The following is a 288,358-nucleotide window of genomic DNA, read 5'->3' on the forward strand; positions in this document are numbered from 1 at the left end:
TGTCTTCCAGTTTGGTCTCCTGGATGAGAAGTATGTCTGGGGCTTCTGTTCTTGCTAGATTTCTTATGGCTTCTTCCTTGACTTTGCTCCCCAGACCTCTACAGTTCCAGGAGATGACCTTCATTATTTATGTTTCTGGTGGGCTCCCTTGGAGCCTTGGGGCTGATTTTTCATCATTTTGGGCTTTGAAGCGAGGAGCTTTTCCAGCGTTGGTTGGCTGCCCTGTAGCTTGTCTTTGTAGGTCTGCTGCTCTCTTTTCTCTTTATCTGTTTTGCGCCCTCTTGCTGATCTTCTTACCGAGGTTTGGGAATCTCCTATTTCGCCTTCTTCTTCTGACTCCTCTATTTCTTGATCTTCTTCTTCATCTTCTGGTCACATGTCTTTGGGGTTCTCAGCTTCTTTTGGAGAAGTTGGAGGTGAGCTTTTCCTTGAGGATTCTGGCTTTTGGGTCTCTATCTCTGGAGTGTCTTCTGTCGGTTGACTTAGGAGGATAAATTTGTTTTCTTGCGTCTTTTTTGTAGGGGGTTTCTGGGCATTAGATTTTCCTGTTGGCCCACCCTGCTTCTGTCCCTTTTGATTGGCTCTGGTTCATCTTACTTGATTCCATCCTTCTTCGTTTCCTTTCTCTGGCTCTGGGTTGGTCGGGCAGTTTCTAGCAAAATGCCCATACACATGGCATTTCCTGCATTTGAAAGGCAGTTGTTCATAATCCAAGATCTGCACGTGGGACCAGCTGCCTACTTTGATTTTGACTGCTTCTGGTAAACCTTCCTCTAGATCTACCTCCACGCAGATCCTGGCACAATCATACTGATCCTTGTTGCTTGCCCGATCAATGAATTTCCCGAGGGAGTTGCCGATGTGTTTCAAGGAGTCCCAATTCCAACAGTGAACCGGCAGACTTGGGAGACGAACCCATACTGGAACAGCCTTGAGGACATCTACTGCTGGGTCGAAATCCAGTGTCCATTTGTTCAGGTAGAGACCCTGAGGACCCATGAAATACGGTCCATTTCTAAAGATCAGGTCTTTGTCTTCTCTGGAGGTGAATTCGGAAAGGAAAAATCCTCGCCCTAGAAAGTAAGAGGTAACGCTTTGGCTGATCAGAGGTGCCCAGTTCCTATTTACCCATTGCTCTGTAGTTTTCGGGGATGGCCACAGTCCTGTGAATTGGCCAATGAGACCTCGCTCTGCCAGTGATAGAGCGACCTGCATGGGAGTCTCCGGGGGTAGAGAGATCTCTGGAATCTCATCTATTTTCTTGACGAATCTGGAGGCTTCATTTCTTTTCTTCGGTGGCAAGCCTGCCAGGAGCTGGTTAAAAGCCTCAGCGGCAGGTCCGGGGGGAGGATCATGTCCCAGTGGCTCCATCAAACTTAAAGTCGGCCGCCTCAGGGGCAGCGCAGCAGAGAACGCCCCCTAGCCAGAGGGACGGCTAACATTCAAGATCCGATCAGGTCTGAATCGGTCTGGCAGGATCCGATCCGATCTGAGGCCGAGGAGCCAACAGAGAGTCAAGGAGGAAAAAGGCCCGCAGGGGGCAGGCCCAGGAGCCGGGCTCGAAGCGGAAGACAGGGCACGCTCTCCTCAGCGAAGAGAAGGACCGATCAGACAAGGGCCGATCCGATCAGGGAACCGAGCGGAGAAGAGGAACGCAGGGGGCAGGTCCAGGAGTCGAGGCTCGAAGCAGGACTTGTGAGATCTTATTTTTCATTGCTATTAAAAGTTGATTATAATTAGGGATTCCAAATTAGTACATATTAGTTAATAACATCAATTGACAACAATATTATAACAAACCTAGATTCATCGTAACTTTGAATCTACAAAGCACCAAGAGGGATCAAACCTCTCTTTTTTCTAAGGAAAAAAATTGTAATTCAACTTGAAAACAAGTAACAAAATTACATTTTGTACATGCTAAAGGCATTCAAAAAGATAAGCCACTCAGCTTCTAAGCAATAATAAGGGAAGAAAATAAACATACATAGTAAAATTGAAGTTAAGTGTGATAATAATCACTTAACTTCTCCTTTTTGCCTTTGTTTTTCTAGACCTTTTGTCAACCCCTTGTAAAAAATCATGTAGATTCACAAGCTCATGCAATACACTAAAGCACAGGACAAGAATCTACTTCTACTTTCAACCAACGAAAGCCAACAGATTGATGAAAACAATATGAACAAGAAGAAGATAAATTAATGGCACATAACACAAGATGTATCTGGGAAAAGCCACTGCTTAAAACCCCACTATCTGTATTGTATATATCAGAAATATGAGTGAAGATACAAAGCTTGTTCTCACTAGAACAATTCCGCATAAGTATGCTCAACTCTCTCAGCTCACAAGCTAGCTCTTGGCCAACATTTAGCCAATTCTGCAGCTCTCCAAGCCCCTAATCCCTTATGTAATTCCTAGGATGAATAATCCATATTTAAATGGAATTCATGCTTCCAAAATTGCGCAATCCAAACATAGGATCAACCTCTGATGCATGCATGATATTTACACTCCAGTAAATAATACAACTGATAGTACATTGTCCCTTCACTCTAGTCTCAACTGGGTCTTTATCTGAACTGACATGCATGAGTTTTTGATGAGGGAATATTCACTTAACTAGAGTGACACTTGTGGATGCACTAGTGCACCAACTAACTATTAACTCTCTATTAGTTCTTCAAACAGTTTGGAACTAATTTACTTAAACATAACTCAGTAAACCGAGTGATCTAATTTCCAACTCAATTTAAACTCATATTGGACCCCTAAAACTTAGGGAGAATATATAGATGACTACATAAAGACTTCCAACTCAAAAATTCCTAAGCTAATTAAACTTAATTAACTATTTACAAGTTGTTATGCGAATAGAATACGATTTTAGTTCTCAGTGTAATTCAAGGAAAAATTAAATTGGAATTTCTTGTTGCCATTTCTCAACAGTCCCTCTCAACAAGAAAGGGATTATCATCTACCCCGATCTAGTGTCTGTGAAACTAGAATTTACATCTTGACAATGCCTTTGTCAAAATGTCAGCATCTTGCTCCTCCGTGGGAATGTACTCTAACAACATAATCCACCTCAATACACAATCTCTGAGATGATGATATCAGATATCAATATGCTTGGACCAATCATGAAAAACTGGAATTTCAGAGAGTTTGATACAACTCTGATTATCGCAGTAAATCACAATTAGATCCAGATGCTGACCATACAAACCAACCAGGATCTTCCCCATCCAGATGGCCTCACATGTTTCCTGACTCGCAGCCGAACTGAGTGCAACCGATCTTTGTTTCCTATTGTACCAAGAAACTATCGATGACTCAATACTGAAGATCCCTCCTGATATGCTTTTCCAGTTGGATGGACTCTCTGCCCAATCTGCATCGTTAAAACCTTAAAGCTTCACTCCCTTTTTCTGTCTATACCATAATCCATACTGAGAAATTCCCTTTAGGTATATCAACACATGCTTTGTTGCCTTCCAATATAGCTTGGTATGCCTAACCATCGCTTGACTAAGTTGGTTAACTACATAGCACATATTTGGTCATGTGTTCACCAAGTACATGAGTGAATGCACAAGCTGCCTGTAAATATTAGCTTCCACCACTTTCCCTAAAGTAGCATCCTCCTTCCTCCAGTTACCTGCTAGAGGAGTCTCCATGAGTTTATTTCTCTCGATGCAGAATCTCTTGAGTATCTCGTTGGCATACTTACCCTGAGACACAAACAAATCCCCATCTCCCTACCAGACCTCCATGCCAATAAAGTAATGCATAAGCCCCATGTCCTTCATCTCAAACTCTCTTGCAAGGTCCTCCTTGCAAGACTTGATCAACTAATCATCACCAGTCAGTAGGAGATCATCAACAGAAAGTACAATTATCGACAGTTTACCTTCCACCACTATGTGGTACAGGTTCACATCCACTTCACTCTTAGTGAAGCCCAACCCAGTGAAGTAGCTATCTATCCAAATGTACCATGCACGGGATGCTTACTTCAGCCCATACAACGCTCTCTTGAGCCGGCACACATGCAACTCACTGTCAAAGGTCTCAAAACCTTCAAGTTGCTTTATGTATACCTCTTCCTCAATCATGTCATTAAGGAAGGTTGTCTTCACATCCATCTGATGTATCTTCTAACCCATCTGTGTTGATAGTGCCGATATAGATATGATCGACAAGTACCTCACAATAGGAGGCTCACTTTCCTGTTTGTCTTCCTCGTCCTCTGGGGGAGGAGGTTGGCGATCCGGAAGAGTCTTTCATGATCGCAGGTTGATCTCCCGGATCTCCACAGCATAGGTAGGGCATGTTGTTTCCCCAGTATATACCTGCTGGGCCTGTCGGTTGTTGGGGTTCGGGTTCGGTTGAGCAGGCATCTGGGGTTGTCTTGGAGGAGCAGGAGGTAATGGTAGTGGCTGAGCTGGTGGTGGAGACAAAATGGCAGGAGGAGTGTTGTACTAGGGCCTCCACCCCGGTTGAGGTGCATTCCACTGAGGCTGTGGCTGGACATGTGGCTGAAATGAATGAGTAGTGGGCTGAGTATGGTATTGAGGTGGGTAAGACCATGGAGGAGGCACAGACCAGAAAGGATGAGCAGGGGGACCCTAGGAAGGCATAGGAGCGAATTGGTTGGGGCTATAATAAGCTTGGGATGTCCCTTGCATCCCCTGCTGGTAAGGTCTAGGTCCATGTGGCCTCCTTTGGTTGAGGAAGTAGAGAGGTTCAGTGGGTGCCTCCGTTCCTTGGTACATGGCTTTAAGCTCAGGTAAGGTTGGGCATTGGTTTGTGGGGTGGTCCTCCTCACCAACGAAACATACCTCTACTGAATGTAATGGGCACTCGTTCTTAGGGTGCTTTCTTGTACACCTGGGGCAGAAGATGGCCAAAGCCCTCTCAGCTTCCTCTTTCTTTTGCTGGATTCAGAATGTATCAAGTTGCATGGCAATGGTCTGCCTCACCTCACTTTTGAGGTCCTCCAGCTGATTTGCAAACTCATGCTTGGAGAAAGTAGTACTAGCTGAAAGGGGGTTTCCTCTACCTCTTTTCCGGGCTGCCATAGAGTGGTTTCTAAACACAGTCTTTATGTCCTCATAAGGTAGTTGGTAAATATCTCCTCTAGCTAGCATGTGAAGGGTATCTAGAAGGTCTTCAGGGACTCCTCGGAGCAGGACCAACTTGAGAGATTCAGGGTCAAGTGTGCACCTGGCCCGTTTATAGCTAAGTTGGAACCTTTCCTCATAATCCTCTAAAGACTCATCGTTTCCCATGGTCATCTGAAAGATTTCTCCCTTGGCTTCCTTGGACCTACAGTAGTCCCGGTACTTGGTATTGAAAGCTTGCTGCATCTGAGCCCAAGTGGTGATACTGTTCCTAGGTAAGCCCATGAACCAGCGTAATGCCGCGTCCTTGAGAGTAGAGGGAAAGAGTTTCAGTTTTTGCTCATCTTCGGTATAGTCATAGGTTCGACAAAGGACAACAAACTCGAACAGGAAGGTATCAGGGTCTTCAGTAGTCAGTCCATGGAAGTGAGGTAAAGCGGAGGGGCTTATGTTTTTCATTTTCATGTCTCCATTGGTCTCTCGGATGGGAAAGGCACCTTCTATTCTCTCATCTTCTCTTCTATTGTCAGCCATGGCTTCAGATGGAGTGTTCCCTAAATCTTCTTCTGTTATAGGATCTTCGTATATCTCACGAGGCTCGCCTATAGGTTCTTCTGGATCACTGTCACCAAAGAAGAGAGAAGGGTGACTCAGTGAAGTGGTGGGGGTGTTGGGTAAGAATTTTCCTGTTTTATCTCGGTTTCTATGAGGCATGAAATGGAAAGACTTTTGATTGCTTTTGTTTTTTTCTCTGGTACCTGCAAAACTAAAATAGATTGAACTGCAACTAACTATCTTGCTGAAATGGAAATGCGGAATTGAAATGAAAGCATGAAAGGACTAATCTATTTTGCTCAAATGAAATTGCAGGAATGAAATGCTAGGCTACGCTTGTGGAATTGAAATGCTAATCTACGCTTGCAAAAATGAAATTGTGGAATTGAAATGCTAATCTATGAAAGCAGGAAATGAAATTGCGGAATTGAAATGCTAATCTATGAAAGCAGGAAATGCCTACGCTACTTTTGCGGAAATGAAATTGCAGAATGGAAATGAAATAAACTACTTAGCAGAAGGTTGTAGTAGAAAATAGAAGAATAGCAGCAATCACCAATGCTCTGACGCTTCCCCGGCAATGGCGCGAAAAAGATGGTGGGCTCCAGTATTGCAGCAATAATGCTGCAACTCCTGGGGCTCCCTTCTTTACTTTTATCAACCCGGTAGTTCGTAACAAACTTGGAAGCGACGGTGCTTTATGCACAAGTACTAGCTCTTGCCGCAACTGTCACTTGGTCAGCTGGCACAAGTCCGCTAGGGGCTTAAGCCAACTTCTATGGGCTCTTAGAAGAAGCTTTTTAACTGATAGATGGAAGCTAACTCAAAAGAAACTGATCTACTTGCAGAAAGAAACTAAAAACCCAAAAAGTAGCAAAAACCCTAGCAAACCCTAATGTTACCAGCTAGTCCTACTGATGCAAAGGAGAAGATGCAAACTATTGAAAGAGATGCCATTACTCCTACAGAGGTAAAATGCACATGCCTATGCTGTCTCTATCTGAAGACACATCTTTTTGTATTTTTGAATAAGTTATTTGAGTTATCATGCAGATGCTTTTAACTGGCTTTTTACTGTGCAAGGGTGAATCAAGGAGGAGAAAGGCTTGGAAAAGGTTGGGAAGGTTCAACAGGGGTCTAAGGAGTCCCTAACACCCTTCCGGAGAGTTTCACCAAGTTTGGCTACCAAGAAACCTCATTTGGGAGCTTCTACAGGAAGTCTGTAGGGGTTCTACAGGATGTTTCAGGAATTTCTACAGGATGTTCAGAATTTCTACAGGATGTTCTAAGGTTGGATTTTGGATGATGGGTGAGTGAAAGAGGATGCATGAATGGATAGGGAGGTAGGGTAGGGGTCTGAAATGATTCAGTGACCGAGGGATGAAGTGATGAGAGGGTGTGGGGAGCTAACTTGTCTTAAAGAAGGCTGAGGCAATGGAAGAGCAAGAAGGTAGGGTTATGTGGGCAGGCAAGTAGTTATGAGACGAGGGACCTAACTTGGAGAGGGAGTAGTTGGCCTGGACGAAGCTTAGATGGACGAGAGAGTGATGGAGATGCACAGCACAGTGTATACTTAACCAAATCAACCACGTCCTGCACACAATCAAAATATTAACCAGTCTATCCTAACTGTCAACGAAACCACTGAACAACAGCGTTATTTCTAAAGAGAACCATGTACAGTACTTAAGCAAAGAAACATTCCAAAAGATCTGAACGCATGAATAACTCCTACAAATGAAAACATTGCACCAAAGATTGCATGGGTAAGCGAACTAGTGTTTTTGTTGGGCAGCACTATCTGCAATTCCTGCCCCTAGAAAGAGGTGAAAACGAGAGTGCAGGCAACCCTTTTCTGAAGCTTTTATCAATTCTTATCTCGTTAATCTATTCTAGACATCCGAAGCAACTCTATTCTTCAACAATAACCTATTTAACCACACAACGAGATCTAGCTCAACAAACTGTGTTTCAAATGCATACAAGGAAAATCATAATGCTGAAAGGAAAGATATCTGTTGGAGAGGTAAATCCCCTCTGCGGACAGAGGCGATCCCACTAGCCCAAAATGGGTCTAGCAACAATCAAATCACGCTACTATGCAAGTTCCTAGTTGCATACTGAAAGTGGATTACGAGAACCAACCTGGAGTCCAACGCTAATGTCGAAGAAGAGTTGATACTCCCGTTCCCTTGCTCCGGCAGGTCACAATCCTTGCGATCCCCGCGTATGGATACCTGCACATGCAAAGAACGAAGCGAATACAAGCATAAAATCCACTAAAATACAACTATATTTCAGTCAGAAAGGAAATAAATCAAACATTATCATGATGAACAATGAGATTGGAACCATAACAGTAGTCGTTTATTAATGAATAATCAACAGAGAAAGATACAACCAAGGTTCTGACGTTGAACCTCTCCTCTGGTTGGGCGAGCAGTTATGTATGTCTTGCAATAGACCTTCTCTCTCTCAGACTTCCGGCAGCATAACCTCCCTATGCTTCAAGACTCTTACTATCACTCAACACAAGCATAATCACAACTAGCATTACTCAGAAAACTAGCTTGTCTAATGCATGAGGACAGACTTTTATAGATGGAGAAGGGAGGAAGATACAATGCATCAGGACACCCATTGTGGATTGGCATTATCTCCGAAAATCCTCTGTGGATAGATGTCAAGGATAGATGATGACTCTCGACCTCTATCAGATAAACATTATCCTTAAAAGACTTCGTGATCTGAAGGGAAAAAACATCTGGGCGCGCGTTTGTCAAAAATCATTACCAAACTTGGTTGGCGCGGGTGTTGTTCTGAGACAGAGCGCCAACGGTCGCACCCTCTTTTGAGGATCTCAGTTATTGGCGTGGGTAAGACATTGTGGACCCGCGCTAATGGGAAAAGGGCACTTTTAAGGGATATTTTGCAGAAGGTGTCTTCAGGGAACATGAAGTACATACTCAGGGGAACATAATGCAGGTGTTTTTAGGTTATGTCACTGTTCACAGGTCTCGAAATGCGTCCTCCAATGTACGGAAACAGGGGTAACAGGGACGGTGACCAATGGTGACAAATTACTGTGTAACAGATGCCCCCTAAAGTATGAGACCCGAGAGAGAGAGAGGGGTGAAATGCTTTACAAGAACACATGTAGCTGTCGCCGAGAATCTGCATTAAGAGATACAACTGATAGCTCAAATACATGATGTATGTGGTATGGTCGCAGCCATCCATAAGAGAGTACATGATAATCTAGATCCATAGTATGGACGCAGCCATCTGGTTAGGATCAATGAATCGACTCAGGTATGGTCGCAGCCATCCAGTGAATGAGTCATGTATCAAGAATCACGCCTGGATTACAACAGACACAATCCAGGGTCTTGCGCTCCATCTCGACCCAATCGGAAGTACAATTTCAAGCATGCGAATATATGAGCTGAAGTCGAACATGCATGAACATCGTCTGATTACCAGTCAATATTGGAAACTGTTAACAGACGCGAGAGGTACCACCAATAATGACAATGGCCCTCAAGGTACTATAGGTACAATCTACGGCGTGCGAATTAGTGATCTGACGTCGAACACCCGTAGAATCGTTCGATCGTAGGCCAATGATGAAAACCTCACGTCGAACACGAAGAACCTGCCATTGAGGCATGCAGGCTCCAAGGCACCGGAAGGGAGTCTCTAGATCAACTTCCTGGATAATGAGCTGAAGTCGACAGGAAGTGACCTTGATCGAAGGTGGGCCATAATGTTTCCCACATCATCGACACGAGACAGAGAGATAATGTTGTGAATCAAGATTGTGTGAGCTATCAGAGGGAGGTTGTTTCTTTGCAGAGTTCAACTTCTCTTGAACATATCGGCGGCATGACAGTGGAATTGGCAGTATTTGACATCAACGTATCAGAGGTCATGGTGACGAGGCAATGAGCAGATGAGCGGTCAAACAGGATTACCCAAATCCACGGAGGCAAGTGAAAAATGAGATGAGATATCCCCACCCAAACACGAAAGCAGACCAGTGCCATGTTCAAGAGCGACATACTGCCGACACGATGGTAATTATGGTTCCTTTTTTCCCCCGCCATTTCTAGCGAGTACCCCAATTATTTTTAACAAGCTTGATGGGGATAGCATATGCTTGTGGTGCGTCAACTTGACAAAATCCAATGTCATCAGGTTTTAACGAGTCTGACAAAGGAAGAACTCGGCATCTTTTCATGTTTAGAGAGTTTGAAAAGACAGCAGAAAAGGAAACTCCAGGGGTGTCCTTTTTCGTAAAGTTGTGTCTCTCGAGCCCGAAAAAGTATAAAACAATGCTCGAAAGAACCGCCCGACCATTACGATCGAGGAGTACTTTTCATAAATAGTGATTTCTACCTGAAAAGGTAAAAAAGCGATCAAAACTACGTCGTTTCGAAACCATTAACGAGTTTGAAACGACAAAAACCCGATAATCTTTTTATGTTTTAACGGTCGACAAAAAGAACTTAAAACGACCGCCCCTTATTAACGTTTAACGAGTCAAGAGGAGTAACTCGGCAATCTTTTCCTCTTTAAACGGTCAGAAAAGAGCTGAAAGCAAACCTTAAAAATAACCTTTTCACATGTATTACTGAGCCTGAAAAAGTAGAAAAAGGAGCTCATTTCGTTGCTTGAGTTGCACCAATCCCTGTCATCATACAAAAAACAGCGTAAAACCCACTTCGACATAAATATGTTCCAAAAATACTCAAAAAATATCATTTTTAATGTATTTTTAGGTCAAAAAACGCTATAAATGGTGAAATGGTAAAAAATAAATTTACTTTTCACTTTTTACCTTGTGAGTTTACCATTGGAGGGTTTTGGGTACAAACTTCAACTGCTGATTGCGATCAATCCAGGAGATCATTCGAGCCGCCGTCTGAAGCAGGTAAGAGGCCTCATCCTTAGCTTTGTTTTCATTCCATTCTTTCAGTTTTTCATCCATAGATTAGTCCCCTGCCAGAGGATTTGCAAATTCATAGGGTTGCGCCATTGGCGCAAGTTTCCCGCATGGGATCGCGCCAATGGGATTTTCTGCCCAAAGGGGGCGCGACCTAAATTTGCCTCAAATTTGACCGTTGAAATTGCAAATTTTTCTTAATTTTGATTTCACCAATGATCTAACGATGAAAATTTCGACTCTATGGTTGCAGGGATTCGTCAGAATGGCTGTAGAATGGAGAGAAAGAGAGCATGATGCCATAGATGCCATGGTGCATGCATGGATGCTTTGAGAGACTGTGGCTTGAAGAAATTCTTCCTCACCTCATATTTACGTGCACAACCTGAGTTGCTGCGATTTATTGTGGATGCTTGGGATACGGAGGATCAGGTATTCCGCCTGAAGGATCAGACATTGGAGTTAGATGTTTCCGATGTCTACTTCATTACTGGACTATCGCGGAGAGGTGCACGGCCCATCTTGACTGGTAGTAGGTCTTCCGGGGAGAAGATGGGAGAGGTGATGGAACGAGTTTGTCCTGGGGCACGGTTTGGATCAAACAGTGCCAAAGTAGATATTATCACGGTTCCCGACCTGGTGCTACGAGTGATATTATTCACTATCACACGGACGGCTGGGGTACAGGCGCCCCACGAGGCCAGCAAGAATCATTTGCTGCTGGCCACCGAGTCTCTCCAACCTACACTGTTTGATTGGGCCACAGCTGTGACGACAAATATCAAGAGGCAGCTTACCAAATGTAAGCGTGGAACCAAACAGTTCGGATACGGATCTATCATAGTATCTTTCTTCCTGGAGCGATTGCCGATATTCCGGATTCAGGGCGGTATAGTGGCAGATCCAGTGCCACGGGAGCCGAGGTTGACTCGATGGGCAGAACTCATGCCCAGAGGAGGAGGGGGCCAGCAAATGGCCTGGAGGCCCGAGTTCTTCATTTGGCTCCGTCACCAGATGATCGTCATAGAGGACTGGCCCTATGCGGGCACAGATTTTACTGGAGATCCAGATCTCCCATTGCCTGCGGGAGAAGACTGGGACGAGGAGCTAGGTAAGAACTCTTTGTGTTTTTGATGTTTTTATGTATTTAATTTTTTTTTGTAATACATGCCAGTCTCTGACAATAGATATATATATGTATGCAGATGTTGGTGCAGAGCGACCAGCTGACTTGTCTCACATTGCACGGAGGGCACAACCTGCAGCCGACCCTCAGGTAGGGGGTGATGCGGATGATGATCTAGTACAGAACCTTGAGGCACTTACTCGAGGGATTCCAGATTATGGCAGATTGGCAGACGTGCCCAGAGCGTATCAGAGGCACACGGTGGGAGTATCTACTCGCGTCCATCGTCTGTTGAGACATTTGGTGCGAGCGATGACATGCTATCATGAGCATCACCGTGATTAGACGCCTAGGTTTCATTTTTGCATGTTTTTGAGAGACATGTTGTCAGCGGCCGTATGAGTTTTGGACATGTATTATTTTTTGGATTATGTAATGCGCGTGGCGCAAACATTATGACACACACGTATATATATACATATGCCTATGGTTTATTATTGTGTTTTCATGTGCTTGCTTGTATACTGTTTTGGTTACAAATTACGCAAATGTCTATCTAATACATGATTGGCCAATGCATCAGATAATGTGTTTAATTGTCGTGGAATATGTTGATATGTGATAAAATCAAAGTTCCTTTCTAACAATCTCACACGTAAATACAACCTTAGAATGTGATGGTCTCTGACGGAATATTGCCCGTTGAGCTGGTGGACGACAAGTTGAGAGTCCAGGTTCACTACCAATGCACGAATGCCGAGATTAATTGCTTCAGCAAGTAGCTCGATTACAGCACAGTATTCGGCGACATTGTCAGTAGTACGACCCAAACACACACCCTGAAAATCTATCAGCTCGCCATGAGGATCGTAGATCACCCACGCCGCAAAGGACAAATTGCGAGTACTACGGCAGGCACCATCAGCAAAACCAACATAGGGTGCATCAGACATCTGCACAAGAAGCAAAAAAACACAATAAGTGGCAGTTACGCCTTTGAAAACTGACACACACACACACACAACACACTTGCTAGAGTACATGTATGTACAAAATAGAATGTACCAGCATCACGCATAGTACTTTTTCAAATATAGCCCGTTTCGGGGCTTCCCAAGGGGGTTCCCTTCATAATCAATTAGCTCGTAGGCCCCTTTCTGCAAAACTTTCTTGACAATGTAAGGGCCTAGCCACATCGACTCGAGCTTTCCTGCTTCTAGCTTATCCTTTGCCTGATCGTAGAGCAGGACTAAATCTCCCTCAACAAAAGAACGTGGACGTACGGTCTGATCGAAGTGAGTCTTGACTCGCTTCTTTTGTGTTTCGATGGCCAAAGAGGCCAGGCGACGAGTCTCATCTAGCCGCTCTAAGTAAAGAAGGCGTTCTTCTAACGGAGTGGTGTTGGGAAGTAGCTCGACAGCTAATTTTAATGAAGGGATTTCACATTCAATTGGAAGGGTAGCCTCTATTCCATAAACTAGTTGAAATGGAGTGAAACCAGTGGCATCCTTCACAGAGGTTCGGTAGGACCACAAGGCAGGGAACAACATCAAATGCCAGTTAGACTTATGCACGCCAACGGTACGTTGAAGCATCGTAACCAAGATCTTATTGATAGCTTCAACTTGGCCATTGGACTGAGGGTAGTATGGAGTTGAACTATCGTGCTGCAAGCCTAGCTGGGTTGTTAATTCCGACATCATATGATTACGGAAATGCTTCCCATGATCAGTGACGATGGCTTGAGGGACGCCGAATCGCGAAATAACATGATTAAATAAAAATTGCGCCGCTGTGTGACCGTCTTCAGTTAATGTAGGCATCGCCTCGGCCCATTTAGTAAAGTAATCGACGGCAACGATAATAAACCCATGCCCCCTGGTCGAGCGAGGGTTACAGGTCATATAATCAATGCCCCATTTGGCAAAAGGGCCGACGGAAACAACAGGGTGTAATGGAGCAGGAGGCGCTCGCATTCTCTGCTGGTATATCTGGCACTCATGACAAGAGCGGACGGCAAGGATACAATCCTTGAAGATAGAGGGCCAAAAGTAGCCAGCGCAGAGGATTTTTTGGGCAGTAACATATGCACTGAACACAGCATTCGGGAAGATTGACTGCAGTACGGGAAGTCCTTGGTTTTCATCTGATTGCCAAGGTGTATAAGCAGTTTTACGGATTGTTTGGTAAACCCTTTGCCTAGAGTCTCCAGAGTAGTCACTTTTGATCCTTTTCGGACTCCTTAAAAGAAAAGGTGCCAGTGAGCGTCTTGTCACTTCGTGCTCATTAAACATTCAAAGGAGACTAGAGTCATCTTTTTGTCCTTTTCTCGACTCTTAAAACATGAAAAGGTCAAGTTGTGTCTTTGCGTCCTAAAATTTATTCGGCCACGATAACATTTACCCGATTAGATTTTGTTTGCGTTAGTTTGAGTAGGGATTTTGTCTCGGTAGATTCCCTAGGTTTTGTGAAGTTTCATCCTGGCGGGATTACCAATTTCGTCTTCCGAGATACCGGTTGTGAGTGCAACTCTTTCTCTGGTTCCAAGTATACAACCAATTAGTTCTCGTGCCCCCGGCGATGAGACTTACGAGTTTCATTGGAACCCTGTTTGGGAACCTTTTGAGGACAGTGTCCCTTTTTGGGACTATACTTCTCCTCGTGTTTCAGTCCCACCTTCTTCCTCTGACATGGAAGACTTGTCCCCTACTACGACTGACGAGTCTGTTGCGACGAGCGGTGAAATTCCCACCGCAACGGACCCTACACCCATCAGTAGTACTCCTACTACTGGCGACCTACCACGAGGGTATAAAGCATTAAGGGATACTATGCCCTCTGGAACTCCTTTCACAGGTTCTATTTGGTCACCACTCACTTTTCCCACCACGAAACCTTTTACTCCGTAAAGTCGCATTGCGTCTGTTACCTCAATCACAACCGCTCCAATGGTATGTGCGGCCTCTTCGACTCCTATTTTTAGTCGTCCTTCGGCTTCTTTATTCGGAGTCTTTGATCCTACGTTAAATGTCCCAACAGAGGGGCCATACGATCAGTATTTGTCGTCTCAACCGATTGTTGAGGTATCAGTTCCATTGTCAATTAACTGGGGTTCCACCTCTTTTCATGGTGGCCAAGTGTCGTCTGCGCAATCTCCCAGACAACCTCCTCAAGACCAACAAGGGTAGTCCTTCCATGGAAACCCTTTTGTTTCTGGTGGTCCGTTTTTCTCTTCTTATGTTCAACCTTCTGGTAACTCAGGTCAATCTTCTGTTCAACAAGTCCAACCTGGTATCCAGCAAGGTTATCCTACTGGACAAATTGGTCAATCATCTATTAACCCAAACCAACCCAATGTCCAGTATGGTCCAATATCTGGACAAGCTATTCAACCACATGGTCAGCCCACCGTCTAGTATAGTCAACCTTCTGGGCAAGTCGGTCAGCCTCAAATCCAATCAGGCCAACCAACTGCCCAGCCCACTCAGCCATCTGGTCCGTTGGGACAACCTTCAGTTGGGCAACAACAACTCCTTTCCCAGCAGGTACAACCTTCTGGGCAGGGAGGTCAACCTCAATATCAACAAGGTTATCCTTCCGACCAGATAGCCCAACCTACAGGACATCCTTCTGGCACTGCTCAACCTGGTTTTTTCCCCCAGGCAGGACCCCAGACCCCATCTAGTTTACAAATGCAAGCTGGAGTTCAATCTCAACAGACCTATCAAACTCAGCCTGTTTCTCAAACTCAGTTTGGAGTCCAGCCACCTGATGGTCACCAGCAACCTCAAGGGCAACCGTTGTTTGCCCCATATCAAAATTACCAACAACTGCAGACGAATCCTTATCAGACTTATCCGCAACCATATGGTGCTTCTGCAGGACCGTTTGGTAATCCATGGAACGCTGGGGGGCAGAACCCAAGTCCCTATGGACAAAACCCTATGGGGCCAAATCTGTCTGGACCAAGCCCTTGGGGGCAACCACCAGCTGGTTGGAACCCTGGTGCTCCATCCCAACAGCAGCCACAGATGTTCTTTAATCCTCAATTACCTTTCTTAGCAACTTTAGAATTACCGGATGTGTCTAAATTGACCAATGATCCTATTCTTCATAACCCATATTGGCCTTCGGTTCCAACAAAAATTCCCGGTGACTGTCCAAAATTTGATGGTAAAGCTAATGAAGATCCACAAGCTCATGTCATGACTTATCACCTTTGGTGCTCATCCAATTCATGGCTTGACGATTCAATTCGGCTTCGACTTTTTCAGCGGACACTCACTGGCTCTGCAGCTAAGTGGTATATTGAGCTCAATCGCGGATCCTTTCAGGATTTCAACTCGTTGGCTATGGCATTCCTCACGCATTTTCAGTTACCCATTCGATATGAAACGGGTACGCACCTCCTCACATCCTTAAGACAAACGACGGCTACGCATATCTCTGATCATATCCATGAATGGAGACAGCGTAGACGTATGATTAAATTTTGGATTCCCGACCAGCTTCTTACCGATTGGTTTACGACTTCGTTCGTTCCTCCAATAGCTCGGGACATTGCAATGGGGGCGTGTGTCACTGAAGAGCAAGCTATCGGGCGCGCTCAGTACCTTGACTTGGTTTACTCTCAGTCAGGTATATTGTATGATTATCTGCCTGATACCCTAAGACCAGGAACATCTAAAGCCCCGCCAACACCAACTGTTGAAGATATTATTGGTTCGGTTAGTTCATCCTCAAAAAAGAATCTCGCGAACCCTGGGAAGCAAAAATCAACTACTTCGAATGAACAACCTTCCCAGGTAGCACCCATTTCGAATGTTACTTCCGAGGTTAATGCCGTCCAATCCACCACGGCAGACAAAGCCTCGAAAGGAAAGAAGAAAGGGAAAGCGAAAAATAAACCAGATCCACCTAAACAGGAAGCCCCTAAACCTCCGCCCGAGGACGGTGCTAAACGCAAACCCAAGTATCCTTGTCTTATCTGCGATGAGGATCACTATACCAAGGACTGCCCGAGGCGGTCCGAAGTTAGTCGTTTGTTGAAAGGCGCCCCCGGGACTCCTGCGGTGCTTAAAGAACCCTTTCCCTCACAACAAACTCAAAAAACTCAGATGGTGGCTGACCCTTCTCAGCCTCCCTCTTCCTTCGGTTCTCAAGTGTTTATGGCTGGAACAATACCTGTTAATATCAGTACTCGAACAAAAGATTATCCGCCATCTGCCGGGAAGGAGCCTGAGATACCCTCTAGTGCTCCACCGTTCAGTTCGGGTCCGCTCCACATTGAGAGACCTACTACTGAGACGCCTCTTCGACCCCCTCCAAAAGGAGTACTCCGGAAATTTTCTTACAACCCAAATGCTCGTGTTGCACAGCACTACAATATCGTTGAGGACTTAGCGCAGACTTCGTCGGCTATGTCCGCTTTAGAAGTTCTCCAGGGCTGCCCTTCTCAGAGGAAGTCCTTGCTATCCGCTATTGGTGGCATAGACCCGGCCGATTCGGATTTTATTACTTTTGACTTAGAACGCCATACGCAGAGACTACCTCCCCAAATTGCTTTCCTTATACAAGTTATCATTGATTCCAAAACAATTCATCGAACAGTCATTGATGAAGGTGCTTCTACTTGCATCATGTCTGTTGCTTGTTGGAAAGCCATCGGATCCCCGACGTTGAGCCAGTCTCCCACAACCTTGGAAGCCTTTGATGGAAGAGCATCCCGTCCTTATGGTATACTCCAACGTTTTCCCATCACTTTGGAAGGGAAGACGGTCGAAATGGAAGTTGAAGTCGTTGACGCTACTCTTACCTACAACCTCCTTCTCGGACGTAGCTGGATCTACGTGATGAAAGCTGTTGCTTCATCTCTGTTTCGTATCATCCGATTCCCTCATCAAGGGAAGATTGTTACCATAGACCAGCTATCATTCTTCGCTTCCTCTTCTGAAGGTAACATCCCTTTTGTGGAGCATACCTCGCAATTATCTGAGAGTCTGGGAGCCGGACTTTTCAAAGATCCCGCTCTTATGGGTGTTTTTCCGCTCCCACCTCCTAACGTCGCTTCTGTTAATATGATTACTACTTGTTCTGATCCGTGGATCATTCCTCCCACCGACCAAGTAGATTCTTGGGGCGACCAGATGCCGTTGAGTCCTGCTGAACTCAACTATGTTGAAATTATTGCTGCATCGACTCCTTCTTCTGAACTTGCTCCTTCGAGCACGATTCTCCATTCATTTGATCCATCCTCAGGGCTTGTAGATAAAACTTCTTCGGATCCTTTACAAGAAACATTCTCTTCCGATGAAGCCATTATTGAGACTATGTCTCACGAGGAACTGCCTTGGCATGATTCTCACCATCGTTCCTCGTTTCTCCCTGCCCCTCAGGATATTCTCACTTGCCTTGAGCGGTTTGCTCCTTTCCTCCCATTCCAAACACCTATTCAAATTTATCAGGTGTCTTCTGAAGGGAATATGGCCAACATTACGCAAACCCAGCCCATCGACATCTCTGTGAAACCAGGGATTGTCGAACACCTTCACATTGGAGTCACTTGTACTCCGGAGGAGATTCAACTGTATTCTAATCTTTTTCGCGAATTTCGTGATGTCTTCGCGTGGTCCTATGAAGAAATGCCCAGCATTGATCCTAGTATAGTGGTGCATGAGATAATCACCTACCCAGGTGCTAAGCCTGTTCACCAACGTTTACGCCCTGTACACCCCCGAAAGGCTGCAGCGATTAAGGCCAAGGTAGAGAAGCTTCTTAAAGCCGGTTTTATTTATCCTATTCCGCTCACAGATTGGCTTTCAAATATCGTCCCTGTGACTAAAAAACAGGGTACAATCCGTGTTTGTGTCGATTATCGTGATATAAATCGGGCTTGTCCTAAAGATAATTTTCCCACACCATTCATTGATCAAATTATTGACGAGTGTGCCAGAAGTGAAATGTATTCTTTTATGGACGGTTTTTCTGGCTATAACCAGATCAATATTGCTCCCGGTGATCAACACAAAACTGCCTTTATTTGTCCATGGGGCACTTTTGCCTATAAGAAGCTCCCTTTCGGTCTTAAAAATGCCGGTGCTACCTTCCAGCGTGCAATGTCTTATGCGTTCCATGACATTCGACACATTGTACAGCCTTACCTGGATGATCTCCCTGCTCATTCAGCCAAACGTCAGGACCACCCTAAGCACCTTCGCGAAATCTTTCTTCGCTGTCGATACTACCGAATTAGGCTTAATCCTCACAAATGTGTCTTCTGCGTTGAATCTGGCCGACTTCTCGGGTTTGTTGTTTCCCGAGAGGGCATCCGTTTGGATCCCCTTAAAGTCGAGGCTATAGTGAATCTTCCTCCCCCTGCTTCTTTACAGCAATTGCAAAGCTTGCAGGGTAAAGCAAATTTTTTACGTCATTTCGTTCCAAACTATGCCGAGGTGGCCAAAGGTTTTACACGATTACTAAAGCGCGATGTCCCTTTTCATTGGGATACCACTGCTCAGGAATCTTTTGAGCGTCTCAAGGGCCTCCTTGTTTCTGCTCCATTGCTCCGTCCTCCGAATTATTATCGCGACTACACTCTGTATTTGGCCGCCGCCGACACCACCATCGGCATGGTTCTTGTCCAAACTGACGATGATGACACTGAGCATGTTATCTATTATCTCAGCCGCAACCTTTTAGATACGGAAACTCGATATGCTTACGTCGAGAAGTTGGCTTTGGCCGTTGTTTGTGCTGTCCAACGTTTCCGTCATTATATTCTGTTGCGTACTACCACTGTGATTTCTGACTGCAACCCCATGACGTATATATTATCACGCCAGTTGCTGGGGGGAAAGTACTCAAAGTGGATTGTTATCCTCCAAGAGTTTGACTTGGAATTTACCACTGCCAAGTCGAAGAAATCCCTTGTGTTTGCTGAGTTAATTTGCTCTTTGCCATCTTCTTCCGGATCAAATTCCTCTCACATAGAGGATCAAATTCCGGATGAGACCTTATTCCTCATTAGCACCCTCGATCCATGGTACGGAGATATCATTATATATCTGCAAGTGTACTCCTTTCGTCCGGGCGTGTCCAAAGACGCTCGGCGAAGGATTCGTCATCAATCTCAACCATACCGTATCATTGGCGATACATTATATCGTCTCGGCGCTGACTCTGTTCTCCGCCGTTGTCTTACTCTCGAGGAGGCTGAGCGGGTCTTGAATGACTGCCACTCCGGTGCCTGTGGCGGTCATATGTCCGGATATGCTACTGCCCAAAAAATCCTCCGCGCTGGCTACTTTTGGCCCTCTATCTTCAAGGATTTCATCCTTGTCGTCCGCTCTTGTCATGAGTGCCAGATATACCAGCGGAAAATGCGAGCGCCTCCTGCTCCATTGCACCCTGTTCTTTCCGTCGGCCCTTTTGCCAAATGGGGCATTGATTATATGACCTGTAACGCTCGCTCGGCCGGGGGGCATGGGTTTATTATCGTTGCCGTCGATTACTTTACTAAATGGGCCGAGGCGATGCCTACATTAACTGAAGACGGTCACACAACGACACAATTTTTATTTAATCATGTTATTTCGCGATTCGGCATCCCTCAAGCCATCGTCACTGATCACGGGAAGCATTTCCGTAATCATATGATGTCGGAATTTGTTAAACAGACATGGACAACACAAGAATGTGAAAGATAAATCAGTGAGTACAATTTTTATTAACAAAAGATGTACATTTATAGTACAATAGGTGACTCTTGGGATTCAGATCCCAAGGTCTCTTGGACTGCTTTGTCCATTCAACTTCCACGCTAACCCTTTAGGATTAGGTGTCCAACATTCCCCCCCTTAATCCGAAGGGTTATGTATGAGTCCAAGAAAAGAGCTGTAATACAAAATGTGCAAAGAATGCATGGCAGCACTAGGCTGATTGTGCTCTATGAAATGTTGGTAAAAAAGGGCGGTGGTTTAAGGATGACCACCAACACTGGAACGCTTAGTGCAGTTCCCGGAACTCTTCCAAAACTGGCAAGAAACTGAAGTTTTCTGCTAGAGGAAGTGATCCTATTGTTTTAAAGAGGGAAACCTTCAACCATAAAAGGGAGGTCTCACCCCGCATAAAAGGTAAAACTTCAACCTGAAAAGGGAAGTCTCAACCTGTGATGGTTTAAGGATAACCAACAACTCTGGAATGCTTAATGCAATTCCTGGAACTCTTCCAAAACTGGCAAGAAGCTGGAGTCTTCTGCTAGAGGAAGTGTTCTCAATCTGTTCACGGGCATCTTTGTCTCTGGCTGCAACTCTGAAACTGGTGTGGCAGGTTGTGGCTCAGGCTCGCTTGATGTGACTTTGAAGCTTGTAGATGACCATCATTTCCCCCCTGTCAGGTACAAGGTGAGAAGATGGAGAAAACTCAACTGCAAGACTGTTCAATACTCTGGAACAAGTTCTAACATGTGTTTGGAATATCTTCTTGGCTGTTGATGCCCATTGCCAAGAAGCGATCCATCCAAGATGAATCTTTGTTCTTGCAGGACGTTTGTTTCTGAAGCATCTGTGTGAAGAATGACTGGTTTTATGACAGTGCTTACATGGATGAAGATCAAAACAGTGATCTTTCAAATGGCCAACTCGGTCACAGTGTTGGCATTTCACGATCTGTTGTTGTTGTTGTTGTTGCTGCTGTTGCTGTGGAAGAGGGGCAGAGTCTGGAACAGCTGAAGCTGAACTGTCATGAGGAGCAGCTGAACTGTCATGAATGAATCCAGCACTCTGAAACTGAATGGGCTTGGCATAGTCTGGAATATGAAAGGACAAGTCCTTGTCATATCCAAGACCAGTTTTGTGCTTGTTGTGGACAAGTTGTTCCCAAGGTCTGATGATGGGCTTGGGAAGTGCAGACTGAGTTTCTGCATCTGCATGTTCAGCTGCTGCTTTATTTGAATAAACTGTAACATTATTAACATGCTGCTGATGGGTGGTTGTATCAATGTTCTGAACAGAAACAGGTTCAGAATGGTGTAGCTCTTCTTGCTGTAGTTGTGATTCAAGCTGCAAAAAGTCGATCTTTTCTTGTGCATCATGCAGGCAGGTCTGAATGTCACAAAGAGTGTCTTTGCTAACATTTACCTTCCCACCAATAGTGGAGTGTATTAGTGTATTCAGTAACTCTAATACATCATGAAATCTAGCCATTGTCTCAACAAAGAAATGAACACTCAGCAAGTCTAGACAAACCCCAGCGAAATTAAGAATATCAGTAGACTTTGTAGCTGATTCCTTCAAACTTGCCTCTATATCCCTTCTGGAAGCTCAGGAAAGCAAAAAAAATAAAAAATCCGCAAGTACCAGCAAATGTCTGAGTTTATAGTCCTCCTTTTACAGTATCAGCAGCAAGCTTTTGGAGTTATATCCAGGAAGCTATAAAAGAAAACAGCTGATACATAATAGACAGAAAAATGTCCTTACAAGCATGTCTGTGAAACACTCATTAATATTTGTATCTAAAATGATTGTTCTATAGGAATTCTCAAAAGATATACACTTTTGGCTGCAAATGACACTTCCTCATGAAACAATCACTGATTTGATTCGGTGTACAACTGTGAGCCGATACAGGCACTCGTTACCCTCCAATCTAAACAACAAATACAGTGCAGCTTTCCAGCCAATACAAGATTCACCTTCAGAAATTGATTTTTGCAAATCAATTAGACAGCCACGAAATAAATGCGTGTCCAAGGTACATTAAGATTTCAGCCACTGGAAGAGGAGATTCATATGAAATTGAGCAGAGAGAATCAAAACAAATTGACCGGAACTGAACAGAAGTCGACTCCAGCCACTGGAAGGTTGATGCTGCCAGGCGTGGTCACGCCTTACACATTCTGCGCCTCTAGTCCACCTACTCTACTACCAGTTCCATTTACTACCCCTCGGCACTGAATACTCCATCTTTTATGCAGTAAGTTTCTTGGGCAAATTTGGTGTAGAAATGGAGCGGTTACTGCCACAGAAATCTCTTGGAACTGAGCGAGCAAATTCAATTGCAAGGAAGCGCCTGGAAGTTATATCAGAGTACTGATTCACCAATGGTCAAGAACTTCTCAATTGTTTATATTGAGATGGCTTTTGATCGCTTGCACATGGAGGAGAAGATAAATTTTGCTCCTGAATTACTTAATGGTCTTTCAAAGTTGCCTGGTCAACATCAAGATATCTTATTGCGAATTGTTGCACTGGCTATGGAATGCCACTCCAACCAAATTAATGAAGCAGTTGCTGCAACCAAACTCTCCTTTCAATACAGCAACCGACCAAATGATCGTTTCAATACAGTAAAAAACAGCTCTTCATTAGAACGACCCTTTCGATGCTTCTCCCACTTCGCCTGGCTCCTCGGCAGCGCAGAAATCAGAGGCCATTTCGGTCATGCCTTGATCTATTCATCTCACTACATGCTTGCCAAGCTCTCTGCACCGCAACGTATCTCCATTCTAGTAAAAAGCCTCCTTATTCACAAGTTATTTTGACATTTTCACCTTCTTAAGATTTGCAGCTTGTCTCGATGGACAGCGTATCTTCCCCTATTCCGCACACAGATGGGCATTCGTCAAGAGATTCGAGTCCCCTCCGCAACTCCGAGGGCCCGAACGAGCACGGCGGTCACAGACGCAGATCAGGAAGCCTCTCGTCTGGATACAGCACTCCGCTTCAATTCGGAACTCCTGTAACCCCCAGAAGTGTCAGAGGAACACCTTCGTATTATAACTATCGCAATGATGTCAGTAGCTCCTCGACAGGTAGGCGTCCAAGACAACCGGTCACTCCCACAAGTGGAGGGGAAAATGCAGATATGCATCAATCTTCTGAGGGCGATCTTGATGGGAACCCTCCTATGCTTGTCTGGGGGACTAACATCAGTGTTCAAGATGTTAATCAAGCAGTTCAGCGTTTTCTTAGGAATTACAGAGATGATCCTTCAGATCTTGAGGGAAAATACATGCGCATTTTAGAGCAGACAATGGAAGTAGAGGGCGATTCTTTGAATGTTGATGCAATGAACATCTTGGATTACGATGAAGACCTTTATGGGAAGATGGTTAGATACCCCCTTGAAGTTCTTGCTATTTTGATATAGTTTTGATGGATGTTGCTGTCCGCCTTAAACCTTTGTGGGAGAAGCACATACAGGCAAGAATATTCAATCTCAAAGATACTGTTAACATGCGAGATTTGAATCCCTCGGATATTGAGAAAATGGTTTCAGTGAAAGGGATGATTATACGATGCAGCTCGATAATTCCAGAAATCAAAGAGGCATTTTTCATACCAGATGCAGAGGTTCCATTCAACAGTGGTTCAAAGCATGTTTCAATGACCAGCCTTTGATAACATAGCAATGACTCATTTAATGCAGCGACATTCCACACATAGAATGAACCATACGCTGCTCCCTTCAACGCATACAAATCAGAGAGAACGTTAACAAATTTCAAATGATGGCAGCAATGCGTTTCAGCTGAGCCTTCGAATAATCTTCAGTGGAGACGGGTTATGGAGCATCCTGAGAACAACGTTTCTGATGCACCGGCTCTTTCAAAGGAAACCGACGCTCAGGTGTGAACAGAGGCAATCAGTGCGCAGAGAATCAGTGTCAGGCAGAGGCAGAGCGGCCCAAGACAGTGCAGCGAAGAGTCACCTACTCGCAGACGTTTATGAACAGTGAACGTTTATGGACAGAGAACGCAGGACAGATGTGTTATATGGCAGAGGGCCAGGACTGCTGGCCCTGCTCAGGACAGAGGAATGGCAGCGCTGAAACAGGTGGCTCACAGAAACAGGTGGCTCACAATGGAGCAGGGCAGGAGATCGCCCGCTCTGATACCATGTTAAACAGACATGGACAGCACAAGAATGTGAAAGATAAATCAGTGAGTACAATTTTTATTAACAAAAGATGTACATTTATAGTACATTAGGTGACTCTTGGGATTCAGATCCCAAGGTCTCTTGGACTGCTTTGTCCATTCAACTTCCACGCTAACCCTTTAGGATTAGGTGTCCAACAGAATTAACAACCCAGCTAGGCTTGCAGCACGATAGTTCAACTCCATACTACCCTCAGTCCAATGGCCAAGTTGAAGCTATCAATAAGATCTTGGTTACGATGCTTCAACGTACCGTTGGCATGCATAAGTCTAACTGGCATTTGATGTTGTTCCCTGCCTTGTGGGCCTACCGAACCTCTGTGAAGGATGCCACTGGTTTCACTCCATTTCAACTAGTTTATGGAATAGAGGCTACCCTTCCAATTGAATGTGAAATCCCTTCATTAAAATTAGTTGTCGAGCTACTTCCCAACACCACTCCGTTAGAAGAACGCCTTCTTTACTTAGAGCAGCTAGATGAGACTCATCGCCTGGCCTCTTTGGCCATCCAAACATAAAAGAAGCGAGTCAAGACTCACTTCGATCAGACCGTACGTCCACGTTCTTTTGTTGAGGGAGATTTAGTCCTGCTCTACGATCAGGCAAAGGATAAGCTAGGAGCAGGAAAGCTCGAGTCAATGTGGCCAGGCCCTTACATTGTCAAGAAAGTTTTGCAGAAAGGGGCCTACGAGCTAATTGATTATGAAGGGAACCCCCTTGGGAAGCCCTGAAACGGGCTATATCTGAAAAAGTATTATGCGTGATGCTGGTACATTCTATTTTGTACATACATGTACTCTAGCAAGTGTGTTGTGTGTGTGTGTGTCAATTTTCAAAGGCGTAACTGCCACTTATTGTGTTTTTTCGCTTATTGTGCAGATGTCTGATGCACCCTATGTTGGTTTCGCTGATGGTGCCTGCCGCAGTACTCGCAATTTGTCCTCTGCGGCGTGGGTGATCTACGATCCTCATGGCGAGCTGATAGATTGTCAGGGTGTGTGTTTGGGTCGTACTACTAACAATGTCGCCGAATACTGTGTTGTAATCGAGCTACTTGCTGAAGCAATTAATCTCGGCATTCGTGCATTGGTAGTGAACCTGGACTCTCAACTTGTCGTCCACCAGCTCAACGGGCAATATTCCGTCAGAGACCATCACATTCTAAGGTTGTATTTACGTGTGAGATTGTTAGAAAGGAACTTTGATTTTATCACATATCAACATATTCCACGACAATTAAACACATTATCTGATGCATTGGTCAATCATGTATTAGATAGACATTTGCGTAAATACAAGCAAGCACATGAAAACACAATAATAAACCATAGGCATATGTATATATATACGTGTGTGTCATAATGTTTGCACCACGCGCATTACATAATCCAAAAAATAATACATGTCCAAAACTCATACGGCCGCTGACAACATGTCTCTCAAAAACATGCAAAAATGAAACCTAGGCGTCTAATCACGGTGATGCTCATGATAGCATGTCATCGCTCGAACCAAACGTCTCAACAGACGATGGATGCGAGTAGTACTCCCACCATGTGCCTCTGATACGCTCTAGGCACGTATGCCAATCTGCCATAACCTGGAATCCCTCGAGTAAGTGCCTCAAGGTTCTGTACTAGATCATCATTTGCATCACCCCCTACCTGAGGGTCGGCTGCAGGTTGTGACCTCCGTGCAATGTGAGACAAGTCAGCTGGTTGCTCTGCACCAACATCTGCATACATATATATATATATCTGTTGTCAGAGACTAGCATGTATTACAAAAAAAAATTAAATACATAAAAACATCAAAAACACAAAGAGTTCTTACCTAGCTCCTCGTCCCAGTCTTCTCCCACAGGCAATGGGAGATCTGGATCTCCAGTAAAATCCATGCCCGCATAGGGCCAGTCCTCTATGACGATCATCTGGTGACGGAGCCAAATGAAGAACTCGGGCCTCCAGGCCATCTGCTGGCCCCCTCCTCCTCTGGGCATGAGTTCTGCCCATCGAGTCAACCTCGGCTCCCGTGGCACTGGATCTGCCACTATACCGCCCTGAATCCGGAATATCGGCAGTCGCTCCAGGAAGAAAGATACTATGATAGATCCGTATCCGAACTGTTTGTTGCCACGCTTACATTTGGTAAGCTGCCTCTTGATATTTGTCGTCACAGCTATGGCCCAATCAAACAGTGTAGGTTGGAGAGACTCGGTGGTCAGCAGCAAATGATTCTTGCTGGCCTCGTGGGGCGCCTGTACCCCAGCCGTCCGTGTGATAGTGAATAATATCACTCGTAGCACCAGGTCGGGAATCGTGATAATATCTACTTTGGCACTGTTTGATCCAAACCGTGCCCCAGGACAAACTCGTTCCATCACCTCTCCCATCTTCTCCCCGGAAGGCCTACTACCAGTCAAGATGGGCCGTGCACCTCTCCGCGATAGTCCAGTAATGAAGTAGACATCGGAAACATCTAACTCCAATGTCTGATCCTTCAGGCGGAATACCTGATCCTCCGTATCCCAAGCATCCACAATAAATCGCAGCAACTCAGGTTGTGCACGTAAATATGAGGTGAGGAAGAATTTCTTCAAGCCACAGTCTCTCAAAGCATCCATGCATGCACCATGGCATTTATGGCATCATGCTCTCTTTCTCTCCATTCTACAGACATTCTGACGAATCCCTGCAACCATAGAGTCGAAATTTTCATCATTAGATCATTGGTGAAATCAAAATTGAGAAAAATTTGCAATTTCAACGGTCAAATTTGAGGCAAATTTAGGTCACGCGGTTGGCGCGACTGTTTTCAAAACAGTCGCGCCAAGGTCGCGCCCCCTTTGGACAGAAAATCCCATTGGCGCGATCCCGTGCGGGAAACTCGCGCCAATGGCGCAACCCTATGAATTTGCAAATCCTCTGGCAGGGGACTAATCTATGGATGAAAAACTGAAAGAATGGAATGAAAACAAAGCTAAGGATGAGGCCTCTTACCTGCTTCAGACGACGGCTTGAATGATCTCCTGGATTGATCGCAATCAGCAGTTGATGTTTATACCCAAAACCCTCCAATGGTAAACTCACAAGGTAAAAAGTGAAAAGTAAATTTTTATTTTTTACCATTTCACTATTTATAGCGTTTTTTTGACCTAAAAATACATTAAAAATGATATTTTTTGAGTATTTTTGGAATATATTTATGTCGAAGTGGGTTTTACGCTGTTTTTTGTATGATGACAGGGATTGGTGCAACTCAAGCAACGAAATGAGCTCCTTTTTCTACTTTTTCAGGCTCAGTAAAACATGTGAAAAGGTTATTTTTAAGGTCTGCTTTCAGCTCTTTTCTGACCGTTTAAAGAGGAAAAGATTGCCGAGTTACTCCTCTTGACTCGTTAAACGTTAATAAGGGGCGGTCGTTTTAAGTTCTTTTTGTCGACCGTTAAAACATAAAAAGATTACCGGGTTTTTGTCGTTTCAAACTCGTTAATGGTTATGAAACGACGTGGTTTTGATCGCTTTTTTACTTTTTCAGGTCGAAATCACTATTTATGAAAAGTACTCCTCGATCGTAATGGTCGGGCGGTTCTTTTGAGCATTGTTTTATACATTTTAGGGGTCGAGAGACACAACTTTACGAAAAAGGACACCCCTGGAGTTTCCTTTTCTGCTGTCTTTTCAAACTCTCTAAACATGAAAAGACGCCGAGTTCTTCCTTTGTCAGACTCGTTAAAACCTGATGACATCGGATTTTGTCAAGTTGACGCACCACAAGCATATGCTATCCCCATCAAGCTTGTTAAAAATAATTGGGGTACTCGCCATAAATGGCGCGGGAAAAAAGGAACCATAATTACCGTCGTGTCGGCAGTATGTCGCTCTTGAACATGGCACTGGTCTGGTTTCGTGTCTGGGTGGGGATATCTCATCTCATTTTTCACTTGCCTCCGTGGATTTGGGTAATCCTGTTTGACCGCTCATCTGCTCATTGCCTCGTCACCATGACCTCTGATACGTTGATGTCAAATACTGCCAATTCCACTGTCGTGCCGCCGATATGTTCAAGAGAAGTTGACCTCTGTAAAGAAACAACCTCCCTCTGATAGCTCGCACAATCTTGATTCACAACATTATCTCTTTGTCTCATGTCGATGATGTGGGAAACATTATGGCCCACCTTCGATCAAGGTCACTTCCTATCGACTTCAGCTCATTATCCAGGAAGTTGATCTAGAGACTCCCTTCCGGTGCCTTGGAGCCTGCATGCCTCAATGGCAGGTTCTTCGTGTTCGATGTGAGGTTTTCATCATTGGCCTCCGATCGAACGATTCTACGGGTGTTCGACGTCAGATCACTAATTCGCACGTCGTAGATTGTACCTATAGTACCTTGAGGGCCATTGTCATTATTGGTGGTACCTCTCGCGTCTGTTAACAGTTTCCAATATTGACTGGTAATCAGACGATGTTCATGCATGTTCGACTTCAGCTCATATATTCGCATGCTTGAACTTGTACTTCTGATCGGGTCGAGATGGAGTGCAAGACCCTGGATTGTGTCTGTTGTAATCCAGGCGTGATTCTTGATACATGACTCATTCACTGGATGGCTGCGACCATACCTGAGTCGATTCATTGATCCTAACCAGATGGCTGCGTCCATACTATGGATCTAGATTATCATGTACTCTCTTATGGATGGCTGCGACCATACCACATACATCATGTATTTGAGCTATCAGTTGTATCTCTCAATGCAGATTCTCGGCGACAGCTACATGTGTTCTTGTAAAGCATTTCACCCCTCTCTCTCTCTCGGGCCTCATACTTTAGGGGGCATCTGTTACACAGTAATTTGTCACCATTGGTCACCGTCCCTGTTACCCCTGTTTCCGTACATTGGAGGACGCATTCCGGGACCTGTGAACAGTGACATAACCTAAAAACACTTGCATTATGTTCCCCTGAGTATGTACTTCATGTTCCCTGAAGACACCTTCTGCAAAATATCCCTGAAAAGTGCCCTTTTCCCATTAGCGCGGGTCCACAATGTCTTACCCGCGCCAATCACTGAGATCCTCAAAAGAGGGTGCGACCATTGGCGCTCTGTCTCAGAACAACACCCGCGCCAACCAAGTTTGGTAATGATTTTTGACAAACGCGCGCCTAGATGTTTTTTCCCTTCAGATCACGAAGTCTTTTGAGGATAAAGTTTATCTGATAGAGGTCGAGAGTCATCATCTATCCTAGACATCTATCCACAAAGGCTTTTCTGCGGACAGAGGCGATCCCACTAGCCCAAAATGGGTCTAGCAACAATCAATTCATGCTACCATGCAAGTTCCTAGTTGCAAACTGAAAGTGGATTATGAGAACCAACCTGGAGTCCAACGCTAGTGTCGTAGAAGAGTTGATACTCCCGCAGCCTTTCGGGGGTGTACAGGGCGTAAACTTTGGCGAACAGGCTTAGCACCTGGGTAGGTGATTATCTCATGCACCACTATACTAGGATCAATGTCGGGCATTTCTTCATAGGACCACGCGAAGACATCACGAAATTCGCGAAAAAGATTAGAATACAGTTGAATCTCCTCCGGGGTACAAGTGACTCCAATGTGAAGGTGTTCGACAATCCCTGGTTTCACAGAGATGTCGATGGGCTGGGTTTGCGTAATGTTGGCCATATTCCCTTCAGAAGACACCTGATAAATCTGAATAGGTGTTTGGAATGGGAGGCAAGGAGCAAACCGCTCAAGGCAAGTGAGAATATCCTGAGGGGCAGGGAGAAACGAGGAACGATGGTGAGAATCATGTCAAGGCAGTTCCTCGTGAGACATAGTATCAATAATGGCTTCATCGGAAGAGAATGTTTCTTGTAAAGGATCCGAAGAAGTTTTATCTACAAGCCCTTAGGATGGATCAAATGAACGGAGAATCGTGCTCGAAGGAGCAAGTTCAGAAGAAGGAGCCGATGCAGCAATAATTTCAGCATAGTTGAGTTCAGCAGGACTCAACGGCATCTGGCCGCCCCAAGAATCTACTTAGTCGGTGGGAGGAATGATCCACGGATTAGAACAAGTAGTAATCATATTAACAGAGGCGACGTTAGGAGGTGGGAGCGGAAAGACACCCATAAGAGCGGGATCTTTGAAAAGTCCGGCTCCCAGACTCTCAGATAATTGCGAGGTATGCTCCACAAAAGGGATGTTACCTTCAGAAGAGGAAGCGAAGAATGATAGCTGGTCTATGGTAACAATCTTCCCTTGATGAGGGAATTGGATGATATGAAACAGAGATGAAGCAACAGCTTTCATCGCGTAGATCCAGCTACGTCCGAGAAGGAAGTTGTAGGTAAGAGTAGCGTCAACGACTTCAACTTCCATTTCAACCGTCTTCCCTTCCAAAGTGATGGGAAAACGTTGGAGTATACCATAAGGACGGGATGCTCTTCCATCAAAGGCTTCCAAGGTTGTGGGAGACTGGCTCAGCGTCGGAGATCCGATGGCTTTCCAACAAGCAACAGACATGATGCAAGTAGAAGCACCTTCATCAATGACTGTTCGATGAATTGTTTTGGAATCAATGATAACTTGTATAAGGAAAGCAATTTGGGGAGGCAGTCTCTGCGTATGGCGTTCTAAGTCAAAAGTAATTAAATCCGAATCGGCCGGGTCTATGCCACCAATAGCGGATAGCAAGGACTTCCTCTGAGAAGGGTAGCTCTGGAGAACTTCTAAAGCATAGCCGACGGAGTCTGCGCTAAGTCCTCAACGATATTGTAGTGCTCTGCAGCACGAGCATTTGGGTTGTAAGAAGATTTCCGGAGTACTCCTTTTGGAGGGGGTCGAAGAGGCGTCTCAGTAGTAGGTCTCTCAATGTGGAGCGGACCCGAACTAAACGGTGGAGCACTAGAGGGTATCTCAGGCTCCTTCCCGGCAGATGGCGGATAATCTTTTGTTTGAGTACTGATATTAATAGGTATCGTTCCAGCCATAAACACTTGAGAACCGAAGGAAGAGGGAGGCTGAGAAGGGTCAGCCACCATCTGAGTTTTTTGAGTTTGTTGTGAGGGAAAGGGTTCTTTAAGCACCGCAGGAGTCCCAGGGGAGCCTTTCAACAAACGACTAACTTCGGACCGCCTCGGGCAATCCTTGGTATAGTGATCCTCATCGCAGATAAGACAAGGATACTTGGGTTTGCGTTTAGCACCGTCCTCGTGCGGAGGTTTAGGGGCTTCCTGTTTAGGTGGATCTGGTTTATTTTTCGCTTTCCCTTTCTTCTTTCCTTTCGAGGCTTTATCTGCCATGGTGGATTGGACGACATTAACCTTGGAAGTAACATTCGAAATGGGTGCTACCTGGGAAGGTTGTTCATTCGAAGTAGTCGATTTTTGCTTCCCAGGGTTCGCGGGATTCTTTTTTGAGGATGAACTAACCGAACCAATAATACCGTCAACAGTTGGTGTTGGCGGGGCTTTAGATGTTCCTGGTCTTGGGGCATTAGGCAGATAATCATACAATGTACCTGACTGAGAGTAAACCAAGTCAAGGTACTGAGCGCGCGCGATAGCTTGCTCTTCAGTGACACACGCCCCCATTGAAATGTCCCGAGCTATTGGAGGAACGAACGAAGTCGTAAACCAATCGGTAAGAAGCTGGTCGGGAATCCAAAATTTAATCATACGTCTACGCCGTCTCCATTCATGGATATGATCAGAGATATGCGTAGCCGTCGTTTGTCTTAAGGATGTGAGGAGGTGCGTACCCGTTTCATATCGAATGGGTAACTGAAAATGCGTGAGGAATGCCATAGCCAACGAGTTGAAATCCTGAAAGGATCCGCGATTGAGCTTAATATACCACTTAGCTGCAGAGCCAGTGAGATTCCGCTGAAAAAGGCGAAGCCGAATTGAATCGTCAAGCCATGAATTGGATGAGCACCAAAGGTGATAAGTCATGACATGAGCTTGTGGATCTTCATTAGCTTTACCATCCAATTTTGGACAGTCACCGAGAATTTTTGTTGGAACCAGAGGCCAATATGGGTTATGAAGAATAGGATCATTGGTCAATTTAGACACATCCGGTAATTCTAAAGTTGCTAAGAAAGGTAATTGAGGATTAAAGGACATCTGGGGCTGCTGTTGGGATGGAGCACCAGGGTTCCAACCAGCTGGCGGTTGCCCCCAAGTGCTTGGTCCGGACAGATTTGGCCCCATAGGGTTTTGTCCATAGGGACTTGGGTTCTGCCCCCAGCGTTCCATGGATTACCAAACGGTCCTGCAGAAGCACCATATGGTTGCGCATAAGTCTGATAAGGATTCGTCTGCAGTTGTTGGTAATTTTGATATGGGGCAAACAACGGTTGCCCTTGAGGTTGCTGGTGACCATAAGGTGGTTGGACTCCAAACTGAGTTTGAGAAACAGGCTGAGTTTGATAGGTCTGTTGAGATTGAACTCCAGCTTGCATTTGAAAACCAGATGGGGTCTAGGGTCCAGCCTGGGGGAAAAAACCAGGTTGAGCAGTGCCAGAAGGATGTCCTGTAGGTTGGGCTATCTGGCCGGAAGGATAACCTTGTTGATATTGAGGTTGACCTCCCTGCCCAGAAGGTTGTACCTGCTGGGAAAGGAGTTGTTGTTGCCCAACTGAAGGTTGTCCCAACGGACCAGATGGCTGAGTGGGCTGGGCAGTTGGTTGGCCTGATTGGATTTGAGGCTGACCGACTTGCCCAGAAGGTTGACTATACTGGACGGTGGGCTGACCATGTGGTTGAACAGCTTGTCCAGATATTGGACCATACTGGACATTGGGTTGGTTTGGGTTAATAGATGATTGACCAATTTGTCCAGTAGGATAACCTTGCTGGATACCAGGTTGGACTTGTTGAACAGAAGATTGACCTGAGTTACCAGAAGGTTGAACATAAAGAAGAGAAAAACGGACCACCAGAAGCAAAAGGGTTTCCATGGAAGGACTGCCCTTGTTGGTCTTGAGGAGGTTGTCTGGGAGATTGCGCAGACGACACTTGGCCACCATGAAAAGAGGTGGAACCCCAGTTAATTGACAATGGAACTGATACCTCAATAATCGGTTGAGACGGCAAATACTGATCATATGGCCCCTCTGTTGGGACATTTAATGTAGGATCAAAGACTCCGAATAAAGAAGCCGAAGGACAACTAAAAATAGGAGTCGAAGAGGCCGCACATACCGTTGGAGCGGTTGTGATTGAGGTAACAGACGCATTGCGACTTTGCAGACTAAAAGGTTTCGTGGTGGGAAAAGTGAGTGGTGACCAAATAGAACCTGTGAAAGGAGTTCTAGAGGGCATAGTATCCCTTAATGCTTCATACCCTGGTGGTAGGTCGCCAATAGTAGGATTACTACTGATGGGTGTAGGGTCCGTTGCGGTGGGAATTTCACCGCTCGTCGCAACGGACTCGTCAGTCGTAGTAGGGGACAAGTCTTCCATGTCAGAGGAAGAAGGTGGGGCTGAAACACGAGAAGAAGTATAGTCCCAAAAAGGGACACTGTCCTCAAGAGGTTCCCAAATAGGGTTCCAATGAAACTCGTAAGTCTCGTCGCCGGGGGCACGAGAACTAATTGGTTGTATACTTGGAACCAGAGAAAGAGTTGCACTCACAACCGGTATCTCGGAAGACGAAATTGGTAATTCCGCCAGGATGAAACTTCACAAAACCTAGGGAATCTACCGAGACAAAATCCCTACTCAAACTAACGCAAACAAAATCTAATCGGGTAAATGTTATCGTGGCCTAATAAATTTTAGGACGCAAAGACACAACTTGACCTTTTCATGTTTTAAGAGTCGAGAAAAGGACAAAAAGATGACTCTAGTCTCCTTCGAATGTTTAATGATCACGGAGTGACAAGACGCTCACTGGCACCTTTTCTTTTAAGGAGTCCGAAAAGGATCAAAAGTGACTACTCTGGAGACTCTAAGCAAAGGGTTTACCAAACAATCCGTAAAACTGCTTATACACTTTGGCAATCAGATGAAAACCAAGGACTTCCCGTACTGCAGTCAATCTTCCCGAATGCTGTGTTCAGTGCATTACGGCTTGTAAGGCGGCAGACTCGGCTTCCTATGGATAAAGGATGATAACCTAGTGGGGTCTCCCTTTTATACACGACGATACATGGGAGCTCAGTCCGTGCTAGACCACTATCGAGTCACAAGAGGAGGAATCACCCAACCGTAGTGTGAAACAATAGTGACTAGGTTTAACGACGCCGGAACACGTCTCTAGCCTAGACCTCTAGAATATGTGCGTTAGGTTCCAATGCGTTGTTAGATTCATTCGGTTTATTTTACAGTTGATCTTCAATTAAGTTTCATTTTTTTGGTCCTACCGTATGTGATCTCTCAAAACTTCCTAAATGCAAACTATATGCCAGAATTATATCATTTCGTTCAATGAATTCTAACTACAGGAGAGTTGAAATTTTCAAACAAACAAAATGAACAATAAACAATCAACAAAGATCCTAATGCAGCTAATAACAAGAGATGAAACTTTTTCTTTTCTTTTCTTCTTAAAAGCAACAAATAACATTAAATGCTAACTAATATAATGCAAAAAGATCTTTTGTTTTTTCTTCTTTTAAAATGGCATAATGCATCTAAACAAATCTCAAGAGATATTAACAAGCATGAACAAACAAGATTCACTCAATGCAAATAGAACCAACTCTGAAACACCAAGATGAACTGTCAAAACAAGGAAAAGCGCAAAGACTTTCAATGAACCATGTGATCTAAGTTCAAATGAAGTCAAGCAAAATCCAAACAAGCTAGAGGTGGATTGCTCGAAGCACAGAATAACAAGCTTTAACAACCACTAGATAGGTGCGAAAAACAACCAAAGAGTCGACTGGACAATCAAAGAACCAAAACTTCCCACAGAAGGCTCGACATGCAAAGCCACTAGGTACTCTAGGGCTAAGATACAAAATCGATAGAAATAAGCACACAACTGAAGGATAAAGGTAAAACCCAGTCAAACAGAGGTCCAACACACTTCCAGAGGCTGCAAAGGATATAAAAAGACAAAAATCTGAGTTTAAAGAGCTTCCAACAAACAGACTGGCAAAATTCACAGGACTGGCGCGACTGTCAGCCTGAAACTTGCGCTATTAAGGAATTGGCGCGAGTTGCTGTTGTGCAACATGCGCCAACTGGCGCGACTGTCAAGGAAAAAAACGCGCCAACACAGTTTGCTGGCCCAAAAAATAAATAAAACAGCCCAGGGTCTGGTCAACAGTACTCAGACAGATCTAACAGCAAGAAACAACTTTAAAGCTGACCCGGAAAGCTCATTTATGCAAGAAAGCAAGAGAAAACTAACATGCAAGACAAAGTCCAAGCCGTTCCGTTCATAAACCAAACCGGAGATCGACTGAAGTGGCGTTGATCTACTCCGCTAATGCAAAGCAATAGCGTTTCAAAGGCTGCCTAGCCGTGCTTCAGACTCCGTCCAAGGTTTATGAATCAAACAACAAATAGCACCATCCCCAGTGGAGTCGCCAAATTGTTGGAGAGGTAAATCCCCTCTGCGGACAGAGGTGATCCCACTAGCCCAAAATGGGTCTAGCAACAATCAAATCACGCTACTATGCAAGTTCCTAGTTGCATACTGAAAGTGGATTATGAGAACCAACCTGGAGTCCAACTCTAATGTCGAAGAAGAGTTGATACTCCCGTTCCCTTGCTCCGGTAGGTCACAATCCTTGCAATCCCCGCGTATGGATACCTGCACATGCAAAGAACGAAGCGAATACAAGCATAAAATCCACTAAAATACAACTATATTTCAGTCAGAAAGGAAATAAATCAAACATTATCATGATGAACAATGAGATTGGAACCATAACAGTAGTCGTTTATTAATGAATAATCAACAGAGAAAGATACAACCAAGGTTCTGACGTTGAACCTCTCCTCTGGCTGGGTGAGCAGCTATGTATGTCTTGCAATAAACCTTCTCTCTCTTAGACTTCCAGCAGCATAACCTCCCTATGCTTCAAGACTCTTACTATCACTCAAGACAAGCATAATCACAACTAGCATTACTCAGAAAACTAGCTTGTCTAATGCATGAGGACAGACTTTTATAGATGGAGAAGGGAGGAAGATATAATGCATCAAGACACCCATTGTGGATTGGCATTATCTCCGAAAAGCCTCTGTGGATAGATGTCAAGGATAGATGATGACTCTCGACCTCTATCAGATAAACTTTATCCTAAAAAGACTTCGTGATCTGAAGGGAAAAAACATCTGGGTGCGCGTTTGTCAAAAATCATTACCAAACTTGGTCGGCGCGGGTGTTGTTCTGAGACAGAGCGCCAACGGTCGCACCCTCTTTTAAGGATCTCAGTGATTGGCGCAGGTAAGACATTGTGGACCCGCGCTAATGGGAAAAGGGAACGTTTCAGGGATATTTTGCAGAAGGTGTCTTCAGGGAACATGAAGTACATACTCAGGGGAACATAATGCAAATGTTTTTAGGTTATGTCACTGTTCACAGGTCCCGGAATGCATCCTCCAATGTACGGAAACAGCGGTAACGGGGACGGTGACCAATGGTGACAAATTACTGTGTAACAGATGCCCCCTAAAGTATGAGACCCGAGAGAGAGAGAGGGGTGAAATGCTTTACAAGAACACATGTAGCTATCGCCGAGAATCTGCATTAAGAGATACAACTGATAGCTCAAATACATGATGTATGTGGTATGGTCGCAGCCATCCATAAGAGAGTACATGATAATCTAGATCCATAGTATGGACGCAGCCATCTGGTTAGGATCAATGAATCGACTCAGGTATGGTCGCAGCCATCCAGTGAATGAGTCATGTATCAAGAATCACGCCTGGATTACAACAGACACAATCCAGGGTCTTGCGCTCCATCTCGACCCGATCAGAAGTACAAGTTCAAGCATGCGAATATATGAGCTGAAGTCGAACATGCATGAACATCGTCTGATTACCAGTCAATATTGGAAACTGTTAACAGACGCGAGAGGTACCACCAATAATGACAATGGCCCTCAAGGTACTATAGGTACAATCTACGGCGTACGAATTAGTGATCTGACGTCGAACACCCGTAGAATCGTTCGATCGAAGGCCAATGATTAAAACCTCACGTCGAACACGAAGAACCTGCCATTGAGGCATGCAGGCTCCAAGGCACCGGAAGGGAGTCTCTAGATCAACTTCCTGGATAATGAGCTGAAGTCGACAGGAAGTGACCTTGATCGAAGGTGGGCCATAATGTTTCCCACATCATCGACATGAGACAGAGAGATAATGTTGTGAATCAAGATTGTGCAAGCTATCAGAGGGAGGTTGTTTCTTTACAGAGGTCAACTTCTCTTGAACATATCGGCGGCACGACAGTGGAATTGGCAGTATTTGACATCAACGTATCAGAGGTCATGGTGACGAGGCAATGAGCAGATGAGCGGTCAAACAGGATTACCCAAATCCACGGAGGCAAGTGAAAAATGAGATGAGATATCCCCACCCAGACACGAAACCAGACCAGTGCCATGTTCAAGAGCGACATACTGCCGACAGGACGGTAATTATGGTTCCTTTTTTCCCCCGCCATTTCTGGCGAGTACCCCAATTAATTTTAACAAGCTTGATGGGGATAGCATATGCTTGTGGTGCGTCAACTTGACAAAATCCGATGTCATCAGGTTTTAACGAGTCTGACAAAGGAAGAACTCGGCGTCTTTTCATCATAACCTTGAATTTTGTCACAGAATGACATCCACCAGGCACGAGAGAACAGTTCTACCACCTCAGGGGTTCCCCGTAGCTTCTTTAAGTCTGTAGGCTCTTTCCTAATGAACCCACCCGGCATGGTAAAATCTTGCTGTGTTGGTGTGAGCGGGCTGGCGTGTAAAAAAAAAAGATGGTCCTTTTGGATTTCCTTAGACAGAGCGCAGAGCTACGCCTCTATCATGCACACAGTTGATAAATTCACGACTGTCTACAGGTGAGCCTTGACAGTGGCTCAATCATGAACCAAACCCTGTAGAAAAACCCCGCATACACACTACGACGACAATTCTCATGCAGAAGTAAGACGACGCTTGCAAATTCATGCACAGACTGTAATTCTACCCTTTTAGGACGTCGACTTCACCACCCTTCGAACCAATTGCATGGGAGGACTATGTTCAGGCTTACCTCATTCCAACTTGCCACTTTTGACGTGAATAGTTTAATTTCCTTCGTAGCAGTGAGCTTCCTGTAGCGCAGCTTCCTGTAGAAGTCGTGCACGGGTTCTGGAGAGCGCGTCAGTGGTTCTGGGCTTTCTGTGCAACCACCGGACGTTTGAACAGGCCGAGGACTCGGAGTAACAATCTTCAGGAAATTTCGAATGCGTACTCGACTGCAAAGCGGTTGAGGATAAATGAGTGGAGTGCCATACGCGATCTAGCCGGTGGATTTGAATCCCTGCGGAATTCGTGGCGCGGGGGTGAGCTGTCCCTGCCGGCCCGTTGGACGACGTCACCTGCTATCATTCCACTGTAAGTCTGCCTGACCACCGAATCATTCCCTGCATATCTACCGCCGCCATTTTCTGTTAGATCGCCGCTTCTCTCCGACTGGACGCTTCCCACGTGTCCATTTCCTGTCTTGGTTGACACTACCAACGCTTTTCGGATCGGACGAGACCATCGGACTGGTCGTGGTGGCTAGCTGAATGGCTACCTGACTTTCTCAACCCATTCATTTTCATACTCGCACACATTTTAGAGCATTGTTCATGTAATTTGACGAAACAGGGTGAGGCACTTACCTGTGCGGCCGCGACGTTATTTTCATGCTTCAGGACGAGGGTGACGGACCCGCTTGCTGCTGCTTCATGCACAGGCACGGGAGCTCCTTCTTGCCGACTGCTGCTGGTTACGAGACCGGTTGCCTGGCTGCGGATGGTGCATGCGCCAGCTTTATGAGTTGCAGGTGCCTTCATGGTGTATGCTCTAGCCGGATCAACTGCTACAGGATTCCTGTAGGATATCCTGTAGCCGTTTCTCCTCCTAGGGTGCATGCCGAAATGGTGGAATCACGGTCATGGTTGCAGGGTCCTCGGATTTCCTTGATAAGTAGCGCATTGGGCCTCTGCATACTTTATTCCATTTGAGAATTGTTTCTTCTGAGAATCCAACGTTCTGGTTTGACTGTGCAGGTATTTCCATTGTATGGCAGCAGGGGTGGTAGAAGGAGGCGACAGCAGTGGGTGATGGAGAAAAACATTGGTTGCATGCCTCCTGATTGGACTTCGGGCTTCACATTCTTCTACACAGTCGGTCCTGGGTCGTCCAAAGATTCTACAGGAAGTTTCCTGTAGAAATACAGAACTTCCTGTAGCTTCCTGTAGAAGGCTAAACTGTGACCAAATCGTGCCCAGACCTTGGAAGAGATGGGTGTTTCTGGAGGGAGTGCTGGTGAGGTCACCTGGTAGCGTGGTAGGGACCCTTGTCCTTGAGTTGAGAGACCTCCTTTTCTGCATGGAATACCTGCAACCTGCATGAATTGTCAAATCTTGAGCCTGTTTTCCTGTTTCTGCTTCCTTCTTTTCTGTTTTCTTTTTCTTTGTTTGTTTTTTTTTTTTTTTTTGGAAGACAGCAGGGGCGCCTCAGTGAGGTTTTCACCCCTACCATCTGCCTTGAGCGCCTCAGAGAGGTTTTCACCCAAGGGTCTTTTTTATTCAAAAATTTTCAGAAAGACAGCAGGGGCGCCTCAATGAGGTTTTCACCCCTACCATCTGCCTTGGGAGCCTCAGAAAGGTTTTCAACCAAGGATCCTTTTTTTTTTTTGATGCTCAGGGTATGCCCAAAACAGAGGCAGAACCCTTCTCTATGACCAGCACTGATTTTTCCACAGTTTTGATGAATTCTTGCCTCGAAAGAGGTTTCCTGTAGATCTTTAGTCGATGCCCATTGACAAGCATGGGGATGGCCTCCTCATCAATGGTCCGAATAAGAACAGACCCATTGTCATTACACTTCTCCACTGCATATGGTCCCAGCCATCTTGTCCTCAGCTTTCCCTTAAAATCCTTATGTTTGGAATCGTACAACAGCGCCCAATCTCCCAGCTATAATTGCTTGTCATTGAGGTGCCAGTCATGCCAGACCTTCCTCTGAAGTTGAACCACTTCTTAGTGGAGAAGGGCCTGCATTCGGTGCTCATCTAACCCATTCAGCTGCAATAACCTTTCTTGTTGGGCATGGCTGAGATCTAGGTCCAGCTGAGCTGCCATCCTTAATGTGTTGTATTCGAACTCAATTGACAACAAAGCTCTCTTCCCATAGACCAGCTCATAAGGTGTGAAGTCGGTTGTGGTCTTCCAAGTGGTGTTGTAAGCCCAAGTGGCCTCAACCAGGCGATCTACCCAATCTTTCCTACTGCTGCTCACCACCTTAGTCAAGATCCCTTCTAATGCTCTATTGGTGACTTCCACCTGCCCATTTGCTTGAGGATGATAGGGGGTGGAAGTCCTATGCTTGATCTTGTGATGAGCGAGTAGGTCTTCAATTAAGTTGGAGGTGAACTGGCTTCCTTGATCGGTGACTAGCTCTCTTGGGTAGCCAAATTTGTAGAAGATGTTTTCTCTTAAAAACAGCCGCCTTTTCTTTTGTCGCTGCTTTGATTACCTTGGTTTCTACCCACTTTGTCAGATAGTCTGTGCACACAATGATGTAAGACCTTTGCCTTGAATGAGGATTGATAGGACCCACAAAATCCATACCCCACTTCTCAAATGGCTCAAGAGTCACTTGAGGTTGGAGAGGCATTTCGTCCCTTGGAGTCGGTTTCCCCATCCTTTGGCATCGGTCACATTGGCTGATATATCTTCTGACATCTTGATGAAGCGTGGGCCAATAGTAGCCTGCCTGTAGAATTTCGAAGGCAGTTCTTTTGGCTGCAAAATGTCCTCCACAAGGCCCGTCATGACAGGTTAGGAGGATGTCAAAGACTTCCTCCTCCCTTACACAACGCCTTAAGATCTGATCGAGGCCAAGCTTGAACAGGTTTCCCCCGATCCAAGTGAATGAGGCACTCTTCTTTACGATTCTGCTCTTCTCTTTTGAGGATAGGTGCGGAGGGAACTGTGCTGAGACAAGGTAGTTTGCTATATCAGCAAACCATGGAGAGAGTACTGAGATAGCAAACAGATGTTCATCTGGCATCTGGTCATCCACTGTTCCATCCTCACCTGCAGGTAAATCCAATCTAGACAAGAAGTCAGCAACAACATTTTCTTTACCTAGTTTGTCAACGATAGTCAAATCAAACTGCTGCAACAAAAGTAACCATCTAATAATACGAGCATTCACATCCGGTTTATTCATTAAATATCTAATTGCAGCATGATCAGTATGTACAAATGTTTGATAGCCAGTGATGTAGTGTCGGAACTTGTTCAGGGCATGGACCACGGCCAAGAATTCTTTCTCAGTTACAGTATAATTCAGTTCTGCCTTGGATAAGTTTTTGCTGACAAAGTATATGGTGTATGGAAGTTTTTGTTCAACTTGTCCTAAGGCTGCCCCTATGGCTTTGTTCGAGGCATCAGTGTGGATGTGGAAAGGTAGGGCCCAATTTGGACCTCTCAATATTGGGGCAGACACCAACTTATCCTTTAATTCATTCAGAGCCCTCTGACAATCGTCAGTCCATTTAAACTCGACATCTTTTGCTAAGAGGCCAAACAATGGTGAGGCTAGCTTGCTGAAGTCTTTAATGAATCTTCTATAATATCCTGCCAAGCCTAAGAAACTTCGAACATCTCTTACCTTCTGAGGGGGTGGAACCTTTCTGATGAGAGCAATTTTGTTAGGATCCACCTGTAACCCTTGGCGAGAAATGGTATGTCCTAGCACGGTCCCTTCAGTCATCAAGAACTCACATTTTTCAGGACTAAGGGACAGGTTCATCTCAATGCACTTGGTTAGGACTTTTCCCAGATTGGACAATGCTTCCTGGAAGTTGGACCCATAAGGAGTGAAGTCATCCATATAGATCTCCACCGAATCATGGACCAGCTCAGAAAAGATGCTCAAGATGGCTCTCTGGAAGGTGGCAGGAGCATTGCATAGCCCAAAGGGAAGAACTCGGTAAGCAAAGGTACCCCAATGACAAGTGAAGGTGGTCTTATCTTGGTCTTCCGGGCTGATTTGGATCTGATTATACCCGCTAAACACATCCAGGAAAGAGAAAAACTTCTTCCCTGCCAGTCCATCCAACACTTGATCTATGAAGGGTAGAGGAAAGTGGTCTTTCTTGGTGGCTTTGTTCAGTTCTCGGTAGTCCACACAGATTCTCCACTTCCCATTTTTCTTGGGAACCAACACCAGAGGGGACACCCACTCGCTATCCGAGATGGGGTAGATGAATCCTGCATCCAACAGTTTTTGCAATTCTTCTTTGACAATGTCCTTAAGGGCTAGATTCATTCTCCTTTGAGGTTGCCTGACCGGTTTACAATCTTCTTTGATGTAGATGTGATGGGTACAGACCGAAGGATGGACTCCTTTCATCTCCTTATAGCTCCAAGCAAAAGCATCTAGATGACTGGCCAACAGACTGCACAGCTCCTTTTCCTGGGAAGGAGATAGGGAGGAGCTGATCTTTAACGTTCTCTCAGGGCCAAACTCCACATTTTTAACTCTGGGAGTGATTGGATTGGTCACACAAAGGTCCACTAAGGTGCTGACTTGGGTATCCTCCACCAATTTCTCTAAGGACAATGCACTGGGAGGTGGATTCTGAATCAAGGTCTCAATCAAACCATCCTCGGTTTGAGGATCTCCCCTGGTGGCTCTCAGGGTGCACAAGGATGCAGAGTACACCTCATCCTCTTCTCCTTCTTCCAACCAAAGTGGTAAGTCATGCTCTAATAGAGGTTGGGCAGGAGGGTATAGGACTAGCTGCTTGGACATAGGACCATTTTTTATGGTCATGTTTCCTGCTCGGCAGCTTATGTAAGCATCCGCAGTGGCTAACCAAGGCCTTCCCAAAATAAGGGGGTATCCAGTAAGCTTTGCCTTTGGTTGAAGAACCAAGAAGTCCGCAGGGTACTCCCAAGAGTCAACAGAGACCAAGACATCCTCCACAATCCCTTCGGGAGTCACGGTGGAGCGATCTGCTAGCTGCAGGACTGTCGAGGTCTTTCTTAAGGAACCCTGAAGGTTGAGTTTGAGCATGGTGTCCCTGGTCATCACATTAATGGCAGCCCCTAAATCAATCAAAGTGTGGGGTATGATGGTGCCATTGATGTGGACATCAACTACAGGACTCCCAGGATCCAGATACTTTGGACAGATAACTTGCCCCAACATAAGATCAGACAGTTGTCCTATGACATTGATGGTTGAGGCATCTCTTTTTCGCCTGCCTGGGTGCTTGAAACACTTTTCCTTAACCAATTTGTTGTATATCGGTACGTCTTTGATGGCTTGGAGAAGTGGTATTTTCACACACAACTGCTTGAGTTCTCCCAAAAGCTCATTCTCTTCTGGGTTGGGTTGTGTGGTTGTTGTTAGTCTCTCAGGAAAGGGTGGAATGGCTTTTGGTTCACTTTCCTGTTTGTCTTCCTCGTCCTCTGGGGGAGGAGGTTGGCGATCCGGAAGAGTCTTTCCTGATCGCAGGTTGATCTCCTGGATCTCCACAGCATAGGTAGGGCATGTTGTTTCCCCAGTATATACCTGCTGGGCCTGTCGGTTGTTGGGGTTCGGGTTCGGTTGAGCAGGCATCTGGGGTTGTCTTGGAGGAGCAGGAGGTAATGGTTGTGGCTGAGCTGGTGGTGGAGGAAAAATGGCAGGAGGAGTGTTGTACTGGGGCCTCCACCCCGGTTGAGGTGCATTCCACTGAGGCTGTGGCTGGACATGTGGGTGAAACGAATGAGTAGTGGGCTGAGTATGGTATTGAGGTGGGTAAGACCATGGAGGAGGCACAGACCAGGAAGGATGAGCAGGGGGACCCCAGGAAGGCATAGGAGCAGATTGGTTGGGGCTATAATAAGCTTGGGATGTCCCTTGCATCCCCTGCTGGTAAGGTCTAGGTCCATGTGGCCTCCTTTGGTTGAGGAAGTAGAGAGGTTCAGTGGGTGCCTCTGTTCCTTGGTACATGGCTTTAAGCTCAGGTAAGGTTGGGCATTGGTTTGTGGGGTGGTCCTCCTCACAAACGAAACATACCTCTACTGAATGTAATGGGCACTCGTTCTTAGGGTGCTTTCTTGTACACCTGGGGCAGAAGATGGCCAAAGCCCTCTCAGCTTCCTCTTTCTTTTGCTGGATTCAAAATGCATCAAGTTGCATGGCAATGGTCGGCCTCACCTCACTTTTGAGGTCCTCCAGCTGATTTGCAAACTCATGCTTGGAGAAAGTAGTACTAGCTGAAAGGGGGTTTCCTCTACCTCTTCTTTGGGCTACCCTAGAGTGGTTTCTAAACACAGTCTTTATGTCCTCATAAGGTAGTTGGTAAATATCTCCTCCAGCTAGCATGTGAAGGGTATCTAGAAGGTCTTCAGGGACTCCTCGGAGTCGGACCAACTTGAGAGATTAAGGGTCAAGTGTGCACCTGGCCCGTTTATAGATAAGTTGGAACCTTTCCTCATAATCCTCTAAAGACTCATCATTTCCCATGGTCATCCGAAAGATTTCTCCCTTGGCTTCCTTGGACCTACAGTAGTCCCGATACTTGGTATTGAAAACTTGCTGCATCTGAGCCCAAGTGGTGATACTGTTCCTAGGTAAGCCCATGAACCAGCGTAATGCCATGTCCTTGAGAGTAGAGGGAAAGAGTTTCAGTTTTTTCTCATCTTCGATATAGTCATAGGTTCGACAAAGGACAGCAAACTCGAACAGGAAGGTATCAGGGTCTTCAGTAGTTAGTCCATGGAAGTGAGGTAAAGCGGTGGGGCTTATGTTTTTCATTTTCATGTCTCCATTGGTCTCTCGGATGGGAAAGGCACCTTCTATTCTCTCATCTTCTCTTCTATTGTCAGCCATGGCTTCAGATGGAGTGTTCCCTAACTCTTCTTCTGTTATAGGATCTTCGTATATCTCACAAGGCTCGCCTATAGGTTCTTCTGGATCACTGTCACCAAAGAAGAGAGAAGGGTGACTCAGTGAAGTGGTGGGGGTGTTGGGTAAGAATTTGCCTGTTTTATCTCGGTTTCTATGAGGCATGAAATGGAAAGACTTTTGATTGCTTTTGTTTTTTTCTCTGGTACCTGCAAAACTAAAATAGATTGAACTGCAACTAACTATCTTGCTGAAATGGAAATGCGGAATTGAAATGAAAGCATGAAAGGACTAATCTATTTTGCTCAAATGAAATTGCAGGAATGAAATGCTAGGCTACGCTTGCGGAATTGAAATGCTAATCTACGCTTGCAGAAATGAAATTGCGGAATTGAAATGCTAATCTATGAAAGCAGGAAATGAAATTGCGGAATTGAAATGCTAATCTATGAAAGCAGGAAATGTCTACGCTACTTTTGTGGAAATGAAATTGCAGAATGGAAATGAAATAAACTACTTAGCAGAAGGTTGTAGTAGAAAATAGAAGAATAGCAGCAATCACCAATGCTCTGACGCTTCCCCGGCAACGGCGCCAAAAAGATGGTGGGCTCCAGTATTGCAGCAATAATGCTGCAACTCCTGGGGCTCCCTTCTTTACTTTTATCAACCCGGTAGTTCGTAACAAACTTGGAAGCGACGATGCTGTATGCACAAGTACTAGCTCTTGCTGCAGCTGTCACTTGGTCAGCTGGCACAAGTCCGCTAGGGGCTTAAGCCAACTTCTATGGGCTCTTAGAAGAAGCTTTTTAACTGATAGATGGAAGCTAACTCAAAAGAAACTGATCTACTTGCAGAAAGAAACTAAAAACCCAAAAAGTAGCAAAAACCCTAGCAAACCCTAATGTTACCAGCTAGTCCTACTGATGCAAAGGAGAAGATGCAAACTATTGAAAGAGATGCCATTACTCCTACAGAGGTAAAATGCACATGCCTATGTTGTCTCTATCTGAAGACACGTCTTTTTGTACTTTTGAATAAGTTATTTGAGTTATCATGCAGATGCTTTTAACTGGCTTTTTACTATGCAAGGGTGAATCAAGGAGGAGAAAGGCTTGGAAAAGGTTGGGAAGGTTCAACAGGGGTCTAAGGAGTCCCTAACACCCTTCCGAAGAGTTTCACCAAGTTTGGCTACCAAGAAACCTCATTTGGGAGCTTCTACAGGAAGTATGCAGGGGTTCTACAGGATGTTTCAGGAATTTCTACAGGATGTTCAGAATTTCTACAGGATGTTCTAAGGTTGGATTTTGGATGATGGGAGTGAAAGAGGATGCATGAATGGATAGGGAGGTAGGGTAGGGGTCTGAAATGATTCAGTGACCGAGGGATGAAGTGATGAGAGGGTGTCGGGAGCTAACTTGTCTTAAAGAAGACTGAGGCAATGGAAGAGCAAGAAGGTAGGGTTATGTGGGCAGGCAAGTAGTTATGAGACGAGGGACCTAACTTGGAGAGGGAGTAGTTGGCCTGGACGAAGCTTAGATGGACGAGAGAGTGATGGAGATGCACAACACAGTGTATACTTAACCAAATCAACCACGTCCTGCACACAATCAAAATATTAACCAGTCTATCCTAACTGTCAACGAAACCACTGAACAACAGCGTTATTTCTAAAGAGAACCATGTACAGTACTTAAGCAAATAAACATTCCAAACGATCTGAACGCATGAATAACTCCTACAAATGAAAACATTGCACCAAAGATTGCATGGGTAAGCGAACTAGTGTTTTTGTTGGGCAGCACTGTCTGCAATTCCTGCCCCTAGAAAGAGGTGAAAACGAGAGTGCAGGCAACCCTTTTCTGAAGCTTTTATCAATTCTTATCTCGTTAATCTATTCTAGACATCCGAAGCAACTCTATTCTTCAACAATAACCTATTTAACCACACAACAAGATCTAGCTCAACAAACTGTGTTTCAAATGCATACAAGGAAAATCATAATGCTGAAAGGAAAGATATCAATACAAAGAAGGAGGCCCTAGGCTCTCAGGTTGGGCCCAACCCCGAGAGCTATGGCTCCTCAAAAAAACTCAGAGCTGATGTCAAATCTGACTGCTTCCCATTAAAATAATAATCATAAGTCAAGGGTCATGCCAATAATGGCTACAAAAGAACAAAACAGAGCTAGCAGCTTGTAGTGCAGGATGTAAAAAAGTTTTTCAAAAAAGTCCCTCTCAAAGGCTGAAGCCCTCACATTTATACACCACGAGGCCCTAGCTGGCCTCCTAAATCCATGGGACTTGGCTGACCAAACTGGGAGTGAACAGCTGCTTCCACAAAATCTGTTTGGCTGCCTTCCAGATCCGGTTTTGGTGGCCTTTGGAGCTCGGAGTTGGGGGTGAAGATCCCGAGGGAGGCTATTTAATGCCATAGACAACCCCCCTACGAATCCTCAACCCAAGCTTGGCTGTCTCCTAGCCCTTGTCTGCTTGGTTTTGCTCCACATGTGTCAACAAATCCTGAAATGAGCACGTGTTAGCCACCTAGGAATAGTGACTACCCTTATTCGTACAAATGACATAAATACTAAAAAATGATGCAGAAGTTATGAAAAATGAAGGAATGAGCAAAGGTAGTTAGGCCAAATGAGCCCAAAATGTTACCAAATTTGGGGCTCATCAGTTTGGTTGTGGATGTTGTCAAGAATGGTCCACACACATCTGAATGGACTCACTCTAGAATAGCCTTTGCTCGACTGTCTCTGTCGTGAAAGGAAGTGATCTGATTAAGACTTGTTATATTTTCCCAAAGTGCACCCCTTGAATGTATCAACTTGCTCAAACGTACCTTTGGGAAGACCGCTAGAGATCTGTTGTAATATCTTCAAAGCCCCATGATGCAAGTGGCCCAATCGCCTGTGCCATAACTCGCCAATGTCTCAACTCTGCACCCTTTCTGCTTTTGTGCTCAAAGCAGCACACTCCTCTACCTCTAGCTTATAGGGATTCTTCACCCAAATACCTATCTCCTTTACTTGATCCATGGCTATGTCTCGAAGGAACGCCTTTCCTTTCGAGAAGATCACATCATAGCCTCTATCCTAAAGCATGGCAATGGATACCAAGTTCTTCTTCAGCCCAGTCACATACATAACATTCTTCAAGGTGTGTGGAGCCCCATTCTCCCTCTGAAAAGTAATCATGCCTAATCCAGTAACACTATACTTCCCATTGTCACTCATCCCAATATGCATCTGGAAATATTTCTCCTCCAGGTCACTGAATAACTCTTTGTGACTAGTCATGTGGAATGAAGCTCCACTATCTAAGTATCATACACTTCCCATCATTGATGACACCATGCATGAAATGAGGGAAAAGTCCAATTCGAGTTGAGAGGCCAAATACTCACCTGCCACTCCTCTTGAGGACTTCTTCTTGGACTTCTTGAGTGGACAATTTGTAGCAAAATGTCCCAACTCATGACAATGAAAGCACTTAACTTTCATCATGTATTTCTTCTTACATCCATGATAAGGATCTGATTTAGAATGGGAAGCTTTCCATTTCCCCTTCTTTGCCTTAATCGCTAAGGCACAGTTCTGTTCATCATCACTCTTTGTTGAAGAGCCATCCCTGGTGTTCCTCTTGATCTCCTCCTGCATTAAACCTGACCACAGTCGTTCCCAATCTGGCAGCTTCTCCCGACCATTAACAGAGTCCTGATAACTATACCAACTCTTTGGGATTCCTAGAAGAGAAATACTCACCATATAATCCTCGAAAATCGTGATTCCAACACTTCATCAAAGAGTATTTTGGAATCATCTCGCCTTTCTCCATTTTGATTTTTCGAAGTTTGTCCTTCAGTGTCAATTTCCTTTGGTCATTGTTGTTTTGATACAAGTATGTCAATGTTTTCCACATAGCATACAGAGTTTCCTTTCCATGGAGGCTCGAGACAATGCGGTCTCAAACTCCCTCAATGATTATCCGCCTTGCCTTCGCCACCCACTTCTTCCATTCAACCAAATTTTGTGTATCTGATGTTGTTGGCTTAGGAATTTCTTGATCAACGAATTCCTTCAAGACATTATCCTCTAGCACAACCTCCATTATTTCTTATTTCCCTCTAGGCAATAAAATTTGAGTTGCCTTCCAAGGCATACTCGAGTCGCAAACCATAGAACGTCATCTGCCAATCCTAAAGTATGTATTGCAAATTTGAATTTCACCTGTAACCCAAAACTCAAAACTTCGGAATCTCCTCTAGTATATTTTTCTCAACTTCGATACCATGTAGAAAATCCTATAGATTCACAAGCTCATGCAATGTACTAAAGCACATGACAAGAATCTACTTCTACTTTCAACCAGCAAAAGCCAATAGATCGATGAAAACAATATGAATAAGAAGAAGATAAACCAATGGCACATAACACAAGATGTATCCGAGGAAAGCCACTGCTCAAAACCTCGCTATTTGTATTGCATACATCATAAATATGAGTGGAGATGCAAAGCTTGTTCTCACTAAAACAATTCCGCACAAGTATGCCCAACTCTCTCAGCTCTCCAAGCCCCTAATCTCTTGTGTAATTTCTAGGATGAATAACCCATATTTAAAGGGAATTCATGCTGCCAAAATTGCGCAATCCAGACATAGGATCAATCTCTAATGCATGCATGGTATTTACACTCCAGTAAATAATACAACTGATAGTACATTGTCCTTGCACTCTAGTCTCAACCAAGTCTTTCTCTGAACTGACATGTATGAGTTTTTGATGAGGGAATATTCAGTTAACTAGAGTGACACTTGCGGATGCACTCGTGCACCAACTAACTGTTAACTCTATATTAGTTCCTCAAACAGTTTGAGACTAGATTAACTAAACTAACTCAGTAAACTAAGTGATCTAATTTCCAAGTCAATTTAAACTCATACTGGACCCCTAAAACTTAGGGAGAACATATACATGACTACAGAAAGACTTCCAACTTGAAATGATTAAGCTAATTAAGTTAATTAAACTTAATTAACTATTTACAAGTTTTTATGAGAATAGAATTCGATTTTAATGATGCAAAATCCAAACTTAGGATGGGACTTCCACGTTCCACCCGACCGTAGAATGGTTGATTTCTCAACGCCCCCTGGGCTAGGGTCAACTAGATCCATTACCAATTCATTTGTTGATGTAAGAGGTGGGTTTTCTTTGTCTAAGTCTGAGATTTCTGAGACATGAGATCTTATTGAACCCCTTGTATCCTTTCTAAAAGAGCCTCATACTTCAGTTGATCTGGCACTTGGATCTCTTGTATTTCAGTGTCATTTTGCTCATGTGAAACGACTCCATTTTGAGCCTGTGTGACCACTTCTGCTTGACTTCGGGTGACCTCCATAGTTTCCTCTTCTTTTACTTATAGTCAGTGGGGATTTGAGGTACACCAACCTTTTGTTTTGTGTATTTGCCCCTTTTTCTTCTTTGGAAATTTTTTTCCTATGGACATAAGTTCTGCAAATGTCCTCTTTGGAAGCATGTTGGGCATCTAACTGCCATATTCTTACAGTCTAATACTTGGGTGCATTAAACATTTTTTTGTTTCATTTGTATGTAATATGGTAGTCTTTTTTTGAGGTCTATCCCAACACAAATTCTGGCAAAGGAGAATAGACCCTTCTTTGATCTTTCAAGGTCCATCTTTTTGTATTTTTCTAGTGTTTCCGATTTCCTCTAGGACGTTATGGTGTCAGAATGGGAGGGGGAGATTTCGTAGTATCACCCAAACCAACATTGTTGACAACACCATGTTTGTGGCATCAAACTCTGGGAACCATGGGATGGTGAAGAGCCCAACTCTGCCCCAAAGCCAAGCCTCATCATTCAAAACATTCTCCAACTCTTTCTGTGTATCAAATTGAATAATAATGAAGCCTTTGGAACATAAATAGATGTCACAATTTGGGGTCCAGGTAGAAAATATGCACTGATGTAGAGCATCTAATCTACGCCAAAATCCATTGAGCTTGCGAATAGCCTTGGATCGAAGAGCAAAAAAAACCAAGATTACCTCTGGATGAGTTACCTCCATGGCTAGTGCTCGTTTCATTTGTTCTACGATGTATAGTCTTGGGTTGAATTGAAGCTAGTCTACTAGTTTGAATGACTTCCCTTGCATTGCATCATTGGGGTTTCTGGGACCTCGAGCTCCTCCACATAATCTCAGCTTCAGGAATAATGGTTGAATTCCTCAAAATGTGATAGTCCTTCATCTGAGGGGGTTGTAGAGCACCTTCCCTTCGAAAGACATGCGTTGAGATTTTGCAAGGATGCTTACCCTGTGCTCATTTCACTCTTTATACTTTCCACCATGACTGAGCTCCTGATCCATAAAAGAGTGGTCTTCCCATTAATGTTTTTGATAAAAATCTGGAAGGATTCTTGAGTCGACATTGCTCGTCTATTGTCCAGATCAGATTTGGAAATGTAAGAGGGCGCTCCTTGTAAGGACAAACAACAAAGGAGTGTAGGCATCATTAGCACTTCACACGTCATGATCATCTTGGTCAAGCGCGCGGAAGATCCCTAAATGTGAAGGAAACAAAGTTCTACTTTCAACCCAAATGGGGATGCCTTCCACAAGCATCCTGAAAATGTTGGGCCCCTACTAAGCAAACAAACTGCAAATCCATTTTCCATTCTTTTTGTATTGAGGTTGTAAACTTAGTTTGATCCTTGTAAAGAGGAGTTTCCACATGATAGAGTCTCCTCTTGGCCGCAAATACCATGGACATACTACAGTGAGGGAACGACCCTTTCCCAGAGAAAAAAAAGAGAGAGTCCAGAACAACCAACATTCCACGCGTGTGGAAGGAAAAGGGCTCATCGCCTCCATTGTTTGGTCCTCCTCCACTGTGAGTCTCAAGCTCATATCCATTGGTAGCACTTGCCGAGAAAACATAGTATGAAAATATCCTAGAGCATCGCGCAGGATCCATTTTTCCGAAAACTTGAATAGTCCACTTGTACACTTCAAACATCCTATGAAGTTGTATGTAAGTTCACTAACAAATGGGATTGAGGATGCTAATCAGTAGCTATTGACGCCTAAGGTCAATTCAGAGGTCTTGCTATCATCTGAAACTCTCAATAGGTATCCGTCTTTAACTGGGATCAAACCTCTTTTAAATTAATTTATTTTAATTTTTAATTTTTATGTAATTTGATGGAGACAAAATATTTTTATTAATAATTTTAAATATTATTTTTTTTAATTTATTTTTATCTTTATGTAATTTGACTGAATCAAAATGTCTAACAAAACATTACAACATAAAATGTTTAAAAAGATATGGCAACATCTTTTACATACTAACTAAATAACACTTCTATACACAATAATTATCATAACTAAAAATATAAATTATTAATTAGCAACAAATAATATAAAAAATCATGATACTAATATTAAAATAAAAAAATAGTAAGTATTCTTTAATCAAATGACCTTATATCATAAAGAAGTTGCAATAAAACAATAAAACTTTTAAATTATTTATCAAATTATTTTTAAAATATAATTTTAAATATATATCATTAAACATTGTACATGGTATAAAACAAAAAAAACACTAATAATAACCCAATAAAAAATAGATTGCTATTTTAGAGAAACCAACAAGAAGAAAAACACTCATCCACTCAACTTAAGATGCTAAATCAAATGAATAATTATATAATATCATTTAACTAATAATAAATATTAAAATATTGTAAGAGATTCATTAATTTATACATTATATAATAAAAGCATTAATTTTTTAAGTAAATTGTTACTTTTCATTAAATTTAATTTTAAAATTAAAATATCATTTTTAATATATATAATTAAAAGTATGAGTCAAAAAGGATTATTTTAGAGAAACTCATGAGAAGAAAAACACTAATCCACTCAACTTCACGTGCTAAATCTAATGAATAGTTATATAATATCATTTAACTATAATAAATATTAAAATATCTGAAGAGATGTATTAGTTTACACACTATAAAATTAATTTTAGTAAGTTCCTTTCTTTAAATTTAGGTTTAGGTAATATATATATATATATATATTTATTTTAAAAATAAAATATATAAATTTTCAAGTTACAATAAAGTATTTGTTATCATTTAAACAATTCCTTTTGCTGTAGTCTAAGTAGCTGAAGGAATTGTTTCGAAAATTATGGAAATTACGGTAGAAAATCTAGCAAGTATTTTTGTAAATCCAAGTTATAGTTGTTAAATTTCAAATTTTTAGGTGTCTTAGACATTTTTGATGGTGCTGAATCCATTTCCACTATAAAAACACGATTCAAACACTGTGTCTACAAATTTCTTTAAGATTTTTTTACCTGAATTCCAGCCACTTTTAACCATCCGCCCAATTCCTCTACTTCATTAGACAACTCCTTTAGAATATCTCATTATAGCCACTTTTAACCATCCGCCCAATTCCTCTACTTCATTAGACGACTCCTTTAGAATATCTCATTATGCCAGCGCTTTGGTCAAATCTACCGACTTGCGGGAGATAAAGTCTTCAAAAAAAATTTAAAAATGTAACACGTGTAAATGGAACTTCTTTCTACAAATCACTCTCATTGGACGACGAAGAATTCTCACCATGGTAGGGTGTACGGTGAGATTCCATACATTTTACAATGCATGGAACTTAATATATAAATTCTAACGCTAAAGAGCTTTTTAGTCCACTTGGATGTTCCATTGTTCTTTATAGTGAAAAATAGAATCATCGCACTATTGCATTTAGAGCGTATTCTATGTTCGAGAATGGGTGGGTTACTTATAAGATGGGTTGAATGTTTATTCATTTATCCCTAGAATTGTGGGTTTAGTATGCTCGTACACTATACATTCACAAGGTGTATTTCCTTGCACACATGTTGAGTAAGATGGTTGGTATTATACATTAATTTTGGTGTATCGTCGTTGTTTATTTTTTTCCATCCATTATTACGTTAAGTTTTTTTATATTACGTTAAGTTTTTTTATTTCATCAGGATTATGAGAGTCCATCAATATTACCATAAACATAGCAGTAATTACCATGGTAAAAATTTGTTAAAAAAGACTATTGTACTTAATATCATGAGGATTGTGTTGGGTGTGGAGCCTGATTATCTTTTTTATTTAGAGGTATCGCCACATTGGACCTCGATTCGTAATGTGGTGGCAACGCCGCCTGTAAAATGTACGTTGCATGGGGGTTCAAGGGAGGCAGCTGCGATCTTTGGGAGCCCCTGGCGAGGGACCGGGGCCAGTGCCCCCGAAGCTAAAAATAGATGTAAAATTGCCTTGTAAAATGTTGTAATTTCGTAGTCAATCTGGGTCGTTCATTAGGCGAAGATCTGATGGTAGAAGTTATATTTAATTTAGGGTTTTTTGCCCTAGAAGGAAACCCCTCTCTATATATGAGGGAATTGTATTGCGTCTATGTAGATCTGTATTCTGAGCAAGAGAGAGAGAGAGGAGATTGTGTGAGAGCGAAGAGGGAATTACAACGGATCTGTTGTAGGTTGTATCTCTTCATTTTGCTGGATAATATAAAAGGAAGGACTGGTTGTTTCTCCATGGACATAGCCCAAATTGGGTGAACCACGTATATCTGTGTCTCTCTTGTTTTATGTGTTTTCTATGTAGATATTTCTGCAATATATTTTACGTGTTCCATTGCTCTGTAATATATAATTTTCTAACAGATTGTGGACTATAGACATGCAAAAAACCAGAGTAAAAGTAATATACGAGACAAGTAGTAACCTCTGGAAAAATTGACAAAATTAACTAAGATTACTAGACAAGACAAGTTCCTTCCAACATCAAAGACTAAAATTGATTGCTTGATGGACATATTAGTCCAAAATGATGATTGGCAAATGTGGAGAAGAGTTTGCAAGGGCGGTGTTTAAAGGTGGAGCGTTAATCATTGTTTCCTCTTCTTGATGATCATTTGAATCATTGTCTAAGTATAAAACCACAAAATGTTCCACACGACTCAATATTACCACTATATCATCCAGATTATACTTGATGCCCCTCAAGATTCTCTTAATTTCCTCATGGCCTGCAAAGAGTTTGTAGTTGTCCACCTGCTTGTCATAGATTACCATGTTGAGCAATGTTTCCATTTGACGGTGTAAGGTGATAGAGTGAAGGAAATATAGTCTTCTTCTCTAACTTCCTTGGATCAGGAACCCATTTGAAGTTGCTACCAACAATCTCTGAATCAGATAAATATTTGCGATCCCCAAACTCCTTGGCTTCCAGGTGTAGAATTTACTTTATGACCTCAAGAGGGGTTGAATCAAAATAATTCACTACTAATTCCCACCCGAAAAGATGTTTGTGTCTTGAGGAGGATGCCCCAGGAGCACCACCCCTACAGCTAGGTCATCGTTGGCGTGGAGCCATATAGAACCTGCAAACAAATAACACGTAGACAACAATAGAGAACTAAACAACTACTTGACGACTACCCATACAAGAGTGCAGTCCTGCAACGACTCAAACCATAAACACAATTGTAATACCACAGAGACATATATGCAGGTGGAAGAGGAGTAGTTGACACCTGCCACAAACCCCGGCTATTAACTACTTGACTTCCCAAAGCCCCTAATTTTTTTTTAACCCGGAGCAACCAGAATTAAAACAACTTGCAAAAGCAGAGATTGAGAGAGACCATAACATTTTTCAGAACCAAATGGAGAAGGTACTAGGGTACCACACTCCAAAACCATATCGCTAATCGCATATCAAAAACCTCCCCTGTTTCTCAAAAAGGCTTCCCGTTTTGTTGTTTCGTGGCAGCGCGCGTTACCATGGGCCAATGGTCTGCACGCTTGACCGAGGGCCCTTGTTGCTCGGCACTGCTCACAATTGCAACTGTTTGAAGATATTTATGATAAGATTGACCTTTGTAAGAATTTGAAATTTTGGCATGAATTTTATAGAGTTATGAAAACTTAGAGAGTTCTTTAGGATCCAATTCGGATCAATGGTACTTATAACTTGATTGGGAATGATTTTATCATAACTTTGGAGTATCTTATGAACCAACTCTCTTATAACTTTTACTTTCATCTTGATCATTTTAGAGTTTATTCTCCCTTTTTTCATAATGGACATTGATCACAACAAATCTCATAATCAACATATAGCAAATCGAAATGAGAATGGCACTTCATTTTCTTTTATTTCACTTGGTTTTGTTTAATATACAAAAATTTGATATATTAAGTGAAACTCTGCAACTATATCCATTTATAGGAGATTCATTGCATAAGGATAAAATAAGTTGTATTTGAGCAATTCCCCCAACTCTAAAGGGGTGGTGGGATCTGCAAGCTTAAGTACATTTTCTCTTCTTTCTCTTCTTCTTCTTAGAGGCTTATCCAATCCTCTTATGGATCCAGGAAGGGTAGTGTTTTCTTGTAGCATGCCTTCTTATAATCCTAGGCTGCCTATAATTTCTTCATCTAGGAGAATCAACATGACAACTATTGATCTCTTGCCCTCGTCTTCTTCATGTACTATTCAGGCACAACTACCAAGTGAGAATCACGAGGAGGGAGTACATTCTTCCTTTTTTATGCGAGCTGCTTCACATGACTAGTAGTAGTTGCTTCCCTTGCACTTTGGGACAATGGCATTGTTTTCACATTTCACAAGTTTCTAGAGGGTGTTTTGTGTCACTCTACTTCTCCCCTTTACCATGTATATATGCCACTCTTCAAAGGAACTTAAGGGTTGGACTTGCTTCTACCTTCAAATTTGTTGCTTAACTTCCTAGATCAATGTTTTGTTATATTTATTTGCTTCCTCTTGATGTGTCAATGATGTTTAGGTGGATGCAACTACGATATCTACCAATGATATCCTACATTTTTGTGGTCAGAACTAGATCCAATCAAGTTTCCTTCGAGTATTCTTTATTCATAAGATGATGCTCCTCCAAATCCTTGACCTATCATCTAGGGTTCCTATACTTTATTATGTAGTGCCTTTCTTTTTTTCGCTTAACATAGTTCACTAAATGTTTCATATTTCGAATCAAGCCCTGCATTGTAAGGCAACCTATTCATAATCAAGCGTGTACAGATGTAGTACTTTATGACCAACTTGATCTCTATTGGGAAGCCCTTATTAAAATCCATGTCTACACAAATGTGGGTATATGTATTTGTGTGTCTCCTTTACACTTCAATACTCTTAAGGTAGATTTTGGCTAAGGCATTTCCAATCTCTTTTAGCATTTCAAAGCTCCAAAATTGCTAGGGAAAGTTAGGTATCCTTGCCTAAACCAGAGCAAGGGACAACAAGTCTAAGGATCAGTTGAAAATTGGGGTCCATAGCTTCATGCATAAACCTTACATTCTCCAAAAACCATGGGTTTAGATTGAGGATACGAACCTTTTTTTATGTTAGGTTGAAATGTTTGACTATGAAGAATCCTTTCATACAAACACACACACACACACACACACACGTATATATATATATATATATATATATATTCATTATTTCCAATTTCCATGTGGTTGAGATCCATATGTGTAGATCTATGAGTTTTGGCCATGAGCCACTACATGTACAAATGAAACCATTTTCCTTAAAGGACTATGATTGTTATGATAGGTTAGTTACCATTAGAGTGAATCAAGTTATGGCTTCATTCACCATTCTTACTTACAAGGATTAGACAATAAATAATGAAAACCTCACCTAATTGTTGTGGAGAAGGAGATCTTTGAAGGTGGTTTTGTCATCAGTTATGGGAAAATGCATTAAGCTATCAAGGTTGGATATGTGTGATATCTAAGGGACATGAGAGGAGTTTGGGTTAGGGGAGCCCACTATAGATATATTAATCATAGTGTCAACCTATCGAGGAATATCCGTTGGGGAGGATACTTGTGGAAAGGGACTAGAGAGAAATAACTTAGGTTGAGTGAACCACATTAAGGGCTTAATACTTGAAGGCAAGTGGGGTCTCTAATGGAAAGGAGGAACTTATTAAGGTGAGCAATAGGAGGCATCCATAGAAGCTATAATGATGATCGTATAAAATGTAGGGTATCATCTTGGATGCTTTGCATGGAAATTTGAGGCACTCGTTTTTTTAAGAGTTACTTATGCTATCTCTTGTTGGACCTCTTGTGAAGTAGATATTATTACCTATTCAAAATCTCCACACTTTAAGGCTTTAGATTCATTATGACTACCAATGATGTGTCATCCATTTGCACTTAAATGCTTATTCGATATTGGAGGAAGTTGTTACACATCCCCAAATCCAATTCCTTATAGAGTGTATTGTCTTGTTACCTTATCGTTTAGCCATACAAGAAAAGGCACATGGATCCTTTCAATGATTGAATGAGTGTTTGAAAGTAGACAACATTATGGTCCTAATACTCATTGGTTATTATTATATTAATTATTGCTAGGTTGGTACATTGATAACTTTTAATTGTCTTTATTTTTTATATAAAAGTCAAGAAAACTACTTTTCCTTAATAAACGGTCATAATGTTTTTCCATGTAATTAAGCATCCTACCCTCCAGCTTATAAGTGAGGATAAGATCCTTTGGGGATCAAGGTTATTCAATAACAAGGCTCAAAGCCATTACAACAATATACTCGATATGAAGTTGATCATGTCACTCATGGGAATTGAACCTAGGTGAGGAGAATGACGATCATTCCTACCAACCACCTAAGACAAACCCAATTGGAAATAAATGATCGTACTTATATTGTGTGTTTGCATATATATTCACAAGAGGTTTTCCCTCAAAAGACTCTTATTATTCATTTAGTTATTCACATTTCTTAGTGGTGGTATTATTATATTAGGTGCATCTTATGCTTATTTGGTGATTTAGCTCATAACATATGTCTTTTATAGTCTATAACATAAATCCCACTTAGAGCATAAGCTTAATATAAGGTATTATTCATTTTTTTTTACTTGAAATGTTAAAAGAAACAACTCTTCCCATCTTTTCTCATATGTTTATGTGTGATTTTAGGTTTTTATCTTTCTATCTCTCATGTCTTCAACTTTTTCTTGTTGCTTCCCAAGCCAAACATAGAGTATGCAAGGGTAGGACCTATATAATGGATATGTTCTTTTCTTATCTTTATAATGGCATTTGACTTGTTGGAGAGGATTATTTGTATTGTATTGGACAAAATAAGTCGAATTCAAAAATAATTGGTGTAAAGAGAACTATCTACTCTTGATTATACCTTCCTCACAGAATAAAACTATATCAATAATCAAAGGCATTTTCTCCGAGACTATAGAGGGAGAGTGCCAAGGTTAATGGCCATATGTTTTATATTTACTCCTCACTAATGTGATTCATTAGTTCCAATATTTCAATCATTATAAGTATAGAACTCCATGCCATTCATGTTAGAAATTAAATAACAAAGCAATGAAACACATAAAATATTGTGGAAACACAAACATAGAAAAGCATAAAACAAGAGAGACACAATTATATGTGGTTCACCCAATTTAGGCTATGTCTATGGAGAAACAACCAGTCCTTCCCTTTATATTATTCAACAAAACGAAGGAAGACAACACACAACACATTCGTTGTAAATTCATCTTCATTGTCACCCAATCTCCTCTCTTTTTCTCACTGAAAAATCCACAGCCGCAATACAGTTCCCTCATATAAACCGAGAGTTGTCTTCTAGGGTTAAAAAACCCTAAATTTACCTTACTTCTACTGTTAGATCTTCCACCTAATGAAAAACCCAGATTGACTATGAAATTACAATATTTTACAAGGCAATAATTTCGTAGTCAATCTGGGTCATTCATTAGGTACAAGATCTAATGGTAGAAGTTTGGTTAATTTAGGGTTTTTTTACCCCAGAAGACAACCCTCAATTTATATGAGGGAATTCTATTGCGGTTGTGGATTATTCAGTGAGAAAAAGAGAGGAGACTGAGTGACAACGAAGAGGAAGTTACAACAGATGTGTTGTATGTTGTATTCCTTCAGTTTGTTGGATAATATAAAATGAAGGTATGGTTGTTTCTCCATGGACATAGCCCAAATTGGGTGAACCACATATATCTGTGTCTCTTTTGTATTATGTTTTTTTGTGTTTGTGTTTCCATATTTTCTCTAAATTTTCCTTTCACAACAGTATTGGGGGGCAAGCCCTCGTCAAGGACTGGGATCCAAATGTAGCTAAAACAAGACCTCTGAGATAAGGAAGATAAACAGGCTCCACGCCCAACAATTCATTACTCAAACAATGGTTTGCGATGATAATGGGTAAATAAACAATAACAATAAAGATTCACGTCCTGTAATGTTTTGTAAAGGTCAAAATCTTGCAATGTAAACTACATTTCTAAGCCTTAATTTTAATAGCTTGAGACATTGTTCATGGGTGCAAATTATGCATGTATATTATCAATTGCAAAATTGTGAATGTGTGTTTAGTGCCCATTCATAATATCGAGAGAATATATATTGTAAATAGGATGAAAATTGTCCCTATAACATTTTCATCTTTAATAATGAGGCATCCATTCAATGATGCTTCCCATACTTATGGTTTAGGTGCATAATGTGCTTGTCACTGCAAGAAAAATTAATGATTTTTTCAAGAATACCTTTGGGTATATCAACTAGGGTGTGTCAATATAATGGAATAACTTATAACGTTGAATTTATAAAAACCAATCTAATTTCCCTAGATAGCCACACGTTGCACCAAAATATATGCATTTTTCAATTTTACATAACAACTAATACTAATCTAACTTTCAACAATAGTTTGGCTTAATAATAAAGTCCAAACATTTAAACCTTTTCGACATGTCTAATTGTTGAAAAGGAAAACACCCTCCAATACACAAATCCTAATACCCTTCAAATCAACCATATAAGTTGCATACTTGTTTTCATTTATTTCCATCCTTGTAGCCTTGTTGTAAAGTTGTAAGATGTTTTTAAAACATCAACCCTCCCTTTTTAATCCAAAACATGAACAATAGAACATCATCTACCAATAGTAAGAGTATGAGTGCCTTTTGTCTTATTCTCACACCTTGTATTCTCCCCATTCTCCTCACTTAACTAATGAATCTACTTAATCCTTCTACTACAAAAAAGAATAAGTAGGGTGATACTAGGAAGCCCTATTTAAGCCCATTTGAAGACTTATAGAAGTTTTATGCTAATCCATCAACTAATACCGCAGAGGAGGAAATAGTCACACATCCCATAATCCACTCGACCAAAGCAAGTGAGAACATTATGCAATTAAGAGTAAATAAAGACAAAACCATGGGACCGTGAGGTTTTGATATTGTGCAGTCCTTCTTATGTCAGTCTTATAACATCATGTATCTAGCATCCTTCCAGGAAGATGGGTTGCTTAGGAGAGATTACTTTTGAGGACAATATTTAGTCAAACTACAATGACCTTGGAAATAATTTTGTAAATGTAGTTGAATAGGGAGATAAACCTAAATCCCTCAAATGTCTCGAGACAATCCAATTTTGGAATGAGAGAAATGAAACTGAAATTAAAAGATACAAGCACTCTCTCAGAATTTCTCACTTATTCAACAACTCTAAGTGGATCCTCATCAAATAGGTCAAAAAACTTGATAAAGAATTCCACAGTCTAGCCATTCTAGTCCATACTTCTTTCTTTCTTAAAGGTGTTGAGAACATAAACAAGTTCCTCCCCTGTGATCACTATATGCATCCTCTCATTCTTCTCTTCTCTAACCACTCTAGGGATATAAGACACCATTTATTCTATGTTTTATATGTTTGTTTTTTTTTAAAACATCCTCGAAATGCTACATCCCTAATTTAACCAAATCGTGAAAAATGTTGATGTTCCTTCCTTCCCTATTTATTAGTACCTAGATTATATTAACAATATTTTTGTGATCGACAAAGTTTGACAATTTTTGGCATTTTAATCCCCAAATTGAATCCAAGTTTCCCTACTCTTGAGCCTCCATTCTCTTTCCCTATCATATAGTAACTTTTCCCCTTTTTTTTAAATTCTAAATACTTCAAAGTAGGCATATCCTAATCAGTATGATAACATCTTGGATTATAATTAAAAAGGAAGTATGCCGAAAGGCATTTTCTCTATGGAGTTGGCGGGGAAAACACCATTCATTCCAACCTATCTCCTCTCTCCATTTTTGTCGTTCCTTCCCATCAAAATTCAACACGTTGAAACCATTTTTCCTTGGCGTTAATCCCTTCATTCAATATAGGGTTCTTCGAGTCTCGTTTACTCCACATATAAAACCGTTGTCTCACATGTTTCATCAAAGGTAAATCATCTTTACTGTGATTTATCGCAATCCACTGTTGAGGAAGAAATTAGGTTAGGGAGGTTGGGGAACTTTGAGAGTTCCTTGGATCATTTTAGCAACATTTCCCATGGAAGGCCTATCCTTTGGTCGGCTCTAAATGCACCAAAACGTTGTCATCAACATTCTCTAAATCGCCTCCAACTGAAGGCGGTCATCTCTTACTGCACTCACAATGTTTTTTTCCACCACCTCTTCCACATTCCCCTCTAAAACCACCCACTCAAAAGCCTTCTTTGGAAAGAAATATTCATCGCCCTCAGCAGCTGATTGACTGAAGCACAAATTCTTCCTTCCACTTACAATCTACAGAAGCACAATCCAAAATCTGTATACATCTACTTTTGAAGTAATAGGTCATTTTTCCTGAACCCAATATTTTGGTGCCAGATATCTAGGAGTCCCCTTGCCATAGCAGGAGTTAAGGGTTGAGTTTGGAGCCAAGTATTGGGACATTGGCATAGAATAACACAAGCCAAGGTTTATGCAGGTGTTGCGAAAGTGTAGGTAAAGTTCGCCAAGGTGGTTGATATATGCTCTGTATATTTATTGTCCTCTCAAATTGTTGTGTGTGGAGCATGATTGTTCAGAGGTCTTTGTTTCAGCCGGATGTATACCCCAGGAAGTTTTGTACACCCCTCCACGCGGGGGGGACTTGTCCCCCCGCGGGGGTCTGGGGGGGCCCACCCCCCCCCCCCCCGACTGGGGGGTCCGGGGGCCAGCGGTCCCCCGACGGGGGCTCGGGGGTAGCGCCCCCGAAGCCAAAAATAAATGTAAAATTGCCTTGTAAAAGTATAGTAATTTCTAGTCAATCTAGGCCGTTCATTAGGCGGATGATCTGACGGTAGAACTTATGTTTAGTTTAGGGTTTTTTGCCCTAGAAGGCAACCCCTCTCTTGGTATGAGGGAATTGTATTTGAGGCTGTGTGATAGATGTGTATTCTGTGAGCGAGAAACAGAGAGGTGAGACTGTGAGAGAAAACAGAGGATATTACAGCAGATTTGCTGTAGGTTGTGTCTCTTCATTTTGTTGGATAATAGAAAGGAAGGACTGGATGTTCGGGGTGGACGTAGACCAAACTGGGTGAACCATGTATATCGGTGTCTCTCTTGTTTTGTGCGTTTTCTGTGTTTATATTTCTGCAATATTTTATATGTTCCATTGCTCCGTAATATATAATTTTCTAACACAAATTACCTATGATGCAACTTCAAATGCTCATCCTGGGTTATATGGCTAGTATTTGAAGTTTTTTGTGGATGGGGACCATGTGAATTGAATCCTCTACGACTTCCATAACTTTGAATTGTTTTAGTGGGGAGGATTTCCGCCCAATGTTGAGCTCCATACTGCTACAACATCAGAGAATGGCGATGGAGTTTGGTTGGTAAACTCACTCTTGACAAATTTTTTCTTATATATAATATCATTGAGATAAGTGGGGATTGTTGGGTTGTATGCAACTATAAGGCTTGCTCATGGAGTATGACCACCTCCATATCATAGACTATTTATCGACTATTGGAATTCTTATTGTAGCAATCTTAATTCTAACAATGACAATATTAGAATCATACAAAGCACACATGATGATAGCAAACATGAAATCTAAATGAGAACTGTAAAACATAAAAGGTGATTGTTGTGTCAAAGTATTATGCACTTAGGGCGCAGAACCACCAAACAATCAGGAAGAAATCCCAAAATACTGCATTGGTTGGAACTGTCGGTTGTGCTGGCTATGGATTAATCTCAATTGGTGTCATTTTTCTCATGGTGTGCAAAAAATCCTATGGAAAGATATTAAGATTTTGAAGAACTAATATTAAAGAGATATTGTTCGCAACTTGAAGAATCGATCCCAGGGCCGTAATTGGTCATCCAAATTCAAAGAAGTTTGCCTTTCCATCTCAACAGACAGTTGGGACACATTAATCGTCCAACTGGTGTTTGGTGTACTTTATTGGCCAATGAAGTTATGGTTGAGGGCAACAATTAAGAAGCCATTCCTAATGCTTGATTTGGGATGTTAGAAATAGATCCGATCTAATTAGTTCCCTTACGAAGCTACCTTTGGATCCAAAAGGTACTATCTTTTGACAAATTGGGATCTATTTTGACTATTCAGACCCTCCTTTTCTCTCCATCTAGAGTTTGCCATTACATTGGGAGGATTTGGGCGCAGACAAAGATCTTCTTAAAAATAGTTTGGGAGGGAACTTATCTGAAAAATGTTGGCCACATTGAGAACCCTTGCTTCTTGTCAACCTTTATATTGGAGGGTGTTGATGGTGTTGGACCCGCCAACATTAAGGAGATCACCCTAGTATGAAGTCCCAACTAGAACTCACACCGTTTGGTGTGGGAGTCCCATCTAGTATGATGGCCTGATTGCCATTATCTTAAGGATTTGCCTCAACTCTTGCTTGTCATCACAGGAGAGTGGTTCACTTTGTCTTCGAGAAGTGAGGTTCACATGCCTGGTGAGTGTAAGTGTACTTATGCCAATGGTTCTTTCACTGTGAGGGGAAAAGGTGAAGGTGAGTTCCAGGTTGAAAGGATCAGTCCCAATTCGGCTAGGAACACACAACACAAAGGGCATACACAACTTCCGGCGAAGCAGTCCACTTGGATGCGGTAGTCACAACATATAAGATAAGATAACACGTACAACACTCACGAATCAGTCTGAACGAGTGCAACGGTTGTTACAACAAGGTTCATGTGAAAGGTCTGTATGGTGTCCAGTAGAGCAATCGACACGGACGAGATAACATTAGCAACATATACAACACGTTTCCATTAATAGATTATGCATTACAACAAATGAATCAGTTCATATGTAGAACACAAGTTAAAGCAACATGCATTACAAGTGTTAAAGATCAGTCTTACAACAAATACCATACATGTGTGAAAATGTACTAGCCTGTTGACAGGCTTCTGAATTAAGAGAAAGTTCCAAGACACATCGTTACACGATACATCACTAACCCCGTCAGTGGGATGTTTTAGCCACTACTTACTCCTCAAAGAAAAGATTACAGACTCTCTTGGTTATGTGGGAGGATCTGAGGTGAAAAGTCCTTTCATGTACAAATGAGGGGGTATTTATAGCCAAGGGTGAAACTGACCCTTGTGGTTGTTTGACTACCCTCATGACCATTTGACTTCCATGACTCTTCAACTTACATGACTCTTTATTCAACAAGTGAGTCTCTTGGACTTCCACATTACATCACATTGATTGACAACAAGCCCATAGTGAGGATGTTGGCGACATGACTCATGATGTGACTCGACATGACTTGACATGACAATGTTGGTACATTTGTGCTGCTGCTGGAGTGCATGTCGAGCTATAGTGTTGTTAGGTAATGGATGTCTTCGTGGTATATCATAGCTTCACCTCCACATGGCAAAGTGCGCAAAGTCTTCGATGGTCCTTGGTTCACTTGATGAAGCTTTAACATGTTATTCCTTGCTTGCATGTTGGAAGACTTAACAGGATCATCTGTTCGCGAAGGTGCTTGTTCGTCGCGTTCATCCCTTTCACATGCTTCATTCCTTTGCCTGTTGGTGAACCTACCATTCTGCATGTGCTCTCTTCGTTCATCCCATTTGTCATCTTGCCATGTTCATTGGTGTACCTGTACCTGCAGTCACTCATGACGAGACGACATCAAATCCAAAACCTCCTAGTCTACCATGACACATGATCATTCGGGTGCAGATGACTGGGAGAGGCAGTAAGGCTATGATGTGGGATGATGGCTTCGGGCAATTGCTGATGAAAACTGTGCAAGAGTCATTGAGAGATGGGGACAGGCGATCCGAGTCAACAATAACTGTCTGCAAGATCTGGCTCAGCTAGGAGGAAAAAGTGCGCAAATTTTGGGAGGAATAGTCCGGGTTACTGAAAGGCAAGCCAGGCATGCTCTGCTCATTTTTCAGAACGAATGGGCAGTGGGGCTAGACAGTAAGATTTGCTCAATTTTCTAGAGGAACGGGTTGGGCTAGATGAAGGGTCAGTAGGCAGGGATTGCACAATTTTTTTTTAGAACTGCCCGGGTCATTGTAGCTAGAACTGTGCAATTCCCAAAGGGAACTGCCAGTTGGCTGTTGGGGTCACTGGCAGCCAGAACTGCGTTATCCCTAGAGGGAACTGCTAGTTCGTTTCCCGGGAGACTAGTAGCAAAAACTACATAATTCCCAGAGGGAACTAGCGGTCTGTTGCTAGGGTTTGTTGGCAAGGAAAACTTCACTGAGGTTGTTAGGTTGACCTACTGATCATCTCTGCGCAATTTCTAAGCTGAGCTGACTGATGGGCAGTGAAAGCCCTACTCATGAACACTGCTCAATTTCTGAGATGAACAGTTGGTCGACTGTCGATATGTCTGATTGGGAAAACAACGCAATTTCTGAGGGAGACAAGGATGAGCGCTTGGTGTATGTCCAGCTTGTCTACCAATTTCCTCAGTAAGTTGAGCAGGTGAGGTCAATGGCCTCTACGTAATTTATGAGCGGAGTCAGTCCTGGGGTGGCTGTCAGATCCGGTTGTCTAAGTGACCAACATGAGAGCTTATTGGATTGCTTGCGGGCAGCGCAGCTTGAAAAAATTAGCTTGGTGCTTCTATGCTGTTCTGGTTGACAGTCGATCGAGTCGATGGCAGGGTGATGGCCCAGCTATCAGAGGGGAGTCAGGTTGTCAGAACCTTCAGCAAAAATGGCTAAGTGTGTGAACAAACAAAAGATGCATAAGTGATCATACGGACACATAATCACATGACTTTACGATGAAATGAACAAACTATCCAAACACACATGTTCAGCAAGACTAACTGATAATGTAAGTGACAAGTGTGACACTAATGATCGATCGTTCATTGATAAAGACGACGCTTGCGCGACAGTGAATGTGACTTCGTATGTGAGTGCAATAGATGCTTTCATAGCGAATACAACAAGCACATACAAAGCGAAGACTTTGAGCATAACCAGAACATGGTCGCAAGCATGGCTTGGACACCAAAGTGCAAAGACTTGGATGCAATGAAGAAGCAAGTTGAATGTAAAGAATCACACGAGCTCACGGAGTGAACCCGAGTGTGTGCAGTAATCAAGTGAAATTCTTCAAGGGAGGCTCCGAAATTGGTGCAGGCCAAAATTTGGGAGGGTGGTTGCAGCCGCTACAACACTTGGCGACACACTGGTAGAACTCCAGCTTCTCTGTTTCGGTTCATTTCTAGCACAGGGCCTTAGTCTTTCGGGGAGTATTGAATCGTTGTGTGGGTTACTTCAGTTTCCCCACTTTCCCCATGGACATACGTGGTTCACCCTTTGTTAACTCAGTTAAACATAATCAAAATTTCAGCTTAGATCTCAATTTTCGAATCTGGGAAGGGTAGTTTAGCTCGTGAGTTGAAGAATTTTAGAGTATAAGTTTTCATCTCTGGTGTTGCTCCGCTACCAACAGGCTTGGACAGTACCCCAGCAGAGTCACGTAGAAACACACACATTGCTCCACTAATAGCGAGCCTAGTCAGTACCCTGGTGGAGTTGCATGCATCACCTCTTTGCGCTGTAAGTATCTCTCTTCTTTCACCTTTGTATTTATTTTTTAAGAGGACTTTGCATAGGCACTTATTTATTTTTTGGGGTGGAAGAGGGATCCCGACTTATTGAGACCAGAAGAGGTTGTTCCTTCAGAGAAGCATGTAAGACCTCTGACATAGGTTTTCTCGTTTAGATTTTCCCCTTCTCTGTTTCTACTAGTTAGATGAGCTTGAGCACACAGAGCAGAAGGTTGAGTATAGGCATGAGGCTTCCCAATTTGGACACAGGTTCATGGTTGGACCAAAACTTCCCTTTCAGGCGGTTTGTATTTTCCATAAAGACTTCATCGACTGAAGGTTATAACCAAGCACAGAGAAGACAGGCACAAGACTCGCCAAGTGCTACAATGTCATAAGTCTCTTCAAATTTTAGCTACATTATCTATTCAAAAGCTAGAACGTAGTAGTTGGCAACACTTATTTCTGGAAACAAAAATATTAATATATCAAACAAACAAAACGAATGTGAACAAAAATAGTAATCAGAATCAAACAAAGTGAAAGCAAAGGCAATAAGCAAAACAAACCAAATTAAAACAACAAGCAGCAAGCAGACTATGTACATGGCATGGGTGTGGCTCGACCTACTGAAAATAATGTTTGATATCTTGGCCATTGGCAGGGAGGTTGTCAATCCTCCTTCCCATTGATTGCAAATGATACGTGTGGGGGCCAAGCTTCTCATAGACCAGTGCAAGTCCACCGGGCTTCACCACCAACCCAGTGGCATTCTAAAAGACCTTCAAGTGAAGACAACACCACTGTTTCAAGTACTGCATGCAACATGGGCTTGGATGATGGCACGGGGTAGATTTTTTTATTCCGGGACGGGTTCAAATTTCTGAAGTCAATGCGTAAGCGAATTTTCCCAGATTTCTTACGTGCGAGATTCAAATTAGAAAACCAAGTATGATGACAAACTTTGCAAGTAATCCAATCATCCAAAATGTTAGTCAATTTTTCCCATATAAGGAGTGCAAACAACACGTATGTGTTACCTAGTCTTCGCTACAATGGCTTGTCTCCTCCTTTACCTAGAATCCTGCGTTGGATTGCTTGCATGTAGTGTGTACTTTGGTCATCATCTGCCCATTTAGACCCATCTAGGTACTGTTTGGTCAAGCGATCAAAGTTTTGTCACTACTGTGGTGTATATCTTGTACCGAGACTAGCTATCTTTGGATCATGATAGGTTCCCAAGTTGCTCTATTCATTCGTAGTGTTGGTCGTTTGTGTGTTCAACCTAAGTGCTTCATGCTCAACATTGTTGTTTGTGCCTTCGAATTTCACACAGCTCGAAATCATGCATTGTCTGTTGTTTTGGATGATTGAGGTACACTCAGTCCTTGAACCATCATGTGTTTCTGATTCCTCAGGACTCATGGCCCACAACTCGTCTATACACAGACCGTTTGGCGTGCTAATACTATTACTGCTTTTGTTGCTGCTACTACTTCTACTATTGGAGAAATAATATGTACAAGTTTCATTACCATCAGTTGGGCAAGGAAGGAGTCCCAACTGCGTGTTTGATGAGGTTGGAGGTGGTCGTGCAGGATAACACTCCAATGTCTTTTCCAGGAGGCAGTTGCCAAACATGAGTTTTGCAAAGGCCAACGGTTTGTTCTCGCCATTAAGGGAAGTGACATTATGCTTCATGTACCTCTAGGACTCTACCCGAATTTGGTTGCATTTTCCCTTGTACGGAAGCCACATGTGAGACAGTCTGTAGCAAAATATCCATCTAGCTTGTTGGACCAATCTCTGCTGAGTAGTAGACCATATGCTTCTAGGATGTCTACAACCACTATGTTGATGCATTGGTGGACTCGACCATCATGAGATAGTCGGATGATCACGTCTCGTAGTTCACCAATGGATGGTACTGATGTTCGATCAAGTTGGATGATTCATGCGGATGTTTCGCTCCATTGTGCATTGATCTTTTTCGCAATGGAGAGCGGCATGACGTTGGCTGCCGCGCCGGAATCAACCAAACAATTGTGAACATTGCAGTTGAAAATTTGAAAAGATAGCAGGAATGGGGGGCAACCTGAGTGTGCTTCTTCCATTCGGAGTGTATTGAGTATAGTGGAAAGTGATCTGAGAGGTGTGCTTTCTCTCTTGCTGGTAGAGGCTACGCTGTTTGCTCGAGTTTTCTTCATGTCATCAACAATGTTGTAGTCCAGAGGTGGTAGACTTACCGAGGTGTCCGAGGTAGAATATATGTTCGTGTTGTCCGATGGAGTGTTTTGCAGTTTGTTGCTCATGGAAGTACTCTTGCCCGCCATTGTCTTCCCAGACTTGTCTTGTGTTTTCTGCTTTGTGGCGGTTGATGGATCAACCTTCCTTATCAGCAGTTTGATATTCTCTTGCATTTCCCCAAGTGTAGGGGGAGCCCCTTTACTCCTAAGATTGTAATGGTCATTTTGTCTTAGGGGATGCTTCTCGATGTTTGTCTTTGGAACTACTTGTGAGCACTGATATGCATTCACCACATGCCTAGAACTTAATGCTTCAATAGGTGCAATACCTTTGTCATAATCTCTGTCATCCGGCTGCTTCTGCATACCACTCCATCGAGTGTATGACTGTATATCGAGTTTGTGACTCGCTTCCAGTCTGAACAGAAGTTCTTGGGATGATGTTCTTCATGGAACGAATAGAACTCAGGATCTGCGCACTGATTGACATTGAACACAGAGCTCTGCGCATTTTCTTGAGCAGGCCAGTTGCTACTTCATAAGTTGTTTCCCTGTCTTTGTCTAGGTGGATAGCTCCTTGCAAATGTGTTTGTTTTCTGTTGTTTAAACTCGGACACTTCAGTTGTTAAGTTCTTGACAAGGCATGTGAGGATTTCAATATCATTTGATTCCTTGTCTCTACCCTTGCTAGTTGTCGCTTGGGAATTCCTGCTTGCGTCTTTGGAGTCCTTACTGCTTCATCATCCTTGATGAGTTAATCGTGCACCGGTCTTTTTCGACAACAATAGCCTCTTCACAGTTTTCCAAGAGTGTTGGTTTCGTAGCTCGCTTGACGAACTGTGCAATGTTGGTTGACAGTGCGGATGTGTAGTAATCAACAATGATAGAGTCATGAGGTTTGGTGTCCGCTGCAATTTTTTTCAATATGCGTGTAAACCTATGGTTGAAATCTCTTACCTTTTCTTTCCCCTCCATCTTCAGACTACCCAATTCTTTCAGTAACGTAGCTAGGGTCCTATCATCAACAAAATTTTCAAGGAACATGTGTTTGAATGCACCCCAGTTCTGTATGGAGTTTGGTGGAAGGCTATGATACCAAGCAGATGCGCGACTGTCCAAGGTACATGGGAACAATCTACAAGCTATGTCGTCATGCCATACCTCAAGGGTCTGCAGCTGCAGGTAGAAGTTGTCCAAATGATCTCCTGCCTTCACCGTGCTGTGAGGGTTGAACTCGACGTTCATTCTCTCCATTCGCTTTGGCATATTGTGCAAAACAACAAGGAGAGCCAATGGTTCCTGAGTCATCCATTCAAGATTTGGGTCAACCATCTCTTCTTCTTCTTCGTCCTCTTCCTCTCTTTCAGAGTTTGATGGTTCCGACTCTGAGTCTGTTAGTTCGTCTCCACCTCCACCTCCTCCACTGCCTTCCCCTCCGCCTCCTGTACTAGAGTCTGATCCCAAGATCACAAGAGTGTCTTGTTCACCTTGCCGGAAGACTGGAGGTTCCTCTTCGTCTTCAATAGCTTCTGCCAAACCTTCAAGTGTGGCAAGGACTACTTCTTCCACTAATGACACAACAACTCCCATGGGAGTGGCTTTTGTCTTCTTTGATGCGTATGGAAGGTGTTGTATGCTTGGGATCAGTCAAAATACTTTCACGAACTAGTGAGTGATGGGACAAATGGAGCGAAGGTGTTGATATGGAGTCTCGTGTTCAATTCTAGGAGGTGAGGAGTAACCAACTGCAGAGTAGTGCATAGGTGAGAGGGAGTGCGAATTACTGCCTTGACCAGATGGTTGATGAGTGAGTGTGAGGGGAATTTCAGCCAGTTACAATTGGCTGCTCTCCTTCTAGCGCCATAAATGTTGATGGTGCTAGACCCATCAACATTAACGGGATCACTCTGGTATGAAGTCCCAACTAGACCTCACACCATTTGGTGTGGGAGTCCCATCTGGTATGATGGCCTGGTTGCCATTATCTTAAGGATTTGCCTCAACTCTTGCTTGTTAGCACAAAAGAGTGGTTCTCTTTGTCTTTGAGAAGTGAGGTTTGCGTGCCTGGTGAGTGTAAGTGTACTTGTGTCAATGGTTCTTTCACTGTGAGGGGAAAAGGTGAAGGTGGGTTCCAAGTTGAAAGGGATCAGTCCCAACTTGGCTAGGAACACACAACACAAAGGGAATACATAGCTTCCCGCGAAGCAGTCCACTGAGATGCGGCAGTCACAACATACAAGGTAAGATAAGACGTGCAACACTCACGGATTAGTCCGAACGAGTGCAACGGTTGTTATAGCAAGGTTCATGTGAAAAATATGTCTGATGTCCGACAAAACAGTCGACACCGAAGGGACAACATTAGCAACATATACAACACATTTCCATTAATAGATTATGCATTACAACAAATGAATCAATTCAGCTGTAGAACACAGGTTAAAGCAACATGCATTACAAGTGTTAACGATCAATATTACAACAAATACCATACATGTGTGAAAACGTGCTAGCCTGTTGACATGCTTCTGAATTAAGAGAAAGTTCCAAGACACATCGTTACACCATACATCACTAACCCCGTAAGCGGGGTGTTGGATCCACTAATACTCCTCAAAGAAAAGATTACAGACTCTCTTGGCTATGTGGGAGGAGCTGAGGTGAAAAGTCCTTTCATGTACAAATGAGGGGGTATTTATAGCCAAGGGTGAAACTGACCCTTATGGCTATTTGACTACCCTCATGATCGTTTGAATACCCTCATGACCGTTTGACTACCCTCATGACCGTTTGACTTCCATGACTCTTCAACTTACATGACCCTTTGTTCAACAAGTGGGTCTCTTGGACTTCCACGTTACATCACATTGATTGGCAACAAGCCCATAATGAGGATGTGGGCGACATGACTCATGACGTGACTTAACATGAAAATGATGGTATATTCGTGCTGCTGCTGGAGTGCATGTCGAGCTATAGTGCTGCTAGGTGATGGATGTCTTCATGGTGTATCATAGCTTCACCTCCGCATGGCAAAGTGCGCGGAGTCTTCGATGGTCCTTGGTTCGCTTGATGAAGCTTTAGCATGTTATTCCTTGCTTGCATGTTGGAAGACTTGACAAGCTCATCTGTTCGCGAAGGTGCTTGTTCGTCGCGTTCATCTGTTTCGCATGCTTCGTTTGTTCGTCCATTGGTGAACCTGTCATTCTGCATGTGCTCTCTTCGTTCATCCCATTTGTTGTCTTGCCATGATAATTGGTGTACTTGTACCTACAATCACTCATGACAAGACGACATCAAATCCAAAACCTCCTAGTCTACCATGACACATGATCATTCAGGTGCAGGTGATCGAGAGAGGCAACAAGGCTAAGATGCGAGATGATAGCTCCAGGCAACTGCCGATGAACACTGTGCAAGAGTCACTGAGAGACGGGGACAGTCGATCTGAGTTGACAGTGACTGTCTGCAAGGTCTAGCTCGGCTAGGAGGAAAAATTGCGCAAATTTTGGGAGGAACAGTCCGGGCTGCTGAAAGGCAAGGTAGGCATGCTTTGCGCATTTTTTAAGAACGAATGGGCAGCGAGGTTGGACAGTCAGATTTGCACAATTTTCTAGAGGAAAGAGCCAAGCTGCATGAAGTGTCAGCACGCAGGGATTGTGCATTTTTTCTAGAGAACTGCCCGGGTCACTGCAGCCAGAATTGTGCAATTCCCATAGGGAACTGCCAGTTGGATGTTGGGGTCATTGGCAGCCAAAACTACGCAATCCCTAGAGGGAACTGCTAGTTGTCTACGCAGGAGAATGGCAGTCTGCTGCTAGGGGTTGCTGGCAAGGAAAATTGCACTGAGGTTGGGAGGTCGGTCTGCTGATCATCTCTGCACAATTTTTGAGTTGAGCTGATTGATGGGCAGCAAAATCCCTGGTCATCAACACTGCTCAATTGCTGAGATGAACAATTGGTCGACTATCAAGATGACTGACTGGGAAAACGACGCAATTTTCTGAGGGAGACAGGGACAGGCGCTTAGTGTCTATCCGGCTTGTCTACGCAATTTCCTCAATTAGTTGAGCGGGTGAGGTTAGTGGCCTCTGCACAATTTTTGAGGGGAGTCAATCCCGGGGTGATTGTCAGGTCCAACTATCTAGGTGACTAGCACGAGAGCTGATTGGATTGCTTGCGGGCAGCGCAGCTTTAAAAGACTAGCTTGGTGCTTCTGCATTGTTCTGGTTAACAATCGATCGGGTCGATGTTGAGGTGATGGTCTGACTGTCAGAGGGGAGTCAGGTCATCAGAACCTTCAACAAAAATGGCTAAGTGTGTGAACAACTGAAATATGCGTAAGTGATCATACGAACACACACTCGCATGACTTAATGACGAAATGACCAAACCATCCAGACATACATGTTCAACAAGACTGACCGACGGTGTAAGTGACAAGCGCGACACTCATGATCGATTTTTCATTGATCGAGACGACGCTTGTGCGATAGTGAATGTGACTCTATGTGTGAGTGCGACAAATGCTTTCATAACGAACACAACAAGCACATATGAAGTGAACACTTTGAGCATAACTAGAACATGGTCGCAAGCATGGCTTAGACATTAGCATGCAGAGACCCAAATGCAATGAAGAAGCAAGGCAGATGTAAAGACTCACACAAGCTCATGGAGTGAACCCGAGTGTGTGCAGTCATCAAGTGAAACTCTTCAAGGGAGGCTTTGAAATTGATGCAGGCCAAAATTTTGGAGGGTGGTTGCAACCGCTACAACATGGGGTTTTTAGGTGGCAATCTGTGACTCAAAACTGAAATCAGTTGGACCAATTGCATGAAACATCTTTCCTCTGAGGCATTTTTCTGATTGTGACTGGATAGAGTTATAAATGCCTTCCACCATTGGTCCATTGAATCTTGATTGCTCATTGGATTTGGACTAGTTTCTGAGGTGTCGTTAGGACTAGCTGCTAAGGTGTCATTGGGATCAATTGCTGAGGTGTCGTTGGGTGGGATTCCTTCATTAAATGTTTACTGGACATGATGTGGGTGCATCCATTTCCTGCTTAGCCAATTGACTGGTTGTACACCTATGCACTTGACCGAGATTGATTGGTCTGGTGGACTTTTGACTTTTGATAGGCCATACGATTGGTCCGATTGGCTTTCGATACCCTGATAGACCATTGCGATTGACGAATTTCAAATGGAGGTGAATTTGTGAACTGCCACGTACGAACTGAAACATAGGACAACCACTAGAATTTTGTTTGCCAAACGATGCCACTGAGGTTCCTCTTCTTCACATCCAGTGCCAATACGAATTGAATCACTGAATGTAGACTTTAGAGACATGAGGATTATTCAACGAAGAGGAAGCTACGCTCTCAGAGTTGTCCTCTATATTCAATGCATAAGAGTTTGCACTATCATGAACTCCTATATCATTTAGTGGAACTCATGAAGATTTCAACCGTTCTCTGAAATGTGAAATATTAAAATCAATTTCAACACATGGTCACTGGTAGAGATCGTAGCTTGATTTTAGGGTTTAATTTTGAGTCACGTTTCAAAAATATAGAATCCCAGTGTAGATATTAGGTCGATTGTCTGCTACATAGCATGATATTTCTCTCACCACAATCGCATATTAGACTTCCACAAATTTGAAATGGGTTGTTGATTTAGTTTACAAGAGGGTTTCCACCATTGGTGCTCACCTCTCGGTTTGAATGACAAAGTCACTCATGGTCGTGCAATTAATTCATCAAAGGGTGGTGATGGTATAACACACAAAGATTTTCGAAGTCCCTTGGAGTATGTAAAATCTTTAGGTCATAGGTATTATAGCACTATAAACAAAGGTGAAAGCTCTATTGCAGGGCAATGTTGGAAGTATGGGAAACATCCCTCAAATGTCTTGCGACAAACCTTAAACAAGGAGGTGGATAAATTCAGTAAGCCTTCTCTTTTTTCAACTGGGATTCAAGGAAGGAGAGCTCTCAATCACTGCTTTGGGCCATATTGGACTCGAAGTATAGGGCATGGAAGGTGATTATACTATGTGGATAGATAAATTGTACAACACTTTAGACCAAGATGGTTGCGGTGATGGATTGACAATCCATGACAAATTTTGGTTATCGTAGTTCTCTGTTCAGGTCTAGTTCTTACTATTTATTTCTCAAACTTGGAAACAATACCGTATTCTCGTCGTAAACATTTCATTTTGATATCCAATGAGATGGAAAAAAGGATTAGCGAAAACCAATTTGAGCAAATGAGTCACTATTCTCTTGATACCATTGGTGCTTTGTTATGGTAAAATGGTTGAAACTTGAAAGTATATATTTTTAGGTTATAAGTCTAGCTCCCCTTTGTTTTGGGTTGGAGTTGAGGTATTTGTCCCACTAGCACTATGCTGATCTTTTAATTGCCTCTTTACCAAACTCCTCGAGAGTTGAGTTGACTCAAGTATGACTCCAATCTTTGGGGAAATGATCAAATCAGGCCCATTGAGAAATAACTTGGTCTAGAGCATTATCGTAGTAGTCAAATTGACTATCAAACTTTATTCTATCTTTAAAAGGACAGAAAACAAGTTGTTATCCTTGTGTATTTATCCGATTTCATAACTTGGTCTCATAACATACATATGGAAAACCACCCGTCGATGCCCAAAATCCATGGCATTTTGTTGGATGTGTTATCATCTATAACACCCATGGATGTTATAGAAAAGTAAGACCCAAGTAGAGATCACATCCATTGACACGACCCCTTTTGATTGCAAGGACTGGAGTGGTTCTTGAGGTTTGGAAGTTAGAAAGTTTTTCCCCTTTAGTGTGGAATTGTGCACCCCATAAGGTGACATTGATGATGTACCCTGACATATAGAACAAGGAGGTAGTTTCCTTTCACATTCCCGACTCCTCCTTTCAGCACTCCTTTGCACCTCTCGATGTAATTCATAGTTCTAGATTCTTCTCCACTTCATTTAGTGGACCATCCCTTTCTTTGTGTTTTTTTCTTTCCTCGTTAACCACCTTTTCCTTAACTCTCTTCAAAGCATTTAAAAATTGTTCACAATTAGTGTTATCCTATGAAGGACCATACTTCAACCAATTTACCTTCTCCGTGTTTTGAATTTTCTCCTTGTTGGTCCACCATGAATTAAACTTGCAAGGAACTCCTGACTTTGGATCATTTTTATCCAATTCCAAAAGAACATAGAAGTGATGGGAGCATCTATTGGATCCCACCCATGGCCTATAATTTTCCACATTCTATAAAATCCTCCCATTAATTAGAAACCTATCAAGCCTCTTTGAAACACAATTTGTCCTTGATCTATTATTGCTTCAGGTTGGCTTGACAATTAACTTTACTTATTAAGGTATATAGGTTTTTGTGGTCGGAATTATTGATCAATGAAAGAATATCCATAGATTGAAGAGTTTTAGTTGATGTTTCGGAACCACAATCCAAGTCCATCATCAAGACATAAGAAAAATATGAAGAGTAGAGAAGATATAAATAGTAGATGGTTGTGCTTATTCTAACCCTAAAGACCGACAATAAAATGAATAATATGATTAATATTTAATGATCTTATTAATAATGTGTAATATTAATTTTGTAATAATATATAGTTGATAGTAAATAATATAATAATAAATTAATTAATATACCAATAATAACCTAAACATAATATGTAACTTAATTGCAATATATATATATATATAACCTTAGAAGTATCGTGCGTGTGTGTATATATAGATACACACACAAGATAAGGTATTACTTAATAAATTATAGAGTGAATAATTAAATCATAATGTATATAATGTATTATAACATATGTGACTAATATAGCAAAATCAAAAGAAAGCAAGGCCTAAACAATGGAATAAACAAGACAATATGATGAAAACCAAAGGAAGAAAGAATAATAATTTAGAGGAAAAGGTAGAGATTACTTTTGAGGACAATCTTCAGTCAAACTACAATGACTTTGGAAATAATTTTGTAAATGTAGTTGCATAGGGAGATAGGCCTAAAGCCCTCAAATGCCTCGGGACAATCTAGTTTTGGAATGAAAGTAATAAAAGTGAAATTAAAAGATACACCACTCTCCCAAAATTTCTCACTTATTCAACAACTCTAAGTGGCTCCTCATCCAATAGGTCAAAAAATTCAACATAGAATTTCATAGTCTAGCCATTCCAGTTCAATATTCTTTCTTTCTTGAAGGATTTGAGAATATAAACAAGTTCCTCCCTTGTGATCACTCTATGCATCCTCTCACTCGCCTCTTCTGTAACCACTCTAGGGAAATAAGACACCACCTCGAGAATTAAACTTTTCATGTGTCTGGTCGACATTACTCATGAGCTCAACTATGGTAAAAGTGGTTATGAAACACACAATAGTGTGATCTCCCTATAAAATGACGAACAAGATGCCCATTAAAATTCTCAAAACACCGATTTATTTATTGCATCTGATAGTGTTACGACTTATAAAATTAACGAATTATTCGATAATAATAATGTAAGGCACAAAGGAGGTATCGAACACAATATTAACCATAACAAGCCTTCACTCCTCTCACATAATAAAAACAATAAAAAAGTTGTCAATTTGTCAAACCATGTGTTAGATAACACTGAGCAAGAAGTACTAAAAAAAGGATTGAATTTTGCCATTACACCTAAATTCATACCTTTTGATGACATCATCTACAATATTCAAGAAAGTATACAAGTACTAACAAATGAAGATAAATATTGTATTAGGCAAGACTATTCAATTATTTTGAGGAGAGCGAAACCCCCTAGGAGCAACATCAACAAAGAGGAACACCAAGCTCTCAAGAATCTTAGAAATAACCATGACATTGTTATCTTAAAAAACTAATAAAGGAGGACCCACAATGGTTATGAACCTGCAAGACTATAATAGAAAATTGATTGAACATGTTACTGAGAATGGTAGTTACAGGAAACTGTCCCAAAAACCTATCTCTAAAGTAATTAAAGAAGTTAAAAAAGCCATAAAGTATTCTAACCTTGATGATAGCATCAAGAAACGATTGATACCCACCAGTGAAATTACCCCTAGAATTTATGGAGCCTAAAAAATCCATAAGAATGGTGTTCCTTTAAGACCAATAGTGAACACTATTGGTTCCCCAACCTACCAATTGTCTAATTTTGTTGCAAAGGCTCTTAGTCCTCTACTTGTCCACACAGACTCACTCATAAAGGACTCCAATCATTTTGTTCAATTAATTAAAGAAGAAAAAGTTAGCTCTAATGACATTATTATAAGCTTTGATGTAGTTTCCCTTTTCACCAAAATCCCTCTTAGTGAAGCTATTAAAGTGGTTAAAGATGTGGCAAACCCAATTATAGATAGACTGGCTGAAGTATGTCTTAAGTCAACATTTTTCAGCTTTAAAGGAGAATTTTACGAGCAAACCAGTGAGGTAGAGATGGACTCTCCACTTTCACCTATAATAGCCAACCTCTACATGAAAAGTTTTGAGAACAGAACTCTTAACACTTATTATCTCAAACCAAAAATAGGGAAGAGATTTGTTGATGAAACTAAAGTTATTTTTCGTCATGGTAAGGAAGAAATTTCTAAATTTCTCCAACACCTCAGTAATATCTATAATGACATCCAATTCACCATGGAAGCTAAAGAAGATGGTTGCATCCCCTTCTTGGATGTCCTTATCATTAGAAAACCTTATGTAAATCTTGATCATAGGGTTCACCGAAAGAAAACTCATACAAAAAATTACCTGCATGCTGACCCTCACCACATGCCTCTCGGAAGATTGGATTCATTAGAACCTTAGCTTCTAAAGCCCTCAAAATATCGACTGTGGAACGTCAGGATAAAGAGAAAGAGCATTTGATTAAAGTCTCTAGTGGTCTTGGTTATAACATGAAGGATATTAATGACACCCTTCAAAAAGCACTTAAAAATCATGACAATTTTCCTCATAACATCAACAACAAAACCCTAGGTAGGACTGCATATCTTCCTTACCTCAAAGGTACCACTGACAAAATTGCCAAAGTCCTGAAGAAAAAAGAAATCAAAACATGTTTTAGACCTCACACTACCATTAGACAAATGATGAAATACGTGAAAGATAACATTGACCACTTCTAATACAAAGGTGTTTACATGTTAGATTGCTCATGTGGAAAAAGCTATATTGGTGAGACCAGATGTTCCCTTAAGGAAAAGATCAAGAAGCATAGTGCTGATATCAAACATGAGAGGATCAAGAACTCAACTATTGCTAAGCATGCCATAAAAACTAAGCATCATGTAAACTTGGAAAATACCAAAATTCTCGCCTAGGAAGACCATTATTACAAACGCCGATTAAGAGAAGCTCTTGATATAAAAAAACACCCTAACAATGTCAATATTGATAATGGCTTGGAGATCAATAGAAATTGGTGGCCCTTTCTAACCAAAGAGAATTAAGATATTTTCCTTCACTCATCCTTTTCTCCCTCATATTATTTCCCTACCCCCATTTGCTCATGTTTTCTTTTCCTTTCTTGATTATTCCTTCTCTACTTATTATATCCCCCTTTCCCCTTTCCCCTTTCTATTCTTTTTTTCTTTCTCTCTACCTTTCCCTCTCAATTATTATTCTTTCTTCCTTTGGTTTTCATCATATTATTTTATTTATTCCTTTGTTTAGGTCTTGCTTTGCTTCTTTTAATTTCATTATATCAATCACATATGTTATAGTACATTCCATATACTATTATTGAATTATTTACTTTGTAACATATTAGGTTATATATATGTGTGTGTATATTACGTTTAGGCTATTATTGATATATTAGTAATACTATTATTATATTATTTACTATTAATTATATATTATTATAAAATTAATATTATACATTATCAATCATATTATTCATTTTCTTGTCGACCGTTAGGGTTAGAATAAGCACAACCATCTACTATTTATATATTCTCTACTCTTCATATTTTTCTTAAGTCTTGATGATGAACCAAGATTGTGGTTCAGAAACGTCGACCAAAACTCTTCAATATGTGGATCTTCCTTCATTGATCAACAACTTTACTTACTGCCAAGTATGGAATCTTTGTTTGACTTTTACCTCTTCACGTGTACTTTAAAACTCCGTATATGCCCCCCCCGCTCTCTCTCTCTCTCCTATCAAAAATTTTGGCCCAAATACAGTGATATGGGGTTTAACGGTAAGTTTCGTTGGGTGAAACCCATGAGATGAGGGTTCAAATCTCATTGAGTATATATATGACCTGTTGTGTCTTGGCTAGAAGAGTAGGCGACCCCATAGTGGACGTCTCGGCTCTTGTTGAGGCATAAGTTTCCTGCTATTGTGCGGCTTGCAGGCGGTTGCACCTAGCCTAGGTTTATAGTGGCAGCCAGTTAGATTTGACCTGGGTCTGTTCAGGATAACTCTCACCAGTTACCGATTATCCTAGATTTAAAAAAAATAATAAAATTTTGGCCCAAGCCCAAAAATGATTTGTATATATTTTTATTATTTTCCTACTCTTTCTCTCTCAATTTACCATCCATAGATAAATTTGAGCATAGATTAGTGTAACAATCGAAAAAAATGTAGTTGACTATAGGCCAATGGAAAAACTACTCCAATACCAATGGGAGCGAAGCTCTTGGCCACTTAACTTGAACATTTGTGTGCAAACTTAAGTGGTCCTAATAGTAAGAACACATGTTTCCTCCCTGATGTCACAAGTTCACAACCAAAGGGGGTCAAGTTTGTAATGTTGATTTATTAATAATGACCCATTGTGATGAGGCTCGAGTGGTACACATCCCCTTGGTGTGGGATCCCTAAATGATCATTGATGGAAGTGCCTTTGAACATCTTAGCCGTTGCCAAGCCAAAAGCCCCCACTTGTATTGGCTTGTAGGTTATCAATACTACTTCACCCAATTTTGCAGTAAAAAAAGAAGTTGAATATCCATTATGATAAGGACAAACCATATATTCTTTGAAGAATAAATAATTATTATTCATTATTAATTGTCATATTCTCGAAATACATTAGGCTTGCATAAGTCATGTCCTTTGCAAAATACATAATATATCATTTTTACATATTAATAACAACATTGCATAATAACTTTCTCATAAATATTCTTACACAATATTTATTAACATATTGCTATAATACATTTAATATATCTTAACAATCTTACACTTATAAACATCTATATAAAAAAGCTAACCCACTTTTTCCTTTTTTATTGTCATTTTTCATAATAAATCATGTCCTTAAACCAAATACACAATATATAATTATTATATATTAATAACCACATTCATAATAACTTTCTCATAAATATTCTTAAATAATATTTATTTATTACATAACTATAATAAATTAATATACCTTAATCATCTTACAGTTACACTTGAGATGATATCTCATCCTTATCCATGTAAAGCGCTAAACACAATATATATATTAATAACCACATTCATAATAACTTTCTCATAAATATTCTTAAATAATATTTATTTATTACATAACTATAATAAATTAATATACCTTAATCATCTTACAATTACACTTGATATGGTATCTCATCCTTATCCATGTAAAGAGCTGTACCCACCCTTTCCTTTTTTAAATACTACCACATCCTTATCCAGGTAAAGAAGCTTACCCACTCTTTCCTTTTTTATCTTTTCACATCAAGTTTTATTGGCCAAGTTCAACCATTCTCAACATTAAAATTAAATAAAATCACTTTAAAATGTAAATCCATTTAAATATATAGAAAAATTTAATATTTAAATAAAATATATTATGATCCATTTTTTTATAGGTGTAATGTATTAGTGCATCTATATAAATTAAATGGTTGGTAATTAAGCATCAATGTTTAGATTAAAAAAATTAAAAGATTAATTAAATTATAATTTTATTTTAAATTATTATTATTGCATCGAGAGGTGCCGTAGAGATGTTGTACTGTCCCGTCCTACATTTAGACTTGGTCAAATTACATAAAAATAAAATAAAAAATTTAAAAAATGAAATGAAATAATTAATTATTGTAATTATTAATAAAACATGCTGTACTGTCCCGTCCTACATTTAGACTTGGTCAAATTACATAAAAATAAAATAAAATATTTTAAAAATGAAATGAAATAATTAATTATTGTAATTATTAATAAAACATCTTTACTGGGTCAAATCACAAAAAAATAAAAATAAGAAACAACAAGTTATCTTAACTCTTGATCTACCAAACAGAGGGATCAAATCTCTTTTCACTCTAAAAGAGGGAGAAACATGGTAGATCCAGAGTTAAGATGAACCTATGCTCGTTATTAATTATAAAAAGAATTAATATATGATTTAAACAATATTATTAAGCATGAAGAATGACCCCACTTTGCCATGTAAATTCTTAATTTGTAAATAGTTTTTGTTAAGATACCATGACTTATTAATACCACATGTCTAATATGACACGTGTTGATATGACTTTTTATTTAATTAATTAATTTGAGATAAATTCATTAAAAAACATAACTATCTTAAAAATAAATATTAACTCGTATTTGAATATTTTTATGAATATTCTAACATATTTTACGAAAGTTATTTTTATATCACCCATCTAATAATTACTATAATTAACTTAAAATTTTGAAAAACCTATTTTATAATAGACATGTCTATAACATAATTAATTACTTTATAAATCAAAATAGCTTACTTTTCATTAGTTATATTATTAATTATATTAAATAATTTGATGTATTAATACAAACTCGTAATGTTTAAAAGGCGTTAAAGACTTACACTTACACTTAGATAATCAAAGTGACAAATGACATATACCGAAATTTTGTTATATTATTAATTATGTTAAATAATTTGATGTATTAATACAAACTCGTAATGTTTAAAAGGCTATACCAAAAATACTAAAGATGATCATTTGTAAACCTAAATAATGCAATTTACACCTATCTCCAAGGAAATTCACACCAAATGATGAGGATCCCAAAATAACACCACTTCACATGTCCCCAATGATCAAAATACAAGGTGATGGGACCGGCAACCCGTGATGAACTGGTGAAAGTTGATGGAGACAGGAAGAGATTTCCTAAATCCTAAAGGGATAAAAGTACGCCTCAAGTCCATGGAATGCTCAGAGTTGCGAGTCACCAGAGAGGGAGGAACTTTAGATTGCCCCGAGACTTGAGACAGAACACAAGCAAAATTATTTGAATGAACTGTGGTTGTCATTTTCCAGTGTAAATGTGGGAATTCACCAAACCAAATAAACAAATCACATTGTACCAAGTTGCGCTGGATTCCCTGTGGACCGATGTCATTCTCTCTCTCTAGATTCTATTCGTGGAAAAAGTCATCCTCCTCTCAGACAAAAACATTGAATTGAACAATGAATGTAGTCCGAGCGCCAGACGAGGGTCATGAAAAATGTTCAACCGTACCCCCATTGCCGTTACACGGCTCTTGTTCAAACACTACCGGGCTCATTATAAGGCCATTCTAGAGCTGGAATTTTTTTCTTCCTCGCAAATTAGTAAGGAGGAATGGTGATCTGAGCTTTCGTTTGGAATTGCCAGGGCCAAGAGAGGGCCAAGAGAGAAAAACAGGTGGAATAGGAATTGAATGAGCATTCAGCAACATCATGACTCCCGGGTTGATCAACGCGAATCCTGTTGTGCATGCAAAGAAGGAACGAGAGCGACTCGTTCGGCCTGAGGATACGACCTCCAATGATTTCGATGCCCTTGATATATATGATATCCTGGTTTTGCAGTTCTTAATCTTACTTGAAGTTTAGGACCGATTAATCCACGGTTTTGCTCAGTGCTTCTACTGTTTTTAAATATGATGTTTTGTTATGCAATTCTGGGTAGACCCCCCTTTTTTAGTTTTTTGTTGGTAAATAAACAAGCATTCCATTAGTATATAGTCGGATTCTTAATCTGGTCCTAGGGTTCCATCTTATATTAAAAAAAAAATTAGAGTTTTTGCCAGGATCAGCTATTTGCCGGACAAAATCTATAGCAGGGAGAACAGAATAAACGAGTCCATGACCATAGCGCACGTTGTACGTATGATACGTATTGAAGATACTAACATTGTCATCATAGCCACATGATACATATGTGAGATACTCACTTTGAACACAGCATTGGTAGCTTGTGGTGAGTTTTGATATCTTTTAGTTGAACACCAATGAACATGGCATTGATCACCGCTTGTGGTTGTTCATTATCCCCAAAACTATGTGTAAATATCTCAAGGCTAGGTTGTTCAAACTAATACAAAATAAAAGAAAGTTTATCGTCAGATGGAAATCAATTAAAGTTGCAGCTCATCAGTTCCAGTTCCAATGCCTTCTGTCCACATGCCAATATTGCTCTGGGTTGTGGGGGTTTCTCCGGAACAGATTCCTGTGTCTGATCGGCGTTATTCTGATCTATCTTTGCTTTCAGCTCTTGATAGTGACTGGCCTTTACCATGTTCACCCATAGAGGGTCTGCAGGGGTTTGACTCCTTAATTTGCCTCCATGCCAAAAGGCAGTAGCCGGATAACAGTTGAAGATTGAGGTTTTTATGCCCCGCCAGTATTAAGTTATCTGTTTTGCATAGTATATTATGATTGTTAAATAACCTGTCTCGGCTAGTGTCTATCTTCAAATAATTTTCAAGAGGTGAAAGATATATTTCCTTTTTATTGTTGCGTAAATTTTCCATCAGACTATTTCTTGACTCGGACCGCACATTCCGTGAGAGACATCAGAGATCCTGAGCACCCATACTCGCTGGAACAACTTAGCGTTCTGTCTGAGGAATCTGTTACAGTGGATGAAAAACTTGGTCGCATATTGTAAGTAATGCTTTTTTGTCTGAATTTCCCTCTCATGTGCTGGTGAAATTTATTTTGTTCAAATCCTCACATACCCACTGGTGGATTCTAGTAATACGCTTTTTTGTTTGAATTGCTTTCTCCTGCTCCGGTGAAATTTATTTTGTTCAAATCTTCACATACTTACTGGTGGATTCTAGTTTCATTTTACTAGACACGTTTTCCATAATCTCATCAACGGGAGAACTTAAGACTCTTTGACATTATATTTTTCAGTATGTCATAGTTATGGATCCTTTGCCAACTAGGCTTTGACCCTTGGCAATATCAATAAATTGAAAGTTGAAACCAATAATTAATTGTTGAAGTTTGAACAACTCCCTTGGTTACTCCTTCCTCACATAAGAGTGGATACAGATCAACCACCGGTGAAGCCCAAAACAGATAAGACTTCCTCTCAAGCCCACTTCTTGAAGTATTGATCTTAAAACAAACCTTCTTCCTCACATAAGGTTTAATTAGGATGACTCTTTTAAAGGTTTACTCTTAAAATACTACTTTCTATTCTGAAAACTATAGTCAACATCTATTTGTTCAATTTATATGGTGAAATTGCCATTGCTTTTGTGCCCAAAGGAAACTGTAATACATGAACTTGATAATACTCTAGAACTAGAGCAGATGGTCCACAAAGCTGAGAAGATAATTTGGAACTATTGTTACATCATGTTCAAGAAACTAGAATTGAAAAGAGAAGGAGAGGAGATACTCAAGTAGGCTTCTAATTCAGCATCTCCTTTGACATTTGAAATATAAGAAATTGAGAGACAATTTTGCGTGGGGAGCAACTCAGGTATAAGCAAAAGGTAGTTTTCATAAATCGTGCATATCAAGTTGTTATAGTCTCCCAATATTTGAGCTGTTATGAGCAGGTAGTGGGTGAAATTCTTTCCTATTATAAGTGTTGAAGGGGGAAGGCCTATTATGGTTAACTGTTAACATCCTCATCGTATAAATTTAACCTGTCATTCCAAAGGTAGTTATCCAATCCTTTGGATGGGATCTCTTGGATTTCGAATATTTGGAACATTCTCCAATGAAGATTAGAAGTGGGATTAGACACTTGATATTATGATAATAGCTAGTCAACAAGCAGAATCTACTTCTAGTTCAAAATAGGATAGTTAGTAGCAACATAGAATGCAGGGAGGTGATCCTTGGAATTTTAATTCCTACCTTGCAAATTTGAATGTTCCTCTAAGAAGCTTTTAACATTAAGGGAACTTCGGTTCCATAATTGTACATCACACTGTATGCTTATCATTTGCAATTTTTTGTTGTCTCAAACTCTTTGACTGTTTTGAATGTTTGAATCTGTAAGGACACACACATTTACACTAGACTTTGAATCAATTCAACCCACCGAGGTTGGATCTTAGACTTTAGTACCAGGAGCAGATATTTCAATCATGTTTGAGTTTGTCCACCTATTTGATACCAAAGCACATTCCTATATATATAAGTAGTAGCGGCATAGAATTCAGGTAGGCAATCCTTGGAATTTTAATTTATACCTTGTAAGTTTGAATCTTCTGTCAAGAAGCTTAAAAAATTGGCAGAACTTCAGCTCTATAATTGTACATAACATTGAATGAATACCATGTGCAGTTTTTTGTTGTTGTGCCAAACTATATTGACTGATATGAGTGTTGAATCTGTAAGGACACACACATTTGCACTAGACTTTGAATTGATGTTAGAAGCAAATATTGCAATCAGGCTTGATTTTTCCACCTTTTTGGTATCGAAGCACATTCCTGGTATCAGGGAGACCATATCTCGGTATGCTAGCCCCTCTGGGTTCTGATTAACCCTCCAGGCTATTACCTGATAGAATCAATGCATATTAGTAAGGCATTCTCCTTTCTTTTTATCACTTCTAAATATGACCAACAGACATGCCAAATATCATGGAAGCACAATAGCGAGCCAGGACCTTATCTGACTTTTACTGTGTTGATAATGGCTTTGGATATCAAGTTTTGCTGACCACTGTTCCATTGGCTGAATGGGAAGTTTGGTACTGGGTACGTGGCATCCCCTTGTTTGAGGTTTCAAATGTAAATAATGTTCACCAATTAATCCTAGAGCTTTAATAGTTTCCATTGCATGCTAAACAATCTATTTTTTCCGTAAATGTAAATTTATATGCATTTGTGGTTGTAGGCTATTAGGGAGAGTAAGTCATAACAGTCCTTCTGTATATATGAGCATTAAACCAAGCAGTAAAATCTAACCATATGAGTAAAATGCTAACTGTTGGAAAAGTCAAAAGTGCACAATTTAGGGTTAGGCATGTCTTAACATATATTATAAAAATCTGCAAATATTAAAATGTTAAAGAATAAGCCATTAGAAACCTCTGACTAAAGGCTGTCTGCAGAATGAAAAGGTCAAGTGAGGCCAAAACAGCCTCTTGCACTGATGCAAATATTGTACACAATCGAATTTGTCATGAGGGAGATTGAACAATGGGAGGAAGATTTTCAAGTATTTAGCCATTATGCCACGAAGGAGCTAATGACTTCAGATCAAATGCCACCTTTTTTTTTAATGCATTCATTAATTAGACTAATGGCTTTGTCTTATCACTGGGGCATCCAATTTCAACGTTGAGCCATTTGGGACCCTCTTTATCTCTAGATTGATTTCAAGGAAAGGGCTTGCATGCGTATCCATGTCATGTGGGAGCATGACCCATAGAAGAAGGGTAGGTTGCATCTTTGACCCCTAAGTCTCACCATCTACACAAAAAAAATGTCCAATCAAACCTTTGCAAGGGTCAATATGCAAGCCATAAATTGGTTTGTTGAACATATTTGTATTTTCTAAAAAAAAAGAGAATATGCATCGTGGTGGAATGCATAGGATAAATTACAATTTTTAGCTTTCAGATAATGCGAAGTTCGTAGAATTTGAGGCTAAGATGCCCTCCTTGAATCTAATAGCCTTTTTCTTACTACAGCAATTTACTATGGAAGAAGGCTAAACATTCTGTGTTTTTGACCTTTTCTGGTTTGCCATCACTGGAATTCAGTGTGAAATTTCCCAACCATAGTAATTTGGTAAATTACTTCCTAGTAATTTCCTCACTGAAAATTAATTTAAATTACAGTTTACTGAATAAAATACACTACTGGGATTTTTAACTGACAAATAAAATAACTAGCGGAAGCATATGAAACCAATTTCAACACATGCAAACAAAATATTTCTGCCCTTCAAATCTGCTTTTCATTAAATAATTATCAAAGCATACGAGGGCTTCCTTCCTAGGAGAAAGGATTATAGAGAAAATACTGAAAAAAATTACAGCAGTTAAAAACCTGGCTTATCAGCCCCTAAAGAAGCTCGACTGCACCTTTGCTGGCTGTACAGCCTAGCCGTCACCTGTATGACCTCCTACTGCTCTGCTGCTGCTGTACCCATGTGACATGTGCAGCCTGCTCATGCCCAGCGCTGCTGTACCTGTGTCGTATGGCTTGGCTGACGCTTTGCTATACCTGCATGTATGGCCTGCGTACAACCTCTCAGTTGCCTGCTACTGCTGCTGCTCGTACATCCCTGCGATTTGGTGCCTAGAAAACCTATATGGCCTCCCTGCTTTACGACCTCCACACTATTTTCTGAATCTGAAGTTCTTGTTGCTGCTGCATCGTTTCCTTTCCTCCTCAGCTTGAACATTGGATGAAGATCCTTTATCACCTTTTTCTGTGTTCTCCTTGGATCACTGTCCTTTGTGACTCAATCCCTCAATGCCTCTTGTGTTTCTTTCTCTTCACCTACCCTTGCTTTTATAACCTTGAGTCATGACTGAGTCGATTACCTGAATCTCCAAAGTGATTGATGATTGAGATTAGGTCTCACCTCAGTTGAGATCAACAGTCAAGATTCATCTAATTTGCTAATGTTAAAACCTTTGCATTTTATTAGATTAAACTCATTTTTATGAAAAACACTTCACTTTAATAATTCCTTTAGTTAAAGTGAATTACTAAGGTAAAGACTTTGAAAGGCTTCCACATGTCTCGACATTTAGACCTGTGCGGAAGTTTCTTTTCAATGCTACAAACATCAACACTCCCTCTTAGCAAGGAAGGTACTTCTTGAAGAGCCACTTAGAACTGGCTTTCCCTCCAGCCTTGTTACACTGTCCCACACATTATCCTCCCCCATGGCATTCCTCCAAACTTGCTGGTTTGCTGCTTCTTCAATGATGCTACTCATTAGTGCCATATAGTTCAGAAACTTCTTCGGAGGCCTGCTTGCCCTGAATGTCTCCTAGGAGCCTCAACATGCTCCTCAACATCCTTCAGTGTCTGTGTAAAACACCTGGCTCTCTTGACAGAGATGGGAGGAGGCAGTGGGCACTGGCTCCTCCTCCACACTTGAAGTTTGACTCCTTGAACTGCAAGCTGCTGAATGTTGTTCATCCTTCGGAGCTTCCTGCTTCTTGTCCTCTGTCACTGGTAGTGGGTCATGTGACTTTCTAGATCCCATGTTCTCCTCGAACTTCACATCCATGTTCACAACTGTCTTCCTTTGCTCTAGAATGAAGATCTTGTAAGCCTTTGAAGTTTTGTTGTACCCCACAAATATGCCCTTCTCATCTGAAGACTCTAGCTTTGTCCTTTTCTCCCTAGGCACATGGGTGTTGTTAGTTTTTCAATAACAGATCTGATTTAATATTCCCAACAATTTAGTTTATACCTGATAATTAATTGACCCAGTAAATTATTTTTTTCTGAAAATTGCTGAATAGAAAATACACTAACATTTAACTTTGATTTCAGAAGAAATTCAATTGAAAATTAGTCACAAAACACAACAGAAATTTGCCCAACAAATTCTCCTTCAATTTTCTATTACTCAGGAAAATTATGGCTCCTTTAACAAGGAAAATGGTCCTCAGAGAATACACAGAAAATATAGCACAAAGAACCTCGTTTTTTTGCCTCGTGGAAATTTTGGCCTCTTGAAGAATTCAACCCACTGGAAATTCCCGGCCTTGGAAACAACTCGGCCTCCACCTATAAATTCAACCTCCTTTTCCTCAGCTTGTATGACCTCTTGCGCACTAGAGAAAATGGCCTCTCTGCTCTTGTGCAAACCATGGCTGGAAAACTCGACCCTTCACAAATTTTGGCCTTCCCAAGTCTCAGCCTCCTCTCTCCACAAACTCGACCTTGAATCCTTCTCCTGGAATCACCTTGCTCCACAGCTTTCTCTTCTTTTCAGTCTTGAGTCTCTCACTCCCTTGAGAAAATCGCTCTCCCAAGCATTCAATGTGGTGTCCTCCTTTCCCTTAGGCTTCTTTTATAATTTTCATTAGACCAAATATCTAACCCTAATCTTCTAAGTGAAGAGTGGCTAGGATTAGATCCTATGCCTCACTTGAGATCAACGGTAGAGATTATATCTAATTCACTAAAATGATTGAATTCATTTTTCATTAGAAGCCTTAGCTTAATAACCAGTATTAATTAATTAATTGATTAATGTGTTTTCCTAAATTAAACTTAGGAAAGAAATCATAAAAGTCACTTACACAACATAAGCAAGTATCTAAAGAGGCTTTTGGACATCTTCTGCACGCTTGACATCTAGCCTATGCAAAAGCACATGTCTGAGCTATCAACATCAACAGGTGTTTACTGGACAACCAAAGATCCGGAAGTGCCATATCTCTAGTTTCACCGTAGTGAATGCTTTCTTTAGAGTCTTGTCCTTCAATATCCTGTGTGGACTCTTGTTTTGAATATATATTGCTGTATTACATGCCTCTGCCTAAAGAAACATAGGAAGAAATTGGTCATGAATCATACTCTTGGCAGCTTTGATGATGCACTTATTCTTTCTCTCTGCAACCCCGTTCTACTGTGGGTTGTATGAGATTGTCAACTCCCTCTTGATCATTTTCTACTTGAAGAAATCCCTGTAGTCATTGGAAGTGTACTCACCCCCATTGTTGGACCTCAAAGACCTTGATATTCCTTTCTGTCTGGTTTTTCACAAGAGCCTTAAATTCCTAAAATTGATTGAAAACCTCATCCTTGATCTTCATAAAATAGATCCAGGTTTTCCTAGAGAAGTCATCAATGAATGTCATACAGTAAAAATCTCTATGCACTGATGTCATTGACATTGGTCCACACACATATGAATGAATGAGATCCAAGTTACCCTGGACCTACTCTTGTTGCTTGGAAAAGCAACCTTGACATTCTTGCCAAGTGCACACCATCTCCACATGCCCTGTTGCTCAATGTCAAAATCTGAGAGATCAGTGACAATCTCCCTCTGAACCTGTAATGCCTTGTGCAGGTGTCCCATCCCCCATGCGATAACTCACATAGGTTGTCACTGTCATGTACCAAGGCTTGAATTGGCTTACCCTGCAACCTATATAAATTGCCCTCTTTAACCCCAATGACCACTATTGTGTCAAGGCTAGATCCCTGTAGATGAATGGGTACTTGCCCTTTCTGAAACATAATGACAAAACGCATGTTCTCCATAACATACACTGAGGGCAAATTCTTCCTTAGTCTTGGTACATATAGTACATCTTGTGTCTGCAACGAACCACCTGAAGTTGGAGCAAGATTATTCCTTCCTCCTTCATTACATACTTGGCATCATCACCAAGCTGCACATGGTTCCCTAAGTCTTTCTTCCTCAGACTGCTAAATAGCTTTCATGCTTCTGTCATGTGACGAGATGCATCATTATCCAAGTGCCATTCACTCCTGGTGATTGTGTGGGTAGAAAGGTAGGAAACTAGTGAGAAGTCCTTTTTTAAACTTCCCAGCAAACTCATCCAACTAAGTTTTTGCTTAATGTCGCTGCTCGTTGTGTTTTTCCCTTACCCTTCTTCCTTGGACACTAAGATGCATAATGTCCATTCTTGTGGCATACGAAACACTTGATCTTGCTTGAGTCTTTCTTCTTCCTCGCCTGTGAGGTTGAGTCCTCACCTTTACCCTTCTTGCTGGAACCCTTTCCTTTGCCCTTTTTTCCCTGCTTGAGAAGGGCTAGGTTCTCTTCTCCTCTTCCTTTCCTGTTTGCTTTGGACTCCTCCTGAGCCTCTTCTTGGGTGCAGTCATTCCAAAGCCTCTCAAAATTGAGAAGTTTCTCCTGAGCATAGATAGCTTTAACAAATGGTTCCCAAGGCTTTGAGATCCATTTAGTGCCACATTAACTAGTTTTGTATCATCTACTCTCCCCAGTAATTGCAAGCTAATCACATATTTGGGTGATCCTCATGAGATCGCTGGTGACATTATCAGATCTTGACATCTGCATGGATATGGGCTTGTTCCTCAAGATTATCTTCCTATTGACATTATCACTTTGGAATAAATCTACTAGAGCCTTGAACATTTCTCTAGCTGACTGCTTCTCAGACAAGTGAGGGATCAAATGATCCTTCAGTGCATCCATGCTCACTGTTTAGGCTCTGATGTTCTTCTTCTCATGAGCTTTCCTCTCATGAGCTGCTAATTGCATGGGGTCTGTCAGTGGAGTTACCTTGTCAACAATCTGCAAAAGGACATTTTTCTTAAAAAAAAGGTGACTCTTGCCTTCTAGGATAGGATTTTAAAACTCCATCCGACCTGTTTTCAAACACTATAATTGCTGCTCCCATTTCTATATTTCATCAAATTGCTGTGTGCTTATTACTTCCAAGTGCCCACAAGAATTTTATTGCTGGGTATTTTGCAAGTCGCACTGCTGCGCCCTTAACTGCTGTACTGCCTCCTTGTACAAACTGCTGCACCCTTGACCTTTGGTAGGACCTTCTGCTTTCCCTCTAAGGTGTACGGCCTCCACCAATCTCACTGCTGGTTTATAGATCTGCTGAGATCTTCTTGTAGATCTAATACATTTGCTGCAAGCTGCTGTGCAAACCTGAAATCAACCTCCCTCTCAGAGGGTAAGCTCTGGTAATATGTTAAATTTCCCAACACCTGTATATTGGAAAATTACTTCCTAGTAATTTGTTGAAAATAATTTAAATTACAGCTTGCTGAATAAAATGCACTACTGATATTTTTAACTGGGAAATAAAATAACTACCACAAGCAAATGAAACCAATTTTCTCACATGCACACAAAATATTTCTGCTCCTTAAATCTGCTTTTCATTAAATAATTATCATAGCATACAAGGGCTCCCTTCCCGGGAAAAAGGTCCAGAGAAAATGCTGGGAAAAATTACAGCAGGTTAAAACCTGGCTTATCAGTGCCTGAAGAAACTGGATCTGCACCTTTGCTGGCTGTATGGCCTAGCCAGCATCACCTGTACGGCCTCCTACTGCTCTGCTGCGGCTTTACATGGACAAGACATGCAACCTGCTCACACCCATTGGTGCTGTATATGTGCTGTACGTTCTGTGCACAACCTCCACTGTGCTGTACTCGCGTGTATGGCCTCCCAGCTGCCTATTGTTGCTCATAGGACCCCACACTTTAGTGCCCAGTAAACCTATATGGCCTTCCCACAATTTTCTGAATCTGAATATCGTCTTGCTGCTGCACTATTTCCTTTCCTCCTCAGCCTGAAAATTAGGTGAAGATCCTTTATCACCCTTGATATGTTCTCCTTGAATCACTGTCCTTTATGACTGAAATTACGGATTGTTTTTTGTGTTTTTTCTCCTTCACGTAGCGCTGCTTCTATAATCTTTAGTTATGTGCAAATGAATTAAGCCTAATCTTGAAAGCAATGTTGCACAAAGCGGGGACAAAGTGGGAACGTTTTTTGTAAGCGGATACATTGAAGCGTCATTTCCCAAAAATCTAGGAAGTGAAGCGTCTCGGAAGCGACTACTATATATATATATTATTTTTATTTTTTGTATTTATATTAAAAAAAATTCAAAATACCAAATTAGTTGTAGAAGATATGGAAACGTGCATATTTGTACCTAAATCAAGATATGCCATCCATTGTACATCAATGATTAATTATTCGAGCATCAACCATCTAGAATCTAGATTCTTCTTCTGTTGTCTCGCCTTTGCCTCTACCTCGATTGTCTAGGGATATTAGTCAACATTGCCCAATTTTGATCAAACTACCTAATCCAAGCCTTAAAATATGGTGGAAAAAGCTTAACATGCTTGATCAATGATTTTGACTTGATTGAAAGGTAATTTTTTGCTAAGGCCATGACAAAGGAGTTCAACAATTAACACCACCAACATTAGGGTACATGAGCACATAAAGGGCTTGGTGCTCATGATTAAAGGCCACTCACATACCCTTATACATGATATAATCTAATGAAATGCCACAATCTCATTGATCCTGAATTCCTGAAAACTCTTAAGTTCGCTAAATTTTGAATAGGATATGAAATTCTATTTTCTCTATATGAAGTCCAACGAGGCTGGAACCACTTTCAAACATCCTGAGTCATTTCATGGTAATGTTAACAATATAAGTAAAAGGATGAAAATGAAAAGATGAAGGAGAATGTCAAACATTACCATGAGGGAGCATCTAGGAAGCATCTAAGGAGCATCAAGGGAGCACCTTGGGAGTGTTCGAGAAACCCCAACTTAAGTAAAAGAAAAATCTAAAAAAAATTTAGAACCCCGCAGAACTGCTTATCTCCATTTGGATTTGATGGCAATCTGTGTGGATTTGTGTTATATAAAAAATTAATTAATTAATAATTATTAGGCAGAGGCCCATTCACCAAGAGACACCCAAGGCAGTGTAAAGCCAGGGGCCTCCCACAAATTGTAACCATCTTCTATATTTTAATAATAATAAATATGAATTCGCTGAGTATTTGAATGCATTTGTGCCATCTGGTATCAGAGCGGGTTCATTCCTTCGCCCAGGGTCATCAAGATTGTGTTAATCGGTTCTGTGAAGCTGTCTTCTGGTTTTCCACTACACAGATCGTCGTCCCTCTTTGCTGTGCTCTGCCCTCAATTTCCGCCCTCGTCTTCCTCTCCGTTGCCTTATGGTGCCTCCCCATTCGTGTTCCCTATCTCCGTCAACGCTTTCCCCTTCGTTATCCCTGCATCCACGACCACACACTCTCTACGTCCGCAGCAGTCCCGCTCGTCTGCTGCAACCCTGTTGACAACCACCCCACTATATCTCCCCACCATGATCTGACACATTGCCGTCCCTTGTCGTCATTGACCAACGATGTTCTCCATTTCTTCGTGCCTACCATCATGCCTGTTCGTGCTGAGCGTGTGACTTGTCCCCCATTCGTGCCCCCGCTAGTACATATATTAATAAATTCCTTTATTATATGGTAATTCGAACTATTTATTATATAGTTGAATTTATTATATAAATAAATTATTATATAGTCCAATAAATATTTAATTATTTATTTAAAAAAAGAAAAGAAAAAATTAGTTCAAATTAAAGAAAGAGTTAAGCTGGCGGACAAATATACACCCCCACAAACCCATTCAATGTCGTCGATGACAATGATCGATTTCAGCAAAAAATTGATTGATCTTGAGAATAGGATTACTAGCCACTCCGATGATTTCAACCAAAAATTAGTCGATCTCGAGAGTAAGGTTACCGGACATTTCGACGATATCAAGAAGCTTCAGGATACGACAAATCGGATAGAACAACAACTCGGGCAGAACCATCTCAAATCCGAAATGAATCATAATCAGACAATGTCAATGCTGAGCATTTTGTGTGACAAGATGAAGGTTACACCCGAACAACTACTCCAAGATGATGGAGGTAATCAACAACATAATTCATCAAATTCAACAAATTCAGCAGATTCTCATGAAAAAATGGAGTCTCCAAAAAAGTCATCCACGCGCCATCAAGGAAATAGTAATTCTACAACAAAAAATTGATTGATCTCAAGAATAGGATTACTAGCCACTCCGATGATTTCAACCAAAAATTAGTCTTGAGAGTAAGGTTACTGGACATTCCGACGATATCAAGAAGCTTCAGGATACGATACGACAAATCAGATGGAACAACAACTCGGGCATAACTATCTCAAATCCGAAATGAATCATAATCAGCCAATGTCAATGCTGAGCATTTTGTGTGACAGGATGAAGGTTACACTCAAACAACTACTCCAAGATGATGGAGGTAGTCAACAACACAATTCATCAGATTCAACAAATTCGACAGATTCTCATGAAAAAATGGAGTCTCCAAAAAAGTCATCCACGCATCATCAAGGAAATAGTAACGCTACTTTTTTCAAATAAGCTCTGGAATACATTCACCAATCAATACCCTCTTTTCGCTCCACCGTTATCGACGTATCAATGAAGAGCAAAAATCGAGCTACCCAAATTCGATGGTAACGAAAAATGCAGCGTTGCATGGCTGAATAAAGCAGAAGAATATTTCAAGATTTACGATATTGACAATGATGATGAAAAGATTAGGCACGCTTCCATGAAAATAGAAGGCGAAGCATATAATTGGTATATGTGGTGGAAGAAGACGACACTCGCTATTAGTTGGAGAAAATTTAAGGATGCATTCTTTAAAAGATTCCAAGGTGTAAAAGAAGAAGAGTTCTTTTCAACATTCATCAGATTGCGACAAAAAGGAAATGTGGATGAATACACTCGAGAATGGGAGACCTTAGTGACACGAGTACTTGGGTTATCAGAATCTCGTCTAATTCAATCATATATCTCTGGACTTAAAACTAATCTATGAGTAGAACTTGAGCTTCATGACATTACGTCAATAGAAGTAGCAAGACAAAAAGCAAAAGTTGCTGAAAAGAAATTTGAACAGATACTGTGGTCAAAACCAAAAAAAGTATATTCGAGACGAAGAATGCCCTAGTCTGTGAATATAGATAATACAAGATATGTTCCACCACATCTTCGTGAAGGCAAAAAATCTAACGTGGAAATGCAAAGGATAAAAGAAGGCAAATGCAAATGCTGTGGCGAGAAGTGGGACCCTAAACATAGGTGTGCTAAAGGAAAAGAGTCAAAGAACCTATATAAATGTGAAGCAACTAATGATTCAAACGGTGATGAATTAGACATAGAAGGAATAGAAGATACCCCGGAATTCTCTCTAGAATTAGATGACGAAAGTTTTCCGCAAGTGTCACTATCAACTATAATAGGTATATCACAACCCCAGACTTCAAAATTAAAATAACATATAAAGAAGAATAACATAGTGGTTCTCATTGACTTCGGTAGCACCCACAATTTTTTAGATGCAACCTTGGCAAAGAGACTCAACATTTTCACATTCCCTTTGCCCAACATGAAGGTGATGGTAGTCGATGGTAAGAAGATTGAAAAGGTAGGGAAATGCCATAAGGTCAAATTGCAGATTCAAGACTTTAATTTAGAATCCCCATTCTAAACTGTACCATTAGGAGGAGTAGACGTGGTCTTTAGGTATCCAATGGCTACGAACCCTAGGCACCTACTCTGCCAACCATCAAGAGCAGTTCATAAGCTTTAACTGGGAAGGGCAGAGGTACAAGTTATACGGATTCCAAGCACTAGAGAATCAAATCGTGTCGTCATCCCAGATGATGAAGATGATTCGGAAAGGAGCACCAACTTATGTAGTACAATGTCACCAATTAGAAATGTTATCTGCAAACATGATCAACAAAGAGTCACCAAAAGTACAAGAGCTAATTCAGAAGCATGAAAAAGTATTCCAAGACTTGCCCATGAAAATGCCTCCTAACAGGGAAATCGAGCATACAATAGAAGTCAAAGTAGGATCAGACCCTGTCAACATCAAGCCGTATCGATATCCACATCACCAAAAGATTGATTAATCCAAGACCTTTTAAAATGTGGGATCATCTAGAAAAATAAGAGTCAGTATGCTGCTCTAGTGGTATTGGTGAGGAAGAAGGATGGATCATTCAGGCTATGCATTGATTATAGAGGATTAAGCAAAATAAAAAAACAAATTCCCAATTCCCTTTATCGACGAAATGTTGGATGAACTACATGGCGCAAAATACTTCTCAAAATTGGACTTAAGGTCGGGCTATTACCAAATCAGAATCAGGTTGGAAGACATACCAAAAACTGCGTTCCGAACACCCGAAGGTCACTACAAATTTAAAGTATTGCCCTTTGGGTTAACCATTGCACCAGCAACATTACAAGCCACTATGAACGAGTTATTCCGTCCATATCTTAGGAAGTTTGTATTAGTATTCTTTGATGATATTTTAATTTACAGTAAAACTTGGAAGGAGTGCCTACAACATCTAGATAAAGTTCTTACACTACTGAAAGAGCATCAGTTCTATGCCAGAAATCCAAATGCACCTTTGGGAAGGAAGAAGTAGAATATCTTGGACACATAATATCCCATGAAGGAGTAAAACTGGATCCTAATAAAATCAAAGCTATAAAGGAATGGACCAAACTAGTTAATATATCCAAGCTAAGAGGGTTCTTAGGATTGACTGGATATTACTGAAGATTTATTAAAAACTATGCACATATAACTGCACCTCTAACAAACCTTTCAAAGAAGAATTCATTTCAATGGAATGAGGAAGCCATAAGGTTTTTTGAAGAATTGAAGGAAGTTATGTCTAACGCCCCAATATTGGCAACTCCAGATTTCTTTAAACCATTTATCATTGAGTGTGATGCTTCCGGATTCAGTATAGGCGCAATGTTAATGCAAGAAGGGCATCCAATAGCTTTTGAAAGCAGGAAGCTCAATAAAAGAGAACGTCTTAAGTCCACATACAACAAGGAAATGCTCGCTATTATGCACGCACTAGCTAAGTGGAGACAATATCTTTTGGGAAGTAAGTTCTCCATTCGAACAGACCATAATAGTCTCTAGCACGTCCTTCAACAAAAAAACACTTTTCGAAGAACAACAAAAATGGATTGAAAAAATTGCCGCCTTTGACATGGAGATACTACATAAAAGGGGAAAATACAATGTAGTAGCAGATGCCTTGTTTAGGAAGGACGAAGAACCAATATTACTTGTAGTCTTGGTTGTTGTTTTTGAATGGCTTAATGAGATTCGAAGTGAGTATGCCAAGGATCCAGAAATAACTGCGATAATCAATAACCTTCCAGACAACTCAAAATTTGAATGGAAGAATGATATTCTATGGTACAAAGGAAGAATCTATCTGAATTCAAACTCCAAGTTTAAATCCAAGATACTCAAGGAGTCACATGATTCACTGTCAGCCAGACATGTAGGATTCTTTAAAACTTACTACAATGCATGACAATCATTCTTTTGGAAGGGGATGAGTCGCGATATTCAGAAATATGTAGCAGAATGTGACAAATGTCAAAGAAATAAAAGTGAAAATATTACAACACCTGGATTACTTCACCCCTTAAACATTTCGAATCAGAAATGGGAAGAAATATCGATGGACTTTATTGAGGGATTACCTGTATCTGAAGGCAAGGATAAGATTTTCGTAGTAGTTGACAGACTCACCAAATATGCTCACTTTATTGCAATGAAGAAATCAAACTCAACTAAACAAATCACTGAGATATTTTGCAAAAATATTTATAAATTACGCAATTTTCCGAAAGTCATTGTGAGTGATAGAGATGCCAAATTTAAGGGTAATTTTTGGAAGGAATTGTTCAACCATATAGGAACCTACCTAAATATGAGTTTCGCTTAGCACCCTCAAACAAATGGACAAACAGAAGTTGTCAATAAATGTTTGGAAGCCTACTTATGTTGTTACGCTACAGAAAAACAAAATAAGTGGGCTTAATGGTTGCATCTCGCTGAATGGTGGTATAATTCTACTTATCATACGTCAGCAAAAATGACTTCATTCCAAGCTTTGTATGGATACGACCCTCCGAAATGGAAGGATCTAGCTATCGTCTAGACAAATATACCAGTTGTTAAAAACCAACTAGAAGAAACCCAAAAAATCGTTCAAACTCTAAAAGAAAATTTAAATAATGGAAGAAACCATATGAAGCAACAAGCTGATCGAAACAGAATTGAGAGAGAATTTGAAGTTGGAGAATGGGTATTTGTCAAGCTCCAGCCATACAAACAATTGTCTTTGAAACAAAAAGGAAAAAATAAATTGGCACCAAAGTTCTATGGACCGTACCAGATTAACAAAAAGACCAGTCAAGTTGCATATAGTTTAAGCCTTTCGGATAAAATTCGTGTTCACAACGTTTTCCATATATCATGTCTTAAAAGGGCACTTGGTGACCATCAATCAGCACAAGCAACACTTCCATCCTTAGATGATAAAGGAAGGGTCATCTTAGAACCAAAAGGTATCATATCCAACAGGGAAAAGAAGATTCGATCTCGTGTAATCAAGGAATACTTGATCAAGTGGAAGGATATACCAGAAGAAGAAGCTTCTTGGGAGACTGAAGCGTTTCGTCAACAACATCCGTCGTTACGTATGCTTTAAGGACAAAGCATTTTTTGGCAGGGAATGTTATATAAAAAATTAATTAATTAATAGTTATTAGGCAAAGGGCATGATCCATTCACCAAGAGGTACCTAAGGCAGCAAAGGCAGGGGCCTCCCACAAATTTTAACCATCTTCTATTTTTTAATAATAATAAATATGAATTTGCTGAGTATTTGAATGCGTTTGTGCCAATTTGTGCCCGAACCTCCATAGATCCGCGACAGATCCTTTTCCGGATCTGCGGATCGGGAATCCGGAACCACAGATCAGGCTCGTGTGGTTTTGGACTTCCAGGAATCACCTCAAGATGACGGAACTGAGGATTTGATTTTCGGATCCACGGTTATGCAGGAGGATAACCCAAGGATCTGTATGGGACGCGTTCTGGCCTTGGATCCTTGTGGGGGAAGGATCGTGCAACATTGCACGAAAGTGATTGACATTTGAGATTAGATCACATCTTAGATCAATGGTCAAGATTCATCTAATTCACTGTAATGTCCTCTTCCAATTAATTGGCCAGGGGAGGACGGAATAACCTATCCAACCCCGTAGGCTATATCCTTGATAAAAGGGGAAAACCCAATTATCCAATGTTTGGGGTAACATTGGGTAAATTTTGGGGTAGATAGGGCAAAAATCCCAAAAATGAGGGTTGCACTTGCAACCCCTCACATTAGAGAGAACCCCATGAGAAAATCTATAAATAAAATGGAGTTGGAATCACTTTGGATCATCGAATTTGGATTGAATACTTCTGTTTTTTGTGAGCTAAGGCTCTGAGGGTTTTAAGACCCCTTGTCCTTGTCTAGTTTCGGTGAAGGTGATCCTCCTCTAGCTAGTCTCACCTGATTTCGGTGATGAAAGATTCCACTCTAGTCAGAATCTCTCTTATTCTTTTTGCTTTTATAATTCATCCAGGACAGCTTGTGGATTATGGTTTGGCACAAATTCTGGTTAATGGAAGGATTCTGTTTGTGGCTGACTGAAGACAATTCGTTGAAGATTTGGAACCTATCCTGGTCAGCAGAGGGAGTTCAGTCTGTGGATCAATTGAGTTGAAGACAACAAATCATTTTGGCATTAGTTCTGGTTTAGTCTGTGGACAGTTAATTACAGTGAGGCATAGGGCTGCGACCTCAGTGGCAGGCTGCAGACCACATTTGTAGGGCCTCAGGTCTTGAATTTGGCAGCTAATCAATCGCAACATGTTGGGAATCATTGAGGGAAATAGGGAGTTCAGATCTCCTGTAATAGTGAAGTCGGATGCATCTGAGATTGACACATCTAGACGTCCAACATTAGACAGTGAGTTGAAGTTGTTGCTAGGGTTAGACAGTGGATTATTAGTAATGTCGAGCAGTAGAATTGGATAAATAGTGAACTACTGGTTACTAAACATTGGTTCTGCAAATCAGAATTACATTGGTGGATTGGGCTGTCAGCCCTAACTTATGGTATTTGTCAAGGATCATATTGTTGTTGGATAATTTATTTGCTTTATGCTACTGTTGAATGAATAATGCAAATGCACTACTGTTGTATAATCTTTCTGATTTATTAGAAACCCTAGCCAACATAGAAACCCTAAGGGTAAAAAATTACCCTAGGACATTACAATGGTATCAGGGCTGTGCATTCTGCCAGCTTGTGAGTGTATGAGCCTTGTTTGCTTCCAGGAGATACATGTAATGTTACAGTCGGAAAAAAAAAGAGTTACCCGCAGTAGAGTCATGGAGGAAAGAAGTGGCCTAGAAGAACATGATCCTAAAGATCTTTTGCAAGTGATGATTCAAGGACAACAACAAATAGCCAATTTGGTAGCTCAAGGACAACAACAATTTGCCCAAGGACAACAGCAGATGATGGAACTCATTGCCCAGGTCATACATAGTCTTGTAGCTGAATCCTGTAAGGCCTAAATTTCAAAGTTTTTCTCACGCAAACTCCAGCAGGGAACCAAAATTGCATAATTTTTTTTACTTCTGGTTCAAGAGTAACAGAAATATCAATGGTGTTGAATTGATTGCGTTCAGCTGGTATTGGTACACTGTTAAATTCATTGGAAGTTTTTTCTCCTGCCAGCAAAACAGACTTTTTCAATAGGCAATGTATGCCATTCATGATAATTTGATTCTGCTAAAAGAAGTTGAACTGATTGGCAATGAGTTGGTTATGGGGACAATTATCAACAAAGCAGAAATGTTTGAAAAGATGCTTTCCAAATAATACCACATAAATGAGTTGTATGAACCATGCATATTGAGAAAACAATACAACATTACATGGAATTTTAGGCTTCTGCCTTCCTAGTGACCATACCCCTGCTATTAAAGGCCAAAGGATTAACTAATTGATTGGCTCTGTCCACTCTCATCCTTCTCGTTGTAGATATACTGAGGACCCCTTTATTGCAATTGTATGAGCTATTCATGTTTTATTTAACCAAAGCAGTCAAATTGTGGATATTCAGAAAGTGCAAACATCTTTGCATTTTCTTTAGCTGGTTTAACAAGAGATAGGCAACGTGTGATAGGAGGTATGGCTATGCTTATTACACCACAAAAGAAGAAGATAAAAGTGTTTAACCTGTAACTACGTTTGTTAAATTCAAAAATTTGGATGACTGCAAATTTGTTGCTGTGGTTAAGAGAGCAAAGCCTAGCATCTAATCACATGGATTTCAAATAAACAATGGTATCATACACTCAGCAGAATTGAGCTATGGTGAATACTGCTTGTATGTAGAGGTCAAAGAAGGGTTTTTTGTATCCAGTGTAGATGTTCTGACCATGATGAACTATAACCACTATTCCAAATTTGAGCTTTCCAAAATCTTGAATCATAGGTGCCACATGTGGGAACTGGCCATGAGAGCACTGGCAAAGATCCAGGAAATACAAATACTTAACATGCGGCTAATAAGACTTTGGAAGATCCTGGACGAAAAGTAACAAGAAATGGAAGTAGACAACTTGTTGCAGACTGTAGGCAACACAGTCAATATGACACAAGAGCTTCAAAGGTGAGGTGGAGAATCAGACATCATGGATGAGTGGAGAAAAGGACTGCAAGGGACATAATTAGCATTAATAAATGTTCCAAAAGATGAAACTATCCATGTTATTGATCCAATTCATGTGATTTCTAAACTTCCAGCCGACAATTTTTAAGCTTCTATTATTTCATTAATAGTAGTTGTAGCATCCGATGTTTTAGTTGTTGCGTTATTACAAGGGAAATGCAATGCGAGAGAACCCTTCTTTCAGATCCAGGGTAGAAGAAGACAGTCAATTGAATTGATTTAGAGTTGTAACATATTCAAAGCATCCACAGGAGTCGAAGATTTTTCTCATATCTCATTTCTAAAGGGAGCAACAATGTGTGTACCAGAGTTTTAGTTGTTGCCTCGTGTTCATGCTATATATTGAAAATTTCAGGTGCTACGAGATCCATAAATTCGCAATTGATGAAGCAGCGGCCCCATTATTTTCTCTGTCACAGAAACCACTCTCGTAAAGTTGATTCTTGCATCATGCTTTCTAGTAAGCCATCTCTTTGTGGACAATTTGAAAATGAGCTAACAGGATGCTCTTTTGACACTATTAATTCATTGAGGGGGTGTTAAATTCATTCCAACTTTAGAGAGACAAATAATTAGATTATTTGGGAGGAGAAACATATCACTTGTTGAGCCGTTATCCAGAGCACTTACTATTCACCATTGCTTTTTTCATAGCATCACGGTGCCAATTTGGTGTCTAAAGAGTTAATTGCTAACCGAGACATATCCTAAAAACAATGGCAGTAAAGATACATTCATTACGATTGCGCTCGTGTGAGCAGTGCCAATGGCTACCTTAGCAAAGCAATATTGATGCTGGTCTTTAAAATTTATAAACTGGAACCCCGGGGTCTCTTGTTCTATAACTTGTGTTTGCAAATAATTTAAAGACATATCTAAATGGGTACTTTACCAAAATGCTCCAATTCCCATCTAAGCCATGACTACCTCCATCAATAGAAGTTCAACCTCATAAGCATTTGGGCTAGAAGGACTTCTATGTAAAATCCTTTGAAAAAATTCACTTCCTTGTTGCTCCTTTCCCTGGGAAATTATTTAGTTTGAAGTGGGCATAGAGTATAACTCTTGTTTCTGGCAAAAAAATATTCATTGCGGGTCGTTATGGGCGACGGAGCAGCAAGGATGGGATTGTTGGGTCGATACTTTGAAACCAACTACAAATTTGACACGCAAAACCTCACAACCAGTTTTGGGGTTTCCTAGCCAATAGAAGAACGATAAACTAGGATGGTTGAGACCGTGCCCATCATATAAAACTTTTGTATCACAGCAAGCTTGACAATGGGAAAACCTTCGGCGTCGGTGAAAGCACAATCATGTAATTTCTCAGAGGGAAAGCACAACTTTGTAGATTTTCCTCTAAATGAGCTCGATCCTGAAATGAATGTGATAATTGAACAAGAAAAGCAGCGGTAGTTCATGGGCTTGGAACTTATTGCTTCAGAGAATTTTACATCTCGGGCGGTGATGGAAGTCGTTGGATTATCTCTAATGAACAAGTGTTCAAGACTCGTTAAGAGATAATATGTTGGCAATGGTGCATATCCCGAAACATTGATATCCACACATGAGGCGGATTGCCAATATAGTTGGGGCATTCATAATAATGGTAATGGCACTCATAATTGTAATGAGGCTGTCCAACAATCATAACATCAACTTTCGAATCCTAAAATCTATGTACGAGGTTCTCCATGACAACAATATAGATTGGATCGATGATTCAGGCTACAATCTGCCCAAGGTCTTAGATATGGAGCTCATGATCACGCATATGAAGAAGAATCACAACAACAAACAAAATCAAGGAAGTCTTCCTATGGTGGTGTGTTTATTTCCTGCAACTATGGTGACAATCAACGATTTATATTACTACATGCTCCAGATCAACGATTTTCTTGCAGGTCGAAGTAATCGACATTTAAATGGCGGACACCTCGGGAAGGTTGGATTGCAAAACCATCTGTCTCCAGATCGACGGTCCACATTAATTTCGACACCCCTCTTCCTCTATTCCAAAAACTGCCAAAGGGGGTGCTGTGAGGTGGTTTACGGTTTCCCAAAACCACAATGGTTTCTTACGTACGTATACGACAACCACGGGGCTTGCACCATCATTCACTGGATTTCAAAACATTATTGTGTTTATTATAAAGTTGTGAACATATTTTATTTTGGGTTCAGAACCCCCGATAGGATATATTGTAATATAGTAATAAAATTTTCACTTTTTTATTTAAACGTTGGACTACAATGTAAAACTTAATGGGCACACAACATATTTTGTAAAAGGATGGGGTTTTTATATAATAAGAAGGTTATATATATATATATATATATATATATATATACATATATGTTATAGTATTATTTGTGAACCAATTTTATAACTGTTTTAAAATCAATTTGAAACTGATCAAGATCAGTTAGGTTAGGAACAAAAATAAAAGACCAACAGAAAGGAGAAGTAAGGGTTCACAGATCGAGAATTAGACTCGGATGTAATGAAGAAATCCCTCAGAAATCCATCAATGAAAACCAATTTTATTATGGAATTGAGATAAGTTGCAATGTGTTAAATCTTCCTTCTGTGTACTTATTTTTTTCACTCTATTTTTCTTCTGCTGAAAAGGTGTATGTAGCAGCAGGATTGTTCTATTCAAGTTTGCAGATTTGTCTATGTAACCATAGGTTTCAGATGGCACCTGTAAGTGGAATAAGAGTACCTTGATGGGCACTCCATCTTTTCAGAAATCCATTCACATTTCTCTCTTTTTCATTAATTTCATTCTCAAATTTTAAACTTGAACTCCATCTGGCCCAATTTTTAAACATGCCTTCTGTGAATGATTTCTTGTCATCTTAAGTATTTTAAAGCTTGCAACCCTCAATGGTCTAGCCAAACCGGTTGAAAGGGGTGGGTTTTTGAACATGAATGTTCTTTGCATCTCTCATGACCTTTTTCTTCGACCATAGATATTTATCAATTCTTGTAGATGTTCTGGGCACTAACCTCTTACAGTCGGAGGTTGTCTCTAGGAGACAACACTAGCGTAGGTAACAATGTTTCTAATTGTTTGAATGTTGGTAACATGACTGGGCTGAAGGAAGCAACGACCATATTCCTAGCTCTTCCAATACTCTTGCACAAGTGAATCACATAGTGACTAGTAGTAGGAACCATAGGCCCTACTACCTCAGTTTTTGGATAATTAGATGACAACAAGCCAAGCAGTAGCGAAACAAAATGACTTTATAGAATATTTCCTAGAATATGCAGCATTGGGAGAAGATGTTTGAGTGCACATGACGTTTAATGAATACATCAACATTAAGTATAGGAGCAAGCCCAAGGCACAACGAAATCAAGATGTGATGTGCGAAATGGGGAAGTTGTTCATTCCCCCCTTCGATGGATCAACCAAGTGTTCAACTAGGGCTTGGGTACAAAAGTTAGATACCTGCTTTCGACTTAATCCCATGCAAGAAGAAAGCACCATCTAATTTTCCGCATTACATTTGGAAGGGGAGGCACATGAATGGTGGTACCATGGACTGGTCACCTTGGGGCACTCTAACATAACATCTTATGTGGACTTCACCCAAAGATTGATAGAACATTTTGATCGAAAGGATCCTGAGATACATTTTAGAGAGTTGGCACAACTCAAACAAACTGGAACACCAAAGGCTTTCATCGCAGAATTTGAAAGGACAACGGTCATTGTGACAAACATATTTGAGCAAATGCTAATCATGCTTTTCACAAAAGGGTTTGTTGAACCCCTACATGGTTGCGTCAAGGGCCTTCAGATCCACTACCCTACATGACGCCATCACCAGGATGCGAGATATGGCAAATGCAGTACCAAAAGCTAAAACCCCTTCCAAACCATTCATCGCTCTGAAAAACATGGAAAAGAAGCCCTTTCAAAGTGGACCAAGAAGGATAGGTTGAATGATGAAACTCAAAGCGAACTAAGAAGGAAGAAACTTTGCTTTACTTGTAAGGAACCTTGGGAACCAGGGCACCGATGCTTGGGCAAAGGATGAATCCACCACATCGAAGTAGTCACCAACAATGGGGATGAAGAAGATCCAAGATCAATTCCTAGCAATGAGTCTAACAACCCCGAAGAAGAGCAACTGCATGAGGAGGCTAAAGAGGAGGAAAAGCCCCACAAAGAAGAGAAGCCCCGACCGAAAGTTAAGGGTGGTACAATCGCCTCTCTCTCAGGAACTCCCAGGTATTGTACTTTCAAGGTCAGGGGTGTCATCAGAGGACAACAAATCATAGCCCTAGTTGATGGAGGAGCTATGCCCAACTTCCTCGATGCAACCTTGGTAGCAAGAAGAGGTCTTCCCACAAAAGAGTTCAAGGGATTCGATGTGATGGTACTAGATGGGTATAACCTGGCTTGCACACGAATGATTCCAAGTCTAAGCATAATCCTAGGTAACTACACTTTCACTCATGATTTTTATGTCGTAGAAATCGCAGATACCAATGTTGTTTTGGGGGTTCAACGATTACACTCATTGGGAAAAATCACTATGGACTACTAAGCAATGGGGATGAAATTCAAAGCATCGAATGGCAAGAAAGTAGTATTGAGGGGGATGTCTAATAGCAGAACCTAGACCATTTAAGCCAAGAGAATTGAGGCCATATTTAGACATGGGGACGTAAGCTTATGCAACAGAATGTGTGGTTACAAGCCGAAGGACGTCCGGTAATAGGCCACAATACCAGACAAATATTCAATAATCACTGAATAAGCATGTCAAAGTGTTTGGCGAGATTCCCTTAGGGCTACCTCCTGAAATAGGGTTTGAACATACCATGGAATTAGAAGGAGCCAAACCTGTAATTACCACTTAGTTACTGACACCCAAAGAAATTTACGGATGAAATAGAAAAGGCAATTCAAGAACTGCTAGCTATGGGCCGCATCAGACCTAACTCAAGCTTATTTGCTTCATTGGTGGTTTTGGTGAAAAAGAAGGATGGCACATGGAGGATGTGTATTGACCACCGAGCACTCAACAAAAAGACCATCAAGAATAGGTACCTTACTCCTAGGATCAATGAACTATTGGATGAACATGGAGCAATATATTTTTCAAAGATTTACAGTTGACCTACGATTAGGATATCATTAGATTAAGGTACGAGAGCAAGATGTGCCTAAGATGACTTTTAGATGTCATTATGGGCACTTTGCATTTTTGGTCATGCCGTTTGGGCTAATCAATGCTCTCACTACTTTCCAGTCTTGTATGAACAACATCTTCAACAAGCAGTTAAGAAAATTTTTACAGGTATTTTTCGACGATCTCCTTATATACAACAAGACGTGGGAGGGCATTTGGAACACGTAGATGAAATTTTGAACATAATGAAGGAACTATCACTATATGCCAAGGTATTCAAGTGCAAGTTCAAGATGTCAAAAAATCTTTATATGGGAGATATAATTAGTGCACGAGGAGTGTGGTACATCACGAAAAAATTTAGGCAATATTGGATTGGCCTACACCTAAGAACTTGATTGAATTACGAGGATTCTTTGGAGTTTGTAGCTACTATCGGTGGTTTGTCAAAGGATTCTTGCAGTTGGGCGCACCTCTGACATATTTGATGAAGTAAGGGGCATTTAGGTGGACAGAGGAATCTAACAAAGCATTTAATAAGCTCAAGGAAGTGATGATCTCATGTTCAGTATTGGCACTTCCCGATTTCAACCAACCTTTTGTATTAGAGTGCGATGTGTCAGATAGAAGGCATATGAGTTGTATTGATGCAAAAGGCACACCCATTTGCATTCGAAAGTCGGAAGCTCTAGGATTCAGAGAGACTTTATGCCATATATGACAAACAAATGCTAGCTTATATTCACACTTTGGCAAAATTCAGGCAATGCTTGGTAGGAAGCAGGTTCGTAGTCAAAACAAATCACAACAACTTACGTCATTTCTTGGAGGAGAAGGACCTAAATGAACGACAACAAAAATGGGTAAGTAAGATCCAAGCCTATGATTTTGACATTGAGTACATAAAGGGTAAAAAGAATGTTGTGGCTGATGCACTTTCCAGGAAACTAGCAACATATTCCCTCATGGAAATCACAAAAGATTGGAAGGCTCACCTATTGGTGGAATACTCCAAAAACAAGTTTGCCCGTGTACTAATAGACAACCTCATCCAAGATGACAGGTACAAGATAATCAATGACATTATTTTCTATAAAGAAATCATATATTTGGTCCTTGAATCCATGCTCAAGGAAAAGATCTTGAGGGCTACACATGATGCTCCCATAGCAGGACACCAAGGTTTCTTCAAAACTTATTGACAGATCAGGGAGAGGTTTTCATGGAAAGGTCTCAAGGATGATGTATTGAAATGCGTTAAGGAGTATGTAACATGCCAACAATATAAGATCGAGCACACACATCTTGCTAGTCTATTCCAACCCTTACCAATTCTGGAACAAAAATGGGAAAGCATCTCGATGGATTTCATTACAGGTCTACCCAAGGCACAAGGCAAGGCTTGCATCTACACAATGGTTGATAGGTTGACGAAATTTGCACATTTCTTCGTGATTCCAATTGATTATTCGACCAAATAGGTAGCGAAATTGTTTTTCAAAGAAGTATTCAGACTCCATGGATTATCGAAAAATATAGTTAGTGATCGGAATGGTAGATTTATGGATGCATTTTGCCAAGAAATCTTTAGGCTAGTCTGAACATAATTCACACCTAGCACTAGCTACCACCCTCAGATAGAGATCATAAATAAATGGATTGAGGGATACTTACGTAACTATGTGACTGGTTAGCAAGAGGCATGGATCAAGTGGTTGCACCTCGGTGAGCATTGTTACAATGCCACTTATCATCTGTCTTTTGGGATGACCCCATTCAGAGTGCTATATAGTATACGACTATGATGCCCCGTCTTTTATCGATTTGGCCTTCAGTGATAGCAAGGCCCCAATAGCTAAAGTTTGGATACAAGAAAGTCAGGACATTCTCAAGATACTCAAAGAGAACATGTAGGTTGCCCAGATTGAAGAAAAGATGTATGAAGACCAACTCCGACAAAACACAACTTTGAGGTAGAAGACACCGTTTTCTTGAAATTACAAACCTATAGACAATGTGCACTCAAGAAAAGCGATGCAGAACAGCTGAAGCCGAGATTTTATGGTCCTTACAAAGTACCCTGACGGTTTGACAAAGTGGCCTATGGGCTAGAGCTGCCAAGATAAAGCAGAATTCACAATGTCTTCCATGTATCATGTCTCAAGAAGGCTGTCGAGCTGCAGATCAGTACTTCCATCGAGCTACCCCCTTTGGATAAGGCAAGACAACTGGAGCTAATTTTGGAAGCAATCATGGCAGTATGAGAAAAAAGATTGAGGGGTAGAGTGAATTCATAATATCTTATTAGATGGAAAGGCCTACTTGAAGAAGACGCTACATGGGAAGGAGAATGAATTTTGCAGCATCTGAATTTGCAATTGCAAGCAATTTTGAGAAGGGGGGACTGTAATGTCCTCTTCCAATTAATTAGCCACGGGAGGATAGAGTAGCCTATCCATCCCCATAGGCTATAGTCTTGATAAAGGGGGAAAACCCATTTATCCAATTTTTGGGGCAGCTGGGGCAAAAAGCCCAAACTGGTGGTTGCACTTGCGGCCCCTCTAGAGAGAACCCCATGAGAAAATCTATAAGTAAAGGGGAGTTGGAATTATTTTGGATCATTGAATTTGGATTGCATACTTCTATCTTTAATGAGCTACGGCTTTGAGGGTTTTACTATCCCTTCTCCTTGCCTAGTTTCGGAGGAGGTGATCCCACCTAGCTAGTCTCTACTGATTTCGATGGTGAAAGATTCCACCCTAGTCAGAATCTCTCTTATTCTCTTCGCTTTTATCATTCATCTAGGACAACTTGTGGATTATGGTTTTGACACAAATTCTGGTCAACGGAAGGATTCTGTTTGTGGCTGACTGAAGACAATTCATTGAAGATTTGGAACCTATATTGTTCAGCGGAGGGAGTTCAGTCGTTGATCGGTTGAGTTTGAAGACACCGAATCATTTCGGCATTAATTCTGGTTCAGTGTGTGAATAGTTAATTACAACAAAGCATAGGGCTGCAGTCGCATGACCAAGGGCCTCAAGTCTCGAATTTAGCTACTAATTAGTTGCAGGAACGTGTTGGGAATCATTGAGGAAAACAGGGAGTTCGGATCCCCTGTAATAGTGAAGTTGGGTGCAACTGAGATTGACACATCTAGATGTCCAGCTTTAGACAGTGAGTTGAAGTTGTTGCTAGGGTTAGACAGTGGATTATTAGTAATATGGAGTAGTAGAATTGGACATATAGGAACTACTGTTTACTAAACATTGGTTCTGCAAATCAGAATTACACTGGTTGATTGGGCAGTCAGCCCAACATATGGTGTTTTTTAAGGATCATGTTGTTGTTTAATAATTTATTTGCTTTATGCTACTGTTGAATGAATAATGCAAATGCAATACTATTGTATAATCTTTCTGATTTATTAGAAAGTTGCGGGGGAGCGCGTCCCCCCCCCCCCTCGATCCCGCTCCCAATTTGTGCTCCGGGCGAGAGCAACTAGGGAGCGGGTCGAGAGCGTGCTCCCTAAAAAAAATCGCTCCCTGTCTTTTTGGGAGCGTTTTCGGGAGTGTTTTGCCTTTTTTGCAATTTTTTTCTTGCAATGATGTTCCAAATGCAATTGTTTTTCAAAGAAACAAATAAGTTTTTAGTGGGGCAGCTTAATGATCAAGTCTATGGCCCTAGTATTGATATGCGATTCATGCTAATGTTAAATTCTTAAAGTAAAAGTGACATTCACTTTATTCTTCATTTTCATTCTTTTACTTAAATTTTTAACATTACCATGAAATGACTCAGGATGTTTGAGAGTGGTTCCGACCTCATTGAATTTCATATGGAAAAAGTAGAATTTTAGATTTCATTCAAAATCCAGTAGACTTATCAGTTTTTTAGGATTTCAGGATTGCATTGTTTCCATTGAATTGAATCAAGAGCACCAATCCCTCTATGTACCTTGATGTTAGTGACATTGGTTGTCGAACTCCTCTATCATGACCCTCCTAAAAATGTACGCATCACTCAAACAAAATCTTGACTTGACATGCTATGCTTTTTTCTATCTTATGTTAATGCTTAGAGGGTGATATTAATGACAAAGATCCCTATACAGACGGAGGTAATGACAAAGATACCTCTGGATATTAATGCATAGAGGGTGATATTAATGATAAAGATCCTGATTTTCCAACAAGACTAAAAAATTAGACATTTCTCGTTGTGGCAAGAGGCCCAAGCATAAGCAATAGATAATAGATTTACTTGTCTTTTCTAGTTTCTAGTAGTTTTTATAACTATTGACTCTTTCATATTTATTATGATATTTTTTTAAACAATATATGACAATTTAAGTTTGAAGTTGGCAATTATAACTCAGTAGTAATGTTGGCAATTATAACTCAGTAGTAATGAATTATGAATATCATGCTTCATGAAAGTTAAAAGTTGTTTCATTTCATTTTATAACATTTCATTTCATGTTAGATATTATTTGTTGTAATGGTTACAGTTAGCTTACAAGTACAACTTTGGTGATCAATGATGATAAATGTTATATATTGAATTTTGAAAGCTTGAAACTTTAAGATTGATGAATCATGACTCAATATGTTGTATGTTACTATGTTAACAACTTGTGGACATGGTTGATGAAGATTATAACTTCTAGATGATTGTTGTTATATGGTTCAATCTATGTTTTTTTATATCTAATTCATCATTCTACATGTTTTTGTTGACATATATATATCAAAATATATATATATATTATAAAAAACGCTCTGGGATTCGCTCCCAAACCGGGAGCTTTTGAAAATGTCGCTCCCGCACCCGTTTTCGCTCCTGCTCCCCGCTTTCGCTCCCGCTCCCAAGTAACACTGTTAGAAACCCTAAGAGCAAAAATCTACCCTAGGACATTACCTTCCCTAATGTAAAAACCTTTACATTTGATTAGATTAAACTCACTTTTATAAAATCACTTCGCTTTTATATTACCAAAGTAAATACTTTGGATTTCTTGCACAAGTCTTGACACTTAGATCTGTGCTGAAGCTCCTGTCTGATGCTACAAACATCAGCATTCGGCCAGGCAATCTTTGCTGAAATTGCAGATCTGGATTGATGAGTTTGCTGTTTTTATTGCATAAATGGGTTCAACACCCGCTAATACCCTTATGTTAATTAAATTGTAATATACCTCCCTGGAAGCATCTTAAATTTCCCAACAAATGACTGAGTTTTTTTTAATGAAGTTTCCAGTGTGAGTTTTCTTCAAGCGCTTTGTGGGCACACTGCTGTAGGTGTAATTTTCATTTATATGTCTTGTGCATCAACATACAGTGATAACAGTATGTAACAAGATTTCAAACCAGCAATGGTAATTCTATTTTGTAATTAGAAATTACATAGGTAGCCACTACTCATATCAGATGTATTTATCAACCTCCCAGAAGTGCTGCAGGTGACTATTTGAGGTTTGTTTCCACTTATACATATACAGCGGAAAACGAATACCGAAATAAAGCTTCAAAAAGACACTTGTCTGAAATATATATTGAAACAAAAAGGGCATACAAGCTGCTACAGCTCAATATAACAATAAATCTGAGTTTTGCAAATCTGTCCCACAAGCTGTAACAATAATACACAGTGGGTAATAAGAGCAAAGAACCTGATTGGAAGTTTGTATTTTTATATCAAATATCAGTCCTCTCTTCCTTTGTCAATACAAGGCAGCTTTCTTGGAATATTGACTCAGAAATGAACTCAGGGATATAGTTCGAACTCAGCTCCTTCTCACTTCACAAGACCAGCGCACATATGTGCATCGTACTTCCTGAGATGGGACAGAATTCGTTTTGCTGGTAGTATCGCCTGGTAAGGAGAATCTTGGCCCTCTTATCACAGGTATACACGGCCAATAATAGGTGGGGACACTCAGCTCCTCTCTCAGCAAGAGATTGATTTCTACAGGCCCAAATCTCAGCATTAAACTTGTCCAGCAGTCGAGGAAAACCACAGCCTCTATTCTGATAAGAAACTCAACCCCTCAACACTTTAAACTTGGCCCAAACAGTGGCACTGATAACTCAGTTGTATATACCATTTAACTCGTCCTTTCTCAAGCAAGAATGTTAGTCAAGCTGCGAAGAACTTGGCCAGCAAGAGAAATGAAGGAAATCAGCCCTCTTCAGTAGTTAAACACTGCCCACATTGAACTCAGATTTGGAAAGTCGACCCACTAGAGGCACTATGGCTAGCAAGAATATGGTCCATATTTATCCCTTCAGCTTCAGTAAACCTCTCCTGCAAGTAGATATATAGCAAATCCGAGATTAGAGGATAAATTCAACTGATAACACCTTTACCTCAAATTTCTTCCTCAAATCTTCTTCTCCTTGGTAGCACAATGGTGAAATCTGAGTGATTCTGTGTCTCACGAACAAAGTTCGTATACGCAGTAAAATACTCGGAAGATCTGTATATAAGAATGTCCATCATGGAACATATATATTATATAAGAATATTTGAATACAAGTGAGATGATTGAGTTACAAATGAAGGTTTGCTTTATATACCCAGGCAGATACCCTTTCATGAATGGTCATGTCCTTAGGGACATGCCTCTTGATTAATTAATTACTATTTAATTAACTATTCCTTATTATTATTATATTTATATTTTATTCATAACATTGCCTTCCTCTTCAAAAAGCTTTGTCCTCAAAGCTTATTGTTGACAAGGCATATCATCTGTTTCTTTTTCTTTTAATCTTTTCGCATCTTTCGGAACTCTTCGAATTCTTGGAGTTGTCATCTTCGTTGATACAAGATGATAGGATATTTTAAGAGATAAACAAAACTGTCACACTGAGAAGGGATCTAACCATCCTAAATCAATCTTCTGTGGAATCTTGCGGTTACTGAAAACTTGAGATGGATTTTTATCACAAGATTGAATTATGGTGACATCGACGTTCTTAGGAACATAAGTCACTTGTTTCTGGTTGAGATATCTGCTTTTATAATTTGGATGGCGATAAGGAGTTCTTGTGATGTGATCTCTCAATTTGTTTGTGGTAATTTCGTGGTTTATTGAAGGAATCTGATTTCTTTCAGGTACAAAAGTTGCTTGATTAATTGTGAAATCTTCACTTGAAATTTCCATTGCTTGAACTGCAACTTTTGAGTACATCTTCGCTTCAACTGGTTTATCCTCTTCTTGAATTGTGATATTGATTGGATCAATATTCTTTCGCTTATCTTCAATTTGGACTGTTACGACTGAGAATTTTGATACTTCTTGTAAGTTGTTATAATTTGTTTTTTAGCGATTTTTTGTCACTTTTAAGCTTCTTTATCTGCGTAAAAAGGTTTTGATTATGATTCCTTAGACGTGAAAGTTTTTCGTTTTCTGAATTGATGACTTTAGCCTTGATATCCTTCTTTTCATCTTTTAAACTTTTGATTTGTTCTAATAATTTTGTATTAAGGTTCTTTAAACGTAAATTTTCCTCTTCTTGGGTTCTTTTTTGTGACCTTAGTCTTCTTGACTTGTGCAATTAATTTTTCAACGTGGTCCTTGAGGCGAGAAATTTCTTCGTCTTTTTCCATTAATTCTTTGTAATGCATATCTGTAAGATCTTCATATTCCTGTTGTAACGCTTTTTTGTTTTGCTGAATTTTGGTTATTTTGTCTTTCTCTTGATCTTCCAACTACATTTTCTTGGTACATTGGATTACATCGTTTTGCAAGAGTGATGATGGGCGTTCCACTCGCAATTTGGATTCCATTTTCTTTGTTTTCTTATTAAAATATGCATGTTGTCACTTAAATATTGCCATTAATTGTTCTATATCGCTTGTGATCGATTGTTTTTGTGCATCACTTGGAGATTTGACTAAGGTAAACATTTTTATTTCTAAATGACTCTTGACAATTAGAATATCCTTTTGAACAAAAATGACATTTTGAAAAGAAACCACTGTTCTTTGTGGAAATCATCTTTTTACCTTCTTTTTATTTTTCTCCTTCAAAGATTGAATCCCTTTTGTCTTTATCGATAATTTTATTAAATAATATTTTGACTAAAGCTTGGGATTTTTATAAGATACCCACTTCTTCTTCAAAATATATATATATATATATATATATATAAAATAAGTCTTCCTTTTTCTTTAATTTAATTAAATACTCTCTTTTTCTTTTAAAAGAATGTCAAATAACTTTTCACTTTATCTAAGTGAAGTGTATCTTGGACACTTAAACCTTTCTAATATGTCTTAGATTTTCAACTTTTAATTGAATTTTATTTGCACTTTACCTTTCTCTTTTAATTAATCAACAACCAAGAGGTGCGTTGTATGGCTTTGAAGCTTTTGATTATTTCTAACTCCGACCTTTATGAATGGCACAACGTCTCACAAATATTTATTTATTTTGTGGTCGACTCTAAACTAGACCAGCCAGTTGGAGCTGTGGCCAAGGGTGAACAACAATGGATAGGGCGTTCGACAGATATGGTAGGTGCAGGTAGCACGATAACGACGTATAACTACTTGAGGGCGAAGTTTGTTGGGTGATAGGAGCATTGTAGTGGTAGTGTTGTGGCTACACGGTGGCTGGAAACGTAGTGGACACATTTCGCTAGGCAGGTGTAGATGCGACAAAGCAATGGCTGTGGTGTGCACGTGTAAGTGAGGCAGCGATAAGGTGGCTGGGAAGATCGAAGTTGCTGGCAGCTTGAGTACACAACTGCGATTGGGCACAGAGGCCGCGGTGGAGAAGGCAGATGGAAGCGGTCAATGAATTCGATGTCAGGTGTGTCAGGTAGTGGTTTCTGCGGAACACTGGTCAAAGCAATGGGGAACTACTCCCCCTTTTTTTAATAATTTTTTTTATTTTAGTAATATTTTTTTTAATATAACTCTTTTGTTTTGTTTTTTTTTTTTTTAAATTTCTTTTTTTGCTTTATATATATATATATATATATATAATCTTTTTTTTTTTTAATACAACAATCTTTTATTTTTTTCTTTCTTTCTTTTTGTATTTGATTTTTTTTTGTTTTATATAATTTTTTTTGACTTTTGTTTTTAATGATATACATTTATCCTTTTTACTCTTTTTTTTATAATTTCCTTTTTTTGTTTTTTGTTTTTAAATTATATATATATATTGTTTTTTTGTTTTTCCTTAAATGGACAATGGCCTAAGGATGAAACCTACATAATAGAGAACCTCCACACCGTGTAGCGAAACACTTCAACTACAACAAGGTTGATGAATTTCTACGACCAAGGACCTAGATCGGAGAACGCGACTCTGATACCAATGTCACGAACAAAGTTCGTATACGCAGTAAAATACTCAAAGATTTGATATATAAGAATGTCCATCATAGAACAGATATATTATATAAGAATATTTGAATACAAGTGATGTGATTGAGTTACAAATGAGGGTGTGCTTTATATACCCAGGCAGGTACCCTGTCAAGAATGGTCATGTCCTTAGGGACATGCTTCTTGATTAACTAATTACTATTTAATTAACTATTCCTTATTATTATTATATTTATATTTTATTCATAACATTCCGTTCTTAGAACCAACTAGGGTGTATAGTTTCAACACCAAAGGTAATAATGGTGGCTAAGGTTTCTCAAACCCTAAGCTTTTCTCCAAAAGCTCTGCAAAATCACTTTTTTTTCAAATAACAAATCATAGAATGATGAGAGACTCCTCACTTTTCCCTTTTTATAACTTAGTGGTCACTTTTGCCGCCATTTTATCTTTTTCCCTCCAGTTAAATAATAACAACACTTTTCCTTTCTTATTTAATAAAGTGACATTTATTAACTAATTAAAGCCACTTTTACCCCGGAAAATGCTCAATTTGCCTCTGTGGTCACATCGGCCACCCAACGCCCCTTTTCATCATCTTGCCCTATAGGTCTTTTCACTCTGATTCCATTGAACTATTACACTAAGGTGTTTCTCCAAGTAATTATCCCAAAACGATATCTAAAGTGTAATTAATTAAAATATGCCCGCTCCGTTTTACGGAAATCGTCATAATGCAGCGAAACCAAGAGTGAACTATGTTGAACTGATATTGATGATGAAATATGGCAAGCAATCCTAGTCGCTCCCCATAAAACTCCCCAAAACCCTCCAGGCCAACCAATAATATAATACTGCGCCTATGACTTTGCTGACATAGGGTCTGGAAATCTCTCCTAATCTCACTACAAGGCAATACAAAAATTGGGGACATTACATAAATTGTGCACTGTTAACATCTGTTACCTGCGATTTCATTAATCTAAAATGGTTACTACCAGATTTCACACCAAAATGCCAGTTTCCCTCCTGTTATTCTAAGTGGCCAGAAAAAAGCCAATTCATCGCACTTTTAGATGACTTGGTTTTCTATGGATTGAATTTAACTACTTGGAACTATGAAACTGAAAATGCCTTGCCCCATCCCTAGTTCTGTGCCTAAAATATTTTCAACATTGAAACAAGTATGAAATGGGATGGAAACATTGCACAAATGTTTCTAGTGCATTTCTCAAAACGATTTTTTCTAGGATAGAAAAACATTGTAACCAACAAAAAAAAATATAAAGTAAAAACTAATATTTCTGGCTCCCACTCAAAAACATAAAACAAAAACTGTAGAATCTTAAAAAAACACATTAAAAATAATAAAAGATAAAAAATGACTTATAAAAAGGGGGGTTTTCCATCTTTCTTTATAGTTTCATTCCATGAGTAGCTTGGAGATTGTAGGGTTTATTGTTGGTTTGGAGAGCAAACTTTTAGAGGCAGAGGGTGATATTTTGCAAGTAAAGAGCATTCTCCTAAAAGTTTGTGAGTTGTTTTAACTTGAGAAGTTGTTTTGCATATTCTCATCTTCTTCCCTTTCTTATTTGTTGGCATCTTCACAAATGTCCACAAAAGCAATCCCAAACCCTCATGAAATTGTTGGTTGTAGTAATGACTATCCTCTTTGAAGCATATCACAATTTTGGAATTCATTTTAGGAGGGGCTAGCAGGGAACGGATCTTAATAATTTCTATGATGGGTCTAACACTTATGTGAAACCATTTTTTTTCTCCATATATTGGGTAATGGAGTTGAAGGAATCAACATCAGGTTCGACATTAAACATTAGTTCTCCTATTTTAAAGAAGATGTAGCAACAGAAAGGGCAAAAGAAGTGAGATAAATGAGAAGAAATTCTCTTTCATCACTCAATAGAGATTTTGTTATTGTGAGGGATGAGGTAGATAGTAGAGTAGCAGGGTGCTTTGCTTACCTGATTGGCATGAATAACTAAGAACAATCAACATTGCACCTAAAGGATGCAAATTCTCTGATTATGAGAAGGTGTAGATAAAATTGCTTGCTAAAGAATGAAGTCTAGTTCAGAGGTTCTTGGAAATATAGAGAGGTTTTAATTGTGTTTTGGATGGACAAGTCTTGCTCAGATGCCACTAGTAAATGTCATTGGTTCATCGACAAGTTCTATATTTATATTTGCTTAGGACATCTCCTTACAAGAGAAGAAAATTTCATTGTCAGAAATTAGAATTCTCCATGATGCAATTGAAAACAATAGAGTTGCAAGTCATTATAAATAATGCACCCATTTATAGAGCTGAAAGATTCATTTGGTAGAAGGTAGTTATCCTTGTACCTTTTGAACTTTTTGTATAGTTCATTCATTGAAGCTTGCATTGCATTGGTTCAATAATGGCCCTTTGTGAATAACAAAATTTATTGAGCAATAATATCAAATTGTAAAGTTGATCATAAACCACACTCTAAATTAGAGTTGGTGAAAGTTGTTGAGACAAGATACGCTGTGAGTGAGGTTTGTGCAACTTGGAGACAATAAGACAGATGAAAGGCAATATTTGCTTCAAAGGCAGGTTGTTGATGATGATTGGCGTAACAAAATTGAGATTGTATTCAAACTCATAGGGGCTACTGGTAATTTGATAAGAAAAACATCACAAATAAACTATGCTTGGGGGAAAGATACGAGGATATGGACACAATGATTGAATCATGTGAAGAATCACTGTGAAAGGAGAATGAGTTGAAGAAAATTTTTGATGAACTTTTAATAAAACATGTCAAAGATATATTTATTGACATAAAACCTTCAGACATTTTGGCACATACCATTTCCATTGTATTAATATGGTTGAGATCAATAATGCAAGCAATGGCAAGAGCAAGGCTCCACACATGGAGAAAGAGGTATTCATAGGAATAAAGGCAAACATGGAAAAATGTTTTCCCCAAATGAAATAGACCCTCATGTGTCTATACCTAGTTTGCAAAGTTTCTTCTTGGAATGGGACTTTTGTTGACACCATTGCCAATCATGGTGCAGGGTCATACAAGATAATATAAATTTAGTAACATTTGACCAAAAATATGTTAAATTTTACACAGTTCTATGCTGTTTCAATTACTTTAGTCCAATTCAAGTCTTCAATTAGCAATCTTTCAATAGCAATTAATTCTTTTCATCAATCAATAGTAAATGAAGATAGAACAATAATGCAATGACATTAGGAGACAATAAATCACATCAACAAGAGGCACAAATTTGGTCAAAGACCAGGGAAAAACCCTTTGAAATTCTTCTTCTGTTAGATTGTCATAAAATTTTCAGCAGAGAGTACAATGAGGCAATACAAAACTATCCAACAAAAGTCCACCAAACAATATTCAGAAGTATGATCCCAACAACAATATTGATTAGAGTTAGCTTTTCCAATCTGCCGTCAACTACTGTCACCTGTAAAAATGAAACCCTAAGTCCTAGCCGCATGGAGGGAGGGTCATGCACGCGTCTGAAGCTTTCTAGCTGCACGCATAGGCTTGTGTGCGTGTTTTTGCAACCGGAAATTTCCTGTGTCAACCTTGCGGCTGGAACCGAAGAACCCAATCACATGTGCGAGCTTCAAACCTTGTAATTGCAGACTTGTATGCACCAAATTCCACGAACTCACTTCTGACTTGTGCGAATCAAACCAAAGAAGAGAGAAGAAGAAGATGCTTGATGATGGTGTCCAAATGAGGGTCACTTGACTTGTATTTATAGGCTTCCAAGGGTGTCCACTTTCACTTTAGGTTTGACTCGATCAAATGTGACATTGTGGTATTGACTTCAAAAATACAGTTTCCCTTATCCAATTCCATTGCTTCAAACGTTAAAATTGGTCATCTTGGAAAAACGAATCTAGTCCCCTGATTGGAATTTGTCACTGAGCTGCCAAATTAACACTCCCTCTTAGCTAGGGAGAAATTCCAATTGCATCATGTGATCATCATAAGTATCTTGTCATCATCTCATGTCCCATCTCTGCTCAACTCTATCTGCTGAATCATTCTCGAATCTAAAGAAGAAGAATCATCGGGGAGCTACAACTACCACCCTCTCGTGACAATGAGGAAGGTCTTATGAGACACTCTCACCTCATGTCCATGATAGTGGGGAAGGTCCTATGGGACACTCTCACCTTAAGTCATCTCATAGGGGAGTGTACTTCTTCCACCCTATTTCGAGCAATAGGCGAGATATGATATCTCATCCATCCTATTGCCTCCCAATCTTCCCAACAATGACCCTTAAGAGTCGTGGTAGAGCCCTTGTATCATAATCAAGCTTGGGTGAGATACCCTACTTACCAAAGGTAAGGATCACACACCCCCAAGCTTTCTCATCTCGTTGGCCAGACTTGGAGCTACAATACCAACAAGCCTGACTTGTGCGTATGATGCCAACTGGGGTATACTTTGCTAAACCAAGATATGGGAGCTACATCTTCCACCTAATGGGTAACAAATAGGGGCAATACCCTATTGTCTAGAAATCCCTCAACACAAGAGCCCTCAATGCTCCATTCCCTCCTTGGGGAGCTCAATCAAGGGGGAAGAGCTATGCTCAATGTTCTTGATCAACGATGCCTTTTATCAGGAGGGGTCACATCCATCAGTCCAAGCTGTTCTCTGAAGACCAAGAAATTCCCTTTAGACAAAGCCTTGGTGAGAATACCTGCAATTTGCTCATATGTCGATATGTGATGGAGTCTAACGACTTTTCTCTATACCTCCTAGAGCAAGATAGCTCCTACCAAGGTCAACGAGGTCAAGATAGAGTATTCTTTTTTCCAACTACAAGATACTGCGCTTCATCCTACTACAACTCGGACATGCGATTTGAACCTCCTTTTGCACCACCAAAAACCCTAGATTTTGCACGTGTGAGAGAGATAGAGCCCAAAACAAAGATTTCACTGCTTCCTTGTATTTTTCTTGACTTCTAGACCTTCGATTTTCCTTTTTCCAGCTTCCCAATTATAGATCGAATTCTTTTTCTTGAGATTGAACTTCTTAGTGAGTGAGTGCCAAAAGAGGTTGAATTGCTCCTTTATATAGCTTTTCCAAGGGGTCGAATTCCCTCCTTTAGGCTGACTTGAAGCCCCCAGGGCCGGCTTGTACTTTGGAGGTTTCCTGGACTTTCTAGACTCAAAATAAGTTCTTTTACAAGATATATTTTTCTTGAAAGGGTCTTGTAAACATAATGCCGACTCCTTTGACTCATGACAATAAATCCTATGATCTAACAAACCCTAGAAGCATGAAGAACATTCTTTTACCTAGAAGACCATCAATAATGAGCATGAAACCCATGCTTTATAAAAAAAACTTTTTCTTTTCTTCTCTTGTTTGTTACATAAGATACATATTGAAATGAGTACAACAACAATTATGAATACCAAAACAAGTTACATTTCCAACACTCCCTCTTAACTAGGGAGTTATTCATAATTGTACAACTAGTACAACATCATTCTTAAACTAAAGAGTTCTCATAAGAAGAGTCAATTTAATAAGCCAAACTGTAAGCATCATCATTATTATTACCAACACTGTCACTGAGGCCTAACTTGACAAGCTCAACTTCATTTTGAGAGCATTATGTTGGGTGGCTTTACATGTGATACCACACTACCTCTACAAGTCACATACCCCATTCGGATGTTCACAAGGTATGCCCTTTTAGGACTATTCTTATCTTGGACCTCTAATCATGAGCCCTCAAAGAATATCGGTCCTCTTCGACCACTCTTCTCTTGGATACCTGTCCTATCCTCAAAGAGTGCCAATACCTTTCCTTTCTTGGATTCTACATCCTCAAGGAAACCACAGATGCTTATCCAATCCTCCACCATTTTCTCTTCAAGGCCTTCACTTAGACTTACGACTGTTAGTGATGGTCAAGTGTCTACGCATGAAGACGAGAATGCACAGGTGATGTCCAACATCACTCCCTCTCAACCAGAGAGGATATACCTATTCCCTTTTGCCCATGAAATAGATTTTTACTCCTTTTCGAGGAGACTCCTTTGCTCGTTCTCAAATCTAGAGGAGATTCCAGACTTCCTTTCTATTTGGCAAGTTAACACCACAAGCCTTATAGCTTGTCTTCATAAGAGCATCAACAACTAGTTCTGTTATAACTGCCTGGCTCCCTCTTTTCTCTGCATCTCATCATATCGAGTCTGCTTCCTTTCGAGTTATCATGGAGCCATCTTCACTCTTTAATCTTGTGACATGATCCAGGTTATCTCTCTTGCTCATCATGGATGAAGGCATTATGTTGAGGCTTTCCAAACTTCAAACTAATCATAGCTTCCTCATGAAAGTGATCTCCTTTGACCTTTAGGTTATCTTCTCGTACTGCTACCTTTCAATCCCAAGATGGGCACATCTTGACTTCACAGTTGCCAGGTACCAGATATTGAGCTTTCCTCAACATTCTTCATACATTTCCATCCATACAATTGAACTTGCCTCAATTGTCATCATGTATTCTTGCAACATCCTTCCAGGTAGCAAAATAATATGTTAACCAGATAACCAACAATAATGAAAATTAGACTTACCTCATTATGATGACCTTCTGATTCCATTAACATCCTCATGGTCCATCTCGATATGAATTGTCCTTCATGCATCAGAGTGCCAAGGATCAAACTTGATTACCAAGTTATAACTTTTCCTCCGAAGATTATACTATATGTTAATCATTATTTTACATATTCTAGAGAAAGTCTTAATATTTTATACATCCTTAAGTAAGTCAAATTCTTCCTTTTAAACATCATACAATCATACTAAGCATGTTACAAGATTCTACATGAATCTTATCCAAGAGTCACTTTCAATGTGCATTCCTATGCTTCTTATTCCATCATCTAGCTATATGTCTCATAATGAGCCTGCATCCTGACCCATTGCATTCCTTCATCCCTTTACTAGTATTGTTTCCACATTACATGGAATACATACTAACCTTGTCATAATGCTTCTCCCAAATAACCTTTCACAATGATGGTTCTTTCAGGATCATGATGATTCATCTAAGCAAGATGACTACCTCTAACATAATGTTAGATAATGCTTGGATGAACAATATGCAAAATGGTCTATCTATAAAGACTAGATGATTCCTACAAAGTAACTTAACCAAGTAGACTCTACATATGCTACTACTACATGCTTCTCTCTCTGATGCTATTACAAAATGAAGATTCTTTTAAAGTGAACAACAATGCATACTATCCTAAAGGAAAGATCAATTTTACCAAGAACCAAACAAGATCCCTTCTTAATAGTAAAGATCTTTCACTTCTTTCCTTGACTTCTTCTCAGGTTTTCCTACTTCCTCAGCTATGTGAGGCTCGCTTCTTTCTTTTCTCTTGTTGTTCTGTTGGCTTGGACAATCCCTCTTCTAGTGTCCAAATTCATTTCACTTAAAGCATTGAACCTTGACATATCTTTCTTCTTGGACTTCCCGAACTTTCCCTTCTTCAACTTCTTGACTCGAGCTAGAAAGGCTTGAGATTGTTCATTTGATCCAATGTCATCTTTTACCTTGATCATTGATTCTTCCAAAATTCATTGAGCCCACAACTCATCAAAAGGAGTTGAGTCTTTCTTAGAGCAGATGCTCGTTGCAAAGTTGCTCTATTCCGGTGGCAATGCATTTAATACAAAGATGGTCATTTCTAAATTAGAAATAGTCTCTCCAAGTCCCTGCAAGTGATCTCTTAATTGAGAGATCTTCATTAGAAAGGATGCCATGCCCTCATCCTTTTACTTCTTCATTTTATATAGCTTATTCCGCAAAGACATCTTCTGTCCAGATGTACTTATAGAGTACAAGTTCACTAGCTTGTCATACATAGCCTTGGAAGTTTTCAAATTTGCAACAAATGGAACAAGGGGATCTTTAATAGATTCAACTATGATCCTTTATGCTCTTACTTCCCCTTTCTTGTACTTTGGTAGTTCCTGAGACTTGCCCTTGCTAGGTTCAATGATCTCACCAGTAACATACTCCATTACATCATGTTTTGTAAGTGCTAGGTCAATCCTTTTCTTCCATGCTAGGTAATTTGATACTCCAATGAGCTTATTGACTTCCTTGTAGAAATAACCCATATGACTTGGAGAGTCAGACATAGAGTAATAATATGATACTTGATAACTGAGATTCTCTTCTTCCTTGATGATGTTTTTAACCTTTCTTGATGCCCTCATGACCTTTGAAGAAACTTCAATAATATCCTTGAAATATGTTCCCTAGCATTTCTCCAACAACAACTTTCAAGAGTGATGAATGATACCGAGATCCTTCTAATGCTTTCTTCAAAGATGCCTTTCGATGAGTCTTCAAATAGATCTCCTTCTCTCAAGAGATAACCTTTCTTGTAGTCTTCCTCTCAAGCCTTCCTTTGATGAGAGCTTGATGTAGACTTGATCTTCTTCAAAGTAGAAACCTTCCTTTTAGATCAATAGGTCTTCTATGTCCTTTCTTCCACAAATGATTCCCCTGGACAAGCAAACCCTTCTAGTGTCCACAAGATAATCCTTTAAGCTGCCTTCACCTTAGCTCGGAAACCATGTTGGAAAATTCAAGTTGGTAGCTTATTATATCAATTTTCCTTAACCTTAATATTTGCTTGTGAACTTAGTTAATATTCTTGTGTTCTTTAGTTAGATCTTTTCATCAAACAAATATCAAGAATGAAATAATAACAATAGAGGGCACAAAAATAAGGCTCTTAGCCAAGGCAAAACCCCTCCAAGGGGAAAACTCTTCTCTTCTTATAGAATCTACTTTAGATGAGACAACAAAGACCCAAACCCTAGACCAAGTCATTCTCCAAGTACCAAGTCATCCCTTCAACAAGTTTTTCCTTGATTCTGCATCGTACCAATTTCAAACTGCAACTTTGACTTACCAACTTCAATATTGCAACTCATCCGTCAACTTCAACTCTGTAATTTCGACCTTGTAGCTGCTATAGAAACCCTAATTCAGCTTCCTCCTGAGACCTTCCTAAAGCAAAACAACTCCTTCCAAGGTCAACGAGGTCAAGATAGAGTATTCTTCCTTCCAGCTACAACATACTGCACTTCATCCTACTACAACTCGGGCTTGCAATTTTGGCTTGCTTTTACACCACCAGAAACCCTACATTTCACACTTGTGAGAGAGATAGAGCCCAAAAACAGAGATTTCGCTTCTTCCTTGTATTTCGTTTGACTTCTAGACCTTTGCTCTTCATTCTTCCAGCTTCCTAGGTATAGATCAAATTCCAAATTCTTTCTCTTGAGATCAAACTTCTTGGTTAGTGAGTGCCAAATGAGGTCGAACTGCTCCTTTATATAGCCTTTCCAATGGGTCGAATTCCCTCCTTTAGGTTGACTTGAAGCTGCCAGGGTCAACTTGTTCTCTTAGTCACTGGGTTCGGCGAATTTGAATGAATAAATTCGAAATTCGCCGAACTTCAAATGAATTCGAATTTATTCGTTCAAGTTCACCGAACAAAATGGCGAACTCGAATAGAAAGGCGAACTCGAATTTAAAGGCGAACAAAATTGTTAAAATTCGTTTCGGTTCGATTTTTTTTTTTTTTTTTAATTGTTGTTAATTTGTTTCTGTTTTAAAATTTTTTCGAAATGAATTGCAGGCACGTTTTGGTTTTGGTTTCATTGTTTGCGGTGGGTTAGGTTTCATTGTTTGCAAATTGCAGCCATTGAACCGACCGACGACCACTAACCACTACCAGTCCGCGTGAGCAATAGCATACATGATACAGTGACAGCCCACGGGTTTTCATTGTTCAATAGGGTTTTCGACAGGTTTTTGGAGTTTCCGACGGCTTTTTCGACGGGTTGTGGCTTGTGGCAATGTTGACCACTTGTGGGCCGTGGCTTCTAAGTTCTGGCTTGTGGAGTTTTCAACGGCTTGTGGCTTGACCAGTGCAGCACGCCGACATACACAGCTCGGCCAGCCGCCAGTCCTGACTCCTGCTGCCTGCACAGTGGGCCGTGGCACATTACAGACTTTACACTGTAAGTTTATAGACTATAATGACCCTGCAATGGAAAAAAGTTATACTGTTTGCATTCTATGGCATTCTAAAGTTATACGTCGGTTTGCATTCTAAGGTTATTGTCAATGCTATTTTCTGGGATAATTAAACGCTCTAGGGTATTCAAAGCTCCTTCACTTTAATCCACGCTCTAAATTTATAGCTCTTGAACATTACGTCCATGACTCTAAGCTTTTTAGATGGCATTTTCAACCTTTAGCAAGATGGTAGCAGAAGAGTTCTCAGCAATTCTGAAATGATGATTACTGATATTTAGATGAAGCCATGTGCAAAGGACCCTAAAAACCCTAACCATTGTTAAACATGGTTAGTTAATAATTCTCTGAAATATTAAAAACCAAATCCAATTATCCATGTAGAAATGAATGCATGTTTTGCAGTCTTTTGTATCGCAAAGAGCAATTCTGCATAATCCAAATTTAGGAATTTTTATCAGAATCCATGACAATGACAAAAGATCAAAGAACAACTGGAGAAACCAAATCCATGTAGAAATGAATGCATGTTTTGCAGTCTTTTGTATTGCAAAAAGCAATTCTGCATAATCTAAATTTAGAAAATTTTATCAGAATCCATGACAATGACAAAAGATCAAAGAAAAGCTGGAATGAATGAATGAAGGGATTTTAATGAGATAATCAGTGTTCAATGATGAGACCTGGGCTAATCAAAGTTCAGTGATTCGATAAACCTGTAGGCTGTGATGATGCTTTCTTTTTGTTTCGGTAACCTGTGTTGATATTGATCTGTCTTGACTCCTCTCCTCAAACCCTGCAGGCTGCAATCATTGATTGGTATAAATTATAATTGTGAAATCTGAGTAGTGGTGACTGTGAGATAGCTTAGATTTTTTTTTTGAAGTTGTGGCATTGAAGATTGAAGAGGCATCTGTTGAAACTTGAAGCAACCTCCAGGCTCCAACAAACTTGGAAGTTCTGAGTCCTGACAAAGCCTAAGAGCAGTGAGCCTTCAAGCAGCCTCAACCCTCTAGGCTCCAGCAAGCATCAACATGCTATTTGGACCCTAGATTGTTTGGGTTACCAAGACATAGGGATGAAGAAATCATGAATGGACTTATCCAGGCTATTGAGAAGCTAAATCCAGATCCATAAATTGTAGGTTTGATCAAAATTCAGTTGAGGGCATACAGGTTAGAAGGGTTATTTGGAACACAATCAGCAAAGTATGGTAGGAGCAGAAATGATCCAGCAGTATGGTGGGAATTTTATGATTTAGGGCACCAGAATTGCAAAATTTTGTAATTCGTATCTTAAGCCAGGGATCAAGTGCATCGGCTTGTGAAAGGAATTGGAGTTCCTTTGACCACATTCATTCCAAGAAAAGAAATAGATTGTTATCTGGAAGATTAGAAGATCTTGTTTATGTTCGTAGTAACTTGCAGTTGGCATTGAAGAATGTGGCTAAAGAGTCATCCAATTCCTCTACTCCGTGGATCGATCATGTTCCAAATGCATCAATGGATGAAGCTGATTTGTACATTGATAGTGACATTGATAGGGAATTGACTGATGAATCTAATGCTGAAGCATCTAGCGGATTCACAGCTCCTACTGCTCTTGATGATATAGAACTTTTTGATATAACAAGTGGGCCACAGGAACATCAAGAATAAAACTTGTGTTCCTGTTTTAGATTTCTAGTTTACTTTTTGCATGAACAATTTTCTAAAACTGCCAAGCTACTTTAAACTTTCGAGTTTATATATTTTGAATACTTTTTTATCAGATTGTTTTTCAATATATGAAATCTGATATGGCCCATGGTTTTGTTGAATTTGATATGGGTGCCAAATTGCCAATGTCTATGATGAATTTCTCACCTTGTTTACTATGTATGGAAGTTGGAACTTGGTTCTTTATTGGAATTTGGCACTCGCTTTCATGGTTTATAAAATTATGTCGAAATGATTTAAATGTTTGAGCAATAATCTTATGTCTTTGCAATGTGCATTATGGACTTTGAATTTGACTTTAAATTGATTTTTTTTATATATATACATTTTTTTTTTCGAATTTCTATATGTCGAATTTTATGTCGAACTTTATTGGCAAAATTTTAGTTGCCGAACTTTATTCGAATTTCAAGGTCGCCAAACTCGAACTCGAACACGAACCTGGTGACTTAGCTTGTTCTTTGGAGGTTTCTTGGACTTTCTAGACTCAAAATAAATTCTTTTACAAGATATACTTTGGTCGAAAGGGTCTTATAAACATGATGTTGACTCTTTTGACTCGTGACTATAAATCCTATGACTTGACAAACCCTAGAAGCATGAAGAGCATGCTTTTTCCTAGAAGACCATCAATAATGAGCATGAAACCCATGCTTTATAAAAATAACTTTTTCTTTTCTTCTCTTGTTTGTTACTTAAGATACATATTGAAATGAGTACAACAACAATTATGAAGACAAAAACTAGTTACATTTCCAACATCTAGGAGGTAGGCTATGTTGGCTTGATGATCGGTTTGTGAATTTTGGCTTCTAAGGATATGGTAGAGAGAATGTGAGGGGGCCTGAACCAGGTTTGAAATTTATCATCAAAGAGGCAGCCCTCACATGCGATGCCTATCGTATCGCAATTAAAACTCCTCATGCTCAATCTCATCGGATTCATCACTCTGGAAGGTGGTGGAGCAGAATAAGACAAATTCTTCTGTACTATGCAAGGAGAAGCGTGGGGAGTTAATATAACCTCCCATGCATGGAGCAAACTCTCATTGTGCCATGATGCCGACCAACATGGCCATTAAGATTTTAATTCTAATATTTGCATTGATACTTAGAGTATTCGCATGGGGGCAGAGTTGGGAAAGGGAGCATTGAACTGAGAATTGTCATTAGAGAACTATGGGATTATGTGCCAATCCTTGAGACCATTGACTTCCTTTTGTCCCACTTCCAGGAGGCAGGCTAGATTGGCTTGATGATCGACCTTTGAATTTTGGCTTTTGAGGATATGGTAGAGAGAATTTGAGGATAGGAGGTCCAAAGCATGGGTTATTCTTTTGAGGAGGAGTTTAAGGAGATTCTCCTTAAGATAGGAAGCATTGGGCATGTGTTGTGTAGTAATCATAGAATTGCCCAGGATTATTAGATCTGAAATTCCCATGTCACGAGCCAAAGTTAAACCCAATAAAAGACCATACATTTCTGCTTAATTGTTGGTTTTGCTGCCTAGCCACCAATAGTATTCGGCACCAATTTTTCCTTTGGGATTAGATATTATCCCTCCCCCTTCTGCCACCTCTAATTGTACCAATATTTTTAACTGTTTGTAAATTATTTGATTTCTAAGGATTATTTCCCGTATATATTTATGCCATTCCCCTGTTTCCCAAATTTTTCTAGCTGCCATATGCGAAATTTGCACAAGTTTCAGAAACCAAAATCATTTCCAAGTGTCAGGTAACTTAATTTTGAAATGGAGCCAATGCTAGTAGAAAGAGGTTTAGAGCAAAAATAGTAGATAGAGTGAATTGCCAAAATGAACCTTGGACGTTGTGTGAATATTCAAAACAAGTTACTTATTTAAGTAGGAGTTCACTATTTGAGAGTGTTAGTTGATGGCTGTGTGGTTGCTAGCGGTTAAGTTGCTCGTGTTCTGTCAATTCCATAATGATTTCAAACTTATTCGGTAAAAGTTGCATTAAGAGCTGGATACAGATCATATGTTTGTAAACACCATTTATCATTGTGGAACCTCACAACCAATCCTTTTAAAGGATAGGATGACCCCTATGCTTTGTATGTTATTGACATTTTAAATTCACTGGCTACATGAATGCCAGCTGGATGCCTGGTTGAACTGAAATTGGCTCATATCTAATTTTGGAGAGTACACAGATGTAAATATGATTGTCAACAAGGGCATTTATTTGAGGCTAGAGCTATAATTTCCGAGCAGCACAGATTTTAATGTCTGCTAGAGCAATAGCAGTGCCCAGACTCATGTACTTTGATTTATGATCTTACCGGAAGGCATGGTATTTATGGTCTGTCTGACAAGATTTCAGGCCCTGTAATTTTTTACTTAACATTGAAAATTGCGTTGTTTATTGTTTGTTGATACTTTGCATAAGTTGTGCTTTGACCTCATATTCTTTATCTTTTTGGCCAAAAAGTGCTTGAAATAAAATGTCATTGATTCATCAATTGAAGTTGGGGTGACATGTTTGTTGCAAAATAACTGTTGCTGTATGCCAAATATTTGAGCTCGAGTTAAGTCACATAAAAAAATGGGTTGAGTGAAGTCACATAAAAAATGTGCGTGCTTATTATTTATGCACAGATCACTTATATTGAGCTATGTTGGAATCTTAAATATATTTTAGAGGCATGAAGAATGAAATTATTATACTATATTAAATTTTAATGGATGGATATTCCATGCTCTTATGATCCTTCTGGCTTAATGATTGCAGGATAACCTTCACACCCACTGTGCAGCATTGTAGTATGGCAGCAGTTATTGGTTTGTGTTTACGAGTTAAATTGATGCGAAATTTCCCTCCACACTACAAGGTGTGTGATCTTAATCCGTGGAAATTTGTTTTGAATAAATGTTGTAAACATTGTTACATGTTGAGAATGGTGCAATTCATACATTTGGTTACAGTCATCTTGCCATTAAGGGATTAGGTTAAGCATTAATGTAATTCTTTTGTTATAATACTAGGTTATGGTTAAGGCCGACTTAGTCAATCTATGTGTGGACCCATAACCCCTCTCTGGGAGGGTATGCTACCCCTTGAGAATACACGCTAAAGAGTTATTTGTAAATCATCTTGTGCTTGTTTTTTAGCATATGGGCATCATTGTTTTATAATGTTTTTTATGCTTAAGGTCACCTCAATCTTTGGCATTCACTTGTTTGGACATTTTTCTCACTTGTGTGCATGGGTTTATTTCTCTTGAGCTCTCCTATTAATCAGCTCCAGCATTTCTGTCTGGTGTTACCTTTGTTAATTTTCTCTAGGACAGCTGTTATTTTCTCCTTTTATTGTAGGTTTGCTTGTGGGTTCTCTTTGATCCTTCTCTCTCTATTATGGATCTCAACGTTGTATCAGAGAGGTTGTGAAGTTTTGACCTCCCTTATACTTTGCACTACTGGTTAGGGTTTGTTCTTGGCTGTCTTTTTCGGTGATTACGATTTGCAGTTGAATATCGTGCCTAACATAGGGAGTATTGGTGCTGTTTCATGGTGATTGTGTTTGTGGAAGTTGGGCACCTTATTTAGGTCTGTTTATGCCCAGTTTTTGGTGTTAGCTTTGAGGTCTCTTGCAGAAGATTTCGGCATCGAGCATTAGGGTTTAGCTGTTGATTTATTTCAGCCATTTTTTCTTGAGTGGATCCATGGCTATGGCTGGTGGCATCACCTTTTTTTGTGATTGTGGAACCAGGGTTTTAGACCATCTTTTTATTTTTCGCAACAGTGTGGAATTTTTTTGTGCGTGGCATTGCCCCATGGGCTGCAGAACTAGTGTCTTGAGATCTGATTTTTTGAGCAGCCAATCCAGAGATTTTTGGTTAGTGAGCTTGCCCTAAGGTTGCAGAATTAGGGTTTTCAGATCCAATTTTTTCAGTAGCTGATCTTTGGATTTATTGGCTAGTTTATTTCAATGTTCCACCAAGACTCCGGGACGGGGAGACGCGGGTGCGGGGAGACGCACAAAGGGGACGTGTGGGAGTACCCTCAAATTTTAGGGAAATTTAGGGGGGAAGGGGGGACGTCAGGGTATATAATTTTTTTCCTTTTTAATATATATATATATATATATCAAATTCATATTCTATAATGAAAGCATAAATACAATAATACATACATATTTGAATTAAATAATGAAATACATTGATTCATACTCATCATCCTTACTAACACATACATGATTCATCCATAGACCACGAGATTCAATAATGAAATACTTTGATCCATATTCATTATTCACCATTCGAGAATCTACATTGATTTAAAAATTAAATTCATCATTCTAGATTCTAAATTGATTCAAAATTTAAATTCATCATTCTAGAATCTATTTAGTACTAAGAAAAATAGACTATAATAGCTACTGAAATCTAAAGTCTGGAATAGTAAATTGATATAGCTAAAACTCAAAAACAATGGAGTGATGAGTCTAAAAGTCACTCTAAAATACACAGAGGGCTTGGTGCTCTTGATTAAATACTAATTCCATACCCTTGTACATGATAAAATGCAATGGAAACATTGCAATCCATCGAATCTTGAATTCCTGAAAAACTGTTAAGTCTGCTGGATTTTGAGTGAGATCTAAAATTCTACTTTCTTCATATGAAATCCAATGAGGTCGGAATCACTCTCAAACGTCCCGAGTCATTTCATGGTAATGTTAAAAATTTAAGTAAAAGGATGAAAATGAAAGATAAAGGAGAATGTGACTTTTACTTTAAGAATTTAACATTACCATGAATTGCATAACATTAGTAGGGAAATATGGTCAAATACTAGGTTTTACTGTTTTCCCTGTCATAATTCATTGTTTACAAGCAAATCTAAGGGGGGACGCATAGCCCATTTTGAGGGGCCCCTTTTTGGGGAGTCGCGTCCCCCACATTAGGGAAACGGCCCCCCTTAGGTCTCCCCGTGTCTCCCCAAAAAGGGGACGTGGGGAAACGTTTCCCTAGATGTCCCTAGTCCCATGTGCGTGGGGTGCGAGGGTGCGCGCACCCGACCCTGGGGGACGTGTCCTCGTGGAACACTGGTTTATTTACCCTATGGGGAGCAAAACTAGTGTTTGGATTATTTCTTGTTTTGGGTCTAAAAACCCTCTTTCAAACCCTTTCTCTTTGGTCTGTGTTCTTAGTTAAGGTAGGTACTGTAACCCACCACCCGTGGGTAGCATGTATGGGAGAATTTTGTTCTCCTAGATGGTCCTCAGCTGGCAGCCAATAGCCCCTTGTAGCCACCAGATAGCTCTATATGCTGTTTTCTCCACCACCTGAGCCAGTCATGTGGTCCCTCAACCACTTGTCATGAATGTATGTTTGAAGGTGGGCCTTCTGACTCCAAAGGTATGGCTTTTCATTGGTATTGTGGAGGAATTTTCCTTGTCGCGGGCACTTTTGGACATAGATTGGTCGGGGGATTCGGCGAAAAGAGTGGGTTAGGCTTATATTCATGTCTCCATTGCTCGATTTCGTGGTTACCCTTGTATTCTAGTCCCGTGGGGTCTCCTTTACTGACCATTTGGCTTTTGTGTTGGCACTACATGGGAAATCCCAATTTTGGTTGCATGGTCCCGCTTTCCGATACCACCTACATCACTCCCCTTCCACTCATTTTACCCCCATTCATCTATTTTCCCATCCAGGTCCACATATGTCCACTGGGTCCACATGGGGTTAGCCTCCCCTTATCCATACCTTGGGTCTGGTCTGGAACGATGACCCAAAGGTTGATGCAGTTAAAAAGAAAAGAAAAATCATAATTGGCCACATTCAACAAGAAATTGTACCACAAAATGCAAAAGATGGTCGGGACAAACACATTTAGCACGTGGGAAAAAACCAATACATGAGCTATACCCCCTTCCATGGCCATCACCCTGGTTCCTATAGGCCCTAGATGAGCCTCCTCTATCATTTAGAAACCCATGATTGTCCCAACCCCTAGTGGGTGATGAACTGCCCCACCTTAAAAGGGGTGTCCACTGCTATACTTTACACATCATGCTCTCATTCCCTTGAGCCTCGAGCAATTATGAAGAAAAATCAATAAAAGGCAAAAGGCATATGAAGAAGGGTGGAAAAACAAAAGCCAGGGTAACTCATGTACCACGATCTGCTCCCTCCTGCACTTATATACCTAAGTATGGGATTCCCCTATTATAGCTACCTTGGCACCTTGACATGTGGCCTGGATGTTTCCCCTGATCTCCACTCCATTCCATTATTATATCATTTGCCACCTTCCACTTGAAGGATGCACCATGGACATGTCACCCCCTTTAGAGGTTGAAACCACCTAATAGGGTCATTGGCTAACCCCCTATTGAGCTTGGAGACACTTATACATACCAAAGCCCACTATGGAAGGGCATGCCACCATGAAGTGCCCCACTGGTTCCATGACTTGTAAGCTCTTTTACTTGATTATTATAATAATTTGTTGCATTGGATTTTATGCACGATTGTAGGTGGATTGCCATTTGGGGCTTGGTCCCCCTATACGGGGTCCTAGCCCTCTGGAGGGCCACATTGGCACTTGTAGGGTGGGCGTTGAGAGCTATGGGCCTCTACCATAGCCGAGATTACTTCATGGATCCCCAACAACGTTTGTTGATTGCTCCTATTCCACCTTTTGGACAAGGATGATGCACCTGGTTCACCATGCCCAACCAACTCCACAAATGCACCATACACTTTGCAGTTGTTCTAGGGCCCAAAGGATTGTTCCCCGCTGCAGAGGTAGAGCTTATGTCATCATTCTAGCCCTTACAAATGGTCTACAGGCACTTCCGATCCATTTGGAGACCCATGAGGATGACCTTTTGCCCCCTACACCCACTTCGGAGCACCACAGGTTTTTGCTTGGAAAACAAGGGGCCAACCCCTTGTCCACTATGTTGGGAGTCCATTTCTACATCGTGGCACCCTTTGGACTTCATTATTCCTCCTCAAAGGCCCAACGACTCACTCAGTTGATCATTTGACCCTCTTGAGAGGCTTATTCATGTATTATTGAGCTATTTGGTGGGATTGTCACCAAAAGTACTTGTTATTTTGCACATTATTTTATTCTAGGGGCTAAATTAGGCCAAAATAAGCTAAATCAAATTCATTAGACATTGTATAAATAGATGATGAGTTGATTCATTCTCTCATCATCACTTGGATTGATCATTCTCTCTTAAGAGATTTTCACTATTCTTTTTGGAGGACGAAATTGGATGGATGGATGAATTTTGATGTTTGGATACCTTCATTTTTGTCTTGGAGCTTTTGTATATTTGTCTCGGAGCTTCTATATTGGCATATGATGATGATTGTATATACTTGTTCTCACATGTAAGTGCTCTTTTAATGCCATTTTTCAATTTTTATTATGTCACATAAATGATGATGGGATTTTCGCTATACGAGGCCGAAATTTTTGCTGCTTTTCTTTGGTGAAAGGGTATAAATTTGTCTTTTATTAGCGTTGCATCATGTTATGGGCCATGTTTGAATATGTGAATGTTCCTAGACATATTTCATTGAAATTTACCTCGATAAGTCATCACATATTGCACATTTAAGTATAAAGACCTTGAAGCAATTTTCTTCATGCCCTAATTGTCATCCACAATTGTTCTAGAGGCATCCTTGATTGAATGAAACTGTCCTAATCATTGAAATCTTCTTGACTCCATTTCTCCCAAAGGAATCGACACTGGTCTTCCATAGGTACCTTAAAGCATATTTTTCTCACCTTCTCTCTTTCTTTCTAGGCCTAGCCTACATAGGTCACCTAGGGAATCACTTATCTCACAATTAGCCATCCAATTACTTCGATTTTTGGTCCACAACTGCACTAGAGTTTGCTTTAGAGGCCCTCCAAATTTGAAGCAAATATGACGATGGGATCTCGAGATATTGCGAGCCCTAGCTCAAGGACTGTTTCAGGCCCTAGGTTTCCCTTGGCTAGTGACCTCATTGGGATCATTGCATTGCTTTTCATTGAAAATTCTTTCTTTGATCCCCTTCTCCTCCCTAATTAGGTCAAGCACATCATTGGTTGCTCAATCCTATCCCCTTGACCTAACTTGGGGTCCACTTGGTCCCGTGTGGTCCCATAACTTTTGGAAGGTAATTCTTCAAAGACCATTTGGAAAATCAAGTCTTCATAAGGGCTTTTATGACTAGGTCTCTCCTCAAGATGTCCCATTCCCTAAACCTAGCCCCAAAGACCCTCTTGGCCCTTCTTAGAGAGCCTTTCATCTTGCCTCTTGGGCAAGCAAGCCATATATTGAGCCTCTCTTGTGAATAGGCCTCTTTAGGAATCACTCTTTTCCCTTTATTGACCAATTCATCTAGGTGATTCCCTTCATACCGGGTCTCCTCCCATCGGTGAAAGTTCGTAAAGAGTAGGGAGCTTTAGTTGAGGTGATAGTGGGCTATTGCTCCATTGTTGCCCTTGACCTAGCAGTTGCCCCTCTAGGATCCCCTTTTAGGACCCCTGCTAGTTTGAGCGGTAATAGGTTTCATCCCAGTGTAAATACTAAATTTCATACATTGCAAATTTTTGGAGGATCTTGGGACTAATTTTTTTCATTGGGTCTAATCAAGGTGATTTTTTACATAATCTTTGAACATAATTGACTGAAAGTGGATATTTGCCCTAGTAAAAAGTGCTAATTATTTTTTGGCTGGTGAGTTAAAGAAGAAACCTATATGCAATTTTTGACTTAAGGATGGATATGTTTCTAAGTCTCTCATGGTTTAGCTTCAACAAATTAAAGAATTTGCAAGAGTAACAAGATGTAATAGGGATCTTTTTGATGATACTTCCCATACATTTTACAGTGAACATGAGGCCATGTACTCTCTATATGGGTTTGATTTATTGTGCACTCTCCATGATGAGTAAAGTGAAGGCTGCTTAGGAGAATAGAGAGATGGAATCAAGCAGAGTGGTTGCCAATTACAGAGAGAAGGGATTTCCTTATTGAGTGTGGGTTGGAGCCTACTAAACATGGAGTTGGAGCTTCCATCTTTGTTTATCTCTGAGGAGAGCTTGGGGGTTGGTGCCTCTTGCAAGTTGGTGCTTGCAACAAATCCAAGAAGTCAGTGCTTTAGTTGGTGCTTTTGATAAACTGGTGCTTCCTATAAGTGGATGCTAGCAAACAATCTAAGGGAGTTGGTGCTTCTTGTGAGTGGTGGCTCACAAAGAATGATGTAAATAGAGTCTCTTGGTTTACGAGCTCATGGACAACGACTCTGTGTCTTATGTGTATGCTACTCATGGTGTGTGTGTGTGTGTTCATGTGCTAATTTATTCATTCCCTGCCCCTGTTATGATAGTGGTTCCTCACATAATGAGTGCCAAACTTGAAAGACAAATATATATTGGCATAAAAGCTAAATTATCCTTGATACTGATTCATCCCCCTCAGTATTAAACATTGTTTCCAACAAAACAAGTATAAAGCAGACCACTTACTTGACAAGCACAAAACAAGGCTCGTGACAAAAGGATTTGCACAAGAAGAAGGTGTTGACTATGAGGAAACCTTCACTCCCACAACAAAATGGGTGACCGTTTGGACCATATTCTCTTTGGTAGCACAAAAGGGATGGAAAATCCATCAGATGGGTGTGAAGACAACTCTCTTGAATGGGGATTTGAAAGAAAATATTTTTATGCCAGAGCTTGAAGGTTTTGTCATGAAGGGACAAGAGCAAATGGTATGCAAGCTCATCAAATCCTTGTATGGTTTAAAACAGGCACCACAAGCATGGTATGAAAAGCGAACAAAGCATCTTCTTAAGCTAAATTTCAAACATTACAATCTTGATGATGCAACTTTGGTTGTTAAAAAGGTTCGAAAAACAAGTGTGTATCTTGCAGTATATGTAGATGATCTGTTAATCACTGGAAACAATGAAACTTATATTGCATGGCAGATTTCAGCCTTCTCTCCACTCCAATAGAACATAATTTGAAGCTTTCATCGAAAGAAGGGAATGAATTTGAGGATGCAACCAAGTATAGACAACTTTCTACCTTACCATGACCAGATGAGATATCTCATATGTTGTGAGCATCCTTTCTAGATTTATGCAAAAGCAATGTGAGGGACATTGGTTTGTTGCGAAAAGAGTCCTGAGATACTTAAAGGGAACTCAAGATTATGGTCTTAAGTACAACAAGGTGGATGATTTCAGTCTTATTGCACATTTTGATTCAAACTTTGATGGGGAAAACGGAAATGGAGTAACAACTTTAGGATATCTCTTCAGTCTAGGATCAACACCTATCTCTTGGAGGTCACACAAACAGTCAGTTCCGATAGATTCAACAACAAAGGCAAAATATGTGGCAGTCGCAGAAGTAACAAAGGAAATAATGTGGTTTAGGGAAATACTTGACTTGCAGGAGAAACAAGTGAACTCAACTCCTTTACTTGTCGACAATAATTCTGCAATCAAGTTGGCCAAGAACCCCAGATTCCATGATCGAACCAAGCACATCAACACGAAATATCATTTGATTCGATACCATGTAGAGGCCAAAACTATTCATCTAAGACATTGTTCCACGACTGAGCAAATTGCAGACATCTTCACTGAAGCACCCGGAGGAGAAAAAATTGAAAAGTTCTGAACAATGCTTGGGCTCACAAACACCCCTTCAAATTAAGGGGATGTTAGACATCATAATCCTTTGGGATTATGGTAAAAAGTAATTAGGTATGAAAATTAGGTGTAGTAACAGATAGTTGGTTGGGCAAATTGACAACCAACACGTATCCTCCATGTAATAAATATATCTCATCTCTTAATGAATAAACATTGGAGGTTTTTGCATGAGCCTTAGTTTGACAAGTACAAAAAAGAAAATCAAAGGGGGAAAGGCACCATTTGAACACTTGCCTCATGAGATGTAGAGATGAGGAGCAAAGGAGGTTGAGAGGACAAAAAGTGCAGCAAAGGAAAGAGGGTACAACAACTACTGTAGCAAACTTACAAGCCCAAGTTTCAAGGCAAAGATACAACCGACTAGCACAAATTTTGGGGAGAGAAATTTAGTTGGTATTGTCTGAGTGCATATTTCAAGGTAGCTAGGGCCAATTTTTCAAGGGTTGTGTGAGAGCATTTATTTTTTTTCCAAAGAAAAAAAATTAATTTCATTCATTAATGGAAATGATAAAACTACGTTATGTATATGCATACCACGTGTGCATTCAAAAATAGAAATCTGTTTTGGGGCCTGGGGTCATCCTTGGCTTGAGAGACAAAACATAACATATATTAACTATTGCAACTTTGAGTCATTTGTTACTAGATTTACAAAAAAAGCATATATCAACCATTTCAAGCTATAGGAAGAGTGCGAGAAAGTAATGCCTAGATAATTGTGAAGCATAAAAACTTTTCATAAGCCGAATAATTGTTACATAAATTAAGTCCTTGCTGCCCTTGTAGGTAAGTTCATGAAAGGCCTGTGATAGAAAGCATAACTAGAAGTACCATCACATTGTTCCAAAATTTCCCATGGGCCTTCATCCATCATCGATCCTTCTTTTGAGAGGCGGTCAACATGTTTATTCCTTATCCTTCATAAGTTCTAGCTCGAGAAACAACCTCAAAGGATGGAGCGACTATCTCCTTCTGTAACCTTGGAATATCTTCGCCGATAGGTTCTTGGCCATTTGGATTTGCTTGGGCATTTGATGCGTCCAAAACGTGTGCCGAAATCTAGCTTATGTTGCCATGGACTTGTTGCTTGCTGCTAGTGTGATGTGCTTTCTTAGAGAGTGGAAGCTCACAATCCTTGACCAGGTGACCGTACCTGTGACATCGCTTGCATCTGAATGGGATGCTGTCATAATCCAATATATGGATTCATTCCTCCCCGATCCCTATATCCATATCCTTTGGCAACCCTGCTCTGAGGTCAAAGTTAACTAGAATACGAGCAAGTGACATTTCGCGTCGCCAAATAAAATAGTCGTGATCCAGGTAGGTACCCAGGGAATTGCCTATGTCTTTGAAAATTAGGGGATCCCAGTAATTTGGGGGAAGACCTAGTAGACGAATGCAAATCAGGGCCGTATCCATTCTCTACCGTCTGACATCAAAGTGGCGACCAGAATTTGAAAAGAATTAGTGCCGAGTCGATCTTCTGTACCTATTATTTAACTCTTTGAGCATCAATTGCTTTCTTAAAGCTTTGATGGATATAACCTCTGGCTAGCAAAGTCACCTCTAGAGGGCTGTTGATAATGGACGCAATTTCCTTGCTTGCCCATGCTTTAAGGTTTGAAGAGCTGAATTTTAGGCCCCTTGCCTGACCTACCAAGGATTTTTCAGACATTTCCTCGGCCTTTTGCATGGCAACATCGATCCCTAAAACAAGGGATAGTTGGACACCACACGACCTCTTGACACACCGACCACTTTTACTCTTCCTGACCTTCTATGAATCCACCACCTGGGTCTCAGTTCCTCCAAGAGCTAGAAAGCGTTCCTCCCCTAGTGCCCGTGCTTCATTAACTGCAACATTTTGGTCTTCTTCCATTGTTGGCGCAGGGATTTCCTACAAAAAGTTGCTCGAGGTTGGCTAGGACGAAAGAGTCAGGGGAGGGAAACTGGTTGGAAAGGCATCTGTAAGAAAAAAACCCTCACTGTGTTCGATACTAGCCGAGTAAACCAAAGGTGTTAGGAAGTGTTGTATGTCTGGCCTTGTACTCAGGTTAGATGGGGGGAAGAAAGCTTGCAGAGAATGGTTTGCTTCCAGTGAACCCCAAGATATTTCCTATCTTGCAAACCTTGACACCATGCCTTAGGGATTGCATTTGTCGAACCTTGTAGTCCCAAAATTGGCGGCTTCGAGGCTAGGGTTAAGGCCTCCGAACCTCTAAACGACATCCCATTCAATTGCGTGGCTTCGCCTTCGAAAAGGCCTACAGGGTTGGTAACCGATACCGTTTGACCCTTTGAGCTAACTTGATCCTGTTGTGTGAGAGCATGTATTGCTATTAGAGGGGCTGAATTTATTATTGTCAGAGCTATGTGATTTTTGAGAAGGTAGGCTCAAAAAACGAGGTAGACTACCATGGCATTTACTGTTGCCTGTTAGTGTTGTCAGACTAGCATGGAAATCAAGGGAGTAGCGTGATTTTCAAGGGAGGTTTTGCTGGTAAATTTGTGCAAATGGAATGAATTTTTATAGAGGTGTCAGGAAACAATTTTTGAGCACATCTTGGCACAAAAAACGAAGCAGACAGGCACATTCATTGGAGACTACTACAACACAAAAATCAAGGAAATATGGGCACAATTTCTTCTGAGATGAGTATTTTTTAAGGGTTGTAATAAATGTTATAAAATTTCTCTGTTTGAAATAATAAAATTCTCTCTCCCTCACTAGTTTTCCCTTTAGGGTTTTTCCAAGGTCTTTGGGCCAAAATCATCTGTGTTAAATTGTGGGATAGTTTGTGTTATGTGTTTCATACTTTCTGAATATATTCATGTTTAAAAACAACAACATAAAACCATGATGCTGTTATGAAACCAGCTCACAAAAAGATAGAAAAGAGAGATCCACGCCTTAGAATTTAGCCTCTTCGAGGGGGCAACCTCCTTTACATTACATAAATGAACAATTCTTCGATGATACAAATGACAAAACCTCCTTTCTATATATAGGAGTCTAAGGAGTCACCATATAATCCAGCCGACCTAACAATAATAATATAAAGCCACAAAAATAACAATAGAGGGATTCTATGGGGCACAGAAATAACAATATGGGGGTAATAGGGGCACAACAATATAAATAAGGGGTATAACTACAATAGTAATGGGGTAATCACTAGTATTATAGGGACCCAACATGCCCCTCTCCTTCAAAAAAGTGTTGTCCTCAACGCTTGAGTAGTTCTGGATACTTCTGCATAAAATTCTCATCCTCCCATGTGGAATCTTCAGCGGATAAGTTCTTCCACTTGATAAGATACTCTGAAATTGATCGATTTCGTAGCTGTCGAGTTCTTGTTTCTGTGACTGCTTCCGGTTCCAATATAATTTTTCCTTCCTCGTCAAGTTCTGGCAATATTGTTTGAATTGGGAGCTTGTCACCTATAACCTTCTTTAAACATGAAACATGGAAAACTGGGTGCAATCGAGAAGCTGCAGGAAGCTCCAATTTGTATGCCATAGTACCAATCTTTTGCAACACCTTGTACGGACCATAATACTTTGGTGATAATTTATTATCCTTCTTAGCTTGCTTTAGGGACATTTGCTTATATGGTTGTAGCCGTAGGAATACCCAATCACCTACATCAAAACTTCTTTCACTGCGATGTTGATCTGCCTGTTGTTTCATTCTATTTTGTGCCAACACGAGGTTATCCTTTAAGAGTTGGAGGACTTGTTGTTGATGTTCGATGTGATGTTCCACTGCCTGAACCTTAGAATTTTCTCTTAAATATGATGTGATGGATGGTGGTTGATACCCATAAAGTGCCATAAATGGGGTCATTTTTGTTGCTGTATGGAAGGAAGTGTTATACCACCATTCAGCCAGAGGCAACCATTTGACCCATTGTGTCTGTTTATCAGATACAAAGCAACGAAGATATCCTTCCAAACATTTGTTTACTATCTCAGTTTGCCCATCAGATTGAGGATGATAAGATGAGCTATGAGCTAACTGAGTACCAAGACAAGAAAATAATTCTGTCCAAAAATTTCCAGTGAAAATGGGATCTCTGTCACTTACAATAATCTTTGGGTTTCCATGTAGCTTTTGAACTGTTTCCATAAATGCAGTAGAAACTGTACTGGCTTTAAATGGATGTGATAATGCACAAAAGTGTGCATACTTGGTAAGTCTGTCAACTACCACCATGATGACACTCTTTCCCTCAGACTTGGGTAAACCTGTGATAAAATCCATTGAAACCTCCTCCCAACGTTGGCTTGGAATGGATAAAGGTTGTAATAGACCCGGTGTCTTAATTGTTTCAACTTTATTTTGCTGGCAAACCAAACATTCCGCCACAAACTTTTGAATATCTGATTTAAGGCCATCCCAAAAAAATTCCTTCTTAACCCTGTGGTAAGTTTTTAAAAATCCTGAGTGCCCTCCTAAGGGAGAAGTGTGCAATTCCATAAGAATCTTTTGTTTTAGCTGGGAATTCTTACAGAGGTATAAGCGATCTTTGTACCATAACGAATCATTTTTCCAGCTAAATGTATCAGAAGTACTGGAATCTTGTTGTAGCTTTCGAATAAGTGCCCACACTTCTTCGTCATTCTTCCATTCCTCCCTTGCTTCGTTTATCCAATCTGGTTGGATAATAGAAATGGCACACAACAATGCTTCCACATCCTCATCCTTTCTTGAGAGTGCATCTGCCACCACATTTTGCTTCCCTTTTTTGTAGATGATTTCAAAGTCATAACCCAACATCTTTGTGACCCACTTTTGTTGCTCTTCAGAGGATAATCTTTGTTCTAAAAAGTATTTAAGGCTATCATGATCCGTTTTTACCTTGAAGTGTCTTCCCATTAGGTAGGGTCGCCATTTCTTAAGTGCATGGAGTATTGCCAACATTTCCTTCTCATAAATAGCTTTGCTTAAAAACTTTCCCTTGATTGGACGACTTTCAAAAGCAATGGGTCTTTCATCTTGCATTAGAACAGCACCAATTCCATTTCCTGAAGCATCACATTCCACAATAAAGGTTTTTGTGAAGTCCGGTGTAGCTAAGACCGGTGCTTGGCACATTGCCTCTTTAAGATGTTCAAAGGCCTTTGTTGCTTCCGGAGTCCATGAAAATGAATCTTTCTTCAATAATGTTGTTAGAGGTGCTGCTATTCTCCCATAATTCTTAACAAACTTGCGATAATACCCTGTCAACCCAAGAAATCCTCGCAGATGCTTTATGGATGTGGGGATTTTCCATTCCTTAATGGCTTTAATTTTGCTAGGGTCTACCTTAACTCCTTCATGAGATACAATATGACCCAAATATTCCACCTCCTGGACTCCAAAGAAACATTTGGATCTTTTTGCATATAATTGTTTCTCCTCCAATAGTTGTAGCACCCTGTCAACATGTTCAACATGATCCTTCCAAGACTTGCTGTAGATTAGTATATCATCAAAAAATACTAACACAAATTTTCTAAGGAATGGTTTGAAAATTGAATTCATCAAACCTTGAAATGTTGAAGGTGCATTGGTAAGGCCAAAAGGCATGACCAAAAATTCATAATGACCCTCATGAGTTCTAAATGCCGTTTTTGGAATGTCTTCAATCTTCATTCTGATTTGATGATATCCCGAACGAAGATCCAACTTGGTGAAGTAAATTGATCCATGCAATTCATCCAGTAATTCATCAATGACAGGAATGGGGAACTTATCTTTAATAGTGAGCTTGTTGAGCTCCCTATAATCTGGACACATGCGCCATGATCCATCCTTCTTGTGCACCAATACTACTGGAGCTGAGAAAGAACTTTGACTCGGTTGAATTATACCAGCCTCTAGCATTTCTGCAACCATACGTTCAATTTCACTTTTTTGGACATAGGGATATCTGTACGGCCTGATGTTTGGAGGAACACTTCCTGGAATCAGATGAATAGCATGATCATGATCACGCATAGGTGGGAGACCTTTGGGAGTCTCAAATACCTTGGAATGATTGTCCAAGACTTTTTGGAGATCTGGAGAAATAGATGATTCCAATGTGGAAACATCTAGCGAACATAATTGTGCAATTACACCTCTTTGCTCCTTTTTTAGAAGCTTTGTCATACCATTAGAGCTGATTATCTTTCCTGGTTTCCCTGCAATACCCCTTAATTCAACTTCCTTTCCTTCCGAAGAAAATTTGATGAAAAGTTCTTGAAAATTAAAAGCTATTGTACCCAAGGATTGTAGCCATTGGACTCCTAGTACAACATCAGCACCTCCCATTGGAATGGAAAGCATTGGGCTAGTCAATACATATTCTCCCATGGATAGCTTGATATTATGGCACTTTCCAGAGCAATTTATTGTTCCTCCATTTGCAATCATCACTTGACACTCTGGTGCTGGATATAGGAAGCAATTCAATTCTTTTGCTACCCTACAATGAATAAAATTGTGGGTGCTTCCTGAATCAATCAACACTATTACCTTTTTTTTCTTGATTTGTCCTTCTATCTTGATGGTTTGAGGAGTGGTAATTCCCGCCAATGCATTACAAGATATGGTCGGATTTATTTGTTCTTCATCTAGGCTTTGTTCCTGGAATATATCCTCTTCTTTTGACCTTTCTTGCTCCTTTTCTTCTTCCTCTTCACAATCTATGTAGAATAATTTCTTCTCAGCACACTTATGACCTTTTGTGTATTTGCTATCACAATTGTAACAAAGCCCTTTTGCTCTTTTTTCTTCCAATTGTTGTGGTGTCAACCTTGTAGGTTGTGGAAGACTATGGGCAACAACACTTCCGTCTTTATAGTTGTGAATGGTATGCTTCCTAGTTGCCATAATTTTGCTTTCCATTTTTCTTGCTAACCTGAATGCCTTCTCTAATGAATCAGGTTCCCAAAGGCGCACATCATGTTGGATATTATCCTTTAAAGACCCTATGAACACATCAATCCTATGCTCCTCTGGAATATCTTTTACCCTTATGTTCAATTTTTGGAACTCCTCAATGTGCTCCATTATTGAACCCTTTTGTTTGAGACTTATCAATTGGCTAAAAAAAGTGTTGCTTTTTGTATCCTCATAATGTGCTATCAATTCTTCCGTAAAAATTGCCCAAGTGATAAATTGTTTACGAGAACAAAGCCATTGATACCATACAAACTGATTTGGTTCCAAATATAAAGTTGCCATACGTACCTTTTGTGTGTTTTGCACATTATTGAGATCGAAGAATTGCTCCATCTGTAATATCCATGTGGCGGGATCCTTGCCATCAAACTTCCTCATATCGATTTTTGGAACATGGTGAGTCTTCGATCCAACATTAGAGTCTATGGAATCATGATTAACATTTCTTTTGTTCTCATCATGAGTTTCCTTTACTACCTTTTCACCATTAGTGACCCTTTCTTGTAGCAACTTCTTCAATTCATCCATCTTATCATCCATTCCATCAATTTTAGCGTCCATGCCATTCACCTTAGCTTCCATGCCGTCCATCTTAGCTTCCATGCCCTTTATCTTAGATTCCACTCCATTTACCTTAGATTCCACGCCATTTATCTTAGATTCCACGCCACTTATCTTAGCTTCTGTTAGCTTTTGTGAGCGTGACATTTGTTGCACTTGTTCTTGTAATTTTGATATATCATGTAGCATTTCTTCCTCTTCTTCATGAGTCATGCTAGAGCTTTCAGGTTCCTTACTAGGTGTTTGCATTTTCTTTCCTCGGGGCATCAGTTACCGATAATAATGCTTTACTATGCCCTTTGAATTCTGTTAAACCAAGCTTACACAAAAATTTAAAAAAAAACTACACACCTTTTTTCACTTTATAGAAGCCTGATATTGAATCTGATGTATCTCTGTAATTTCGGATCATCCAGTTCTGAAATTGCTATCTGTAGTAGCCTTCTGCGTCCTCTTTCCAATGCCACAAGTCTGAGCCAAATTGGATTCTCCAAGGAAGAGTTATGTGAAATCTCCCACAGTGACTTGCTTTTAGACTGGTTCAGTAGAGCGAACTTGTACGACGTGCCACGAGTCACTGTTTCAACCTTTGAATCTGAAACTCACCCACAAAAAACTACAGTTCGTCCTCTTTCTGTACCTTTTTACGAAATTTCAATCCGATCCTCAGAGAGAGAGTTATGACGATTTTCCCCAGGTCACCTGTTTTGAATGTAATTCAGGAGTCTGCAAAAAGGCCAAATTCCTCAGATCATATCTCCGAAAATATCGCGCTAAAAGCTCTGAAATTCGGACCCAAAGTTCAGCGCCAATTCTTCTCAAATGGGTTTTTTTGCGACTTCTGAAACGTTACAGAAAAAAAGTTATAGCGAAAATGCCACGATGACCTATTTGGAGCAGCGAAACCCTAGAATCCAAAGCTCTGATACCAAATGTTATGAAACCAGCTCACAAAAAGATAGAAAAGAGAGATCCACGACTTAGAATTTAGCCTCTTCGAGGGGGCAACCTCCTTTACATTACATAAATGAACAATTCTTCGATGATACAAATGACAAAACCTCCTTTCTATATATAGGAGTCTAAGGAGTCACCATGTAATCCAGCCGACCTAACAATAATAATATAAAGCCACAAAAATAACAATAGAGGGATTCTATGGGGCACAGAAATAACAATATGGGGGTAATAGGGGCACAACAATATAAATAAGGGGTATAACTACAATAGTAATGGGGTAATCACTAGTATTATAGGGACCCAACAGATGCGCTGGGCATTAAAATGACGTGATTACTAAAACTTGAAACCGTGTTGGGCCTACAAATTTTCTACATGGTATCAGAGTAATAGTGAACCCTTCAGCCGAAAAGTGTTGAATAACAAGCATAACTAGCCTACATGCCCAGAGATTTGGTGGTTGAGCGGGAAACTATTTACCCATTTTCAGTGTTGGATAGTTGTGTTGGATGAGAGGGTCAAATGGCTTCTTGTTTGAGGGTTAAGGATAGGTTGAGTGGGGCTGATAAATTTGGCCCATGGAAGGAGATGATAGTTTTTCTACTTGAGGAGTTGGAGTTGTGAGATATTGTCGAGAGGGCAATGTTGTTGCCCAAATTGTATACGTGAATTCGACAATGCTCAGGGCATAGTTTGTCACTTTGATCCTGACCCTCTCTGTTTAAGCTGTCTCTCTATAACGGGGCTAAGGGGGGTAGTCCCTATAGATGAAATAATGAGTTCAGGAGACAACTAAATGGCCTAGCAACTTGGTTGAAAATGATTGGCAAGTTAAGATTATATAACATAATTTGATTAGATTTAAGAATTTCTTAAGTATGAAACCAATGTCTTAGGAGTCAAATTACTTGCACAATATGAATTAAGATACCAAGTTACTGGATGAACAGTCGCTGCTAGAATGAAAACTATCCTATATGAGATGCGACACCTAGAACTAAGTGAGATGCAAACTCTTGGTTACTTTTAGATTAAATGCCTATTCTAAGTGAATCCTCTCTCTCAACTGTTTTGAAGTTAGTCTCAAATGTAGGTTGTGGAGAGAAACCTAGGGAAGAAAGCAGTGGATTTATTAACGATACCTCCCCGAGAGTTCTAGCCACCCAAATGCCTCCGACATTGCAAGGACTGTGGCCTTGACGACTGCAAGGTCACCGTGTTAACCCCACGTCAGGGGCTAAACTCCACAAGCTGGGTGAGAAAGGTGGTCCTATCTTTCTATCATCCAAGCTTATGCTTGGAGGTAAATTATTTAATGCACAACTAGTCGTGGGATGAAGTGCAAGTTATGAGTGATTGCCTTAAATGAGATTATTAAATGATCCTCTTAAGTACTTTCAAGTCAAATTAGATATTTATGATGTTCAATTCAATAGCACAAATAAGTACTTAAAGAGAGCAATTATAGAAACAATCTCAACTAAGACAATGTGCAAATGGAACAAGATCAACAAAATGCCCAAATATAAGTCACTTCAAAATTTATTCAATGATTAGCAATCTCAATGTAACAAATGCTGAGATGAATCTTTTAGCAATTTGATAACCAAGGATTAGCAATACAAGTGGAGCAAGATGATTTCAAAACACAATTAGCAATTGACCATAGTATTACCCAAAGGAGATGATATCACAAGATTATCTTTAGATTACAATGATATTAAGCAAGATAACGCTCTTATCCAATTCCTTATGTCACTTATCAATTAGAAGCAATAGGTTATTTGCAAGAGTAAGATGCAACAAAGTGATATCAATAGAATGCCAATGTCAAATTAATCCTCTTGGGATGAGATTACTAACAGTGACTTAACAAAGCAAGATGAGCAATGATATTTTATTCAAGTTTCACAAATGAGGTTGATTTTTATTAGAGCACAATTAGATGTAAATCTTGAAATGCAAAATTATGCCAATGATGCAAAATGCAAAGAGTGACCAGCAAGACAACAATGATTAGTTCAACCACTTAGAGCAAAACTACTTATGTTACTTTGCCAAACCAAGCTTATTATGACTTCTTAAATGTATTAGGACTGCTTGGATCAAAACTTTAGCACCAAAACTTATGAACTTCACTGCTGTAGCATTTATATCAGATTCAGAAGTTAATATATCAGACTCAGGAAAATGTATATCAACTCTCCAAAATCAACTAGAAAACCCTAGAAACCATGAGACAAGTCTTTCTTATCACTTGAGATTAAATGTGCACTAATTGTGAGCTTATATGAAGGTGTCTTTAGGGCTGTTTAGAGTGTTACTTCAGAAATTATGCCACTGTTAACAACCCACTTTAGATCTGATTTAGAAAGCAGTGAGGAAGAGACAAGGTTAGAGAGCAAACCCTTAGGCCTAGAGGCCTAGTTTGATGGTTAGTTGACCTTACAAAGTATATTAGATCCTTTCCAAACACCTGCCAACACAAATATAGCCTTGCAATAATGGATCAACCCTCTTGTAGCTGAAGCTAGGGATTTTAGGGTTGGGTGGTGGCTTGTTTGGCAACTTTGGCCCTTCAAACCCTTGCCAAAGAGGCTAGTTAATTTGCAAAACAAATTCTTAGCCCAATAAACTCAAAATTTATGATCCAAAACAATAGATATAAGTCCGAAATAATTTTCAATGATGCCCTAGGTCTACAACCACAAAAATTATTCAAAATTCTGATGCTAAACCCCACACCTTGCCCAAAAATGCTAAATGGTGGAAGAAAAATGCCCAATGGGGCTAACGGATAAGGGAAGATGGCCTCCTAGGCCTGCGACCTAGGGCTGCAAGACCTCTAAGGCCCGTGACTGCCCAAAACAAGCCTCCTAAAGGCTGCGACAAGGAAGATGAGGCCTCCAAGGCCTACTGCAAGCCCAACTAGGGTTGTGACTAGATGAGAAAGGCCCTAAGGCCCACGAACTAGGGAAAAAATGCCCTAAAGGGTTGCGGCTAGCCTCTAGGAGGCTAAAAATGTACTCGACCCCCCAAAAAATGATAAAATTTGCCTTCTAAGAGCTGGACGACTTCCCTCTTCAGCTGGACATTGAGTTGTTGGGAGCTGGAATGCTAGATCTACCCTTAAGGGCCTAGATCAACCTTCTGCTCTCAAATGAATAGCCCAGAAATCAATTGTTGTTTCAAACCTTTGAGTTATCACCTGCACAAATGAAAAAAAGGAGAATCCAAATACCTAATATATACAAAAATATTTAAAACCCCAAACCCCAAATGCTATACAAAATTTAAAATTAAAATAAAAGGGTGAGAAAAATTATTTACAATACAAAAATAAATTAGCTCTTAATAACATATAAATTTCGTTATAGCGCAAGAGAAAGAGATTCATTTTTTTGAGATTTTAGTATGAATGATGTATGTAAATAGATCATCAGCCAAAACCCTTATGTAAAGTACCTTGCAAAATGAAAGCTCAGAATCCAAACATGGTCGATTCTTCCACACAGATTGTGACCTTGAAGACCAAGGGCTAGCGTACCTGTAGATCTCTATTCAAAACTTAAAGATAAATTGTTAGATCATAAGAGATTTAGACCTGTAGATCTAAACCCAACACCTAAGGCAAGATACCTGTACCAATAGATGTTCCATCATGCAACAAATGAAATAACAATTTTATGAAGCATGTATAATATAAAGCATAAAAATCACTAGCACATACCACAGATCAATAGATAGAAGAACACCATGAAATTGAAACCCCAAAGTCTTTCTATTATGAGAAATACAATTCTGGTAGAGCAAGGCTCAATACATGCGTTACAGATTACATCATTCAAAGATGAGATGATGAGCTTAATAACTCCCTTATATAGAAAATGAGAGAATAGAACCCCTCCAAGTGGAAATAACGGCTAGTTGGATTGATTCTCGTCAAAATAATCTCATCTGTTGATCTTCCATTGAAAATAACTTGATCTTCGCCGTTGATTTTTTATTTTTGAGCAAAAATTCGAATTTCTCTTAAAACCCTTCCTTTATTAATCCAAAAAGTAATATTTTGGACTAATATCCTCAAACAATTCACTTTGACTTAACCACCAAGGTCCAAGGGGTCAAATTTTCTTAAAAAATCCATTTTTCCCTTGTTGGGGGTCCTCTAAAAATAATTTTTTATTTGACCCACGAATTTTTGATCATTTTCCACTTAGAGATAATTTAATTTCTCTCAAATTATTTTTCTGACTCAAAATTAATTATTTTTCTGGTTTAGGATTTTTATTAATTTTGCCACAAAAATTAATTAATTGACTAGAGGGGATTAATTAGTTTTTCCACCCACAAATATTTTAGCCATGATGTCTAACAATGTGTAAACATGTACTAATATATTTTTACATCAAAACATTTCAAATTAATTCAACCCTTAGAAGGGGAAATACACATTTAGACATAGACCCTCAAGACACTACCCAATTCTGCGACACAATATGATCTAGTATGAAACCAAGTGTGTTTATAATAAAATAATTTAGCCATGGTGTCTAACTATGAGTAACCATGCACTAAAATATTCCTAAACACACTTTTACATAGACTCGATAAACACTAAGACTTACCTAAGATCTTGTCAATGAATTTCACTCTAGTTTTGGGGTTATAAGTGGAAGAAAAACTCTGTCGATTATCCATGTATACAAACACATTCGGGGAGGTTAAAAAACTTTCTAGGATGAAATCCTTTGACAAAAATCATAGGCTTACCTAGGTGTTATTACATGGCTTAATGGTCATACTAGCATCATTTACAATAATTTTTGTAGAAATTAGGTTTACAATGATACAACTGGACGCTGAATAATGACATTGATCCTTGAAAAATTTTGTCTGGTGCTTTGTACTTTGCTTCTTGGATTGTTGACAAAGTGTGGTCAACAGGAAATACAACCACTTGTTGATCCTTTTCAATTGTCAAACTTCAATAAGTGCAATGTGAAGGCTAAGAGAATCCTTCTTGATGCGATTAAAGACCACTTTATGCCTCATGTGTCAGGGAAGAAATTTGCCTATGAGATGTGGGATTCCTTGATCAAACTTTACCAAAGCACTAATGAAAAGTGGACGAGGCTGTTACATGAGAAACTAAGAAACAACGAGATGACCAAAACTGACACGGTGACCTCAACCTTTACCAAGGTCACATAGGTAAGAGACGAGTTGGCTTTCGTGGGAGTGATTATCCCTGATGAGCAGTTCCTTAGGACGACATTGAGTGGCTTCCCTGGGAAGTGGGATGGATTTGTAGATAGTGTTGTGGCCAAAGAGCATCTTCCAAATTGGGGGAGGATGTGATATGATTTCATTCAGGAGGAGATAAGGAGGAGATCAGGAGGAATTCCAAGAGTGGTAGTCAGCATGGTGGGGTGGATGAGGAGGAAAATGTTGTGCTTGCAGCTAAGGGCAAGAAGGGGTCCGCGAGTGAGACCAAGTAGAAAGGGAAACAAAAGACACAAGAGAAGGACATGAGAAAAATGAGATGTTTTGCTTTCCAGAAAATGGGGCACTATGCCTTTCAGTGTCCCAACGAGAAGGGAAAGAAGAAGAAGGGTGTTGCATCATTAGACGAAGTGGATGGGTTTTCCATTAGATTTGACATGGAGTTTTCTTTGGTTGTCAGTCTTGCCATGAGTGTTACATCCTCTAGTGTCTGATACATTGACAATGGAGCTTCACATCACATGAATGGGGTTAGGGAGCATTTTACAAGTCTTAGAGAGTAGGATGTAGATTTGGAAATGACTCAACAATTAGAGCAGTTGGTGTTGGGACCATGCCCTTTCAAAGGGAGTCACAACCTCTGTTGAAAGTGACAAAGGTATTATATGTTCTGGGGTTGAAGAAGAACCTGATATCAATGTCTACTATGAGGACAAGGGATTTGAGGGGGTGTTCTGATATGAAAACAATAGAGTTGACTATTTACTCAATTGCATCAAATATTAACTAAAGTTGCTTTTATGTGAATGAATGAGAGAAAATTGATTTTTAAGTGCCTTAGACATAAACTTGAAATCTGAAATTAAGCATGAACAACAAAAATAAGAAACAAACACAGAATATTTGATGACGGAGTCCGTCCCTCCTGGACTACATTTCCGGGTCCACTTCCAATGGGCATAACCTGTATTGAAAATGCTCATAAAGTCTCGTTACATCAAATTTCACCATTTTGTGCACGCAGGCATCAATGGCTACTGTCAGAAGATAGGCCCCGACCTTAGCTCTCCAACACAACTTGCAAATTTCAAAAAGGCCCAATATTGGCCAAGATATGCCTCAAAAGGCATTTACAGGCACAAAATAAAACAAATTTGACAGACCCACTTTACAACTCCCTGGCCTTAGGCGCATTGGTTAATATTTTTACAAGGCCCACAGGAGGTCCCAGGGTCAAACCCACGGGCCTTTCGGGATCCGCTTTGACAAACATAGCATTATTTTTTAACAACATTGCAATACATATCAAATATTTGTTTTACAACATATAAACATAGACTATGGTTTTAAACCATAGATTGACGGATATATATACAAATCACCGTGGTGAATCAACATTGGAATTGGCAGCTTCCCCATGGCATATATTGTTAACATATGGTTTTATACCATAGTCTAGTGGTGCTAACCATAAGAATTTGGTGATGTATACAACCTTCGCAGCGGGATTCGAGGTGTTAACTTTGGTATATAATTTTATCATATGGTTGTAATCATTGGAACAACTCCGCCGAGTTTAGAATGTCATTGTTTGAAGCGCATTAAAAACAACCATGGGTGTGGTGGGGCCGCTGGATGTGGTGGGCTCCGCCAACCCTTCCCCCCATTTGCCTTTTAAATAAACTTTAAATATGCATATGCGCCCATGGTTAAACAAAGTAAAGTCGAGGTGTATTGGTAAAGTTTTGTGATACCTGTTTTGAGGTCGCGGCTCTCACCCTTGACCTTGCCAGTTTGACCTCTGCTTGGTTGACTTGACTGCGACATAGTTTGACTTTGACTTGCTATGTGTCCTGCTGTGAGACTGCCACTTGGCCTGCAAAGACCCATTTTTTTGCATGTTGGAGAAAAACTTCAGAACGCGTTTTCTCCCTCATACGAAGGCCATTTTTGCAAACCGGATATACCACTGGAATCAACACGACGAGCTCTTCGACTTGGTGTTAGTTTCATGAGCATCTGAGACTGTAAAATTTTGAGCATTTCAAGGATCCTCTTGGATCATTCCTCTCCATTGGAAGCTTTTGGACCACCAAAAGTTTGGTTTTAAGTAGACATGAGGTGAGGGTACAACTCCCTCACCCTTCTGATCTCCATCCACCTTGCTTTACTTGGATTCATGCCTTTGACTCCCGTTTGAAGATACTTGACATCTCCTCGCCTGGAAGTGTAGACCTTCCTATCCAAGATGGTATCTTCATACATTCAGGTGCAAAAGCATCTACAATTGGAATTTGAGCATTTTCCTATGAATCCATGATCATTGGAGGTTGATACAACTTCAAATTTTCAACATTTACAACTGAATATATATGCATGCATGGAGGCAAATTTAACCGAAATGCATTGTGCCCAATCTTTTCAACAATTTTAAAAGGACCATACCTGATAGGTTTCAACTTTTTACCTTCACCTTTCATCCTTTCTTTGCTAGCTCATTATTTTAAAAAACAGCCAGCTCGGAACTGACTCGGCCGAGTTGATCCGAGCCAAGCCTGAAAAAATCGACGTGGCTAAGTAACCGGTTCTGTTGACCGGGTTAATACCGAGCCGGCCGAGTTGTCTAACAATTCGGCCAGCTCGGTATTAACTTGACTGGCTCGGCCGTGTCCGTATCAACCCGGTCGGGTTACGTACAATGGCCCAGGCACTAAAAAATCTGCAATTTTTATTTTTTATTTTTATTATTTGCTGTGTGTGGGGGACTCCAAAGCACTTTAGAAGAAACAATGGCTGCAGCTAGGGCATCATTCTAACCTGCATATAAGGCCTTTTCTGCCAGCGTATAGGAGCCTCTTGACAGCGTATGGAAGACCTTGGATTAGGTCTCTCTAGACTGCGTTTTAGTCTCCTCCAGGATTGCGGATTAGAGCACCTTTAAGACTGCTATTAGGGCCTCTTCCTTGCTGCTAGATAGGCCTCCTTAGACTGTGGCTAGGGCACCCTTAAATCTGTGGCTTTATCTCTTCCTTACTGTGGGTAGGGTAAGGCTAGATCTTCCTCCCTTTAGGACTGTGGCTAGGGCATCTTATTGCAGCAGCTAGGTCTCCATTAAGATTTGCGTCTAAGGCTCTATTAGAAGACCCTTTCTTCTAATAGAAACATGAATGAAAATCTTTAAAATTATTTTTTTTTATAAAATAAATAAATAAATATTTAATGTATTTTTTACAACGACCGAGTCATTGAAATCGAGCTGGCCGAGTCGGAGTCGGAGTTGACCCTTGGCCGAGTCGGTGTCGGAGTCGGAGTTCTAAAACATTAGTATAGCCATACTTGATCACCAACCTGGAAGTGATGATCCACCTGATGCTTGTCATGGCGCATTTTATACTTAGCCTGACTTTTCTCCAATTGATCTTGTACTGCTTCATGAATCTTTTGGATTCTTTGAATGAACTTGATTGCTTTGTCGGCATCTCCATGTCCATCCTCCTTAGCTTCTTCACCAAACATGAAGTCCATTGGTGATTTTGTCAGGTACCCAAAACATGTCTCAAAAGGAGATCTACCTATAGAAGAGTGTAAGGCATGATTATAAGCATGCTGGACATAATGTAAAGATTCATCCCACAACTTAGGATGTTTGCTGCAATAACCTCTGAGAAGATGTACCACTGTTCTATTCACCACCTTTGTTTGCCCATCGGTTTGTGGATGAAAAGCTGTGCTCTTTTTCACTTTAGTGTCCGTGAGTCCCCACAAAGTGGACCAAAACTCCCCCATAAAACAAGAGTCTTGATTTGAAATTATAGGAGTAGGCAACCAAAAATGAACCCATACATTTTGAAAGAACAACTGTGCAGTGTGTTCAATAGTTATTTGCTTTTTAGATGGAACAAGAATACAAATTTTGTTAAATCTATCAACCACAACATACAAATAATCATGCCCTTTTCTAGACATATACAAACTTAAATTTCAGTTGTTTGGTTTGCTTGTTGAACATATGACACAACCTTTGTTGTACTTAGCAACTATTTCATTCATTTGAGGCCAATAGCAATACCTTTGTAATTGTGCCACTGTCTTACCTACACCAAAATGCCTTGAAACACGAGAAGAATGTGCTTCCCTTATTACATGCACTCTTTCTACCTGTGGTATGCACAACTTGCCAAGATGGTACAATAACCTGTCATGAACATGATAATTCACTTCTTCCACCCGAGCACCCTGAGTTAGTGATTCATAAACATCTTTAAAATTAGTATCTGCAGCATATTGTTCTATATAAATTTCATGTGCTAAATAATTGTTTTGCAGAATAACTGAAGCATTCAAAGAAGGTCTTGATAACATATCAACTACTTTACTAGTGGTACCTTTCTTATATTTGATTACTAAATGAATATACTTCAAAAACCCCATCCATCTATAATGTCGAGACTGTTGCAACTTAGTTTGAGATTGAATGTACCGAAGTGGCTGATAATCCATATGAATCACCGTTTCTTTGCCCATTAAATAATGTTTCTATTTTTTAACATTGTTCCACTAATGCATAGAATTCTTTATCATCAGTTGGATAATTAGCAACTAACTGCTTTAGAAAATGTTTCTGAATGAAAACAAATAGGCTTTCCTTTCTACAATAACATTGCACCCATTGCATACCCACTAGAATCAGTGTCTATTTCAAATGGCCATTGAATGTTTGGTAAAGCTAAGATTGGAGCTGTCACAATTTTCTGCTTTAAAATGTCAAATGCTTTTTGTTGTTTTCCTCCCCACTGGAAGGAGACTTCAGAACTTGTTAAAGCATGAAGTGGTGATGCAATAAAAGAGAAATGAGAAATAAACTTCCTCCAACACTGAACCGCACCCAAAAAACTTCTAACTTCCGTCACATTTTGAGGTCTTGGCCACTTAACAATTACTTCAATTTTAGTTGGATCTATTTTAGTTGACCTCCTCCAACTATGTAACCAAGATATACTAAGGAAGTTTTCACAAATTCACACTTAGAAAGTTTGAGACACAATTTCTCTCTATGCAACTCATCAAAAACTTGTTTAACATGATTTATATGTTCTTCCAAACTTGAACTGAAAATAAGTATATCATCCAGATAGACTATGACAAACTTATCAAGAAAAGGACGAAAAACATCATTCATCACTCTCATAAAATTTGCTGGAGCATTGCAGAACCCAAATGACATAACCAACCATTCAAAAAGCCCTTGTCTAGTCTAAAATGCAGTTTTCCATATATCATTCTCTGCAATACGAATATGATGATAACCATGTCTTAAATCCAGTTTTGTAAAGTAAATAACATTCTTTAACTAATCAAGCAAATCATCGGTTCTAGGAAGAGGATACTTGTTCTTAATGGTGATTTTATTCAAGGCTCTAAAATCAACACACATTCTCCAAGTTTCGTCTTTCTTTGGGACTAATATGATCGGTGATCCGCATGGAGAAGAACTAGGTCGAATGAAGCCTTTATCAACCAATTCCCAAATTTGTTTCTTAATCTGTTTATTCTCTATGACTGACATACGATACATGCCAATGTTCGGAAGAGGGGCATCAGATTGTAATTGAATCTCATGTTATATTTCTCTTTTTGGAGGTAAACTTTTTGGTTCTATTTCAACCAATTTGTCCTTAAACTGAGAATCACACCCTGAAAAGCATCATACTTATCTTTAGGTTGTTCTTTAACAAACATGAGAACATACTTTTTACTTGAATTTATGAGTCTTTTCATTTGACTAACATTGATTAAATCCAAGTTTGTCTTAATTCTGTGTGCCCTGACAACATATTCAATTCCATCTTTAAAGAGATGATACTTATTCTCCTTTCTATGAAATATGGCATCTCGATCATAGAGATAAGGACTACCCAACACAACTCCACATATATCCAAAGGAATCACATCTAGCTCAACTTTATCAACAAATTCGCTGTAATTGCAAACCTCAATCGACACTGATTTGTGACTTGCATCTGAGTGTTTTCTTTCAACCATCCTAAAGGGTATGGTTTTGGATGATTTTTAGTTTCCAATCCTAATTTCCTTACTAGTTCCTCAGATATTAGATTTGCCTATGATCCACTATCGAATAATGTATCTATCTTAGTGTGCTTGGATATGATCCTTATGTGAAACAATTCAACTCTTCAATTACATCATTAGAGTTTGAAGAAGACGCAGAATAAGTAGAACTAGAGCTAGATTCAGAAGGATTACCTGTCAGACCCATAGCGGTTATCTTCTTTTCATCACTGGAGTCGGATCCCAAATCTTGTTGGACTGCAGCATTAGCTTTCATCTCACCCTTCTTCTTAAGGAACTTCTTTGGCTTAAATTCCGGATGAAGCTTCCAACACTTGGAGTCATCATGTCCAATCCTCTGATAATGAGTACAAGTAGGCCTTTCTCCTTCTTTTTTAGTTGTTGCCGATTTCTTCCCTTTCAACTTGCTCTTCCCTTTGCCTTCTTTGGAATCTTTGCTCTCTGAATGCTTGAATGGTTTCTTTGAAAAGTTTCACTGAAAAGGTTTGCCACTTGATTCAATATGAATGGCTTGTACACACACTTCATCGAAGTAAGTTGGATTAAACATAAACAATGTATGTTGCAAATAAGAATGCAAACTTCCAATATACTTTAACAAAGTTCCCTGTGTGTCTAATGGAACATTAAGTGCTAATGCTTTTTTTCTTGAATTCCTGTGTAAACTCTTGCACACTCTGTCCTTTACCTTGCCTTAAACGCTGCCAATCCATTACAAGCTGTTGCATATATCCTAAATGATAGAATTGCTTTCTAAGAGCTTTAACAAAGTTAGACCATGAAGAGATAATTTTACCTTCTTGCTTCAAATTTGATTGAGTTTTACTTTCCCACAAAATCAAAGTTGTTCCCCCCATTCTAAGTGTAGCTAACTGAATTTTTGCAGATTCATCAACAATAGCCTAAATTCTACAATACACCTCAAGCTTCTTTATCCAGTTATCTAACTTTTCAGGTTTCATTTCAATATCATATATTGGCAATTCAAATTTAACATCAAGCTTCAATAAAGGAGATTTCTTTTGCTTCTTTGGTGACTCTGAATCTGAACTTGAATGATAGGAGAATAAAGAAGAAGAAGAAGACGAAGATGGAGGAGAAGGAGGTCAAAATATAAGGGAAACTTGCATAATGCAACTAAGGGATTGGTAAAATACCATAGGTTCCGTTGACAACCGTTTGCCCTTCATTCAATTGACAACCCTTATTAGCTTGTAAATCCGCCTTAGAGTTTAATGCTCTTAAAATATGGTAAAATTGAAAATTGGAAAAGAAAGGGAGAATTCCATGGGCTCGTTGAAGAAGTTGATTTAACTTGTTGTTCTGGGCAGGAGAGTTGGAGCGCATGTGCTTTATGACCAGGAAGGAATCTCCCAAAATTGTGACATCCATAACTCACCTTTGGTGGGCGAAAAGGAGCCCTATATAGAGGCTATAAGCTTCAACTTGGTTATTGGACTTATTTCCCAAGCCCTAGGCACACTGGTTGACAAGTATTCCTTCGAAATTAGAGAGAATCCCTCCCCCTCCTGCCACCCTTGAATCAAAGGTTATTAGAGCAAATCAAAAGTATAAAAGATAAAGAGAAGGATAATTGTGAAGGCTGCAGTAGAATATATTTCGATATTCGCTGTAAGAACACTGTGAATAACTTATCAATGAGATAATAAGTAGAAGAAATACTATTAATCACTGCATTAAGATTTCTATTTAGAAATTTTCACAGCACTCACCCTCATTGTAATCATCACACATCTTTTATACATTCAACAATTTTTATATATAATTACTACTTGTCCTACAATGGATACTTACATATTTTAGTTCTTCTGAATTATTCCGCTACGTATATGAACTTTGTTCGTTACATTGGTATTAGAGCGTAACCGAACATTGTTCGTTACATTTGTATCAAAGCAGAACCGAACATTATTCGTTACATTGGTATTAGAGTGTAATCAAACATTGTTTGTTACAGAGAACAATAATCCAATTTCATCAATGAGTCAAAGTAAACCTTCGACTATCCAAATAGACAAACCAATATCCAATCAATGATGAACCTCAAAAGTCAACTTTGGTCAACTGTCAAAGTCTGTAATTTTTGTCCAAGTAAAAATATGTCAAATTGTGTTCTTACTAGTCAAATTCAACGGTGAAATTGGTCCTCTCCAAGAGCTCGGTCAATAGTCTACAAACTCGACCTTAAATGCTGTCAAAGTCAACACAACAAAGTCTAAGAAAACCCAGTCAAACTTGGTCATTGGAGAGAGAAATTTTGTGGTCAACCTTGTAGTCAATGCCAATCAAACAACCCAGAAAACCTCGGTTTTTGTGCCAGTCAACTCGGCCTCAAGAAATCAGAATTTTCCCAATCAAAGCAAGTCAAAATATGAAGTCAAACTCGTTCAAACAAATGTCAAACCCTCCAGCAGAAAAGTCAATGCAAAATTGCCTCCAAGACCCTCGCACATGTGAACTTGACCTGCAATATTTCAGAGCTGTATGAACCAATGAGAAGAGGAGAGAGATGCTTGATGAGTGTGTCCAAATGAGGTTGATGTGACATGTATTTATAGGTGTTGGAGGAGGGCTAATTAGCCTCTTAGGTCGACCTTAATTTTTGTGCCATTGTGGGTTTCTTCATAAGAAAATACACTTTTCCTTAACTAAATTGAGTGCTTCTAGGGTTTCTCCGAAAGAGGAATAATTTCCAATGGAGAGAATTTGTCCTTGAGCTGCCAAATTAACACTCCCTCTCAGCTAGGGAGAATTTCTGACTGCAAAGTATGTCCCCATCACAAATGTCTTATCATCATCAGATCAAATGTCGTCTCTGCTCATCTCTGCTGATCTGTTCTTCATCTATTTAACACTCTTGAATCTACAAGAAGAAGAATTTGACATCATAGGGGAGCTTAAGCTACAACCCTCTATCCAATGACAATTGGGCGAGATCCATCTATCAGTAAGGATCACATCCATCCTGTTGTCTAGTCAATAGGGGAGATCAACTTGCCATATATAGGGTAGAGATCACAACCATCCCAATGTCTGCTGATCTTCTCAAGTTGACCCTGAAGAGTCAAATGGTAGAACACATGCATCCTCTATACTTAGGGAGATCCACTTGCTATGTAAGGATCACACCTACTCAAGTCTTCTCAACCCATTGGCCAGATGGGGAGGCAATCCCAACAAGCCTCACTTGTGGGTAGGATGCATACTAGGGTATACTCTGTCAATCATGATAGGGGGAGATACCCATCTTGTCACAAGTGACAAAGATCACACACACCTTATGGTGACAATAGGCGAGATCCACTTACTGCAGAGGGTAAGGATCACAACCATCCTATTGTCCATAGATACCTCAACTCCAGGAGCTCTTTGGCTCAATTCCTCTCCCTATGAGCTCAAACAGGGGGAAGAGCATAAATCATTGTTCTCGATCAGTCGAGACCTTTATCCGGGAGGGTCACATCCATCAGTCCAAGCTGCTCTCTGAAGGCTAAGAACTTTGCTTTCGACAAAGTCTTGGCGAGAATACTCGCTATCTGCTCATCTATCAATATGTGATGGAGTCTTACAACTCCTCTCTATACCATGTCTCGAATGTAGTGGTACTTGATCTCAATGTGCTTGGACTTATCATGAAATACAAGATTCTTTGCCAATCAGATTCCACTCTTGATGCCGCAATAAATCACTATAGTATCCAGGACTTGCTTTCTCAACCATAATGCTTCACAACTAGCCATGCTAGCAGCAATGTTTTCTGCCTCGCCCATGCTGAAAGCTATGGAATTTTGTTTCCTACTCATCCAAGATATCATAATGGATCCCAAGCTAAAACAACACCTTGATGTGCTCTTCCTGTCAATAATATTTCCAGACCAGTCAGCATCAATATATCCATGAAGTCTTACATCTCCAGTAGAATATCTCAAACTAAGGTTAATAACCCCATGCAAATATTCCAGAATGTGTTTGGCAGCAACCCATGTGTGTGGAGGGGCTCAGTCATAAATTGACTCAAGGTGTTCACTGCAAAGCATATGTCCAGACGCTTGTTCACGAGGAACATCAATGCCCTAATCAGTTGTCTATAATTAGAAGGATAGCAAGGTCAGATCCAACAACATCTCTGCACAACTTCTTGAATTTTATTTCTATTGGGGTGGCCAAGGATTTGCATTTCGTCATTCCAAATTTCTCCAACAACTTCACATCATATTTTCCTTGAGATAGGAAAATCTCTCTAGGTCTCTGCTAGACTTCTACTCCCAAGAAATAGTGCATCATACCGAGATCCTTCATCTCAAACTTAGAGGCCAACTCCCTCATACACTCGAACATCAAGGGCTCAATACCTGTCAAGAATAGATCATCAACATATAAAACTAAAATCAAAGGCATACCTTATACCACCTTGAAGTAGAGGTTGGGATCAACACTGCTTCTTGTAAATCCAAGCTTCATGTTGGAAATTGTAACCAGGTTCAGTCTTCGTTTAATGTATTTGAGTCATTATGAAATGTAGTTATCAAACGAATAAAGAAAAGAATTTTATTATTGTAACAATGACTTATTAAAGCATGGGTTTCATGCTTGGGTCATCATTATATTAGTCAAAGTCCCCATTGTGGACTCCTAGGATTAATATTGAGTTTATAGAGTCATTGTATATTCAAAGAGACCCTTCTTGGGATTTTGAATCATGTAAAAAGGTTTACTATTGAGTCAAATATAATTTATGTATCCTCCACACCAAGTTGGCCTAGAAGAGATCAAGTCGGCCTAAGGACACTTATTTGACCTCACATGGAGCCTATAAATACAAGCAAGTCGAAGTCATTTGGAGCATCACAACTCAAGCTAGTTCGATATCTCAAGAGTAGTTGGAGAAGTGTGAAGTAGGACGAAGTGGGTCTAAGGAAGCTGAAGGAAGTGTGAGTTTGGGGAAGTCTAAGGAGAAGAAGAAAATCAAACTTTTGGTGCCTCTCTCTCTTTGTTTAGTGCCCTAGTTTGGGAGATCAAAGTCTTCCAAGTTTCATTGATGTTAGAAGCTGCCTGATGCCAGAAGTTGCTGCCTAGTTGAAGTTGCTAGAAAGAGGTCGAAGATCTGGGAGGATGACTTTGTGTGGAGGGAAGGTTTGGTCTTTGTCTAGGGTGAAGAGTCTCAAAGAATACTATTGAGAAGAAGAATATTCTTGACTTGGTTTTCCCCTCGAGTGGGGTTTTACACTGGCATAGTGCCTACATGTTGTGTCTCTTATTTTGTGATCTTGATACACATATAATATGGTGCTTTCTTGATGAAAGATAAGGTAATAAAGAAGTAAAAGAAGCCAACACACTCACAAGTAATTATCAAGAAAGGAGAATCAAACCCTAATATAACTGTTTTGATTTTCCAACATGGTATCGGAGCTAAGGTTAGGAAGAGTCAAAGATCACTTTGTTAGCATGGATTCTCCCTCTATGATGAACTTCATAAGAATGAGTATCAACACTGCTGGAAGTTGGATCAAGAAGGTCAAAAGTCAAGGATTCTTGGCCGCTCTTACAGGATCTCTTAATGATGACAATGCATGGATCATTGATAGTGGAGCATTGAGACACATGACATGAGAAAGTAAACAACTTCATACACTATCAAAGGAGCCATCTTCTCATGCAGTGGAATTGGGTGACAACAAAAGCTATGCTGTTAGAGGCTTGGGATCAACATCATTGAAGCTGGATAATGGATCGAAGCTGCACCTCAACAACATTCTATATGTTCCAGGTTTGAAAAAGAATTTGCTTTCTATTTCTTGTTTAGAAGATAAAGGGGGAATAATTGCTTTTGTTGATGGAAAGGTATTGGTTTGGGGAAATGACTCTAGCATTGATAAAGCTAGGGTTATTGGAGTTCGTGAAGGAAGTCTTTATAGAGTCATTACACCACCTCCTCAAGCTTTGGTTCATATGGAAATAAGCCCCATTGAGCTATGACATAGGAGGTATGGTCATCTACATTATAATGTCATCCCTATTCTTAGTCAACTGGTTCATGGTATTCCTAATATGAAGTTAGATCATGAAGATCTGTGCAAGGGATGCTCTTTGGGAAAACATACAAGGAAGCCATTTCATATTAGTGAGGCTAGGTCTAAAGAGATATTAGACCTCATCCATTCCGATGTGTGTGGGCCCATGTCTGACAAATCACTTGGAAGTCATCTCTACTATGTGACATTCATTGATGACCATTCTAGAAAGACATGGCTCTACCTCCTCAAAACAAAAGATGAAGTATTTGATAAGTTCAAGGAGTTTAGGGTGGAAGTGGAAACCCTGACCGAAAGAAAGATAAATACTTTGAGGTCTGAAAATGGTGGGGAATACACTTCTAAGGAATTGATTGCATATTGTATGGAAGTAGGTATTAAGAGGGAGCTCATTGTTCCCTATTAACCCAAACAAAATGGATTGGTCAAAAGGAAGAATAGGTCAATTGAAGAAGGCATTTGAACTATGTTCCTTGATCAAGACCTACCAAATTTCTTATGCGGAGAAGCAACAATGGCAACTGTATACATTCAAAATAGAAGTCCTCATAAGAGTGTTGATAATACAACACCTGAAGAAGTATTCACAGGAAAGAGGCCGAGTGTGGATCACCTTTGAATCTTTAGAAGTCCAACATACATCCATGTTTCGAAAGACGAGCAAAAGAAGTTGGATTCTACAAGTATCAAGGGAATATTCGTTGAATATAGTCTCTCTTCAAAAACATATAGAGTCTACATCAAGGAAGGAAGATATATTTAAGTAAGCATGGATGTCATATTTGATGAAGATCAAGCGTACAAGATATCAAAGGATATTCCTATTGATTTCGATGACGAAGAAGTTCATCATGAAAACTCTACTACAAATCTCGAAGAAGAAGGACCAAGTGAACCTATTCAATTAGTGGTCATCCCAACCACAAGGAAAAGGCCAAATTGGTTGAAAGCTACATTAGAAGATGCTGAAGGACATGAAGTTGTGAAAGGAACCTTCAGTGAAAGAAAGAGACCAAAGAGATATCCTGGTTATGCTGCATATATGACGAAATTGATTAAAGCCAAACCATCTACATTCAAGGAAGCTGCGCATCAAGAAGTTTGGAAGAAAGCAATGCAGGAAGAATATCAATCCATCATGAAGAATGGGGGTTGGGAAATCATTCATAGACCTAGTGAAAAATCAGTGGTCACATCTAAATGGATCTATAAGATCAAACATGCTGTTGATGGAAGTATAGACAAGTACAAAGCAAGATTCTTTACAAGGGGTTTCTCTCTAAAGGAAGGCATTGATTATGAAGAAACCTTTGCACCCACAGTAAGGTACACTACCATTAGGTCGTTGGTTTGATTGGTTGCTACCAATGTTTTACAAAACGGACTCGGATTCGGACTCGGCCGAGGATCGACTCGGAAACGGAAACGGAAACGGCAATGACTCGGCCGGCTCGATTTCAATGACTCGGTCGTTGTAAAAAATACATTAAATATTTTTTTTTTTTATAAAAAAACATAATTTTAAATATTTTAAACATAATTTTAAAGATTTTCATTCAAGTTTCCAAACACACAACATTATAATATACATGGAAGACAACATATGATCAAAGTAGGCTCATGAACCAATCCATTATATCAAAATGGTACGGTGTACCCAATGGCAATAGTAAATACATAGTCAACTGTAGTCTGTCTGTGTCATACATGATCAAAGACTCAAGAGTCAAAACAAAATACAAATAACCAAGGAGGCTAGTAGCTACTGGCTACTGCCAGAGGAGCCAAGATCATCTCGACCAATCTCTGGATCATCATCATCAGAGCCAGACAAGGAGCCCCATGGCTCCTCCTCATCATCATCGTCTCCAACTGCAACTGTAGAAGTGGTGCCAGTACCAGTACCACTAGGCTGTGAAGCAGATGCAAGCTGAGATAGAGTACAAATGCGGCTGCGCTTCTGTCGTGGCTGAGCAGAGGAAGGCGAAGCACCTACAACTGGAGTCCTACTAGCTGGCTGTGAGACTGAGGCTGGTGGATTGGGATCTGCATTCAACTGAACACGCTGCAGTGGATCTCCAACATCAATTTCATCAAGATCCTCATCAGGATCAAACTCTGGTAGACGACTCTCCACTACCCAATCTGATGTTGGATCAATGTCTTCCAACACAATGGGATCTGAATCAAGTCTTTTGTTCAGCAATTGGTTCCGTCTGAGCCGAAGGTTGTATTGGACAAAAACTAGATCATTCAACCGTTTTTGCTCCAAACGGTTTCTCTTCTTTGTGTGAATCCTCTCAAAGACAGACCAATTGCGCTCACACCCAGATGCACTGCAAGTTTGACTCAAAATACGAATTGCAAACCTTTGCAATTCAGGGCACTGGCCACCAAAGGCCTCCCACCATTGTGCTGCAAAAAACATAGGAGTGTAATGAATTATGAGTTAGATGAAGGCTGAAGCTCAACAAAATTACAAATTATATCTAACTTGAAATTGAGAAATTGAAAATTGAAATTTTTGTTTACCTGGCTCATCTGCTTCTCTTGCAATCTTTGCTAGGTTCTTCCCAAAGGTACCTGTTGCATTGCTGAAGGATGTGACCTGCTGATGTATCAGTAGCTGATCAGACTCCGATGGGACCATGCGCTCAATGCAATCAACCAGTCCATCTCTGACCTCCCCCCTCAAAGCTCCTGACTCCTTAGCTTTATAATGATACCGTGGGTTCAAAAAATACCCAGCTGCATGTATAGGGCGATGGAGTTGATTGTTCCATCTTTCATCAATGATTGCCCAAATGGGCCCATACTTTGCCACTCTATCCTTGTATGCTGCCTTTATTTGCTCCTTTGCTTGATCCATAGCCTCATAAATGAAGCCCATAGCCAACCTTTCCCCATCCACCAACCGCAACACCTTAACTAGTGGCTCAGCAACCTTCACAATCTCTGTTGCCTTTCTCCAAAAAGTTTCATCATGGACTTTCCTTCTCAATTCTCTGCCTTCTGGTTTGTTAGACCAACTGCTATTATTCCAATCATCACTGGAAAACATCTTTTGCAAGTTTCTATGTTGGGAAAGCATAGATTGCAATGTCAAAAAATGTGTAGCAAATCTAGTGATGGCAGGCCTAATAATATCCTTGCCTCCAGTGTGTTTCCTCATGATACTCAAAACCAGTGTATGATTGTAGATAAATTTTGTTATGCTTTTGGCATTATCTACAGTGTTTCTGACCCAATCTAATTTCCCAATATCCTCAAGCATGAGGTCTATGCAATGTGCAGCGCATGGGGTCCAAAAGATGGTCTTGTGTTTTTCCTCTAACAGTCTACCAGCAAGAACATAGTTAGAGGCATTGTCTGTGATGATTTGAACAACATTAGCCACCCCCACACCCTGAATAACCTCATCCAATAGCTGAAACAACAAGTGGCCATCTTTTACCTTATCAGATGCATCAACTGATTTTAAAAACATGGTTCCCTGTGGGCAGAAGACAAGAAAGTTTATGATGGTACGGTTTCTTTGATCAGTCCATCCATCTGACATGATGGTACACCCTGTTCTTGCCCATGATTCCTTGAAATCTTGCAAATACTCATTAATTGATGTAATTTCTTTCTGCAAACGAAACCCCCTTAGCTCTTGCATAGTAGGGCCTTTGAAGCCTTTTCCAGCAGCATGTATGGCCTCAAACATAGGCTCATAATATGGTGAACGAGCAGCATTAAAGGGGATATCAGCATCATACCACCATCTAGCTATGTAGTCACAAGCAGTCTCTCTCAATTCTTTCTTCCAATGGTCATCTAAAGTGGGCTGAGAAAGACCTTTACTAACTTCAGGACCATGTGCATCTGATGGAGAGGAGCCTGAGTGAGTGAAAAAACTTTTGATAGTCCCATCACCCTTCATTCTACCCTTTCCCTTATCTTGAACAGAAGCAAAAGAGGGAGGAACATAACGGAAAGGGTTTGATGCATCAGTGTGAGGGATAGAGGAAGAACCCTCAAACTCATAGTGGGGGTTGGCAGCCATCATTTTTTGTATCTCCCTCTTCCTCCCAATTTCAGCCTGTATCTCTTTTTGCCTAGTCTTTTCTTCTTGAAATTTTTCAAGCTTTCCAACAAAGTCTTTCTAATCTCCCCAATTTCGGGGGATTTACATGCAGTAATATTGCCTTTAATCCCTGCCAAGTGTTGTTTCAGCCTATGAATCCCCCCAGGACCTGACTTAATTTTCCTATGGCAAAACTTGCAACACATCTCATCATCAACCATTTCAACATATGCCCAAGCAGCATCTTTTGCTCTAGGTGCCATTTTTTGACTAGGAAAACAATCTGAAAATGAAAAATAAAAATAAAAATTGATTCAATGTTCATTTATTTGACTAAAAACACTCTCTAAGCTATCTTTATATGCACCTAAAATTTAATAAGTAAAAACAGATTTATAGAGGTGGAAAAAAATACCTCCAGGCACAAACTGCCTCCTCAAACTTGCTCCAAAAATCAGCTCCTCAATGCTGCTCCAAATGGCTGCCCAAGAAGCTCCTCACTCCAGCTACAATGCTCCTCCAAGACTCCTCACTGCTGCTCCAAAACAAGCTCAAGAACTGCTCACTAACTCTCAAAGAAGACTCTCACTCAAATGCATAAGACTGCTGTGAGTGAAATGAGAGCATTTGGCTGTCTTAAATAGAGTTTGGGAGGGGAAATGGACCCCAAATGCATTTAACTAATCACATAAACCTTTTCATGTCCACAAACCCTAACTAAATCAGCTCCAAATCAGCAAAAAAGTAATTTTTTTTAAGTGAAATCGCTGCCCAGCCGGTTCCAATCGGTACGGCCGTTTTTTGACGTGACCCGGCCGGGTTGACCGGGTCAGCTATGACCCGGCCGAGTCATTGGCTGACTCGGCCGGGTCATAGCTGACCCGGTCACCGAGCCGGGTCAATGGGCCGTTTTGAAATTTTTTTGTTCAACCCGGATCGAAACGGCCGTTTCGGAGTCAACCCGGCCGTTTCGTAAAACACTGGTTGCTACAATGGGGTAGAATATCCATCAAATGGATGTGATGACCACATTTCTGAATGGGACCATTGATGAGGAAGTGTACATCGAACAACTCGAAGGATTTGAAGTTAATAGCAGGGACTCTCATGTTTGCAGACTTAAGAAGGCCCTATATGGTTTGAAGCAAGCACCTAGGGCATGGTATGCAAGGATGGATGCATATCTACTTAGAATTGGGTTTGTAAAGAGTTATGTTGATCCGAATCTCTACATCAAGGTCGTGAATGATGAGCCCGTCATTAGTCTACTTTATGTGGATGATCTATTCGTCACGGTTGTGGAGCGAAGAATTCAAGAATGCAAGAAGATGTTGCAGCAGAATTTGAAATGAAGGATCTAGGACTGATGCACTATTACCTAGATCTATAGGTATGGCAGAGACTCGGGGAGATATATTTGGGGCAAGCACTTAGGGCATGGTATGCAAGGATGGATGCATGTCTACTTAGAATTGGGTTTGTGAAGAGTTCTGCTGACCCGAATCTCTACTTCAAGGTCGTGAATGATGAGCCCGTCACTTTATGTGGATGATCTATTCATCACAGGTGTGGAGCGAAGAATTCAAGAATGCAAGAAGATGTTGGCAGTTGAATTTGAAATGAAGGATCTAGGACTGATGCACTATTACCTGGATCTATAGGTATGGCAGAGACTCAGGGAGATATATTTGGGGCAAGCACCTAGGGCATGGTATGCAAGGATGGATGCATATATACTTAGAATTGGGTTTGTGAAGAGTTCTGCTGATCCGAATCTCTACAGCAAGGTCGTGAATGATGAGCCCGTCATTATTCTACTTTATGTGGATGATCTATTCATCACAGGTGTGGAGCGAAGAATTCAAGAATGCAAGAAGATGTTGGCAGCTGAATTTGAAATGAAGGATGGCAAGCACCTAGGGCATGGTATGCAAGGATGGATGCATATATACTTAGAATTGGGTTTGTGAAGAGTTCTGCTGATCCGAATCTCTACATCAAGGTCGTGAATGATGAGCCCGTCATTATTCTACTTTATGTGGATGATCTATTCATCACAGGTGTGGAGCGAAGAATTCAAGAATGCAAGAAGATGTTGGCAGCTGAATTTGAAATGAAGGATCTAGGACTGATGCACTATTACCTGGATCTATAGGTATAGCAGAGACTCGGGGAGATATATTGGGGGCAAGGAAAGTACATCATCAAGTTATTGCAAAAATTTGGGATGATGGATTCCAAGCCGATGACTACTCCTATGATCACCAATCTCAAGAAGTTGAGGGACTCTGACTCTAGTCTTGTGGATCCTACCTCCTATCAACAGTTGGTGGGTTCCCTAATGTATCTGGTAAATACTAGGCCAGATATATGTTTCACAGTGAACATTCTTAGTTAGTTTCAGTTGGAGCCCTATCATGATCACTATATAGCTGCTAAACATATACTAAGGTTTCTTCGTGACACTATATATCACTACCTAAAGTATGATAGTAAGGAAGTCAAGCTAATTGGCTTCACTGACTTTGATTGGGGTGGCAGTGAGACCGATGGAAGGAGCATTACTGGAGGATGTTTTTGTCTGGGAGTCGCTATGATCTCATGGATGAGTAGGAAGTAAGATCCTATTGTGTCGAGTAGTGGCGAGGCAGAATATGTGGCTACATGTGAAGGAGGAAAGGAGGCTGTTTGTTTAAGGAAGCTTTTGACAGATTTGTTTGAGAAGTCTCCCTGTCCTAATGTGATTAATTGTGACAATCAAAGTTGTATTAAGATATTTGGAGATCTCGTGTTTCATTCGAGAACAAAGCATATCAACAATAAGTTCCACTTTATTAGGAACTTGGTGCAGGATGGGATCTTGAAGTTGGAGTATGTCTCGACAGATGAACAGGTAGAAGACATACTAACAAAGGCTCTTCCTAATAAGAAGTTTGAGTATTTGAGAAACCTACTTGGTTTGGTAGACATTGCTAATTGTATTGATGATATGGAAATGGAAGAGATTTGGTGAGGCTTTGCAGGTGAAGCATTGCCTGGGAGGGAATTTGGTTGACACTTTGTGTTGATGTCTAGGTCCCAAAGTAGGGTGGGTGCATGGGTCGTAGAGCATTGACCATGGATATGCACCTAGGTCCTTGGGTTGGTGGTTAGCAAGTAAGCCTGATGGCACCTAGAGTGGTTGAAAGCTTGAATCCACCTTATTCCCACTTGGATAGATTGCCCTGGTCAGGAATCTAGTCCATGGCATTGCAGTGCCTAAATTGTTGAGAGACCAATGGATAGATTGCCCTGGTCAAGAATCTAGTCCATGGCATTGCGGTGCCTAAAGTTCCTCGTTGTTCATATAGTTTGAGATCTTCTATTGTATTTGTATATGATGAATACCTCCCTAGTTAAGAGGGAGTGTTGGAAATTGTAACTAGGTTCGACGTTCATGAAATGTATTTGTCAAAAAAATAATGAAAAGAATTTTATTATTGTAACGATGACTTATTAAAGCATGGGTTTCATGCTTGGGTCATCATTATATTAGTCAAGGTCCCCATTGTGGACTCCTAGGATTAATATTGAGTTTATAGAGTCATTGTATATTCAAAGAAACCCTTCTTGGGCTTTCGAATCATGTAAAAAGGTTTATATTGAGTCAAATATGATTTATGTATCCTCCACACCAAGTCGGCCTAGAAGAGATCAAGTTGGCCTAAGGACACTTATTCGACCTCACATGGAGCCTATAAATACAAGAGTAGCTAGTTCGATATATTCAAACTATAGCTTCAATACCATGTTAATTTTAGATAACAATGGTATGTTCTATGCTTTAGCACAATTTACTTCAATGTTCCTTATCAGCCCAATTTCCAATTTCCAATTATATCCAGTAGCAATCACATTAAACACATTGATAGTAAATGCATATAGAACATAAAAACAAGTGCAGAAGACAGAGGACACAAGATGTGGCGGATGCTAGGGACGAACCCCAATGTGGGGAAACCCTTTGATCAAATCTTCTTATTATTCTTCAATAGTTCAATAGAGTCAATGTAGCCCAAACTAGAAAGTCAACGGTGGTCAAAGCTGCCCCAAAATGTCCTCCAAGCCGCTCGGTCAACAACAGAAGAATGTGGCTTGCCAAGGGAGTCAAAGTCAATGTAAAAACAACTTGGTCAACCCAGACAAAGTCTGCTGTAAATTCTGTAGTCAAACCAAAAAGTCAATGCTGCAGTGAACACAATAAAATAACACATTGAAACTCGTGCCAATGAATGCGGCCTACAGAAATCAGAATTTTGCCCTCCAAATCGAAGTCAAACCATGGTCAAACTGCCCAAGTCAATGTTGCTCTAATCTCTGAAATTTTTAGCCTCTAAAACTAGTCTAGAAATCCGTCCTCTTCCACACGTGTGAAGTAGAGAGGTCTCCAAGGTGTACGAGCCAATCAATAGAGGAGAGAGAAGATGATGTGATGAGTTGATGATATCCAAATGAGAGGAAGGTCACTTCTATTTATACACTTCGTTGAGGGTGAGGAGACACATCCATTGGGCTTCATGAGGCTACGTTTGATTGAGGCCGACCTTGACAATTTACCCATAAGAAAGAATAAATTCAAAATTCCATATCTGCTTGTCAGAATGAGATGATCTTTGTATCAAAATTGTACCTCTCGAAAAGAGGAATCCAACGCAATAATCATCTCCATCATATGAGTTGTCCTAAGGTGGAAGTTGGCCCTAGTTGCCAATTTTAACAATAATGATATACATTAATCCATGTTCATCATTTTATAATCTACATTGATTTGAAAATTAAATTTATCAGTCATCATTCTAGAATGTAAATTGATTTAAAATTTAAATTCATCATTTATCATTCTAGAATTTAATTAGTACTAAGCAAAATAGACTCTACTCGATACCAATGATATCGGCACTGATTCATTGATTGAACCGAAAAACCTTCTGAACAAAAACTAGTCGACCAAAAACACCTAAAATATTCAAATTTTATAGAAAAACATATATATTCATGTGCATCCATATGAATCCAAACCATTTATACATAAATAAGCAAAAGTTCTCATTTATATAGCATGTAAGGGTGCACATAACCAAAATGGCACCGAGTGCAATCCATCTTTGAACTGAAAATACATCAACAAATAGGTTCTAGATGGCCTCTAGCATCTAAAAAAAATCATGCTACAACAAATACCTACATATCATCAAAATCATTACCTCTATTGGGATCTTCGTAATCAATATCATTGTCTAAGCATTAACATGTCAAGTCAAGATTTTGTTTGAGTGATGGGTACATTTTTAGTAAGGTCATGATAGAGGAGTTTGACAACCAATGCCACTAACATCAAGGTACATATAGGGCTTGGTGCTCTTGGTTAGATATTAGTGCCATAGCCTCATGCATAACAAAATCCAATGGAAACATTGCAATCTCCCCTATCCTGAAATCCTAAAAAACTGTCAAGTCTGCTGGATTTTGAATGAAATCTTAAATTCTACTTTCTGGAGAGATTGTCAATTTATAAACATCCTGAGTCCTTTCATGGTAGCGTTAAAAATTTAAGTAAAAGGATGATCCTTTTACTTTCAGAATTTAACATTACCAATTCTTAACATTACCATGAATTATATAGCAATAATAGGGCCCTATGCCTGAATATTAGGTTTTCCCATACAAAATTTCTCAAAACTCAAAAGGGGTGCTACTGGGCGTTCCCCCTCAAAAAGGGTGCTTCTGGGCGTTCCCCCTCAAAAAGGGTGCTTTTGGGCGTCCAAAAGCACCCCTTTTGGGGAGACGCACCCCCCACACTGGGGAAATGTTCCCCCTGCATCTCCCCACGTCTCCCCAAAAGGGGGACGTGGGTAAACGTTTCCCTAGGCGTCACCCCGCCTTGGGTGCGTGCACCCCACCCTGGGGGACGAGTCCTTGTGGAAAACTGAGAAAAATCAATCACCACTTAAAAAAACTCGCTTTTCTCCTACTCCTGGGTGCCTAGAAATCCTTTGCTTCTCCTCAGAACTCGAAATGCATAACTGGGCATGCAAAATGGCCTGAAAAAAACATCAAAAGCTAATTTAACTTGCCCCGGAAGCAACCAGCGATTTTTTTTATCGACTTGGAAAAATTGCAACTTTTACGTTAAAATCGAAAGTTTTTCAAATAAAAAAAATTGCTGATAAAATCAATGCTCCGAAAAGCTCACTAGTCGCTGGTTTTCTCTGGACTTTTGCAACACTGCTAAATACAATATTCTAGGGTATGACTGCATCTCTCTCAGAGTAATTTATGGCCAGTTCGTTCCAGTGAACACAGTTAGTTATGATACAAAAGGTCACAAGTGTGCAACAATAGAGTGACTTGTCAAGAGGGAAGATCAATAATTTCCTGACACAGTGATATTGCAGTTTGGTAATATTGTATTGTCAAACATATCAAAGAAATGCTTAAAATGCCCACCTTGGAATTACTTTTTCGAGTGACTAAACTTTTTGATTTAGCAGTTTTATGTATACAAGTTAAAGATGCAATTTGAGTGAACTTATTGCTTGAAAAATTTCAGCTGGTTGTGCTTTTCAAGGTTGTATGTTTATGCCAAATAGTTTAGATTGCATTTGTTTTCAATTGATAATTGCCAGGCTATCAAATGGTGGAACACTGTATTTGTAGTTGAGCATGTTTATAAATTATACTTGAGCTGTGTAGCAATGACCATGTTTTGATTCTTTATACAGGTTGACATCTATGTTGCTCCTGGTTCCCATGCATTTGAGGCTTCAGGTGAGTCAGAGAAACACATGTTCATGTTTGCTGCTGCTACTTTCTTTTTCATTTTCAAGCATAACATGACAACTAAAAATCTCTTTGCACGAAAAATATGCCTGTAAGAGTGAAAATATGAGAACTTCTTGCAACATTGCAATGATGCTGATGGGCCTGGAATCTTAACCTCATAGTTTGTCAAATTTCGTCAGAATATATTGTTCACATTTAAGCAGAATGTAGGTAGTCGAATGAAAATAAGTTATGTAGCATGAGCAACAATTTGAGCAAAATCTAACTGCCAAATTATTTATGTCCTCGTCTATTGTGAACTGGAAAGAATTGTGAGTAGTTATTTACATCATACACTGAAAGATGAGAAATATGAAGCTTAAAAAGTAATGATAGAGTGTATGGATCTGCACATTCAAAGGAATGTTGATTGTATAATTGAAATTTCCCATCATATGCCAGAAAAGGTGGAAACTATTTGAAATGTCCAGAAATGAGCAAAAGGGGGTGAATAGGATTGTGGGGCAGATGTATAATTTATCAAGGCAATGCTTATGGCTTCTTAGGAGTATTTAAATACACAAATTTAATGACTATAAATGAGAAAAATAAATAGAAATAAGTTAGAATGCAAATATCATTAAGTCAAACATAATTGTCAATTGACAAGAATATCAACTTTCTATCAATTGGTATAAAGTCCCGCAAAAGTTGTTTTAGGATATTATTTGAAAAGTTGCCTGACTATTGGGTCATCCGTGAATCCAATGTCAGCTGATTAGCTTTGGGTGAAAGGTATATATTAATATATCTTTCCTAATATCTATGGTTTATATCCTTCCTAAAGAAAAACGAAACTATTGGTGTGATCTTTTGTTGGACTTCTGGATGTTGAAATACTTTTTGCAGCATCCATCTCTTTTGTCAATTTTGCTGCCTAGTATCCTTGTGATGTAATAATGCCTTGTAGACGTATCTACATTCTTGTGTTTGGTTTCAGTTTTTGGCATAATGGTAAGATAAGATAAGATTATTTTATGAGTATTAATGAATGGAAAAAGAATAGTTCATTGTGACTAAAAGATACTACTGATTAACATCTTATATTGGGAGTGCCAAAATTCCAATATCATTCCTGAATGCTAAAAGACGAAAAAAATTCATCTGAAAGTACAAGAATAGTAAACAAGTACATGACAAAGGGTGAATCGAAAAGGTAAAACCTAGAAGACAGCAAACTCTACATAAAATCGGAGATAGAGATAGAGGTTCGAATAGAGAAGGGAATGCAGACGTTCTTGTCATCATTTTTCATTGTAAAGGGGCTGATGCAAAGTTTGATAATGTCTTTTGGGGATTGATCGGGCTGCAAGGGCCAGTCTAGGTGAACCTCTGAGGAGCCTGAGTGTAGCCTGTCGAATTCTTTATTACAACCCTGTAATAACATTTTGCACATGAAATTCAGAAAGAAATGTGTGCGCGCGCGCACACACACACACATATATAAGAATGAATGACAGGCGATCCAATTAATAATTAATAATAATTATATATTATATAGTTCAACTTACCCTAGGTTTTATATACTGAATATTATGATGATGATGATTACTGTCCATTGAAGATCAACTTGGTTTATTGGATCATAACAAAATAAACATGGAGATCAATCAATTTGTCTCAACATATTGTTTCTATGATCAGAAAGATTGGAAAGAAGCTTTTTGAAAAATCTTTGATTTTGTTGAGTTTAAGATGTTATGAAGATCCAATAGGTTATATATCACTTGAAAATGAGGCCTAACCTCTGTGTAGGTAGCACTATCCAGGAGAAATTCATTTTTGTCCTCCACCTTTGTAGCATCACAATCTTTCTTAATCTTTCCTCCCATAGTGCTTTAGGTTTAGTCCAATGTCCAGTTTCATTCTAACGCTTATGAGAGTGTTTTCCTATTTTAGGAATATTAATTTTATTCTTTAAGTTGCATTCAGTGGGAAGATAATTTTGATATTCCCCTCAGAGTTTATGATCTTCTTATAGTACATTAGCTATTTATTTTTCTTGATTTCTTCATTGCACCGTAATTTCTCTTTAAATCTAGTTTTGATTGTACTATAAACGATATCAATATTTTGAAGACACCCACTCATTTATCCCCCATTATTTAAGCCAAGAATCCATATATTAGGTATATAACATTCCCTCCCACTTAAGAAATGCTTTGTCCTAAAAGCATTGGTAGAGTTATTTTCTTATTTTAGTAATATTAATTTTATTCTTTAAGTTGCATACAATGGGAAGATAATTTTGATATTCCCCTCGGAGTTTATGATCTTCTTATAGTGCATTAGCTATTTCTTTTTCTCGATTTCTTCATTGCACCATAATTTCTCTTTAAATCTTGTTTTGATTGTACTATAAACGATATCGATATTTTGAAGACAGACCCACTCATTTATCCCCCATTTTTTAAGCCAAGAATCCATATATTAGGTATACAACATCCCCTGCCCCTAAAGAAATGCTTTGTCCTAAAAACATTGGTAGGGTTTTTTCTTATCTTAGCAATATTAATTCTATTCTTTAAGTTGCCTACAATGGGAAGATAATTTTGATTTTTTCCTTGGAGTTTATGATCTTCTTATAGTACATTAGCTATTTCTTCTTCTTGATTTCTTGTAAGGGTAGACCGAGCGTTTAAGATGGGACGTTAAATTCTGCTCAACCCGAGTTTGAATCCCTGAAATGACATGTTAAGCCTGTTGTCATGAGGTTAGAGGAATAGGTGGCTTGAGGGAGTTTCTCCATTCGTAGTCAATATGGGAAATCTCGATTCTTGCTAAGTCATATATTCCTGGTATATTAGTCCTACAGGCAGATTGGATATACTCTTGGTGGTATAGTGGCAGCCAGAAGGTTTGATCCTGGGCCTTGCCCAGATCACTCCAATGAGTTACTGATCCACCATGGTTAAAAAAAGAAGAAGCATTGATAGAGAGAGACGTTGAGGTTGAAATGTTTCGTTCTCATCATTTGTTAATATTTTCGCTTGATCATATCATCATACACATGATATTCTTCTAGTTTTGAGGAAAAAAGGTGGAAGGATCTTCTGATATTCAAACAAAATTGTCACATTGTAAAAGGATCAACTCATCATAGGTCATTCTTTGGGACTTTCTGTTGCCACAACTTCTGAATTAAATTTTTCTGATTATGATTCCAAGCTGTATTGGGAGTATAGTAATCAAGCTTTTGTGGTGTTCAATGTTTTCTATATTTTATTTTGTGGAGCCCTGCATCAGTTTGTATGAGTCAAAATTTTAAACCTTTAACCTTGGTTCATCTTTAGGACTATGCATTGATTTTGGTTGAACCGTTCAATGTTCTTTAATAATATAGAAATATTGGGACTCTGATTCTTCGACATTTGAGGAGAGTGTTGTCTTTGTTTCGAGTAATGTTAATATTGGTAAGTTGATTTGTCAATATAATGATTGTTGTGATTTGGATGATGGTTAGGATTGTCACATCTTAAAAAGATAAACTCATCCTAGGTTGATATTTTTTGGGATTTCTGTTTATACAACTCTTGAATCGCTGTATTGGGATTGCAGTAACCAAGCTTTTGTAGTGTTCAATGTTATCCATATTTGTATTTTCAGGAACCTCCAATTGGTTTTTGTGAGTCAATGTTTCAAACCTTTGACCTTGGTTCATATTTAGGACCATCTTTTGCTTTCCAATTTAGTTTAATGAATTACTTGAGGCGAGCTATGTTCTTTTCTCCTGCCGACCAGAGCATCAAAATTTTGAATATTGCTTTAAATCTTGCCAAGTCCTCTGTTGGTTGATAAGTGTGCTCATCGGTTAACTTTTTCAATTAGGATGATGCTCTTTGGGAAGTTTCTCAAACAAGTAGGTTTCCACAAGCAAACCCTTCACATCAAGAACAAGTAACTTTCTTGTTTATGGGCACAGCCATTGCCATGTCTGCTTGCACATTTTCCAATAGTACTTTTAACTGGCTGTTGTTAATGCCAAGGGACTGTAGGCAATGTTGTACAACATGATTATCATTGAGGTGCTTTATCAGTGTCATAACACCTGGTATAAGAGAGGATGTAACCATTGAAACCTGTTGTGGAGTCACAAGTGTTTCTATCAACTTTTGTACTGCATATGTTCCATGAATATTGAGTGATAGATTGACAATCTCTCCAGGTTTGCCAGTTATTGCATGAAGAATTTGCTACCTCTGGTCTTCATTACAAATTTCCAAAAGTTTTGTAATGTACAAAGTGCTGTCCTCATTCTGAAACCAACAGATTTATGGAAAATGGTCAAGCTGATCTTGTAGAGTTTCAATATTATGAATGGATCCTCTGAAAGGTCATCTTGCAATATGGCCTGAACACAATCAAACCATGAAGCAATGAATCCTTCAATTATTTACGCACAAATTCTTCAAGGAGACTTGGCATGTCACTTTTCAGATATGGTACAGAAGTGACTAGTCTGGACTAGAGTCCTAAAAGGTAATGTGCTAAGGTGGGTTTCACTCTTTAGATATGGTACAGTTGTGACTAGTCTGGACTAAAGTCCTAAAAGGTAATATATGCTACTACTGTTAGCCCACTACCATGATTACAAAGATTCCGATGTGAATTCTGTAACCAATCCTATGCAATAATTGTAACCTTCCACATTTACGAGCTCAGATAGCTGATAATTCACCTTGGAATGTCCAAGAAGGTGGTGATACTCATGGTAATTGTCATGATCAGCAAGGCCTCACCCTGTTTGTAATTTTTTTTTTTGTTCCAGTCATTAAGTGAGCGAAACTTTTACTGTTCTGTATCATTGGAGAATAAAGACCTTTTAACAGAAGCAAGATGCATGTTATACTCAGGAGCCTCTTCTGATAGAGGAGGCTTCATAATAGCATAATAATAATAAAAATAGTTGCAAAGTCAATGTGTCCTCCAAAATGGGCATCCAGGAGGAAGGAGTAGGAACAATGCCAAGATCTACAGAACTTTCATTCAAAGATGTCCCAACAAAATCAACAGATAAACATTTCCATGCAAGAGAAAAGGCTTGGTCTTTTAGCCTATTATCAAGATGATTGTTTAACTGTTGCAGATCCCTAAAATAGCAGGCAATTTTCCACTGATGTGTCAAGGGAAATCCTGGATTGGGCTGATTCCTCTCTGCAACAACTGGATTCATAATTTTCAGACCAATGCAATACTGCTATGTCGTCGACTGACTCAAGAATTCATGGAATCCTTCACGATATTTCTAAACCTGTCATCATCATACCATCCTAGCTTTGTCATATGGCAAATAAGTTGAATCAAAGAACTAGTAACATATGGCTGCAATTCGAACCCTATATAGTATAAAGGAGAAACTGCGTTGCAGCTGAAGGTGTTTGTAGTAAAACTTCAATGGTATAAGAGAGAATCCACCATAAAACTTTCAAGATAAACCCTAAAACACCAAAGCCATATGAACAACACCAATTATATGGAGAGAAGGAGAACCCTTGATGGAAGGATAACACCATCAGATATTTTTTATGGAAGGAATCACTCTACAAGCCATGCTTGCTACAAGTCAATACAATTCGACCTACCTTCAATACGATGATACTCGTGTGTATTTATACTTTCTCACGAGAATTCTAAGGGGCTTCATGCCAATTACCCCTTATTATTATATTCTTTCCTTTTATTTACATAGTGGGTCTATTCCATTACTATGGTCATGTTAAATTCATTATTCCCTTGGGTACCTCCACAGGTACATTACTTTCCATCCCCCTTGGCATGTTTTCTCTTCGAAACATTGGAAGAACCAATATAATATGACCTACTAAGCAATGTAGTCAACTGGTACCATGCACAAGCATCCATGCATATAGTGAAATGTGGATATGGGATCCAATTGTGTCCTTTCCTTGATATTGATTCTGCTTTTTCTTTGGGATCCATGTCTTCATTGCACTAATTTGATGTCTCCAGCATTTCTTTTAGTAATCCATGTGCCTCCATACTGGTTTTCTCCTCTGGTTCTATGTTGATTCATAGTAAGTTTGTTGATGCTCATGCCCTTGCCTTCATGACTGTCATTTCTATGGGTGGTTGGGTGGCAATATACAATGATCTTAGCTATCTGTCCTTCTTTTATTGACTCTTCAACATGTGAATTTTTTTGAGACATTTAGCTCTCTAGCTTCTTCTTCTTATTTATTGCATTCATAGGGCCTTTCTTCAAGTGCATTTATAGACTCTTCTTCTAATTCAAGCTTGGTCTCTGCATTTGATGTATCATTAGGTACTGCAATTTGTTTCCCTGTAATGATTTCTTCATGTGCCTCCTTGGGCCCTTCTTGCTAAGTAAGAGAAGTATCCTGCAATGTATTATCTTTTTCTTGTACCATAGCTACAAAAACTTCTTTTGCAGATTAATATTAATTGTCCATCCAAGAACATCCCAAAACAATGTCTGCATCATCCATATCTATAAAATCTGAATGCAACACATATTTATGCATGGTTATCTTCAAACATTTAAAAATTTGAACATTTTCATCCTCAGTCTGTGTGCTCTGAATGTTCTTTGTGGGTACATGCAATCTTTCAACCAAGTCAACATTGATGAAGTTATGCTTGCTACTAGGGTTGATAGAAACAATAACTTTTTCATGTTGAATATACCCATGAACCTGTAATACAAAGTTTACACTTGAAAATATTTTAGGGTATTTGGACACCTAAGAGTAAGTTAAGTTCAACTTTGTCTAATGTGTCTATTAGGTAAAAGTGCATATCTTTAGTATGCATTAGTTGCATTTTAATTTGACGGTCATGATATGTTTTAGACGTAGAGTGATTGAACGTCTCATAGTCTCCTCGATACTAATGGCTACTAATATGTGGCTTAACACCTGATTGGTACATGATCTCTATTTAAAGGGCATGGGGGGTCATGGCTAATGATCGATTGTGTGAACTCCCTTATTGCGCCGAGAGGCGCTCTCCAACCCAGTTTTGTAGAGATGTTGTGATGTTTAACATTTTAACTCGGTCAAAATAAAATACAAATAAAAATAAATTGAAAAAAATAAAATAAAAAACATAAATAGTAGAGATGTTGTAATGCCTTGTTTAACATATTGACTCTGTCAAAAAAAATAAAAATAAAAAATAAATTAAAAAAACAAAATAAAATAAAAAGCAAAATTAATAATTATATTAATCATTATAATTATAAATTATAATTAATTATAATTAATAATTAAACTAGCCTAAATCTGTCTTAACTCTAGATCAACCAAGCACTGAGAGGGATCAAATCTCTTAAGATGCAAACCTCTTCTAGAATGAAAAGAGATTTGGTCTTTCTCAGCGCTTGGTAGATCCCGAGTTAAGATGGATCAAGGCTGGTGCAAAATATTTTCTTTTGCATAATACAATTGCCTCAAGTGGTCATGTTGGCTGGGGCAGTGGATTGTTTCCCTCAAAGAGGGTTTTAACCACGTAAAAGTATTGACATTGTGATTTTGATCTAGTTGTGTGAGTGGTTATTAAAGGTTTTTTTCTTATATGGAATATCTTGTTTACCCAAACATAGTAATAGAGCCTGTTTGAAAAACTGCTCCTGTTAGTGATTGAGATCTTGAAACCTGTATTGCCACATTTCTGAGATCTTTTTTCTTATATGGAATATCTTGTTTACCCAGACATAGTAATGGAGCCCGTTTGAAAAGCTGCTCCTGATAGAGATCTTGAAACCTGTATTGCCACATTTATGAGATCTATTATTTGTGTATTCTTTTTCCTTTAACCGACTGTTCCATCATGTCTGTAATGCTGTTTTCAGCTAAGAACACCTTTTGTTTCATCGAAAAAGGTGGCCGTTTGCCTGAGATACAACATTTTTCGTAAGATGTGGAGGCATACAGTTGAAATACGCCCTTTTAAAATTATTTTTTGCAAAGTTCAAATTTTGGTTTTCTGTTTATATTCCCGCTTTGCTACTCTTTCTGGTATGTGTATGCTCTTTGTCTTGCGCTATGTGCGATCTTGGCAAATCAGAAATAGAGTGGAAAGTGTCTTCTTAACTATGTATGCTCTTTGTCGAGCGCTTTGTGTGATCTTGACAAATTAGAAGCCCCTTTGTTAAGTTTTGGAATTTTTTTTTTCAAAATTGTTGTTTGTTTTTGGATGAGCACATATTTTCTAGTAGGTACGCAGTTCAAGGCAATAATACCACCACCACCCCCTCCATCCACTATTACTGTTATGTCTCTTGCACTAGCTCACTTGGTTAAAAATTAGTTTATTTAGCAAGAGGTCTTGAGTTCAAATCTTTTTTTAAGTTATGTTTTGAAAAAGTTCATGCAAACTTAAGTTATTTCTTAACTTTACTGTAAAGTGTATTTCATTTATCATGTAAAATTGAATCACTATAAAATAATTTAATATTTATTTTAAAGTAATTTTTGCATGCAACTTTCATTTATAAAGCAACTTCATTGTAAAATTGATTCTCACTTGTGGGGTGCCAAGAGGGGGAGGGATTCTCATTAATCCCAAAGGAATCATTGAATATAGATATGCTTGGGGGCTTGGATGGAAGACCAAAAACCAAGCAGAAGCGTATGGCTTGTTCCTGGGCCTCACATTGGCTCAAAAGAAGGGCATAAAAACAATACAGGTATTAGGAGACTCCATGATAATTATTAGGCATATGATCTATGCTTCATCAGCTAAAAACACTACCTTAAACCAAATAATCAAGAGATCCCAGGGGCTGATCCCCTCCTTCGAATTGGTGTCTTTCTTCCATATTCTCAGAGGAAATAATCACGAAGCTGACAAACAGGCTAACCATGCATGCCAGTTGAGAGAAGAAAGGAGCATTGTGAATGAGGTCGTGGGCACGACTAGCATCCCATAAGTGTGTTGATGAGATACAAATTCTGGATTGTGGAGGTTGCTCTTAGCCTTAGGAAGTTAACAAACTTAAAAGTTGGGGATTTTGCTTTTAGATTTCTCAGGGTGGCTAATTGGACTCGCCTCCTTCCCCTTAGCCCTCCCCCTTTCCTTCCCCTCCCCTCCCCTTCCCTTCGTCTCCCCTCTTCTTGTTAGAAATACTGAGAAGGCGGGTGAATCAATATTTCTTTTCAATTGTTACTTTTACTAGTTAGATTACTTATATTTAGAACACAAAATGAACAATAAGAATAAATGCTTTTATTATTTTCTTCTTTACAATAAATCAAGTACAATATATGTAGGGCTCCAACCCTAGATGAAGACACTGATTTTCAATCTCCTAGGCTCCAACCTGTATTTGCCAAGCACTGACTTGGACTTCCAAGGCTCCAACCTTGTCAATTTTGAGGCACCAACCTCAAGGGCTCCAACCCTATATTTGCTTCAAGCTCTGACTTGGTTTCTTGAGGACTCCGATTCTCTAGGGCTCCAACCCTATCCTCCAAGGCACCAACCTTGTCTTTTCGAGGCTCCAACCTCTTGGGATCCAACCCTTAGCTTAACTTCATCAAGATATGTTTGGTTATACTTCGCGGTTCCCAATGTCTTCTTCAACAATGACAACCTTGTTCTTCACATGCAGGTGTCTTCGCTGTTCTTCATGGTACGCAAAACAAGAATCTCCAAATAACCTCATGATGATATCATGGCCTCCAATGATCTCCACAAATCTTCAATATGTCTTCAAGCTACTCCAAGATGTTTTCCAAGATTCTTCACTATGCTGCACTAGGTTTGCTCCTCTAGTTTGTTATTTTAAGCTTGCTACTGTCCTAAAGTCTGTAATTTATCACAGGTGTAAGGTGTAGCACAGAGCCTTCTGAAGTTTGCACCAAGTCCGAGCCTTCTAGAAGGTTGTTGTCTAAGGTGTAGTTTCTCCGAGCCTCTTTTCTAATACCAAGGTACCATAGTTAGCGATTCTGAGCTAAGTTTGAGCTGTTGTGTGATTTGAATCACAATTCTAGGCTATTAATCTGATCTTCTACAGTTGAATTGTCCACAGGTCCAACCTCCCATAGATGAATAAACCAAATGCTGGTTGAGATGAGCTCCACACACCACTGTCCAACCACCTCTCCATGGATTCGAGCCTTCACCAAGGGACTGTCACTAAGTTCGAGCCTTTGTAGTAGTAATTGTCCACTTTTATGGGCTATATTGGTGATTGTACAGACCACTGAGGACCGAGTTTATGCAGATCTGGGCTTCTCCACTGCCCACAAATCTGAGTTTATGAGGTCCGAGGTGTAGTCTTCTCTTTACAGAGTTGAGGTGTTATGGTAACTATACAGGTCCGTAAACATGCCACTGTATTTTTCACATGTTTGCAAGCTCTATATATCACTCCATAGGTCTTGAGAAATTATGTAATCTCTGTTTTGCAACCCAAACATGTTTATAATATTTCAAGTGCGTATTTCAGACTTCATTTATGGCTTCGCTATCCACAAGTCCTCAAGTATCTTGACAAAGGTTGTATAGAAGTTTCAAATTTATTTTTGCATCTCTTCAAGAGTTCACTAGATATGAATTATTCTCAAGTGATCCTTGCTTTTCCTACAAATATATTTTTTCTTTGTCGTAATGCGTTTTACGAATCCATGTAACATATACATATATATACCAATGTGAATTAAAGGGACATGACAATTGGATATATAGGTAAGCCGACTTTTGCTGGTGGAGCCAACGTACGAATTGGTGGAGCCGTGTAATGCGTCCAACGTCCAACATCTACACGACGAACGTCCAACGCGTATCTTGGAAATATTTTGTTGTCTGATATTATTCATGTAGCGTCCCTTTTCTAAAAGTATGCATGTCGTGGAGGTAGTATTATAATGTATTTAAATCAAAAAATTTATTATGATAGAATGTTAAGGGATGGGTAGCTAAATAAGTGTTTTGAGGTTTATTTATTTATTTTTTAAATAATAATTATTTTTGAATAACTTTTTAGAGTTTCATGATTTTTATTAGGATTTAATTGAAGGAAGGATAAGAATAGGATTTTAGGAATTATGGAATTTAGGAGTTAGGGTTCAATAATTTATGAATTAGGGGATTGTTTCCAAGGACAAGATTAGCATTTCTTAGAATGATTTTTTGAATATAGAGAGATAGGAATAGGAATAAATAGGAATAGGAAATTAGGTCATTATGAAAATAGGAATTAGGGTAAAGGGTTTGCTAGGATTAGGGTTAGAGTTTCATTAAATGAAAAAGGTTTTATCATGTATGGTTTGCACAACCTCTAGGGTTAGGGTTTCATTAAATGAAAAAGGTTTTCTCATGTATGGTTTGCACAACCTCTAGGGTTAGGGTTCATCAACAAGCAATGATAGATAAGGCTAGGGTTTAATTGTTCATCATTAGATCATGCATCATAAATATAGCTAGGGAATATATGCATCATGTGACTTGAACATCTTCATGCTTAAGGTTTTCTCCTAGGGTTTGCATGATGTTAGGGCAACATCTCAAAAGGATTATTCAAGCATAAATAGAATATTTGTGATCTCCAACAATGCTATATTGACATCAATGACAACCTTGACCAACAATCTCCCCCTTTGTCATTGATGGCAATATTCTTGCTCTTTCAATATTCTCTCCCCCTTTGACATCAATGGCAAACGGGGCGCCCAAGTACTCCCCCTATCAAGTTGCTTCTTTTCTTCATCAATAGTAGTTCTTCATAGGTATGTTAGTCCCCTTGTCATGGTGCTCTTTCATCTGGCAATATGGTCCAAGTTGCATTTCTTCATGGATGAACCAACTCCCCTTGTCTGCATAAACTCCTCTAGCTCAAGAAAGATTACTTGCTTAGTGATCAAATGGAAGAGATCCTCAACATTATTCCATCGGATGAGTAAGGGATCATGTTCTTCAATGGAGTTGCTTCCGAGAGATGATCTATCAAAATTGTCCATGTGTGACTCATCAAGGGTTTTATAGGGCTCTTCTTGGATAGCTTCTGCAAGAATTGTTATGAATCATAAGCTCCCCCTAACAGTATGCATGGTCTCCTTTTTGGCAGAATTTCATCATCAAAATTTGGAATATCATATCTGCCAAAGATGTCTTTATCAAATTAACAACATGTGTTGTTGGCTTGAGTGTTCAAGAGACTTTCAGATCCAATTTGCTTCCTTCTCCATACTTGAGTGACTTTCTTTTCTGGCTTGGTTGTCATGGTTCTAGCTTGTGTAGGGACCGAAGTCAAGTTACAATCACGCGCCATATGTCCAATGTTATGGCAATTGAAGCACTCCATCTTGTTTATGAATGAGTAATCATGACTTCTTCTTGCAAAATTGCTTCTAGGAGATTGACGGGGACCATTATATTTGTCTTTGTGATATGCCCTACAATCTTTTGCCATGTGCCCAAAGTTTGTACAAGAATAGCAATAACCAAGAAATATACTTTGGTACTTGGGAGATGAAGATTTCCTTGAGGGTAAGGGCTCTAGTATTGATGCTTCTAAGGTGATTGGGATTCGTGAGGGAACATTGTATAGACTTTTGACACATCTATCTCAAGCCCCAATTCACATGGATGTGAAGCCTTCTGAACTATGGCATAGAAGATATGGACACCTTCTTTATCGAATTTTACCATCTCTAAGTCAAATGGTCAATGGCATCCCCAAATTGAAGGAAGAACATGAAGGAACTTGTAAGGGTTGTACTCTAGGCAAGTAGAGCTATGCAGCGAAAGGGATTGTGTCTACTTCATTGGAGCTTGAATTTGGTGGAAGTATTCATCTTAACAACATCGTATAGGTTCCAGGTTTGAAGAAATACTTACTTTCTATTTCTTGTCTAGAGGATAAGGGTGATAGAATAACTTTTGTTGATGGCAAGGTTTTGGTTTGGGGTAAGGGCTCTAGTATTGATGATGCTAAGGTGATTGGAATTCAAGGGCTCTAGTATTGATGATGCTAAGGTGATTGGAATTCATGAGGGAACATTATATAGACTTTTTACACCTTTATCTCCAGCCCTAGTTGACTTGGATGTGAACCCTTTCAAACTATGTCCTACAAGATATGGGCACCTTCATTATCAAATTTTTCCATCTCTAAGTCAAATGGCATCCCTGAATTGAAGGAAGAACATGAAGGAACTTGTAATGGTTGCGCTGTAGGAAAACAAACGTGAAGAAGCCATTTGCAAGAAGTGATACTAGATCTAAGGAAGTTCTAGATCTCATAAACTCTGACATGTGTGGTCCTATGGTAGTAAAGTCCCTTGATGGACATCAATATTATGTAACTTTCATTGAAGTTTTCTCAAAGAAAACTTGGTTATACCCATAGTTTTAAAACTAGGTTGGTTTGGCTCGGACTTGGCCTAGTTGACCGAGCCATTCCCTTGCTCAGACCAACTAAGTCAATTATCTGGTTCGGTGACCAATGCATTACCGAAACGACCGAGTTAATCATTGACGCGGCCGATTCGTAATGGATCGAGTGGATCGACCAAGGTCGACTTAAACCGACTGGTCTAGATGGCGGGAAAAAAAGTCAAGCTGAGCAGACTTGAAATCATTTTTTTTTGTTTAAACTATTTCCTAGCCCCTCTACCCCTCTCCCACGCCTATAAAGGTGACCCAACCCCCTCATATTTCCTCACAACTATCTCATTGCATTTGTGAGGAGTTTGTGAGCAGTTGGAGTTGGTTTTGGAGCAACATTAAGGAGGTTCTTGGGCAATCTTCGGAGCAACATTGAGGAGTTGGTTTTTGCAGCAACATTCGTTATATGTTTTTGTTCTGATCTCTAAATATTACATGTATTGGACAATGCACTGGGTGTCATTTTGATAATAGATCTATTCATGAGCATACTTTGATTAAGTGTTGTCTTCTCTCTATTATTCTAATGCTCTTTGAGTTTGGAAACATGAATGAAAATACTTAAAAATATGATTTTTCATTAAAATTAAATATTTAATGTACTTTTTACCAATGTTGCAGTAATCGTTATTGGGATAATATCGGCTCGGGAAAAAATCGGAAAAAATCATAAACATTGGGAGATAATCAGGAAAAATTCGTAAAATACAAAAATATTCATTTTTTTTTCAATTTTTTTAATATCTAAAGCATCTACAACATAAAATAAATACATTGACACATAATTATGATAAAAGAACTAATTTATAAGATGTGTAATATCATTTCTAGTGCTACATCACACATAACAATGAATCATGTCCTGAATAGTAAGCCCTCACTCCTGAGTCCCAACTCAGCTTCAAAATATCAACAAAAAATATAATAATGTATCTCATATCATGAGTCATAATGTCATATACAATGAAATGAACAAAATAACTAAAGTCTAATAGACTAATACTATTGATTTCCTCTGCCCCTCTTGCGAGAAAATGCAATAGCTTTCCCTTTCCCTCTAGATGTAGATGCCAGTGGAGTTGGCAGTGGACTCTGCTGTGCTCTAAAAGCTGAAGAACTAGGAGCTATAGGAGGTATACCACGCCCTCTACTGGTGGCAGGAGTAGCCTGGGTAGGTGGTGTCACCTCCTCCTCCTCCTCCCCCTCTACGCCTTCCACTACCTTCTGCTCTAACCAATCATCGACAGACTCCATGAGAGGCCTCTCGGCCTCAACCCTCCATGCAACAGTGGTGTCAATCCCATCCAATGAGATGGTCTCCATATCAGGTGTTCTCTCAAGTTGCCTCATCCACAATCAAAGATTGTAGTAGGCGTAGACCATGTCATTAAGTCGCTGGAACTCCAACTTGTACAAAGATCATGAAATAATAATTAAAAAAAATATTGTTTAATGAATTCAAAAAATTATTTGGAAATTTGCAACATTTTAAGTTTACCTGTTGCGCTTTTTGTTGTGTATTTTTTCAAATACACTCCAGTTGCGTTCACATCCTGAGGAGCTACATATTTGGCTGAGGATTCGAATGGAAAGCTTTTGTAAATGGGGTACCTTGGCACCATACATTCTCCACCATGCATCTACAACAAAATTACAAATAAAATTTTAAATAAACATAAGAAAAAAATGAAATTTGAAAGTTGAAGCAAAGTATGAAATTATGAACTTGAAGAAACAATGAAATTTGAAACAAACTAAAAAATACTTGGCATTTTAGTCGTCCTATCAGTCACAACCATGTCAAAGCCAAATGTGCCACCTGCCATCCTGTATGTTTCCATTTCTTTGGAGATTTCTGTACGTTCTGTTGGAGATCACACCATCCTTTGAACACAGGTTAAGAATCCATCCATGATCTCAACATCAAATACGAACCCACATGGGTACGAAAATGCGGGGTTCAGGTAGATCCCTGCAACATGAATGGGACGATGGAGTGTGTTGTTCTATCGTTCATCAATCACTTCCCATAGGAGGAGTTGTTTCTAAAACCCCTCATCTCCCTTATCATCATAGTAGGCCCGAATGGATTCTTTGGCCTTGTCTATGGCCTCATACAAATAGCCCATTGCGAGCTTGCCACCATCAACTAATCGAAGAACCTTTACCAAAGGTTCAGTAACGGTGCACACCTCCTGCACTCCCGCCCAGAAGTCTTCTTTGTATGAAGCTAATCTGCATATGGCCTCTCCCTTTGGTTTGCGGCTCATTGTCAAAGCACGCCACTCCTTTGAAAGAAACATTCTCTTCACATCCCACATAGAATTCAAGAGGGATTGAAGAGATATGAAACTGGTGGCAAACCGTGTAATGGCGGGGCGCACCAACTATTTATTGTTGGTCAATTTTCTCATCAAGCTAAGCACATATGTATGATTATATATAAATTTTGTAATGCTTTTTGATGACTCAACAATATTTTTGACAAAGGAAATTTTTCCTATGTCCTCCAACATCAAATCAATACAATGTGCAGCACAAGGTGTCCAAAATAAAGTAGGATGTCTCTCCATAAGCATCCTGCCAGCAGCAACATAATTTGCAGCATTGTCCGTTATGACTTGGACAACATGTTCTGCACCCACCTCCAAAATAAACACATCCAGCAAATCACATAAAGTTTTTGCATCTTTGATATGTGAAGATGCATCAATAGATTTCATGAACATTGTCCCCTTGGGACAATTAACCAAGAAGTTTATAAGGGTTCTTCCCTTTTGGTCGGTCCAACCATCTGACATCACAGTGTATCCTGTTTGTGCCCATGATGCCCTAGACTCCAATCTTTTGGTGTAGTCAACCTTTTCATTTTGAAGAGTCTGAGCTCTAAAGTCATCATAAGAAGGGATTTTGTACCCTGGGCCAACGGTTGCAATAGCATCAACAACAGGCTGGAAAAATGGATTATTCCTTGCAACGTTGAAAGGAATATCACTCCAAAGGAGAAATTTGGCCAACAACTTGTTAGCTTGTTCTTTCTCAGTTTTTTTAAACATTGAAGTGATAGATGGTTGTGAACCAGGTGTGGTTCTACGAACAAAAAATGATGAGGCAGCTACCGGGTTGGTTGTAGATATTGATGCTGAAGTAGAACCAATGCCACTTCCTTCACCTGAGCCTAACACCCTCTTTGCTAGTTGCCTCTTCATTTCTGCTTTGGCCTCTCTGTCGTGCTCTAATTCTTCCAATGATCTCATGGCTCTTCGGATGATTTCCGGATTTGTATTTGTGCAAGGCCCTACATCAAATCCAGGGATTTGTGCAAGGTGATACTTCAATCTATAAACCCCCCCTGACATATGATGCCCACACAACTTGCAACTCAAATTCATTCTATCAAACCCTCCATCAGGTTCACCAAATTCCCACAGAGGGTCCAATTTCCTTGGCATGTTTGTAACTTGGTTGAACTCTTGACTCTTGAGTTTTAAATTTGTAAGATGAAGTTTGAACTTTGAACTTTGAAGTTGAATGGTGAACCTATGGTAAAAAAAATTACATATATGAGTAACATGAAAAAACACATGGAATTTTTGACAATTTATTAATTTAACAAACAAAAACCCCATCAAATCAATTCAAAAATATTTGATAAACAATGGGTTATCCAAACCCAACCAAAAACATAAAAAAAACCAAAACAAAACACATAAATTTGGTGCCCATACCGGTTTGCTGGAGAAAATTGATCCTCTCCTCCTCAGCTCTAAATCCACCAGGGTTTTTGACTCGTTTTTCTCCTCGAATCAGCTCCCAATCGACAAGTTTTTTCTCCTAGGTCACTCCCAATCCACTGTTGCCTGACTGTCGAAATGAATAATTTTTTTTTTCCTATTATAAACTTGCTGTCCGCCGGCCCCGCGATTTTTACCCATCGAATCGCTATTTTTATGTTGTTATCGCGCTTATTTCAAAAAATCGTGATTTTTTTCAGAAAAAAATCGCGAAAAAATATCTGTTTATTTATCGCGTGATTATATGACAAAAAATAAAAAACACGATTTTTCGATTTAATCATGATTAAATCGCGATTTTCGCATCACTGCTTTTTACAAAGACTGAGTCATTGGAATGAACTAGCCTGAGTCGATACCGAGTCAGAGTTGACCCTCGGCCAGTTCTGAGTCCAAGTCCGAGTTTTAAAACATTGGTTTTACCTCCTCAAGAGCAAGAATGAGGTATTCAAGAAGTTTCAGGAATTCAAGGATGTAGTGGAAAATCTGACAAAAAGAAAGATCAAGATTTTGAGATCTGACAATGGTGGAGAATATACCTCCAAAGAACTCATAACCTTTTACAAGGAAGTAGGGATTAAGAAGGAGCTCATTGTTCCTTATAGTCCTGAACATAATGGTGTGTTTGAAGAATGTGTCAAGGCCATGCTACATTACCAAGATCTCCCTCAATTCCTATGAGGAGAAGCATGTGGGACAACTGTTTACTTGCAAAACCAAAACCCTCATAAGATTCTCAACAACATGACTCCGAAAGAATCATTTACAAGAAGGAAGCCAAATGTGGATCATCTTCGAATATTTGGGTGTCCTGTTTATATTCATATACCGAAGGACAAAAGGAAGAAGTTGGATCCTACTAGTATGAAGGGCATCTTTGTTGGGTATAGTGCTTCATCAAAGGCATACCAAATCTATATTAAGGATGATTGTCAGATTGAAGTAAGCAGGGATGCCATCTTTGATGAAAGTATAGCTTACAAGAAATCAAAGGATGTTCCAGTCGATTTTGATGAAGAAGAGATACCTATCTTTGAAGATATCTCAAGGGAAAATGATGGTCAAGATCTAACATCAAATCAAGAAGATATTGAAGGTCTTAGTGAGCTTGTGCAACAAGTAATTGTTCTTGAAAACCGAAAGAGGCTTGCTTGGTTGAGAACTACTCTACAAGAAGCAGAGGGACACACAACAAAGGGGACCTTTAGAGAAAGCAAAAGACCGAAGAGATATTTTGGATATGCTGCATATATGATGAAACTCATTGAAGTTGAAAACTAAACATCAATAGTGGAGGAATGCTATGCAGGAAGAATACCATTCTATCATAAAGAATGATATCTGGGAAATTGTTCCTAGGCCAAGTGACAAATTGATAGTCACCTCAAAATGGATATATAAGATAAATCATGGTGCAAATGGGAGCATTGATAAATATGAAGCAATGTTTGTAGCAAGAAGCTTCTCACAAAAAGAAGGTATTGATTACGAAGAAACCTTTGCTCCTACAACCTAATATACAACAATTAGATCACTTGTTTCTTTGGCTGCTACTATGGGATGGAGCATCCATCGAATGGATGTTAAGACAACTTTTCTAAACGGGACTATTGATGAAGAGCTTTACATTGAACAACCTCAAGGATTTGAAATAAATAAGAAGGAGACTCATGTCTGTAGACTGAAGAAAGCTCTATATGGCTTAAAGCAAGCACCTAGAGCTTGGTATGCTAGAATGGATGCATACCTATCAAGGCTTGGTTTTACCAAGAGTTCTACAAACCCTGACATGTATATAAAGGTGGTCCAAGGTGAAACAATTATCATATTCTTGTATGTGGATGATCTACATCTTATAGGTGTAGAGCACCAAATTCATGAATGCAAGAAATAGTTAGCAATCGAGTTTGATATTAAGGATCTTGGGATTATGTATTACTACTTGAGACTAGAAGTGTAGCAAAAGCTGGGTAAGATATATCTTGGTCAAGGGAAATATGTGATCAAGATTCTTCAAAAATTTGGCATGATGACTCCTATGATTACCAATCTAAAAAATTTGAGGAGTTTAGATTCTAGTCCAGTTGATCCTTCTTGCTACAAACAGTGGATTGGGTCCTTGATGTATTTGGTGAACACTAGAATGGACATTTGTTTTGTAGTAAATGTCCTCATTCAATTTCAGATGGAGCCAAAACATGATCATTGGATTGCATCCAAGCACATCTTAAGATATTTGCATGGAACTATACATCATTGCCTTTGTTATAATGGTAATGAGATTCAACTCATGGGATATATAGATTCTGAATGGGGTGGCAGTGAGATAGATGGGAGAAGCACAACAGGTGGATGCTTCAACCTAGGATCTTCCATGGTCTCATGAATGAGCAGAAAGCATGATACCATTGCTCTAAGTGGTGTTGAGGCTGAGTATGTTGCTGCAAGCGAAGTCTGTCGGGGAGCAGTTTTGCTCAGGAATTTATTATCATATTTGTTTGGAAGACTGCTTAGCCCTACACGCATACATTGTGAACATGAAAGTTGCATAAGATTGATTGAAGACCTAATGTTTCATGCTAGAAAGAAGCATATAAATAGTAATTACCAGTACCTCAAAAACTTGGTATGTGATGGGGTCGTAGAGCTACATTATCTACCTATAGACAAACATGTAGCAAATATTTTGACTAAAGCATTACCAAACAAGAAGCTTGAGTACCTAAGAGGTAAGCTTGGTTTGGTAGACATCTCTTCCCTAATTGAGATGGAGTGATTTTGGATAGTTCTTGTCTTTATGGGTCATGCATGGGACCAAGACTAACAACCTTAAGTCTTGGTGAAGGCCATAAAGAAAGAATGGAGTTCGAAGGATTGGATAAGCATCTAAGATTGAAACTTCTTATGGATTGAAGAATCCAAGGAAAGAAGTTGTAGACCGATAATCTTTGAGGATGAGGTAGGGCATCCAAGACAAGAGTAGTCGAAGAGGACCGATATTCTTTGAGGATTTAGGATTGGAAATCCATGATAAGAATAGTAAACAGTCTATACCCGACGAACATCCAGATAGGGTATGTGCCATAGAGGTAGTGTGGCAACTCACATAAATCCTCAGAACATGATGTCTAGTTAAGGCCTTCAATGACAATGCTTGTTATGGTATAGATGCTTGATAAAGATGGCTTATCAATCTGACTCTTTTTATGAGAATGCTTTAAGAATGAGATTCCTTGGTACTACATGGTGGGGTTATGAGTACCTCCCTAGTTAAGAGGTAGCAGTGTTACTTGGGAGCAGGAGCGAAAGAGGGGAGCGGGAGCGAAAACGGGTACAGGAGCGACATTTTCAAAAGCTTCCGGTTTGGGAGCGAACCCCATAGCGTTTTTTATATAATATATAATTTTTTTCTATTTTTATATTTTGATACATATATATCAACAAAAACATGTAGAATTATGAATTAGATATAAAAAACATAAAAAAACATAGATTGAACCATATAACAACAATCATCTAGAAGTTATAATCTTCATCAACCACATCCACAAGTTAGTAACATAATAACATACAACATATTGAGTCTCCTGATTCATCTATCTTAAAGTTCCAAGCTTTCAGAATTCAATATATAACATTTATCGTCATTGATCACCAAAGTTGTACTTGTAAGCTAAGTGTAACCATTACAACAAACAATATCTAACATGAAATGAAATGTTATAAAAATGAAATGAAACAACTTTCAACTTTCATGAAGCATCATGTTCATAATTCATTACTAATGAGTTATAATCGCCAACTTCAAACTTAAATTGTCATATATTGTTCAAAAAAATATCATAATAAATATGAAAGAGTCAATAGTTATAAAAACTACTAGAAACTAGAAAAGACAAGTAAATCTATTATCTATTGCTTATGCTTGGGCCTCTTGCCACCACGAGAAATGTCTAATTTTTTAGTTTTGTTGGAAAATCAAGATCTTTGTCATTAATATCACCCTCTAAGCCTTAATATCCAGAGGTATCTTTGTCATTACGTCTGTATTTGTATAGGGATCTTTGTCATTAATATCACCCTCTAAGCATTAACATAAGATAGAAAAAGCATAGCATGTCAAGTCAAGATTTTGTTTGAGTAATGCGTACATTTTTAGGAGGGTCGTGATAGAGGAGTTCGACAACCAATGTCACTAACATCAAGGTACATAAAGGGATTGGTGCTCTTGATTAAATACGAGTTCCATACCCTAATACATGACAAAATTCAATGGAAACATTGTAATCCTGAAATCCTGAAAAATTGATAAGTCTGCTGGATTTTGAATGAAATTTAAAATTCTACTTTCTTCATATGAAATCCAATGAGGTCAGAACCACTCAAACATCTCGAGTCATTTCATGGTAATGCTAAAAATTTAAGTAAAATGATGAAAATGAAGATTAAGGAGAATGTCACTTTTACTCTAAGAATTTAACATTACCATGAATTGCATATCAATACTAGAGCCATAGGCTTGATCATTAAGTTGCCCCACTCAAAACTTATTTGTTTCTTTGAAAACAAATTGCATTTGGAACATTACTGCAATTTTTTTCTTGCAAAAAAGGCTAAACGCTCCCGAAAAGGCAGGGAACATTTTTTTTCTTCGGGAGCGCGCTTCCGACCCGCTCCCGCCCGGAGCGTGGATTGGGAGCGAGATCGAGGGGGGAGGGGCGCTACCCCGCAACACTGAGAGGGAGTATTGGAGATTTTAACTAGGTTCGGTCTTCATAATGACCTTTGTATAATCATGACATTGTATATCTTGGATAAAGAAAGTAAAAGAAAGAAAATAAAATTTTATTTTATGTTATGCATGGGCTTCATGCTCAAGTTTGGGTCAAAGGCATGTTCTTCGTGCTTATAGGCCTTTCTAGGACAACGAAGAAATCATGTCACGTATTATAGTCCCATTTGGACTCATTGTAACAAAAGAAAAATATTTATTTTGTCAAGAAAAAGCCATTTATTTCTCCAAGACCAAGTCGGTCCCAGTCAAGGACAAGTTAACCCAAGGGAGGGCTATTCTACCCCTCAAGGAGGCTATAAAACAAGGAGCTCGACCTCATTTGAGATGCTCACTCATCACAAGTTTGATCTGCAATAGCGAAGGAGAAAAAGAGCTAGAAGGATGAAGAAAAGAAGAATCGACGTTCCTTGGGAGAATCTCCCTCTCTGTCTGCACGTGCGAAGTTAGGGTTTCTGTGTAGCTGCAGTTGTAGGAGGTCGAAATTGCAGGGTTGAAATTCTGAGGAGTAGTTGCAGGGCCGAATTTCTATAGTGAAGTTGTAGATGGTCGAAGTTTGGAAGCTGCCTTGAAGAAGATCTTATTGGGCGCTGACCTGGTGCTTGGGAGGATTTTGGGCTTTGGTCTTTAGGTCTTGGAAGTTTCATTGTAAGAAAATTCTATAAAAAGAGAAGCATTTCTTTATAGGTTTTCCCCTTGGAGGGGTTTTGCCTTGGCTTGGAGCCTATATCCTATGTTCTTTGTCTCTTTTGTGATCTTCATTGTTTTTTGGTAATTGCTTGATGAACAAGAACCAAAGAAGTAATAAAAGGCCAACTAATATCACAAGTAATTATTAAAACAGTGCGAAAACACGCATATGGATTTCAATGAATGAATTGATTGAATGAATGAGCAATGAAGCTCAGATAAATAATACAAATGTAGAAACAACAAGTTTCTATTAGGAAATAGAAACAAGAAGTTTCTACTATAAAAATAGCAACAACAAGTTTCTACTAAGAAACTGCTAATAAGATCACAGACGATCTTATCTGAATAAAATACATAAATGAGCATTAAACTTTAAAATAGCATTATTCTAATACCCTCCCTTAATGCTCAATCTATTTACAACACCTATAGACCCTCTGAATTTTACAAACTTATCAGGACCAAGGGGCTTGGTGAAGATGTTTGCTGACTGCTCCGTTGTGGGAACATACAACAACTGAATGGATCTGTCTTCAGCAAGCTGTCGAATGTAGTGACAATGGGTTTCCACATGCTTTGTTCGTTCATGGAAGACTGGATTCTTGACAAGTTTGAGCACTCCCTGATTATCACAGAACAAGGGAGTAGGACCTGCCTGGGAAACATGCATATCCGCAAGCATATGTCGAAGCCAAATTGCCTCACAAGATGCCTTAACTGCGCCCCGATACTCTGCTTTTGTCGAGGAGAGAGCCACTGCCTGCTGCTTTTTACTAGTCCTTGGCAGCACCGGGTCCTAGACTAAACACATACCTAGCTGTAGATTTACGGTCATCAACCGAACCTGCCCAGTTAGAATCTGTGTAACCACTGAGTGTAGGATTTGAACTCCGAGTGTACAGAAGTCCATAATCAGGAGTGCCACTCACATAACGCAGCACACGCTTCGCTGCGATCCAATGATCAGCGTTAGGAGTTGTCATGAAGCGTGAAATGTAGCTCACTGCAAAACTAATATCAGGTCTAGTGGTAGTAAGGTAGATGAGCCTGCCCACTAATTGCCTGAATAAGGTTTCATCCACAAGTGGTGAGGAAAACTGAGGTGAAAGTTTGAGCCCTGGTTCCATAGGAGTCGTGGCATGTTTGCAATCCTGCATTCTGAACCTATCCACAAGATTTCTGGCATACTTGGACTGAGAGAGAAAGATGTTGTTCTCAGTCTGCCAGACTTCAACCCCCAAACAGTAATGAAGAAGTCCCAAATCTGTCATATCAAAAGTGTTGCACAAATCCTGTTTGATCCCATGGATCAAAGGTGTTGAACTGCCAGTAATGATAAGGTCATCTACATAGACAACCACAAACAGAATATCATCACCAGTATGTTTGATATACAGGTTTGCATTAGATGGACTCCGCTGAAAGCCATGATCTGTGAGGTATTTATCAATTTTAAAGTACCAAGCCCGAGGAGCTTGTTTCAGACCATAGAGTGCTTTGACTAATCTACAAACTTTCTATTCTTCACTGACAACCTTGAATCCTGGAGGCTGCGTCATGTAGACTTATTCCTGTAAGTCACCATTCAGAAAAGCACTCTTTACATCCATCTGATGGAATTTCCAATTGAACTGAGCTGCTAAGGCAAGGACGAGCCGTATGGTACTCATCTTGGCTATAGGAGCAAAGGTCTCCTCATAGTCTATGCCTTCCTTCTGTGAGAACCCTCGAGCAACAAGGCGAGCCTTATACTTGTCTATGGTTTCGTCAGCTTTGTATTTCACTTTATACACCCATTTGCAGCGAATAGGCTTCTTCCCTGTAGGAAGATCAGAAAGGGTCCAAGTGTGATTCTTCTGAAGACTCTGGAATTCAGCTTCCATAACCTGTTCCCACTCAGGTATACCCTTAGCCTCTGAATAGGTTTGAGGCTCAAAAACACTGTGTAGGTTAGCCATAAGAGCAAAATTAATTGTAGGCTGCTGTTTGCTCTTATTTCTGGAAGTTCTACCTTCAAGGAGCTCATTATTCCAGAGATCACCAATAGTTTTAGCCCACCATTCAGGCCGGAGAGTAGAAGAACCAATATCTGGAGTAGGTGGAGGAGGCTCAGGAACAACAGGTGTAGCGAGTGGAGGATTATTTTTCGGAGGTAACTCAGGTAGTGCATCATTAAATGCTGATGTTGCATCATCCATCCCATTAGGTGGACCTAACGGAAGAAGAACACTGCGAGGATGATCCTCAGAACACTGCTAAGAAGGAGGGGACTGAAAGAACCCTCTGTCTTCATCAAATACGATGTCCCGACTAAAGATAAGACGATCAATGTCTAAATCTATCAGTCTATAGGCCTTGTGATGATCACTGTACCCTGTCATCATGAGTTTTTGGCTTTTGGAATCCAACTTCGAGCACTTAGCAGCTGGAATCCAAACATATGCAACCGAGCCAAAAACTTTGAGGCGGTTGATCTTAGGCTTACGACCAGACCAAACCTCTTCTGGAGTCTTCCCCGTAACAGCCTGAGTAGGTGATCAGTTAAGAAGATAGACAACAGTGAACACTGCTTCAACCCAAACTTTGTTCGGAACACCCCTTTGTTGTAACATGGAACGAGCCATTTCAACAACCGTACGGTTGTGACGTTCGACAACACTGTTCTGCTGAGGAGTGTAGGGTGTAGTTAACTGGCGTTTGAGGCCATGGGTATCACAGAGGTTGGAGAAAAGAGAAGAACAAAATCCCCCCCCCCCCCGTTATCTGTCCTAAGAGTTATGATATTACAGCTAGACTCTTTTTCTACTAAGGACATAAACTTCTGAAATATAGTAATACATCAGATTTATGTTTTAGAAAGTACACCCACATCTTTCTACTGAAATCATCTACAATAAGCAAAAATTATTTGCAACCAATAATTGAAGATGTATTCATAGGACCACAAATATCAGCATGAATTAACTGGAGTACCTTAGATGTGCGCCAAGATTCTCCATCCTTGAATGAAGACTGATGTTGCTTGCTAGCTTGACAGGGGTCGCACACTCCCAACTACTGAGTCTAAATATCAGGTAACCTTGACACAAGTCCCTCCCGAGATAGTTGAGAGAGATACTGAATGTTTAGATGCCCATATCTCTGATGCCACAGAGCGCTGATGGGAGAAACACGAGCTGCTAGAGCCACTTCTGGAGATTCACCAGTGTCAAGAACCTTGTATAGACCATGATCCTCTAGGCCAACAACAATCGTAAGACAAGTTTCCCTGTCAATAACGGAACACTTGTGCGCACTAAACACCACATCGAGCTGAGGAGAGTTCCTCATAATATGGCTGAGAGACAACAGATTAATTTCCATACTAGGAACATAGTACATATTCAGGGAGATGAGTGTGGGCCCACCAGACTGAATCTAACTGTACCTCTGCCAACCACTGTGTGCTCCTCACCTCCACTGAATACCACGAAATCACTGAAAGATGAGAAGTCACTAAATCAGTCACGCCTGTGAGAGAAATGACGTGATGCACCAGAGTCAATGTACCAGGCAGAAGACGAGGCATGATCTGAGGACCTCTTAGCCATAAAGGCGTAAAATGCAGATTCCGTCTGCTCCGAATGTTCTGCAACATTCGTTGTCTGATGAGACCCTCCCTGTTTCTTCTGTTCAAAAGCAATCCTTTGTCGGCAATCTTTCTTCATGTGGCCGAACTTGTGACTGTAATTACACTGTGCATTTTTCTTTTTAGCGGGATCAAAAAACTGAGAATAACCTCTCTGCTGAAAGGATTGAGAGCACTGAGATTTGGCAGCAAAAGCATTTTCTGAGGAGGCTGATGAAGCACTACTACCAAACTGGCAACAAAAGCATTTTCTGAGGAGGCTGATGAAGCACTACTACCAAACTGTTGTTTCCAACTATCCTACTGCAGAAGTTTGGTGCATAACTCCGGAAACTTCAGATCAACATTAGTGGTGGTAATGTTGAGTGTTTCTATGAAGTGTTCATAAGATTTCGATAGACTTTTCAGAGTGAGGACTACCATATTTTCTTCCTCCACGGTCTTTCTAATGGCATCGCGCTGATCTCGAATGTCTTTAATCTTGTTAAGATGTTCCTGTAAAGACATATGTTCGTCCATCATGATGGAGAACAAATGATTCTTTAGAAAGAAAGCTCTCCTCTTGTAGGATGTCTCATGCAATTCCTTCAAATGTTGCCAGATTTCAGCAGTTGTGTTGCCGGAAGGAATCTGTGGTAACTGATCATCAGTCACAGAGAGTTTGAGAAGCATAACAACGTCTCGATTTCGATCATCAAACTTATCTTGATCGACACCAGCTATACTAGGACGGAGCTCTTTGCCCAAAACGAGCTGGTCAAGACGCTGATATTCAAAAATGGTCAACATTCTCCGTTTCCATATATTATAATTGGTGCCATTAAAGCGCTCACTGGCTTCCAACATCAGAGTGGTTAGCGATGCCATCTGCACGTTTCCCAAAACACGAAAAACAACAAAAGAGTCTGGCACAGATTTCAATGTAGATGTCGACTAACTCGGACAAAATCTGATAGGTGCTGGAAACAAAATTCTAATCTGCTGACTTGAAAATCGAGGCACGGAAAATGATGCACCCAGAAAATTCGGAAGACTACCCAGTTGAGATATCACAAAACCCACATCAAATCTGTAATCGGAAATTTTTTTCGACAAATGAAAATAATATACCTTGGTCGGAAAAACGAGCCAAAGGAATTAGAATTTCGTTTGAATTCGAAATACACTGAAATAAACCACAAGCTGCCCGCGGAACAGAACCCTCGCACAGATTTGGAGCATGTACAACTCTGCTTAGACCAGGAAATGCCACCGTAAAAGTGCGCTGACTGTCACAAAATTCCGGCTTGGATTTCATGTCGGGCGTCAGATTAGTGGAGCGCAGAACCTGTGCTACGACGAAAATATCGAATTCGAGTTTCTCTTGAAGTACTGTGATGGTCGGTCGAAAATTACAGAAGTTCGGTTACAAATCAAACACCAACAGTCTTCTGCGATCTCCTCGGCGAAGGAATTTTCAACTCGGATTTCGAGTCGTGGAGGCTCCAGCGCAAGATCTCCAGCCTGGAATTCAACTCCCGGAGCTTCCGGGAGTTCATGACCAATACGGTCCAAGAAACGGTGAAGATTCAGGAATTCATCCAGACAGGCAACAAGCAAGTCGTATGTTTGTGGAGTTGAGTTCAAACTATTGATTTTCTTCCTGCATTCACTGTGGGATAATGGAAAGACGCGGCCAAAGAGAACGATGAGAACATAGTAGGGTTTTCGAAGCACTTGGCCTCTTGCAACAAGAAGACGCGCGACACAACAATCGAGTTTCTCAGGGGATGGCTCAAAGCCCAGACCCACGTTTCCGATCACGACTTCAAGAAGATCTGGAAGGGTCTCTTCTCTTACTTTTGGCACACTGACAAGCACGAATTACAGGCCCAACTCATCGACAAACTCGCTTCTCTGATTCGAACCCTCGACCTTGCTCTCGTCTCTGCTTAACTGTTCATAGGGTCGAACCGTAGTGAGTAACTTCACTCTGCCTTGGAGTAGCACAAGAAAGTCGACGCTAAAAAAATTGCGGCTAAAAAAATTCGTGATGCCCAGTAAACAACCACGATTTTTTTTAGACTCCACGAAATTTTTTTTTCAAAGAAAAAATTGTCTGGAAAAAAATATAACCTGGCTTTGATATTATAAAACAGTGCGAAAACACGCATATGGATTTCAATGAATGAATTGATTGAATGAATGAGCAATGAAGGTTACATAAATAATACAAATGTAGAAACAAGAAGTTTCTACTAGGAAATAGAAACAAGAAGTTTCTATTATAAAAATAGCAACAACAAGTTTCTACTAAGAAACTGCTAATAAGATCACATACAATCTTATCTGAATAAAATACATAAATGAGCATTAAACTTTAAAATAACATTATTCTAATAATTGTCAAGTTAAGGACAATCATATATAATCTACAAGTCTCCTGATTTTCCAACAACTTATACTCCTGAAAACATTCATGATTCAACTAGGTTGGTTGATGTCTCCTTTTTGACTTTTGGAATTGATACTTCCTTTCATTTTAGTCATTTAACTTTAATAATAAATACTTGAATATGATGTTTTAGTTGGGTAATTTCCTTGCCCTCATTTGACGAAACCTTGTCAACTTTTTTATGGTTATCTTGCTTCTTTTGTGATTCTAATTATTTTGTTGATTAGGTTGGAATATATTCTTTTAAGCTATAATATATTATTATTTTTATAAAAGGAAAATCTCATGGGAAACCCAAGTGATGCTACCCTACTTCAGTAAACTCATTAGCATAGATTAGTGTGTCTCACCCACGAGGATTTGAACCAAACACATGCTAGCATGGAACTAGCAAAATGCGCAAGAAATTTGGTAACAATCGCTTAAGCTAACCCCTTAGACTATATTATTAATACTATGATTTTATAATGATTCTTAGTTGACTAGATACTTTGGAGATCTAATATTTGAATTTAATATATATTATTAAATTGAAATATTATAATGGTTATTTTTAATAATGATTATTTTGTTGAATATATAAGGTTCGAGTATATTCATTTAAGCTTTTCAATAAAAATTTTAGGCATTGATGACTGCCGAGGGAAAGAAATCAACCTCTCTCAGCTCGAAGGCAAGACCAAGGTTGCTGGTATCATGCTAATGCGAGATTATATAGTCATTTAAGAGCATCACATAGATTACTCTTAACATGTCACTTATGGGGTTTGAACCTGGGTGTGGAGAATAATAACTATACCTTCTAACCACCCAAGCTAAACCTAATTGACATAAATTTTAGGCATTCGGGATCATTTGGGGAAAAAAATCAGACTCCAAGTCTCCAACTCAACGCAAAGGCAAGAGTGAGGTTGTTGGTATCATGGCAATGCCAAATTATGTACTCAGTTAAGAGGGCCACATAGATTACTCGTTTCAAAAGCCATGTGACTTTATGGGATTTGAACTCGGGTGGGGAGGATAACTGACTTTTTTTAAGTTATAATATGTTATTAATTTTTTAAAAGGAAAATCTTCTGGAGAAACCCAAGTGATGCCCCCCCACATTTGTGGATGTCACTTTATTAAACTTGTTGGCATAGACTAGTGTGCCTCATCCATTGGGGATTTCATTCGAGCACATGCTAGGACAAAGTTAGTAAACTGCCTGGTAAAATTAGTGATGGTTGATTTCTATATTATTAATACTGTTAATAATGTTATGGACAAAAGGTCAAAGAAGTAGGAAAATGTCATTAAGTTTCAATTTAGATACAAGAACTGGAACTACAAACAGAACTCTACACTCTACCGCTCAAAGTGATGGATATAGTGGTAGGTACAGAGTAGTTGATGCATTTGGGAAGTTATACTAGAAACCTTGAAGAATAGTTCAGGGCGTTTAATTGGCAAGGACACACTACAAATTATATGGTGTTGAGGCTTCCCCTCTCAAAGTAGAAGCAACAATATATAGGAACCTCACCAACACTCAAAGCGCGAACAAAGTCAAACCCATAAAAACGGATAAACGTCATTGCATGGAACCATGCTCAAGTAGAGAGAATCCTGTTTATTATGCTTTGAGGACAAAATATTCCTTAACGAGGGTGTCAATGTTATAAACATAATAATATAATAAATGATAAGTTAATAAGTTAATGAAAAGATGTGTCTTATCGAAAAGCCACGTCCATTAGTATGAAAAGGAACCACCATTTAGATGTTTATAATGGGTGTTCTCATTGTAATATCATCATTATATTATCAATCATTTTATCAATCAATACATTTATAATTTTATTCATATACAAAATACAGTCTTCAAGAATAAACGGGAACTGTTTATAACACAAGCAAATCCCATGGCTGCAGCAGTGAAGAAGGGTTTAGTGTGATTCTCATAGCACAGGGAGCCATTTCTAGAGAGGTGACAGGAAGAAGAGTCTTGGAGTCTGCGTTATGTAATGTCATATGGGAGCTAAGATACAACTCAGATTTCTATTACATTGTTGTTTATGTTTATCATTCATGACTATGTTTCTTACTATCTTTCTTTACAATTTGCTATTTAGAAATAAATTCTCTTTTTTGAATTATATATGTACATATATTTTATTTTCTAAGTCATTGTTTCCCTTATTTTCTAAGTCATTGTTTCCCTGTCTCCTAAAATTTCTGGGAGATCACATTTCGATGCCATCCATATTTCTAATACTGTACCTGATTTCAAGTTTTGTGAAGCAAAAATGCTACCTAACAATTGCCAGTGAGTGGAAAAGTCATCATTCTAGACAGTATTGTTGATGTAGCCTCACAAGATTTGGATACTGCAGCCATGGTCGTTGTGTCATCTATCATATATAATTAGAAGAAAAGTAAACTTTGTAGAGTAAAATAGATTTTCATGTTCAATTCTGGTGCATAATGGATTTACTTGTTACATTTCAAGCCTGCAAGTCAAGGAAAAGTGATTTTGACAATTGTGCTTACAGTCAACAAGCAATTGAATGACAAAGAACGAGTTGCTGCAGCTTTGGAGAATCCCAATCTTTTGCAGCTTGTTGATGAGTGCCTTGCATCAAATGACCTGTAAATGAAGGAGCAAAGTATTTATACAGTTGCAGATGGGCATGTGTGCTTCAGTTCTGCGTTAAATTAAATAGCGTTAATTATCTGGCTTTCATAGAAGTTTGTGAGTTAGCTGTGCATCAAAAGAAATCAGAAAAGTGAATTGGTGTTTTTATTGTATATATTTATATATTTTACTTTGGATTACTGCTTTAAATTGTTCACAATACATGATATTAGGTTTATATTCCTTGTTAAGAAACCACTTGTGACAAGTTAACTCTTGTTTAAGTGAACCTACTCTATGAACATAATTGTCCTCTTTGCAATTCTCTGTTTGTTTGCCTTTTAATTACCTTGGATGTGCATAAAGAGTTCGAGGCTATCAGGAAGAAATATTGCGAATGCTGGATAACATTACATTGTATGCCATATTGAAAATTCTACAGATGTGGGATGGCATTTCAAATATCATTTAAGTCTAGTGTTGCTAGCAGGACTCTCATGAAATCGTACCAATAATAATCCATGCCTTGCTAGTATGACTAGTGAAATTATAGCAATGATGCACAGTTTTGGGCAAGACTGGCAGCTTCATATTTTATTAATTATGCCAATGTTAGTATGATCAAGGAGGAATTATAGATAGAGCACAGGTGCCTCACAATATCTAACCTGTACTACTACTAATTTTGTATGAAAATTATTACAGATGCATAAACAAACTTGGCATTAACATCATTTCATACCAAGAGTCTGAACTGAAGCCTGTTATGCTACGCTGATTCCTAGCAGCCAGGAAGGAAACTTGCCGTCATATCTCTGCCTGAACTGAAGTTAGTCTTTAATCCTCTGCATTTGGTGGCATGCAATGTTATGTATGAAGATGAAAGAAGTTGCCAAACAACTCGAAGTTGGTTATGGATTATAGTTCTTTTGAAGGACCTCAAATCTGAGGATGATTTAAATCGTGTGTTCTTGGTCATTGCTTGTCTTTTGTGCATATGCATTTCCTAAGTTTTCATCACCATAGTCTATGGCTTCAAGCATGAAAAAATAGTGTGCCATATTATATTTTCATGGTTTTTAATTTTTGTCTCTGCCACTAGGTGGAAATGGTCATTTCTCTTTTGAGTTATATGAAATAAGAAAGGAGTTTCTTTCAAGCTGCTCCCAACATTTCAGGGTTGGAAAACAACTCTAAACTCCCATTGATATTCTCAAGCTGTTTCGTAGAAGATCATGTGGAAAACGATCATATCACAACAAGAGCTTCTTTCAAGTTGCTCCCAACATTTCAGAGTTGGAAAACAACTCTGAACTCCCATTGATAGTCTCAAGCTGTTTCATAGAAGATCATGTGGAAAACCATCATATCACAATAAGAGTTTCTTTCAAGCTGCTCCCAACATTTCAGATTTGGAGAAAAAACTTCCACGTATGGTCTCAATCTATTTCATAGAATCTCACATGGAAAACCATCAAATTCCAAGTAATTTTTATAAATAAGAATATGGGTAAACTTTTTGAAGTCTTAATGTTAAAGTAAATGTCAAAATAATAATGGTCAATTAGATATCAGACATAGGCATTAATAAAGTTATTTTGGCTTTAGGTTATTTTCTGCCTTCATGTTTTATTTAATTATAGTGTATATCTGGTCTATCCCACATCATAAAGTGGATTGATTGTAACTAGTATGCAATCCTTTATAAGAAGGTTTTTACTTCTTAGTTAGTCAGTGCAATATGGAGAACTCACTTGAGTTATCTTGGGTTTCTTTGCATTCGATTTTTGTTTATTGTGATATGCTATCAGAGTTCAGTTAGAGTTATGGAGTCTGTGAGAGTGTGAAGATCTAGGCACTGTTGCTACTAGAGACTTATTGAGGGATCACTAGCATAGAACATCGAAGAGGCAAAAAGGGATTTCACCAAAGCTAGAAAAAAAATAAAATAACATTGAAAGTGAAGATTGTAAGAACCAATTCGTATGGTCATATGACCACCAAAGAGATCCACATGTGGCCGAGGAGATCGATCTACCAATACTCAGTTGCATGTGTTGTATAGATGTGCCACCTAGGAAAATCAAGCTACTGTACGACTGTACAAAAATGGAATTTGAGATGCCAAGAAGAAATTAAGTGTACGGGCCAGTAATTAGACAAAAATATAGCAATATACGGCCTGTTCAAATATTGAATCACTTAAATTTGTCTGATTTCTTGACAATACACAGCATTTGGAAACAGATTGATGCTATTTTTGCTTGTATTGTTGCCTAGATTTGCAGATTTGAAACTTTAAGCTATTGTTTTGGTGATTTTCATCGGATCCAAAGAGATTAATATAAATCTGTGTTTTGGTCCTATTCTTGAGCAAATTTATCAATATCTGTGTCTTGATGCTGTCATTGAATAGATTTGTCAAATCTGTGTTTTGGCGTTGTTTTTGAGCAGATTTATTACAAAAAAATCTATTTTTTTTTAGCAATACATGGCTGCTACTCGTGTTTAGAGCCAATAGCCAGGTGTTCTTACTCCAGGATGTAAACTGAGGCAAAGAACAGATATTTCCAACATTTTACTCTGTTTCTGAATATATTTATGCCTTTTTGACTTGTACCAACAACCTCTTTACCCCACATCATGTTAGGATGTAGCCATCGATTCTTTGGGAAAAACTCCAATACGTTGAAGCAGTGTATGCTGGCCATATTTGAATATAGGTGCTTGGTTGATATCGTCTTAAATAAAGATACCCAATTAACAGCTATTGGTATGATGAGTCAGAGAGATGTATTGCTAATTAAATGGTTTGTGACAAAGGAAATTCTTCTTGAAGTCTAGAGAAGGAACACTTCAGCAATGATTGGGAAGCATTTGCAAGAGTTGCGTGAAACTTTGGAAAAGGGTAGCTTTCTCCCTAAAGAAAATGGTGTTTTAAATCACAATGGATGAGAATGCATCATTGCAGGAGCATTTACGAGAGATCAAAGATACATAGAACAATTGTTGGCCATTGGTCGAAAATGGAAGAGGACATGGTGGTAATTGCATTGAAAAACTTACCACGTGCTTGTGAGCACTTTTATTGAGACTTTGAACATTACCACTACGAATGTTGATCTACGGTTTAAAGAGTTGTGCAATAGTCCCTTACAATAGGCTGGATGGAAGAAACAATGTAGTAGCAACTATGAGGCAAGGGGTACAAAACAAGATTTTGCATCCAATGATTAAGGGAAAAAGCAAGTGGGCAAAGAAGAAAGGGCAAGGCAATGGTGAACATGTGACCAAGAGGCTGAAGAGCATCGCATGCCATTATTGTTGCAAGGTGGGATGATCTGTATATAGTACGATTGTGGCCTGTTTGTTTCATCAATATGGATCTCCACAAAAAAATAAAATTCAAAAATGGTACAATTTCAATTTCTCCAAGAAGCATGAATCAACCCTATTTGAAATTTGGCTTTAGGGATTAATTAGATGGCTTTTGAGGCTAAAACTAGTGCCAACTATGAACCAATCCACTTTGGTTGTTCTTTCTTTGTCTCTGCAATTTTATTAACAAAAATAATAATGCACTCTTCAATCTAGTGGTGCAGACACAACCCGCATTTGCAATTCCAATCCAATAACCAATGATAAAACTGATGGAAACTCATTATCCTGGGTTTATGGGGGTAGTAAATCAACGAATGCTACATTTAATTAACAATCTAGCAAATTCGAACCAATTGCACCATTGTTGAGGGATATAACTGTTTTTGGCAATGCATGACCCATCACTAATGCATATGGTCCTTACAACCCCTACAGTCCCAGGGAAGGCTGCAAGAATTGTCAATGGTTAAGGGGAGTGTTGGAAACACTGAGAGGGGGAGTGAATCTGTATTTTTTTTTATCAATTATCAATCATTAAAATTTCAGAGCATTAACAATAAGCATAAAACATCAACACATCAAAGAACAATGCACTAGAGATTTTTAGGTGGAAACCCTTCTGGGAGAAAAACCCAACGAAAACTTTTCTAATAATTTTATGAGTACATGATATGATTAAACTCCAATTGAAAAAGGAACCCCAACTCTCTAGTACTTTAGAAAAACGTTCAATATTCCAGCTCCCATTGAAAGGACACTCCAATGCCCTGGTTTTATCAGCTGCCATTGATAGGATGCTCCAACACCCTTGTAAGCTCCAACTTGCCCTAGCACCACCCTACCACCTTGAAGTGTTTTCAGGTCACAACCAGAAGGTGATTTCAATCACCTGCTTTGAACCACCTAACCACCTTGGAAATGATAATAAGAATAGTCAAAACTATTGTGGGCTCCCGTACCAAGGACAATGACCCATTTACAAGAATTGATTAGACAATGAAACCTTTATTGTTGAACAAATGATGAAACTCTTACTGCATAACTTCAACTGATGACAATGGAACCCTTTTTGCCAAATTCCTTCAATTGCTGTAAAATGATAATGACAATGAAATGCTGAACAAATGTACCTCTATTAGTTGATGCCCTAAAGATGGCGTGATGCAACACCTCTAATGTAGTGCAAACCAAGAGAATGATAATCCTTATTGACAGACTTATTCAACAAAAAGAAAAAGGCGTGACATTGAGATTGCGACAAAATGATAAAACCCTTATGTTGCAAAAATGATAGTGAAGCTCAAACTGCTAACAATGAAATCCTTACAGCTGCACTATGTGATTGTTGATAGTGAAACCCTTACTACAGATCCAGGCGTTGATAGTGAAAACCTTAGTCAAATCCAAATCTCAATAACAATAAAAGATTTGTTCTCAATTCATTAACTCCAGTGAGTAGTCACAAGGCACTACAAATTTGAAACCCTCACTGATATGGCTTAGCACAGTGAGTTGGTGAATTAAATCAACCAACCCTTAAGCTACATGTGTACTAATTCTAATGCAGATAGACATCATTGTGGTCTAACAAACCCTTTTCATCAAACTGTAATGCTACTGTGCCTATAGTTGAATTTGGTCTCGTGGCTTGAAATTTTGCACCAAAAAAAGTTTACAACTATTGGAATATGCATAGATGTCGAGCTTTGTCTAAGGCTCAAGTATAAAACTACAAATGAGGGTATTGATAGTGCTCTTGGAGGCGCCGAAATGAAACAGATCTATAGACACTGAAACTAATAACCTAGAGTATTGTATTCAAGAATAAGTCTAGATGTTAGAAGTTTAAGGTTTGGAGCTAGCTCACAATATACGAAAAAGGCCGAAACAAAATCGAACCACTGTGCATGAAATCAACGACTGGATCTGGATATGGAGAGCTGAAATAAGAGTAAAATTTCAGAGCTGAGAATGTGGTCAAATCACAATGTATAACTAAACCCTTCCTTCCAATCTTGATGCATCGACATGAGACTGAACTTTCTATAAAGGCTCAATGGTTTGGCCTACAAAGGGCTGTAGATCTGATTAAAGCAGACAAACCAACTGCAGAGGTTAATGTCATTTGTTGATATGTGTGAGGCTTGTTACCTACCATTTTGTGGGTGATATCCCTAGGAGCTTTTTTTTCTCCAAGATGGTCCTCACTTGATAGCTAGCAACCCCTTGCAGCCACTAGCTAGCTCATTGTGCCATTTCTCCGCCACTTGAGCCAGCCATGTGGTCCCTCGCCCATCTGCCATGATCATATGTTTGAAGGTTGGTCTCCCGAACCTAAAGGTATGCCTTGTTATTTGATAATTGAGTATTATAGTTTGCTTATCATGGACACTTCTGGGCATGGATTAATGGGGGAATTCGGTGGATATTAACCTTGCATCCCAGTGCCGTGGGATCTCTCTTACTGACCATTTGGCTTTAGGGATGGTATTTCACAGGAAACCCTGATTTTGGTTGCATGGTCGCACTCCCTTACATGCTTATATTACCCTCTTTCCACTCAATGTCACCCCATTTGTCATTTCTCCCACTTGGGTCCATATTCCTCCACTGGGTCCACATAAGGTTAGCTTGCCCCTTCCTCTCGCCCACACCTTGGGTCAGACCTAGAATGATACCCTAGAGGTTGATGCAGCTAAAAAGAAAGAAAACAACATATTTGGCCACATTCAAGAGGAAAATGTACCACAAAATGCAAAAGATGGCCGGGTCAAACACATTTAACACGTGGGATAAAGCCAATACCCCATCTATATGGCCGTCACCCTGGTTCCTAAGTTCAATGAGCATCCTTCATCATATAAGAACCCATGATTGTCTCAATCCCTAGTGGACAATGAACTACCCTACCTTAAAATGAGGTATTCACTACTATATCTTATGCATCATGCCTTTACCCCTTGAGCCCCAAGCATTTATTCAAAGAAAATCATAAAAGGACAAAAGAAATATAAAGAAGGGTGGAAAAATCAAGGCAGGGGCACCTCATGTACCACGATTGCTCCCTCTTATACATTATAAACCCAAGTTTGGGCTTCCCTTTTATTAGCTACCCTTGTACCTCGACATGTGGCCCATGGATGCCCCTTCTCATCCCCTTCTTCATTCACCTATCTGTCACATGCCACCACCTTTTGAAGGGTGTACCTTGAACATATTATCCCCTTTAGAAGTAAAAACCACGTAATAGGATACTTGGTTAACCCCATTTGGAGTTTAGGAGACATTGGCACATCCCGAAACCCATTATGGAAGCGCAGACCATTATGAAGTCTCCACCTGTGGTCCATGGTTGGTAAGCTCATTTACTTAATTTCCCTAATGACTTGTTGTATTGGAAGGCTAGGGCACACATTGGATTTTATGCAGGATTGCAGATGGTCTCCATCTTGGGTTTGGTCTCCTTATACAGGGTCCTAATCTTCCAGAGGGCTACATTGGCACAATGTAGGGAGTGTTGAGAGCCATGGGTCAGCACAATAGTAGACAACACTCCATGGATCCTTAAGGATGATTAGAGATACTCGAGATACTCCTATTAGATGACGATGATGCACCTGGTTCACCTTTGTCGAACCTACTCTAGAGACATACCATGCACTTGGCAGCGGACCCAAGACTTGTAGGATGATGTGGCATCCCCTACACCATCATCAAAGGCCTTGCAGATGATCTACATGCATCCTTGACTCATTTGGAAACCCATGAGGTTATTATTGTGCCCCCACACCTATTGGAAGCACCACATGGTTATTGTTTGGAGAACAAGGAGCCAACCCCTTGCCCATCACTTTTGAGGGTCCTACTCTTCATTATGGCACCCATGGACCTTATTAGGCTTCTTATAGGGCCATACAATATGCATAGATTATTGTTTGACGTTTTGAGAGGCTTATTCTTTCATTTGTGAGCTAGTTTGGTGGACTTGTCACCAAAAGTTAGATTATTATAACATTATTTTGTTTTTGGGTCTTATGTAGACCATAGACGCTAATTAAAACTCCTCATTAGTGTATAAATACAAGTGAGATGAGTTCATTTGTTCATCATCACTTTGGATTGGGTCTCTTCTCTCTCTTGAGATTTTCACATTTTTTGTTGGAGCATGAATTGAAGCTTTATGGATGAGTTTTGATGTGTGGATTTGGTTTATCTTGTCTTGGAGCTTCTTTATTGTCAAATTGTGGATGGTTGGATATACTCTATTACATGTAAGTACATGATTTTAATGCTATTCTTTTTTTACTTTGTCATATACATTGTACTGAGATTTTTACTATTTTTAGGGCTAATTGTTGTATGCATTTACTGCTTAAATTGTGGAATTTTGTCTCTATATAGCATCTCTTAATGTATGGGCCATGTAATGTGAATGAAATCTCCAAGGGGTAATTCTATCAACAAATTTATCTTGATAAGCCATGACTTTTTGTACATCAAAGTATAAAAGCTGCAAGATTGCTTCTCTTGGACCTAAAAGGCTAGCGAAGTAGTTTTGAGGCCTCCTTGAATGGGAACCAAAAGTCCTCACTCATATTTATAATAGACTCCATTCTCCCAAGACCAAGACACTAATCCACCAAAAGGTGGTCACCTAAAATCAACTTCTTGTCAACTTTTCCTAGGTCTAGCCAAGTTAGGTCACTTAGGGCATCATTTTCCCAGCAGACTATCCCTCCAAAAAGTTCATTCTCCTAGCCTCTCCTGCGCTGGTGTTTATTCAAGACCACCTCCAAATTTGAGGCCATTCCGATAGTGAAGCTGTGAGAAAATCCAAGCCCTAACTTCGAGACCAAACTTTGCCCTAACATCCCAAAGGCTAGTGCCTCATAGGATCAATTTAACACCTTTGTGTGAATATTGTTTCTTTGATTCTTTCCCCAGCTTGTCTAGATTTGAGAACATCATTGTTGCTAAGTTCTCACTTCCTAATCTAGGCTGGCTCTGTTTGGTTCCATGTGGTCCCGTTCCTTTGAAATACAATTCATCAAGAACCATCTGGGATACCAATTTCAATAAGGATTTTAGGGATTGGGAAATTCTTTCACGAATCATATCCCCTAAACCTAACTCTTAAATCCTCTCATTCCCCTCCTTGTAGAGATTGTACCTTGCTTGCAACAAGCTCTACCCTTCAACCTCTTATGGAAAGGGAATCATTTGGGTCACCTACATCCACTCATTAATTTATCCTTCATTAGTGACTCCATAATATACCGGGTCTCCTCCCATAGGTGAAATTTCGTAAATAGTAGGGAGCCTTAGCTGAGGTGACAGTGGGCGAAGTCTCCATTTATTTCCTTTGGCCTACCATTTGCCCTTTAGGGATCCCCTTTAGGTCCCCTGTTAGTTTGAGTAGTAACGTTTTGGCGATGTTGCTAAGGAGGAAGCAGGTCTACCTTCCTAGCGAGTCATTAAGGAATCAATTCATTAACGACATCTATAAAGCATTCCTTTAGTGACTCCACATTCTCTTTCCTAGATGGAAAATCTTGAGGTTGTGACTTACCATCGAAGGAGAGATGATGAACCCCATATTCCTTTCCTTAACAAAAAGGTAAACCAATTAAGGAAGAAACACAATATCTTTAGACCTTTCCTCCATGATTGGGGCTCTCATTTGTGTAGTACCCAAATACCCCAAAAGGCTATGTTCACAGGGGAAGAAGACCCCAAGAACATCTCTTGAAATTTGAATACTAGACATGCGATAAACTATATAATGAGTATAGCCGAATGATTGCCTTTGCTACAACCATGATAGGAATCGCCTGGGATTGGTATTTCAACCTTCCGTCATCTTCCATCTCTACATGGGAAGGATTTGTCCAAACTTTTATAAGAAGGTGGTTCCCCAAAAAAGACGTGGTCCAAATATACACAGGGTTCTTGTCTATTGAAAGAAGAGAGGATGTGTCCATTACTGAGTTCAACCAATGATTCAATATGGTTATCCATTTTATCCCTCAAGAAATGTGTCCCCCAAAGGATGTAGCCATGGCCGCTTACCTCAATGCCTTCAAAGGGAGGTTGGTCTTTGATGTCTGAAACAAAAACCCCTCTAGTCTCTTCCAAGCTCAAAACATGATGATTGACCTTGACGAAGCCATGAGGCATAATTCCATCAACATGCTACAAATTGAAGATGGACCTCCCCTCTCAAGTGAAAGTATTCCCCATCATGAACAAATTATGTTGCAAGAAATCAGTGACGAGGCAAGGGAACCTCTTGACCCCATTACAGGAATCCCCCCCAGACTAATTTTAAGTGTGATTGGCCCTTTCTATGTGACTCTGGGAATAAGAGGGCATACTTTGAAAAATGCATCGTAAACTCGGGGAGCCTTATCCATATCATGCCTTTGAGTATTATGAGAAAGCTTGGGATTACTTTGTCAAATAAATGTAAGGGCAATGATTATAAATTGTGAAGAATTCAAGGTATGTGGGCTGGTAGAAGGTAGAAAGATCTTTTTCCATACATACCTTGAAAAAGAGTTCTCCATAAACATTATCATTATCAAAACGAATCCAACATGGGGTATGATTCTATCAAAACAATTCATTGAAGACCTTAACCTATCCATCAATGAAGATAGTTCCACTATATACCTCCCTTGGAAAGAAAATTCCTGTGTGTCCATCCCTGGGCAGGGATTCACTGCCCTAATGATTGCCACCTCTCAAGAATCTGATAATGACTTAGAAGAAGAAGATAATAAACTTGGGGAATGGAGGATTTTCAAAAGTGAGCATATCAAGACTCCCCCTCTCCTTGGGCGATGGGTTATGTATTTTGATGGGGCTCACTCTAAGACTGAATCAGGGGTTGGCATTGTCATCATATCCCCTTCCAAGGAGTACTTGTTATTCTCTTTAAGACTCCAATTTACGTGGACCAACAACATAATTGAGTACGAGGCCCTCCTATTAGGATTTGAGGTGGCTCGATCAAGGGAGATCCAACAATTAATCATAATTGGAGACTCTGACCTTGTCATCTCACAAATAAGGGGGACTTTCGAAACAAAGGATGAAAAATTGAAACCCTATAGGGAAAGAATAACTAGCATGATCAAGGGGTTCAAAGAGCGACAATTCTTGGCTTTGGATTGATGTTCTAATGACATGGCCGATGCCCTAGCCATAACTGCATCCACATCCTCGATCATTTGCAGTGATATCACTAAAAGAGGGAAGTGTATAGTTGACACAATCCACCGGCCCTTCATCCCTGACTATGAGGAACATTGGCCTGTTTTTGAAGATGATCAAGATATAGCCAATTTCCTTCAAGACCATGAAGATCCCGATAGGAAAGGTAAATATTTAATAAACGAACAACACTTTGATAGGAATGACATTGCTACCACGATGATCAACCATTGCCTGATACGTTGGATCTAAAACCTCTCCTCAAATGGTCAAAATCGGGAAAAACTTGTCCAAAGAAGAAAGGGGTGAGCTCGAGAAATTATTGAGGGAATTCAAGGATGTGTTTGCTTGGTCTTATGACGATTTGAAAGCCTATAACCTTGAGGTCATCCAACATACTATTCCTTTCAAGGAGGGTGCCAAGCTTGTTAAGCAAAAATTAAGAAGAATAAACCCCAAGCTTGCACCTTTGGTCAAGGAAGAGCTCCAAAGAATGGTCGATGCAGGGATAATAGCCCTTATATGACACTCGTCTTGGATCTCTAACCCTGTGATCACCCGTAAAAAGACTGGCAACATTAGGATGTGTATTGACTTCAAGGATCTCAATCGTGTATGTCTAAAGGACAATTATCCCTTTCCCAATATGGAGAATCTCTTGCAAAGAATAACAGGTTCCCAAATGATGTCATTCCTTGATGGTTTTTCAAGGTATAACCAAGTTATTGTAAAGGAATAAGATCACCTGAAAACTGCCTTGACCACACCATGGGGAACATGCATGTATCTTAGAATGTTGTTTGGCCTCCTCAATGCTGGATCCACTTTCCAAAGGGCTATGGACTTTGCTTTTAGAGATCTCATTGGAAATATCATGGAGATCTACCAAGATGATTTGACTGTTGCCTCTAAACAAAGACATGATCATTGCAAACACTTGATTAAGGTATTTGAGAAGTGTAGGCAATACAACATCTCCCTGAATCCTAAGAAGTCAATATTCGGTGTTGACAAGGGTAAACTGTTAGGGCACATAGTCTCTAAGGATGGGATTAGCATTGACCCTGAAATAATTCAAGCCATCAAAAGCATTCCCCCTCCTAAAGATCAAAGTGCCTTAAGATCCTTTTTCGGCAAAATAAACTTCGTGAGAAGATTTGTGCCAAATTTTGCTGAAATTGTCAAGCCTATGAATGACCTCCTAAAGAAAGGTACTCCCTACTTGTGGAACCAAACAACAAATGAGGCCTTTGAAGAAATTAAAGAAAGAATTGCCTCTGCTCCTGTCCTTATCAGCCCCGACTACACCAAGGACTTTATAATATATTCCTTCGCATCCAAGGACACTATCGCTGGTATTCTCATGTAAAAGGATGAGGAAGGAGGGGAAAGACCGGTGGCATTCATGAGCAAGCCCGTCAGGGATGCCGAGATAAGATACACCATCACTGGAAAACAAGTGTACGCTCTTGTCAAATCCCCTAAGTTCTTTAAAGCTTATGTAGGGTACAACAAGATATTGTTAGGATATTCTGACACATGGGAAATAATTAAGTATAACTTGGTCAAGTGTATAGTTAGGTAAAGTGTGTTTCTTTAGTATGTACTTTTTGTAACTTACAATCCAACGGTTCATTCTCTCCTCAGTATTACTGACACTTGATCCGTGGCTTAACACCCGATTGGTCCATGATCTCTATTGAAAGAGCATGGAGGGTCATTTGTTAGGTGACCATTCATGAGAGAAGCTTATGTAGATTTTCTTTCTTTTACATTACTAAATTGCTTGAAGTGGCCACATTGGCTCAGACTGTGGACTGTTTCTCTTTGAGGGTTTTAACCATGTCAATAATACTGGTGTACTGATATGTGATCTGTTTATGAGTGGTGTCCTTTGGTGTTCTATCTAAGGAACTTACTATGTAAATTCCTACATGGTATCAGAGTTATTCGTGGGCGGCATCCGTTAGTGATCCAAATTTGACGGCGGTACAATTGCATCTGACTGTCGTTTCCTAGATCCACTGTTTCTTACCGCTTTCGGGCCGAGAGGACTGCTCTATTGTGTTAGGAGCATTTGCTTCAGTGAGGAACCCCTTTCGTTTCACGCGAAAAAGTTTCTGATTGCCATAGCTACGTCATTTTTAAGATCTGGAGGTATATAGTCTTTATTTGCAGTTATAGTTATTTATCTCTATTTATTTCGGTTTATAGTCCTCTATACTTTTTTTTTACGGGATCTATACCAGTGATTTCTGTGTATGCTCTTAGCCCCACGACTCTGCGCGATCTGGGCAAACCAAAAACATAATTTTTTTTTTCTCATGCGTATGCTCTTTTCCGTTGCGGCTTAGTGCGATATCGAAAAATTAGAAACATTGAGGAAGATATTTAATTTTTAGCCAAATTTGACTTTAAGCCATAAGACTTGGATTACTTTTGCTTGTTCGTTTGGTTTGTGTGGTTGTTTTTCTGCTTTGCAAGAAAAAAGAGATTTTTCAAGTAAGCATGCATTCCAAAGCTTCAGTGAGCAAAAAAAAAACCCCTTCCTCATTTCCAAAAATTACTAACCTTTTATACTAGCTCACTTGGTCCAAAGTTATTTTATGAAAATAGAGTCTTGGGTTCAAGTCTTTCTTTTTGTTGAATTACTTTTTCAAAAAACACATGTATCTTCTGTTTTAAAGTTACTTTATGTAAAAGTGTTCTCACGCATTATAAAAAGTGAGTCACTTATAATTCTAAAGTCACTCTATCTTTTATTCAAGCTACAATTTAGTGGATAGTTCATAAAACACCATTGTAAAAATGACTTTCACTTATTTATAAAAGTGAGTCACATAAATTAATATTTTTTTTAAAGTGAGCTAATTAGATTAAGTTTGGAAATGAGGGGATTTTTTTTTTAAATATAACATTATCATTCACTTTCCAACATTCACATGGTTCATCGGCATCTTCAACAACTTTTCTTCAAAAAGCCATGTGATTGCAGACGACATGTGTGTGCCAAGTTTCTCATGGACCAGTATAAGTCCATTGGGTTCCACTACCGGAACCTAATGGTATTCCAAAAGACCTTCAAGTGAAGACGACACCACTGCTTCAGATACTGCGTGCAACATAGGCTTAGATGATGGCATGAGGTAGTTGTTTTTATTCTGGGAGCGGTTCAAATTCCTGAAATCAATGCATAAGCGGATTTCCCCAGATTTCTTACGTGCGAAATTTAAATGAGTAATCTGAGCATGATGACGAACTTTGCAAGTAATCTTATCATCCAAATTGTTAGTCATTTTTTCTGTATAAGGAGTTCAAACAGCATGTGTTTTACCTGACCTTTGCTGCAACAACTTGTCTCCACCTTTACTTGGAATCCGGAATTGCTCGTGTGTAGTGTGTACTCAAGTCATCATCTGCCTGTGTAGACACATCCCGGTACTGTTTGATCAAGCGGTCAAAGACTTGTCGCTGCTGTGGTGTGTAGCTTGTACCGAGACTGGATATCTTCGGATCATGATTGGTTCCCAGGTTGCTCTGTTCGTTCGTAGTGGTGGTCCTGTGGGTTCCGCTGTTTCTTGGCCCTTGACAGAAATTTTGCAAACCATAGAGCTTGTTGAGGGAAACCCCACCCTCGGGAATGAGGTTGCCTTTCTTGCCCTCAACTGCAATTTTCAGGGGCTACTCGTGCTTACCTTCATCAAATGTTATGTCCTTGAAAGCATCGACACTGTTCGCGGGGTGTAATATTACTTTGAGTGCGACTGCGTTGACGCTAATGGTCCTTTGTAAGCTCAACATGAGTGCTTCGTACTCCTCGACGTTGCTTGTGCACTTGAACTTCAAGCATCTTGAAATCATGCATTTTATGTTATTTTGGGCGACTGAGATACACCCGGTCCTTGAGCCGTCATGTGTCTTTGATTCGTTTTTATACACAGACCGTTTGAAATGCTAGTACTGCTGCTACTATTGTTGCTACTGCTACTGCTACTATTGGTACAATGCACTGTACATGTTTCATTACCATCAGTTGGGCAAGGAAGGAGTCCCAATTGTGTGTCTGGTGGGGTTGGAGCTGGCCATGCTGGATAACACTCCAATGTTGTTTCTAGGAGGCAGTTGCCAAACATGAGTTCTGCGAAGGCCAACGGTTCGTTCTCGCTGTTAAGGGGAGTGACATTGTGCTTCATATACCTCTCAGACACTACCCAGATTTGGTTGCATTTTCCCTTGTACGAAAGCCACATGTGCGACCAGTTTGTAGCAAAATATCTGTCCAGCTTGCTAGACTAGTCTCTGCTAAGTAGTAGACCGTATGCTTCCGGTATGTCCACAACAACTATGTTGATGCATTGGTGGACTCGACCGTCATGAGATAGTTGGATGATCACATCTCATAGTTCACCAATGGCTGGTATCGATGTTCGATCAAGTTGGATGATCTGCATGGATGTCTCGCTCCATTGTGCATTGATCTTTTTCGCAATGGAGAGCGACATGACGTTGGTTGCCGCACTAGAATCAACCAAGCAGTTGTGAACATTGCAGTTAAAAATTTCAAATGATAGCAGGAATGGAGGGCAACTTGAGTTTGCTTCTTCCATCCAGAGTGTGTTGAGCACAATAGAAAGTGATCCGGGAGGTGTGCTTGCTCCCTTGCTATTGAGGCTACGCTGTTTGTTGCTGTTTGTCCCAATGCGCACAACAGGATGTCTCGCTGACTCTGGATCTTAGTTAACTCGAACAAACTGACGTTCGCTCGAGTTTCTTCATGTCATCTACAATGTTGTAGTCTAGAGGTGGAATACTCACTGAGGTGTCCGGGGCAAGACTGATGTTCGTGTTGTCTGATGGAGTGTTCTGCGGTTTGCTGCTCATGGAGGTACTCTTGCCCGCTGCTGTCTGTTATGAAACCAGCTCACAAAAGATAGAAAAGATAGATTAATTCTTTAGAATTCAGCGTCTTCGAGGGGGCAACCTCCTTTACATTACACAAATGGATAATTCTTTGATGATTAAAATGACAAAACCTCCTTTCTATATATAGGAGTCTAAGGAGTCACAATATAACCCAGCTGACTTAACAATAATAATATAAAGGCACAAAAATAACAATAGAGGGATTCTATGGGGCACAATAATAAAATATGGGGACAATAGGGGCACAACAATATTAATAAGGGATACAACTACAATAATAATGGGGTAATCACTAGTATTATAGGGACCTAACATGCCCCTCCTTCAAAAAGCATTGTCCTCAACGCTTGAGTAGTTCTGGATGCTTTTGTATAAAATTCTCATCCTCCCATGTGGAATCTTCAGCGGATAAGTTCTTTCACTTGATGAGATACTCTGAAATTGATCGATTTCGTAGCTGTCGAGTTCTTGTTTCTGTCACTGCTTCCGGTTCCAATATAATTTTTCTTTCTTTGTTAAGTTCTGACAATATTGTTTGAACTGGGAGCTTGTCGCCTATAACCTTCTTTAAACATGAAACATGGAAAACTGGGTGCACTCGAGAAGCTGCAGGAAGCTCCAATTTGTATGCCATAGTACCAATCTTTTGTAACACCTTGTACGGACCATAATACTTTGGTGATAATTTATTATCCTTCTTAGCTTGCTTGAGGGACATTTGTTTATATGGTTGTAGCCGTAGGAATACCCAATCACCTACATCAAAACTTCTTTCGCTGCGATGTTGATCTGCCTGTTGTTTTATTCTATTTTGCGCCAACACGAGGTTATCCTTTAAGAGTTGGAGGACTTGTTGTTGATGCTTGATGTGATGTTCCACTGCTTGAACCTTAGAATTTTCTTTTAAATATGATGTGATGGATGGTGGATGATATCCATAAAGTGCCATAAATGGGGTCATTTTTGTTGCTGTATGGAAGGAAGTGTTATACCACCATTCAGCCAGAGGCAACCATTTGACCTATTGTGTCTGTTTATCAGATACAAAGAAACGAAGATATCATTCCAAACATTTGTTTACTATCTCAGTTTGTCCATCAGATTTGAGGATGATAAGATGAGCTATGAGCTAACTAAATACCAAGACAAGAAAATAATTCTATCTAAAACTTTCCAGTGAAAATGGGATCTCTGTCACTTACAATAATCTTGGGGTTTCCATGTAGCTTTTGAATTGTTTCCATAAATGCAATAGAAACTGTACCGGCTTTAAATGGATGTGATAATGCACAAAAGTGTGCATACTTGGTAAGTCTGTCAACTACCACCATGATGACACTCTTTTTCTCAGACTTAGGTAAATCTGTGATAAAATCCATTGAAACCTCCTCCCAACGTTGGTTTGGAATGGGTAAAGGTTGTAATAGACCCGGGGTCTTAATTGTTTAAACTTTATTTTGTTGGCAAATCAAACATTTCGCCACAAACTTTTGAATATCCGATTTAAGGCCATCCCAAAAAAATTCCTTCTTAACCTTGTGGTAAGTTTTAAAAAATCATGAGTGCCCTCCAAAGGGAGAAGTGTGCAATTTCATAAGAATCTTTTGTTTGAGTTGGGAATTCTTACAGAGGTATAAACGATCTTTGTACCATAACGAATCATTTTGCTAGCTAAATGTATTAGATGTACTGGAATCTTGTTGTAACTTTCGAATAAGTACCGACACTTCTTCATCATTCTTTCATTCCTCCCTTGCTTCGTTTATCCAATCTGGTTGGATAATAGAAATGGTGCACAACAATGCTTCCACATCCTCATCCTTTCTTGAGAGTGCATCTGCGACCACATTTTGCTTCCCTTTTTTGTAGATGATTTCAAAGTTATAACCCAACATCTTTGCGTCCCACTTTTGTTTCTCTTTAGAGGATAATCTTTGTTCTAAAAAGTATTTAAGGCTATCATGATCCGTTTTTACCTTAAAGTGTCTTCCCATTAGGTAGGGTCGCCAGTTCTTAAGTGCATGTAGTATTGTCAACATTTCCTTCTCATAAATAGCTTTTTGTAAAAACTTTCCCTTGATTGAGCGACTTTCAAATGCAATGGATCTTTCATCTTGCATTAAAACAACACCATTTCCATTTCATGAAGCATCACATTCCACAATAAAGGTTTTTGTGAAGTTCGGTGTAGCTAAAACCGGTGCTTGGCACATTGCCTCTTTAAGATGTTCGAAGGCCTTTGTTCCTTCTGGAGTCCATGAAAATGCATTTTTCTTCAATAATGTTGTTAGAGGTGCTGCTATTCTCCCATAATTCTTAACAAATTTGCGATAATACCATGTCAACCCGAGAAATCCTCGCAGATGCTTTATGGATGCGGGGATTTCCCATTCCTTAATGGCTTTAATTTTGCTAGAGTCTACCTTAACTCCTTCATGAGATACAATATGACCTGGATATTCCACCTCTTGTACTCCAAAGAAACATTTGGATCTTTTTGCATATAATTGTTTCTCCTCTAATAGTTGTAGCACCCTGTCAACATGTTCAACATGATCCTTCCAAGACTCGCTGTAGATTAGTATATCATCAAAAAATACTAACACAAATTTTCTAAGGAAGGGTTTGAAAATGGAATTCATCAAACCTTGAAATGTAGAAGGTGCATTGGTAATGCCAAAAGGCATGACCAAAAATTCATAATGACTCTCATGAGTTCTAAACGCTGTTTTCGGAATGTCTTCAGTCTTCATTCTGATTTAATGATATCTTGAACGAAGATCCAACTTGGTGAAGTAAATTGATCCATGCAATTCATCGAGTAATTCATCAATGACAGGAATGGGAAACTTATCTTTAATAGTGAGCTTGTTGAGCTCCCTATAATCCGGACACATGCACCATGATCCATCCTTTTTGTGCACCAATACCACTGGCGCAGAGAAAGAACTTTGACTAGGTTGAATTATACCCGCCTCTAGCATTTCTACAACCATACGTTCAATTTCACTCTTTTGGACATAGGGATATCTATACGGCCTGATGTTTGGAGGAACAATTTTTGGAATCAGAGGAATAGCATGATCATGATCACGAATAGGTGAGAGACCTTTGGGAGTCTCAAATACCTTGGAATGATTGTCCAAGACTTTTTGGATATTTGGAGAAATAGATGATTTCCATGTGGAAACATTTAGCGAACATAATTGTGCAATTACACTTCTTTGTTCCTTTTTTAGAAGCTTTGTCATACTGTTAGAGCTGATTATCTTTCTTGGTTTCCTTGAAATATCCCTTAATTCAAGTTTTTTTCCTTCCACAGAAAATTTCATGAAAAGTTCTTGAAAATTAAAAGCTATTGTACCCAAGGATTGTAGCCATTGGACTCCTAGTACAACATCAGCACCTCCCATTGGAATGGAAAGCATTGGGCTAGTCAATACATATTCTCCCATGGATAGCTTGATATTATGGCACTTTCCAGAGCAATTTATCGTTCCTCCATTTGCAACCATCACTTGACACTTTGATGCTGGATATAGGAAGCAATTCAATTCTTTTGCTATTTTACAATGAATAAAATTGTGGGTACTTCCTGAATCAATCAACACTATTACCTTTTTCTTCTTGATTTGTCTTTCTATCTTGATGGTTTGAGGAGTGGTAATTCCAGCCAATGCATTACAAGATATGGTCGGATTCATTTCTTCTTTATCTAGGCTTTGTTGCTGGAGTATATCCTCTTCTTTTGACCTTTCTTTTTTCTTTTTTTCTTCCTCTTCACAATCTATGTAGAATAATTTCTTTTCAGCGCACTTATGACCTTTAGTGTATTTGCTATCACAACTGTAACAAAGCCCTTTTGCTATTTTTTCTTCCAATTGTTGTGGTGTCAACCTTATAGGTTGTGGAAGGCTAGGGGCAACAACACTTCCATCTTCATAGTTGTCAGTGGTATGCTTTCTAGTTGCCATAATTTTGCTTTCCATTTTTCTTGCTAACCTGAATGCCTTCTCTAATGAATCAGGTTCCCAAAGGCGAAAATCATGTTGGATATTATCCTTTAAAGTCCTTATGAACACATCAATCCTATGCTCCTTTGGAATATTTTTTACCCTTATGTTCAATTTTTGGAACTCCTCAATGTGTTCCACTATTGAACCATTTTGTTTGAGACTTATCAATTGGCTTCAAAAAGTGTTGCTTTTTGTATCCTCATAATGTGCTATCAATTCTTCTGTAAAAATTGCCCAAGTGATAATTTGTTTACGAGAGCAAAGCCATTGATACCATACAAACTAATTTGGTTCCAAATATAAAGTTGCAATACATACCTTTTGTGTGTTTTCCACATTATTGAGATCGAAAAATTGCTCCATCTGTAATATCCACGTTGCGGGATCCTTGCCATCAAACTTTATTCATATTGATTTTTGGAATATGGCGGGTCTTCGATCCAACATTAGAGTCTATGAAATCATGATTAACATTTTTTTGTTCTTATCATGAGTTTCCTTTACTACCCTTTCACCATTAGTAAGTATTTCTTGTAGAAAATTTGTCAAATATGCCTTCAAATCTGCCATCCCTGTCTTCAAATCTATCTTCAAATCATCCATCTTAGCTTCCACGTCATTCATCTTAGCTTCTACATCTTTATTTAAACTATCCATTTTAGATTCTGTTACTTTTTGTGCGAGTGACATTTGTTGCACTTGGTCTCGTAATTTTGATATATCATGTTGCATTTCTTCCTCTTCTTCATATGTCATGGTAGAGATTTCAGGTTGCTTACTAGGTGTTTGCATTTTCTTTCCTCGGGGCATCAGTTATCTCTAATAATGCTCTACTATGCCCTTTGAATTCCTTCAAAATAATTTTTCAAACCAAGCTTAAATAAAAATTTAAATAAATCTACACACTTTTTTTCACTTTGTAGGAGCTCGATATTGCCTCTGATGTATCTCTGTAATTTTGGATCATCTAGTTTTGAAACTGTGACCTGTAGTAGCCCTCTGTGTCTTGTTTCCAATGCCACCAGTCTGATCGAATTTAGATTCTCCAAGGCAGAGTTATGCACAATCTCCCAAGATGACCTGATTATAGACCTTTTCAGAAGAGCGAACTTGTAGGAAGTGCCACGTGTCACTGTTTCGACCTTAGGATCTGAAAAATATACACAGGAAACTATAGTCCGTCCTCTTTTTGTAACTTCTGACGAAATTTCAATCTGATGCTTAAAAAAACAAGTTATGACTATTTTCCCCAGGTCACTTGTTTGGAATGTAATTCGGGAGTCTGCAAAAATTCCAACTTCCTCAGATCATATCTCCGGTCTGCGAAAAACTCTGAAATTCGGACCTGCGGTTCAGAACGATTTCGACCCAAATGGGTTTTTTTTTTAGCATCTGAAACGTCACAGAAAAAAGTTATAGCGCAAATGCCACGATGACCTGTTTGGAGCAGCGAAACCCTAGAATTCAAAGCTCTGATACCAAATGTTATGAAACCAGCTCACAAAAAGATAGAAAAGATAGATCAACGCCTTAGAATTCAGCCTCTTCGAGGGGCCAACCTCCTTTACATTACACAAATGAATGATTCTTTGATGATTCAAATGACAAAACCTCATTTCTATATATAGAAGTCTAAGGAGTCACAATATAACCCAGCCGACCTAACAATAATAATATAAAGACAAAAATAACAATAGAGGGATTCTATGGGGCACAATAATAACAATATGGGGACAATAGGGGCACAACAATATTAATAAGGTATACAACTACAATAGTAATGGGGTAATCACTAGTATTATAGGGATCTAACACCGTCTTCTCGGACTTGTTTTGTGTTTTCTGCTTTGGGGCGGCTGGTGGATCAGCCTTCCTCATTAGTAGTATCATCTTTTATTGTACTTCCCCAAGCGTAAGGGGAGCCCCTTTACTCCTAAGATTGTAACAGTCATTTTGTCTTGGGGGCTGCTTCTCGGTGTTTGTCTTCGACATTGCTTGCAAGCACTGATATGCGTTCACCACATGCCCAGAACTTGATGCTTCATCAGGTGCAATACCTTCGTCATTATCTCTATCATCCGACTGCTCCTACATACTGCTCTCTGCATCGAGTGTATGATTGTATACCGAGTTTGCGACTCGCTTCTAGTCTGAACAAAATTTCTCGGGGTGATGTTCTTCGTGGAACGAACAGAACTCAAGATCTGCGCACTGATCGACATTGAACATAGAGCTCTGCGCAATTTTTTGAGCGGACTAGTTGCTGCCTGATGAGTTGCTTCCCTGTCTCTATCTAGGTGGATGGCTTGTTGCGAATGTGTTTGTTTTCCGTTGTTTAAGCTCATACACTTTTGTTGTTAAGTTCTTGATGAGGCAAGTGAGGGTTTCAATATCATTTGCTTCTTTATCTCTACCCTGGCTCGCCACTACTTGGGACTTCCTGTGCGCATCTATGGAGTCCTTTGCTGGTTCATCATTCTTGATGACTCTGATTGTGTGTAGGTCTTTTTCGAAAAAAATAGCCTCTTCATAGTTTCCCAAGAGTGTTGGTTTCACATCTCGCTTGACGAACTGCACAATGCCAGTCGACAGTGCGGACGTGTAGTAATCAACAGTGATGGAGTCATGAGGTTTGGTGTCCATCGCAAATTTGTTCAATATGCGTGTAAACCTCTTGTTGAAGTATTTTACCTTTTCTTTCCCCTCCATCTTTAGACTACCAAATTCTTTCAGTAACATAGTTGGGGTCTTGTCATCAAATTTTTTTTCAAGGAACATGCGTTTAAATGCACCCCAGTTCTCTATGGATTTTGGTGGAAGGCTGTGATACCATGTAGCTGCGCGACCGTCCAAGGTACATGGGAACAATCTACAAGCTACATCGTCATGCCATACCTCAAGGGTCTGCAGCTGCAGGTAGAAGTTGTCCAAATGATATTCTACTGTCACCGAGCTATCAGGGTTGAACTTGATGTTCATTCTCTCCGTTCGCTTCAACATTTTGTGCAAAACTTCCGAGAGAGCCAATGGTCCTTGAGTCATCCATTCCAGATTTGGGTCAGCCATCTCTTCTTCTTTTTCTTCGTCCTCGTCTCTTTGAGAATCTGATGGTTTCAACTCTGAGTCCGTTGGTTTGTCTTTGCCTCCGCCTCCTTCGTTGCCTCCCCCTCCGCTTCCTGTATTGGAGTCTGATACCAAGATCACAAAGGTGTCTCATTCGTCTTATCGGAAGATCGGAGGTTCCTCTCCGTCTTCAATAACTTCTGCCAGACCTTCAAGCGTGGCAAGGACTGCTTCTTCCACTGATGATACAAAAGCCCTGTAGGAGTGGATTTTGGCTTTCTTGATGCGTATGGAAGATGTTGTATGCCTGGGATCAGTGCGACTGCTTTTGCGAACTGGCGAGTTATGGGACGAACGAAGCGAAGGTAGTGATATAGAATTTCGTGTTCAGTCTTGGGAGGTGAGGAGTAACGAACTGCAGAGTCGCGCGTAGGTGAGAGGAAGTGCGAGTCACTGCCCTGACCCGATTGTTGATGAATGAGTGTGAGAGGATGTTCAACCATATACAATTCGCTGCCCTCCTTCTAGTGCCAGAAATGTTGACATTGTTGGACCCCCCAACATTCAAGGGATCACCCTGGTATGAAGTCCCAACTAGTCCTCACACCATTTGGTGTGGGAGTCCCATTTGGTATGATGGCCCGGTTGCCATTATCTTAAAGATTTGCCTCAACACTTGCTTGTTAGCACAGGAGAGTGGTCTACTTTGTCTTGGAGAAGTGAGGTTCACGTGCCTGGTGAGTGTAATGTTACTTGTGTCAATGGTTCTTTCACTGTAGAGGGAGAGAGGGTGAGAGTGAGCCCCAGGTCGGTTGGGAGAAGTCCCAACTCTGCTAGGACACACAACACGACAGGACATGCACAGCTTTCGGTGGAACAGTCCACACGGATTTGGTATTCACAATACACAAGGAAAGATAACACATATAACACTCATCAGATTAGTTCGCATGAGTGCAACGATCGTTATAGCAAGTTTTACGTGAAATGTCTGTCTAATGTTCGGGAGAGTAGTCTACACAGGCGAGACAACATTAACAGCATATAGAGCACATTTCCATTAACATATGTGTATTACAACAAATGAATTAGTTCAAGTGTTAAACACAAGTTCAAACAACATGCATTACAAGTGTTAAATATTAGTCTTACGTCAGATACAATACATGTGTGAAAACGTGTTGGCTTGTTAGCAGGCTTCTGAATCAAGCGAAAATTCCAAGGCACGTCGTTACACCATACATCACTAACCCAGTGTGAGGGGCGTTGGAGCCTTTGCTTACTCCTCAAAGAAAAGATAACAAACTCTCTCGGCTATGTAGGAGGAGCTGAGGTCAAAAGTCCTTTACATGTACAAATGAGGGGGTATTTATAGCCAAGGGTGAAACTGACCCTTGTGGCTATTCAACTACTCTCATGACTGTTTGACTTCCATGACTTTTCGACTTTACATGACTCTTTGTACAACAAGTGGGTCTTTTGGACTGTAATGCCCATCTCTAGTTGACTAACAGTGATATTGACATTAACATTTATTTAGCCCTAAGGCCCACACATTATTCTTTGAGGACCTTAGGTTGAGGATCCAGACACATGACTATTATTAGTAGTTGTAATTTTTATATATGTTCTCCATTGATATTATGATGAAGATAACATTAATGGTTATGTCTGTTATCTATTGGCATTATGATGATTGTAGCATTAATGGTTATGCATGTTGTCTATTGATATTATGATGATTGTAGCATAAATGGTTATGTTTGAACTCTATTGAAGTTATGATGATGATAGCAGTAAAGGATATGTATGCTCTTTATTGATTTCATGATGATGATAGATTTGATGGATAGGTATGTTTTCTATTGATATTACGGTGTTGATAGCTTTGATGGATATATATTATGATGTTGATAGCCATGATGAATGTGTCCCCTATGTTACCTACTTGCATTAGTTTTGGTTCATAATGAACAATGATGCGAATGACTAGGTGATGTTGATGATGTTATTATGACATGACTAACACTGAGAAACCTTGTTACTGATGATTATTGAGTATGACAGGAAACCACCAGAGGCAGTAGCATATGATGAGTTGATGACACCTGATTTGGTAAAAATTTATATTTTGTCTTTGAAATTCTAAGTCAATTTTGAAACCTGCTATATATGTTTATCTATATTCTGATGATATGTTAGTGGTTGCGGGCACATATTAGTTGCTTGAACGAATAACTCACATATAGTTGATGGGGTTGTAACATTGGATGGAACTGCATGGGAAGGGTGGGACAAGGCTGTTGATCTCACCCATTAGCACTCATGCCGTGACTTGGGTTGGAAAGGTTGAAACACCTTCGCCTTGAAGATCACGATGTCATGAGGGCAAGTCCCAAAGTTGGGTTTTTCATGAGGATTTTATGGGGGGGGGAGGCGTGCATCAAGGTAAATTTCTTGATCCTCGACACCATTAGTCTCACTATAGCAGGCAACATAAGATATGATAGTGGTCTCTGTCGTTGCACCTATACTTTCCCCTTGTAGCCATTGAATGCTTGAAGGGCAAGTGGCGTGGCACCCTTGGAACTTCAAGGGAATTTCTTGAAGGGCACGACCAACTTGGCACCTTTGCCATCAATAAACTGTTAGACATGGCACCCTTGGAACTTCAAGGGAATTTCTTGAAGGGCATGACCAACTTGGCACCCTTGGCATCACAAATAAACTATTAGGCGTGACACCCTTGGAACTTCAAGGGAAGTTCTTGAAGGGCACAACCAAACTTGGCACCCTTAGAATCATTAAAAATAAATAAATAAATAAATATAATCAAGATATGAAAACCAGGTAAATTCACATCAAGGGTAAATGATATTAGAAACCGAGGTAATTAAGTCAAGAATAAAACTTGGGTTAAGAGGATCATAGGAAGAAATAAAATATTTTACCTTAAAAACTCTACCTTTCCCATGTTGGAAAATATTAGGTAGATAATGTAGTTTAATTATGTAAAAAAAGGGAAAGAGGGACATAAATGTAAGGATAAATATTAATCCTAAAATAGTTAAAACTAGTTAAGAGAAGATTATGGTGAATTAAAATAAGATTAATAAATTAAATCTTAGAGAAATTTAGAGATCCTCCATGTGGCAACAACCAACATAAGAATATCCATCTAAGAGATAACTTGAGTTAAATTAGGGAGTAGATAAGGGATCAAATCTTGACTTATCAATTGACTTTAGTAATGAACACACATTATGGAGTAAAAATGGACAACTAGGAGAAGGAATATGAATCTTGTTGAGGTGCGGAAAAATATTAGTTTTAAATTAAAATTTAAGTAAATAATTTTGGAGACCCTTGATGAGAGAGTGACACATGGGTGGGTGAATAATCAAACTATTGAACTATAAAAAGTAATTAATTATGCATGAAATGCCAAGTGTCACCTATGAGGACTCCTATAAAAGAAGGGGCAGGCCATGGGAGAAGGGACTTTTTTTACCCTATTGTTGGATAGATGAGACTATGTCATAGTAGTGACTACGAGCTATAGTGAGTTTGGTGAGATAGAGGACTTTAGAAAGGGGGCTCTTGAGCCAAAGAGTGCTCTCCTATACCAACTAATACATTCCTTCATTGTACAACCCCATTGTAGTTCGGGGGTCCGCGAGGAAGGAGAGTACCCAAGGAGTAGGCTGGGAGGTCAACCGGTGTGTCATTGCATTCAGATTAAGCACGTTGACATTCACTCTTGGAGGCGACCGACAACAAAGGAGGGAAAATAGTGACAAGTCAAGTTTGAATCTCATCTCCTGGTGAACGATACCTATGTTGCTATAATATTCTTTTGTATAACTTCATTATGATTTTAGTTAATAACATGTAAATTAGATGATATGTTCAATCAAGTGAAATTTAGGGAAATTTTATATAATGCTTAATAATTTTTGAGTTCCCAATGCTATCTTCCTATGTTTGTATTTTAGTATTTAAAAAAATAAAATAAAAATTTATAGGGTTGGTCCTTACATGGACTTCCATGTTACATTACATTGATTGACAACATGGCCCACAATAGAGATGTGGACGACATGACTCATGACATGAATCGACATGACATTGCTGGTATATTCGTGCTGCTGCTGCACTGCATGTCAAGTTGCAGTGCTGCTGGGTGGTGGATGTCTTCATGTTGTGTCACATTGTCACCTTTGCATGGTAAGGTGCGCAAAGTCTTTGATTGTCGTTGGTTCACTTGATGTTGCTTTGGTATGTTGCTTTTCGCTTGTATGTTGTAAGGCTTGACAGGTTCGTCTGTTCGTGAAAGGTGCATGTTCATTCGTTCGTTCGTATGTGAGCACATCTTGCATGTTTTCTCCTTCGTCCATTCGCGAATACATTTTTTCATGATCATCCGTTCGCGAGCACATCCCTTCGCATGCATCATTCATTCGTTCGTTGGTGAACCTGTCCTTCTACATGTGCTCCCATTCGTTGTTGCACCGTGTTTGTTGGTGTACCTGTACCTGCAGTCACTCATGACGAGATGACATCAAATCCAAAAACTTCCTAGTCTAACATGACACATGATCATTTGGGATGTAGATGATTGGGAGAGGCAACAAGGTTGTGAGGTAGGATGATGGTTCCGGGCACTGCTGATGAAAACTGTGCAAAAGTCAATGGGTGATGAAGATGGGCGTTCTGGATCGACAATCACTGCCCGTGAGGTCTGGCTCGGCTGGAGGGAAAAATTGTGCAATTTTTGGGAGGAACAGTCTAGGCTGCGAGAAGGCAGGGCAGACAAAATCTGCGCATTTTCCGGAACGAGCGGGTAGCGGGGCTTGATAGCAAAATTTGCGCAATTTCTTGGAGGAACAGGTCGGGTTGCAGGGAGGATTGATAGACAAGATTTGCGTAGTTTTTTGGAGTAACTGGCCGGGAGCTTGGCGGCCAAAAATGCGCAATTCCTGGAGGGAAATGGCAGCAGAAACTGCGCAATTCATAAGGGGAACATGCAATTAGCTACGGTAAGCTTGGTAGAAGAAATTGCGTAATTCCTAGAGGGAACTGACAGTCTGCTGTTGGGAGCTGCTGGCGAGAGAAATTGCACTGATGCTGGGAGGCTGACCTGCTGATCATCTCTCCACAATTTCTGAGCTGAGCGGGCTGCTGGGTAGTAGAGGGCTTGCTCATGAAAATTGCGCAATTTCTCGATGAGTAGCCGATTTACTGTCGGAAGGACTGGCTGGAAAAACTGCGCAATTTTTTGAAGAAGACAGGGACGGGCACTGGATGTCTGTCTAGTCTATCTGCGCAATTTCCTCAATCAACATAGCGGGTAAGGTCAGTAGCCTCTACGCAATTTTTGAGGGGAGTCTGTATCGGGTTGGATATCGGGTCCAACTCTCCGGTTGGCCAACATGAAGGTTGATTGAATTGCTTGCGGGCAGTGCAACTTGAAATGACTTGCTTGGTAGTTCTGTGCTGTTCTGGGTGATAGTCAATCTAGTCGATGGCAGGGTGATGGTCCAGGTGTTAGAGGGGAGTCCGATCATCAGAGCTTAAGCAAAATGACTAAGTGTGTGAATGAGAGAGAGATGCATATGTGATCCTAGAAACATACACTTACATGACTCGACGATGAGACGACTCAAACTATCGAGACGCACATGTTCAACATGAATGACCGATGGTGCAAGCGACAAGCGCGACACTTGTGATTGATCGTTGATCGATCGTGACGACGCTTGCATGACAGTGAATGGGACTCCGTGTGTGTTTGGCAGATGCTTTCATAGCAAACATAACATGTACACACGAAGGGAAGACCTTGAGCATGATCAAAACATGGTTGCAAGCAAGACACTGACATCAACATGCAAAAGCTTGGGTGGAATGAACAAGCAAGGTGGGTGCGAAGGCTCACACAAGCTCATGGAGTGAACCCGAGTGTATGCAACCGTCAAGTGAAACTCTCAAGGGAGGCTTCAAATTTGGGTGTAGACCAAAATTTTGGAGGGTGGTTGTAGCCGCTACAACAAATTCTTAAAGATTAGTTATTATTATTTATTAATATTTAATGGAATTAAATTATTTTTTTAGTGCATTAAAATGATCATTCACCCATAAGATGTATTCTTAATCCATTAAGGGTTTAGCTCATCCACCGTAAAGGAAATGGTCTCTTTACGTATGTTTCAAGGCTTAAAAATTTTTAATTATGTCTCCTCCTTTGTCAATTAAGAAACCATCACAATGGTCAAATGGTCTAAACATTGTTGAGAATGAATGTACATCAAATATTTTCAAAAAGGGCACCTCTAACGTTCATGAAGCCATCCTTACGATCAATGTTGAAACCTCCTAATCTATAAATAAATGACCCTTGCACTCTCATAATGTATGGAAAAAATGAATATTTGATAAGGAATTTTCAGCCACCCTATAGTTTTTCAACGAGGGCATCAAATGATCAAGGGTCCAGTTAGATTAATGTATAGGGAGGTGACGTGAAGATCGATTTTTTTTGGTAGCCTAGTCATTTAGCAAGAGTAATTTAATTACCTTGAACCTATATCCATGATCCCTGATAAGTAGCAAAGTGAAGCTCGACATTAGTAGATATAATCACGAATAGGAGTGAAGCTCAACATTATTAGATTCGTTTTGGAGCCTCCCTACCAACCATCCTAAAAAACATGTCTTGCCTTGTCAAGTACACAAGTTTCAGTGATTTTCTAGCAGATTGTTAGCATGTGAATCATGGTCGGTTGCATCCCCCTCACAAGTTGTTTCTCTAGACATGGTCTGGTTGCAAGTTGAGAAACTCCCTCAAGAAATTGCGCAATCCTGCAGGGGAACCAACCTTCCCTCCAGAAATTGCGCAAGTCTGTTTGACAACCTGTTGGGCTGCAGAACTGCGCAAATATGTGTAGCAGCTTGTTAGGCTCGAGAATTGTGCAAATCTGTCTGGCAGCCTGCTAGGCTCGAGAATTGCGCAGATCTGGTTATCACCCTTCACTGAAAAATGTGCAATTCCTCCCAGCAAGACTGATCAATGCATGAATTGCACAATTCTGGGCGACAATCAGTTGCTCAGCCTAGAAATTGCGCAATCCTTCTGGGTAGTCAGTCCAACTCCCTCCCAGAAATGAGAAAATTTTCCCCTCAGCTGAGCAGGCTGTGTTGCATGTGCCATTGAGTTGACCGGTTCCTCCCAGGACCGAGAAAAAACATGACTTGCATGCATTGGTTTCTTTTAACCGGAATGGCAAAAGTAACATGCAAAAATCATCCCTAGATTTTAGGCAGCTATTTTTAGCAGCTGGAGGTTATATGCAAAGATCATTTTAGAATATTTCCTCCAAGTGTTGTTTTTTTCTAGATTTGTGGCATGCGCGTCATGAGCCTCAAACTTGTTTATTCGATGCTTCAGAACTCACTTATTCACATCGATCTTGGAGCTTGGACATCCCGCAACACATCCAGGAGTCTTCGACACATCCAACTCGACTATTCACGGGTAAGTCGGCTTAACTTGTCTTTTGCAACACTTCTGTCGCTTTTTGTGTTTTCGCTTGTGTGAGTTCTGTTTGCTTCATTTCTATGAACGCTTGCTGTCGTTTACATGCATACTAGCATGTACTAGCACCGTTTCCGTTTTCGTTAGCATCTCATTGCTGTCGCATGCATGAAACTGTTTTGCATGAACGGTGGCCGATTCGGTGAATCGCTTCACCCACATGCATGCTATTCTGTTTTCTAAATCTTTCATTCACTGTTTGCATGCACGATCATTCACTCCTGCTTACACTCTTTATCACCATGCATTCACATTCACATTTGCTTTCAGTTGCCCGTGGGTGGGTCTAGGCAGCCTTTGCCAGGCTTCTGCCTCACCAAGACAACATTGCGTGATCCTGAGAGGGAAGGCTCTGTCTTCCTCTCAGAAAATGCATTCTATTGACTTTCCTCTAGTCTCGCATTACATAATTATGAGGGACAATGACTGCTGGCCCAGAAAATTGTGCAATGCAGTCACTGGGCCTACAACCATTTCCAGTTGAAATTGTGCATTGTGCAGTTCCAACAGCCAACAGGACAACTTGGATTTCACATTGTGCAATTCCAGCAACCAGCCAGCCTCCCCAGACAACCTAGACTGCCTTTTGCGCAGTTCTGGCAGCGAGTCTCCCAACCTTCTAGGAAATATTGCGCAATCCTTGCCAGTCAATCCCCAGGTATGTTGCAAGTCGTTTCTTAGTTTGCTTTGGTTTTAGCTGATAGTTTTCTTGCCATGCATGTCGCTTTGTATCCAGATCTAACAGATGTTCGTTCGCCTCTTAACAATTCAGGATCAATGGCCTCCAAGAGAGCAGGATCAAAGGACACTGGCAGAAGTGCAACTTGAGCAATAGTTGAGCGAGTGTCTACAAGTTTGCCGATATATGAAGATACCAAGCTGATTGTAGACAAGGACATCAAGCTGAAATGGCAGGAGGTCAGTGATGCGTTTGTAGAGACATTTGGGGAAGACCTCGAAGACCGCCAAGTCTATGTGAACATCCACAAGTCCAGATTGTACCAAATTGCATGCAGGTATCCCGTGCTCCCATGCGCAGACATGATACATTGGATCGTCTCACACACTAATCCTGAGACGATGACATTGAGCAGTGTCAGCAGGATGAAGATTGCTACATTCAGGGAATAGGACTATGATGAGATGTATTAGATGTCGAGGCCTGTGATCACCATGGAGACACCTTTCAGCTTACCCAACAATGCCAACTCGAGAAATATCTTGAAGAAATGGGTGAAGGAGCCAACTAAATTCAAGATGACACCCAACCAGGTCTACAAGATGAAGATACTGCGGAAGGCGTATCAACACTTGGTCATCTTCATGTGTCATCTGTATGGCCAAGAAAGCACGAAAACCTTCCCACAGAGTTGGGTGATCGCGTTGGACCAACTTGCTAGAGAAGGTAAAGCATGCAACTGGTCTGACATGTTGGATCGCCAACTAAAGGAACAAGTAATAAGGGTTTGACAACTGCTCAAATGTATGCAAGCAAGAATCTACATTTTCGCCTACATCTCGGATGCAATCTGTGCCCGTCAGTAGTTCTCGGGTTTGAAGTGGGCATAGACATCGATGGAGACCTCTGTGAACACTTATTGTAAGATGTTTTCTGAATGTAGCTTAAGAGGAGTTATCACACAACTGTTTGATCATTTTGTCACCCTGATTTACAAGATGATATTCAAATAAGATCCACCTTACATGTCAAAGGAAGCAATGGAGGTATTGATCGACATAGCTGATTGGTATCCCTCACTGTCTGACACCTTCATATGAATGTACAGTGCGAAGAAGCCTCAGCATGTTCTACCGAAGTTTGCCTTGGACAAACGCGTCATGCAGGAAGTAGCATATCACATCTCGACAGAATTATCAGCTAGGCTGCACCGGAAGAAGGCACCTTGGTCTGCTCTTTCGTTGCGCATCAGGTTTTACGAGATACAGACTTTCAAGAATGCAGATGTTGAAGCAAAGGAAATGAAGAAATATCCATTCGACGCCCAAAGTTACAATCCGTATGACCCGCATTGTCTTGTGAAAGACCACTACACGAGAGTACACTTTAACTGGATCCACGTGGCATGTCATTGGGCAGAGGAAGACCCATGGAGACATTGTTACAACACCTCCAGACTCAATGAATTGGTCAGCCTCGATGTGGAATGGATAACGAAGCACCATCCCAGAGAGCACTAGAAGCAGTAGCGGCAGAGGTAAACAAACCAGTGCGCGACAAGAGCAAGGGGAATAGCGCAGAGAAGCCTTCGCATGTTCTACTGAAGTTTGCCTTGGAAAAACTCGTCATGTAAGAAGTAGCATATCACATCTCGACATGATTATTAGCAAGGTTGCACCAGAAGAAGAAGGCACCTTGGCCCACTCTTTTGTTGCGCATCGGGTTTTACGAGATATGGACTTTCAAGCATGCGGATGTCAAAGTAGAGGAGATGAAGAAATATCCATTCGACACCTGAAACTACAATCCGTATGACCCACATTGTCTTGTGAAAGACCACTACACGAGAGTACAGTTTGTCTTGTGAAAGACCACTACACGAGAGTACAGTTTAACTGGATCCGCGAGGCATGTCATTGGGCAAAGGAAGACCCATGGAGACATTGTTACAACACCTCCAGACTCAATGAACTGGTCAGCCTCGATGTGGAATGGATAACGAAGCACCATCCCAGAGAGCACTAAAAGCAGCAGCGACAGAGGTAAACATACCAGTGTGCGACAAGAGCAAGAGGAATATTGTCGACATCATGGATGAAGAGCAAAGCTGCAAGTTCCGAGCAGACCCACTTGTGTAGAAAGCAATTTTCACAATAGAGGAAAAGAGGCAACAACGCGACAAGAGAAACACGCAAAGGCAGAGAGAGAAATGGAGAATGGAGGAAACAAAGAATGAGTTGCATGAGTTGAAGGAGCAACTCCGGAAGGAATAGGAGCTGCGCAGAAAAGAGAAGGAAGCACAACAAGAACATGTACAACAGGGGGCACAACTTGTGTAGACAGATGAAACTGTGCCCGTACAGATAGTAGACTCATTAGAACAACTGGCATCAGGCAGACAGGGTGAACCATCGCAGGAGAAGGGCTTCGCTAAGGAGATAGAGCAAGCACTTGAACATATGGATATGGATATGGAGCAACGAGAGTCAAAGAAAGACATCGACCTCATGCCTCACCACCAAGAGGTCGACCCACTAGCTTCACAGTGTATAGAAGAGGAGCAAGTCCCAAGCGACCAAGGGGACATTGAAATCCTTGGAGACAATCTGGAGGAGGAGATGCATAACATCCCATTCGATGAGTCTCAACATAGAGTTGTGAAATCTTGCAGAGTGTCGACTTAGGATGATCATACATCACCTACGTAGTTTGAAGAATGAGTGATCGTGTCTGACATGCATAAACATCCAACAACATTGGCTGATGCTACCGGAACATATGCCGAAGCCACTAGCTCAAGTGTTCGCTTCCTGATAGCTGAGAATGAGCGAAATGCTAAAGAGCCATAGACGACCAAGCAGGGAGGAGAATTGGTTACAACATCTGCCTGAGCAGAACTGAAGAAGACAATACTGGATGAAGTATTGGCCCTTAACACAGTCATGCAGGCGTTGTATTCCAAGTTTGGTACCGTGCATAAGGCAGTGATCCATCTCAACGGTCAGCAGCAACGATGTGCTAGAAGAGCACGTATCCTGTCGAACGCGCATGCTGCTGTTCATTACATGAAAACATGGACGATGAGATACAAGGGAGCCCTACTCCACTTGCCTAAGATGATGAAGCCTAGAGCAGTCGAGATGAAGGCATACATCCGGAGTGAGATCTGGAACTATGAAGATCTCCTGCAGCTCATCACTAGTCTACAGGCTTCCCATGCACGTGTATTCAAGAGTATGGATGTTGTTGTGCACACACATGCGATCCCATTTATTGGGACACTCACCTAGGTAGAGACAAAGGCATATGTACGACTAGAGCTTGACTCGTACTTTGACGAGTTGATGCGCATAGCCACTAGCCCAGACTTGTCAATCAGTGCAGACACCATGCACAAGTATGTTGTTGGTCCGACTGCACTCAAGACAATGATGCACATGTTATCAGACGAGTTGGACAGAGGAGCCCAAGAAATGTACCCAGATGCTATGGAGGCAAGAGTTCGTTTCCAGAAAGATGTCACTTTAGAGTACATGGACACCATCGCAGACTACCGAGCTTGGCATCAGTTGACTACTGTCGACCACCGTGAGGATGTCGAAGAGCTAGTCTTCCAATAGTTGTCCGATTCATAGTGATGTCTTGCATGGCTTGCTCAAGCCATTTTGTCTCACATGGGTACATGTGCATTGTAATGTAACGTCTTGTCAAGTGTAAGTTCAAGTGTCGATAGTAGGATGTAACAGTCATAGAGTAGATGAAGAGTCATGAGGGTTGATGAACTGTCACCAAGGGGAATGTCAAGGGACACCCCACCCTTTGCTATATATATTATCTCATAACTCATTGTAGAGGCTTTTGGTTAGCCAAGCTTCCAATAGGAGTATCTTAGAGAAAGCTTGGATAGTATTGTAACCAGCCTTGGCTTCTCCACTGCATAGAGCTAGTATATCTCTTTGGTGGAGCAGGCAGTTGTGGTTGTAACGTTCCGTTGTCAGAACTAATGGTTGGACATGGATGTATTGTATTACTATAACTTACACTTCTTAATATAATAGAGCCAACACGTTTCATGCATATGTTGTATTGTATTTCAGCTATCTTGAGTACTCTAAATGATATATGTATCTGTTTGTTGACGCATGCATGTGTAGCTATTTCCGTATATGTATGTATGAACCTTTCTAAAATGTGTTGTTGGTCTAACCATCACTTTGGATTTCTATTTAACTTTCCTTCCATGTTGTGATGCCTCTTTGCTCGTGTGTTCCCTTCTTAACTCCGTGCTATCACAGGTTTTCAAGGGGCGCACTCACTTCACTCTGTGTGTGTTAGAACTGCTCATGCATCATTCTTGACTTACTGCATATGTCACACCCTTGCTACCAACATGGACATCTTACTTGCCTATGTGAAACCACGATCAAGGCATTGCCGTACGACCCACCATTGGGACTCCTACAACAAACGGTCTGAGGTCTAATTGGGACTTCTTACTGGGGAGATCCCCTAACATGTTGGCGGGTCCAACACCGTCAACATTTCTGGCGCTAGAAGGAGGGCCAAATGACAAGATGTATCATTTCATCTTGTTTTGAACCTTTTCGTATCTATCATGGAATTTTGCACTCTCAACCCTCCACAATGTTTTTCGCATGCCGAACGTGTCCACATATCGAGGGAGTTTTTTTAATCTTTTGTCTACATACATGTTTGATGGTGAAGGAGAACTAGCTTGGCTTGTGTTCTTACATGACTTCCTTGCCATGCTTGATGAAGAAGATGGATGTTTTGATGAACAGGCTAGTGTGCTGCTTGCATACACACTTCGCGAATCCCCAAATCGGTGCTTGTGCAGCCTACCGGCTGACAACATGCACTCACTTGAGCACTTCTGTGATATCATTGAAGATAATTTCTATCATTTCGATCCAGAACATCTTGACCACAAACTGTTACAACAACGGAAGGCTCTGCATGAATCGCTTGTGGATTTTTGGCAGCGCTTCTGTGGTTTGCAGTTTCAAGCTCCAAAGAGCCAAATGAAATTACCTTATATTTGGGATAGATTCGAGTACTGCCTTAACAAATCATTCCATCCCTATAAGAAGTTTGAGCCCAAGCCTTGCTCAACATACTTCAGTGACAGAGTTGTGCAATCACAGACGAATACAGTCACTGTCACAATGACTATCCGCCGTCCCCTCATCAAACAACTCCACCACTGTAGAGTGATGTGGGAGAACATGCACACACATCTGTTCAACTGCCACATCCACCCAACATCACTTCGCTTAATTTTTGCGCAGATTTGGTTGTGAGTCCATCGAGTTGTCATATACATTATGTACCACAACCTCCGTCTTCGTACTTGGATGATCCTCCGGATGATACTGTCTTCTGTTCTCCCATTCCAGACTCTACAATTGTTGTGAACGAGGATCAAGCAACCGACGGAGTTGGTTTTGCACAACCAACATGCCCTGTCATTCATGAAGATTATGATTGGGAGCTTGAGAATCAACATTCGGCGAAGGATGACTCCCTTCTATCCGAGTCCCCTCCATTATTTCTTGACATCTTTGGTGGACCTGCCATCCATGATTTCGAATGTGTATCTTCATTTACAAATGCACCCATTGTTGATCACTCGCAGGACACTCTAGATGCCAGTCCATCATCCGACAACGAAGAGGATAAATTATTCATCAAAAATCCACTTGACCTTTCATCTGCCTTTTCAGGAAACACAGAGGATGGATTTGTCTGCTTCTCATCTACCCCTCTGTTTGATTTATCAGATCATGAGGATGCCGATGAAATCGTTGATTTTTCTGATCATAGCTGTCGTGATCCATTTACTCCTATATTTGATCACGATGATGATTCTATCGTAGTTGATTTTTCAAAGCCGCCTATTCATGATGATTTATCTGATGACAAAGTTGAAACACCCTAGGTTGTCGAGGCACTTCAGCCTGAGCTGATGGTTATGTCAGGCCCTCGCTGTCCTGAGGTTGGTTTCGCTTTCGATCAGGAAATTGTTCAATCACTCGAGGCTCCTCATCACTCATATGTATGCATTGAAGATAAATCTCACACACAAATCATGTTTCCTCCACTCGAACTACATGATCCCATCGCTCATGCATTGGAGGAATCTTACATTGCAAGCACACGCGCACGATGCAAGTTGTCTTTGTTTCTTTCGTTTGCTTGCATGTCACAGTCAAGAGTGTGCGGATGCTTCACAACTGCATACAGTGTTGCACAACATCGTGACAAGTCCACAGATCACGTCATGTACTTGCACTCGCTTATCTCCTGTGGACACTTTTAAACATGAAGTGTGTTTGTCTTCATGTTACATCTTTCTTGTTTGCTGGTTCGCATAACTGGGTTGCTCGCGGACCAAGAATTCACCAACATGGGTCAACCAATGCGCCGATGGCTACATTGGAAATAACACTTCACGTGATTAGGCCCATGCACTGTTAGCTTAGGAGTAGGAGTAGTGTTTGATTTCAGTTTGTTTTCTTGCATGCCACATGCCTGTTTGCTTTCTTGCTTGCATGTTTGATTGTCTGTTTGCTTGTTTGCTTACTCACTTTGTTTTCACATTTACTTCTGCTTCTACTTTTCTTTGTTGTTTGTTTACTTGTTTTGTTCATAGGTTAGTTTCACATGAAATTGTGCGCGACTCTTGAAACACGCTGGGTAAAGTACAAGAGGCCTTGTGCAGCTATCACTACTTGGTTATCTGTCATCTTGCGTTTGTGTGAAGAACTTGTTACCTTTGGTCCATGATACGTCGATGGAAAATATGTACTGTTCGAAGTGAACCTTGGTGAAAACACAATGCTTACACGCTAACTAGCGTCACGTGCTCTAGTCGGTTGTTTTTGGGTTAACTCTTGGCAACTCAGTCAAGTAGAGTAAGGTCAGGGGGAAAACCTTAACATTCACATTAGAGGTATATAATAAACTACTTCTCTGAAGGAACAACCTGATCCGGATTTAAACATGAACACAAAAAATACAGAAATACCCATATACACAAGGATGCAGTGGAAATAATACTTCATTTCATTACTGTAAAATACTGAAATATGCTTACAAACAGAAATTGAAATAAACTAGCTAGGGCGATGGTAGCTTAGCTCTAAAAATAGATGTGGCGGCTACATGCCTCTGAACTATGTTACAATGAAGCTCGAAGGCCTATTTATTGTTGAGAAATAATGGAAAACCCTAAACATCCAAAAACCTAACCCTAGGAGGTGAAACACCAAACTATAGGCCCCGTTTCGGGTAAATTGGTACATCAACTTCCGGGGTCGTAAATTTGGCATACGATCTCTGTTTGATGCGCACAATAGCTCGTTAGAAAGATCTATTCGAGAACTACAACTTTGGGAAGAGAAACATGGAATATGGACCTATTTTTCTCCCAGATTTCCCAAAAAACATCGTTTAGGGCCTCAAAACGGCTTCATAAGTTCAGGACCCGAAAAACTGCTAAAAATAGTAAATTGTGCTACAAATAAGGAAATTGAAAAACTGAAAGAGACAATTGTGGAGGTCCAAGTGGGATAGGTGGGTGGCCACCAACATCCATCTTGATCACAACCCCTTCTGCTCTTAATAAGTCGGGATCCCTCTTCCGCCTCTGAAATGAATAAGTGATATGCACAGTTATGAAAATGAAAAATGAAAAAAATGAAAAAAATGAAAAGTGAAAAATTTCAAAAATAAAAAGTGAATAAGGCGAAAGAAGAGAAAGACTTCCTGCACAAAGAGGTGATGCAAATAACCCCGCCGGGGTACTGACCAGGCTTCCTGGCAGCAGAGCGATGCTTGTGTTCATGCGTGACTCCGTCGGGGTACTGTCCAAGTCTGCTAGTAGCGGAGCAACACCATAGATGAAACTAAGACTCTGACGAATATACTGCTTGTGCACCAATATACCACTCAACCCCAATCGAAAAAACTGCGTTGACTTGGCTTGGAATGTGTGTCAATCGACCAAGAGCTTTGAAGATGTTACATCTTACAATCAAGCAAGTGTGGAAACCAAGATGAACTGAGAACTGAACAATACTTCAGGAGGTGTTATACTTGCTTTTCACGAACAAGGTCCATTAAGAGAGATGGAGTTAAACATGCACATTAAACAAGAAAATGAAGCATTAAAGGAGCAAAGCAAAGTGGACAAAATCATTCATGATAATACTATGGTACATCTGGGATTGTGGCAGAAAAAGAACAAAAAATTAAAGAAAAAGTGCAGGAAGTTGAGTAGGGAATTAATCAATCTCAAATTCAGATGTTTGATAAGGAAGCCCTGGATGGTAGTAACACCAAGAAAGAAGAGAAGAGGACTGGATGTAGTAGCAGAGGCTTCAAAACATATGGACTAAAGGGGGATGACCAAAATTTTGGTTGCATTAGGACATGCAACACCTTCACAGTGGGGGTATGTTGAGTCCCAAACTTGCGTCTTCCCTATACACCTTTTTAACCTTTTTCCATCTACCTGGACCTCCTAAGCTGTAAAATCATTACATATTAGTTTAAAAAGAGCATATAAAATGGTTTCCTAACTATGTCTTGTGACTGTTGTTTGATCTAGATTTTTGCTCAGTCAGCTGCAGAATCTTGTCACTTTCCACAGCCAGCGCAACTTTCCACAGCCTTTTTGTTGAAGTTTATGTTACAGGTGTCTACAGGAGAATCCGGCCACACGGGAAAGTTTCAAATGATGTGGACATGGAACGTGTACTCTTGGTTCAGCCGAATCCCTCACAGAAGGCCGTGGTTAAAGGCAGTCAAGCGGTGGTCATCCTAAGAGTTTTACGGTGGCAGAACTCTGATTTTCACCACGTGAAGACTTGCGTGGCAAATTCCTAAATCTCAGGAGGCGTGCTAACACCTGTGGACTGCTCCATGAACCGAATCTAACAGCCACTCTCCTTGGATTTAATTTTCACGGCTACCATCATGCTAGATTTTTGGACGTGGTTATTCACGTGTCTGTTTATCAGCGCAGATTTTAGGAAAGTAGTTGTGTCATCCTTTTTTATAAATAAAGCGTTCTCATACGCATATTAGTTAGCTTTTTGAATGTAATTTTGACTGTTTACAAACCCACTGTACCACGACATGATGCTTATGTTATGAATGCATTTTAATACATGAGAAGACACGGTTTTTAAGCTCAATTCGTGGTTGATTGCTGATTGGCCGAGGTTGTGCAGAGGGCCTCTGTACACACCAAGGTTCTGTAATTGCTGTATAGTTTCATGCTTTCTTCCTTTACTTTTCTGATGCCATAATTGTTTGCTTGTATATATTACACTGCTTATGGTATTCATGTTGGTTGATGTCCATAGTTTTTTTATGCTTTCTAATGCTGTTAACTGATCAGTGTCTTTATTTCAGGTTCTAATAGACAGCCTGGGAATTTGCACATAGCTTTTTAATGACTAATGACATGGAATTATCTTGTCCTTTTGCTGATTTATTTTGTTAGTTCTAATTCTAGCACTGTTTATTTCTTTCAGTTTTGTTTTGTTCATTTACTTTTTTGCAAGATAGATATTAGATTACTCATGTCATTTTCAGTTACCTCCTATAGTCAGAGCGAGTCAAATGGTGAGGGATTGAAGTATGAATGCGTAGTTTGATATTAGTTTATTTTTCTGCAAGTTGGTTATTGAATTGCTCATATCATTTTTAGTTACCTCCTATAGCTAGAGTGAGTCAAATGGTGAGGGATTGAAGTATGAATGTGTAGTTTGATCTTAGTTTCATTTTATGCAAATTAGATATCAGATTGCTCAATTTGTTTATGATTACCTCCTATAGCCAGAGCGAGTCGAATGGTGAGGGGTCAGAATATGAGTTGATGTAATATGATTTAGTTTACTTTGCTTGCAGTTTTTGAATTTCTTTGAGTTCAGTTTCTTTTTATACAACAGCAATGATACTGGGTTTCATAGTCACTAGCTAACAGTTTGGTTTAATTAGAATATAGTTACATTTTTATTTTCTCTTAGGAATTGATTTCATCATTGCAAGTTTTAAAACTTTTTTGAAAACTTTGAAGTTTGGAAATCATTTTAAAGGTCACCATTGCCTTGAACACTTATGTCCATACTTGACTTTTAGAATTGCCATCTCACATTAGGGAATCAACAAAAGATAAACCCAAAAACAAACCAAAAATAAAAAACAACAAAGAAGTAAGAAATCGGTTATCTTGCATATGTAGTGCACCTCATTTCAGTAGTTTACGACTCCCGGATTGACAATTTATATAGCAATTTAGGACACACTAAATTGACCAAACATTTTGGCGCTGTTGCCGAGGAAGTGAAACTAGGTAGCCAATTTCTTAAAAAAAAAAAGAAACAAGAAAATTTCAAGGAAGGTAAAAATTGATAACTTCTCAAAGTATGCTCTCCTCTTGCACCTAGTGTGACCTGGAGGATCAGAAAAGAGAGTTATTGGTTCAATAATTTCTTGAGTATGCTCTCTTCTTGCACCTAGAGTGATCTGGAAGATCAGAAAGAGAATTATTAGCCCGACTTGAAGAAAAATAAAAAAAAATGACATGCATAGAGCAAGAGATTCTAGAGGAAGGTTTATAGCTAGGGCCAAGAGTTCAATTTTTACAACTGCATCTACTTCAAGGTATAGACAAGATACACCTCCATCATCTCCAACCCACACTCCTAGCCTTAGGATTCCTGGAATTCAAGGGGTAGCAGCTGAATTATGAGACTCTCCCACACTATCCACCGAATCTGAGTTAGGAAAAGACCCTTTCTTTACTTCTACAGGAAAACAAATTGTAATCGAGGAAGTAGAATCACCTGAAGAAGAAGAGGGAGAAATTCCTCCTCGTTCGCCATTAGTAGAAGAACCAGAGGACTCTGAAATCTCTGAGGAAACTATCATGACAGAGGAAGTAGTAAACGGATTTGGAGGAGGTAAAGGTAGAGGTAGAGGAGGAGGAAACAATGGACGAGGTAGAGGTAACAACGGGGGAAATAGGGATGGAGATAACTCATTTGGATTTCTTATAATTGATGAGGAATCTCGAACAACAATGAAAAACACCATCTGTCCTCCCAAACGTTTATGGGTTGCCAAGTGAGGATCCTGAAACATTTCTATTTGAGTTTGAAGTCGTGTGCCGAACTTATGATTATATGGAAGACTCTCAAAAATTCAAATTGTTTCCTTCAACATTTAAGGGAGCTGCTCTAAAATGGTTTATGGGATTAGTCACTCAATCTATTAGGACTTGGAATGATATCAAACAAACATTTTTGGATAGATACCTAGACTATTGTATGCCCACCAATCATAATGATGAGGTATTCAAAATGGTGCAAAAAGAAGATGAAAACTTGGAGGATTTACTTGAAAGATTTCAATACAACCTGAAAAGAGAAAAAATGAATAACCTAGATGAGGAAACATTGAAAACCCTTCTATTAAAAGCCATTAGAGATGAATGGATAGATATTTTGAACATGATGGGAAAATGAGATATATCTCAACTTCCACTTCATGATATAGCAGAGCTATGTGTCCATCTCTCAAGGGGAAAATCTAAAACTGGAAAAGGTCCTAGAGATCCTTCTATCATCAGAGCAAACAAATTTGCAACTGGATCAGTAAGTAGGGCTGAGATTGGCAACATGCTTGATGAGTTCAAAACTGATATTTTAGGGAGCCTTAGTGAACAACTAGACACCCTTAAGATACAAAACAAGTAGAAAGCAGAATTTGAAGCTTTGGCCATCTTTTGTCCAAAATGTAGGAAGAAACATGCTCTAAGGGAATGTCCCTTGGATGTAAAAGTTGTAGAAACATGTATGATTTGTTCAGAAAGCCATGAGACCAAGGATTGTCCTTCAATTCCTGGGCTCAAAACTGTCTTTCAAGAAGACCCAAATTCAATTGAGTCTCTCTGTTTTGTTTCAAGGAGACCTTGGCAGGGGCAACAAAATCAAGGGTTTAACAACCCCACAAACTTTCAAATCCCACCAAATTGGAATCCTTGGCAACAACCTTGGTCCCAACCTCAAAATCCATTTCAATCATGGGTACAAGGTATGCAAAATCCTTATGGGAGATTTGCTCAATTTTATCAATATCCTCCATCTTTTCAAAATCAACAAGCTCCACAACTTCCAAATCAAAATTCACAACTTTCATTGCCATTTCCACAACAACAACAACCTTCTCAACAAAATCCAAATTCCCAACTCTTGCTTCCATTCCAACAAAAGACAAATCAACTACCTTCCCAGCCATTGCAAAATCCCAATAATAAAAACCCTCAAAATGCTTACATGGTAGAAGGACAACAATTTCCTACCTACATGATTGTTCCTCTCAATGATGTACAACTCAGATCTGGTAGAGTTTTAGAAAAGCCTTTTATAGATGCTCAAAAGCAAAGCATTTCCGAGGAAGATTCTCTTGAAGCCAATAAAGGTTCTGAAGCATCTCTTCAAAACTCAAGCACTCAAAAAGAAAAATAAAAAGAGTCAACCCCCACAACTCCTATAGTTGAGCAACCTGCATTTTCATCCACACCTCCTTTTCCTGAAAGATCACAAATTGACAAAGGAGTGGAAAAACAAATCTTGTTGTCTGACTATGATTTTCTAGATGAATTAAAGAATGTTCCTATCAAGATTCTCTTGTTACAAGCCATTAGAGAGATTCCTATTCTAGCAAAAACAATAAAGAAGTTGAGTCTCAAAAGACCAGAAGGAAACCAAGAGAAGAATCCACCTGGTAGGAAAAATTGCAGATATCATGATGGAAAAAAATACCATGCAGAAGTATGTAGATCCCTGTAGTCCAATTGTCAAAACACATATCAATGGGGTAGAAATTCCAAATACCTTGATTGATTTAAGGGCTGCTATCAACATTATGAGTAGACAGACTATGGAACAGCTAAAACTTCCTAATCTTCTTTTTACACCTATTCTACTGCAACTTGCAGACCGATCAATTATCAAACCAGATGGTGTATTAGAAGACATTTCGGTCTCTTTAGATTCTTGGGAATATCTAGTAGATTTCATGATTTTAACTCCCAAGAGTAATCTAGGAGGGCACCCACTCATCTTAGGAAGACCTTCGCTAGCCACAGCTGATGCTTTTATCAGTTGTAGATCTGGGGATATGTATATTTCTGATGGTAATTCGACAAAGAAATTCAATCTGTATCCTCTAGCAAAAGCAATTACAAAAGTAGGAGATAATGAATGGATCAATGATGAGGACACTATACAACCTGTCTTTACCATTTCTGAAATCAGTGAAGATAGTCAAATTCTGAACACATTAGAAAACTTTGAAACATCTTCAAAATATGACTATACACAATTTCAGTTAGATTCTGACATTGAGTATCTATCATCTAGACAAATGTCTCTTTACTCTATGGAAGAGTTTGGTAGTTTCGCCATTGAGATTTTTCCAGGTAAAACATTGAATATCAACAAAACTTGGAAAAATCACAATAGGGAGAGCTAACCAAAATCTTGCAAAAACATTCTACTGCATTTGCATGGGAGTATACTGATATGAAAGGTATTGACCCTAAGACTTGTATTCATCACATCTACATCGAGGAAAACAGTAAACCAATCAGACAACCTCGGAGAAGGATGAATTCAACCCTTAGGGAGATAGTGAAAGAAGAGCTACAAAAACTACTCAATGTAAACTTCATTTATCCAATTTTAGATAGCCGATGGGTTTCTCCTTTGGTTATAGTACCTAAAAAGAATGGTAAATGGAGGGTATGCGTTGATTACAGGGAATTGAATAAAACAACTTTGAAGGATCACTTTCCTTTACCCTTTATCGATCAGGTATTAGATACTCTAGCAGGCAAAAAATACTTTTCATTCTTGGATGGCTTTAGTGGCTATGATTAAATCCAGGGAGCACCTGAAGATCAAGATAAGACCACATTTACCTGTCCATGGGGAACTTTTGCTTACCAAGTGCTTCTTTTTGGATTATGTAATGCACCCGTAACATTTCAAAGGGCAGTACTAGGAATCTTTTCTGATCTAATCCATGATTGTGTAGAGGTCTATATGGATGATTTTACAGTTTATGGTGATTCATTTGAAGAGGCATTAGAGAATTTGGAAAAAGTCCTTATAAGATGTAAAGAAACAAACCTTTCATTGAGTCATGAAAAATGCTTTATGATGTTTACTGAAGGTATTGTTTTGGGACATCACATTTTAGGGGATGGGATTAAAGTTGATAGATCAAAAGTTGAAGTCATCTCCAAGTTGCCTATTCCAAATTGTCAAAAAGATGTTAGAAGTTTTCTGGGATTTACTAGGTACTATAGAAGATTTATAGAAAACTTCACCAAAATAGCATCTCCACTCTTCAAATTGCTTACAAAAGACTGTGAATTCAAATGGGATCCTGATTGTCAATCAGCATTTGAAACTTTGAAAACAAGAATATCTGAAGCACCCATTTTGAGAGGGCCAAATTGGAAACTTCCTTTCCATATTTCTACAGATGCTTTAGATACAACTCTAGGAGCTGTGTTGGGTCAAAAGGATTTAGTTCCTTATGCCATTTACTATACCAGTAAAAATTTGACTCCCACTGAGTTGAACTATACTGTGACTGAAAAAGAGTTCTTAGCTGTTGTTCATGCAATCAATAAGTTTAGACATTATATAACAGGCTATGAAACTTTTGTCCATACTGATCATTCTGCGATTAGATATCTAATGAACAAACCTGTTACTAATGGCAGAGTTACGAGATGGCTCTTACTTTTACAAGAATTCAATATTACTGTGTTGGATAGACCAGGGAAACAAAATACAGTAGCTGATTTCTTGTTTAGGATTCAAAATACTAAAGAATATTTTCCTGTAGAGGATAAGTTTCCAGATGAATATTTATTTGCAGTAACTACTAAGACTCCTTGGTATGCAGATATTGCTAACTATTTGGTTATAGGGAAACTACCTCCACATCTATTTCCTAGTGAAAGAAGAAGAATTATTCAGGAGAGTTCAAAATATTCATGGATTTCTAACGAATTGTTTAAAACAGGGCCAGATTGTGTGATTAGAAGATGTGTTAGGGAAGATGAAATGCCCGACATCCTCAAGGCATGTCATGATGAACCATGCGGTGGACACTTTGTTGACAAAATGACGGCCTATAAAATCCTTTTTTTAGGATATTATTGGCCTTCCCTCTTCAAATATACAAAAGAATATGTCAAAAGGTGTGACAACTGCCAAATAGTAGGGAAACCGACTCTTTCAAATGAAATTCCATTACAATCACAGGTACTCATCGAACCCTTTAAAAAATGGGCTTTAGATTTCATTGGACCCATTAATCCACCATCTAAACAAAAGAAGTATATATTGGTATGCACTGATTATGTCACTAAATGGGTAGAAGCCAAAGCATTACTTTCTGCTACTGAAAATTCAGTTGTTAGTTTTCTTTATGAGGATATTTTTACTCGCTTTGGTGTCCCAAGAGAAATTGTGATAGATCAGAGAAGTCAATTTACATTCAACATGATGGAAAAACTGATGGAAGAATATAAAATCAAGCACAGAAAATCTACTCCTTACCATCCGCAAGCAAATGGCCAAGTGAAGTCTACAAACAAAGTTATTGAAAGCATCATAACCAAAACTGTTCATCTACACAGAAGAGATTGGGCAGAAAGGCGTCCTGAAGCCTTATGGGCCTACAGAACTACATGGAAGAATACAACAAGACATTCTCCCTATGAACTTGTTTATGGGAAATAAGTCCTGCTCCCCCTTGAGTTTCAAGTCAAAACTTTCAAGATGACAGTTCAGTTGGGGATGGATCTATCAAAAGCCCAAAAGCACAGAATGGAGCAGTTGAATGAGCTGGATGAGATCAGACAAGAAGCAATCCTAAGAACTGATCTAGTTCAACATCAAAGAGCTAAGTGGCATGACAGATACATCAAAGAGAAAAAGTTTCAAGAGGGAGATTGGGCATTACTATTTGATTCCAAGTTTAAAGACTTCAAAGGTAAATTTCAGACCCATTGGCTTGGGCCATATGAGATTGACAAAGTCTTTAGCAATGGAGCGGTAAGAATCAAGACCATTGATGAATTTCAAACTCCTCTTATTGTGAATGGCCACAGATTAAAGATTTATCATAAGCCACTCTCAAAAGAGGAATTTGTCAAAATGTTTCAAGAGAATTCTGCAATAAGGCTGGTGAAGAAGAATCCTTCTTCTCCACCAGCCTAGCCTTTGTTCCTTTCTATTAAAAAAAAAAATGTATAAGCTTGAAAACCAATCACTGATTGGCAGTCTTATACAAAAAATGTAGAGTGAAAATCAGGGACACCTGACACTATATTTTCCAAAAAAAATCTCTCTTTCTTTCCCATTTTCACTTCACTTCATTTCCATCCCACTCCATTTCATTTTCATTTCACTCCACTCCATTTCATCCCACTCCATTTCATTCATTTCATTCCATTTCATCAATAAAAGTCTCTTTCATGACCATTTCCATTCAGTTAGTTATTATCTAACTATCTTTATTCAGCCAAGTGGTTGCTGTGTCAGTTTCCCCAGCGGGAATCAGTTTCCGCAGCCAGAAGCAGTTTCCACAACCACCACTCTGTTTTTCAAATTCACAGTCAAGATGTTAGTTCAATAATCATGAAAATGCAGGTATGACTGAGCATATGTTATGAAGACAAGGAGCATCTAAATACATCAATAAGGAGTAGTTGATTAAGGGCTAATGGACAACAAATGGCAAAGATTCCAAGGTATGAGTAAAAATTTCTTTCAAATAGCAATCAAAAGCACAATTTTGCATAGTTATTAAACTTTAAAGCTCCACTATATGCAATGATTACCACGATAGCTCCATTACTATTCCACGACATTCCTCCATGAACCATGCATTTATTCCCTAAATGGTCCTATGATTAATTTTCGGGTTTAACTCATAGTTGACTGCACTTTCACACTCCACTTGTAATCATGAGACGTGACCCATTTAATTACGGCTCCTCTCCACCACACTTTTCACAACCATTTCATAAACGTGTAACATCTCCTACGCAGCCATTCAGTTCAAAAATTTCACTTCACTACCCTGCCATTTTGTTAAAGCCACACTTCATTCACATATGTCTCCACTCCATTTTGTGAACTCACCTCGGCTGCCTATCCTCTGTTTCCACTTACAGTTCCTGAACACTTCCGCTACCTGTTATCCATCTTCCATTTTCAACCACCGTTTTCTTCTCCATAAACCCTGCAACCTAGCCGTCTTACCTTTGCTAAACCCTCACACGCAGTTGAATTTCAAACAGAGGAAAGGATGGGACGGTTATTGAGGGCAGAACCGGAAGGGCCTAAGTTCTTAGAAGGATACCCTCAAGTAAAAGACTTGCTGAAGAAGACAAAATGGTTACGTTTCATTCAAAAATTTAAGGGCCACAATAAGGAGATAACAAAAGCTTTTGCAAGGTCTTTCAACGGCCAGGTGGTGGAAATTGGAGACCTTAAGTTCACGGTCACTGAAGCATCCATAGCAGGTGCTACAGACCTGCCCCAGGAAGGTGAACGTTGGTTTAAAAACAAAAGTTTGGACGAGCAGGCATGGAGAGTCATATTACGTAACCCAGGTATGGATGTTACTGTATTCACAAAAAGAATTCATGTTCATGCATTAAAAGAAGAGTGGGTCAGCTTACTGTTAATCATTCAAAAGTTCATCACTTGTGAAGGCCGTTTTGGAGCAATGTACATGTATCATACTAGGTTATTGATGAACTTATTAGAGAACCAAACCTTTAATCTGCCCTATTTCTTATTGCTGAGCTTGAAAAAGATGAGCACAACAGTTTAAAAGAACATAGAAGACATAGAACCTCATTTATATCATCATGAGCTCATGAGGATTCTAATTGAAGACTAATTGAAAAAAAACAAAGATACCTGGGAAAAGTTTTTAGTAAGAAACTACTTTCAAGAGCCATCTGAAGCACCTGAAAGTAGTACACCAAAAACACCAAGGAGTAGGAGAAAAGAAAAAAGTGCAATAATCCAAGACTCCCCTATTAGCAAAACTAAAGAAGCTGGTCAAAAAGAGAAGGAGGAAAGAACTAAGGACAGAAAACAGAGGAAATTGAAAGGAAAAAGGGACATAGAAGATGTCTACCAATCACCAGAACCATCTGTAGAGGAAGACTAAGTGTTGTCTGAGAGACTAGTGCATCTTTGAAGACAAGCTGCTACAACCAAGAAGAAAGAAAAAGGAAAACAGAGCATGGAAGAAGAGAGTACTAGCCCACAGTATTTAAGAAGAAGCAATAGGCTTAGATGAAAGTGGAGGAAAACACAAGTAAAAGGACCCCACTTCATTGACTTGGGTGGGGAAACACCCGAGAAACCTCCAGCTGGCCGTAGCCCACCCCATCCTCAGCCAAATATGGAAACCAGTCCTCCAGATGTTGATGTAAGTCCTTCTCAGTCAGAATTATAAAGCAGTCCTCCTCCTCAACAAGACTTTGAGGTCAGCCCAAGGAAAACACCCGAAATAGATCCAAATCAGCAAGAGGTGTATGATTATCTCGAATCCTTAGAGAAGACAACTGCAGGCTCAAGCACGTCATCCACTTTGCCTCACATAGCACAAGAAGCACAAATCCAATCATTGAAACAAGAAGTGTTTGAATTGGAGGTTTTAAACAGGCACATTAAACAAGAAAATGAAACATTAAAGGAGCAAATCAAAGTGGGCAAAATCATTCATGATAATACTATGTTACATCTGGGACTGTGGCAGAAAAAGAACAAGAAATTAAAGAAAAAGTGCAGGAAGTTGAGTAGGGAATTAATCAATCTCAAATTCAGATGTTTGATAAGGAAGCCCAAGAGGGTAGTAGCACAAGAAAGAAGAGAAGAGGACTGGATGTACTAGCAGAGGCTTCAGAACATATGGACTAAAGGGGGATAACCAAAATTTTGGTTGCATGAGGACATGCAACACCTTCACAGTAAGGGTATGTTGAGTCCCAAACTTGAATCTTCCCTATACACCTTTTTAACCATTTTCCATTTACCTGGACCTCCTAATCTGTCAAATCATTGCATATTAGTTTAAAAAGAGCATATAAAATGGTTTCCTAACTATGTCTTGTGACTGCTGTTTGATCTAGATTTTTGCTCAGTCAGCTGCGAAATCTTGTCACTTTCCTCAGCCAGCTCAACTTTCTGCAGCCTTTTTGTTGAAGTTTATGTTACAGGTGTCTACAGGAGAATCCAACCACATGGGCAAGTTGCAAATGATGTGGACATGGAACGTGTCCTCTTGGTTCAGTCGAATCCCTCACAGAAGGCCGTGGTCAAATACAGTCAAGCTGTGGTCAACCTAAGAGTTTTACGGTGGCAGAACTCTATTTTTCACCACGTGAAGACTTGTGTGGCAAATTCTAAATCTCAGGAGGCGTGCTAACACCTGTGGACTGCTCCATGAACCGAATCTAACAACCGCCCTCCTTGGATTTAATTTTCACGGCTACCATCATGCTAGATTTCTGGACGTGGTTATTCACGTGTCTGTTTATCAACGCAGATTTTAGGAAAGTAGTTGTTTCATCCTCTGTTATAAATAAAGCATTCTCATACGCATATTAGCTAGCTTTTTGAATGTAATTTTGACTGTTTACGAACCCACTGTGCCGCGACTTGATCCTTATGTTATGACTGCATTTTAATACATGAGAAGACACTGTTTTTAAGCTCAATTCGTGGTTGATTACTGATTGGTCGAGGTTGTGCAGAGGGCCCCTGTACACACCAAGGTTCTGTAATTGCTGTATAGTTTCATGCTTTCTTCCTTTACGTTTCTGATGCCATAATTGTTTGCTTGTATATATTACACTATTTATGGTATTCATGTTGATTGTTGTCCATAGTTTTTTTATGCTTTCTAATGCTGTTAACTGATCAGTGTCTTTATTTCAGGTTCTAATAGACAGCCCGGGCATTTGCACATAGCTTTTTAATGACTAGTGACATGGAATTATCTTGTCATTCTGCTAATTTATTTTCTTAGTTCTAATTCCAGCACTGTTTATTTCTTTCAGTTTTGTTTTGTTCATTTACTTTTCTGCAAGATAGATATTAGATTACTCATGTCATTTTCAGTTACCTCCTATAGGCAGAGCGAGTCAAATGGTGAGGGATTGAAGTATGAATGCGTAGTTTGATATTAGTTTATTTTTCTGCAAGTTAGTTATTGAATTACTCGTGTCATTTTCAGTTACCTCCTATAGCCATAGCGAGTCAAATGGTGAGGGATTGAAGTATGAATGTGGAGTTTGATCTTAGTTTCATTTTATGCAAATTAGATATCAGATTGCTCAATTTGTTTATGATTACCTCCTATAGCCAAAGCGAGTCGAATGGTGAGGGGTCAGAATATGAGTTGATGTAATATGATTTAGTTTACTTTGCTTGCAGTTTTTGAATTTCTTTGAGTTCAGTTTCTTTTTATACAGTAGCAAGCATATTGGGTTTCATAGTCACTAGCTCACAGTTTGGTTTAATTAGAATATAGGTACATTTTTATTTTCTCTTAGGAATTGATTTCATCATTGCAAGTTCTAAAACCTTTTTGAAAACTTTGAAGTTTGGAAATCATTTTAAAGGTCACCATTGCCTTGAACACTTATGTCCATACTTGACTTTTAGAATTGCCATCTCACATTAGGGAATCAACAAAAGATAAACCCAAAAACAAACCAAAAATAAAAAACAACAAAGAAGTAAGAAATCGGATATCTTGCATATATAGTGCACCTCACTTCAGCAATTTACGACTCCCGGATTGACAATTTATATAGCAATTTAGGACACACTAAATTGACCAAACACTTCTCTGCTCTCTCGGTCATGGAATATGGATTTGACATAATTTCCCAAATGTGAAACCCATGCAAACATATTATTGGTCGAGGGAGACTTTAAGGAGACTGATGGTAATTTGTTGCGTGATTTTTAAGGCACTGTGGTGTAGATGCCCCAATCTCTTGTGCCAAAGTTCTTCAACATCGTGACTCTACAGTTTTTCAACCTTTCTACTCAATGCAGTGCAATCTCCCACTTTAAGTTTTTATAGGTTCTTCACTCGAACTCCGATCTCCTTCACTTGCCCAGTAGCCATGTGTCTCAGAAATGATTTCCCTTTACTGAAAATAACATCATAGCCACAATCCTCGATTACTTCTATAGAGATCAGGTTCTTTTTCAGCCCATGTACAAACATAACATCTTCAAGGAAAAGAGGAGAGTCTTTATCCCTCTCAAAGGTGACAATACCAATTCCTGTAGCACTATACCTCTCATCATCACCCATTTCAATATGCATATGGAGATCCTTCTCCTGTAGGCTACTGAAAAATTCCTTGCACTCTATCATATGGAACATGGCATCAAAATCAAGGTACCACACACTCCCCATAATAATGTTGGCCATGCAGGCGATTAGGGTGAAGTATAATTCAAATTGTGAAGCCAATGCTTCACCTATTGCTCCTCATGAAGGATTCTTGTTATACTTTTTGTGTGGACATTTTTATGCATAGTGTCTAAACTCATGGCGGTGGAAGCATTTTATCTTGATCGTGTCTTTCTTCTTGCCATTATTTTGGATGGACTCATGTTTTCTCTAGGTCTTCTTCCCTTTTCCCTTTCCCCTCTTTCCAACCAATGCAACATTCTCTTCATCCTTAGATTTGGATGATGCTCCTTCCCAGTTATTTCCCATGAACTCTTCTTGTACCAAATCAGACCACAAACTTTCCGAATTCGGTAATTTTTCCTTTCCATTCACAGAGTTCTGGTAGCTGTGCCAAGATTTTGGAAGCCATAAAAGAGCTAATCTCACCAGGTCATCTTCTACAACATTCACACCAACCCTTCCAAGCTCATCCCGAACTTGTGTAAATATGGAGAGATATTGCGGAATAATATCATTCTTTTGCATCTTAATGTTTCTAAGTTTGTCTTTCAGTGCCAATTTTCTATGGTCATTGTTATTTTCGAATAACTTAGTCAGTTCCTTCGACATAGAAATGGTGTCTCTTTGTCATGGAGATTCAAGACTCTACTGATCCGTCAAATGAAATTCACAATTTAGAACAACATGTTGACAGTGATGGACTTGCCAACATTAATGGGATCTCCTTGACATTAAATCCCAACTAGGGCTCACACCATTTGGATTAGGAGTCCCAACAATGGGCGGTAATGTTATGCCTTGACCGCAAAAACACGCAGAGTGAAGTATGGTAACTTTGGGTAAGAGCAAATGTGTTACCCTACAGAAAGCCAAGTGCGATGCATGAAGGTTCCAACACATGAAGGGAAAATGAAGTGCACCCCTTGGAAGCCTGTAATAGTACGCAACTTGAAAGGAACAAACAAGTGTAATGAAATCACAAGATAAGATGCAGAATAGTCCACAAGGTAAAGTGATGAATTAATACAACAACACACATTCAACAAGATTTATACAAATGCAAACAAAATAGTTCATAAGCATAAGTGTAAGTTAAATAACATACATTGCAAATACAACAAGAATAGTCTTACAATATTCACAACATATGCATGAAAGCGTGTTGGCTATAATTTTATTATAATTTAAGGTTCCATTCATACATATACCATTGATGAACTACTAGCCCCAATAGTGGAACATTAAAGTCAAAAACACTTACTCCTCCAAAGAAGTATACTTGCTCTACGCTATGGAGAAGCCAAAGCTCTTCACAATACTCCCAAGCTCCTTCTAAGCCGAAGCCTAGACAAAGGCTTGGTTCCCAAAAGCCTTTTACATGAGTTATGAGGTTCTATTTATAACAAGATGGGGTGACTCTTCAACTCCCCTTTGTGACCTTTGGACTACCCTCATGACTCTTCAACTTCTTTACAAAATGACACATTACATTACATGATGACTCTTCATATTCCAATATTGGCACTTGGAATTTCACTTACAACATAATTACAAATAATTTTACATTTTATAGTTGTACCCATATAAGACAAAATAGGGTAGAGACAACTTGACAGCCTAACAAGACACAACACAACAAGGCTTGAGTTTGGGAGAATTCTAGCTCAACAACCACCACTTGCTTCTTCTCAGTCACATATTGGTGCCAAGCTTGATACTATGTGATGATGTCCCCAAATTGCGTGATGGTGTCTGGTTGGAAGTAGACTCTGTCATCATTGTTCTGACTTGGACAGGAACACCAATGTAATACTGCATGTTCTTTCTCTTCAGCTCCAAGTCTTCCCTGGTGGCATTCTGTCTCAGCTACTCCAAGTACTCTTCGATCTCCTACCAGACTTAGTTCTTGTATTTGGCTTTGGTGAGTGAACCGACTGATGGGATCTAGTTTGTTCTCACTAAGACATCCAAACTACTGAACAATTGTACATATGAAACTTGAATGCTACCAACGAATGAGGTGAGATGTTTGTTGTTCTAAATCAACATTCAAACTTTCTCTTTCTCAAGCTATGCTAGTGGCTTCATTTTCTTCACCAAGTCAAGCGATGCCCCTTTGTATCATATTGTCCACTCTTGCACATAGGCAATGGAAGCTTTTATGTTCTTGATGATTTTAACAAACTCTTTGCTCTACTTCTGTAATCCATGAAACGTGCAACTACTTTATGTACAGTGACAAACCCCGCATAAATCTTTTGCATGGTTTATCCAAGTGTTGATACTTCAACAAGTATCATTGCTCTCATCTCATATAAGTAAACCTGTGCGTAAAATGCATTTTGTGCTGCTGCCTGGAGTTGTTCTGCCTCTTACGTGGTAGACTACAAGTTCTGTGACAATTTCTCATTCTCGACTGTCAAATACTGAATGTTTGATCTTGTTGCTCCTGCATAGGCCAAGTTGGTTTTGACAATGGAATTTGGATGCTTCTTGGTGTCTGGCACTATCACCCTTTCTCTAACGAATATGGGTGATGCATGATCATCCGTAAAGTTCTTTCTCCATGCTTGTATAATCCTCCTTTGGAACTCATTGAATGATAGATTGTACACATCCATTACTGGATCATCATCTAGGGGAACAACACCCCCTTCCTTGCTCAGGGATGGCTCTGCTGCTGGAGGTGGTGGAGACTAAAGGATGACCTATGGTGCGCTCGACATAAGATCAACATATTCATTATGTGGCTCCTGCTCGAACTCCATTTCTATCACTTCAATCAATAGCTCAATCTACTAAGAAAGCTCCCGATCCTGCTTTTGTTCACCTTCTTCCTCGACTGTTGGTTGGTTCTACTCCTACTCTTCAACCTGTATCGACGTTGTTTACTCTATCATTGTGCCTTTCCTTTTTCCTTCTTCATGTTTATGCTTTTCTTCTTGTTATCTCTTCCTCAACTCTTGTTCTTCCTTCAACTTCTTCTTTGTCTCCTGCAACTTCAGTTATGCTTCCTACAACCTCTTATTTTCTCTCTTCCTCCACTCCACTCTCTATATCCTTTGCTTCCTCTTTGCTTCTGCCGCTAAATCTGATTTCATGAGAATTGGATCTACTTTCATTTTGTAGCTTTGTTCTCCCTCTAGACTGTCAACAATCTTCCTCTTTCCCTTGTTCTGCACGGGATTGCTGCCTTTTGTTGTTGTTTATTCCGGAGTTGCTGCCATCTGTGGAGCAGCCTGTGAAGTCTCCGCTAGACTCACTGACTCATGGAGTCTAGAGGCATTGTAGCAGTATGATCCAGGTGGATGTTGGTGGCCACCCACCTATCCCATTTTGACCCCCACAACTATCTCTTTCAGTTTTTTTAGTTTCCTAAATTGTAGCATAGTTTACTATTTTTAGCAGTTTTTCGAGTCCTAAACTTTCGGAGCCGTTTTGAGGCCCTAATGACGTTTTTTGGGAAATATGGGGGAAACATGGGTCCATGGACGGATGTTTCCCTTCCCAAAGTGGTAGTGATCGGATAGATCTTTGTAACGAGCTATTGTACGCGTCAAACGGAGATCATATGCCAAAATTATGACCCCGGGAAATTGATGTACCAATTTACCCAAACGGAGCCCACAATTTGGCGTTTCATCTCTGATTCGGACTTAAACACGAACACAACAAATTACAAAGATAACCATAAACACATATATGCAGCGGAAATAATACTTCATTTCATTAATGTAAAATACTGAAATTTGCTTACAAACAGTAATGGAAATAAACCAGCTAGGGCGATGGTAGCTTATCTCTGAGAAGAGATGTGTGGTGGCTACATGCCTCTGAACTGTGTTATAATGAGGCTCGAAGGCCTATTTATGGTTGAGAAACAATGGAAAACCCTTAACATCCCAAAACCTAACCCTAGAAGATGAAACGCCAAACTGTGGGCCCCGTTTGGGTAAATTGGTACATCAATTTCCCGGGGTCGTAACTTTGGCATATGATCTCCGTTTGACGCGTACAATAGCTCATTAGAAAGATCTATCTGAGCACTGCCACTTTGGGAAGGGAAACATCCGTCCATGGACCCATGTTACCCCCAGATTTCCCAAAAAATGTCGTTTAGGGCCTCAAAACGGCTCCGGAAGTTCCGGACCCGAAAAACTGCTAAAAATAGTAAACTGTGCTACAATTTAGGAAATTGAAAAAACTGAAAGAGACAGTTGTGGGGGTCAAAATGGGATAGGTGGGTGGCCACCAACATCAACCTGGATCATTCCTCCCCCCTTAGGAAGCAATGGTCCCCATTGCGTTGAATTCCTCCGTGAGATGAGGAAGCTTTTGCTGATCTAAGTCTCCGGTGAGTTGTTCTACAATCTCTGATGTGTCCAGAAATGGTGGGAAGCATGGTCGACGACAGTCCACATTGAACACTTGGTGCAAGCGAAGGAATTGAGGAATGTTGTGATTCAAAGCATTGTTGCTCGTAGCCTTGGTACTGGTGTAAGGACCATGTCGGAGTGGTCTGCGTTTCTGATGGGTTCTGGTAAGGCGTTCTCTCTGCAGATGTAACCAAACTTTGTCGCCCACCTGAAACTTGCGTGGTACCCCTGTGGGTGAGGAGAAGTTATTCCTGTGTTCTGTCATGATCGTATCTCTTGGCTGCTGCTACTGTGTGGAGGAACCCTTCGCAGAGGTCATGGATGTAGCAACAATCTTCCCCTTTCTTTGGGAGAGAACCAGACAGATGAATTTCCTAGTTTGGGAGATGAGCTTGCTACCTTTCTTAGCATTGATCAAAGAGGTGGCGGCAAGTGGGGCTACCTCTGGTATCCTGTATAATTAATTATCCAAAGAAATAATGATAGTGCGAGGCCTTGACTCATACACAACATGTCGCCTCCACAAGTATGGCTGGCCTAATAGTACATCACAAACATCCAGAGGTGTAACATCACACAATACCTCGTCTGTGAAGGGCTTGATGCTGTAGGAAAGGCGACACTGCTGGCGAACTTTGAGATCTCGTCCTTCATGAAGCCACCCGATACTGTACGACCGCGGGTGTAGTGTATTCGGTAGACCCAACCGCTTCACGACCTCTGTTGAAATAAGGTTCTTTTGGCTGCCACTGTCGATAATGAATTGCAGCGGCGAATCTTTCACCCACATTTGTGAGTGGAAAAGACGCTCCCCCTCCTTTGGGTCTTCAGGCTCATTCTTCTAGATCTTGGCGGTGGCAATAGTGACGCTGGGCTCCGCATCAATGGTCTGCCTCCCTTTGCCATTCCCCTTGTCAGGTTCTAGCTCAGGGTCAGAACATGCATCTGATTTGGAATCCTTCAACTCGGCCACCAGCGACTGCTTGGTCCGACACTCACTTGTGTTGTGAGTGGGACTCTTGTGGAGCTCACACCACTTTCTTGTGTCCTTCTTTGGCTTCATGGTGTTATTCTTTTCTTGCGGCTTCAACGGGTTGTCTTGGGTCACCCCGCCTTAGCTTTGTCCTTTGGGCTTCGGATTTGCAGATCCAAAGTCTCGCTTTTTCTGTTTGAACTTTTGCTTGATTTTGATAGCATATCGGTACACCGTGCCGAGCGAGGAGATGTTTAGGAACTCCATCTCTTCCTGGATGTATCTGTGTAGGCAGTCGCGGTATTTGAGTGTCAGATGCAACTTAGAGTCTTTGATACCCAACTGTGTGCGAAGGGTATGAAAAATGTTTGTGAATTCTGGCACATCTTGGTCCCGCCCCTGCCGCAGCGTGGTCCATTTTATGTATTTGTCCTCGTAGCTTTTGAAAGGGTAGTACTGCTCCATGATGGTATCTCGGAATGAATCCCAAGTGGGTGTGGCTGAAATAGTGAGCCGGTAATTTCATCCTTCTGTTCACAGTAGGTTTTCCACCAGTCCTTGACGTGGGGGGCTGCTTTGAGAAGAGCGAAAACAATCTTTTCCATACTCGAAAATTCATGAACAGAAAAATAACCCTCTAGCAGATTTAACCATTTATTAATGGCATCTACATCTATCTGACCCTCGAATATGGGGATTTCAAAATTAACTTGTACCTTAAAGGGCATGGCGTTTCCAGAGTAGCTGTTGGAAGCCGATGCGTCACTTCTGGGTAGCTGCTAAAGGATCTGGTCCAAGCTGTCCATCATCGTGTTCCATTGTCGCTCGAGGGCTTCTTCGAGTAAGATTTTGATAGGATCTCCCGCCCCCTCGTATTTCTTCTCATCTGCCATGGGAGGCCGTCGGGATTTGCGAGGCTGGTCTTGCAAAGGTTCGACTAGTTCAAGCCCTAACTCCTTATATCCCGACCTCGTTGGGGACATGCAAAGAAAAACAGAGAAAAAGCAGACCGCTCTGATCCCATTGATTCAGACTTAAACAGGAACTCAACAGATTACAGAGATAACCATAAACACATATATGCAGCGGAAATAATACTTCATTTCATTAATGTAAAATACTGAAATCTGCTTACAAACAGTAATGGAAATAAACCAACTAGGACAATGGTAGGCTATCTCTGAGAAGAGATGTGTGGTGGCTACATGCCTCTGAACTGTGTTACAATGAGGTTCGAAGGCCTATTTATTGTCGAGAAACAATGGAAAACCCTTAACATCCCAAAACCTAACCCTAGAAGATGAAACGCCAAACTGTAGGCCTCGTTTGGGTAAATTGGTATATCAATTTCCGTTTGGCATACGATCTTCGTTTGACGTGTACAATAGCTCATTAGAAAGACCTATCCGAGCACTACCACTTTGGGAAGGGCAACATCGGTCCATGGGCCCATGTTTCCCCCAGATTTCCCAAAAAACGTCGTTTAGGGACTCAAAACGGCTCCAGAAGTTCAGGACCCGAAAAATTGCTAAAAATAGTAAACTATGCTACAATTTAGGAAACTGAAAAAACTGAAAGACACAGTTGTGGGGGTCGAAATGGGATAGGTGGGTGGCCACCAACATCCACCTGGATCACAGTACCTCCATGGATGTTGCTCTGCCCAATGGAATTCCCTGCCGATCCATGGAAAGTAAACTCTCACGCAAGTGTATTTAAAAATACCACGGGGATCATACGGATTAAAGTCTCGAGTGCTGAATTCAAATCTCACTATCTCTTTTCCTTTGACACCTGTGACTTTCAAGTTCTCTATCTCTTATAATCCAATCTGCAAAGGAAGAACAAACCATGGTGCTTTCTTCTTCTTGTGTAGCGCTATTAACAACCCTGTGGCAAGATGATATGACACTTCTTGCATGACAAGTTTGTCGGTGGCATACCTTGGTAAAACATGCAGAGTCTTCTCTCCACCAAACACTCTAATGAAGGTGCCACCAGGTGAGGCATACCAATCTGCAATGTCTACTATCACCTCCATTTCTTCTCGTGACATGCAAGGTGGATCTTCTTCAAAGATGAGCTTGTACAAAGAGATGATGAAGTGGTTAGTTAGTTGTGCCATTACTCCTTAATAAATGAAATCCAAAAGAAACTTGTAACAGATGTGGACAATAGGTTCTCTCGGTGTCCATGTCCAGTTCACGCCAGGGAACTACTGTTGTGCACTTTTTGCATCCAATAAGTATGCATACATGTAGAAATTTGCTTGCTCACACTCAAAAGGATTTCGAGCCTGTGCTACATCAACCTTCATCTGTCAAGACAACAGATATGACCAGTTGAAAAACTTCCCCTCATTCACTACTTGGTCCAATAATACTTCCCACCCTTCAGGAAAGGCTTCTGTGCTATGCTAACTATGGATCCTGCAAGTGAAGATAACCAAAAGCTAGTATGCCTTCTTGAGGGACTTTGTCTTGTATACATGGGTGGGTGTCTGTCGAAACTTCGATGGCTCCTTCACCCAGCCTTTGGCAATGTCTCTTGTGTTCACATAGCTATGGGTGGCATAGAAAAGTGAGTCTATGTGCTTTAATGGCTTGGGCAAGTGATACATGAGTTGATAGTCTTCTGCCCGGAAGGTGGCAAGCTTATGTTTGTTAGCACTGCTTAATGTCATCATCTTCTCATCAATGTATGAGACAATCTAGTTGATGACATTTTCACCTGGGAAGGTTGGATACCTACATGCAACCTATAATCCTGATTGTCAGATATTGAGATACACCTTTCAGTCCTCTAAATCTGCCTCAAATTCCTTTGCAAAAGCATATTTAACCTACTTCCATGTCAGTGATGATCCCTTTTCTATAAACAACTGATTATTCACATACACTAGAAAGTCTAATAATGTTTTATCAACTACTTCCCCAGTACTTCTCATAGTGGTTTCTTTTTAAGCAACCCTCTTAGGTGCCATGGTAATAGTGATTGTTGGAAAGGTTCTCAACAATTGTTGTACCTGTGGGACAAAAAAGACACTCATGGCAAGGAAATTTTAGTCTTAAGAAAATCTACTTACAAGGCAAGTTAAAGCAACAAATAGGGCATTAGATGGGGAGGATTGTGTAATTCTCATTGGCAAGAGGGACTGACTACTCGTGGGAACTGTGCACTGCGCAGTCCCAGCAGCCAAGGTTGAAGCTTGTGGCTTGAAACTACGCAATGCACTTATCAGTGGCCAAGATGATAGACTGGCTCTTGGAAATACGTAGTGCGCAGATGGAGCTATTTTGGACTGCGCACTATGCAATTCCAAAGGCTAAGCTTGTGGCTTGAGCCTTAGGATTGTGCAATGCCCAGCTGGGAAAAGAGAAAACGACTAAGGGAAGTACATATATGCCCAAGGGTAGTGTGGAAAATGAGCAGATCTGAAATATAGTGTGAGATTGAGTGAAGATCTGACTAAGTAAGATTAAATCCATGTGAATCAAGTGCAACAATTAATCAAACAGAAGGAAAATCAAGTATGTGAGGAGAGTCACCGCAACGATGACCATAGGTGCAAAAATAGGAAAACTAATGCGACACTTGGGAAAGGCAATCTAAAACTTAAAACAACACTTATACAAGTTAAAATGCCAGCAACCATGAAGAGAAACAAGTGAAACAACACTCGCACAAGCAAAATGACAAAAACGATAGAAAAATGACAAAATACAACAAAAGCGAAAATCGTCCGGAAAAGTGACGACGATCACACTGAAGGTTCGTTGATCTCCTCAGGAATGTTAGAGCTCCAATATAAAGTGTGCAAATGAGATCTATAAGTGTCGATTAAATAGATTTGGGTGAATTAGGGTTTATGACCCACATGCCTAAAATCAACGAAAAAGTGACACTTGGTGGAAGTTTCTAAAATAATGAAAGTGCCTCCTTCATGATACTAAAAATGGATCCCTATTTTTTAGGGATTATTTTTTACTTTTTTGCTTTTTTTTCTTTTTCCGGGGAAACTTGCCATGCACACTGTCAGGAAACACTGTGTCATTCTGGGCAACTAAGCAACTTTCCAACCTAGTGCACTACGCAATTTTTGAGCTTAGTGAGGGATGCGCAGTTTCTGGTCTCAGTGTTAGGTAGCCTTCCATGACTGCACAATTTCTAAGCTCAAGGCTAATTGCCAATCAAGACTACGCAATTCCTATCATTAAATGTGTTTGCCCTCAAGGATTGCACATTTTTTGGAGGTAAGCCTAGAACTGTTGTGAGACCAAGTTGGGAGATCGACTTGTGACTTAGAAGAATCAACTAAGTGAGAAAACACAAGAAAAAATGAAAAGATAAATCTCAGTCAAAGCATGAATACATGGATCAGTGCAAGATGAGCTCTTGTGGATAAGAAAGGAGGTTTCAAAATCAAAGCATAGGAAAAATTTTGGAGGGTGCTTATAGCCACTACAACACATGCATATACATGCAATAAGAGAAACCACAAATACATAGTGATTGTTAAGGGAACCTAAATGGGAAAAACCCCTCAAACCTCTTTGCATTAATCATATGAATAAAGAATCTATTACGATTGTGTTGTAGTGGCTACAACCACCCTCCAAAATTTTGGCTTGCATGCAAATTTCGGAGCCTACCTTGGACCTTGCAATCGATCATCCTTGGTCACTCATTGGTAAGATGATGATTTCAAGCTCCCCTCCTTGATCTTAAGAGTTTTCTGTGTTCTCATATTTATGTAGCATGTGTCATCTTTGGGCATAGGGGTTTTGGTTTGTCATGCAAAGGGAACGTTGTCTTGCTTCAAGGGAATTGTGTGCATATGAATGGTTGTCATCACATAGACATGTTTCACACTCACCTCACACGCTCTTGTCATGAAGGTTGTTGCATCAAGAAAAGTATGTCTTATTCATTCTAGATGGTCTACGTTGTGTTACTAAGTGTACATGTGCGATTGCAATCAAGTCCTATCAATGTTTACATATGTTTCATTGATCTCACACTTAGCCATCTTTCCAAGCAACCTAGCCTCATCCAGCTTTCCGGATCTGTGCGCTTTGCTTCTGCAACCATTGATCCAAGTCCGGGTGTGACGAAGGACCCTTTACTTTCGTGATGTGTTAAATTGCATTTTTTAAAAGAAAATTAATGAATACATCTGCATGCTGTAAAGAAGAGGAACATGACAATCATCAACACATGAAAACATAAGTCGTTAATAATGGAGTTCGTCCGGGAGGGACTAAGTCTCCGGGCCCTGGTGTCAAGATGGTGTAGGCCGCTGCATTAAGTGCTGTCAATAGTGATGATGTACATAGCGGTGATGTAGCTATCATACCAGGAAAATTCCCTCACGTAGGAGTGGCTCCAAGAGATGTTCCACTACAAGAACTCCCAGTCAAAAGACTCCTATTAGTATGACTCAAAACTCATGCACGATGAGCATCCTACCAACATGGCATAAAAGGGATCTCAAAGCAAACATGCATGGCAACACATGAGTATCCCATCAACATACAACAAAGGGATCTCAAAACACAACATGATGAATCATGACAACAAGTACATCACATAGGCGATTCTGCGTCACATCAACCAGGAATCATAAAAATGAGTAAGAAACAGGATCCAACATCAAACATCAATCAAGAACTCATGCAGCACAATGCATAGCAAAATGAGTACATGAAAACTGCATATACCTCACAACCAAGGGTCATTTGAAGAAGCAGATGTCAAACTGCTGAAGTTGTTTGTGCCATCAATCTCATGGCATCAATCACATGGAAATGGCTACTCGCACATTGATGATGACACCTGCATTCCACTTAGAAATTTGGATGAAGAATAGAATGAGAGAATGAGAAATATGAATGCACCATTAGATTTGTGGCGTCAAATAATGCAAAATCGATTGTCCAAAATCTGAATTCTGAGAAGTTGAGAATCTGGGGCTCAAGGAATCTTTTAGATTCCCCCTAGATTCCTCAAAGATTTTGCTCCATGGGTGGACTGGAAATCTGCAACTCAAAAGGCGAATCTGTCCTCGCCATTTTGATCCCTGTGGAAAACCATGAAAAATGATTGTAAACTTGACTATATTCCGACATGGAGAAAAATTACCTTGTCGGGAAAATTTCAAGGATCATGGTTCCGCTCCCTGTTTTTGCAGCAATCATGGTTCCACCTTCATACTGAAAATGGCCAAAAAATGCAGAACTCTGATGGAGACATGGATATCACCATTGTGTTTGTGGCATCATGAGGTGTTGAATCCATATAAAATTTGTCAAATTCTGACAAAGTGGAAATTTGGCCCTCCTGCAAAATTCATGGTTCCACCTGCATTAAAAATTAATGTCTCGAAAAGCGTGCCCGCTCCTAGTTCCTCCATCTCCCCCCCGCATTAACAAAATGAGCATTTAAATAAAAAAACATTGGTGGATTTTTCAAGGAAGTCATTGTAGGGTAGTTGGCTAAAACTCTGGTTAATATGGAGGAGGTTGGGCGGTCAAACCCCGCCTCCTCCTTTTTGCATAACAAAATCTGTTTTAATACATTACAAACAAAATTATTTAAAAAAAAAGTTAATGGCTGGTTCGGGCCCGCCCATCGTACCTGCCTCCTTCTCACACATTAATTTTGAATGGGTCGTTGGTTATTTTTGGGTTGGGTTCGTGCCCCAAGGGCCGACCCACCCAACTATGTTTGTATTATTGTAAATGTGGTGGGGTGTATTGGTTTTTAAATGTTTCAGTTGGGCCGCCCATGGTGCGGGCCGGCCACGTGGCCGAGTGGGTTCGATTCCCACCGGCCCATTCAAATATGGTGTATGGTGCGTAGGTTGGGGGGGTGGTGGGGTTGGTGGCCCCCACCCCCCTTAATTTATATATATTTTTTTGTTTTAAAATAACAAAAATGCACCTTTTTAAAATTCATTTTTTTAAGCCGTAGGAGTCAAATTAATGACCCCACAATTTCGCCCAGAATCCGGCTAGAGTTGGCTGGAATCCGGTGGCTGGGTTCGGTCCAAATTGTGGCCTCCTTAAGCTGCCCAGTGATAAAAAAGTCAACCCAACTTTGACTGCTTCTAACTTTCGCATCCGGACTCGGATTGACGAACCATTCACACCACTGCGATCAGGAAGACAAGATCTACGCTCTGGTCCTAGTTCGAGCATAATCCAAACACTTTGATTTTTGAGCTTCCCTGAGTCCTCCTTGTCCTGTGTGTGTCTCTGGAGCCACCTGGATCAACCATCAAGATTCATCCCTTGCCTATTGAAACCCCATAGTGCGTAGAGATACCAACCTCCCTTGCTTGCTAAAAGCCCACAGCCCGTAGAGGCCCCAACCGACACTGCTCTCTAGAAATGCGCAGAGTAGTCCAGCTGCACTGCACTCAGAAATTGCGCAAAGGTGTCCTCCCAGGACCCTTGTCTCGTAGCAGTGCCATGAGCCTCAAAATTGCACAGTGTTGTCCAAGTTGTCTTGTCTTTATTGCATTCAAAACCTGCGCAGGCGGGCCTCCTAGGGCCTCATTCTGACAACAATCACTGTCTGCTGAAATTGCGCAGATCTACCTCTCAGTGACTACAGGAAAAGGTGACATGCTGAAATCACTCCCAAGGCATTGAGGGGAGGGACCAAGGAACCGAGTAATGGAAAATATCAGGACCACATGCAAACTCCGTCGGATGCATGATCAACTTGAGGGTAAGTATGGTAAGTAAAGAACATCTTTTGAAGTACACTGCTTAGTTGAGTTTGCAGGACTTCTTGTCATTGTCATATCATCCAGCCCTCAGTAACATGCATGTGCGCAAACGTGAAAAGTCATCTTATGTGTTTCTTCTACATGTCTTGCTTCCTTTCCACTTGTTTGACCAACTATCGTCTTTGACATGTTGATTTCTATGCATGTTTGCGACCTCGTTTTGGTGATGTTGAAGGTTTTGTTTGAGTTGTGTTCGCCATGTACACAACTATGGCACTAACACACGATGTTGTATGCATTGTCATGCAAGCATCATTGCGGTTGTTCAATGATCTATCACAAGCGTTGTGCTTGTCGCTCGCCTCGTCAGTTAGTCACACTGAGTATATGTTGTCTTGATGGTTTGAGGTGTCCCGTCGTCGAGTCATGTTGAGTGTGTGTTCACAAGGTCATGTATGCACAAGTTCACTCGCTCACACTTAGTCATTTTGCTAAAATTATGATGACGAGATCACCCTCCAACAACCAGACCTTCGCTGAGTTCCATTTCACATTTTCAGCCCTTAGTGATCATGTACTGCTACCCAGATTGAGGTTGTCTCCCAGATAGCCTGCACTGCACAATCCTGGAATCGACCTGACTGATTGTCAGCCAGAACAATGTAGAAGTTGCTCGTAAATCCATTTCAATATGCGCTTCCCACAAGCACATCAACCAAGGCTCTAGCTGGTCAATCAAAGAGTTTGACCAGGCAATGATCTCGAGACTCACTCCCCCAAAAAATTGTGTAAGAGCTGCAAATATTTCCCGCTCTCTTGACTGAAGAAACTATGCAGACATGCTAGAAAGACATCTTGTGTCAGTCACTCTCTCCCTCAAAAAATTGCGCATTTTTTCCAGCCAGTCTCCCAGTTAACCGACCTACTGCTCACTCGGAAAACGACGCAGTTTTCATGAGAAGTCCCCCAGCTACTTAGCAAGACAACCTCCCAGCAATTGCGCAGTTTTTTCCAGTAGAATCTTGCAGCTCATTGCCAGCTCCCCAGAAAAATTGCGCAATTTTTCAAGCAAGCCTCTTGTAGTCCGCTGCCTTCTACCTGGAGAAATTGTGCAGTTTTTGTTGCCAACCTCTCTGCTACCTGCACTAATTCCTTCAAAAAATTGCGCAGATTTTCCCTCCAGCCGAGCCAAATCTCGCGGACAATCACTGTTGATTCGGATTTCCCATCTCAGTTTTCCAGTGACCTCTGCGCAATTCTCACCAGCAGTGCCCATAGCCCGCATCCCGACTTGAAATATGCCTTACGCAGTTTCAAGAGCCTTGTCCTCTCTCCTAGCCACCTGCATCCGAAAGCGAAGGATAATGCATCATGATAGACTAGGATATTTCTGGATTTGATGTCATCTTGTCATGAGTGATTGTAGATACATGTACATGGATGAGAAATGACATGCCGTTGAATGAGATGAAAAAGGAGAGCACATGTGAGGAGATTGTTTCACGAATGGATGAACGAGGAATGCATGCGGGGAGATTTGTTTGTGAATGAACGAACTAGGAACGCATGTGAGGATATTATTTCATGAATGAATTAATGAGGAATACATGCAAGGAGATTTGTTTGAAAATAGATGAACACATGAAGCATGTCAAAGTACAAGCGAAGGAGGAACATGCACGTGCAAACATCAAGAAAACACCTAGACCATCAAAGACTTCGCACACCTTGCCATGCAGAGATGAAGTTATGATACACCAAGATAACGTCCATCACCCAGTAGCATTGCAGCTTGACATGGACACCACCAACAACATGAACATACCAGCACTGTTGTTCCAAGTCATGTCATGAGTCATCTCTGCCACATCACTATTGTGGGCCATACTGTTGTAATCAATGTAATGTAATGTGGAAGTCCAAGAGAACCACATGTAAAGTTGAAGAGTCATGTAAGTCAAACAGTCATGAGGGAATTTGAACAATCACAAGGGTCAGTTTCACCCTTGGCTATAAATACCCCTTATTTGTACATGCAAAAGACTTTTCACCTTGGCTCCTCCCACATAGCCTTGAGAGTCTGAAATATTTTCTTTGAGGAGAGAGCAATGGCTCAAACGCCCCGTTTACAGGGGTTAGTGATGTATGGTCTACCGATGTGTCTTGGAACTTTCGCTTAATTCAGAAGCCTGTTAACAGGCCAACACATTTTCACACATGTATTGTAATTGCTTGTAAGACTATTCTTTGAAAACTTGTAATGCATGTTGCTTTAACTTGTGTTAAGACAATTGAACTATTTTGGTTGTTCTAATACATATGCTTATGAAAATGTGTTTTATAAGTTGTTAACGTTGTCTTTCCCGTGTGGACTACCTCGTCGGACACTAGACATAACCATTCCCATAAAACGTTTTTAACGACTGTTGCACTTGCGTGGACTACTCCGCTGGGTGTTGTACGTGCTATCCGTTCGTTGTGTGTTTGTGACTGTTGCATCCGTGTGGACTACTCCACCGGAAGTTGGGCATGTCCTGCTATGTTTTGTGTCTCTGACATAGTTGGGACTCTTCCCTTTCGACTAGAGACTCACTTCCACCCTCTCCCTCTACAGTGAATGAACCTTGACACAAGGAACACTAGCAATCACTAGGCACGCAAACCTCGTTGTTCGAAGACAAAGAAGACCACTCTCACGTGCTGACGAGCAAGAGCTAAGGCATATCTTTAAGATAATGGCAATCGGGCCATCGTATCGGATGGGACTCCTACACAAAACGTTGTGAGATCTAGTTGGGACTTCATATTGGGGAGATCCCCTGAATGTTGGCAAGTCCGACACTTTAAACAAATTGCTAGCTCCATCTTTGTGCTCAACCTACAAAAGAATAATTGTTCTTTCTACTCAATGAACAACTCTGACTAACACTTAGTCAATTCTTTTCTCACCAAGCCCCCTATTTCCTTGTGCAATTCTTAAGGAAATTAGCCCCTATTATTTAGGAATTTCCTCCAAATTGATTGCACAATTCCCGAGGATTGTTCACTGATAGCATGCAACACTTGTACACTCAAGACTATTCTACAACATGTTACATTGCCTTGACATCTCCACTTCAGTGGAGGAACTTGATTTCTCTGCATGCACTAGCTATTTTAGGCCAATTCATCAATTATATAATAGGTTTTTGATTTGAACTGCTGTCCCACTGCACAACTAACCTTCAACTAACTGTAATAATAGTTAGAGGCCAGTTAATTGAATACAACTAAAAATGGATTACTAAAATTTAGCAATCACACATGCACTAAACTCCAAGCCCTCTAAATCGAATTCACTGAGCTAACTGAGTGACAAGATCTATGTCACACTAGTTAACTGCCTCCAAGTTTCCCTGTTGATGCAGAAATTTGATTTACTCAATTTAACTAAGGCTAAAGTCAAATTGAGCCTTTCTTTGTAAAAAAATTCAACAGTTCTTAAGTGCTTTTCTCACAGTTTTGGGGTTTGGTGCGGGGGGGAGTTCCTATAAAACTGGCTATGCTTATATTCCAAAGGAGAAAAGATCCATGTTAGACTCAAAGAGAAAGAAATTGATGATCACAAGGCATGAATAAATTCATTAATATTATAGGTTTACACCAACAAATAGAGCTTTAGTAGAGATGTTGTAGTTCATGAAGAAGCAAGTCCCTTTAAGAAAATTTCAAAGAAAAATTATCTAAGAGCATCCCATTTTGGTTAAGGATTCATGTGTCTAATATTAAAGCAACTTGACTTAAAAAGGTGGAAGATTATAAGCATGAAGAGTCTCATAGGTTGTTAATGTTTTTAGACTGATGTAGATATAGTTTGAATAAAAATTTAGAAGACATCGTTATAGGTAGTTAGCTCATGCTGATGACATTGACCTAGATAAAGAAGATCCCAAAAAGTGGCCAAAGTGGTGGCTCAATACCATTATATATGCTTGGGTAAGAGAAATGATTAAGGGACTGCCATCGAGAAACAAGAGAAAGCAAAATCCTAACATGGTCAACTTTTCTTTGATGGCCAATGTTCAGGTACTTTATTACCCATAGGTGTTCAAGGAGGAAAAAGGGAAAATTGCATGGGAGAAGGCCATGAAAACCAAACATGCGTGTTATGCAATATCAAACTTTGGATCTCATAGTTTTTCCACCAAGTAAGAAACCTACTAGTTGCAAATGGGTGTGCAAGGTCAAGTACAAGGAAAATGGAACACTTGACATGTGTAAGGCATGATTGCTGCAAAGGGGATATCATAGAGAGAGGGAATTGACTAGGAGGATACCTTTGATCCTATAACGAAAATGAGCACCATTTGATAAGTTCTAGTGATGGAAACATAATTTAGTTGGAAGGTCTATTAGATGGATGTGAAGAGTGCCTTCCATGATGGAGATTTGGAGGAAGAAGTTCACATGTATCAATCATAGGATTTCTAAGTTTTTGGGAAGGAGCATATTGTTTGCAAAGTGTAGAAGACTCTATATGGCTTGAAATAGGCATGTAGGGCATGGTACATTAAAATTTACATGTGCTTGGATGAGTAGGGGTTCCAACAAAGTCCTTGAGATTCCAATATATATGTTAAAAGTATTGATAATCACGTGATTATGTTCATCATATATGCATATGACATCATTATCATAGGTAGTTAAGCAAGCAGTATTGAAAAAATTAAATCTACTATGAATAAGACTTTTGACATGAAGTATCTAAGCATTATACATTATTCCTAAGTGTAGAAGTTTGGAAAACAGATAACCTTTTTTTTTCTCTCAAACAAAATATGTTGGGAGTTTGATCGAAAGGTTGAAATGAAAAATATCAAAATCTTGTCTACTCTTATGGACAAAGGACTGAAGATTTCAACCAAGATTAATTCAAGGCACTGTTGAAGCCCTGAAAATCGGGTCTACAACAAGGGGGATACCCACCCAGTTCGGACCTTGGTTAGAAGCTCCTTTTCCGTTTGGGATGGTGGGTCCGACTGGGGATAATGGGATCAGTTTCCCAATTTGTGTGTGTATGTTGAGAATTGATATTTCCTTTCTAATAATTCGTAAGTAAAATGCTTTTATTCTAAATCTAATTTAACAACATGCAATTGTATTCTAATGAATATAAATATCTAATGCTAAAACTAACCCGGGATTTAATCTTTCAATTATGCGATCTAAACTAGTTTCTAACAACAATTGGTAATAAAGATCATTCAATTGCTATTAGAAAAGAATTCAATAAAGATGAACTGTTTCGTATAAAAAATTAGCCGAAACAATTGTGAAAAGCATATCGCATAATAAGTCATTCATATATTAAGCATAAATAGAATAGCCATCACTGTACAAAAGTGCCAAATGATAACTCAAACATTCAAGCATTCATATATAAATAACTGAACATAAATATCACCTAAACACATAAGCAGAAATCGTTAAGAGATAAAAATACCATTGATAACAAGTTCTACTCATGAGCTTCAACAATAATGATTTATCTCTTCTTAATTCAACATCTACTAAGAGTACAAAAGTGAAATTTCAGTAGCAGATATTAAACACAGATATTAATAAATCTTGTTCCATTCATTCATCAAAACCTCCTCTGAGGGTGCAGAAGTGCATGTTCTGAGGAAATGTTTTTGACAAATTTCAGGACCCTTCTCTAAATGCATGAGAAGGGTTGAAATACTACTAACTAAATTCTAAAAATAGTTTATTACAAAAATCTAGGAGGAGGTTTAAATGACTGCCCTCATCTAAGGCAAAAATAAAACTAAAACTAAAGCTAAAACTGAATCTGGAAATTATTATCTATGTATCTGTTCTCTGTGGTCACAAGCATTTAGCATCGGATTGAGGAGAGTTGGTTGGCCGACCTCCGACTTTAGTTGCCTTGCAAAAATAGAATCGGCAAGTGCTGGCACTATCTTCGCGGCATAATTAGTGAGGCATTTGAGAGTCATGCATTGACTGTGTGGTTTAACCAAGTACTGCCAGTAAGAATCCCAATTCAACTTGGTTAACCTCTTGATAGACTCTGCTCTTTCTTCAGCCTTTAGCCTCTAGCTGGTCTGTAGATACTGTATATTTGGGAGAAATTTACATACCACTTAAGGATATCCCTGATAAATACCACTGTTTTTAGAGATCGAGTTTTACCTTTAGCTTTTAGCACTTTTTCCTACAATTTTCCGGGTTTTCAGGTGACTGAACGTTCAGAGGCTTTCCTTCTCAAGGGGTTTTTCCCGGCGCTAATTGCGCATTGGAAACTGCCTCCGTTTCTCGATACGGGCTTCCCTGGTGCCAGTTTTCGTCTCTTGCGCGTTCTTGTTAGATGATTTCAGAAATTAGAGATTTTTCCTCTTCCCCATAACACTGCTACGTATATCTTTCTGCTTTCCGCTCCTGCAATTTACAAACAAGGAAAGAGTAATGATAAGAATAAGGTGACGGGAAAGCTTTAAATGCCGAAATCATATAAAATATACCACCCTACGTGAACTGACCTCTCGATTAGATCAAAACCTTATCTCATTAATTATCATCAACTAACCTATTAAATTAACATTAATGTGCATAACTTGACATCGGATTACGAATTTTTTTTTGGAACGATGTGCCTTGCAAATCTGCGATTTTGCGATTTGCTTCACAATATCGCAGATCGTAATATCGTAGATCGCAATATCGTAAACCTGTTGTGTTTTGACAATCATTCATTACCATGTGTTTCTGCGAAATGCGATTTGCGAGACACGTTATCACATATCGTCGGTTTGAGGTATTTCACCTTAAGTGATACTTGAGGTATATGAAAACTGTGACACGCGATGAGTTTCTTCGGTGTGCAATCTTGCATCGCGATTTCACAATCTTAGGAGTTTGCTCATATGGTGTCATTATTACCCTTTTGCAATGCGATGCTTTATTATTGAGAGAAAGATTTTTGTTCGAACTCATCATAAAACTTAAGTCCTTTTGGATTTTTGCAGGAATTCTCCTAAGTTTATGATAGTAAGATTTATTCAAAAAGGGAATACAAGTTCTAATTTATTTTTATTTTGTTAGATGAAGGGTCCCCACTTATTTAGTATTAGTAATAAAATGAAATAAGAAGGGCGGTTGTTGCTGGCCACAAAAATTGGTGATTCACTTGGAAGAACCAGTTATCTCTGATTTTCTTTTGAATTTTCTAAACTTCCAAAACAGAAAGGTTTTTGGAAAATCAAACTTTATTAGAGAAAGATAAAGTATATTATGCTTTCCGCTGTTAATACTAGTTTGTTTCTTTTATGTTAACTTTGATTATTTACTTCCTAAAGCGAGTCATTGTATTTACATAAGCCACTACTTGGTTTGTAAAGATAAAAACAAAGTCTCCTCTGTAAATCAGTTTTAATTATGCTCATTTGTCGTAGGTAGATCCTCTGCTGCCAGCAGGCGTTTATAGCCTCGACATGGTTACCTGTTACCCAACAATGATCCTGTATCCCACTTGGAGAAATATACGATTTTCAAAGGGAAATCCATATCCACACTTATTGCTTTTATTTTCTTTTAATTCTTAAAGAACAATGCCTTGGTTTGGTAACCAAATTATGACAGTGCCACTCACTTGATTTATAACTTTGCTGAACAAGCTGGTTCATGATGAGACCCCTTGTCTTTTGATTGCAGCAATCTTGAGTCATTGCCCTGTTGTGGTATGCAGTTTTGGCAAAGTCAGCAAGCTATAATATCTATAATCATGATAAATCGGCTCGTGATGAGACCTCTTATTCTTTAAGTTTAAAGTGTATCACTGGATTATTCCTTGAAGCTCGTAATTATCTAAGTGGGGAGGAAGTCATTGATTCCTTAACAAGAGCTCTGGACGACAATTGTAGAGTTTTTGGAAAGAGCTTTTCTACAGAGAATCCTTGTTATTGTTATTGATGCTTTTCATTGACTGATATAAAACAAATTCTCACTAAAGGTTGCTTTTGATCAAAATTCATAAAGTTGAAACTAGTATCATTTCTAAGCTTATAGCCTTTGACTGTAGCTTTCAATAGTAATGACCAATTTTTCAAATCAATTCTATTTATACAAGTGAAAGAACAAAATCTAAAAGAGATACTAGTCTTTTTCGTGAATTCCAAACATAACCATTTACAACCGGTTTTATTATCAAAATAAAAGGAAAAACTAATTTACAAAATTCGAAAATGATCTTCTATGGAAAGTATTTTTTAAGGATCTGCCCATTAACAGGTAAATATTCTCCTTTCCCTGCTAAATCCTGCAACAGAAAAGTGGATGGACCTATGATTTCCACAATCTGGAATGGGCCAAGCCACATTCGTTGGAATTTCGTGTGTTTGCCTTTTGCTTCATGAGCCTTATCCCATTTTAAAACTAAATCTCCAACTTGAAAGTCCTTTCTGGATACCATATTTGAATCAAAGAAAGCTTTTACTAATGCTTGATGATTAGCATGAGTTATTTTAGCCTTTTCTTGTTGTTCTTCTTGTAGGAATTTACAGGGTAAGTTCCTCAGAAAGAACACCAAAAGGACACCGCTCACAACCAGATCACAGATCAATACACCAGTATTTTTGACGTGGTTAAAACCCTCAAAGAGGGAAACAGTCCACGGCCTGTGCCAACGTGGCTACTACAGGCAATTTATTAATCAAAGAATGAAAATTTACATAAGCTTCTCTCATGCACGGATTACCCGAACAATGACCCTCCATGCGCTTTAAATAGAACTCATGGACCAATCGGGTGTCAAGCCACGGATCAAGTGTCGGTAATACCGAGGAGAGAGTGAACCGTCGGATCACTACATATCGTGACCGTCGGATTGTAAGTTACAAAATGTACAACAGTAAAGAAACACACTTTACCTAACTCTACAGTAGACCAAGTTGAACTTAACTATATCCTATGTGTCGGAATATCCTAACATCCCCCCTTAAGAACAACTTGGGATAGGATTGAAGGATTTACAAATATGACACAATAGGAGAAGGAAGGAGGCACTAGAGCCTATCCCCCCTTAGTGACAACTTCCTGAACTCCAAGCATATATCGAAGTTTAGTGAACTTCGCCTCTGTGAGAGCCTTTGTGAAGATGTCTGCAACCTGATCATCTATTGAACAATATTGCACTTCAAGAACATGGTCATGAATGAGCTTTCCGATGAAGTGCATGTGTAGTTCAATGTGTTTGTTGCGCTGATGCTGGACTGGATCTTTGCATAGCTGAATGGCACTTTGATTATCACACCAAAGTGTGGTTGGATGCTACTGCTCAAAGCCAAAATCTGATAGGATCTGACGAAGCCACAAGGCTTCCTTACTGGCTTCCACGGCACCACGATACTCTGCTTCGCTGACGAAAGAGAAATGGCAGCCTGTTTCTTACAAGCCCGTGTAATAGGTCCTGAACCAAGAGTGAAGACATAACCGGCAGTAGACTTCCAATCATCAGGGTCACCAGCCCAATCAGAATCAGTGAAACCAACTAATAGAGGAGCTGCTTTGGCACTGTAATGAATCCCAAACTGTACTGTACCTCGAACATAACGAAGTATTCTTTTAGCTGCTTTCCAATGACTTTCACGGGGGTTTTGCATAAAACGAGCAACAAGGCCAACAACAAAGGAAAGGTCAGGACGAGTATGGGTTAAATACAAGAGTTTTCCTACAAGTTGACGGTATAAGGTAGCATCAACTTCAGGAGAAGTACAAGAGACTGAAAGTTTGACTCCAGACTGAAAGGGAGAAGGGGCTGGCTTACAGTCTTCCATGTGAAAATGATGAAGAATATCACAAGCATACTTGGACTGGGAAAGGGAAATACCCTCCTTGGATTGCAAGACTTGAAGACCGAGAAAATAGTGTAAGTGTCCTAAGTCTGTCATTTCAAATTTCTTTTTAAGGCTGGACTTCACATGGTTTATAAGGTTGGGATCACTACCAGTAAGAATAAGATCATCAACATAAAGAACAAGGATGATAAGAGAGTTGTCCACTTTCTTGGTGTAGACAGTATTGTCAGAATGACACCTAGAAAAGCCAGATTCTAAAAGAAAGCTATCCATTTTGGCATACCAAGCCCAAGGAGCTTGCTTGAGACCATAAAGAGATTTCTTAAGTCGACATACAAGGTTGGAGTCTGTTTGGATGAAGCCAATGGGTTGTTCCATATAGATTTCTTCATGCAAGTCCCCATGCAAGAAGGCAGATTTAACATCCATCTGATGGACTTCCCATTTTAAAGAGGCAGCAAGGGAAAGAACAAGGCGGATAGAGTTCATTTTGGCAACAGGGGAGAAGGTTTCAGTGTAGTCAATGCCTTCAACCTGTGAAAAGACCTTAGCAACAAGACGAGCTTTATGTTTATCAACTTTCCCATCTGGTCCATACTTGGTTCTGTAAACCCATTTACATCTAACAAGTTTGCGTCCCTTTGGTAGAGGAACAAGATCCCATGTATCATTTGTCAACAATGAATGATATTCTTCATTCATAGCTACTTCCCAATATGGATGGCCTGAAGCTTCTGCAAAAGTGTCAGGATCATGATTTACTGGAGCTTGAGCCAGTAAAGAAGAGGCTCTTTCAAACTGAGAACGTGTACGTCGCTGATCTGTAGGATCACCGGCAAGATCACCTGCTGCATCCCGAGTAGCACGGACCCATTTTGGAGGTTGAGGATCCTGAGAAGGTGGTGGAGGATTGTCATCCTCACTTTCATCATCTGAAGAAGAAATGTTTTCAAAAGTAGAAGAGATAGGAAGAGGTGGCACATCCGCCGGACTAGGCTCGCAGGCCGATTTATTTTCATCAAATTTTACATCTCTTCTAATGATCACATTTTTGGACTTAAATGGAATAAGTCTATAACCTTTTACATCTTCAGAATATCCAACAAAAGTACATTTCTCACTCTTAGGTTCTAAAGCTTTATGCTTTTCATCTGGAATATGGGCCCATGCTTCACTTCCAAAAACACGAAAGTGACTTACATCTGGTTTAATGGAACTCCAAGCTTCTTCTGGAGTGATATTCTTTAGAACCTTAGTAGGAGTGCGATTGATTATATAATTTGCACAATTAATTGCTTCGGCCCAAAAACTAAGACTGAGTCCTTTAGATTGCAACATACAATTAGCCATTTCCTTTAAGGTGCGATTTTTCCTTTCAGCTACACCATTTTGTTGAGTGTATGGAACAGTATGTTGCATTTGAATTCCATTTTCGGTGCAAAAGTTGATGAATGTGTTTTTAACATATTCTCCACCATTATCAGTTCTTAACTCAAGAATTTGATGTCCAGATTGTTTTTCAACAAAGGCTTTGAAGGCCAAAAATGTGTTAAATACTTCGCTCTTGAGTTTTAAGAAGTATACCCAAGTGCGTCTGGAGAAATCATCAATGAAAGTTAAGAAATACTTGCAGCCAGAGAATGAAGCAACAGGAAGTGGACCACATAAATCACTGTGCACAAGCTATAAAGGGGCTGAGGCGTGCCAAGAGGCACGTTTTTCAAAACTGTCTCGATGATGTTTTCCGAGTACACATCCGGAACAAACACCATCTCTGCAAGATACCATAGGAAGACCTGTCACCATATTTTCTTTACATAGATGCTGAATGGAGCGATAGTTTAAGTGACCAAATCGCTCATGCCAAAGTTTGCTCACTTCATCATTATGAGCAACAAATACTGAGGGAAGATTTGATGACCCAAAGTTGTGAAACTTATACAACCTTGTGGAATCATCAGCAATACCAGTAGCTAGAATCTGTTTAGGATCTCTTAGATCCTTGATTACAACATCATGAGGTGAAAATTCAACGATTTTACCTTCACCTGAATGAGTTATCTGATATACAGATAGAAGGTTGCAGGATAAGGTTGGAACACATAATACATCATTAAACTGACCATTGTCTAGATGAACAATTCCAGTCCCTACAACATTAAGAGATCTATCATCACCAACATATATATTTTTGGTGTTACAATCATTTAAAGAAGAAAACATGGCTTTGTTTTTGGCCATGTGATAAGAGGCTCCAGAATCAATGAGCCACTCATGAGAAT

At 39.9% G+C, this 288,358-nt stretch overlaps 3 protein-coding genes and 1 pseudogene across 4 annotated transcripts; 1 reads left to right on the top strand and 3 right to left on the bottom strand.

The window, feature by feature from the left end:
* Nucleotides 1–588: 588 nt before the first annotated feature.
* LOC149257200 (uncharacterized) lies at nt 589–1,371 on the bottom strand. The gene has a single exon (XM_089460016.1). The coding sequence runs from the start codon at nt 1,369–1,371 to the stop codon at nt 589–591; it is 783 nt and encodes a 260-aa protein (XP_089316142.1).
* An 84,052-nt stretch (nt 1,372–85,423) lies between these two features.
* On the top strand, nt 85,424–211,016 carry LOC149257201 (protein AE7-like 1). 2 transcript variants are annotated; one of them, XM_089413709.1, is made up of 5 exons: nt 85,424–85,905; nt 86,894–86,999; nt 134,649–134,748; nt 179,263–179,308; nt 210,566–211,016. In XM_089413709.1, exons 1-5 carry the CDS (start codon nt 85,791–85,793, stop codon nt 210,625–210,627), a joined length of 429 nt encoding a protein of 142 aa, XP_089269835.1. In that variant the 5' UTR covers nt 85,424–85,790; the 3' UTR covers nt 210,628–211,016. The 2 variants fall into 2 exon arrangements, with proteins under 2 accessions (XP_089269835.1, XP_089269833.1); XM_089413707.1 differs by having other exon boundaries at nt 85,451–85,905; nt 210,609–211,016.
* Nucleotides 170,013–172,530, bottom strand: LOC149257202 (uncharacterized). The gene is made up of 2 exons (XM_089369403.1): nt 170,965–172,530; nt 170,013–170,847 (listed from the first exon to the last, which is right to left on the bottom strand). The coding sequence occupies exons 1-2, from the start codon at nt 172,481–172,483 to the stop codon at nt 170,195–170,197; spliced, it is 2,172 nt and encodes a 723-aa protein (XP_089225529.1). The 5' UTR covers nt 172,484–172,530; the 3' UTR covers nt 170,013–170,194.
* LOC149257203 (uncharacterized) lies at nt 183,195–202,995 on the bottom strand (annotated as a pseudogene).
* Nucleotides 211,017–288,358: the final 77,342 nt, after the last annotated feature.

Source organism: Pinus tabuliformis, chromosome 6 (assembly GCF_031772625.1).
Source record: "Pinus tabuliformis cultivar Carrire ecotype Pingquan chromosome 6, CPIR1, whole genome shotgun sequence".
Lineage (NCBI taxonomy): Eukaryota > Viridiplantae > Streptophyta > Pinopsida > Pinales > Pinaceae > Pinus > Pinus tabuliformis.

Coding starts and splice junctions, on each gene's coding strand:
- LOC149257202 (XM_089369403.1), bottom strand. CDS start 172,483: ATGATGGCTGCCAACCCCCACTATGAGTTTGAGGGTTCTTCCTCTATC. Junction 170,848..170,964: donor AAGAGAAGCAGATGAGCCAG/GTAAACAAAAAT, acceptor TGTTTTTTGCAG/CACAATGGTGGGAGGCCTTT.
- LOC149257201 (XM_089413707.1), top strand. CDS start 85,791: ATGACTCCCGGGTTGATCAACGCGAATCCTGTTGTGCATGCAAAGAAG. Junction 134,749..179,262: donor ATTTCCCTCCACACTACAAG/GTGTGTGATCTT, acceptor TTCTTTATACAG/GTTGACATCTATGTTGCTCC. Junction 179,309..210,608: donor CCATGCATTTGAGGCTTCAG/GTGAGTCAGAGA, acceptor TTGTGCTTACAG/TCAACAAGCAATTGAATGAC.
- LOC149257200 (XM_089460016.1), bottom strand. CDS start 1,371: ATGGAGCCACTGGGACATGATCCTCCCCCCGGACCTGCCGCTGAGGCT.